General features: G+C 37.4%; 5 protein-coding genes across 25 annotated transcripts; 2 read left to right on the top strand and 3 right to left on the bottom strand.

Moving 5' to 3' along the window:
* Positions 1 to 9,536: 9,536 nt before the first annotated feature.
* Positions 9,537 to 103,842, bottom strand: plekha7b (pleckstrin homology domain containing, family A member 7b). Of its 21 annotated transcripts, none has more exons than XM_079866153.1 (28): positions 103,669 to 103,842; positions 103,486 to 103,562; positions 103,242 to 103,299; positions 60,494 to 60,577; positions 50,663 to 50,774; positions 48,928 to 49,032; positions 48,441 to 48,513; positions 47,975 to 48,075; positions 41,246 to 41,421; positions 36,209 to 36,646; positions 34,675 to 35,209; positions 32,359 to 32,442; positions 31,975 to 32,100; positions 30,550 to 30,666; positions 28,883 to 28,951; positions 27,996 to 28,076; positions 27,203 to 27,352; positions 26,998 to 27,099; positions 23,871 to 24,036; positions 23,588 to 23,748; positions 23,324 to 23,515; positions 23,122 to 23,224; positions 21,920 to 22,011; positions 20,920 to 21,138; positions 18,939 to 19,121; positions 18,181 to 18,314; positions 16,572 to 16,714; positions 9,537 to 10,243 (listed from the first exon to the last, which is right to left on the bottom strand). In XM_079866153.1, exons 1-28 carry the CDS (start codon positions 103,749 to 103,751, stop codon positions 10,221 to 10,223), a joined length of 3,987 nt encoding a protein of 1,328 aa, XP_079722279.1. In that variant the 5' UTR covers positions 103,752 to 103,842; the 3' UTR covers positions 9,537 to 10,220. The 21 variants fall into 21 exon arrangements, with proteins under 21 accessions (XP_079722279.1, XP_079722267.1, XP_079722269.1 ...); XM_079866135.1 differs by lacking the exon at positions 9,537 to 10,243 and adding an exon at positions 13,242 to 13,415; XM_079866150.1 differs by lacking the exon at positions 9,537 to 10,243 and adding an exon at positions 13,242 to 13,415 and having other exon boundaries at positions 23,925 to 24,036.
* A 9,003-nt stretch (positions 103,843 to 112,845) lies between these two features.
* rps13 (ribosomal protein S13) lies at positions 112,846 to 114,893 on the bottom strand. The gene is made up of 6 exons (XM_079866261.1): positions 114,797 to 114,893; positions 114,148 to 114,196; positions 113,975 to 114,053; positions 113,380 to 113,549; positions 113,177 to 113,277; positions 112,846 to 112,924 (listed from the first exon to the last, which is right to left on the bottom strand). Exons 1-6 carry the CDS (start codon positions 114,817 to 114,819, stop codon positions 112,891 to 112,893), a joined length of 456 nt encoding a protein of 151 aa, XP_079722387.1. The 5' UTR covers positions 114,820 to 114,893; the 3' UTR covers positions 112,846 to 112,890.
* Positions 114,894 to 115,943: 1,050 nt separating this feature from the next.
* Positions 115,944 to 125,260, top strand: nucb2a (nucleobindin 2a). The gene is made up of 13 exons (XM_079866260.1): positions 115,944 to 116,176; positions 116,703 to 116,843; positions 117,034 to 117,141; positions 117,224 to 117,356; positions 119,038 to 119,141; positions 119,792 to 119,977; positions 120,060 to 120,150; positions 120,245 to 120,303; positions 121,422 to 121,514; positions 121,629 to 121,718; positions 122,944 to 123,114; positions 123,212 to 123,272; positions 124,760 to 125,260. Exons 2-13 carry the CDS (start codon positions 116,703 to 116,705, stop codon positions 124,990 to 124,992), a joined length of 1,470 nt encoding a protein of 489 aa, XP_079722386.1. The 5' UTR covers positions 115,944 to 116,176; the 3' UTR covers positions 124,993 to 125,260.
* Positions 125,261 to 126,108: 848 nt separating this feature from the next.
* Positions 126,109 to 137,147, bottom strand: caprin1a (cell cycle associated protein 1a). The gene is made up of 19 exons (XM_079866259.1): positions 136,996 to 137,147; positions 136,174 to 136,305; positions 135,444 to 135,506; positions 135,256 to 135,342; positions 134,846 to 135,084; positions 134,689 to 134,771; positions 133,131 to 133,283; positions 132,993 to 133,042; positions 132,777 to 132,860; positions 131,304 to 131,483; positions 131,140 to 131,230; positions 130,500 to 130,552; positions 130,311 to 130,421; positions 130,097 to 130,225; positions 129,255 to 129,408; positions 128,931 to 129,131; positions 128,729 to 128,835; positions 128,569 to 128,629; positions 126,109 to 126,757 (listed from the first exon to the last, which is right to left on the bottom strand). Exons 2-19 carry the CDS (start codon positions 136,303 to 136,305, stop codon positions 126,693 to 126,695), a joined length of 2,043 nt encoding a protein of 680 aa, XP_079722385.1. The 5' UTR covers positions 136,996 to 137,147; the 3' UTR covers positions 126,109 to 126,692.
* A 49,202-nt stretch (positions 137,148 to 186,349) lies between these two features.
* Positions 186,350 to 207,229, top strand: alx4a (ALX homeobox 4a). The gene is made up of 4 exons (XM_079867342.1): positions 186,350 to 187,059; positions 199,801 to 200,114; positions 203,658 to 203,786; positions 205,030 to 207,229. The coding sequence occupies exons 1-4, from the start codon at positions 186,714 to 186,716 to the stop codon at positions 205,345 to 205,347; spliced, it is 1,107 nt and encodes a 368-aa protein (XP_079723468.1). The 5' UTR covers positions 186,350 to 186,713; the 3' UTR covers positions 205,348 to 207,229.
* Positions 207,230 to 207,967: the final 738 nt, after the last annotated feature.

Below are 207,967 nucleotides of genomic sequence, written 5' to 3'. Positions count from 1 at the left end.
ATTCCTCTCCAGACAGCTTTTTAGACGATCCACCGTATAATTATATTAAGTTGCGAAGAAACTGTTCGCTCTTAAACGGACAAAGATCAGGTCAGATGAGTTTGAGTATAGCCTATATTTGAATGTGCAGCGCACTTCAGGAATGCTGGTTGGTCAGACTGTGAAGATAAAAAAAAAAAACCTACAACACTGACAGACTTATGCAGAGATCGGAAACATAAATAGTTCTGTTCAGCAGTTACAAAGACATGCAGTAAAAACTAAAGTAAGTAGTTAAAAAATCGCATATAGCCTATAATAACTGTCAACTGCCGCGGTCTTCTTTTTTTATATAAAATTGCTTGCATCTTATTTTATTTATTTTGTGGTGAAAATACCATAAATTCAATACGAAAGAAAACAATACATACACAATACAATGTTGTACTTACAATGATAAGGGCAGATGCAGAAGAAAATGCTGTTTGTTAACTGAAGAGTCACACAGGGCTAAAGAAAGGGGGAGATAGGGAGGGAGGAAGAGTGAGAGAGAGAGAGAGAGAGAGAGAGAGAGAGAGAGAGAGAGAGAGAGAGAGAGAGAGAGAGAGAGAGAAAGAGGGGGGGGGATTAAGGATGTAGCGGGTATGCCAGAATAGATATCCTTTCACAACATCTCATCACATCTGTTCTGGCTCTTGTCTGTCTTTCATTTTCACATTCCCTTTTTTCCTGAGAAAAATCCTATCCACGCGTCACATCTTCATCCCCAGATTCTATCTACACCAAAGAGAAGATTAATTATTCAAACAAAGCCTTGCCTTCAAGGCAATAAAGCCACTGCACTGAAACTTTTTTTCTTTTACAGCCTATTCCAGCAGACACCGAAAGTATTTCAAAAAGTTTCCCTAAACGCCTAATTTTCAAACAGTGACAATCATTAGGCTACTTTTCAATCTGAAATTCGTTTGGCTGTTCGAAATTTCAGCTTAATATAGCGAAAAGGTGCAGACATATTTTCTGACTGGTTCATTGATGTCGATGTTCTCACACAAGCTGAAAAATGTAAACAGGCACATTCAAACTGCCACCGCGCAAAACACTTCATGAAATAAAAAATGCAGCCAACAGTCTTCAGACAAGTGTTTCTCCGAAGGTAAACACAGGCTGTGTCTCAAAACCAAGTGAGCTGCCTGACTAGACAGCATTTTTAGGCGTCATATGGGTATTCACTGTCAAGGTAGTCAGCTCAAACGGGTTTCAGACCACAGAAATGTAGTTTTTGCCAGAAAGTAATTATTTTATCATTCAGTTTTAAAATGTAGCCTATTTTGGTGGTTAGTATTTTTTTTTATTTTTTTTTTGTTGCCATTATTACGCAGTAAAAAGAACGTCTTACTTTTTAGGTAGAGTTGCGCTGAATAACAACCAGAGCTCGCGTGCTCCTGCAGAAGGCAGGTACAGCCTCAGGTAGACGCCGCTCATCGATGTTTTGTACAGGGCTAATGCGCCACCCATTGATTACTCGAGGAATTACACCTCTGGATTGCTTCTTAATACTTGCAGTGATTGTCAAGTAGGATGTGTTCTTGTTTTTGAAATCTTTTAATTTTAAGATAACGGTTAGACATGGGGTTGAGCTTCAACGGCATTCTTAAACCTAACAATTGTAGGCTATTTATTATTGGTATGGATTTTTTTAAAACAAAAATGAAAAACGCACGTGGCTGCTAGTCACATTATCAGAGGAACAACAGTAAGTCTCGATTAAAAGAGAAATTCTGACTAATGAGCTTCTTCAATCTGCAAATTTGAGTCAATGTGTAAAAGACCACAACGTTTTAGAGAGCTGTAATAAAACTTCTTTTAAAAGCAAATTCTTTTCATGAATAAATTGTAAGTTTGTTTTATTTAATCTTTGGTTATTGCCTCTGATGTAGTTTGGCCTTGACTGCAAAACAGTCACTCAAATACTTATAGGTTTTAACAAGGACGTGATTCATTTTTGTCTCCCTAATAGTGTTCAGGTCTTAACTAATTAGCTCTGAACAAATGTACAAGTCATTTTTTGCGGTCCCTTTGACAAAATCCTAAAATCACAAGGTCTTTTCTGAACTATGCGCCTGTAATTAAGCATTTTGCGGGTGTGAGCGAGCGGGTTCAAGCCTGTAGGTCTGGTCTGGACCAATGTTCTGTCCAGCTCGTTAGAGAAAGAGGCAGCATTCATCACATTAGCATATCATGAAATGCTTTGATGCATCGTGAAATTCAAGCCTAGCCTATTAATATTTTAAAAAGGCCTGCATAAAAATCAACATTTTTGTTACATTAAATTAACATGTGTTCTTCTCCAGTTCTGCATGTTTAATTAGGCCGCACTCTTCTGTCAAAGGAAATATGGAGGCTGCCATATGATTTGCTGTGATTACTTGAGAACTGGCAAACAACACTTCACAAATATATTTGTCTGGTAGATTCAAATGCCTCACAGAGGATCTGCGTATGAGAGGCCTCTATTGAAAACTCATTTCAGACATTTCCATAGCTGCAGGAGCCATGAAAATATGTCTGATACGTTTATTAATGAGCGATACATTTTCAGCCAAAATCTACAGAACCGTGTCTGTGTTGCTCAATGAGACCTAACACACTGGATGAAGATTCTCCACAACAACTTCTATTTAAACCTTCCACGAAACAGCCCCGTTGTAGTCTGGAGGGTTTCAGCATCACTCAAGGGTCTGTGTAAAAAAAAAAACAAAAAAAAAAACGAGAGAGTAAATGACACACTGCAAACCATTATGTGGCAGGAAACACAGGAAGAGGTAATTTAAATGTCAGTGGTTGGAAAACCCAATCCATTATTACGTTTCAAAGAGTTTATGGACATTTTAATTAAATATAAAAGTATTGTAGAAAGGACATGTGCATAGCATAACTTGTCAAATAATCTAATAATGAATAATCTTCAATATCAATAATTAAGATTCCAAACTCTTTGTAGTTGCATGGTCTTTGCATCTTAATCTGCATCATCTCTGAAACACAAAGATCAGTCCTACATTTCAACTTATTACCAAAACACAAAGCAGATACAATTACACCCTTAAAGGGATTTCACCCCAAAACAAATTTTGGAATCATTTACTCACCATCATGTCATTCGAAATCAGTATGACTTTCTTCTGTGGAACACACAAGAATTTATTTCAAGATGAAATTGTGTCCAAACAACACTGGACATCAAAGTTTATGGGGAGAAAATATCTTCTGGAAAAAAAAGTAAATATTGTAACCATTATTGTTGCACACATTATTATTAATATATATGAATATATTTTTGCCTTGTATTATCACTCATAAAAGGAACATAAGGAGTGTGTTCCATCTATAGTGTTTTTAAGGTTTAGTAATCAGAAGGTTTTAACAGAAAATAATAAAGTATTGTAATATTTAAAGTATTACAATTTTATGTCCTTAAAAAAAAAAAAAAGACTCTTTAACAATATGTCCGTTTTGTTCTGCAAGCACAACCTCTCCGTAAGGTAACAAAAGCAAGAGAATAATGGCATAAGAGTGCTGTGAGAGCTGTTATTGTAAATCAAGCATGTTCCACAAGGTCAAACATAAAACAGTTTTGTTACTTCAAGTCGGTCAGAGCGCTCTATCTACCACACACTCCAAAATACAGTAAATTCCAGAATCTCTAAAAGAAAGATTAGAAGAACAGCCTAGGAAGTACTGCACTTTTACATTAAAGTTATGTAATTAAAACATGCCTCATTTGCATACATGCAAATCACCCCAGTCCCATTTGGAACTGCAAAGTGGGACACTGTTCTCATTTGCTGACCTAAATATTACTTGTCACTCTACATTTCATCAAAGTTTTTTATTAGTATTATAATTTCCTTTTAAGTTAACAAGGAACAGTTGATTAATTAAACGTTTAAATGAAAGAAAGCTACATGCTCTTAATTACATCATGACTGTGAGCTTCAGCTTCTTTACTCTAGGACGGTTTATGAATATGTTCTTTCCAATTAGTGTAAATCTACATAAATGCAAATCTAAATGACTACGTCCCAGATCCCCCGACGAGACTTTCGGATTTGATTTGACTTTGATCAAACACCAATGGTGCAAGACTTCCGTCCAAGTTTTACATTGGGACAAATCAGCTCGCCCTGTGGTTCTGATCTGACAAATGCAGATTCAAGGTTCAAACATTGTATTTCTAACACCATAACAGAGTTAATGGTTAACTGTGAATAATACATGGTAGATCATTAACATCTAATACACACAAAAAAATGGAACAGAACATTCTTAATTGGGCTTCTCAAACTCTTGAAGTTATCTTAAAGTAATGCTTTTAATATTGACCCTGGTAGACAGTTTTCAATTCAGCAACCCACAGTCTTTGTTAATGGAGGCTAAATATGCACATGAACTTCCCAAACCATTTGTAAACCCCCTAAAGAAACATGTAGCGCAGAGCTGGTGCAGAACACAACACCAGAAGCTTTAGGTGAGCCTCATTAAATGGTTTCATCAAAGATTAATTGGCAGGTTTCGCAAACACAGCAAGAAAACGAAGCCGAAGTGTTGTGTTTTTCTGCCTTGAGACAGTGCTTCGCTTTAATTTGATGCGAGAGGTGCAGCAAAAAAGGCTTCCTGAAGTTAAAAGAACTGTTTGGATCAACTGAAAAGCCCAAGGACATTTACCTCATTTATGTTTACAAAAAGCCCAATTCACTGTAGGTATTGTAAATGCTGGGCATTTAGGGAAAATGTTTCATTGCTTTGTTGCGCACAGCACTTTTTACGCATGCAGAGGTAATCGTTTGTCTGGAACGATTACGTTTTCTCTCTCATCTTGTTTGAAGCAGAAAGCCAAGATGTTAGTCTCGGTGAATTTTAACATCTTTATTGTTCTCGAGAACAAACAAAGACGGCTTGACGTTTCAGATCATGAGTAAATCTTTGCTCTGCTGTACTACTGAAGATGAGGCAGGACTCGGAGGTATTATCCGCCTACATTCTGTTCTAGTTTTATCTGTTCTTCTGTTAGATATGCAGGAATGTGTATAAAAGAACACTGAATGGTGTTAAGCCGACCTCCTCAATTATTCAGCGTCTCTCACCAAACATATAGATAGTAAATCAATGGTGATAAAAGAGCATAAGATACCGTTTTGGATTCAAAGTACCTTTTGTATTAGAATCTCATCCTCCCTTAGGTGAATGCATAAGTCAGATGCAGAAGCTATGAGGATCCCTGCCGTGTCGGGAATGCCATGTCGAGACAACACAAAGTCTTAAAGCACGGTAATTGTGTGCCTTTGAATTATTAGCACCCGGAGAGACGTGGATGGATCTGGAAAGGAGTGAATTTGTGATTTCAGCTGAATATCATTTGTTGGGTGCACACAATGGATATCATAGTGAATCTGTGATGTCCCTTCACATCTAAGAGTCAGGGCAATGAAATAAGAGAGTGAAGAAAGGGCGCATGCATATCATTGACTGGCATATTGCCAGAATGCCTAATGTGGCTTCTTCTCCAGCTCAATATGCTCCTATTCACACATACAGGTTTGGCTACAGGTGACCCGTTTCACAGTTTGGTGATTAGGGGAATGGAGAGAAACTGAAATGAGTTTAGAGGGATTCTTCAACCCCAAAAAAGTTTTCTGAAGAGCAATCCCTCCTGCAAAGGAAGTTTTCTTTCTCTAATGTAATTTTTTTTTTCAATACACTGCTTTATATGCATCAATTACATGCCAACATGTGAGAATAATGAGCTAAACAATCATTTTAACAATTGCTCCATGTCCTTATTTTCAAAACAGGAGCTGACATCCCAATTAAGTTTGATATTAACCACCTATTATGCATTATAATGCCATTTGACAAATAATTATAATAATGAATATATGCTGCAGATTTTTTTTTTTTTTTTAAAGAAATATATTCTATTTTTATTCAGCAAACAGTAAAAACTTTTACATTGTAAAAAAAAAAAAAGGGCTAGTTTGGCCAAAAATGATAATTCTATACTCACCTTCATGGTGTTCCAAACCCATAAGACTTTCATTCATCTTCGGAACACAAATGAAGATCTTTTTGATGAAATCTGAGCGCTTTCTGTCTCTCCACTGACAAGCAACGCAAGTTCCACTTTCAAGCCCAAAGGTAGTAAATACATCATAAAATTAATGCATACAATTAATGCATGACTCCAGTGATTTAACCTCAATTTTATGAAGCGACATGGGTTCTTTTTGCGAGAAAAAAACAAAACAATTTACCAATTTATTTACAAAATATTAATCTCCAACACATTAACAAGAGCACCATGACATGTGTCGTGTTGACGCGAGAACAGAAGTTGTTACGTAAATGCATGCTGGAGATTAATATTTTGTAAATGAACGAATGTCTTAGGGGTTTGGAACGACATTTAATTAGGTAATTAATGACAGACTTTAATTTTTGGGTGAACTAACCTTTTAAGCAGCACAACTCTTTTCAACTGTGAGCATCAAATTATTATACTGAAAATTCAGCTTTGTCATCACAGGAATCAAGTATAGGCTACATTTTTAAATAAAATAAACAGTTATTTAAAATGATAAATATTTCACAATACTACTGTTTTCACTGTATTGATCAAATAAATGCAGCCTTGGTGAACATAAGAGACTTTCAAAAACATTAAAAATGTTCAATGGTCTTTTATGTTATAAATATTAAATACATTCGAGTAATTTATATATTTTACTGGAAAAGTACAATACAGTATATTTGACTAATAAGCAATATAATTGTCTATACAATTCAAAATAATTATAAAAGAATACATTAAATGCATTTAAACAACAAATGTGATAGATCTGTGAGGCTACTAATATTTTGTGAAGAAAGAGCCCATGAATTGTATATTGTATTTTGTCACAATGAGTCAAACTTGGTCATTTTAAATAAAGGCTGCATCATGAACAGAGGGTTAAGAGAAATCGCTTGCATTTGTACTGCAAAACCAGGCCTAAGTTTGTGTAAACATTATGTTTTGTTTTTTGAGGGCATAGAGTTGCGTCCACACAGGTTCATCGGTTCATGGATTGCATTGTGCCTTTGACCTTACAGGGGCCATCTGTGGTTCTTCACTACTAAACGCACTTTGGCTTCATTTGTGCACTGTTTTATCTCTGTTTATCCCTCAGCTGAATAGTGGCATAAACTACTGGAGTTTTGTCAGCATCGATTCAAAAAAGCAAAAAGCAGGGCTTTAGGCCAAGCTGTCAAACTCCAGGGTCAACATAGCTTTCATTCTTAAGACAAGGTCAGAATAGTTAAAAACCACTCCGGCCGCTCAGATTTCACTTTGAAACAGGTGACTATTTACAGAATGGAATGATTTGAGCCACTCCAAAACACATCATGTTTTGACAAATTTATGGAGACTCATGGAGAAATGCTGCACACAGTTTTAAGCTAATTAATTCAGTCACTCCTAGACATTTAGTAAACAGTCGCCTCCAATTCACCAGAGAGCATTTGGAGTAGTACTGTGGAGAGAACACCACCCAGATTCATGTCAATATTGACAAATAGTCTATACTCAACTGCATATTTGTAAATGATTCTTGGCAATGACTACAGCTCTTGCCATGGACATTATTGCTGAAAATCCCCACAATCCTCCTGAGAGTTTTCACAGCTAGTTGGGCGGTGGATAAAGAGCAATAATCCCCCCTCCCCTCCCCTCCCCTACCCTCCTCCTTCTCTTCAATCTATCGTTCATTCATTTAAATGAAGGACATTTACAGTATTCACATTTAAATACAGCATTCCTTCTGCATTTCCAAGGAACATCTATTCTGTCCTAAACAGGCCATGTATTCATCAAGAATTGAATTACATCAACATAATAGCACCTGTGACGTGCCAGAACTTCGGTACGGAACAACGCGGTAGATGCTCAAATGAATTGGATTGAACAAAGGTTCAATGTTTTTCAAACACTCAATGTCACAGAATCCTTGGATGACAAAGCGTCTAAATACAGTTGTAGGCGTACTTGCATACGTGTCTTTAAACTTCTTTGAACGAGTGTGAAATATTTTGTGCAGCATTAGTGCGAGAGACATTCAGTGCATTTAACAGAACAGGACAGAATTTGCATAATGGGTTTTTTCTTATTCTCTTTGAAATCCAGAGTGCGGAATAACAAATGTATATGAAATAGCAGGCAAACATCAATAAATGGAAATGCCACAATTCTCTGTGGATGGTCTTGGGTGGATTTCTGCTGGAGGAGGAAAAACAGCCCGCTTATTGCAAAATAAGCAGAAAAGCGGATGTGATCAAACTCATGCCCACCAGGCTCGCTAATGCGCGCACACGCACGCACACACACACACACACACACACACACACACACACACACACACACACACACGCACAGTAGCCCACCTCTCACTTCTTATAATCAGATGCAGTGAGATGTGGCAGCTCCTGCTGTGGAGCTATGGGAGGAGCAGCATGTCTCACAGGTGCTTTCAAAGAACAAGATACAGCAGTGGAGAGACTGTAATTACTCTCCAATTACAGATAAAGATCTCACTTGAGGGCTGCAACACAAAGTGTCCTAACAGCCATGCAGACCCACTCACACTACAACTCAAAAAAAGTCCAATCAAGAGCATCTTAGGAAATGTCCTTTGCAGGTACAATGATGATCATCATCATGTAAAGGATGCTTTTTTTAATTGTGGTATTCAAACTAACTTAGTAAAAGATAAACAAAAGTGGCGCTGAATCAGTCAGCAAAACGTGGAGTTTAAATAAAGGCCTCAATCTTAAATGTATTCTAATATTTCTCTAATAGATTTAAGAATGAGACCTTTATACGCATTTTAATTTCACATAGCTTTCTACATTTTTGATCAAAATTGAATAAATAAATCCAGAAGGACTGTGGCAGACTTTTGCACAGTATTGTATATTTACATTTATGCATTTGGCAGATGCTTTTATCCAAAGCGACTTACATTGCATTTCAAGGTACACATTTACATTCTTATCAGTTCTTGCTTTCCCTGGGAATCGAACCCATGACTTTGACGTTGCAAGCGCCAACGCTCTACTTTTTGAGCTAGAGGAAAGCTAACTATATCATATATTAATATATAGGAAAGCTATATATTAAATGCTGATCAAAACTGTAGAAAGCTGTGTGAAATTCGAATATTAAAATGCTTATGTTTGTAACCTTACTCATCATATAGTGGTCAAAACACAATGCACATTTTAAAGGAAATCCTTGAAGCGATGATTAATGGGCAATAAATAAGTTTCATAAATTTCTGTCTTCAGAGATTATTTTGGGAGACTGGAGTTGATGACTGCTTTTAATGCAATGCAAATGTAAAACCCTCGAATCATTTCACAAATACCTTACTTGACATCACTTTTCCCCTGAAGATAAAAACTTGAAATGATCTCTCTTCTCCTTCTTTCATTGATAACACAAACAGAATAAAAGACAAATAGCTTGTTAATATCTTTAATATTTACAATTTCTTAAAAAAAAAAAAAAAAGAAAAAAATGTATGTGGCATATCCCTCCCCAACCCGTTTCACACAAATCCTGTCTGAAAATATTATTTTGTTATTTTTTCCCCTAACTTTGTCAACAAAAATAAAATGCATTTGCAAGCTAACTGGAAACTGGCAGTGCTGGATACATAAAAATAATATTTCAAGTGATTTGGTGTAAGAATATCATCTGAATTGACAAAATACAATCAACATTTGACATTTTTGTACCCTTCATGTTTATAACGCGTCACATTTATAATACTTTTTTTGTCATTACATTACCATCGTATTTCAAACTGAAATCCATCCAGACTTCTGTCTTGCCTTGAGAAGTGAAACATGAGCTTTTAAATGTTCTCTACAATACGGTGCATATTAAAAGTGCAATAATGTATATAAAATGGCTCTCTATATCTGGGTTATCATGGTTAGATCTTGTACAGCATATGCACAGCAGTTTCCACAGCAAAATGTCCATATCAAATAAAAGCGCTACAAAAATGCTTGTCAGAAGTGAGTTCCCATGTGAGTCCAAAAGTGCACTAACGTCATCTCTAAATGTGAGCGATGTGATTCGATAAGCAGAGTTTTAAGTTCGTCCACCACTAGTGGGGTTTTCAGAATGTGACAGCACCTCAATATCCAGACACAGCTTTGGCTAGAAAAGAGATAAAGAGTAAGAGATGTATCAAATGTAAAGAAACAAATAACATAATACACTTAAGAAAAAAAAGGACCCACAAATAAGGGTGTACTAAAGTAACAAATTTGTCAATGTGATAAAAAGAAAGAAAAAAGTTACAGTTGAAACCCATGTTTTGCAAGTACTTAGTCTGTTAAACTCAACTGCCTTTTTTTCCCTTTTTTTTTTTTTTTTAAATAACATAAGCATTACCTTCAGGGGCGGATCTACCGGGGTGGGGGTGGCAGCTGCCACCCCAAGAAAAATCATTGCCACCCCAGATTTATCCCAGTATAAAATATACATTTACACGGCATTTTCTGTACCGCATTTTAGAAGCTGCACTTTAATGTGATTACAAAAAAAATATCAACATGCACTGTGCAGTCAACTTCCTTAACAGATATGACTCTTACAGTTCTTTTTCATCCTCTTTCATCATGGATGTATTTTACATCCGACAAAATAAAATGAAACCATTAAGTAGATCCCGATCACAGAAACTAATAGCAGAGTTAGGTAAGAATCTAGTTTTAACCAGATTTATATTTTTGAAAGACAGGCTTTAAGTTGGCTTGACAAGGTCTTTTCTTAAAGCAGTTTGAAGGTGAGGATAGACAAACAGATGGGTGTTCTGGGTTGTGGTTCAAATGTTGCTAAGTAGTTGCGGTTCTGGGTGACCTTCTGTAATGCCCACATACAGACATTTCAACCTCTGTTAAGAAGTCTCAGATCTTTGATATTTAATTAGCTCAGGGACATTTAGAATGTGTTGATGTGTTCTTGGTGCCCTGGATATTGATATTTTGATATTTGGGGTCCAAGCACCAAAGCTGAATTGGATACCTAGTGAATTTATGATGCTAACTACAAATTCTAAACTATCAGCCATTTCAACTGAAAGAAGAACGTTGTGATATTAATGTTGTCCACTAAAGGGAGACATAGGATAAGGAATATTTTAAGCCTAATGTTTTTCTATCAGTTTTCATTACTTAGAATGGAAATAAATGCATTGATTTAGTTCATTTGTATAACTATGGTGTACAGTACAGTTTTATTGAATTTGGTACATGGAAATCTGTAAAATGCATATATATTTAACTTTTATACACCCCAATAAAACATTTTTCAAGTTGCCAGACATGATTAAATATTGCTTCCTATTTAAAATGAAGAAACAATTGTATTGTCTTTTTCAAGATATTCACTTTCATTTGAAATTGTCCTGAGACATCCTATGACGTGATTAATCTAAATCTATTTTTTTTTTTTTTTTACTTAACCTGTAACCTGATTCATCAAACCCTAACTTTCAGTGAAGATTCAACTTTTCTGTAAAAACAACATCATAAGATTCATTTTAATTGGACTGCTAATCATCCACATGGGCCATTGGTGCATGGACCCTGATGATTGTCTCTTGTGGTTATATTTTGATTTTAACTATAGTAGATGTAGTATAGATGATCTAGTATAATTTAAGTAAAGATGATTGAATGCTTGTTTGCTTTGGTGTTGCCACCCCTCACAGTCCTCTTGCCACCCTATAAATAATTTTCTAGATCCGCCCCTGATTACCTTACTAAATGCAGACAGGTAAACACTCTACATTCTCCTTCTTTCAGTGCAGCATATTACATAAAGACAATGTTGAGCTAAACACACTTCAAACATGACATGCATCATGCAGCTCAATTTCATTCAAATGCTGCTGAAACAGCAGAATAACACAGGCAGCTCAGGCATTCAGTGATTAAATGGACTGGCTAATAAACGTATAAAATGTACAGCTATGAGGTGACTCGAATCTCTCGTACAGTATAATCATGGTGGGCTGCGGCCCACAAATAAAATATAAAACTGGGTTTAAGACTTAAAAAATTGTCTGAAAAAGGAGATTTTTAACCTTCAGAAAAGTTGATCGTTAACATAATACTCAAGAGTATTAGTAGACTGCTTAATATCTGCTAACACTTTATTTTGATGGTCCCTCAACTGACATTCTACTGACTATATCCTACACCTAACTATAAGCTACTAATAGTTGGTGAATGGGGGGATTGTGGGACAAAGCTAAATATTAGTTATGGTGATTAATATTAATTAAAAATAGAAATTAGTTTTGACTACATCAAAGTGAATATCAAATAAAAATACCAAAATAATGACATTGCAAGCTTTAAGGCTTCAGGTATAAAGAAAAATGAACTACTTTTGATGCTAGGTTCATTTAATTGTTAGATAATGGTTTATGTAATAGTTCTCATTGCAAACAAGAAGACATTTGAGCCTTTAACACCTTAAAAAAAAGTAATGGGACCCAAAAGTGTACCATATTTGTGGACAGTGCCTTGTATATAAAACAGCTCGCGGCAGGCATACAGTATGTCAAATGAGAAGGCATGGCAATGCACTGATTTAGGGCATGCTGGGAAGCAGAACACACAAAGCAGGTGAAAGTGGGACAGACATAGTGAGCCATTCACACTTTTTCATGAACTGCACTGAAACAGCTTTGTAAAGAAAAGTACATCTAAAGTACTTCTAAAGTTTTTTTTTTACAATACCCTGACTGCCATTCTGTTCTTTATTTCAGTCACGGACATCAAAATGGCGAAGCTCTTTGCAGATGGCAAAGCAAGTGTTGTTTGGCAACACAACGATAAGTGCTGCCTCCGTGATTCCCAGAGTCTTTGTTAATTACAAACATTTCACAAAAGACAGCATTTGTTTATGGCTTTTTAGGCTTATCAGTACACAAAAAGCCAATTTGCACACAATTTACACACCTCTCTATCTCCAGATGTGGAGGCAGTTGTTAAAGGGGGGCCAATCTACACTACTCATGAAGTTACTAGTACAGCACAAGCCCTGATGAAGCACAATCATGCAGCATGCAGACAGAAAAGGTGTCAAAACACACACAGAACAATTAGCAAAAGCACATTAGCGTGCTAAGCGGTTAGCGGTTAGTTCTTACTTTGTTTTTTTTTCTCTGATTAGACAAAGGTGTAGTGAAATCCATTGCTCAGGGGAGGGGGAGCAGACTGAGCCGTAGAGACGGCAGCAGGAGTGAGGGGAGGAGGAAGAGGAGGAGGAGGAGGAGGTTGAGGGAGTGAGGTGGGACTGTTAACCGGCGGTGAGGCTAAAGCAGAAACAGGAACAGAGGGGTGTACAGTAGTAACACACAGAGAGCTAGTGACACAGTTAACTGCTGCTACATAATACAAACAGCTTTTTGTAGGTACATAAGACTGGTCTGAGGTCATCAACGCGGTCAAACTTAAAATGATAGTTCATCAAAAAAATGTCCTCAATTACTCACCTTCATGTCATTCCAAACCTGTATGACTTCCATTCTACCAATGTGTAACGCAAAGGGGGACCTTTTAAACAATGAGCTGTACTGGTTGCTCTTGCTTTCAAAAAGGAAGTAAAAAGCACAATAAATGATCATAAAAATGGTCTGCATGATTTACGAGCTTAATACAAGGTCTTTTGAAGCCATACAATAACTTTGTGAAGAACAGGTTAGTTATTTACTGAGAATCTTCTGCAGTAGCTCTCATTGGCACATTCATGAGAGAAATTTGATTTAGAAAAAAGAAAAAATATATTAGATTTAGCCTACTACAAATAAAAAAAACAAAAAAAACAAGAATGAATACTGTTATTCAGCAAGGATGCATTAAAATAATCAAACGTGAAAAGTATTTTACATTGTTACAAATATTTCCGAATATAATAGTTTGTCGAGACTTTATTCAAAGAATCCTAAAAAAAATTATCAGGATTTCCACGAAAATATTAAGCAGCACAACTGTTTTCAACATTGATGATAATAAGAAATGTTTCTTGAGCACCAAATCAGCATATTAGAATGATTTCTGGAGAATGACGTGCCATCAGGAATACATTACATTTTAAAATATATTAAAAACGTTTATTTTAAATTATAAATTTTTTTACTGTATTTATGATCAAATAAATACAGCTGTGGTAAACATATGAGACTTCTTTCAAAAACATACAAAAATAAAATAAAATAATCTTACTGATCACAAACTTTTGAACAGTAATATATTTTCAGTTCACCAAACTGAAAGATCTGGTTCTTGAGTTCAGCTCACTGCAGGGGTTAACAGAATATTCTCATCAAATAATGACTTACGTTTTGGTCATCTAAATCTAAAAGATTAGGAATATCTCATGGACCATTGACGGTGCTTTTGAAACCTTTTTAAAACATGAAATCCCAAGTGCTCATAGGCACTAACTCCTCCTTTTGGTTCCAAGTTAGAAATAAAGTCATATAGGTTTGAAATGATATTAGGGTGAGTACATTTACATGTTTGGCAAATTATTCCTTTAACCAAGGTAGTCTACCAGCTTTAACCAGGTTAACCTAGGCCCCTCTAGCTGGTAGTCCACCATTGGACCAGTTGGTAGCAGTTTTAGCAAAAAATGTTGGCCTTTCCTTCAATTTTTTATTGATAGAACAGACATGACATAAAACAATGTTGCAAAGAGGGTTAGTGGAACCAGGCGATGTCACAAGCCAACACGTGTTGCCCTCATGTGCATTACAATTCAATATGCTAAGAGAATGCACTGTAAATATCAGAAGTTGAGAAAACTTGAGGCAACCAGCTTCAGGACTTTGAGTACTCATTTAAGGAAAAATTGTTGTATCAACTTATAGTTACTTACTTGTGGATCCCAAGTTTTGCATTACATTAAGCTGATCATTAATATTACACAAGTAACATAAAACTTAGTTTGTTGTATCAGTTTGTTGAGCAAACTGAAAAGGTTATACTTCTATACACCGAAACAAGTCGTATATACTCGTATATACATTGAAATGGAAGAAACTTCACCAAAGAGGACACTTATCACTCATTAGTTTAAATTATACAGCAAATAAATCATTAAAAACACAAAATAAAGCTAAAACAACTATTATTTCTGGAAAACAAACATTTTTGTCATCACATGCTTTGACTAAAAACACAATTGTTCAAGTGCATCATCAGTGATCAAACTGAGCATGCTCAGCAGCCTGTTAACTGGACTCTCACAACCAAACTTAATATTGTAAGTTCTTGCTGTTTAATATTTTAAGTTGCTCATGCTAACCAGCGTAAAAACTGTAAAAAACTGTTTTCTACATTCGATAGTTCATTCAACTTTTAAAATAAAGTTTGCCTAACAAAAAGAAAGCTTTTTATATATACTGTTTGCTTAAAGACCACAGCTCTGACTACTTTAGTCTTTACGCAAAATAAATGTGCAGAAGTTGATCAAAACCCAGACCTGCCCTTACAGATGAGGTATTCTGACATGTTCTCCAATGATAATTGTTGACTACGCCATACTGCCTTACACATTATGATCCATCGCGTCAGGACGAATTGACTGCAAATCTGTGTGACTAAGAGAGACTGCTCCCTGTCTGAAGGTTAGACCTGGCAGAGTGAATGAGGCCTCTGTAAGAACTAAAGATGAAACGATGGTGTGCTTTTATGCCATTTCAGAAAGATGTTCAAAGTGCTGCCACGGGATGCAGAGTGAACAAGCCCCAGTGCATATTCAACTGGGTCATTGATCGGCTCTGAAAAAAATGGCCTCATCAAGAGATTCCTCCCAGCCTGAAAGATCCGACATGTCTCCCAATTAGCAAGCATCTTTACTCGTCAGATCTGCGCTAATAAGGAATAATGTTCAGTTATTAACATTGCGGCTGATAGGCTTGGCTTTGCTCTTTCTTCTTCCTCATCACGCCTCCATTACCGATGTTTTGAAACGGGGTGGACCGTTTCTCAGAGCGTTCACAGTTATTCCGTAGTTGTCAGAGTGACGGTTTAGGAAGTTTTATTGGCACTGTCAGATTAGAATTACAAACAACTGTTTCTGAAGGGTTTTCTTCACATTCACCTTGATCTTTTCAGAGTATTTGAACTGTCAAGGTGTACTGCAGACCATATCTGAAATTAATCTTTTCAAATGGAGCTCTGGCAGTCATACAAGTGAGAACTGATTGTATGGTTAAGGGCTACTCATTCATCTTCCTTAGCCTATCTTAACCCACACTGTGTACACCCTGTCCTTGCACTTGCCATTTAACATGTTACTTACTGCTAAAAACATAAATGTACATGTACAGTCAGTGATTTGACTAATAAATGCCATGTAAAATACAGGATGTGTTTCCATAGAATACGGAGTGTATTAACAAGATACAAGTCATTTGAGGAGAGCAATTCACTGTGTAGAACAGTAATCCTCCTGGTTAGTTTACCTGCCACTTGTTTGCTCTTGAGTGAGGCCTCTGATGCTAAGGCATAGGACATGGTGATGATTCTCTCCTGCTCTTGAAGAGCAGAGTCTATGTCTGGAAGCACTGGCTTGTCTACTGCTGCTGGAGGAGGTATATTCTGAACACTTATGTACACACAGACACAAAAACAAAAAAAACAGGTACACCGGAATGAACTCACAGAGAAAAGTGTAACAAAAATGTTCAGATTACTATATCAAATAAATGCTGTTCTCTTGATCTTTCCATTCATCAATCAATCGTGAAAAATCACACAAAAATATTAAGTGTTTTACTCATTGATAATAAGAAATACCCTTTGCACTAATTGCACTGCAAGATAATGCTGTGCAATATTGTTTACATGCAATACCTCACTTCAGTTGCCAAAGTTATTGTACTGAATTTTATTATACTTATTGTGTCATAGTTGTACAGTACCTATTGCTGTTGTGTTATGTGTGGATGCACTGTAACTAATGTTGTTGTATTTTAAGCAATTTATTGAGCATTAAATCAGCATTTTAGAATTATTCCTGAAGGATCATGTGATGCTGAAGTCTGTTGAATATTCAGCTTTGCAATCACGAGATTAAATCACATTTTAAACAATTTAAACAGAAAACTGCTGTTTTAAATTGTAATAGTATTTCACAATATTACAGATTTTACTGTATTTTTGATCAAATTCATGCAGCCTTGGTGAACATAAGGGACTTCTTTCAAAAACATAAAATCTTACCAACCCCAAACCTTTGAATGGTGGTCAATAGAGGGTATGCATGTGACGTCACCGTCAGCCGGCAAACATTGGTTTTTAGCATGAATGCCGCGAAACACATACACAAAACACATCTAAAATGGGAAAGAGCTTTGAGATTAATTGTATAAAAAGATTTGTCAAGAAATCTGAGATATATTTTTACTGACTGCAGGAAGCTACAGAAAAGAGAAGCAAATGGATTGCTGAAATTCACAGAAACAACTGGACTCCAGGCAGCAAAATGTGGATTTGCAGTTATCATTGTGTGTCAGTATGTTGAATTTTGAGGTAAAATAATACCCTATATATTGTATTGTTATATATTGTATTGACAACTCATCAATTAAACATTTACCATCTTAAATTCTTCATAATTGGATGTTTTTAAATAAACACTGACAAGTTCTAGGGCTGGACGATGTGCCGATATATATATAAAACATTGATATAAGTGACACCCGGATTTAGACCTACCTATATTAGATTTATATAAAGCGTTCACGGGCAAATTTCCCCGTCGTCGAAATCAGGCACATATTAATGTCAGGAAACACGATTTCTGGCTGCATGTCAATATCAAGATCACTGGATCTTTGGTAAGTTGTAAGGAACAATATATCGAGTCTAACATTTTGTTTAAACTGAAAATCATTTGTTTTACTCACATTTTCCCCTATTAAATCTAGTCATGCAGCAGCTCTTTTGCCACTCAGTCCAGCTGAGGGGGCGTGTTCCGCCGGGAAAGTGACGTCAATGCATACCCTCTATATAATGTCAAGAAAACCTCTATAAAGATGACTGTGTTAAATGAGACTGATCTGTCAGTACCTAGACTTAGCCAGGATGCTCTTGATTCGTTCCACTTTACGATGCCGGGCCTCCATCTCCTGAGGGCTGAGGGGCTCTTCTGGATCCATGTCCACATAGCGCTCAGGGATGGCCACCTTTTGAGGCTTTGACAGCTATACAGGCATTGAGACCAAACATACACCATTAGTCACTTTAATCTGAAATCTATTGTCCATATTTTTATTTGTAATATTTTATTTACTTTATTAATTTTTCATTCTTGTAAAAAAAAAACTTACATTAATGTATAATATGAAACTATAAAAGGCTAAACAATTGCTGTAAAATAATGAAACTTTTTTTAACATTCAAGTGTACTTTGCAACGGTTACTGAGATTGCCCTTTAATTAAACTCAGGATAGTTCAACCAAAAATGTCATACTTTCTTCTGTGGAACAGAAAAGGAAAATGTAGGCCCATTTTAAGAGGCTGCTCACTGCAGAGCCGATGGGTGGAGCTTGACGGTCAAACCACACCCTAATCCTACCCATAACCCTATCGTTAAACATAACTCCAGCCATTAGGTCCATGGAGGTGGAGCTGGATGTCATGTGGCTCTGCAGTAAGCACCGCTTGCATTTTAATGGACTCAACATTTGTGGTCACACTCAACGTTCACTTTTTGTACATACAACACAAGTGCATGGTTACTGAGCATTTTCTGATCCACACAAGGAGGAAATTATGTCAGAATTTTCATTTTTAGGGGAATTCTCCCTATAAGTAGTATGGTTACCTCTTTGCTGAGGTCCAGCTGGTAGTCCAGAGGCTCCAGATCCAACTCTCTCATGGGTGTGCTACTCAGGGTAAGCCATTCGTCTGAGTGAGAGCGCTGTCTCTCTTTGTGTTCGACTGGTCTCTCCTCACCCTGCACGGCCCGCTCCAGTAGCTGCAAATCAAAGTCTTGCTCTCTTCTCCACTGAAGGCACACAAACACACAGAGCCCTGAGACGGCCAATCTAGATCTTACACACATCCAACTCAGGACATGAAAATTTTAGTTCTTCTTATGATTTACAGGACAAGAAAAATGAGGGGAAAAAAAAACATTTCCAGTTACACTGTGTAACGCTCAAGAGATCTTAACTAAGGAGAAATGATTTTCCCCTGAACCTTAGACACTATTAAAGCTAAAATGACCTTTGCGCTGCACATATCAGTTTACATCCAACATTCATTCTTTACATGAAAAGTTTAAAGAGGGGAGCCCTGCACAGAAACAACACACAAAACTTGGTTAAACTGCAACCATGAGCATAATTATATATTGTCCCAGTGCGCTCCTGTACCTCTGTACCATGTAAAAGTGATTGCGTCTGAAGTGTCACATGTTCAAGCTCTCAAACCGTAGCGTACAACACTCCTGCAGACCAAGAAAGACGCAATAAAAAGCTCCATCTGCGACTTCATTTACATGCTTCATTCCCAGGCTTTATTGTGCTTACTGGAAAGAAAATAAATCAGTGTGTCGTGAAATAAACTGCGGTTTCACATTCACAGTTGACAGGAAAAGAACAATTACCTCCTTTTGCTTTTTTACTAGCAAAGTGTTTATTATCTTGTGCAAAAATCTACAAAAAAGATAGAGGAAATTGCTATGCAATTGATTTTCTCTTTGCAAATTATGCTACAATTCGCTGTTATATTATTATGACCATACAAGTGATTAAAAACAAGTTCAGTAAGTAGTACAATTATAAACACAACTCATTCATACATCACCCAGGCCAATACATTTTGGTAAAACAAGGAGTAAAATTATAAAAGTATGAATTTTTTTTTAAAAATAACAAAAGCCAGGGTAAGTTAAACCAGGTCTGGTTTTGTAAAATTAAATGATATATTTTTAAAATCAAAAAACAAAATATGATCATGTCATTTATTCTGTACATAGAAGGCCATAACTTGCCTCAAGTCAGACTCAAATTGCATGAAAAAAAATTATTATGCAGGTTTTGGAAGAATTGTTATTAGAAAGCCGGATGTGAAAAGTGAAATTTGGTAAAATTAGTATAAAACAAAAAAATTTATGAGTGAGGTAAGCACAATATAGTCTGGTTTCACACTTTAGTTATGCTATAATTATTATGGTTGAGTGATGAACAGCTAAAAGGTTTGAGAGCTTGTTGTGCTTGAAATTTAGTTTAGTATATGAGTCCACTAATACAGCAGACATTGTTTCCCATAAATTTGAGCATTGGGTTATTGTTATATAGGTTAAAAGAGCATTTTGATGTTAGTGCTGCCTTTGGACTTTTCAAACACCCCACAAGTAAAAGCACACTACTTTGATTCACCAACCCAGAAGAGCTGCTCCCTTGAGATCCATGTCCCAAGTTTAAAATTAAACACTCATATAAGTCATTACAACATTTTGAACCTGTAATGAGAGTCAATAGCACATCAGCTTTCATTATTAATCCTCTAAACACATTAGTCCACGTCTTTCATTGGCAAATAGTATAACTCCCATCTGTCCTTATTCTGTAGCCCATCCAAGCGTCCCGACAACATATGATAAAATCTCTCCCGTCTCCTTGTGTAACACCTCCCACAAACCCACTTACCTGCGGCAGACACTTCTATGGTAAAATGCTGATCGCATTAACGCAAAATCTTACAGTTCTCCATCAAAACAGAGTAAATAGCTGAATGTACATTTATGTCAGGGTGATAATCCTCTCTGGAGGAAAACATGTCATTGTGATCTAACGTACTGATCCCAGGTCTGCAGACACGGGTCTGGATGCAGAGGAGGAGGAGGAGCGAGATGTGGAGGCCTGGCGCTCGCCCTGGCTGAGCGTTCTCTTGCGCTCCCGTACGAGAGCCTTTTGGTGACGCTTCATCCTCTCCAGCTGCTCTTCGGCGCTCATGCGTCCGCGCTGCTGCACGATCTCCCCAGAGTACAGACGCTCCAAGGCACTCTTTGGTCTCTCCTAGGAGACACCAGAGGATGCGTTAATAATGCTGAAAGAAACCGGACCAAAGCAACAGCGGGGACAAAAACATGCATCAACGTTTCCCAAAAATATTAAGCAGCACAACTGTTTTCAGTATTAATAAAATGAAATGTTTATTGAGCAGCAAATCAGCATATTAGAATGATTTCTGAAGGATCATGTGAGACACTGAAGACTGCTGAAAATTCAACTTTGCCATCGCAGTGATAAAAATTGGTAGTTTCAGAATATTAATGTTTTCTACTGTGTTTTTGATCAAATAAATGCAGCCTTGGTGAATATAACAGACTCCTTTCAAAAACTTTCCTTTAAACCTTTTCCTTTCAAACCAAACTTTTGAACAATATTTAAATCACAATATATTATGGAGACAGTTTAATTTAAGTGATTTTGTATGATGTGTTGTTAATAATGTGTGAACAGTCAGTCAGAAAGGGAGAATGAGAAAAGAAGGGGAAAAAAACAAGTAGAAGAGTCCATTTCGAAGATCTGCTGTGCTCATTTCTGTTAACATTTTCTGCATGAATCCATCAGGGTTGGAGACACACACTGTGTTCACAGTCTGCATGGCAACACTACGGCAGTAACTCATTCGCAAAGTACAGTCTGGCTCAAGCCCACACTGGCTGCTTTTATTTCATGTGCTCAGCGGTTTGTACTGCTGCTGCATCTAATCAACCTGCCAAAGCAAACTATGAGACCCTTTATGTCCCTCTGCCTCTCAATAGACACTTTCAGGACTTGTTTGGCTTCCTACCTTCAAGCTTGTGGTGGTGAGTCCTCTTCTAAGGGTGACGAACGATGAAATGTTTGACGACTGGTTCAGTCTTGAAGATGAGCTAGTCAAACCTAACAGAAGTTGGACTGGATTAGACAAATCTTTCAGACCATCTCAAATTCTGTGCTGAGAGATCATACTTTTAAACGTCAAACATCACTACCCACTGAGTAACCTGAGTCTTCACATTCACACTTGGTATGCAATTAGGCAAGCGTGTTTCTTCAGCTATGGGCACTTGTGGCCCTGTGGATGCTATTAAAGCACAATTGTTTTTAGTAGTTTTAATTTGCCTGCTAACAAATGTCCAACGGTATGTACATTCAAAAGTTTGGGGTTGGTAAGATTTTTAATATTTAAAAAAAAGGCTCTTATGTTCACCCAGGCTGCATTTATTTGATAAAAAATAAAATAAAAACAGTAACATTGGGACATGTCTCATTATCCTTAAGAAATCATTCTAATATGCTGATTTGATGCTCAAGAAACATTTCTTATTATTATCAATGTTGGAAAAAAGTTGTGCTGCTTAATATTTTTGTGGAAACCATTATTATTTTGGATTATTTTGGAAACATTATGCAAAGGATTCTTTGATAAATAGAGAGTTCAAAAGAGCATCTGTTTGAAATCGAATTTATTTGAAACCAATTTAATGCATCCTTACTGAATAAAAGTACTAATATCTTTAAAAAGGATATCTTACTAACCCCAAACTTCTGAACGGTAGGAAAATTCGGTAATGTTTTTCTGAAAGTCATGCACATTTTCACCTCAGTATAATTTATCATCACATCTCAAATTATGTATTGTGTTTAACACTTGAAGAAAATGATGGTGGTGGAAATTATATTGTTCACCTATTTGGCTCTTTCGTAGTTCGTAATGTTAAGACTAAGTTCACATTCACAGCATCTAATGTATCCTAAACGTATTCATTAATATTTCCACACTTGCAGAATTTGTCGAAATTCTCCAAATGGGAATTATTGAAGATGGGAAGCACCTGCACAGGCTACAAAGCAAATATACATAATAATTAATTAGTAGTTAATAATTAATAATATTAGTTGCGGATTGTTTTCACATCACCAATGAACTGTACTGTGGTTTACATGAACCAAACCTCACATTCCCTTTTCAGCGAGTGTGAGTCTGACTGTGTACAGGTCTGTGTGTACCTCTGTTTGGTAGAGTTTGGTAGCCACTGTCACGGCTCAAGCCCCCCATTTGTCCACCAACTGCCAGCAGTTCAGGCTCACTGAGGAATGCCCGGATCTCAACCTACAGTCCCAGAAGAATAGAGCTCAGAACTATAATAACATTTAACCACTAGCACAGATGACAGCTGGCCTTATCCAGGTGCCATTGAGTGTCACAAACCTTATGATCTCCGTTAGTGTACTGCCCGATCTCACGGTCACGCTTCCGCTCATCAGACTGTCGTTTCAGGCCCCGGACTGATGTGTGGCGGATGACGGAGGTCTCTTTGGGGAGAGGGGGCACAGCTGGGGGGTGTTCATCTGGGCTGTAGAGGTGAGGCAGGGGGGGTCTGGGTGGAGCATCTTCCTCAGGCTGCATATGTAAACATAAATACAGATAAATAGACTAAAGTAGTATCTTGATTACCTAGTTTCACTCACTCACCCATTTTTGCTTGTGGGCTGGGTTTGAAAGCTGCAGGGGCTGCTGGGTAGACTGCACCGGGCTGAGATGGGGACTTGACTGAGCAGCTTTCAGTTCACCCATGGATGGAGTGAAGAGTGAAGGCACTGCGGACAATGACGCTGAAGGCACGAGTTTCCTCTCTGGGACACGCAAATATCCCAAACGTCAGCATCACAAAGCAAAAAAAAACACAAAATAAAACACATGTATCAGTAGCATCTGTACGCAGTAAGATGTGTGTGGTGATGTTTGACCTCAGTACCTCGGTCTGTGCTCCAGTGCATGGGAGTGATGGCAGGCAGGGGCCCGCTCTCACCTGGATTACGCACAGAGTCAATGGTCACTCTGTAGTTGGCTTTGCTGGAGCTCAGGCCTGCAAGCACATCCTCGATCCGCCACAGCTCCTTCCTCAGCTGAGACTTCTCCTGCTGCACAGTAGCACAGAATTGAATAATTTTAGATGAAATGGTCCAACTATTAAACTGAATAAACTGAATAAAAGAGTAAATTTAAGCCTGAAACAGGAGGGAACAGAATACAAGTGCGCATACTTCAGTACATAATTTTATGCATTACATTTACTTATCAAATAATATATTCAGTTTTATTATTTATGCAAATACACACACAAATTAAGCTTATCTGAACAGAAAAATGCATATTTTATATATATACAGTGAGGAAAATAAGTATTTGAACACCCTGCTATTTTGCAAGTTCTCCCACTTAGAAATCATGGAGGGGTCTGAAATTGTCATCGTAGGTGCATGTCCACTGTGAGAGACATAATCTAAAAAAAAAAATCCAGAAATCACAATGTATGATTTTTTAACTATTTATTTGTATGATACAGCTGCAAATAAGTATTTGAACACCTGAGAAAATCAATGTTAATATTTGGTACAGTAGCTTTTGTTTGCAATTACAGAGGTCAAACGTTTCCTGTAGTTTTTCACCAGGTTTGCACACACTGCAGGAGGGATTTTGGCCCACTCCTCCACACAGATCTTCTCTAGATCAGTCAGGTTTCGGGGCTGTCGCTGAGAAACACGGAGTTTGAGCTCCCTCCAAAGATTCTCTATTGGGTTTAGGTCTGGAGACTGGCTAGGCCACGCCAGAACCTTGATATGCTTCTTACAGAGCCACTCCTTGGTTATCCTGGCTGTGTGCTTCGGGTCATTGTCATGTTGGAAGACCCAGCCTCGACCTATCTTCAATGCTCTAACTGAGGGAAGGAGGTTGTTCCCCAAAATCTCGCAATACATGGCTCCGGTCATCCTCTCCTTAATACAGTGCAGTCGCCCTGTCCCATGTGCAGAAAAACACCCCCAAAGCATGATGCTACCACCCCCATGCTTCACAGTAGGGATGGTGTTCTTGGGATGGTACTCATCATTCTTCTTCCTCCAAACACGTTTAGTGGAATTATGACCAAAAAGTTCTATTTTGGTCTCATCTGACCACATGACTTTCTCCCATGACTCCTCTGGATCATCCAAATGGTCATTGGCAAACTTAAGACGGGCCTTGACATGTGCTGGTTTAAGCAGGGGAACCTTCCGTGCCATGCATGATTTCAAACCATGACGTCTTAGTGTATTACCAACAGTAACCTTGGAAACGGTGGTCCTAGCTCTTTTCAGGTCATTGACCAGCTCCTCCCGTGTAGTTCTGGGCTGATTTCTCACCTTTCTTAGGATCATTGAGACCCCACGAGGTGAGATCTTGCATGGAGCCCCAGTCCGAGGGAGATTGACAGTCATGTTTAGCTTCTTCCATTTTCTAATGATTGCTCCAATAGTGGACCTTTTTTCACCAAGCTGCTTGGCAATTTCCCCGTAGCCCTTTCCAGCCTTGTGGAGGTGTACAATTTTGTCTCTAGTGTCTTTGGACAGCTCTTTGGTCTTGGCCATGTTAGTAGTTGGATTCTTACTGATTGTGTGGGGTGGACAGGTGTCTTTATGACACATAAATTTAATTAATCAATCAACGATACTATTGATCAGCATTACCAAACGTGGACGTTCCACTAGAAACAAACATTGATGTATTATTTTAATTTAATACTGTGAAGCTGCTTTGATACAACCTATGTTGTGAAAAGCGCTATATAAATAAACTTGACTTGACTTGACTTTATGCAGCTAACGACCTCAAACAGGTGCATCTAATTTAGGATAATAAATGGAGTGGAGGTGGACATTTTAAAGGCAGACTAACAGGTCTTTGAGGGTCAGAATTCTAGCTGATAGACAGGTGTTCAAATACTTATTTGCAGCTGTATCATACAAATAAATAGTTAAAAAATCATATATTGTGATTTCTGGATTTTTTTTTTTAGATTATGTCTCTCACAGTGGACATGCACCTACGATGACAATTTCAGACCCCTCCATGATTTCCAAGTGGGAGAACTTGCAAAATAGCAGGGTGTTCAAATACTTATTTTCCTCACTGTATATATATATATATATATATATATATATATATATATATATATATATATTAATATATTAAAAAAACAGAATATACTGTATAAATGCTATTCAAGTGTATAGAATATTGAAAATCAGTGTCTGTCTTTCAGTATTCAGATCATTAATATAATAGAATAGAATAGAATAGAATAGAATAGAATAGAATAGAATAGAATAGAATATTAGAACAATATTTTTAACAAAAACGGATGAAAAATCTAAATTAACCAACAGCTTAAAAATATAATATAATATAATATAATATAATATAATATAATATAATATAATATAATATAATATAATATAATATAATATAATATAATATAATATAATATAATATAATAGAATAAAATAGAATAGAAGTACTTTCTTACTACTGTGAACACTGTTAAAAAAAATATGATGACCCTGAGGCTTGTCTTTGATTTTCTAAGAGGCAAATTTAGAGCTCAAAGGGGCACTGAAGAAAGGATAGGATTTTCTCTTATTTGTATTTTCAGAATAAGCCATAATTTATTGACTCTGTCTGTGTGCGCTCTCACACAAACACTTGAGAAATCAATAATCTTAGACACGGTATGCCTTGTTCTTACGACTCTATCACGCTGATCAAAAACTAACATTAGATCTTCCCTCCGCCTCTGAGAGCTCCATATCTCTTTCATTACTTTGTTCTTTCTCTATCAATTACCGGACTGAGAGATGCATGCTGAATAGAAAAGGAGACACGGTTTAACATCTTTTGATACATTTTGCTGCTCAAACAGTATTGATACTTTAGTTTGGAAGCATGCATTAAAGGGATAAAAGCTGAAAAACAATTTTGGGTTTGAGTAAAGAAAGACCTCTGTCCTTCATTTACATTTTGAAAAGAGTTAAATCAGCTTGGTGTCATTTTCCTGTGGGTCTGACCTGAGAGAGAGCACTGTGGGTCATCTGGTCTTGAAGGACTGAACGCAGTCTGTCCACATCTCTCTCTAAGTGGTTGTATTCTGCCCAAGCGTTCTCCATCTCCTGTTTAACACAGAGCAGAAGCAAGCCTCAATACTAGTGCAATAAGCTGATATTAGTATTGCATTGTTATTCTTGAGTCTTCTGTCAGTGTATGTGTCCTCACCGTGGACACCTGTGAGATGTCCGCCCTGATGTGGACCACATCCTCCCGTAACAGCTTCTGCTGATAGGCGATCTTTTCTGCATGGGCGGGCTGGTCCTGGTACTGTTCCATCTGCTGATGGGAAACATCCAGAACTGACTCGAGCTTGTCCTAGATAAGGTGAGAAACAGAAGATGATGCAGATAAAGAAGTTCGAAAAGAACTAGCACCAGGGACCCGAAACATCAGGTTGGACACTAGGTTCCTCTGTGATTAATGAATTCTGAAAACAACATTTCATTTAGGTCAAAATTTGCTTCATGTAGTAACATCTAAAATTAGATCTAAAACCGGTTATTTAATATGGTTGAATCAATCTGACTATATTAGGTTATAACAGCAAAAGTCATTTTAAAGGCTTAGATCAAGTAGAAATAGATCTTCAAGCTAACAATTGCTTTTTGGGGTCTGTTCGATTTTTTAAAATGTTTTTCAAATAAGTCACTTTCGCTCAATATTCCTTAATATATTCATGGAAACCATGACACTTTTTTTCAAAGATTCTTTGATGAGTAGAAAGTTCAAAAGAACAGCATATAAATATCTAACTTTTGTAACATTATTTTTTGTAATATTATAAATGTCTTAACTTATGCTTAGGATCAATTTAATGCATCCTTGCAGAATAAAATCAACATCTTACTGGCCCGAAACTTTTGAACCGTAGTGTATAAAGTTGACATCGTGCAACACAATACAGCATCAACGCCTGGGTTACAATGCGGAATTTAGATGAGGAAAAAACACAAAGCACCTTATCTTCTTTGAGTGTGCGTATACTGGCCTCCAGCTCCTGTAGGATCTTGTCTTGCTCGCATAACCTACTAAGCTTAACCTGGGGAGACAATCACAAACAGCAATAAATCATGGTCACCAAACAGAAGGCATGACTGAACTGAATCCATTAAAGTACACAAACATATCAAACAGAAGGCCGACGGAAAACATTCTTCCGCTATTCCATATTCAACATTTTCCACTATTGAAGATATTCATTAGCATAAACTCCATGCACCCAAGACAATTTTGGTGTCATTATTTGCAGAAACAAACAGCATTTTCTCAGTGAAAAATGGGTTACAGGGTACGTGCGCGCGTGCGAGAGAGACAGAAGCTGCAGAAGTGTCTTGTTTACGGTCTTCTTCACACTGCCTGTTTATTCTCCACTCTGTTTATCATTCCCTCCGATTAATTATTAAGCTGTTATTATTTTACAGCCATATATTGTTGTTTTAACAACATTAAATATTCATCACACAGATAAATCCACCAACAAAATTCGTATAAATTGTTAAACCGAAACAATGTTAATGATGAAAAGCCAGGACTTCCAGATTATTTACCTCCAATCAACTGAAAAACAGCGAGAGCACTGGAATACAAAAATCAAACTGAAAAATTTACAAGCCCGAAGTATAAAACTCCCATTGCATGTATTTTTCTCTTTAAATTGAGCATTGAATATAAAAAGCCCTCGTCAATAATTTCAATTTCTTCTTGACACCGAGAGAGCTTGCTTCTCCCCACAGCGCGTACAAATTCAGGCTTGAGTACCAGCTTTTTGTGAGAAACAAACAGAGAGAATGAAAGGGGAGGTCATGATCAGAGAGTGGGCATTAATAAAGAGAGAAGAGAACTTACATCTATGTCACTTTCAGCTATTTTAACAGGCCGAGGTGGTCGATCTTTAAGAGAGTCACGTCCGGTTACCTGTTGACAAAATGCAAAAGCTCATTCACTTTCACCAACATTAGCATCAACATCAAGACTAAGTTGGCTGTAAGGTTGCATTGATCAAGCAACCAACAAGACTGCACATTCTATCGACAAAATGTTGCTGAAATCATGTAAACAAACTGTGCTATGGCAAACTAAAAAGAACAAGACCGTAAAATCTCAAGATGAACACACAAGCAAAAAAAGCATAACAAAACAAACCAACACTGTTTTTGGAAGCTCTGAGATGATGTGTTTACCAACAAATAGCAACTGGGGTATTTGGGGAGAGCCGCAACGATCCACCCAAAGCACTGTTCGGTCTTTGGCAAAGTATCAATACTTTCATCGGCAGTGAACTTGACATGAACTCGTGTGGGAGTGAATCATTTAGTGATAAACAAGAGTTAGCTAAAGGATACTGCATAAGTAAGAGCAGCTGTCAGTAAACGTTCACTCATTAACAGAAAACCTCAGTCTCTAGAATAATTAGTTGATGCTTAATGTTTGTACTGAAATAATTCACAAAATGCTCACAGTTACAATGCAATCTCTATGAGAAACCCTCATCAGTGCAGTATTGATATTTTACCAAAAGAACAACAACAACAACAAAAGCACATGCATATGAGTATGACTCTGCAGATCATGTGCAATGCACACAACGATGGTCACATGTTGTGCACACGCCATCCTTACATTCAAACAGAACGCACTGTGTACCGAATAGATGAGAGGTTCAATACTTTTCATCTGTTTGAAATGAAGATAAAAAGGGTTTCTGTGAACTGTAGGTATAAATTTAGGCATACATTGGAAATATACATTTGAAATATGAATGATTAATTAAAGCAAGTAATGCACTCCACTTCAAAGAGGCTGGGAAAAGTCAGTGACCATAAAGTTTGTGACAAAAGCGGAGAAACTCTATATAAGATATATAAAGGTTGCTAGGGCTGCACGATATATTGAATTGATCAAAATATTGTGAATTTGCATATTGCAATGGCTTTATCAAAAATCTGGTACATTTAGCAATATAGCGGGTGAATTATGTATATGATGTACATTACAATGTTATGATGAACTATATGCCTTTCTCCACTGACGTTCTGATGATCAAAGCCTTTCTAAGGAGATGTGTTTTAAGGGATAAAATAATTGACTAAAGGTGGACTTTAAATTACACACATCACATAATCGCATTATTTAACAAGTTACTGTATATCACATTTTTCTTCGATATCGTGCAGCCCTAAATGCAACTGTACAGAAGGAAAGACAATTCAGAGTCAGATTCTAGCGTCCATCTGACCTTCAATTGACAAACTCTCCTCCTGGACTCTTAACATTTGCAGCCATCACTAGTCACTACATCCATGCATCCGCCAAGACTTTAATTGCTAAATTGCAGCATAAAATCGGATTTTTAGCAATAAAAGCTTAAAATGACGCATTGCTCTCTGTGAATATTGACTGATGTAAATGTAATCATCGGTTTCAAAATTCACTCTACACATCCTTCAGGGTTAAAGAGCAGAGCAGCCGTTACAGAGAATAAGGAGGGGGAATAAATCAGGAAGAGTTTATGCCTTGAGGAGAGAGGGAGAAGATGGGCGGAGGAAGAAGGTGAAGGCAGGTCCAATAAAGCCCACCTTCAGATCTAGATACTCCAGGTCCTTCTTCAGCTGGATGTAAGTGTCATCTGCCTTTAAGTGGGAAATGAAGAAAGAGGTCACATGACTCATGGCTAAAAGTACAGCATTCAAGAGTGAGACTGATTTCCATGGACACTGTAAAATGCTGATACAATATAACACAAGTGCATGTTATGGGTGATAGACCCTTTTTTTATCCCTATTGACAACAAGCATCTTCAATTTGTACTCAGACTGATGCACTGTTGAAGGTGTGCCATAAGTTCAATGAATTAATAAATGATTTGTTTCTTCACTCTAAAGTTCTTTACTTATTTAGAGCATGTATTTTTGTAAAGACGTGATTTAAGAAAACGTGAAATGGACCCTTTTTACACAGTGTGCAAACATCTGTGTGCAGTAAAGCATTTTATAACAATGCTGTAAATGTTGTAGAATACTAGTTAAGTTTTAATGTGCAACCCTGCAACCGACAGAGATCTAGAGTGTGGAATGGGAGTGGGACACAGCTTATGTGCTACTATTTACCAAATGTTTAAACTAGGGCTGTCAAACGATTAATCGCGATTAATCGCATCCAAAATAAAAGTTTGTTTTTACATAATATATGTGTGTACGGTGTATAATTATTTTCTATATATAAATACACACACATGCATGTATATATTTAAGAAATATTTGCATGTATATACTGTGTATATATATTTATTTTATATTATATATATTTATATTATATATAAATATTTTATATATAAATAACACATTTTTCTTAAATATATATATGCATGTGTGTGTATTTATATATAGAAAATAATTATACTCCATACACACACATATATTATGTAAACACAAACTTTTATTTTGGATGCGATTAATCGCGATTAATCGTTTGACAGCCCTAGTTTAAACTAATTTCTGAGTACCTATCTGACACATTTCATATCTAAATTTCCATACACACAAGTAAACCAGTGATGTTTTTTATATTTTCTGTTCATGGCAACATTCAATCATGTGAATGCAGGCAAGTCAACAAGCAACATGCTGTTAACATCTGAGAAGCAATCTGAGGATCCAAAATACAAGAGGAAGAAACTACAAAAAAAAGTCCAAAAATAAAAAGCAAAATGCAGAGGAAAGGTTCTTCAAAAACACTAAACAGGCTGTTACGTCAAATTGCGCAGCCCAAGCTGTAACGTTCTACCGCAGACTCCATGCTAACGGAGAGCTAACACCAAACCAACGCAGTCACAACTAGAACCAACAGCGCACAACTTTAAAGATGAGCACAGAATGGGGGTTAAGGAAAGGGGGGTATGATATGCTCAGGGTGGGTTGAGGGGGAAATGACCCTCTGACCTGCAAAATGGGGCCTGAGAGGCCGTTGTGCTGGTTCTGCAGGTGTGTGAATGTGTCGCTGTGCACGCTGGCCATCTTGGCCTGGTGTCTCCTGAGCTGGATGAGCAGCAGGGTCAACTCCTCCGGCTGCAGGACAGCGGGGAGACGGGAAAGAAAGCACTTCAGGAGGTGACCACCAGGGCAGCGGTGAGATGTTGTGAAATTTGGACAATAGGAGTGGCGAAATGTAACTGCCAGGCTGTAACGGCATATCTCAGATCACTTTCTCAAAACTAGAAAGCAAAACGCTCCTCGTGGCCGAAATGTAATCTACCAAGCAGATCTTCTGTTTCCCTACGTTTCCAAGATAGGTCTGAAAAAGTCTGTTCTTTATGGAAGTCTTACCGTTTTTCCATGAAGACTTGGTGCACTGACTGTGTGTGTGATGTAGCCCATCATTGGCATGGATCTCCTTTCCATTTGCGAGGTCTGCAGAGACACAAAATTATACAGAATGGTGGTGTTGAGAATTACAATGAAGAAATTCACAGTCCTCTCTTACTACTATTCTCAAATTCTCACTTTAAGTTATGGATACTGTACACTTTTGAAGTCAAGTAAAAGTCAGTTTCAAAAAACTAGGGCTCAGCAGAGCACATTTTACTCATTCATCTGTTTCTTTTAGTTAAGAGAGTATCTGCTTGATTTCAAATGTGCCACAGGGCTTTGAGGGTTTGACAGTTTTGCTTAACATACAAAATTCTTCATCTAGGCCCATCATAGCACCTCAAAAGGACACAAACAACAAGAGATTTAATTAACTACACATAAATTATCTCCAACCTGCTTTCTTAAAATAACATTTGTTTGCTACCAGCAGAGTAGCACTGTAGACTCTGTTTCCAATGCGAATCCCACGGCACTGCATTTTTGCTGTATAATAGGTTTTTTATTTAAATACAAGATCAGAAGAAAGAGACCACTGCTGAGGCAGTTTATTGGGTGCTTTGCTTAGCCTTTGGCGAATCTTATCAGCTAAACAGTCTAGTGATCCACCGTGGAGGTCCATGAAACCACTCTACGAAACACACTTTAGCCTTTAAGATGCATCTATAGATAGGCTTCTGCAGCTGGGTAATTGACATCACAGTCGAGCAGTGATAGTAGTGTCTTTCTGTGTGATATATTTAATCTGAAACTACTTTTGGAAAACAACATTTCTAATTCTTCTCTAACTGTATACATGCAGTACTTACTCCTCCATATTAATTGAGAGATTACAATTCTGTACTTTCAAAAACAAACATGTTCAATATTTTTTTTAAACAAATATTAAAATACTTCACACTGCAAAACTATTTCAATGTGCGAGTTGTGAGGGCCAAAAAAAAAAAGTGATTAAAATGGTTAAAACTTGAAATGGTCACAAGCTACACCACCAAAATAAACACTTTCCGTATTAAATTTTATGTATGCATTTTATGTACAATACTTTTCAAAAGTTTGGGGTTGGTACGATTTTAATGTTTTTGAAATGAGTATCTCATGCTTTTCCAAGGCTGCATTTATTTGATCAAGAATACAGTAAGAACAGAAACATTTTGAAATATTTATATAATTTAAGATAACGGTTTTCTATTTTTCTATTCTCGTGATGGCAAAGCTGAATTGTCAGCATCATTACTCCGGTCTTTGTCACATGATCCTTCAGAAATTATTTTAATATACTGATTAGAAAAAACTGTCTTTACTGTCACTTAAATAAATTTAATGCATCCTTGCTGAATAAAACTATTAATTGATTTTTTTTTTTTTTATTACTAACACCAAACTTTTGAACAGTAGTGAAAGGTACTCATCTCTACTCATTTATATACAGTGGGATTCAAAATTATGATAAGATTTCAGTCAAAAGTCAAACAAGCAAATTTGTCACAGTGATGCTCTATGAATCATTCTCAAATCATGCTGGAGAACATGATCATCGGGTTTTAAACAAACCTGTGGAGTTTGTGCAGCTTAAATGCTGCTGTAAGTAAAGCAAAAGGGGACAAAAAAATGCAAAGACATTCTAAAATGAAATGTTAATTTTCCCACTTAATTTATGCTGATAATTGTTAAGCTGACAATAATATGTAATGAACCCATAGTGAAAGCATTTTCACTAGTAGTCTCAGATTTTCAGATCCCACTGAGATGTTCTTTGTGGTATCACTACATTGACTGAAGCTGTGTTTTTCTTTCCATCTGTCTTTTGACAGCTTCTGTGAATCTTTCTGTTGGAGGCATGTAATTAGTGAGTTCACACGAGTCCCAGCGTATGCAGAGCAGAAGTGGGTGACAGTATGTTAACTTGTATGAGACACAGAGGCTTCTGTGACTGCCGCTGCGTGTGAATGTGGCGCTGGGAGCGCTGCTCTCATGTGGGGGGTGTAGCCGGCAGATGCCACTATTCGTCACATAAACAACTTCAGCGACACACATAAACAAAAAGCGCTCTCTTTAGACACACCCTCTGCACCTGGGAGTCAAACCCTGAGAGAAGACTGTGTGAATTCTGTCACAAAAGTCCAAATCAAAGCCTGAGTAGAGGGAAAATCAGTTTTCCCATAACCCTTCACGCCTTTGGTGGTCAAGGCTCCTGTGGTCTGAACAAAGAGAAGAACTTTCCACAACTAATTTAAAAATGTGAGATTATGTGAACTGCTTCGTGTTCCCTACCTTTGAGATCTGGGAACATATTCCTCTGGGAGAACCCAAACTGGGTGTGTCCACGGTGGCAAAATCATCCAGCGGGCGCACCGTCACCCTGTCGGAGGGCGTGTGGGGCCTGCGTGGGGACAAGGACCTGGAAGGGTGCCCGGTTGGGGGCATGTCACATGGTGATGGTGGCACAGATATGGATCGTGGCATTTCCAGAGTGACCCTGAAGCCAGACGTGTCCATGTAGTCAGGCCCGGTGTAGATTGGCGCGGTGGGGCTTCCGTGGCGGAACTGTTGGCGCTGCTGCCACTCGTATAGTTGCCACACCATGCCTTCTTTAGTGGCCATCCGCTCGTCAGTGGACATACGAAAGTGACTAAGACGGTCGTGGGCGTACTTGTAGTCACTAGGCAGGTTGCGGGGCACTGGGGGGGAACTGCCTCCGGAGTGGTGGCGAGCGGTCTTTGGCAACGACTGGTACGTATCCATCATGACGGACTTAGGCTTGAGAGGAGGTGTCCGTCTGGGTAGGGTGTACTCAGCAGTGGGATGGCTGGAATTTTAAGTTTTTTACTGTTAATATTGATGCCCTTCTCACTGTTAATTAGCATACATATGCAATACATACACAATATTTATATAAAAACAATTATTATTTTTCTTTTCCCTAAAATGTTTTTATTCTGAGCTGAGAAACACTTTGAGCTGCAAATTAAGTATTAATAATAATAATAATAATAATAATAATAATAATAATAATAATAATACATTCATATTTTATATCTAATAATAGTAATAAAATAAGAACATATTTTAATATGTTATAGATACTTAATATTTGATAAACTTTAAAATATTTAATATATGCTACAGATATACATTTCAGAGAAAAAAAACCTTTAGGGAAAGTTCTGTTTAATACAAAGACATTTTTTAAAGTATGCTAGAGGATGGTTCTTATTGTGAGTGCAAAAATGTAAATGTAACTTCAATTTTGAGCTACAAATTAAATTAATAATAATGATAATAATAATAGCATTTAACAATATAATACTTGAAAAAAAATTAAATACTTAAAATATAATACTTAAAAATAAAAATAAATTAATAAAAGAATACATTATATAATACAATTGTAAAAGTAAGAATATAATTTAATATATATTATAATCAATATACAGTATATTATAGATATAGTTAATATATATTACACTTTATTTTTTTTTTTAAAGTTTATTCTAGAGACTGACTCTTATTGTAAGTGCAATAATATAAACGTAATTTTTTGTTTTTTGCTAACTTAGGGAGATGATATTTTTTCAGTAGTAACCAAAATGCGGTTGCTAGAACTACTGAACACAAAACATTCCCTTTAATATTCAGTGCGTTTTTATCACAACCACTAGAGGGAGCTACTTTATAAGAAACCATATGGATACAGAATCCCACAATGGCTCAAGTCCTCAATGTTACATCATTTAATGAGCTTATTACACATAGCCCTGTATGATTTCCTAGATAAGATAAGGGTGTCTACACAAACAAAACTGACCTTTTGGGGTCTCCTTTCTGCACCTTCACCCAGTGCTCGACCTGAGCCAGCGCAGTTTTCCTTTGTACCTTTTTCTCTGTGTCTGTACGGGGGACGAGGCCCCTCTTATACACCACGTTCCCGTTCTGATCAGGGGGCATGCCCGAGGAGGGCAGCCCGTTCCTGTGAGAGGGCACCGTGGACGACGGGCGAGAATGGGCACCTGACTGGGAAAGCCCTTCCATCTCTCCAGTGGAAATGGCTTTAACAGGATCCTCCAACACTTCCTTGCTGTAAACATAGCACTCGTCCCCATCCCGCTCCGGCCTCAGCTCTGCCACCTCTACATGCAGCGTCTGCTGGAGACCCTCGGTCTGGGAGGAGCTCTTGCTGCTGCTGCTGCAATGGTTGGTCTGAGGGACTGCGTGCTGCTCAGGTTTAGAGCTTCTTTCGGCCTCTCTGTGGAGTGAAAGGGAGTTATTTGTTAAAGGGAGTAGATTGTTAAATACTCTGAATGGCAAACATTAGTATTTTAGATTTATATGTACTGTTGCATGTTCTTATTTCATTTATTTGTTTTGTTTTATATTGTGGTGTGTATTTTATGTTTATGTCTACTACGCTGCATCCAAATTGCCTGCAAGTTATCTAAATAAAGTTAAACTTGATTTAATGGTAAATAGTTAATATTTAACCTTCAAAATGACCTGTGACTTATTGGACTTAATGTCTTTTAAAAGTCTTTGTCTAGACTTGAGTCTTGGGTGGGTCTAAAAGCTTCTGTCCTGAAATGGTTTCAGTCATACAGTCTGACAGAAAGTTTAGAGGAAAGATGGGTAATTTCTCCAGTTCTATGGCACCTCTGACCTGTGGTCTTCCACAGGGCTCTCTTTTGGCTCCTTCTCTATTTTCTCTATACATGCTACCTCTGGGCGGGCGCTATTCTAAGCAGTCATGGCGTATCCTTTCATTTTTACGCGGACGACACTCAAATTTATATTCCAATCAAGAGAAACAACCCTACAGCGATGAATTCTCTTCTGCGATGCTTAGAGGAGGTTAAAGCATGGCTAGCCCAAAATTTCCTCTTTTTAAATGAAGACAAGACTGAGGTCATTGTTTTCGGCCCAAATGAAAACTCTCAGTGTATAAGTAGAGAGTCTATCGGCTTTTAAATCCCCAGGGGTGAGGAACTTAGGTGTTCTCGTTGACCAGCCTTTAAAATTTGACAAACCGATCTCATCCATAATCAGTTCCAGTTTCTACCAACTTCGTCTATTGGCTAAAATCAAAGGCTTTCTCACCCCGAAAACTCTGGAAATGGCTGTTCGTGCATTTATTGCGTGTCGGCTAGATTACTGCAATTCCATATATTGCGATATATCAAGTTTTCAAATGGCTCGTCTTAAGTTAGTCCAAAATGCTGCGGCCAGACTTCTACATAAGTGTTGCAAATATTACCACATCCCTCCGATTCTCAAACCTCTACACTGGCTGCAAGTTCTACAGAGAATAGATTTCAAAATTCTACTCTTTGTTTTTAAATCTCTTCATAACTTAGCTACTGCCTATCTCTCTGAACTTGTCCATTCCAGAAGCCTAAGATCAAACGACCAGGCTCTGCTGGTAGTCCCTCGCGTTAGACTCAAGCGTGCATTTGCGGTGGCAGGGCCACGACTCTGGAACACCCTGCCTCTAGAGATAAGAACTATTCTGTTTTCAAGTCTCTGTTAAAAATACCTGTTTTCTTTAGTATATTGATCTCTTCTCTAATGGTTGGTTCTACTGTTTTATATTTGAGTTTGATATTGTTTTGCCACTCCTGTTTTTACTATTTTATATTTGAGTCTGATACTGTTTTGTCACTTTGGTTTTAAGGTTTCGCTTAGCTTTGCAGCTCTTATTTGTGTTTTATGTGTTGTTATGCAGGTCTTACTATATTTTAATCTGGTTGTTCTGTAAAGCACTTTAGTCAGCCTAGTGGCTGTTGTAAATGTGCTATACAAATAAAGTGAACTTGAACTTAACTTATTGCTGATATAGAAGTAAAAAACAGAAATGAGTTTAGACTTTTGAATTAATTCTTATAGAATCTACAATTCAATGTGTTGATTTAATGTGCTGATAACTGACCTTGAACTGACTGTCTCTTTCTTTCGTGGAACATCAAAAGAAGATTTTAGCATTATATCTGAGCTGCTTTCTTCTATAAAATGAAAGAGGAGGGTACAGGGACTGTCACACTCCAAAAAGGACAAAAATGCACCATTAAAGCATCATAAATGTAGCCCATATAACTCATGCACTATATTTTTTATACATGTTTCAATATTCAATACTGTGTTCCTAAATTTGGAGTGTATAATTTTTAATGGTTTTTGAAATAAGACTCTCCAAATAAAGCTCAACAAGGTTGTATTTATTTAATCAAAATTCAGAAAAACAGTAATATTGCAGAAATATCATTACGACTAAAAAATAACAGTTTTTTGTTTTAATATATTTTATAATTTATTCCTTTGATGGCAAAGCTGAATTTTCAGCATCATTACTCCAGTCTTTAGTGTCACATGATCCTTCATAAATCATTCTAATATGTTAATTTGGTTATTAAGTTGGCAAATAAGTTGGTTATCATCAATGTTGAAACCAGTTGTGCTGCATCCTATTTTTGTAGAAACAGTCTTGTATATGATTACTCTGTGAAGACGACGAAATGCAAGAAACGAAACTATGCCTTGACATATTTTCCTTGAATGCGTTTGACAACTGTGGTCACCATTGACTTTCATTCCATGGAAAAGAGCAGCTTAAGCATTCAGCAACCCTAAATCTTTTTGTGCTCAATGGAAGACAGACAATTGGTTTCAAAAAGACACGTGCAATATTCATTACCAATATTCAAAACAATTTTTGGATGAGCTATTCCTTTACGTCACATAACCTGACAATTAAGTCTAATTTGACCAGATACGACATAATAAACAAACAAATTTAACATAATTAATACAAATGCATAATTTAGCACAATTAATTAATTAATTTCAGCTACTTATTTGCTTTATTAGATCAGACCAATGGTCATCTGTATAAATCTGTATAAAATTAAGAAATTATTTTAAAAGTCAATATTTAAAACACATTCATGAAACATTTACAAGTGAAATTAACACACAAAAAAAGGAGATCTGAAATGCATCAAAACACTTCAGCACTATAAATCAGATTCATACAACTATCTTCACATGCAATATTGTGAATATATCCCTAGATGGTGCTGTTATTTTACATTCAAAATCTCCCTCAAATGAACTGAGGGCCTACAGAAGAAGGTCAATTAATTACAATACAGTACAGCAGCACTAACTGACATTTTACTCCTCGTCATGATCAGACTCGTGGTCTGGCATCAAAACGACACGAACAGTAACACTGCCAACAATCCACGTGCTTCTGTGAAAGCCTTTGCCTACAAACTGAAACAAACACAGCCACTACACTAGTCCAACCAACCATAAGCAACATTATGAACCACCTTCATGGTTATTAACCACCTACTCCTCTTTTTTATGTACACTATAAAAGCCCAGCGATAAGGAAAGCCCCAGGGACAAAGCCTCATGTAAATGAAGAGCATGGGGGCAGCACACTAACATCACGCCCCAGTCTGAGTGCTGTGTTTGGGCCGGCGGCCCACAGTCAGCTGCATGCAGCGTGCCGCAGTGATACTCCTCCCCAGAGCTGCAGTGTCAAAGTGTACACAACTATGGCACTGTGCCTTCTGCACCAGCACAACATCAGTACAGTAGGTGAGTGAGAACACCACATTGCTTTTGCTGTACCCCTGAACTGTGGATCAGACATGAGCTTAAATCACTACAACACATCATACATCTACAGTTTATGACTGCCATGAGTCCTTCAAGTGATTTAAAAAGTTTTTTTTTTTTTTTTTAATAAAATAATAAGTTTCTTTATTTGGATTCAAAATTCACATCTTAAAAAGGATCCAATGATTTTTGGGGACCAAAAAAAAAAAAAAAAAAATTCATCCCCTGACAAAATTACTTAAATGCAAACCATGCAACCATTCAGCCAAAAGGTTAATATGTGATGTTTAACTTTAGATGCGGTTTAGGTCCGCTATAAGACTAATAACTTTGCTATGTAAATTCGCAGGTCAGATTTCACCAAAATTTGGTACACATTGAAAGATAACCATTCTTTGAATTGACTTGTGCTGCCAGCCTCCTGAGTAAGAAATGAATACAGCAAAAAGTCAAGCTTTAACCTTGATCGTCATTGGACTGCCTCAATGAAAACGATTAAATGTTCAAGTAGTGCAGAAACCAGTTAAGACAACTTCACTTCTGTTGTGCATGAAATAATAGAAAATATCAATCCTCACATTACATAAAGACACGTAAAAACATATAATATTAAACATTAAGTGACAGTATAAAGAGGGTTTAATAAAGGAAGTTCTAGAACAAGTGGAGAGAATAATTAATACTATACTGGGTTAGAGCTAGTTCTTAAAGAAAACATGAGATGGCTTTCATAATGTATTTATCATATTTCCGAGACAAAATAATGTAAGGTATTTGTAAGGACAAAATCCATTGGGGTTTGACTGGACCATGCAGGATTGAAAAATATTACACTGATATATTATTGGGTAGTATTATTTTTCTCCAACCATGCAGCCCTGGCCTTGTAAGATATAAAACAAATTAAGTTGTTTTAGAGGCCCTTTTTATTAAAATAAAGTGCACTGCAATGAATCCATTAAAGCCAGGAAAATGTATTAAGTGTTTTCAATCTACTATACTTTTGTATTTTGATGTATTTTAAATGATATTAAAATGCAACCAAATCACATATAATACTTTTGCTGCCTGTGGTTCCTAATCTGTTTTATGTCTGGCAAATAAAATTCTTAGTAAGGGTTATCCTATAGTTTTTAATAGCATATATTGCCCAGGTTTCTTAGATACGGATTTTGTTGAGACAGCAGCCCTGAGAGAAGAGTTGTTGCAGCAGCAGGAAGAGACTGACCTCTTCACGCCATGGCTTTGCATCAGTGCGGACTGGTTCATGGCCCGGATCCAGCCATTCATGTCCTCTTGTGTGTCGGCGCTGAAGTAGTATGTCCTCATGCCACAGTGCTCGGCCTGCGAGCCAATCAGAGAATTCTTATTGTAAATGTAGGAGCGCATTCCCGTGTGGCAGGCCTGAGGGAGAGACAGAGATAGAGAAGGGGACCGTCATCAGTGACCATGTATAGAGGTTGCACGTGCATGTGAGGCCCCGGACCAGCAGGGGCCCCAGAATTGCTGTGACAGCACCACTGTCATTTTAGCAAGCTCAGACGTCATGCTGAACTGCTCTGTTTATTTTGTTGATCTGAGCACAGGAAGAAGATTACAAACCAATGATAACTGCATTATCATTGTTACTAATATTTCCATGCACTTCTGTCAAATGATCTGCACTAGTGCAACAGGTACTGTGCAAGCATTTGAGACTTTTGTTGAAAAGTAGGCTAATTGTTGTACAACAGTCAGACTATGCTTCAGAAAATGGAAGCCCGTTATGCTTCAGAGTATAAAAATAATAGTAATTGTGAGAAAATGCAATATAAACTTTATACTTATTGAGAAAGAAAGTTGCAATTGTGAGATGAACGCGACTGTTTTGGGTCGGTAAGATATTTAAATGTTTTTGAAAGACGCCTCTTATTCTCGACAAGGATTTATTTAATCAAAAATACCTTAAATCAGTAATATTGTGTCGTATTATTAAAATTTTAAAAAACAGTTTTTTTAATTATCACTAGCCATTACTCCAGTCTTCAGTGTCACATGATCCTTCAGAAATCATTGGTCCTCAATAAATATTTCTTATTATTAATGTTGAAAACAACTGTAAGATAGAAAACGGCACTTATGACCAGAAGTTAAGAGAAATAAAGTCACAATTGTGAGACAAAGAGTGGCAAAAACTTACACAATCGCAGACTCACAAATTACATTACAAAATATAAAGCCACAAATGTGCGCAATAAAAACACTGAAGGAAGAAATAAAGTTACAATATTGTCACAATAGTTACTTGTTTTTGTTTTTTTTTACTCTGAGGTAGAAACAGGCTTCCATAAAATAAAAACCATCAATGTCAGAAAATCAACATTGAAGATCTGAACTACTCGGCAAACAAACTGTCCATGCAAAGAGAGATGAATGCAATTGTCTATTTATTCCACATATTATTATAGAATTTAACACAAGTTTACAAACAAGAGTCTCTTTTTTTCCTCTACCTCTTTATTTTGTTATTTACACAAATCAATTCTTGAGAAGACTTTTTATGAAATAAATACATTTGTTCAAATACGTTTCAGGGCTTCAGTACTAGTTCCAAAACATCACACAAATGTAAAACACAATATTAGAGATGCACACAAATACTTACACACATAAACAAAGCTGTTAAATCTCTTACTGGTGTTGTTTAATGCCAGGGTTAACAGCCCCCCCCCCCCCCAGCTTAACTTGCTCTGTGCACCTTCTGTCCTGCTAAATCTGCTACTGCCAAAATGCAACTGTTGGTCTAATCTCTCTGATGGGGGTACGGCCACCGCTCACTCATCTAAACGCTTAGAGTCCAGCTCAGCGCTTTTGCCAGGCCCACCCAGACCCAGGCAGCAGACCGTCCTTCCAAACACACACACACAGCGCTTACATCTGGTAACATTGACTCATTCTGTAGAAAGTCAATGCAGCAGCCTCTAGGCTACGTTGATGGCGTCTCTTAATTCACAATTTGACAGCTGCATCTCTGCTCACGGCACACCTCTTCAGCCTCTCCAGGAGTCTATTATCCCGCCTGTCACGAACTAATGGCTAATACAGCCCATCCGATATCTGCACCTGAAGTCTTCATATTACCCTACTCTGCTCACATAGACTTTGTTTCAGTTCCTTTACTGATAGCACATATGCGTTGACCAGAGACGTCTGTATGATGTTTGATTGTCATCTGGAAAACATCTCAGCCAACTTGAACACTTGAAATGATTGACAGACTAGTTTAAAAATAGCGACCTGTATTTTTTCATGGTTTATAGACCTGTCACAGACAAAAGTGTGTGACACTCGCTTCAGTGATCAGTCAGGTAGTAGAGATATTTTCTGTGTGCTATTCCAGAAAAATAATAGCTTTAATCTACCTTACAGAATATCTCACTTTGTCATACATACACATCTACACATACAAATAAACAAAAAAATCTGGATGGCAGAATGCACAAAAAAATAAAACAAGGGGAAAAGAAGGCACATATTGTATCTTGCAAACATTAATCACTTTTTCATGATGACAAACGATAAGAAGTGGGAGACAAAACTTGGACAAGAGAAAATTGATTTCAGTGCATGTTTTAATATCAAGTATCAGCTACTGAAGGAAAGCATGTCTGCTGATATAAATTCTTCTCACATTCCTGTCTTTAAGAAGTTAATGTCCTCGGATTACCCATCACATCCTGGGCTTTCATTCAGGGTTATCCCACTTAGAGGGATATGTGGTAATTAATCAGAGGAATTTGTTCAATCGCTTAACCTCTTCAGAGGCTAAAGGAATATTCTGGGTTATTTTATAAATTGTCTCTCAGTTTGTGAAAGTGGCCAAAAACACAATTGTATCATAACAGTTATGGAGGCGAGAATGCCAAAACATTGAAATATTCAACTGTTACAAAAGAACAGCCATAAAAAAAAATTATTGTGTTTGTATTTATGTCCAATAAAAAATGTTTTTATGTTCATTTTTAAAAACTGAGCGACAAATTGAAGTTACTATTTAACAACACGCCACAAATGCTGTCCATTGATATCAAGTTGGAACCTGGAATATTCCTCAGAAAGTTAAACATTCAAGAATGCATACATTTCAACTTGAAAACCTATCCTTTTGAGAAATTAACAATGAGCTAAACACAAAAATAATAGTACAGAGTAACAATTCAGATCTGTTATATGCTACCGTTCAAAAGTTGAGAGTCAGTGATTTAAAAAAAAAAGAAAAGAAATTTTACTTTTATTCAGAAAGGATGCATTAAATTGATCAAATGTGACAGTAAATACTTTTATAATGTTACAAAAGACTTGTTTCATATAAAATCTGTTCATTTGAACTTTCTATGCAAAGAATCTTGGAAAAAATGTATCACAGTTTCACATAATAATATTAAGCAGCACAACTGTTATTAACATTGATGATAATAATAATAAAAGTTTCTTGAGCACCAAATCAGCATCAGAATGATTACCTAAAGGATCATGTGACACTGAAGACTGGAGTAATGATGCTGAAAAATAAAATATAAAATGTATTCAAATATATCATTTAAACTGTAATATTTAAAATTATAAATTATATACTGCCTGTATATAGTAATTTGTTTTACTATATTTTTGATCAAATAAATGCAGCCTTGGTGAGACTTTAAATGTTTTTTAAAAACATTAAAAAAACCTACCAATCCCAAACATTTGAACGGTAGCGCACTGTATCTAAATATTTGTATCTGTTAAAAATATAAATACAAGCACAACTTAACAACAGACATCAGTTCATATTATAGTTCACAGTACTGATGCAATTCAGCAGCGACTGAACAGCCAATGAGAGTGGACAAATGTGTGGATAATAACCAACACTGGAACTACTGATGCAAGTGGAGAAATGTGTGGACAATAACCAACACTGGAACTACTGATGCAAGTGATGAAGTGATAAGAGGAATAGAGCAATGCCAGTCTGCAACAGTCCTCGTCTTTAATATAAGATTCGCACATTCACAAGGAAATGTCTGCATTTCCAATATTCACATCAGGGAGATTGGATTGTCGATCTGGCATTGCCTGTTCCTGAGGAAGCGGGATGAGTCGCATGCATGCGGAAACGCAGCAATGCACATGGGCTATGTGCATTTTTCATCTGCCTAGGAGAATGCCATACACGGAATGGTGATGGAGTGGAGATCCGCTGATAGTAATGAATGGAAATTAAAATACCTATTCATGCAATAGGCTGACTCAGGAGACGGCCCCTTCCACCAGATGCACCCGGTTCAGCTCCCATAATGCACCAGGTCACAACAGGAAGCAATAGGCAATTGGAATGAGAGAATCAGAGTGAGTTGTGCAAAAAACAGAGGGAGGTGGATCACGGCCTATGTGAAAAATGTTAACCAAAACTAGAAGATGTGTTGAAATGTCCCTGGTTGTGAAATATCATCAGATACGGTAAGCAGGGTGAGCTGAAACGCAATTAACATTAGAGGCAGCAAAGCTAAGCAGAATTATGCCACTGGGAGAACAAAAGTTCAACACACCAGAGAACAGGAAAAGATCATTAATAAACATCAAAACATTTAACTGCTGTAGCTGAATAAATGAATCAACTGAATCAATTGAAGCTGAACATCAGGAGTTTTCTCATGCGTACTTGCCATATCATTTGCTGAATGAAATTTAAAACCTTTCATGACTTCATTCTCGAATTCATAATCTCAAACGGCCACAGATCAGGGATGGGAATCGTAAAGAATTTAACAATTCTAGTTCTAATTACTTTTAACAATTTCAGTTCCTTAAAAGCTCCATAACCAATTGTTTTAGTGCTTTAAAGGAATAAATAAAGGGGGGGACGTAATTCCATCACCAAATGTTTCGATCATTTCAACAATAAATAAATGTAAACAAAATGTAAACCTACGACTTACTAATACGTCAGCACATTTGACTAATCTGTAGTCGTGCACACGGTATAACAGTTTGTTCCCTCATTTTTACTAAATCGTGACCATGTTGTAATAATTAATTCCCTTCGTTTAGTTAAATGAAAATGATGGAACAAATTAGTTCAATGTGTTAATAAGTTGAGGGGACGAATTTATAATTCATGGCCACAATTTACTAAAACGAGAGAACGAATTATTAATTCGTGGCCATATATTTATGTCATATGCGGGGCTCTGCGTATATTTTATTGTTTATTATCTATTAAAATTACACAACTATGTTTTTGATTCTCTAAAAAACTGCTCATCCTCAGAGTCATTTGTTCTGTAAGTGGTGTGTATTAAAAAAATATTTTTAAAAACTACCCTTACTACAGAACTTACTACTAAAGAAATCTTACAGAAAATAAACATGCAAGACTCTTCACTGCTGACTAAGAAGCCAGTAAGAGTAAAAACATTATACAAACAGCATACCTTGGGGGCTAATTTACATGAAAATAAAGCAGCCAGATGTTCAAATAGCTGCTGGCTAGTTTCACTGATGGAGATCTCCTAACTAACAACTTGCTAATTAACACCCAGAGCACCAACGCGAGAATAAGTCCCCTCACCTTGCTCTGGTACATTACAGACTTTAGGGCAAGTAAGATATTCCAAATAGAGTAGATGTATAATTAATCTCCCTGCTGGCACAATAGTCAAATAAATTCCAGCACTGGGGAATACGAGCAGGGAAATGGAGTTTGAACGGTGCATCGCGTGCCCATAGGGAAGGATGACTGAGCGTTGAATGAGCTGCAGTGATGGGATCAAACATTCCTGGAGTATTGTTCTTCAGAAGAGCTTTGCTTCAAGAGGAGACTGGGGTAAATTGCGCACAAAATGCAAACGGCTTCATACAAATTCCAAAATCTTAGTAAGTTATCAGTGAATTATAGAATAAAACTGAAGATTTTTTCCACTTCCATGGCACCTCCAAGGTTTAAGCCAGAATTGATTTTTCCAATGCAGTAAGTTTAATAGAAATGGTAAGCACTAAGCCTTCTGGGATATTATTTCACTGTCCTCCGAACCGCAGTAAACAGTGGGAGGAGGTTTGTGAGGCTCAATGGAAGCTTGCCATCAATAGGCCTCACTCAGAGAAGGGTTTAGATAATGATGAGAAGAGAAGAGGGCTGTTGAAAACTTGTTGAGCGAGTTGGGTGGAAGCTCAGTGTGAATTCCTGTGAACAAACAGCAGCTTCTGTAATGACAGCATTGTGCTGACAGACACTGAGGGGAACAATCCCGGTCAAAAAGAGATGGGCTAAAACAAGTTTAATGAGAGGCTGATAGATACAGATTTACAGTTAAAGCATGCTGTTAGACACAACACAGCTTTTAACAAAGATTTTAAAAACAAAGGTGGTATCAGCAATTTGATTTAAAAAATATATATATTAAATTCAAAAATTAAATTATAAATATTTTTCAAATATTACAGTATTTAATATAATAATTAAAAATACAAATAATTTTTAATTCTTGTGGCAAGTAATATAGTTCATTCATTTAACAGTAGGCTGTTGATTGCTGATAAGCATTTTAATGGCGATTTAATGATAAGCTTTTCAACAGACACTTTGAATGTGACTCGTTCTAACAATTTTTAGAAGCAAAAATATCATTTTTTAAATAATTATTCCCTTTGTAACCAGCAAAAATTCTCAGGTATTTTTGTCTCCTTGAAAAGAATATTTTAGGAACTCAGTGGAGGAACATGATGCTATTAGTGAAAACAAGCAGAGATTTAGTTGAGCCTGTTATGAGGTTGTGAGGGCAGTAGTAACTGATCTGTGTGGTCAGAAGAGGGCAAAGAGAGGAGTCAAACAACTGCCACATTAATCAGTCATCATTGACTGCTGCCCACACAGCACCACTGATAATAAGCTAGTAGCCGAGTAGCATTACAGTGCAGATCATTAGAACACTCTTACCTTAAAGGTGTACTTGCGGCTGATGTGGTCCTCGGGTCCCACGGGAGAAATGACATAGCTGGGAAGAGGAATGCTGCCCAGAACAGTCTCCTCTCGACTATCTGTTAGCAAAGTAGAGATGTTAGTTGAAAAGTGTTAGATTATAATTGAACAATGGTGTAATTGGTTTGTTAGCAACACTCTTAAACAAACGCATATGACAGCAAGTAAGTGATAATCCACCTCACCCACCAAAATGATTAAAAATGATCAAAACAGTATTACTTTATGTGAACTGTTAAAATAATATAATTCAATATGATCTGTGTAAGCAATAGGGATAAAAACAGGAAATGAGAAACCTGCTATTTCTTATTAAATTATAGGTAATCTCAAAACGCGTTACAGAAAATGTGATTATGGTGCAATAAAATTAGAGACCGTTCTAGATAATTGCAGCAAACTAAAGCGGAATATTATAACTCACCTTTATAATAAAACAAGCAGTAATCAGACAACACAAACCATTTCCTCTTCCACAGTCTCATGCCTGAGCTGTCCTGAGGATGGAAGAACAATAACATTTTCAAATGTATGTGTGTGGAAGTAATGGAAATTTACAAAGACAGAAAAAAACTATATTTAGAAGCAAATTTAAGCACATTTTATATTTTATATATATATCTTCATATTATCTTTTAAAAAAAAAAAAAAGATAATCATCTATCAGTACCACCCAATGTAAATATTGTTATTATTAGCGTTTAATTGGAGGCCCCTCTGTTTATATAGAATATTTATGAATTATTCTATGTTGAATAACATTCTCAGTTAATCAGTTTATTGCCTGTGGGGTCTTAGTTCATCATAAGGGCTAATTAAGATCTAATCTAACATCTGAACACCATTCAGTTCAGATGAAAATCAGACTCTGTAAATCACTCACACCAGGGTTTCACTTTTGAGGGCCGCACCTGTTTGTAGAGCCATCCTCTCACCACCACCGGGACATTGGGGTTCCTTTTGATGGAATGGTCACGCTTGCCAAAGCAATGCACCTTCCCACTGGGTTTCAAATTCTGAGGTGTTTAAAAGAAAAAAGAAAAGCACATACTTTGCTTTTAAAATTGCATACAGTGTATACACAGGCATTAATAAGGTAAAGTGGCAACCAAAAGTATTCGGATGCTTACAATAAATATAAAATTGTCTTTTTATTTTTTAAATGTGGCTAAAGTGTCAAAACTTTTTTAGGGCCACTTTATGTCCAAGGTAATTAGCAAGACTATTAGAACTGCAAAATGTTCACAATAATATGGTTTGTGGCATTTATTAATCTTGATCCATATAAAGTTCACAGAGAATAATACAGAACATATACAATGAGCTTTGCATATATTAAAGACCCCCTGTGGTGAAAATCCCCCCTGTGGTGTTTTTAATATGATTTAAGACAAACCATGTGCAAAGTCTACATCATTGCTGAGTATTTTCTCCTTAAAACTGCAGTGAATCAAACACAGTCTCAAAAACGCAGTTTGAAATCGCAGTTGTTCTCTACGTCACAAACTACCCTGTAACCAATCACGTCAACGTGCAGGCGGGCTTTAGCATATTTTGGCTCGAGGTCATGGTGCAAAGGACCCTAGGTTGAACTTACTCCGAACCATTCCTTTAAGAATATAATGAAAGACATTTAATTAACTGTTTAGAATACACAACAATGTGATAAGATGCTTTGTTAAAAAGAACCAAAGCTGGATGATGACTGATGCCCACTGGGAGCCTGGTTCTTGTCCCAGTAAAGTGTGTGTGCAGAGATAAGGGCCTCTGGGCTTGATCGATTGGTTTGTGAAAGCTCATATGATGCTGACACAGAGCTGTCATTGACAGACCAGCATCAGACTCTCTACCACACAGCCAATGTGTATCAAGCCAGGCCATTAAAACTTCAAAGTGTCAAAAAAACCCTCTAATAGGGAGACATAACTTCGTCTCTACATTTCCACTTCCAGAGCAGATCTGAGGAAACGGAGGCTTTTACTGAGCTGATATGAGACCAACGAGCCAAGGGCTGCCTAGAGATCGCCCTGACGTTTAGCCCTCAACCAAAGATGGGGTGTGTATGCAAAATGAGTTCTAACCATTATAATATTATTCATAAAAAATGTTAAAGCAAATTATAAAAATTACTATTATTAAATTAAATGTAAAACAAAATTATATAACTGTAATATAGAGAAATATAGAGAAATAGCGAGAGACATTCAATTAATTTCTCAATACCCTCCAGATGTTCTACAGTATGCAGTATTTCCTCATGACCTCTGCAAAATGCAGTGACCCACACAGGAGATTAAGTCCAGCTTCTCTGGGGCTAGAAAAATCAGTTACCCATTCCACCTACTGCTTGGGTCATTTGTCAAAATGGAAGAAATATAGCAAAAATAGATGAGGCCAATTTACTCTTCCCAAATACCTATAAAACATTATCAGTTTTCAATATGATTTCATATGAGATACACACACATGCACAGTGCACACACACACATGAAACAGTGAGGCTCTCTAGACTATCGGTCAAGCCTTGCACTTTCATGCACCTGAAGTGCTCTGCATGAACATTTCCCTTTATTGAGAATCTGCACCATGACAGAAAACATTAAACCAGTCTCAGATGAGAACTGAGAACAAGGCTGGGCTTCTCACCCTGGATCCTGAAGTGGTGTCCGCTGGGGAAGAGGAGATGGCGACAGAGGACTCGCTGACCATGCTGGGAGGCCTCGGCTCTGGTGGTGGCTTGGACATGCGTAAATTTGCCCTACAATAGTAGAAGAAAGACATGATCACTGACACCAAGTATAAGGTGTGGTTACTAATTCACTATGAAATTAAGAGTGAAATAGATGCATTTTTGTGTTTAATAACCAACAAAGTAAAGCAGAGCCCAGGGACACAAGTATACAATCGAGGAAGAGACTCAGAAGCACACTCCCTATTGAACACTCAAGTAACACGTTGTCAAACACATTCCCTGAAGGCAAACTACTCACAGACCAGGACATGAAGAGTACCAAACAAACAATATCACCACTCAGCATACGCAGCTCTGGTGAGAGTAGTGTCAAGTGACCTGGACATAGTAACAATGACAAGACATTAACCAAATCCATCCATCTATAAAAATGAAGTTAATTCGGCCAGCACACATACCTGTATTTATTTCCTGTTTTCGGTCGAAGTCCATAGTAGTCGATTGTCGAGTTCACGCGCGTGATCATAGGTAGCTAAGCAACAGTGGAGAACTCGACAATCGACTACTGTGGACTTCGACCGAAAACAGGAAATAAATACAGGTATGAGCGCTGGCCGAATTAACTTCATTTTTATTCATATCTTTCACATCTACTGCAGTCAGATTCACCGTGTTCACTCTGAAGGAATCACTCACATTGGCTATGCACTTGTAATGACACATCAAGGATGTTAAGAGGCTAAAAGCAGGTTTAAAACTTGCCCCATTGAAGTCAACAGGGAGCAAATTTTAAAAAGAGGATAACACTGTGTAGGCAACATTGATTTTTGTCGTTGTTCTCTGTACTGACAGCACTCCAAATTTACAAAAAAATGAGCTCAATGTTAAAATTGACCGGAGTTCTCCTTTAAGATGGGTTTGGTGCACACAGGGATAAAAAAGTGCCCCATGTGTAAAATGAAATACTCTGCTGTATCTTTAATGCTGTGGGCCTAATTTTCTGCCAGAGGTCCTGGACATCTTGTTCAGATACATGGCATCACGGATTCGATCAAATACCAACAGATAAAAAATCTAAACCTGACAGCCTGTTCTAGAAATCTTATAACAGAGAACAGGATGGAGAGATTCTGTATGGAGGAATGGTCTCTGATCTCTTGTCAGGTGTTCTCCAAACTCATCAGGCATTATAGGAGAAAACTCAGAGCTGTTATCTTGGAAAAAAGAGGTTGCAAAAAGTATTTAATAAAACGGGGCAAACAATTTTTCCCAACGTGTTTTGGAGAAAAACATTTATTTCATAATGTGATTTTCCCCCCACTTTCAATTATTTTACTTCAATGAAAGGTTAGATTTTTGCACATTTTTTAAATAAAATATCAAAAGGATTAAAAATGCAGATTTATTTTTTACAGCCATATTTGATCATATTTACCAAGGGGGCAAACACTTTTTCACACCACTGTACAGTACAGTACTTTTTCTCAAGGAAAATCACTCAACTAATGTTGTAAACTATACAGAGACCCTAGCTATTAAAAGTTAAAATTAACAACTTAATTGTATACAATTGCATACAAGACCATTTTTTATAATAATAGCTTTTTAGTTATATACTGTAAGAGTAAAAATATAATGAATATGTAATATAGTGTATATTTTTTTGCAAGATGCTCCTCTTTAGAGTACATTTTTCTAACTACAGAGTTTATAGACTAACTGAATTAATGGCTTTTCTGAGGTAAATGTGACGTTATGTGACATTGTTCTTAAGCGGTTTTATTGATGTCTTTCCGCGGTTGAAACATTGAGTGATTACATGAGACATGATTCAAGTTGTACAGTTTCTTTCAACATTCCTTCTGATGTTCATTCATGTTTATTTGGTGCTGTAACTAGTAGTAAAGAGATGATCGGTTCACGTGTGCTCCCGCTTGACTTAAACATGGCACATTAAAGAGCTCCAAAGCTTTATTTATATTCTCATTGTTTGAATTTTGTAGTAAAACTTACAGAATTTGAAAGCTGAGACTTTGTTTTATATCAAAAGTAACGTGCACTGTCTTGTCTGTCAGCGCATTGTCTGTGTCCTCTTTGCTCCAGGATGTTTTCGACTGGGTGTGAGAGAGTTAGCAGCCCAGCTTCAAATAGGCTATAATGCACACTGAGAAGCGCGATGCTGCACAGAAAAAAAGGTTCTTGTTCTAAAGTTGAAGGCTAAAATAAATAAGATGAAATGAAAAATTAAACTGCCAGTATTAATTACATTTTGGGCTGGCCAATCAGATGTCCAGTGCCACCACAGACACCCCTCTGGCCTCGCCACTGTATCTACCTAGCTACTTAACCTACATATCCAATTAGTCAGTCAGTCAATCAGTCCATCTACCCCTCCATACATTTATCTACATACATTTATCTTTGTATCTACATATTTATATCTACCTTTCAATACTGATCTATCTCCCTATCATACATATCAATTTATATTTGTATCTACATATCTACTTACCTATCAGTCTATCAGTGATCCATCCATCCATATTTATCCATCTACCATTCAAATTCAAATAGAATTTATTAATGATAGACATTTAGTCGCCCAGAGTGAAGATTTAGTCGCATATGCGAGTGATTTACTCGCATTGTAGAGGGTTGCTACATTACTACCTATCTAACAAATAATTTATTCCATCCATCCATTCACTTGTAAAGCACCAGAGGAAACATCAATGCAGCGTCATTACAATACTTCACACCTCCTAAAAGCTTACTTAAGTATTCATACGCTATATGTCTATATGTCATGCTGCTTCCCTTCTCCATCCATCAACATTACCTCCGCCACAGTCACAACAGGATTAATATGAAGTATAACAGTGCCCGATTTGGATGAGACAACCCATATTTAGCTAATCTGTTTGTGGGTGCTCTGTGGATGAGAGGATTGGAGGAATGCACAGCAGCTGAAGAATGCAGGGCATTTGCACAAGTCACATCACGGGCCACGGTCACTAAACAGTCTGAGTCAGTTTCACTGGAATTACAGTAGAGAAAGTGTAAACACTCAGGTATGTCATCTCAAAAGCAAGGCTGGTTAATTATGTCATTAATAATAAATGAGCAACCAAATGTTTGCAAAATGTCAGAGCCACGACTGCTGTAATACAAATGTCTTAATGCCAGCCTGCTCCCTTAAATTATTCGGCTCCATTTCACTTTCCTAAGAAGGACAACTAGTGTATATAAAAAGCTGCAGTGAGATTTATAACATTTTGGGCACGTCGGTAGAGAGAAGGGATGGGGGAGAGACTAGGGAGAAGGGGGGAATAGAGGACAGAAGAAAGGTGAAACAAATTGTCAAAGCTGCAGGCAACAAATAAAAAACTTCTCCCAAACACTGTCAGAGAAAAGGTGTCAGATTCAGAGACTGCAGGGAAAGGTATAACCTAGAGTGAAAGGTACCAATGAGCTCCACAGTTCAACCAAACATCTGTCACATTTCTAAATCTCCTTCAAGGAAATGACTAATCATTTTGGTACCCAGGGAGTTATTATTCATTGGGTACACAGTTGCCTCTTCCCATCACCATGCAAAATGTATTTGTTATTGTGTAAACAGTGTTTTTATCCCAGTGTATAAACTATGAACAAATTCTTGAGTCTCAAAGCCAGAAGGCACAGCCACATATAGAGTGCCTATAGTCTGTTTGATGTATATAGCACACAAAAATGCCAAACGCTGGCTGAAATAACCGAGTGTAATCTGATTGGCTGACTCAACAACTTCCAGGAGTAAGGGTGCATAGGGTTTTTTGAGACTGCTTGGAATCAAAGTTGTTTACAAGGTACCGGACTCCTCACATCTCCTTTGTTTTCCCTTCTTCTACTTTGGATTACACATTCTGTGTAAGCTCCAGCTCTGGTTTCAGCTTCATATTCAACTTACACCTCATCTGTGTTGCTGAGCAATGCCTGGCAGTAAAATCTCCAAATCTCTACAAGATAAAAGTTCACTTTGAGGAGCTTACCTGTACGCAACAACCAGATATTCATAATTAGAACTGCATATCTGTTTTGTTAAGTCATAAAAATACAAACAGAAAATGCTAGTAATGTAGGTCTTTATTGCTTTTCAGATGTAATACAAATATACAAATCATGTTCTGTTATTTCTAAAACGGCTCCTGAACAAAACCGGTTTTACTTGGTATCTTTCATTCTGGTCTGACTGTCTCTTCCTGTCCAATTGGACAACTCTTAGCTAGAATAAATAGTAAAAGCGCACCAGACAGTTAAAAGACTGGCTAAATATTACTAAGGCCTGAAGTAGGTGAAATAAAAACACTTCTACTGGTACTCAAGCATAGGATATAATAGGAGTCTATAAAATGTAGAAGACTCTCAGAGGCCTTTAGAGTGGTAACAAAAAGCTCTCTTAGTGACAGCCCTGCCTCTCAGGGACACTCCTTCAGAGAACCATCTGAAACTCACACCATCTCTGACATCTAATAGAAAGTGTGGACACATATAGTGAACACACACACACACTATATATAAATATATATATATATATATATATATATATATATATATATTATATATATATATATATATATATATATATATATATATATATATATATATATATATATATATATTTATATATTTATATTTATATATAGTGTGTGTGTGTGTGTGTTCACTATATATATATATATATATATATGTATATGTGTGTGTGTGTGTGTGTGTGTGTGTGTGTGTGTGTGTGTGTGTGTGTGTGTGTGTGTGTGTGTGTGTATGTATATATATATATATATATATATATATATGTATATGTATATATGTATATATATGTGTGTGTGTGTGTGTGTGTGTGTATATATATATATACATATATACATGTGTGTGTGTGTGTGTGTGAGTGAGTGTTCTATTATATATTATGTATCAGAATTCATAATTTTAATTTCTGTTGTTTACTATTATTTACTATATTTTTGTTTTTTTTTCACTATGTGCAAGCCTGCTTGTAAGCAAGTGTGTTGTTATAACCCGATAAACATGAAACAAAACAAAAATGATATTATACATATACAACAAACTTGAATCTGAGGTTGACAGTTTTTGTTGGTACCAAGCTACAAATACGAGTGCTGATAATGGAAAATAAACCAGCGAGAAAATGCATGATGCATGATGCATGATGAAATGCATGATGCAACTTAACATGGTCATCAAACCCCCCCAAAAATTGATTGTTCTGCTAAAACTCACCAAAGCAAGCAGATTTCCAAGCCGCATGTCAGGCTGACTCCACGCTTTTCGTGGGTGCTGGAGCTTTCGATAAAACACAATAACCCTGTCCAAGATCTGAAACATGCGCACACAGACATCCCCTCAACAAACCCATAAACAGCTTTTCTTCCTGAGGAATGTGAAGAGTTCCTGTAGTGTGAAAGAGTCAGGAGGTGTTTGTGGCCCGTGTACAACATCAAAACACCAGGAAGCTACAGCAGCATTGTCATGGAAAGTGCTGCGGACTGGAACAGCACTGCTGTCTTTCTCACTCTCATTTTTCACCTCACAAACTGGCTCCCGTCCAACATTTCTCAAGATTCTTTGCACCCTGGGACTTACTAGTATTTTATATAGGCTTTCATATTATTTACCTGCACTGTCTTTTGAATGGATGGGCACAGAGGGCCTGTATTTCATGCTGGAGAGATGAAGGCCAGCAAGAACTCAGGCAAAAAACCAACAAAAAAAAAGACCACATCTGCTCCCAAATGCTCAGAGCTCCACAGTGGCGGAGCTTCAGACCCACTAACCTGGTTAAGTTATATAATACATAGCATACAGCAGTATATAATAAGCTCCACATAATTTACACAATGATACAGCAGTTTTTGTTAGACTGCTACCAAAAGAACCATGAGTGACGGAATCACACACAGCAGTACATTGATGGGTACTAAGGTACTGAATGATGAACAAATTCAGAAATCATGGTATGTAACAGTACTTTTTGGTAGTGATCACATTATTCAAAAAAAAAAAAAAAAAAAAAAAAGTCAGATCAGTTATAGCAATCTGTAAACTGTTATGTACTCATCATTTAAAAATAAATTCAAACAGGATGATCAAGGGTCTTTTATTACCCTGAGGCTGTTAATTATTTATACAATGACTGGCTGACTGTGCAATATCCTGCTTAATGCAGAACTACCTACCAAATATATAAATAAAAGGACATGAATTATTCATTTGTTTAGATTATTGTATAATGTGATAAAGAGACATGGTCAATTAATAGTTTAAAAGCCATTAAACAAAATTATCAGCCAACAAAACTGATCATTATTAGCACCATTTTTGTTCAATAAGTCATTAACAAACACTACAAAAGGCTTAACTGACATTTAAAGATGAATATTTAAAATGAATATTTAAAATAAGAATCAAAGGTTCAAAAATGAAATTAACTTGTCATACAATGTACATTTACAAAATATTAATCTCCAACACTCGTTCACGCAACAACGTCTGCTTTCGCGACTACACAACACGCATGCGTAATGGTGCTCTCGTGAACGCACGTTGGAGATTAATATTTTTTAGTTAAATAAAGCGGTAAATTATGTTTTTTGCGCAAACAAAGCACTCAGGTCGATTCATAAATTTGAGGCTAAACATGGATTACTTTTATGATGTCTTTACTACTTTTTAGGGGCTTTAAAGTGGTAGTTGGTTAGGCTGTCAAGAGAGGGACAGAAAGCTTGCCATTTAAGTGAAATTACTGAACTTAAATATACAAGCTTGATAAAAATGATCATTCTAGAAGAAAATTTCAGATGGCATTTAGAGGCTTTTGCATCTGAACTCTTCATTTTTTGGCTGAACTTATCTTTTAACTGAGGATCTGTTAAGCATTATATAATGTACTAATCATGTTCGTTAATTATGTCAATAAAAGTGTAGTGCAGTTTGGTCATTAAAGGAATGAATAATGCATACAAAAAAAGCAGTCAGCCTTTGTGGCAGACAATGCACCATGCTTTAGTGTTGTCGAGATATGCACTGTGCTCAGATTAGCCATTCAGATCAATAGTACTGCACTACCAGGGGATCAGAACACTTCTATCACTGCACACATTTCCACTGAAATCCCCACCAATGGGATCGCAGCACACATTTTAGCCCTTCACCGAGGAGGGGTGGGAGTATGCAGCGCTATTAAGGGCACACAGATGAACTGAAATATCAGCATACTACATATTTGGATAAAAGATTTTGATATGTCTCCTGACATATTTCACAAGGCTTTTCCCACAGATCAGCATTTATCACAGCTGTTAGGGTGAGGTTAGTTTCCACTGCTAGATTCCTAAAGGAAAAGGCTGGGTTGATGGGGAGAGAGGACCAAATGAGGCCGGACTCGTGCTTAAAATAGCTCTTATGAGCAGCCAGGAGTGGCAAGTATTCCAGTTATGTCCTGTAACTTCACTATCTCTCACTTCTACAAACCACAGGCATGCTAGAGCTGACACAACATTAAAAGTCTCACCGCCTTATCGACACAGCTGCAAGTGACAAACTTCCTCTCTTACTCTTTAACACATTTGGCCATGATCTTTATCTCTTGGGCACTCAAACAAGAGGTTTGTAATCTGGTAAACTAATAACTAGTCAAGTGACTCTTCTGGCTTTTCCCGATGGTGGTTAATCGGAGTCTGAACCTGGCACAGGTCCTGCACACACCGTGCCCCTAATGAGAAGCATCAATCAACCTTGGCAGCAACATTTACTTACCTGTCATCTGCATGAGAAATTGTCTTGACGGCTGTGTGCGATATTCCTACGAGAGCCCAACATTCTGAATCCATGAGCCCACCTCTATATGGAGCACAATTGAGTGATAACAGGGAAATTGAGGCAGGCGGCTGAACTTCGTAACAGTTTTCACCTGGGTTTGTTTCAGCAGGCAGCAGAACACTTAAAATAAACAGCAAACCCTTAGCCCGTTCTTTCCTTGTGCGTTAGTGAGTAACAAAATGAGATCTGTCTCAGCGGGGCATGTAAATCTGAGCTCTCTTAACCCTCACGACACTGATGAGGAAGAAATCCCAGCTCAGCTTACTGACATATGGGAAGACATAGAAATTAATGGAGAGGAGGAGGAGAGGAACAGGTGCAGTGGTGCACATTTTAATGGAATAGTAAAGAAAATGAGCAATTCTTAATACTATTGTACGATGACTAAGTATAATTGTTGATAATGACTAAATCAACAACACTTAACACAAGCCTTATTCTTATTGATTTCATTAACATTCCCCTGGTTCTCAGTTCATTGTGAGTTGGACATTAAAGTATTTGTGGTTCAGTGAGTAAGTCAAGAAGAATCACTCTGAATGAGTCACTTGATTGATTTAAACCGGTAACTAAGGCTGCATCCGAAATTGCATGATCTCTGGATACGTTCACTTTTTGAATCAGTACTTCCTTCATGGCTATATAGTATGAATGTAATCTGGAAGTACTACATTCGTAATGTTGTCATTGTCACATGACCTACCAGCATTAGTTGTGTCGCTTTAATGCCATTCACAAATCCTCTCCTGTGGCCTCATAGGATCGTTACGGTAGTTGTCCATTGGATGCACACTTCACAATCTCGCCATCCGGGTACTTTTCGCTAATAGACATGTATTCATAGATGCCTCATTAGTGGCCACCATGAGCAGCTATACGTAAGACATCTGCCATATTGGAACGGTCAAAGCCGGTCCGTAAGCACTTGAAAGCAAGTTGACTGACTGTGTCTGCAAGCAAATTTATTCACATGTATCTATATCTGCAATAGACTGCAGCAGATTATTTTCATAGGATTTAGTTTCTCCACGTGCTAACTTTGGTTAAAGCTCTTAGAAATATTACTCTGGAGCAGTCAAATGAGGTCTGCATATAGATATCCATGTTTTTACCTACTGTACCATTTTATGAAAACTGTGAATTCGGACATACTACTCTTTTCACATACCGTTTCTGACCTACTATATATTATGGAAATATGCATTTTCGGATGCAGCCTATGTCTGAAACCAATTTGTAAGACTACTGATCGATTGATTAAAATAATCTGTTCATAACAGTCATTTGTTTACAATTCAGACAACACTAGTCCTGTGTTTTACCTTCGAGAAGAACAACAAAAAACATGTTGTCTACTTACTGTACAGTACGTCTTTATTGTCTTTGTATGACTCCCAATCTTTCTCTGTCATAACAAGCAATTCAATCTGAAAACTTTTTTTCCCCCAAGGAATTTAGTTGGAAATACCAAAATGCAGTTCACTAATTTCTTATTATTTTGTGTAGGTAGAGTTTCAAATGATCTTCCTCAACACTGTATGTCCCTGCTTTGCACAGATTACCGGATTCTCTTTAAATTAAATTCAGTAATGCAGCTCCAAGCTAGAAAATGCAACACCAGCAATAGTCATCATTACCATTATCTCTGGACATTTCCAGCTGATTTGCAGATTCCAGCACAGGCATATGATATCAGTGGCTCATGGATCATTACTATACATCCCATTACTCACGCATCTGTTAAAGAACAATTCAAAACTCTTGCAGCTATTCATTTAACCATTTAGATCTTCTTAAACATGGTTAAACATACAAACAACCTGCATTGAAAACATGCCCTCAGAGAAAACAGGGAGTGTGCTTCCTAAAGTACATGTCATGCAAATAAAAGGAAGAGAAGCACTCACTGGTCCTGTAAAAGGAAGTCAGTGTTTTCTGAGGAGATATGTCCCGTCACAGGATGCCTGAACGTGGTCGTCCTCTGGTTGTGGCTGCATTAGAGAAAAAGAAAAAGTCAGGAGATGAGGGAAATGGTGGGGAAATGACAAGAGAATTAAAACAAAATGAGCAATTCAATATTAATCATGTTTAATTTGGCACTTCCCCCCCCTGCTGTGGGTACTGTAGCCGTAAGAGCAACATTCTACAGGAATACACCAAGTTTGAGGAATTCTGATGACTTTCCCGCAAGAGTGCAGAATGTGTGGCACTGGCAGCGCTGAAGTCTGGCCAAGCCCACTCATATTATTTAACACAAAGTGTGGTGCTAAGCACAAACTTCTGCAGAAACTATTGATTTCAATTACACAGGGCCATTCACTGTTTTAACTAGAGCATTAAAACATCTCACTGTCATCAGGTGTAATAAGACAGAGACAGGGGGGCTTCTAAGGGTGAAAGCACTGTGAAATAACACACATAATATGCCTGCTGTCATCGATTCAGTTATTCATTTTTACTTCATGCCGTTTCTTTGGCTGGAAGAGAGGGAGTGGTAATTTGATGACTAAGGAGACACCCCCCAGTGAGTTAATGTGCTCCTATATGAGGATAATTCAAGTCACTTATCTGCCTATCATCATATCCATTATGTTTAAAAAAGCTATATTAAGTCACATTGCCTCGGTGACTCACTGTGGACTCAAGGCTTATATATGCAGTTAAAAGAACAGGCATAGTCATGCTTCAGGTGTGCTAGTAATCATCAAGCCAAGTGAAGATGTCCTTCACGCAACACAGAGGTTTGAACAGATGTTAGCACAGTTCTCTTTAAACGCTGTTCCCTTTTGCCTCTCTATAGAAAAGTAAATGAATAGTAAGTCTAGGCAGTAAATAAACATACAGTAAAAAGACACAAACAAGTATTTTAACATTTCAGCATGAAAGTTTGACATTAATAACATTTCAGAACTATGGTGGAGAGCAAGATTTTCCAGTGAATTATGACAAGTCTGTTCCTGACACAAATATCATCCAGCTTCAGAAGACAATATAAGGTTTGAGTTTCATGGAAACGTGTTGTTATTATAACTAAAACTATTTAATTGTTTTTTGTTAATTGAAACAAAACCTATACAAAATAAAATATAAATATTAGATGGAAAATGTACTAAAGTACTAAAATGACTAAAACTGAAACAAATAGAAATATTTAAAAAACAGTTACACTATTTGGTAACACTTTATTTTACAGTATCCTTGTTACAGTAATAACTATAAATTATGCATAATTACATGCAACTAACCCTACAACAAACCTAATCAAAAGTAAAGTAGTTAATTAATATTACTCAGTGCTTAAATGTATAATTACATGGTAACAAGGACACCTTAAAATAGTGGGTTACAGATGTCCTTGTTACCATGTAATTATACATTTAAGCACTGAGTAGTATTAATTAACTACATGTACTTACTATAGGGTTATAGTTAGGATTAGGTTTGTTGTATGGTTAGTTGCATGTAATTATGCATAATTTATAGTTATTACTGTAGTAACAACATGTAACGTGTAACAAGGACACTGTAACAAAGTGTAACCAAAAAAAAAACATGACAAGAACATAATATTACTATGGTCTTATCCACCATCAGTGTACAAGGTGATTTTCAGTCCAGGGCAGCAACAGCACTAATTACTCTAGTTAGAAGATATTTAAATACAAGGCAAGCTACACTGAATAGAACATAACTTATTTTTTCTCTAAGCACTTAGTTGACTGGAAGAGTAGAGAGAGGAAAGAAAATGATATGAGCTGGACTCGAACCTATACTGCCTGCATGAGCAGCATATGCTGGCTCTGAATGCTCTAACCGCTGCACAAGAAATGAACAGCAAGAGATCTATGTCAGCATTCCAAATATAGCCCCTTATTAGCCTTCCTAAACTTATGGTGGTGGCACGTTCACCATGACCAATAAACTCAGGCATGCTTCTTTCACAGTACACTGTCAAATTTAACAGGCTGTGAAAAACACTTCTCAGCCTCGGCTGAACATGTCATCATACACCCCCAGTGACACAACACTGTCAAGTTCATTCTTTAGTGAACAATCATACCACAGGAATCCGAGATACAACTGTCCTCAAAAGATAGTTCTGCTGAATGCAAACATACGTCTCCAAACACTACAAGCTTTTATCTCTAATTGAACATTTAGTGCATCAGCAAACTCTGCTGCATAAAAGCTTTTCAGTGGTTGCATCAAAGAACGCTTGACATTAAAGCATGTACTACAAAGCCTTCACTACAACAATGGTCTTATATGTCTTGTTGCAGCTCGATTCAGTTCCTGAATAAACATGATCCTGAAGTCAATCCTGCTACCTCATCTGTGAAATTAATTTATGTAATGATCAATATCACCACAAGAAAACCCAAATAAAAACTGAAATGCAAGAAAAATATGCAATGGAAAACCATAGTAACACTATGAAATTCAACAACACATCAATAAAACCTATATAAAAAACATAAATATAACAAATAATGTTTGCTAAAGCACAGGAACCAACGGAAGTGCTCCTAAAACGCTGTGTCCCCGGTTTTCCAGTAAGCTTGGTCCGTCCATCATTGTAATGTAAGTTAAAAGACCCTCCTCTGAAAGGTTCTTCATCATTACAGGGCTTTCAGCCCTTTCTTGGGCAGGCCGACTGCAACCAGGCCTTTCTTTTTTATGTATGCCATCCACATCTGAGGGGAGTCAGCCACAGGCCTGCCATTAGACTCCATCAAATTACATTTGGCATTTCTAAGAGACTTTAGGCACCTATGGAGTCAATGCGAGTCAGGTATAAGAAGCTGAATAGAGCATTTTGATGGATTAAAAGCTGGATTTGATTTCACAAAGTGATTTTAAACCACAATCATTGTAGGATGCATTACTAAAATAACAATGGAAAAAAGGAAGGCAACACTGACATTACTTACCAAAAAAAAAAAAAAAAAATACAACTCCTGTGACCCCATAATATAGTTATTTTTTTATTATTGTGTTAAGCATAAACAGTCTGTTGACATCATTGTATAAAAACTCTTCACAATGTGACAATTAACTGCGATAAGTTAGGACATTTTATTTTTAGACCACCAAACAGAACAGTTGATTATCTGAGAAGCAGCTCTTTAGGTCACATACAGTAAAAGAGACCAGAAGTGAAACCTGTAAAAAAACGATGATGCACGCAAGATTACTATACCTCTCTCAGTCGTCATCAGCCTGTCAGGCACAGATTGGTGCACCTTCCTGTAATGGGCTACAAAAACACAAGCACATTTCCTGATTCCCACTTGCCCTAGCCTTTTTCCAAAATCATCATGCACTTTGCTAAACTGCATTGGCCCTATACAATAGTTTTGCTATTTTCCACAGTTAATTAGGAATCTGCATTCTTTAGAGCTTTGTTCTCATCATATTACTTCCGAACTACTTGCCACGGAATTCCCTGCATTAGCATTGAGGATAAACAGAATAGCAAACAGTAGCGCTGTTTGTTTAGTCATAATGCAGGTTTGAGGGAAAGCAGTGACATTATGAATGATGATCATGAATAATCTCTCATTGTGTTAGACTGCTACTTCGCCATTTTTTCTTGTCATCACCCTTTATAAATTTAATTTATGTCACATGACAATATTGTTTTTTTGTTTTGGTTTTGTTTTTCAATAAAAAAAAAGAATATTAATGTTTCTAAAAAAAATTAAATAAAAACCAAAATGTGACAATATTTAGAATTTTATTTTATTATTATCATTTAATTTTTTTACATAAACAACATACCTTTTGGGAATGTAAATTGTTAATGTTTTGCCCACTGGTTCAATTTACCGCTTGACATGACAGAGCTGATCACTAATGTAAAGAGATGAAGTATGTAAAGTATACCCAATCAGTTTGACATTTTGTTAAACAAACCATTAGATTATTGGGTAAAATCATTCATAACAGCTTTGCTACTAAGACAAACAACATGTAACGTATATTACATCCAGCTATACAGACACCACAAGCATGCTGACAGTCAAATGCAAGAAGTTGTGTAGTGGTGGAGTCGGGCCTGTTTAAATTCAGTAGATTAAAGTCCACATAGAGAAGTATTACCACAACTCTCAACTCCCCTTGCAGTATGACAGCTTTTACACGTGGGATGAACATATCATTTGGCATCTCACAAGAGCAGAACAGGCAATTGTGAAACCAAAAGCCATGTTTATATAGAGAAAGAAGAACACATTATTTAACAAAACTGCTGATAGTAGTAGTATAGATACACAAAAGATATTGATTTCTCCTAGTCTCAGCAATTCAAGTCCTAATGCAGTACTAAAACTCAGTATCTCTATCAAGAACTTATATGGTAATCTGTATTTTAAAAGACGATCTGAAATCATTATCTGTTGTTTAAAATGTTGCAATTGTTTATACATTCTTCTGGTTTTATGGTCTTAAAACTTTTCAAAATAAATGTTCTTCATTGGCATATGGTCCCATGGAGAAGCTTTAACATCCATGATGGAACCTTTCTATTGCACAAAAGATTCTTAATAGTTTATTATTAAAATGGTTATTTTAGAAACAGTTTATTGAAGAGTCTTTGGTGAATGGTTCTTCTAAAAATCCCCTTTTGGTGTTTATGTAAATGATGTATTTCTACAATGGTCACCTCAACGCCACATGAAGACACACTATAATACACATTTTCAATGCCAAATCAAGATAGCATTATCACAAAGCACTATCAAGGGAGCTTTGTAATGAATGTGTTTTCTCTGCCTGATTAACCACATTTTACTCCCCACCCAACTTAAAAATAGCAATAACAAAAAATAACAGAGCAAAGTAGTATTTAACCATTTAACAAAGTTTTAACTATATGCTTTCATGGCACAGTCTATTTTCTCAGCTTTAAAATTTTCACTACGCAGGCTGCATAGTTATTAAATTGTTTCAATAAGATTTACATTTTGTCCTTGCAGATATTCAGTATAACGAGCTGTACCAAGTTCACAATGAACAACATGCTCAGAGGTAAATCTTTATCAAAATTAAGACCTCTTAGCATCAGAGTTCAAGCAGCAGCACCATGGCATTCCCACCGATACTTCAGGACTTCAGCTGTACTATACTAGGGGAACAAACACTTTTTAACACTATTTAAACACAAAGTTCCGGATGTTCTCATTCAACCTCGTTTTCAACTCTTTCTTTATGTGGTGCCCTAAAGTTGTCTCACCTGCCAGAGTGCAGTAGATTATCTACTTCCTCCTGGGCTCATTCCCCCAGTCGGGTTTGTCCCCCGAAACGGTGACAGGATGAGAGAAGAGCTCTGATGGGAAAGTTGAAATCCTGCTGAAGTGAAGCAGCCAAAGCTCTCCAATCTACACAAGTTCTCCTGAGAACAGCCTGCCAGAAGTTTCACTCACCACAAAGTATTTGACGGCCGTTCAGAGATCAAACTCTTTCATGACCAGAACCGAGCTCAGCCACACAGCTTATCAGATATACCTTCTTTTCTCTAACTTTCCCTCCCTCTTTCTCTCTCTCAAACTCCCACCCTCTTGGTCTCTTGCCAAACTACAGCCCAACTGGGAGGTGTTTCAGTGACAAAATAAATATTTCCCTATCTGAGCTTCGTAACACATAACCAACCCGGCTTTATCGCACTAGTCTGTTGCCCTGCCAGAAAGCATCTCTTGTTTCTATTTTACTGCCAGGTTTTCTTGGCAAAAGCATACAGCTAAATTTTTATTGTTTTGAGTTTCCTGTGAAACTAACAATTGGAGAGGAAAACTTTGATAATTTGACAACATCACTGCAAAAATGTAATTTTACTTTCAATTTTACCATATATGACGACAGCCTGCAGAGAAATGCGTTTCCCCTCCGTTAACCAAAACCTTGTTCTGAGTCAAGGCACACACCACTGCACCTGCATCAGATTCTCTCCAACAGCATGTTTGCAACATTTCAACCTACTGGCTAGACTGTGGGCTGTAAATACTAGTAGGTTAGCTCACAAGAGATAAAACATGAGGTATGCAGACCAGGAAAGTAGGTGTTATTTGCACAGCTCTAAAGCAAATATTGAATCAGATGCAAAAAAAATTCAGCTCAATAGAACAATGGACATAAGGCCACAAGGTTTAAAATGCACTTGGATGTGAAACTATAATGCGTTTGTTTTGATATGTATACTTGTACAGTACAATGATTTGATTTAAAAAAAAAAATTGGTCAACAAGAGCACTGAATAAAACAAAACCTGAGTCAGCAGCAATAATAAACACTTAGGCTACGCAACTTTGTACAAAACGCATCACGTCAAGCATGCATTTCACAAAGATGTAAACTCAACACTATAATAATCTATAGCTTTATGAACATTATACATCTTAGTTGAGAGGAGAGACTGAGGAAGAAAGGAACTGTAACTGTAAGAGGAAAGTGCTGTGGGATTTGGTTACTCAGCCTTGCAGTGAATTACTTTAACTGAGCCATTTTTCAAAAGACAAATTGTCCAATTGTAAGTCATTTTTTTTTAACAGGCCGGTTTCACTGGATGATTTTAAAGGTTTTATATAATGTATTCAAAAAGCTATTTTACAGAGTTCTGGATAGGTCCTATTACTCAAAAAAAAATATATTATTCTCCATATTAAGGGCTATGGAGGAGTTACAAATATATAAAAGAGTTGTCAATCAAATAAAAATGTAAAATGCATATAATTGGTTCAAATGAAGATAATTTTGAATTTTGAATATTTGCTAAGATTTTAATAATCACACTAAATTAACATGTAATTAACATGTATAATACTTCATTTACCAAAAAAAAAATATATATATTTTTTTTACAATAAGTAAAAACTATTCAAATTCATGAGTTCAATTCCCAGGGAGTGCATGTGGCTTGAGTACAAAAGTAAGTTTCTTTGGATAAAGGCATGTGCCAAATTCATGAATGTAAACATTAAACCAGCCGTAATATATCCGCATGATAAAACAAACTTCTCTCTTCAAAATTGTTGACCCTATTCTGAGTCTAACCAGCAACAGTGACTGCTCTTTTCCTGTTGGTGGCATCGAGCACCTCTCTCTGAACACACTGACCATCCTTTCGGTAACGGCCCCTAATCTGCTGCTGAGTGACATCATGATCCCGGCCCCTCAAGAGTGAGGCCGCATCCCTCCTAAAAAAAAGGTACAAAAAAAGCAATCCTGCCATTCTGGCTACCTCAAGCTTCCTTGATACAAAGGACAGTTTTCCAATATAAGGACATAAAGCACATAAAAGACCTCACATGTCCAAACAAGTCTCAGACTTTAAAGAACATTGAGAGCTCAACATGTTCATTAAACAACACATTTCAAAGGATAGCCCCCCAAAACTGAAGAGCACCCCAGCAGAAAGCTAATTAGAGCGAAGTAAAAGGACAAGGGTCCCGGAACAACGAATGGGAGGTTTAGTTGAACACAAACACAAATGTCGTTCGCTCCGCCTGGTTGCTCACAGGCTCAGCTGCAGTACCCAGTCCACCGAGCAGCATGACGGACTGATGATGATGTGTCAAGCAAGCAGTGAGTGTAAAGAGAGACTTAAAAGAGAACCAATGCTAAGTGAGACATACAGTAATTACCAAAATGATTAGGTCAATTTCCTACACAAACAAACAGTTAAAGCAATAACAACTACCCCATCACGACTCATAAAATATCCAACCTCTGATTACACAGAAAATAAACCCCACATGTTTTTGATGTAACCCATTTAATTTCAGACAAAACTGATTAAAATGAAAATCTGATCCGGTGCTTTGCTCGCTAACAGAGCATTACCATGACAACATTTGCTCAGATGAACTCCTTTGGATTTCAAAGCCCCCAGAAAAGCGCGTTCCAGAGCGCCTGGAGGCGAAACTCTGGAAAAATCTTCAAAGTTTGAGAACAGCTAACAAAACAAAAGTTGAAGAAGCTGAACCCTTGGCCTTGAAACGGTTTACATCCTCGTTTATGAGATGGAGCTTCCTATGGTCAGCACTTCTGTTGGGTCTTTTAATAGCCTAATATTAACAAGCCCATCAAACGGCTTGTCATTAGTCGGCAAAAAAAGTCTTAGTTAAATAACTACTGATCAACAAAGCATTATACACACCCCCTTTGTCCATATACCGAGATCTTCACAATGGCCTGAGGGAAAAGATGCGCCCATAAGAATGTGGCAGCATCAGCACTTCCATCACTTCACTGGCACAAAATTAGCCTGCTGATAAATATTTATAAAGAACAATTTCGCAGCAATTTATCACAGAAATCGCTGTTTTACAGCCACCCGGACAGTCACAATGAAATGACTTTCAAAGGCACTTAGAAGATCAATAGCGACAGCAATTTGTGTTGGAGGCTTGGGGTGGGAAAAAAAAAGTTGTTACCTGAAATAATCAGAAGGAAATAATTAGTGAAACACACCCAAACCTGCTACAGGAACAGTGACCTGTGCCGGGTTCAAACTCTATAGCAACCCCAACAACATGCCTCGCGAGTTCATCTCAGCTCCGCACAGCCTCTCAACATTGATTCGGTTTAGCTGACTGCTCACGTCTAGCAGAGGCATCAGTTTACTTTCATGGGCTTTGCTAACACATATGGCAAGATGGGTCCTAATGACAGGAGAGACAGAATGACATGGACATGAGTGGTTTTGATAAGTAATTCTGAGCTAAACAAATGTCAGACAGGGGGAAAACAAATGAAATCACAAACCATAAAGTTTGCACGTCAACCAACACATATAAACCGACAGATGCCATGTCTAGGTTTAGTACCTCAACATCTGCAGTAATAGCTGCAGGATAGATATGATGCCCTGAGACTGCAGCAGAGCAGCAGCACATCCGGATATCTTCATCTTAATTCAGTTAAGTCAACATTTACATTCTAAATACATAGAAAAGAAACTTACAATAAATCAAATAACAGAATACCACTGAAATGTCATTATAGTGGTGACTATTCAAAATCATAAACTGTTCCAAGCATTGTAATAACAAACTTGTTTTTGGAATCAGGGCAGAACATGAGATGCATAAGTTTATGATACTGTGTTTATGTTCCTTCCTTTGGGACCGCAATTAATCATGGTTGATAATGCACACAACATTTTTTGACATGATTTTCATGACTTGTTACTTATTGCATGATGTGCATACTAAACTATTAAAGTCAGCTCTTTTACTTCAAAATGTAATGTTTAAAGTGTAACTTCACCGATTTTCTACTCGCTTTGAATTGTTACAATATCGGTAGAATATGATAATGCACAATGTTTACTCTTTCTCTGTGTTACCTGACTTCAGCATTTTTGTATACCGCCCACAGACAGTCAGATCGACCGAGGGTTATTAACAAAACAGTTATTGTAAGGTATAGGTTTATCACAGAAAATTGTATCGTACTTTGTTTTCTCTTTAAACAGCATTATGGAAAAATGGCAACAGCTTTCTTACCTGTATGCGACTGAAGTTTTGACGAAACGGCAGTTTCTTTGACTACAAACACAATGTTCGCAATGTTCTCTCCATATTTACGATTCTTTGCAGCCTTTATCCACTGCCTACAACGCTCTGGATCCTTCACTGGAAACCAAAAGTAACTCACTCTAAACGTTCATTCTTTGAATTCTTGCTCCCAGGAACAATACAAGTCGACTCCAATATGACTAAAAGCATGCTAAGAAGTATTTCCTACTAAAGAAAGGCGCTATTTGACTATGGTCAGCTGTATCCATAGTGGCCAGTGCATGGCCTTGGAAGGCAACATGCCCAGTGCATTATGGGTGTTGAAGTTTTTCTGGTTTCTCTAGCCAGATAGCACCAAGTAATGTTTTTTTTTTTTTTTTTTTTTTAAATCACCTTTCTACTGCAAAGGCAGCCAAGCTTTAATGAAAGCTCACTTTGCCAGCAATGATGTACTTTTTTAATTCAATGTGTTACTTGCAGATTTTTTTTAATTATTTATGAAATTTACTAGCAATTTCTGAGTGATAATCATTTCTATGCCCAAAATGTTTTCAGTGTACCATACACACACATATATTTATATAAAAGTGTTAACGTAAGGACAATCTTCTTTACAACTGCATTCTCTGGGCTAGAATAAGGTGTTCAGTCTTGATGGTGTGCTGTTTTAGGTTTGGAATTGAGAGATTGCAGTAATCTGACGAAGCTAACCAGTAATGACAAACTGACTGGGCCGCAGATTTGTCGCAGTAATTGTCGCATGTGGTCTGTAGTCTTAGACAGCCCCAGGCACCACATCACCACGGCCATCCAAATGAGGCTGTCATAAAGCGAAATTAGAAACACTGATACTGATTATATTGCTGCAGATTAAATACACGGGAGCTGTGAAAAAAAAAAATGGGAAAAGTATCAAATTCTATTAAAACACAATCACCCAGGTTATTTTATTTTTTGTAAATAGGACTGTTCCTACTAAGATTTAAAGCCCCGTGTTTTGCACTAGCCCGAGAGCACAAACTATTATTATATTTTCTTTCGAAAGCCAGGTAATCAACAGCAATGAGATCCACTTAATAAACATGGATCAGGAATACACACAGGAATAAGGCACAAACAAAAGATAAAAGGAGGCACTTGTTTCTCTTAAAATGTCTGGAAATCCTAACCTATTGGTGTGGGACAAAATACCTAGAAAAGTCACACTGGATGAAGTCATCATTGAGACAATCAGCCAAATTATACACACAGCACTACACTACCTCCTGTTTTAATTGGACTAAAGTGACTGCAAATTAAAAAGTAATACAAGACCAAATATGCACTAACCAAGTATGCCTTTCCTTGTCTTTTCCACCATTATAGTTCCTTATTAGATGTGGGTTTCATGTTATCAGATATTTATGTAAAACACTGAGCATTTGACTGCCTCCATATTCTTAGGATCTGTGATCTTGGGAGTGACCTGACCTGCAGTGACCTAAGAAAATGTTAACCTGAGATTTAACTTGAGATGCAATACCTTCTTTCTGACTGTCAGAGGGAAAATGAGACAACGATATGAGACAATACATTGTCAGCAGGGTGCTGCAGAGGGAAATATTGCTGTGACAGTTGTTCTTTGGGCATAAACACGTTCCCGTGGACTCCACACAGTCAAAATCAGAACGGCCCTGTAATATCTGCAGCAAGGACAAACTCTGCAGGATCATACTGTCATACAGGAAATACACATTCCTCTCAGGCCACACTCTTCCTAATAAGAGCTGTCAACTGCCCATCCAGAGAGCACACAGAGAATGCTAATGGTGTACCCTAAATTCAACAACTCAAAATTCATAACAGATTTCCATTTTTAAGACCATTTTGTAGGTCATAAAACATAAATAGATAACGTTCCAAAGTTTGGGGTCATTAATATTATTTTTCTTAAGAAATTAATACTTTTATATTTAGCAAGGATGCATTAAATTGATTAAAAGTGACATGTATGCAACACAAACGCAAAGCAAAGACATGTATGTATAATGTTGATTTTGATACAAATGCTGTTTTGAACTTTCTATTAAAAAAATCCAGAAAACGTATCTTGATTTCCCAAAAAATATTAAGCAGCACAACATTAATAAGACATGTTTCTTAAGCACACATTCAAAAGTCACACATTTAAAAAAAAAGAAATCCCGTATCAGAAAAAAAAGCATCAAGATGCACTGATAATCATTTTATCATCACATCCCTAGAGATTCACACCCCATATATAAATAAATATTATATATTATATATATATTATATATATATATATATATATATATATATATATACATATACACACACACAGAAAACATTCTTAACTCGCTGAAAGCGGAAAAAAAAAAAATTTAAGGAGATTTTCAACTATTTCAAAGGCTACCTCTAGGGAAAATTGAAGTTGAAGTCAAAGCCAAATCAAAGAAAAGTAACCCAAGGACAAAATCAAAGATGCCTAAAGCAGCACAGGAAGAATATATTCCTCCTGTCATTCCTTAGGACAGATGAAGGCACTAAATTATCTGCGTTTCTGTAGCTTCAGACATCTCGTAATCTTACAAGAGCTTTGCTTCCGACAAGTCCTCTGAGCAGTTTTCAGCTCATCTCTTTAGATTAGAAATGTTCAGGCTTGTGCTATTCTCAGGACACTCTGCAGTTGAGGCTTCGACAGACGATGGCTTCAGTTCAGCCAAACACTTAGCTGCATTTATCACTGATGGTTCTCCTCCAAATGTAAGCAACCTTGTCACAACGTTAGGCTCCATGTGCATAAAACAGATTTACAGCAGGCAGAATACATCAGTGGCATTAGAGCCAGTGTTCTGCCATGCCAGAAAAAAGAAAAAAAAAAAACGTACCAATAGTAACAACCGTTGAGTATTTTATTCAAAAAGGTTTTAATTCAGATGATCCAAAAATTGACCATTTAGACTGTGTGACCTCTTATTTGTGGCTTTTAAAACAAGTTACTACTTCCTACTAACCAAGGCAACGGGTCATTAGACTTTCTAGTAGTAGCAACAATGCCTTAAACAACCAATTATCAAGTGGAAAAAGGGGGGAAACCCTTGGTTTGATTTCCTGCATCTAGGGAAAGCTGTGCTAAACAAACCCTTAATAAAATGCTTATATGTTGCATGTAACAAAAGGACATTGTTCTTGTATTATTGCACATGTCACGATCCATTAGACACTGATACCATTAGACAGAATCCCCAATGTGGAAGGAGAGGACGTTTTTTTTTAAATGCAAATATTCCAGTCTCAAAGAACAAGCAATGACTCTATAGCTGTACATTGTTTTATCTACAGGATGCCACACTGACTGCTGTACCTGAACAGCTGTTTTCTGGCAAGCATTTTCTTCTTTATTATTTAAAGAATTATTTAAATACATTATTTATTTTATTTTTTTATATGAAAAAAAAAAAAAAAAGAACTCCCGGGTGTAATAATGACTGACAAAAGGAATTGATGTATGTGTAATGGTGCACTATAAAGTTTGCTTTACATCATGGTGAAGACTTTCCATTGATCTCAATGTTTTATAATAGCAATAACTGAGTGACATTTCAAATTCTCGATCCTATCCCTAAACTTAGCTCACAGAAACCTTTCTGCATTTTCATTAAGACATTATTCAGAATGTTTATTAAACCTGGGGACAGTTGACTGGTCCAGGCAAAATCTGACCCACACACATATTCAAACACTAACCAATGACCACATATGTTTACATCTGGATTATCCATTTCATCTCTGGTCTAAATGGGGGATGGGGGGCGGTGACCATAATCCCAACAGAAATCATAAGCCATTCCAACTTTCAGAATCTTAATAAAGTCTAGAAAAAGCATTGTTATATTGTTGATACTAAACATTTTCCTTCAGCAATATCCTCTACACATAAAGGCCAACACAATCCATTATGCATAAGGAGATGTAGCTCACTCCAAAGCCCCGGACTCTCTGCACTGTAATATAAATAATCACTGGGTTCAAATAGAACTGCCACTAACAAGTCAATTAAAAAAAAATCAATACACTGCCAACTCAGGCTTAAGTCAAAGAAGCCATAGGACTCTTAAGGTATATTACAGTCTAATTGTAGTTACAGAATTTGGATTCTTCTTCTCCTTTCAGCATACGGCATCATGAGTTCACCTACATTCACCGCAGAGCAGTAGTCTGGCATCTCCTGCTGTGTAGGGCCAGGGGTGAGTTGTACAACAGACACGGGCTCTTTTTAACAGGCCTTAAAGGACAGAGGCACAGATAGTAGGATATAGCTGTCAGACACATTATTCATTACAGTGAGAGTGCCAGAGGTTTCTCTGTGAACCCTACAGTACATCTCAACTACAAAAAATAAAGAAAAGAAAGGAGAAAGAGCCCACCCATGGAGGCTGGCCCTTTCTCTTAAATTCTAAAAGTTGAAATGTGAATTGCTGTGCCACTAGATACAAAATGCAGAATTGCATAAATACTGAGAAGTGAATTTCCATAATTACCCGTCCACCATTGGTCACACAAACACAGTCCTGCCCTAAACTAATGCAATTGGTTCAGCCAACAGTACAAAATGCTTAAACAAATGGAGAAATGCTGATAGCAGAGTCACAGTGTTTAAATGTTAGGAAAACATATTTTAATACTGAAATAAAATGCTATAAATATGCAATTGTTTTTCTAATTAAAATCAGAATCTTGATATGGCTTAGTGTGACTATCAATATTGTTGTTATTTTGTATTGTATACATTTTGTATTTTACCATTAAATAGTATTAGTTCAACACTAATATTTCATTTTTTGTTTAATATTTTTATTATGAATAATAATGTTACTATTATCATAATCTTATAATTGTTTGTGTAAATTGTGCATTCTGGAGAAAATCGCAATCACGTTTTTTTTATTTAAAAAAATTTTATATATATATATATATATATATATATATATATATATATATATATATATATATATATATATATATATATATATATATATATATATATATATATATATATATATATATATATATATATATAAACCAAATATTTATATTTTATAAATTTATAAATACATTTAAAATATCTAAATGTATCACATTTTTCCCAAATCGTGCATCCTTACTACCAATGTGAATAAAACTGTTTTCACTTTAGTCATAAACAGGCAACTCTGGTTTCACTTCACAATAAAACTACACCTAGTATATAATGCGTAACCAACTGTAGAAACAGTCATGCAGCATTACTGAAAAACAATGATGACCATGTGTCCGACACCACAACTAAGAGATGGTTCGAGAACATTGTGGTATTTCTGGGCTGTTTTCCATAAAGATTTAAATGAAGATATTATGAATAATCAGTCACTTTTTTCCATCACAACAGTACAAAAGAGAGATAAAGAGTGAGAGAGACAAAAAAGGTGGGGAAACCAGTGCTAATGGGCTCTATAAGCAATGAAACTTGCACAATCCTATTTGGTTCCAGCAGTCGGCCTTCGTCCTTCTGTCACCTCACGGTCAATATGCTCACACAGACACAACACACTGAGTGCCATTCGCACCAATCCAGTTATAGGACTGCTAGTCTGGTTTTAAAGCATATATATGCATTAGCCTTGTGAACACCCTGCCCGTACATACAATACGCTGCCTAAAAAAAGCACTGATCAGATAAGGACAGGGACACTGTAGAAAGGTCAGCGAGTCGAATGTTTGGGCTGAGCAGGGTCTGATGGCTAGTTACAACAAGCACTGATGAGTACATAACAGTCTCTGATAACAGAATCATGCAAATGTCTACTGTGGCATTTAAAATATATATATCATTTGTAAAAAAAACAAATGCACACACATAAATCACACCACTGAATCGGATACACCAAAATCTGGTCAGGACGATAAATATTTGGTCATTCTGCGATGGCTGATAACTGTGCCCACTAAACAGATTAGAATATCTTCCAAAAGCTATTAACAGCTGATCCATACTTTCTTGTCATAAAACTTTCAGTAAATATCAAGAGCATTTACATTAAGCAATCTTTTACACAAAATATCAACTACAAAAATTGAATTATGACGTATTATCCTATACATAAGCATATATATATTTTTATATATATATATATATATATATATATATATATATATATATATATATATATATATATATATATATATATATATATATATATATATATATAAAATACTTATTACAAATATTACTAGTTTACAACAAAATCTCTCTCCCTCTCTTTATTCTGTTTAGACTGCAGTGGGGAAGACATGTTCTCCTTCCCAGAGGAACCTAAAGCACGCACTGTTAACTCAACCTGTGCTCCATTAGTCAAGAGAGCAAATAGAATTCAGGTGTATGGAGAAGATAATAACTACAGGGTAAGCCAGCGTGACATTAAGAGATTATTACTTTAACAAGAAGCTGTAAACGTACGGAGGGGCAGACGTGGTGAACTGGCATGAATGTGTGACAAACCCCTGAAACAGAGAAAATTCATTGTATACACAGTATACACAGTATATAACAGTATTGTCACAGTGAGGCTCTGTGAAAAGGACTCTTATTTTGTCACTAGACTGTGAACATACTTGCATACATACACTTCTCCTTGTAACATCATAACACACAGGCTGAATCCAAAAATCACCCCCTAAACCCTCAATCACTATTCCCTACGTTATTCACTTGAAGAAGTGAATGAAAACAAGTGAGCGAATTCAGACAGCCGTTGAGCGTACATCGGCTGTAGACTTGTTATTGCGGTGCAATGTGGGATTGAATGAGTGCATGCAACGTCCACAATGGTTTCGGACACCACTACAAATGAATGTCCCCTCAAATAATGCCCTATTTGAGGGTTTAGGGGGGTGATTTCAGATTCAGCCACATTATCTGTTAAGTGCAAATTTGAACACCATGCAGTTAACACAGATATGTTTGTGTCACTGATCATGTGTATTGTTTATTGTTGTTCCTGTCTCCATTATGCCATTTGTTACTCAGTTTAACCTTTAAAGTGTTGTATGTATTTAGAAGTAAAACAAGCCCAGTAATCATGTTAAATGTTTGTTTCCATAGCAAATTACATATTATAAATAGTTATGCGTACTTGAACGCTTTCCCCATCCCAAACAGACACAGAAAATGCTACACCATTTTAAAGATTTCATTCCCGCCAATAGAAGGCACAGTTCTTTGTTCTCATGAGGGGGAGATTTGTGATCTGTTTGTTAAACATTAATAATTGAGTATTTTTTATTCCAAATGTTTATAGATTTTTGTATTATGATATCAGGTTACATCTTTGTTAAATCACATTTCTTTGTCTTTCTTAAATTTCTTTATTACTTTTAATTTCTAAATGGTTTAGTCCAAGTAGGAGGGGCTCTGCCTTTTTAAGATGGCCTCTCAGTTGTTTGAAGTTTTGGAGTATAGTTGCTGCTGTGTTCTGGGTCAATTTATTGGCATTGTTCAAAAGTTATATACAAATGAACTTTTGGCTGTTTATTTATTTATTGCATATACTTTTGGACTTCCACTGTAAATACCATTTGCACACCATTGGGAAACCTTAATTTTTGCACTTCTTGGAATAAACACTCTGAACCCTTGAGTTCATCATCACGACATTTTACACCTCCATCTGCCAGTACATTCAGAGCAGTGGTGCTGCTACTGTTCAAAACATTTTTGGGTTTGCCTTTTTTGTTGCAGTTGGCACACCCCTGTCTCTGTTACAACTGTGCTAGCTAATATAGTGGTTGGCTTTTATGTTACAACTGTGCTTGCTAATATAGCCTAGTGGTTGGCTTTTATGTCCAAAGCATATAAAAAGTCTAATGAGGATAATAGCACTTAATCACACAATTTCCAAGTAGTTTACTGCGAGTAATGCACTATGAAGTAAAGCAAAATACTAGATGGCACTGACTGCATAAAGCCAAAGCAACTGATGCATGCGTGTAATGATACTAGGACAGTCGACTATTGAGAATTTCAAAACGGAATGGCATGTCATCTCCAGCTACATACTACTCAGGGCCTTTGTTCACAAACAATTCCCTCCCAGGACCTAAGCAAAGACAGAGTGGTATTTTGGACAATTTCCTGGAACTCCAGATTCCAGTGTTAAATCACTTGAAACAAACAAATGAGGTTTCATGATTCTATTGTAGGAATGTCAGATCCAGGTTTCTCGGTCTCAACCAAAGAACCCATAACTGATTTACTGAACATCCCCCAATAAAAATAGTCTCTGCAGCTCCTTCCAAGGTCCACATTAAGACCCAGTGGCTGTAGCATAGATGATGGCTGGAAGATGACATGCAGTCTAAGCCAGAGCTGTCACAGGATTTCACTGTGGAGGTAACAGGAAGGGCAGCCAGAGGGGGGAATGATAAATAGATGGATGGATACTGTTTTTTCATAATCCCCTCTGACACCAAGACCATTTCAGCATCAAAACATTGAGCAGGTCCCATAATGACAGAGTAGACAGGTTAAAACTGTAAAAGTAAATCAATGTACTGTACTAAGATATTGTGCAGATTTAAAACAATGTCAATATGAGACATAATAATACACAACAACTTTGGGAATTACAACCCATTGTTAATTTAAGTATAATTAACATCTACTATTAATATTAAGAAAATAACCGGTTCATGGCTAAACATTGAACATATTATATTGATTTACAATAGAATTAACATATACTATTAGATTACTATTAGAACTAATAGATTAGTTAATTAAAATCATCATCCTCTTAAAAGCTATAACAAGTTTTATAATGCATAACTGCCGTCCAATTATTCATGAGATGGTAAAACATTAGACAACAGGTTTTTTATAAAAAAATATTCATAGTAAAGTTAAATACTTTCTATCATATCAAAATATGAAAAAAATGAATGAAAATTCGACTATAAGGCGATTAAAATATTGTGCTCAGCCAATGCTGTGAGTTTAGGAGTAGGGCAATCAGTTTGGTCAGCCAATGGTAGTAGAGTGTTCAGGAAACCTTATTGAAAACATTAACTATTTCTGCAATCCCAACTGACAATATTAGTTATTGAGGTAGCTTTAAAGTAAAAATTGCAGTTTAGATGTTTGCAACATTAAATAAAAGGCCTATGCTTTTAAGACGATAATTCAGAAATCTGTTTCTGTCCTGTGTGTGTGTGTGTGTGTGTGTGTGTGTGTGTGTGTGTGTGTGTGTGTGTGTGTGTGTGTGTGTGTGTGTGTGTGTGTGTGTGTGTGTGTGAGAGTGTGAGTGTGAGTGTGAGATCATATGAGAGATGTGTGTGAAAAGCTCCCAAACAAGAAACCAGCTCAGCTCGAATCTAGATCTGCCTGCATATCCCATGAGTATTTCTAAACTAGAAGCCTAAACAGATCAGACACAGATCGTTCTGCAAATGACCCTTGAATATTTCACTTGAGGATAACAGATTTCAAAGCAGATAAAAGCAGGGAGCACACAGCTACAGCAAGCATTAATAAACACAGGCTGCATTCTTAAAAGAAATCCTTGAGTCAACATCAGCAGTGAATCAAAAGCTTAACAGTATCAAACAAGATCCATCCTAACACGTTCCTCTATGACGGGACAGTCGTCAACTTGTACATATAAATGCATCATGCATAAGTCAGTATAACTGATACAGGTCTAGATCTGCAGATCTGTGTTTCTGAAGCAGGAGAAACAGAGCAGATACACACCTGTGCGGCACACTGCAGTAGGGCTGCCCAGATTGAGAGATGTGCTCAGAATAACTCGCCCGGTTCCACATGCTTGCCGCAGATTTGCTAGCTTACGGGAAACACTCCTCTGAGCGGAGCACAGCTGCCGTTACTGCTGCAGACAAGCACTGCCCAGCTCACGAGTTTCATTTAAACGGCCTTCCCGCTCCCGGGATCTCCCACTCACCGAGAGACACGGGGGGGGATGGGGATGGTGCACAAACAGCTAGCATGCACATCCAAATACACAAACACAAGACCGTTTCACCTCTGCTGCACCTTGTACCCTTTCACATTTGTCACGGTCAAATGACGCAAGGGTCTCTACTTATTACGCATTTGTGAAATGGAAACGACTTCAGCAGATTGGGATGATAGAGATGCAAGAGGAGGAAAAAGAGAAGAGGGAAAGGATAGAGAGGTGGGAGGCAGGAAGGGAAAGAAATTAAATGAGATGGTGATAAAAGGGATGAGACGCAAGATTAAAGTAGGCAGGGAGAAAGGTTGAGTCAAAGAGAAAAGAACTGATTAAAATGGACAGAAGGAGAGAACAAGAAAAAGTCAATTTAAAAGAACAAAAATGCACGTTTTAAAGCCTCAAAGAAGGGAACTGGCACGGCTCCAACTGGCGAGACTGATTATAGGCTGTGCAAATGGGCGCTATCAGCTAATGAAAGAGCGGCTGCAGGTGAAGGATGAGTCTTGAGCCTTGAGGTAATCCAGAGGGGAGACTGGGAACAGCCCTCCGTTACTCATGCTCGTCACAATCCCCCAATGAAACCCCTTCAACCCCAGTTCCTGTTCTGTTCCCACAGCCCAGATGTAAAATGAGATTCACTAAGAATACCGTATGGGGTCTGGCCTTCAATTACAGTGGGGTCCAAATGTCATGGAAAACATCACTGGAAATCTGGGATTCAGTATTATAATTTAAACCTGGAAATAAAGTTTCTGGGTTTTAAAACATTGAAGCATTATTATGCCAAAATGACTAGGAAATCTTGATTCTGCACTATTTCAAGGTCACTAAATCAAATATGCAATTAGAGATCAACCAATATTGCTTTTAGACTTTTAGTTCTGGCATTTTTAACACCAAACCTAAAGGCATAAGGATATGTTCACAACCTGATTGGTCGGCTTCTATGACATTTATTTCGAGACTGAACATCCAAAACAATGCTGTGTGCTGGGCTAAATGCACTCATTGTATGTCTATGTGTGTAGCCTACATATGATGGAATTTTGACCAGCTGAGAACTCGTGAAGAGCTTGTGTGAAGAGGAAGAAATGTGTAAAGGAGTCAAAACAGCAGCAGGAATCCCTGTCACACAAACAAACAAAATGATGGGCTGTGATGGGCAACATTGTGACTATGACAAGAAAAAAACAGGTATGCTTGAGCATTCTGTCCTTTTTAGGGTCGCATCTTGTGACATCATGTCCCGATTTTAGTTTGCTTACATGTCTTTAGTCAGTGTTGCGCACCAGAGTTCATTTGGAAGCGGACCGAGACCAATCTTTTCAGCGTTCTCGGTCCTCTTGTTTGGTGCGCACCAGGGTTCGGATGGCAGTGTTCACACTAATTCAAATGAACCGCAGTAACAGAGCAATTGCACCAGGGTTCCTTTTAATCAAACCAAACATGCCAAGTGTGAACACACCCTTATTGTTGACACAAATTCATTGTAACTCAGTTTTATTTTGATAATTTAGTAATAATAAAAAATTAAAAAACATTCAATTTGAAAAACAGAAGCATTTTCACAAGTGATCTTAGACTTTTGGACCCCACAATATGTCATTTTGAATGCAAGGCAGGTTGCACTAAGGCAAAGGGCAGAAGAGGGGGGAAAAAAATGAGAGGAGGAGCTCATCTGGTTGAATTATGAAGGATGCTCAATCATGCACATGCATTTGGCACTCACCTGAGTGAGTAATTAAAATCAAACATCACATATACAGCTCACTAAACCAATTACGGTCTCACAGCCCAAGGGGACCTTCAGCCATTAGCAAGGTGGCAGCCTCCTCCGTATCCGTGCTGAAAGCCACTAATGTATAGGTAATTAAACAGCAAATGAGAGGTTGTGAAGCAATTCTTCCCACATATATGCGACATAAAAACACATTCTTCAAATTACATAGGCCTACAGTTCCTTGTAATAACATCACTGTTAAAAAAAAAAATGTTTTAAGCTTTCCTGAAATTAAAAGGGATTCATTTTCTCCTTCTCAATATTATAAAATACACTTAAGTTGAATAGCAACTCTGTAAATATGATTGAGTCCAAAAGATGGAGCACAAGTAGCAATTATTTTGCTTTGCAGTTTTTTTCTTCAAATCAACAAATTGTCCCTGGTACTTCAATGGAAGTGTAATGCTTTAGTCCATATGATGATGATGATGATGATGATGATGATGATGATGATGATGATGATGATGATGATAAAGATTCAAAAGGTTCCAAAACAAAGGTATTTATTATATAAAACAAAGTGTGTAGCACACGACAATACCGGACAATGAACTGCAAACACAGAGGAACTTAAATATACAAAGATAAAGAGCTAAATGATGAACAGGTGTACAGAATGATTTGAATGAGTGTCCATTGAAATTAATAACTGGCGGGAAAAATGGAGCAAAGGAACACAGGAAACAGCAAACTGAAGAGAAACAAACTAAAAGTCCATGAAAATGAAACCAAGGCTGCATCCGAAATCTCATACTTCCCTAATATATAGTAGACGAAAAACAGTATGTGACAAAAGTAGTATGGCCAAATTCACAGTACTCATAAAAGAGTAGACAAAAAGTACCCAGATGAACATGACCGTTTATTCAAAGGAGTTCACATGATCAATCTGAAAAATTATAAATGATTTAAACGTTGCATTACATTATGTGTAATTCTACTATAAAATAATGTCAAATTTATGTTTTTTTGTTGATAGTCATTCTTACATATTTACTTCCGATTACGGACCTAGAAATAGTTCATAATATTTCTCTGACTTTTGTTTATCAAAATACTAAAACTTTCTGCTTTCAGGTTTAAATTAGACTTTAACATTTTCAATGTGGTCTCAGACTCGCAATGTATTTTTCATGGTTATCATTAAATCAGCCTTTAGTTGCCCTCCACTGACATCTGATGTCTGGAAAAGCAAGACAGTTGCAGATCTATACTCTTGGATGCCATGATGAAATCCCAGAAACCTCCATTGATAATACTGCAAAAGCTGCCTGTTCTTCCCATTATCATCTGAAAGCAAACCTTTAACCATTCAAACTAACCATACAAGATGTCACTTAGGGTGCTTTCACATTAGCACTTTTGGTGTGCACCCGAGTTCAGTTCATTTGGAGGACGTTTTCCGAACTCAGGTGTCTGCAAAGAACATTTGCAGTACATTCGCGGCAGATAAGCGGTTATGTGCTGATGCTTTAAAAACAAAACTAAAGGTTCAAAACCAAAACTTAATAGTGAGGTGAGCAACGCTATGCATTTTGCCACCTTCTTTGTCGTTGGGACCATGCAACAGGGGTAAACAGCTGCTGCTTTGATGACGCAAGCGTAAAGTGGAACGGATACAGTGACATCATTTTAAATAATTTTTTTGGTTGGGGGGGGGGGGGGGGTTGCAATCGAACTTCAAATTAATTTTACTGAATCGTCCTCATTCTCACATCATACGGTGTTAAAATATAATCATTATGAAGTGAAATTTCGTATCATATCCCACAAACTTGGTGTTAGAAATAGTTGAATTTGAATTTAGTTTCTTTACATTGTAACTGTGCAATATCTTAATTTTACTTTATTAGAAATATATGAAGCTGGAACATTTGTAAAATTAAATATATTACAGTGTGTCCATCAATCTCATGTTATAAGAGAAACTTTAAAAGGTGCCAAATAAGTTCAGACATCATATTCACATCCAGAATCACCCTACCAAATCTAAATTTCACAATAAGAACACTATATTTGCCAACAGTACACAGTTCTTCTTTAACTCAGCATTTTACATTCTTGCAATCCACATTAAGTGTGAAATAAATAGATAATGGCTCCATTTAGAAACTGTGTGATATATTAACCATTGCCATAGACTTAATGGATTTTACAGCATCCCTTCGAAATTATAGTCATAACCATAACTTAAACATGTTTATTGGCTATCTAGTTAAGCTGTGGTAATATTGAGCTATAATAATAAAATATGACTTCCATCATGACTGCTTTAGATCATCATCAAAAAAAAAAAAAAAAAAAGGAACTTAGTCATTTGGTAATTAATGATCATTTGTTAAATACAATCTGCTGAGTCTACATCTTCCTGTAGATAAATCTCTTCAAGGGAATAACAGAAAAAATAACAGAGTTGTATGGTACTCACCACTTATTTGGCCTTGAAGACCTAAGGACACTCCGGAAAAGACTAAACTTTTCGGTTTCTCTTATGTATGTGCCTCAAGAAGAATTCAGGATATCTGAAGATAGATTTTATCCACAAATCATTATTCTCTTTTCCTTGAGGTATCTTCTGGCACGTGCTCTTAACACCCAACAAGACTAATATTTCTGAGCCTCACAGTTATCTAAACTCACTGGAATCTTACTGAAGGTATGTGTCTCGTGTGCCAAAAATATCCCGGTGCTAATTGCTCATATGACCTCTGTTTGCTCTGGTTCCTTCCTTCTGTAGAGGGTGTGGAGTGCGGAGTTGGATGGGTGAAATTAGTGCTGGATCAGCCTGAACTGAGCCGCCCCCATTCAGCCAGAGTCAGGCTGTCAGCACCTTCTCCATCTCCCCTGTGAGCTTCTACAGGATGAGGGGGGACAGAAAAGAGGTCTCATCCCTAAATTGAGCAGAGAAAGAAGGGTCTGACCAATCGCCCCCATCCTCAGTGGTCTCAGGTTACACCTGCTGCAACGGGCCGCCTCAAATCAGCAGTAACTGATGAGCTTGCGGTCCACATGAAACCAGAACCTTCCTGTCCTGTGCATCTGCCTTCAGGTTTACAGAGCTGATCAAATGGTGCAGAATAGAGATATGCAAGATTCTGAATTAAAAAGTACTCGTGACTGCTGCAAGTCATGATATGGAAATCTGATCAAAAACACAGTAAACGGTGATACTGTGAAATATTTTTAGCACCCCTTACTCTTGTCTTGTGTCTCACATAAGAAGACTTACTGAATCAACCTGACAAAATATATTTTCTTAGTCACTATTACTATTGTTCACACTTCGGCATGTAATTCTTCCCACAAAATTTGTGCTACAGATAGTAATGATAGTAACATAACATAACATAACATGATTCATATAATATCATTTAATTCATATATATACATATATAACATAAAACATAACATAATATAATATATGTCAGCACCCATTACTTTAGTCTTGTGTCTCACAAAATATAATATAATTCATAAATGATATATATAGTCTGGTTAAAGCCACAAGCTTTTATTTCTTATGAAGGAAGACCTTTGACTTTCATTGTGTACTTTATAACAGTGTTTTTTATATTCATTATTCTTCACTGCCTGCCAGATTACTCCCCTTATTCTCCCTACCAAACCAGAAAAGGAGATACAATATTGTACAATTGATCGCATTTCTTTCAGTGCTTAAATTATCCTTATTTAGATGGCAAAATGTGATTGAAGTAATTATAATGCATAATATAATTGCGATTAGACTGAATAACCACAATCAGACAACTAATAATCACGACAGGCTTATGCTCAAGAAACATTTCTAATTGTCACAGCTGTAAACTGGTTGTACTGTTTAATATTTTTGTGGATAATGTGAAAAAAAGTATTTATAAAAAGCATTTGGACTTTAAATGCATCACTACAAGGCCAGAGGTCAAAGCCAGGACAGACATGACGACATGAGCCTTGATGGCCTGCTATCAGTCATGTAAACACTATAGCATGGGCAGTGATGCGAAAGAAAAAAAAAGTAATCTTGGACTCTATCAGGGAAGAGGGAAAGACTTTAACCTAGGCTAACTCTATGATGAATTCAATAAACTTGATATAAATTATAAATGAGCAATAGGGAAAAATCTCCACAAGCTGTCCATTTAAATCCTGAATGAGATTTGCTCCATTGAAAGAAAACTAATCCCCCACCTCTCTGGTGCTGTCCACGTGTGACCTATGAAAGTCAAAGATTCAACAGCATTCCCTGGTGGTTGTCTTGAGCACAGCAGAGTGTTACTACATTCTCACGCTGCTCAGGCCAAGCAGAGGATCATTGACTCTGACAGAAATAACTTCATCCTCTCACCGTAGATATTTCATTCAGACTTTAATGTGGGCAAGGTGGGAAACTGCCGTAACTAGTGCTCGGGGCTATTTGTCCTATGATCAGTCCTGGCAGAGTGAGTTAAGAATGTATGTGTGTGTTATAGCTGGTGGACCTGAGGGACATACATTTCATGGCTATAATTAGGCAAATAAATTGCAGCAATCAATGTCACCATTACAGCTTGTTGTAGTATGGAGAGCAGTCAGACTTGATAATGTATGGATAGATTTAGTATGCAAAGACAGTATGTTACAGTTAAATGTGTTACTCAACGAGCACAAAAAAGCGCAAGGAGAAAAAAAAGTACCAATAAAGTCGAATATTGACTATTATTTATATACTATTTATAAACTTATTTATACCTCTTTGTGGCTTATAAAAAAATATATCCTGAATCGATAAATTCATACTATTATATTTAAAAGATATATAATCTATTTAGGCTAAATCTATTTAAATAAATGTTATTTATTTGAAAATTCGGTCACACTTTGGATTAGGGTCCAATTGACTCACTATTAACTACGACTTTTGCCTCAAACTCCTAATTACGGTTTATTATAGTTAGGAAGGTAGTTGTTAAATTTAGGTACTTGGGTGGATTAAGGGATGTAGAATATGCAGAATAAGGCATTAATATGTGCTTTATAAGTACTAATAAACAGAGAAAATCCTAGTAATATGCATGCTAATAAGCAACTAGTTAATAGTGAGAATTGGACCCTAAACTAAAGTGTTAAAATTTCTATTCATCACGGTTTCCACAAATATATTAAGCAGCACAACTGTTTTCAACATTGTTAATAAGAAATGTTTCTTGAGCACGAAATCAGCATATTAGAATGATTTCTGTAGAATTATGTGAAACTGAAGACTAGTATTGGCTCCAGAAATCAAACATATAGATTTACCATCACAGTAATAAATTACATTTAAAAATATATTAAAATAGAAAACAATTATTTAATGTTTTTTATATTTTACTATTAATTATTTTTTAGTAATAATACTTCACAATATTATTTTTTTAATAACCGCCTTTGTGAGTATAAGAGAATTCTTTTAAAAACATTTTAGAAAAAATCTTACAGACCCCAAACTAAATAGAGTAGACTTACTGAATCAACCTGACAAAATATATTTTCTTAGTCACCATTACTATTGTTCACACTTCGGCATGTAATTTTTCCCACAAAATTTGTGCTACAGATATGAATGATAGTTCAAATAACGCAGCCCGATGAGGCGTGCTATCATACTTAATAATATCACCTTATGGACAATAAAACAGGCAAAGAAATGAGAGAGACATGAGTAAAATAGACTAGAACTAGAGCCTAGATCAGTGTCTCCCCTAAGTGTAGGCTGGAGCCAATACCGCATTACAGTAGTCCCCTGAAAAACATTTTTTAAGAGACTTTAACATTACATTGTATACATTTGTTGCAACCACCTAAAAATAGACTTGAAACCACATAGAAATATGTTAAAAACAACAGAACATCTTGACAACTGCACAGCAACACCCTACTCTGGTAGCCTGTGAGTTTGAACATGCAAGTACTACTCAAATTTTCTTCAGAAAATGTACAAATCTAGCTCTGGTCACCTTTGTTTCCATGACTAAGATGAGACAATGACACCAACGTCATTAAATGATAACTATGACTATATCAGGTGGGATGACGGCCCACTTCCTTGCCAAGACAGAGTTGCTTGTGGTCCCGGCCAACCCAACACTACACCACAACTTCTCCATTCAGCTAGGTTCGTCATCCATAAGTCCATCAAGGTCAGCCAGGAACCTTGGAGTTGTGATTGATGATCAATTAAACTTTACAGGCCACATTGCTAGAACTGCAGATTTGCCTTATACAACATTAGGAGGATCAGGCCCTTCCTATCAGAGCATGCTACACATCTCCTTGTCCAAGCGCTTGTTCTATCCAGACTGGACTATTGTAATGCTCTCCTGGCTGGTCTTCCAGCTTGCACTGTCAAACCTCTGCAACTGATCCAGAATGCAGCCGAGCTGAAAACGCATCTTTTTCGGCAACACTTGATCCATTACTTTATCTTCTATCTATTATCTTTATAAAATAAAATAAAAATACACGTACTGCGTTAGATTAAACTGGGAAGGGTCGACTCATAGCACTTGCATATTGTTGTCCTATTGTTAGTTTAACTGCTTCTATTGTTCTCATTTGTAAGTCGCTTTGGATAAAAAGCGTCTACTAAATGAATAAATGAAAATGTAAATATCAACATGGAATAAAAAGACAAGACTAAAATTTAGTTAAAAAAATAATGACAAAAGTCTCCTTTTTTGTCAAAAAAATGAGACAAATATTGCAGACTGCTTTTAATAACCACTAAGAGTTTTCATGTATGCAGTTGCTAGATGTCAAAGCTTGTTTTGAAAAGGAGTTTTACTTAATCTTTGCAATCTGGCAACCATACGCACATGCTCTCTCTGCACTGCGGAAGCAGAAAGGATGATGTGAAAACAGACAAATATGTAAGCTGCAGTTTAGCAATCTCCATTGAGATATTCTGCTCAAATGAAAATGTCATTCAGCAAACGACTAAATCTGCGATCAAAGCTTCTCAGTGACAAAATTGTGACTAAGTTCTCACTGACTAAGGATATGTTTACATGACAACAATGTACTAAACACAGACGACAACGTTGTCAAAACGATCCCCATTCACACGGATCTGCGAAAATATGTAATATGTATGCGTGAACATGCAATTCGCATTCGCATTACGTCACCGTTTTCACAAATTCACGTTTTTCTTGTTTACATGGAGACGGTAAAGGCATCGTTTCCAAAACCTTGCACTTTGAAACCCGTTTTCAAATGTTTGCGTTTTCAGGCCCCAAAACGCCACTGTCGTGTACATGAACGGCCAAACCGCATAAAAAGATTTAGTGTCGTGTAAACATGCCCAGACATTTAGTCGACTAAAACTTGACAAAACAAAAACAGAACAAGGTTGGCTAAATATGATAAAAACTAAAAAGTACATTTGACACGGGACTAAGACTAAATTAAATAGCTGACAAAATTAACACTATATTAAAAGGCACAACTTCTACTAAAACAATCAAAATTCCAGTAAGCAAACATATAAATACCAGAGTGTGAAATTTTAGGCTGATCGCATCAAGACAAAAATGCAGTCCTGTCAGTGTGGTCGTCCGTTGTTGAACATTTGGACAACTTCACCACTCTCTGCAGAGCCTTGCGGTCAAGGGCAGAAACTCTGCCATACAAAACTAGGCAAGAGTGTTTTTACTCTTTGCATCAGAAAAAGTAGGAGATGGTTTGAGAAGCCGTCTAACCTTCCTCAGCATTTTGAAGAGTGCATTTTCTTGTTTAGAAAAAGAAGTATAGTTGACTGAGCATAAGAGTTCTGCTAATACTGATTGGTTCATGTTTCTCCACCCAGCTTCCTAGAATCAATTACCAGATGCTTTGAGGAAAAGGTTTTTGTTCCTACACCACACTGCCAGCAAGATCTCTTTAAATCATGTCTTTAAATCACTCCAACTGCAGGACACAGCACTACAAAACAAAGTCCTGCCCGACCAAAGACTCCCTTGCAGGAAGATTGCTCGCTCAAATGTTACTTGGATAAGTCCCAGGTAGCGCGACTTCCTGCAAAAGGAAATGAATGTTTGTTTTGGATGGATGACCTTCCTAAGAAACCAATACCACATCCACCTGCCTCTGACAATATATCCTCCTGAGAGTGTCTATGATTTAGACTAATTTTCTTTGAGGAGTCAAAGTAGTAGTTATCAATAGCTTTAAAAAAGACAAATGGTCCTCCATACCATTTCAGAGAGAGCACATTGATTTTTTTTTTTTTGATTTTTTTATTCAGAGAGCTACATTACATTCAGCCAGACTTTTTAAGGTATCAAAATCTTAAGAGTCGCATCTTAATTTGGAAACTTTGTTCACATTCAGAAGAGAAACATGTTTAAAACAAAGGCATAATCTGCACAACTCTGCTGTTCAGAATAAACTAAATATTTGAAGCTCTACTTCAAACACACACCCGTGAGACTGTGAAGATCATAGTTCGATAGCAAAATCCAAGTATTAGCCATTGGAATTTCCTTCTCCTTCAAAAAAGGAGGCCAGCTTCATGGTCTGAATAGCATAATTCCTCGTTCTAAACCCCACAGACTGAAACGTCTGGAGCAGAGAGCAAAAGACATTGTTTACAAGCTCAAGTCATCTCAGCAGCTCCTTTTATGTTAAGTGAAGGCGAGAGAAAACGGAATCTCTGCAGTCAAATACATTTGCTGGCTCACTTCTTACAAAAATTCTGCAGGAGACCTGACATCTGTGTTCAGTTAGAGAAAAAAAAAAAAAAAATCTCCAGCACTAGGCTTCTTCATAAGTGTTGTTATATTGCTAAGTATGCTAACTATTAAAGTTCCTTGAAAGTATTAAAAATTGTTTTCATCAATTGAAGTAAAGGTAAAATAAAATATAAATATTATATGAAAACCTTCAATATCAAATTTAGAAATGGCACCTTAAAATAAGTTCAAGACAATGTATTGAAATTACTAAAACTGAAATAAAAACTAAGAAAAATTACAAAAGCACATATCCAAAAGACTAAAAAAAGAAAAGAAATAAAAGGTAATGTAAATATTAATAAATACTATAATAGTATACTATTAGTATAACACTGGTCCACGTCATGCAAACTGAGCAATGAAAATAATCATTCGTACATTCTGAGAATTTTCCATCTGATTAATTCTGATCCTTCAACTGCCCTGTTTACTTTGCCCTTTATTAACCTATATAATATTCTCATTACCTTCCCTCTGCTGATGTGGTTTCATCCTCTTCCTCGCTGATAGTCTCCAGTTTAATCTCAGTCCCCTCACGTCCAACATCCTGCTTGGTCACACGGCCCAACGGCAGGCAGCTGCAGCAGGTACCCATGCTGGCGGAGGCTTTAGCATCTCTACGGCCCCTATGTCTGCTGTCTCTTCGGTCTACAAACTTTCTCATGTACAGCAACACACATCGTTACATCTCAACCATGTTTCTGAGTTTAGCGCGGGCTGGAGGGTTAAATACGACAAGTCAATCTGTGTCTGACTGAATGGCCCTGGTGACATACTGCAAAACATAAGCAGCCACTGTCCTCTCTTCTCAATTACCTCATTGTTTTTCCTCTGTCCCTTCCTCCTGTCAATGCTCTGTTATTACACCAAGTCCCATTTGTTTCGACCAGCACAAACAATGTGTTTTTAGCCTAGCATGGCTTTCATCTGTCATGGAAGATGTGATGGTACCATGGCACTTTGTGTCTGGTGCCTACTTCTTTCTCAAAGGAAGTATCATACAGTATACTATCTGGACAATATGGATGGCTTGAGGATACAATACAACAGTTGTAAGCAGCAATGCAGCACGACTGGTCTCCTACGCTCCAGATTAGATCAGAATATGGCTGCCCTCGGGCAAGTTATTTAAACTGGACTCACAGTGGTACTCCCGGGTTGTGTGTCATTCATTTTGATTTCAGACTCTGAATTGAATTTAGGTAGCACAGGATGCACAAAAAGTGTAAACAATGTGACACCAAAACATTTTGTGATTATCCCAATAAAGCAAAAGATTTTGTCCAACTAATGGAAAATGGAGGGAGTATTTAGAAAAAAAAATTGGGGGGGGGGGGGGGGGGAGCTTACCACATGCCAATAAAATTAAATGTTTGTTATAAAAAAAGACTGGAATAACGGCTGCTGGAAATTCAGCTTAACCACCACAAGAATAAATTATATTTTAAAATATATTAAAATAAAATAAAATAAAAGAGTTATTTTAAATTGCAATATAATTTCACAATTTATTTTTTATCAAATAAATTCAACATTGGTGAAGAGACTTTTTTTTAAAAAATGTTTCAAAAATAACTCTTACCGAACCCAACATTTTGAAGTAATCCTTTTAAAAAATACTGTACAATAACATACCATTTTTAATACATTTAATTCTAGGGACAATTGCTCTGATAAAGTGAAGTTCTCAAAATTCCAATTTTGATGTCAGTGTTTATTTATATAGTTATTTGAAAACAGTGTGTAGAACATACTGTGCTATATTGTGTGAAAGTAATCTACATACCATGGAATTAATAGGCAGAGTCAGACAAAATTAATGATGCATAGAATAAAATAAATAAAAATGATGATAGATTTTACTAAATGTGTTTAACTACTGAAATTCCTCAACTTAGAATGACAGGAAGACAAATATAAACTGTCTTGCGATTCAAATTCAAATTCAACATCCTGTGGGACATGGCCAATTCAATTTTAATTCCTGCTCATGAATTGAAAGGGAGCCAATTCTTACATTTGGCCCAACCCTGGAATTCTCAAGACGATCAGTCATGCCTGGATTCATAAGCAGACCCCCCTGCTGCTGCTGGTGAGATACAAATAACACGATTTCCACAAGATAAATTATTAACGCTGCAGGTAGTTCAAAAGGAGCATTTCTCTTTTTTTTTCTCATGAGCAGTTTAGTCCACTGCAGCTCCACTGCGCACAGCCCCCACCGCAACAGGAAAACATTAAGCAGTCCCGTCACAGCGAAAGGCTCCTGCCTCACTGAAAAACGCAGCATAATCACTTTATCCCCTATTCTCTTCAGAGAAAGAGGGTAAGGGGGAGAGAGAGAAAGAGAGAGAGGTAATTCTGGCACAAACATGCTGTCTCATAATGCCTCATGCGTATGCTGAGAAACATCTGAGGGATCAAACAGAACTAGTGAACAAGTCAAGACACCTCAGATTTCAAATCAATCTAACTGAAGTGAGCATCTGCTACTGAGTAAGCATCCATCCTATGTAAACATTATGGTATGAAACAGCTGACTGAGATAAGCCAGAAAGAGCACACTGCACCTATAATATTAGCATTTTTTACTTGCACTGCAATATTTTGTCTGACGTACTGTGACGAAGCACAACCACTGCTCGGCGCTGAGGCTGACAACAAAAGCCAGCCAATCACACTTAGGGATTACACAAAGGAAACAAACACATTTCAGTGGAGTGGATGTCATGTAAAGGTCACACACACACACACACACACACACACACACACACACACACACACACACACACACACACACTCATAGTATTCATTACGAGGCCAAAACAAAAAGTCTGACAATGTATAGCTATAATAACACACACAAACACACAATAAATCAAGTAGCTTTAAAAAAGCATTTGAATCTGACTGAAAATAAACAGATGATGTTACAAGTTGTCGTATAAATCGCACAAAGGCATCTCAACAAATTAGTCAAAACAGAATTATGGACAGAACTCCTCCGCATATTGTTCTGGTTCCTGACCGCTCTGATGGAGGGAGAAGATGAAATGATCCTCAGCCAGTCATGTCATGTCATGTCATCCTCATTTATATAGCGCTTTTAACAATGTAGATTGTTTCAAAGCAGCTTTACAGAGATAAACGTATAATTTAAGGTAATAGAGTTTGTTTTGGCTTTATAGCGGTTCTTTAATAAAGTTATTTTCCAGCTAAAGTTAGTTTTGATTGATTCGCTTCCGTCGCGACTATCATTTGTTATTAAATTAGGGGCCGCTAAGACGACACATTCTCTCTACATAGAGTTTAAACGCGAACCTGTGATAAACGCTGATGGCGTTCACATGCGCATTAAGAATTGGTTCTATAGTTATTTGCGTTTGAATATATGTGCACAGGTTTGGAATTCCCTACAGACGAAGCCTAAACAAAGTACTGTTCTTTCCTTATAAATTTTGATACAGAATTTTATTTTATTTTGTCACTTCGGGGTAGGTACGCGAAACGAATTTTCCCGACACCGCTTTATCTGTAGAGTGAGTACAGTCCTCTTACCTCAGCCAGATCCATATTTCTTCTTCTTGTTTTTGGGTCTGGTATTGTCACGTACTGTGGTTGTGATCAAAGCGCACAACGATATAGAGTTCACAATAGTCCTTTTATTTAACCAAAACCACGAGATAAAGGGTAAATAAACAAGAAACAGCTGAACTGAATGAATCAAACAATAGCCGTGTTTCCACTGTTGGGCCAAAAGTAAGCATTCTAGTGCGTGCCAGGGCCAGTCGAGTTTCTAGCAAGTGTATGAAATAACTTCCTTGTGATCCGATGGGGATTCTGATCACTGTATGAGGCAGAAATATATTTATATGCGATGCTAAAGACTACTTATGCTATCTTGCCTGTGCCTTTGTGGATACCAGACAAATGCCTCTGCATGAGTCATACAAAACAGCTCCTAACTCCTGTTTTCTTCTCATGAGCTCCCTCTGTTGCTCTGGCTGAAAGGAGGTGTGTGGAAGCTAAAGTATAGCGTGCTTGCTGCATGACATGGAGGTGCCAACACGATCACTCAACAGTTTTCCTGATAACAGCGGAAACAACTTAACACTCTGTTGTTTTTGTTCATACAGCTAATGAGAACCAGAGAATTAGAGTAATGTATCATTTGAAACTGTAAAGATTCTACTTTTATTTGTGTAAACTCAATTACAACAAAACATGTTTTTGTAAGAGAAAGAAAACAAAAAGGATGTGCTTTCTGCTATCTCAACCTCCGTAAACTGGAGCGCGTCACAACAATGAACAAACTCAGTTTCTCACAGACACGAGAAATATATCTATAGAAAGCTTGAAATGTCTACTTTTAAACTAACCAATTCAAATAAAAAACAAATACTAATCTGCATGAAACATGCATTTCTCTCTAAAGTAACTGCTCTTTCAGATATCGTTGGATTTCTGCAAAAACAACTGGTTCAGAAATGACTGCTCATGTTTACAAATACACTTATTCTATGGATGGGACAAAAAAGAAAAGTAGCAAAGGGAAGGTAATGCACCAATAGCTAACCTCTGTACCTAAGCTAAACTGTTCATGTAAACACTATGTTCGGATTCATCAATCGGAATGATTTCATTCCAATTGAATCTAAAATTGTCGATGTAAACATAGCTATTGTCTTCTGATGCTAAACAAAAAATACTTACATATTAAACTTTATAAATCATTGCTTCCGGTACACTGCCATACGAGTGCTCACAAAAGAGACGTTGTACCATGCAACATCAGTGCGTTGTGAAGTTCGAACGAGAAGTGGCATTCCTCCATGCTTCCGCGTTAGTGCTCGCACGAATTTCACAACACACTTACATCACGTCACAACGTCTCTCTTTTCAAACACATCAGGGATGGCATGAGTGTAAGTAAATGATAAGATAATTTTAATTATTTGGGTGAACTATACCTTTGATCATGATCCTAGGGGGTTAGTGAATGAGCTATTTAGTGTTCTGCCCCAAATACAACCCTATCAAACTATCAATCCTCAATGTATCAAGTCTAATCTTAAGCATCATTTATTAACTGTTAAATGTGAAGAAACACAGGAAGGTCTGGACCATCCCAATAGGTCTCTAGGTTAAAATGAGCACATATGTCTACAGTAAATGTTGTAATTAATATATTAAACATGACAGTTCACCTCAAAAACACTCAGTAGTAGCCTGATCTGGAGCGTATCTCCACTATATTTTGAACAGATGTGACAGCAGGTAATGTAGCATGACTCTACACCATCAGAAAGTAAAAAGTCAAAAGGTCATTTGCAGGATGAGTGAGCTTTGCCTCTGAAATAAAGGAATGGGACTACTTAAAAACACATCTACACAGGAACAGTGACGCGTGGAGAGGGTTGCTGGTTTGGCACAAATGCTGCTCCACTGACATTGCTGGGAGATGGTGCCTATAGGGAAATCCATCCTCTTTAATCAACATTTAAAGTGTTTTGCCTCCACTCTACTGAAACACATCATGGTTAATTAACTCATTGCATCCCAAGAACTTCAGGAGACTGAACCAATAGTGGGGGGGGTGGGATCAATACACCATGAGTGGATCAGAAGAGAAAGGGTGATTGAGGTAAAAATACCACAAACTGAAATTCTACATTTTTTCCCAAGAGTTTGAGCTGTGGGAGTGCCAGAGAGCTGGTGTTTGGGAATCTGAGTCTCTGTAGGCGGTCAATTTAGGGCTACAGTCTCATGGAAATACAACACTTCCACTGCAGCTCTAGTGGGATGTAAACCCAAATGACAAAAAGGATATTGTCCCAATAGGACACCATTGTGTCTAAGTGCCTTTGGGGAGATATAGAATTGCACAAATTCAGTACAGAATACTTTTCAGAGAATCTGCTGGCTTTTTTGGGAGGAAAAACTGGGAAATTCTTGTTTCACACGTGTTCGTACATAAACTCCTAAATAATCAGAAGCACAGGCATTCACTCAAGTGTAAATATATATACTACAGTCCATAATTTTGGGATCAGTATGATTTAAAAAATTTATAAAACAATAAATATCTTATGCTTGCTCACCAAGGCTGTACTTATACATTTAGTATATTTTAAAATGTAATTTATTCATTACTCCAATCTTCAGTGTCAGATGATCCTTCAGAAACCAGTCTAATATGCAGATTTGGTTTTATTATTATTATCATAAAAGTTGAAAAAAGTTGTGATGCTTAATATTTTTGTGGAGAAATACTTTTTAGGATTCTTTGATGAATAGAATGTTCAAAAGAACAGCATTTATTTAAAATAGTAAAGACATTTGTAATGTTGCAAAATATGTCAGTCACTTTTGATCAACTTCATTCAAATTATTATTTTATTTAAAAATTTTTAAAAAAAGGTTTTGAATGGTAGGCTAGTGTATATTCTCAAGAGGAGGATATTTTCTTCCTCCATCGGGCTCATGTAAATGAGTTTGATTTTACTACGGCCGCTCACACTCAACAGTCCCCGCCATTGTGTTGACTCCTCTTATTTCCAAAAAACCTGCTGCACAAGCAGCGGCTGTTGTCACGGCAGCGACATGCAGACTTGGCCTGAGCTCAGGCTGTTGGATGAGCAGTGAAGTGAAAGAAGGAGGTCGGGGGGGTCGGGGGGGTGGGGGGGTATTCCTCAAACAGAGTCACCATGGACCTTACCATCAGGGTAGACGCCGTATTTAATATGATGTGAATTCTGAAACGAACGACAATTATTATTCGAAAAATAAAAATACTATTAGAATTTTACTACGTTGCTTTGCTGGCCGTAAATGCAGTGAATCCATGATAAATTCCAAGCACGCAAACTAAAACCCACAGTTATAATTAAATGCACTGGGTGGCGCTGTGGAGCGTGTAAACAAGTTGATTGTATTTGATCCCAATTTCGTAGCCTGCCTCGCAAAGTTTCGAATTACTTCGATAAAATTTATCTAACTAAATTATCTTACAAATTGGAATTACTTTTGATCAAATTAATTAATTAAGCTGAGTTATCATAATATCACCACCACCACATGAGAAATCGCATGAAATCCAAACACAAGTCGAATGACTGCAGGTTAGACCAGCTGTACCCTAATAAGCCGAGAAGATAACTGATAGACTCTGATAGAATGATCTCGAAACGTGCTTCCTTTACGTTTTGTCGAGGGAGACAGGTTTAAGAACAGAAAACACAAATTGCTGTTAGAAACTTCGCTTAGCACACCGTTATCTTTGTGTCTGCAACATTTGTCAGCAGTGCGCGTTTTTTCGCCCGAGCATGTTCATATTGTTTTTCTCAACATGAACACATATTGTTTAATGTTTTCTGCTAAAAGAAAACCTCAATATAGCCTACATAACGTAAGCTTATTGTGTATATTGCCTAAGCTTGTTCAGAAATGGTGACAAAATGAATAAAACGTCATTGTAAATAACGGCATTTTAATAAACAAATATTCGTTTTTTATGAGCCCAAATATTCAAAAACTATTTTTTTTTCAAACAATATTTGTTTGTTTTTCGAAGCATCAAAAATATTCCTTTCTAAAAATAAAAAATAAAAAAAATAAAAAATTAATCAGTAGACAAAGCACTCCAGAAAACATTGGTTGTGAAAATCAAATGACTTCAGCTAGAACAAATTCTACTCCAAATAATCTGGCAAACTTATTGTAAGAGAAACACTGAACTAACCAAAGGACTAACCAACTGGCACAAGAAGCTTTCAAACTCAGGGCAACCCTGACTGTCCTATAGGAAAAAATCTCTTATGTGTGAACCTGCCAATATGAGCTTTTGGTAAGAGGAAGGACACACTGTCACTCTGATAAACAACACTGACCCTCGACCCTTCTGAAAAGCTGCTGAAGCGAGACAGATGTAGAGTGGAAAGGACGTCTCCGCACAAGCACTATTCCTCACACGTCTGATCGTCCAGGCTGGAGCGGAGGCCTGCTGAGACCACCTGCCATTCACTCTCTGAGGCTGAGAAACCAATGCAGGATACAGAGATGAATCACCTTGACTCTTTATGACTCAGCCAAACCCTTCTGATGTCCACTGAGTACAATAGGTTTTCCTCACGCTGAGCTGACCTACGAGGACCTTTCAGAAATCATTTGTCCTGAGTCACAACCTCCTAATAAAATCATATAGGTCATTCTAAGAATACAGGTGCCATGTGTCTGTCATACATGTACATGTGATGAAAAAATATATTATGAAAATAAAAGCTGGCATTTTATCTTTCTATCTCTACACAGTATATGTACACATTTAATTTGATTCCATATATATATATATATATATATATATATATATATATTAACAGTAATATAAACAGTAATATTATAACTATTATTACAGTTTAGAAAATAATGTAATTTATTCCTGTGATGGCAACGCTGAATTTTCAGCAGTCATTACACCAGTCTTCAGTGTCACATGATCCTTCAGAAATGTAAATGTCTTAAAACGGTCACTTTTGACCAATTTAATGTGTCCTTGCTAAATAAAACTATTAATGTAAAAAAAAAAAAAAAAAAGATAATAATTCTTACTGACCCCAAACGTTTGAACAGTGTATGTATATGGATTGTAGTTTAAATAATACATTGGATTGTCAAATATTATATTCCAACGTTACATTGCACAATAACACTAAAAGAATGTTTTTAATCTATTTAAAATTTACTTAAAGAAACACCCTATCAAATTGGAAAAGGCACCGGTTTCACAGAATGAACTCTTTGAAGGTCAACTGAAGATCCACCTTCAGTCTCCTGCATACAGTGACGGAGAACATGTGCCTCTCCGTCTCAAAATGAGTGGGAACATCTGAGAGTCTTTTCCCCCCATTCATATCACTTAATTAGATGAATGCTGGATGGATACAGACATACACTAAATCCATTAGCTATACCGTTTTATGGGACTTATTAAATGTTTGGCATAATTCAAGCCTGCAGTATATCAAACATAATTTGAATAATAATCCAGTATGCCAGATACAGAGCAGTCCCCCATGTACAACAAAAATAATAATCACATCAGCAGAAATGATGGTCTCTGAGAGTGGCTAATGTAACGCAAGCGTGCTTTGTCTCAAGGACAGTCTAAGCATCACTCTCTCCCTACTGCTGCACATTTAACAACATCCAGTACTCTACTGTACACTATACTGTACCACAGTCTACGGCAATGAATGTTGATTTATAAAACTACAAGAGGATAAAGAAAAAAAAAATCTCTTCTCATAAAGTTTGAAGTGAGGGAAAGCAAACAGCCACTTATGACTGCCAGACTTTACACAAATGGTGCATGACAAATTCTTCGGCATAAGTGAGTCAAATAACCACAGACAGCAAACAATGCAATTTAAACCACAAAATGGGCAGATTAAAGTAATGGAAGGCTCTCTCCATACCTAAAAAGGCAGAAATAAGCAACAAAGTATGCAGCCTTTTCTATTCTAGCCTTCTTAGCCTAAAAAAAAACAATCAGCTCCTTTTCTAGCACATTAACACAAACTGACACAAAGACAAATGTCCAGCAGGATCAAAACAGGAACTATAATGTCATTTAGCCCACAAATAAGTTGATTACTTTACAGTCTTGACATTTCAGCTCTCGAAGGCCTCTGAGCTGCACTGTTCAGTATTTGACTGTGCCCAGATGCAGCACAATGAGTCCCTTCACATGCCCCACAATAAAACTGTCAGCAATAACACATTTCTAAAATCATTTTCTTTGACCTTTAAAACACCCTCCCCCCCTCACTACAGCAGCATTGTCGGGATGCATTTTTCTGGTCAGACACCAGTGGAGCATTGAACTAACAAATAAACAGCTTTATGGGAAAGTGGTGCTTTTTAGATGCAAAGAAGAGTGCAAGAGACTAAGGCATTCTGGATTGCGTGGGCTACGTTGGTGGCACATCAAGATAACTGGGTGATTGTCATGTATTCTCATTTGAAGATTTCTTAGATGCAGAGACTGCATGATATGTTGGCATCTGTGTACGATCCATATGAGACTTAAGTAATAAAGAGGAAGGTCACATCACAAACATACAATTTCAATAAAGAAACTGAGTTACCACAAGATGCATTAGGTCACTGTAGGATCATGCACTTTATATAGCCTACTCTGGTGAATGTGTTCAAGGACTCTCCTAAGCTAATATTGAAAATAAGCCACAAGTAAACATTCTTTTCACTGCAATCCTGCAGCAAATCACTGCATGGCAATTGTGTAGAAGGCAGCAAAGATGGACTCAGACACGAATCCGTGATGGGGAAAATCTTATCTAGTAGCTTCACATTGCCTCTCATTTGCTTCTGCTGCCCCAATTGGTTTGTTAATGTGCGGCATAAAGTGCAATCACATCGGTTGTTTACTGCCAGCTGTCGGGTTGATTTCTCAATTCAATTAAACAAGCAGTTTAAACAAACTAATTATCTGTCAGCAGAAAAAAAAACTCTCTTATGTGTCACATGGAACAGTAAAAGCCGTTGACTGACTATGAATAACTAGATACTTTGACTATGATGATGGTGGTTTGGTTGCGGTTTCCACATTAGTGGAGCTGAATGGGTAAAGTGACTTTGGAAAGCCAAGCCACCATGAATTGGCTGTATGATCTCGCCATACATCTCTGTCATTCCACAAGCATATGGGCACATGCACGTACAGACAGAGTACAACATCCGCTAAACGGGGAGGGTTAAGGTCCTGCACATTGCCGTACATGAGGAGAATTTTAATGAGAAAACCTCATCCAGTCCTGCTGGGCAATGCCCTTTATTTCCAGCATTAAATGGGCACAGAGAGAGGTAATGGGCTGCATGGGTGACTGTAAACAGTAGTGAGGGCCCTACAATCAGAATTAATGATTCTCTTTGTCATCATATAGCTTAGATCAAACACAATCAGATCTCCTTCCCATTATCACTTGTAATTTAATGTCATCCAAGAAAACTATAGACAGGTAAAGCTATAACAGAAAAATGCTGTGTGGATCTCAATCTGAAATTCTACCAAACTATAAAAAGGTTTTAAAAAAAAAACATGTTAAATTAATAACGGAATGTTTTAATAATGTAATACTGAAATATTCCTGATTTTCCAACATTAATACACTCCATTCAGATGAAAAACTGAAAATAGCATCTACTGGTTCCAAGGGAAATAATCTTTTACAGCATGAGCTGGCTCATTAATACAACCGTATTTAATACATTTGTACAGAATTACCTTGGGGAACATTATCTAGGGAACTGCAACGCTTATCCCATCTTATTGCAGAGATGATATCTTAGATATTTGCTTTTATTTATGTACTACTATTCATGCCACCAATTCACAATAGCATCTAGAACAACTTTGTTTAAAATGTAATCACAACTGAAGAGGATGACATGTCAAAAAACACATTTTTATACAATATCAATATCAAATCGTTGTCATTGACAGGCTATGCCAAACCACTCATCCCGTCATATTCAGGCCATATAGGCAACGTTCTATACAGCAGCACTGACCACAGTCCCCACAGCAATAGTCCAATACTCAGCACAGGGCTTCTCAAACCTGTCCTGAGGACCCCCACCACTGCACATTTTGTATGTCTCCCTCATCTAAAACACCTGATTCAACTCATCAGCTCATTGGTACAGACTGAGGGAGACAGGCTGAATCCAAAAACGCCCCCTATATACCCTCAAAAAGGGCGTTATTTGAGTTGACAGCCATTTGTTGTGGTGTCCGAAACCATAGTAGACGTTATTGAGAGCACTTATTCAAACCCACATTGCACCGCAATAACGAGTGTACAATCTATGTACGCTCAACAGCTGTCTGAATTCGCAAACTCGTTTTCATTCACTCCTTCAAGTGAACAGTATTAGAGGACTAACGCAGGGAATAGTGAATGAGGGTTTAGGGGGTGATTTCGGATTCAGCCCCAGAATGTGCAATGGTGGGGGTCTTCTGGACAGGTTTGAGAAGCACTGTCTTAGCAGCTAATGTTTCCAGGCAGCTCACTTAGCTGTACTTCTCTCCCTGCCAAAGTCCACTCCATCTCACTTCTGCTGCTCACTAGCTGCCCATGAGTCTCCTCACCTGAACATGGTGGAGATGGATGTTGACAAATGGATTGATTGACTGATTACTAATGAATAGACAGACAGACTGACAGGCAGATAGACAGACATACAGGAGGCAGACAGAAGGATGGATGGAAATCAGATTGATCACTGCATAAACAGTGATAACTGTACAAACCAATGGATAAACAGACTGATAGATGAAAATCAGTTATCTGATTTCATTCCCACAATCTACACTCATTGCAATTCAGCAGTAAATATTCAAACGTTGAATCAAGTGAATTGTCTTTTCTTGACTCATGGAGGCTCGAGCAGACAGCGGACACTGATCAGCGCGAGAGGCGGGAGTGAGTGAGCGCTCGTTGGGGAGGGCTTTGCAGTTGCACTCGCGTCGCATCCTCACGGTCTCACAAGGACAAAAACAGAAATTTACTATCGCTTACTTTATAAAGTAGCTGGCGCCTTCCTCGGTGAAGCCCTCTTCCCATCCTCGCGGTAAATCTAATGGGAGAGAAATATTTGTACAAAACTCCATTAAGTTTTTAATGAAACAGAAAGTAGCCCTCCATCAATTATGCAAAGGACGTGTTTCCACAGCTTACTTTAAACACACTTACTTGCAGTAGCCTAACGTTATCCGTCTAAGGATTCAAAGTTTAGACTAGAAAGCATGGTTTATTACTGTACCTGATCGTATCATGTGTCCCGAGTTGACAGGTTCACCAGTGCGGGGATGGAGCCAAGTAGTGCCGCGAGTTTTGTCGCTGGAAAACAGAAACACCTGTTACGAGACGCATTGGAAAATGTGCAGATTTACCCGAACCACAGTACAACACAACGACTGTGATTAAACCCCTAGTAGCTGCTTACTTGATGAAAAAAACCCTGCCATCCCTGCACACTCCGTAGGACCACTGATCAGGTAGTGTGTCCCGCCCGAGCGGAGCCGCCATGATCCCGGTTTAAAGTGAGAGCTGCGCCGCAGAGTTTCCAGGGAATCGGACAGTCCGATTATCACCACTAGGGCTGCACTGCTGTTTAAAGGGGCAGGCCAAACTTGGAGAAAGTCTTTTGTCCCAGTAATAATAAGCCGACAGAAAAGAATGAGGGCATCACTATTTGGGCGGGATGTTGATGCTGTGAGTGCAGATGTCGCCCTAGAAATTCTACCTTTTATTACAGCAAAGCCAATGCTGTAAGATGCTTCGTGCATAGCCTGCTCACACAGATCCGAGTTACACTTTGAAACCTGGACAGATTAACATTCCCGCAAATCACACGCACATTCTGAAACAGTTGGATAATTGTTCAACTTGTCAGATTTGTATTAAAGCCAGATTGCGTTAAAAATGTGTTGTGCTCATGACAGAGATTTGAGCTTCTGTAACAAGTAGGCTACCCTAGGCGAAGGAGACTAATGATTTAAATCACAATATTACAAGGTAATTAAGTGATTATTTTAGTCAGGTTAACCAAAACCTATAACGTGGTTATCCTATGTGATTCCCAGACAAAATATCCATCTGAGAAAATATCTTGCTGATTAAACTTTTTTTCTTGAATTCTAGACATGCTGAGGAATTTCTCTTTGCTAACAAAACGCAACGCTGCTTTGTTTAGGCCTACTAGCTGTTCGAGGCACTCTACCTGCGCGCGCTATTCTCCGAAGCGCCAGATGGCAGGCTTATCATCATGTCTACTTTGATTACCAGGTGTGTTAGATAGTTCATTGATGTTCAGTGAACGTTAGCTATATTCAAGAGTAGCCACTAAATACAAGTATCTACACTGACTGTTTCCCATCAAGTTAAGATATTAAGTTTGGTACATTTTTCAACAACAACAAAAAACTGAATTGAAAGATTAAAAAGTTTGCATGGGTTTTTAATGGCATAGTTAGGCTACACATCAACCAACATCTAAGGAGTATTTTCATTGCTAAATTTTCCAAGTATTAATTTTAGATTGGGAGAAAATTCTGATACTAAATTGGACATCATGCATTACTAGTTATATTTCAACATACAATATTACTGTGGCTGTTGTAGCTCCTTGAAAAGATTTAATCTGCAGTCATTTTTTGTCTGTAAAAAAATATATTTGTGTTAATACAATGTAATTTGCAGTTCCATTAAAAAAGTAATGTGATTACGAAAATGTTACTTGTAATGCATAAGTTTACTCATTACACCAACAGCAATCTGATTACGTAATCCATGTTACTTTTAATGTGTTACTTGTTACATCAAAAGTAATCTGATTTCATTATGCATGTTAACTGGTTATCTGACTTAATATTAACCAAAACATATGCTGGTAAATGAACACATGAGCTTGAGCTAATATTTGGACAAGGATGCACTTCCTCATGAAAGCAAATGTGCCAATATGTCTCATAGTATGAGAAATCTAGTCACGAAACTCATACCTACTCTCCCATACATTCTTGATGATAACTACAGGAACACACCCGCTCAAACTTCTCATTACCAAGGCAGGGCAGAGTCACAACAAAAGAAACAATCCAACTGCAACAACAGCTGAATATCCTTTCACTAGGCTATGCTATTTATAGCCAAACATAGTCTTTCTTCTGGCTGACAGTTGACGATTGACCTTAAAATGCTGTAAAATACTTATATATATATAATATATAATATATTGTGCTATGGGGTCAACCACTAGCAAGCATATATGCATAACTGTTTACTGTAAATAAGCCCAAAAAAAGCAATGCAAAAGGAAATGCATTTTTTCTTTAAATTTTTTTAAATATATAATGTCATTTTAGAAATGCACTATTCAGAAACCTGTTATTAATTTATGTATTATTCACCTCGCAAAAGTGTCTTATAATCAGGGTTAACAGAGAAAAATAAGAAGTATTCAGCTGGTCATTCAGGTTTAATATGTCACCCCCTGAGAGGCAATGGGCTTAATGTAAAACAAAACAACTTTTTATATACTATGATGTGACTGAAATCTTCATCTCATGTGAGTGTACATCATTGTAAAAAGTGCTCTTCCTTATATGTAACATATGGCAGAGAAAGGACTGAGTGCACCTCTAAAGGTCATTCAGTGCTGGCAGCAGTTAATGTATGGAAGGTCATGGTGTTTTTTCTTGTTTGTGTGTGTACCAGAGTGAATAAAAATGACACAGCTGAGGGTTTCAATCTATTAGCTCTCTACTACTTGGCTGAACTGAGAATGAGCCATCTCAACCAGCATTACAATAATGCTTACAATGCATCATACCGGACTTGTCCTGTCTTCTCATGCCATCCAAATTTCATCCTGCAAGGTATAAGAGGCACCGCTAGAAGTCACGCTTCATATGTCACGCTGTATATGTCCATGTACCAAAAGACAAGGACTGTAATTACTGGCAAACTGCTGGAACCTTTCATTGACAAATTCTTTGTCTTTATAAGATTTACAAACTGGTAGAGTGATATGTTGCATTTTAAAATCCAATAAACATCACTACATATTCAGATGTGTGGTTTTTAATTTCTCATAGAAATATCATATGGATGAACATGAGGTTGTAATGAAAGATATGTCTTTTCCTGGTAGAACATTCTTGAGAAAAATTAGTACCTTGAAAAAAAAAAAAAAAAAAAAAAATGAAAAAAAAAAAAATATATATATATATATATATATAGTGAGGAAAATAAGTATTTGAACACCCTGCTATTTTGCAAGTTCTCCCACTTAGAAATCATGGAGGGGTCTGAAATTGTCATCGTAGCATGTCCACTGTGAGAGACAGGTTTCTGGGCTGTCGCTGAGAAACACGGAGTTTGAGCTCCCTCCAAAGATTCTCTATTGGGTTTAGGTCTGGAGACTGGCTAGGCCACGCCAGAACCTTGATATGCTTCTTACAGAGCCACTCCTTGGTTATCCTGGCTGTGTGCTTCGGGTCATTGTCATGTTGGAAGACCCAGCCTCGACCCATCTTCAATGCTCTAACTGAGGGAAGGAGGTTGTTCCCCAAAATCTCGCAATACATGGCCCCGGTCATCCTCTCCTTAATACAGTGCAGTCGCCCTGTCCCATGTGCAGAAAAACACCCCCAAAGCATGATGCTACCACCCCCATGCTTCACAGTAGGGATGGTGTTCTTGGGATGGTACTCATCATTCTTCTTCCTCCAAACACGTTTAGTGGAATTATGACCAAAAAGGTGGACAGGTGTCTTTATGCAGCTAACGACCTCAAACAGGTGCATCTAATTTAGGATAATAAATGGAGTAGAGGTGGACATTTTAAATTTTAAAGGTCTTTGAGGGTCAGAATTCTAGCTGATAGACAGGTGTTCAAATACTTATTTGCAGCTGTATCATACAAATAAATAGTTTAAAAAATCATATATTGTGATTTCTGTATTTTTTTTTTTTAGATTATGTCTCTCACAGTGGACATGCACCTACGATGACAATTTCAGACCCCTCCATGATTTCCAAGTGGGAGAACTTGCAAAATAGCAGGGTGTTCAAATACTTATTTTCCTCACTGTATATATATATATATATATATATATGAAGAATTCAGATGCAAAAGCCTCTAAGTGCCATCAGAAATTTTCTTCTAGAATGGTCATTTTTATCAAGCTTGTATATTCAAATTCAGTAATTTCACTTAAATGGCAATGACAATTACCTATTAATTGTCATTTAAGTGAAATTACTGAACTTAAATATACAAGCTTGATAAAAATGATCATTTTAGAAGAAAATTTCAGATGGCTAGAGGCTTTTGCATCTGAACTCTATATGTGTGTATATATATATATATATATACACACACAGTGGGGAGAACAAGTATTTGATACACTGCCGATTTTGCATGTCTTCCTACTTACAAAGCATGTAGAGGTCTGTAATTGTTATCATAGGTACACTTCAACTGTGAGAGACGGAATCTAAAACAAAAATCCAGAAAATCACATTGTATGATTTTTAAATAATTAATTTGCATATTATTGCATGACATAAGTATTTGATCACCTACCAACCAGTAAGAATTCCGGCTCTCACAGACCTGTTAGTTTTTCTTTAAGAAGCCCTCCTGTTCTCCACTCATTACCTGTATTAACTGCACCTGTTTGAACTCGTTACCTGTATAAAAGACACCTGTCCACACACTCAATCAAACAGACTCCAAACTCTCCACAATGGCCAAGACCAGAGAGCTGTGTAAGGACATCAGGGATAAAACTGTAGACCTGCACAAGGCTGGGATGGGCTACAGGACAATAGGCAAGCAGCTTGGTGCAATTATTAGAAAATGGAAGAAGTTCAAGGTGACGGTCAATCTCCCTCGGTCTGGGACACCATGCAAGATCTCACCTCGTGGGGCATCAATGATCATGAGGAATGTGAGGGATCAGCCCAGAACTACATGGAAAGACCTGGTCAATGACCTGAAGAGAGCTGGGACCACAGTCTCAAAGAAAACCATTAGTAACACACTACGCCGTCATGGATTAAAATCCTGCAGCACACGCAAGGTCCCCCTGCTCAAGCCAGCGCATGTCCAGGCCCGTCTGAAGTTTGCCAATGACCGTCTGGATGATCCAGAGGAGGAATGGGAGAAGGTCATGTGGTCTAAACTCCACTCGCCGTGTTTGGAGGAAGAAGAAGGATGAGTACAACCCCAAGAACACCATCCCAACTGTGAAGCATGGATCAGCATCTTGGTCACCATTCTAACTTTATCCATCGATTGCTCAGGAGGTCAGCTCTAGTAAGAGTCCTGGTTGTTCCAAACTTATTTCATTAAGGATTATGGAGGCTACATGCTTCTGTGAACCCCAGTAAAAGGTCTAACAGCTGAAAATGCATATCAGAGCAAAAACCAAGCCATAAGGTCAAAAGGACTACCTATTTATGAGCTCTCTGAATTCTTGAATAAGAGGTGTGTGACTTTCCAAATCATACCCATTCAATTGATTTAGCCACAGGTTAACTCCACTGAAAGTGTGTTAACATCTACAAGTAAAATTGGAATTCTCCTGAGCTAAATTTCAAGTGTACAAGGATGCGAATACTAATGTTATTATTTCAGTTTTTTATTTTAAGTAATTTTTCAAAGTATCTGAAAAACAAATTCGTCTTTTGCTTTTTTTATTATGGTGTATGGAGTGTAGATTGATGTGGGGGGAAAAGTATTTTAAATCAGTTTAGCATAAGTCTGCAACATAAAATGTGATAAAAAATGAAGGAGTACGAATACTTTCGCAAGGCACTGTGTATATTCATATTCTTTTTTCTCTCCTTTTTTGTGTTGCTCTGCAGTTCATCATAACTATTTTTACACAAAAACTGTAAAAGAAATGTTGTTGCAGGACCAACAAGGATGTTAATCCAGTAACATATCCTACTTGGCAAATACATGGTCACCATATCATATGAATTGGCTGGGATAAAAGCAGCGATTGATGGAAATTGTACGCGAAACACGTGAATTTCCCTTGTATCCCTGATTTACTCTCTGTTCTCGCCAAGAACAGCCATTTGACTCCAGTTGTGTATCTACATCAAACACTTCAGAGCCGTATAAATATTTTAGCACAGAATCCCTTTGGAGTTGCTTTTGTCGGCAAGCCTTTTGTTGGTTTGATGCAATGTTTCCCCCTAAGGATGACTTAAAATCCAACAGAAGAGACACTGATGATACAGAATGGGAAAAGATGCTTGTGGCTGCAGTGTTGGTATTTGCTACAAAGGCAGCTGCTGTGGGTTTATTCTATTTATTTTCTGACAAATCGTTTCAATTCTTTTACTGATCTTAATAATAATGCATTCAGCTACAAGCATTTCTCCCACTACTGAAATACATAAATAATAGATTATTTCGAAAGAAGACATTGGCATTGGTAAGACCCCTAAAACTCTTGTTCATGTAAAAATCAAAAAAAAAAAAAAAAAAAAAAAAAAAAAAAAAAAAGACATCTGCAGAGGGCACTTTGATAATGTGTCAGCAGTTTTATGCAGCCGAGTCCCTTGGCTTTGACTGACAAGCAGTTCATGTTGATTTGGGATTAGATGTGACTTTCAGAACTGTAACCCTACAGAGGCATATACCCGCACCGTGGGACCTGACCGTGTTCCATGTTGTGCCCCCAGTCTGCCTGAATAAAACGCCATATGCCTTAAAAAGAGCACAGCACATGTTCGGCTAATAGGCTTGTTTGAATTAGGGGCTTTTTGTAATACCACTTAAAAGGTCTTCCATCTACTCTGTCTTATCCCTTGCAGTCGCACACATTCAGCGATGGAGTGCAGTCCTGCGCAGCTCTGCAGTATTGTACTGCTGATGGTTTCCTCAACGCTGCCAGCAGCTCACAATGCTGCAAGGTGACTCAGTGTTACTTTTCTCTCACAGGAGAGGCTCATACAGAGGCAACTGCAGTTAAATCGCTGCATACAGAATAAAGTGATCTGCAGTGGGCGACTCTCAAGATGTCTTCTTCCTCTGTTTAATGAGGTTTTCTTAAACCTTTGAAAAAACGTGCCTCATACTTGATCTCAAAATGCATGCATGATTAATAATGAATATATTTGCAAATACATGTGCATTTAAAACAGTTTCAGTACATCATATGAAATTACTAAAACTACAACTATACAAAATATTTATGTTTATTGAAATAAAGCTGAAATAAAATATAAAATTTGAAAAACTTAAACTAAATGAAAATTAGAAATGAAATAAGTTTAAAACACTAAAATTATATTGTGTATATACAATTATATTAATAACTGGAAATAAATAAAAACTAAAACAAATTAAAACTGAAGTAAAAATAAATAAATAAATAAATAAATCAATTAAACCTACATGGCCATTTTTTTAAAAAATAAATAAAAATGTGACAAAAGTAACGACTAAACAAAATGACTAAAAATTTTAACTAAACTGAACTTGAAAAATAAAGATAGAAAAATAAAAAGCTGATTCAAAATACAAAGAAATAGCACTATGTAACACATCTACAGTAAAAACAGCTTTAAGCCACTGCCTTAAAGTTATTAAGTGAATAAACTTCATAGGTAATTGACAAAATTAAGTTGTCAACTTGACAATTATTTTTCAATTACACATGAAATTTATTTACTTAATAACTTAAGGTAGTGGCTGTCCTCACTTTTTTTAAGTTAAGTCAACTGATCACTTTTTACAGTGAAAGTGTTACACCACTCTTTCCATAAAGTGTATTTCATTTCACAACTAAAAAAAACTGCCTCATCTCAGTGATGTGACCTCTGTCAGCTCTTAATTTATTTTAATCAAACTGAAAACGAGTTATGGTGCTGTTCATAATAGACCATCACAGCTTTTCAGAGCTTTACAGAAAAACCTGCTTTGCTAGTGATGATTGGAATGGCAGCAAAATCTTTTAGTATAAAAACCAGACTCCGTTCATTCAACAAAGTTCAATGTTTAAAGCATATAAAATGTGCCAGTTATGAAAGGCTGACTCAAGACATCCATTTATTACATGCATTTATTAATGCAGGAGATATAATATTCATCATTTCACACTTTTGGAAGAATTTTAGTAAGCCACCATTTAGCACAAATTTCTTATGGTGAGTGAACACTGACCTCTAGTGGACAATGAGATTCTTAACGCTGTAAATTTTTCAGGCAATTTTTTTATGTTTTATCAACGTATTGCAACTTCTTAAGCAGGAGTGGGTAACTCTTGCCTCCTTGTGATGCACTTTCCAGCTCTAACCTTAATCAAACACACCGGAACAAGCTAATCAAGGTCTTCAGGGTTACCAAAAAGTAACAGGCAGGTGATTTTGATCAGGGTTGGAGCTAAACTCTTCAGGAAAGTGGATCTCAAGGGCCAGGGTTGCATAGCTCTGTTCTAAAGCAGTTTTCCTCTGCACGTAGAGATACTAGTCTTAATCGAATTTAATAATATGCATATAATATTCTAAGGACATATCTATTGAATCAGCCAGCCAACTTTTATTATTAAATTTACTGGGCCATGCAGATCTTCCTGAGAATAGTAACATTTTAGCACTATCAAGACAGAGAAGTTATGAACACAGATGGAAAGTTTGGAATGTCTGTCTAATTTTCAGTGTTTTCACAATGCAATACAAGCACACAAACATTTGTTGTGTTGTAAGAATTCCGTCTAGATCAAAAATTCCCCCTTTAATTTTTTCTTTTTTAAATTAGAGCCAGTTAAATGACAGTTGTAATTAGATCTCTGGCCATTCAGTGAAGTTCATGTCCACAAGACAAAAGCTACTAAATTCACGTGCTTTCTCTTCTTGCTATTGTGTTGTAACAATGGCCACACTTGCCATGTTACACTAGCCATTTAACAAACCCATTTATTCTCAGTCCTTTATACAGGGTTTCTACATTTCAAAATTCCATACTTTTCCAGACTCAACTTCCCAAACCTCCTCCATTTTTAAGACCATATTTAACAAATGGTTCATAAAGCATTATTTTTGGTATATAGTCATCTGTAAATATTTTTATTTTCTTCCATTGGTTTTCTCGAAGTGATAACATGCTTACATAAGAAACCTAAAACGCTTTATGACCTGCATAAATTTATGCCAGACAGATCAGTTTGATACTGTAAATGTTACACAATCACCAAACAGAAAAGTACAGCCCCATTTAGATGATCGTTTTCCCCTTTATCTGCTGCTGATTTGAGCAGAACACGCTCTGCCTAGAAACCCTGTTAATAACACAAAAACATGCACTACACAATGTTGTCACAACACTACTTTTAATGTCTGAAAAGTGATAAAGTGTATATTTCAATAGCTCGACTTTGAATCTTCACAACTGCATCACCCATAAATGAACTTTGAGCATGCACAAATACAAGTGAATATTCAGTTACAATGGATTCTAAATGAGATGTTCACACGACCAAAATTCAAATGAATACAGGCATGTGGCAGCTGTATTCTACTCCGAAACACCAATTAGGATCACAACAGTTCTATACCCAACTTGAGTAAAGAAAATCAGTCTGACAACACAAACACATGAATTGATCCAAATATCTTTATTTGTCCAAAAAAAACTGCAAATTTATGCCACCAGTGCAGAAGCTGTGGAGGATTCGCTGTGGATGAAAACAAATGAATCAGTTAAAAGATTCAGTGGAAAAAAAATGCATTTTGAAAGACAAAGCTTTTTGTGTGAAGGGGACTGGCAGTGGTGGCACATTCAAGCCAAACTGCTAATTTACCTCCAAAGTTTATCTAGCACATAAGAAATATCTCAGTTCTTACAAGTGAAGAATGGGACAATGAAATGTGCCCTACACATACAGGAGGGATTTCAGTTTCGGTTATAAAACGACTCAAATACTCACTACTTCCAGTTGGGTGCAAGTACTCTCTTGGTCTTGTAGTAGCGGGCAAGCCTGTGGATTCTGCTCTCAACCAGAATCAGGCGGAACTTGGCATCCTTGTCCTGCAAAAACAAGCGACAATGGTGAGAAAACTGTTGAAGTGCACTGAACGGAGTTTTCTAGAAATCTCCGAAATGATCTTGCATGCGTTTTAATTTCGTTACCTTTCTGTTCCTTTCCAAGTGCTTCCTCACAGCAACAGCCTTCTTGATAAGGTGGTAGAGATCCTCAGGAAGATCAGGGGCCAGGCCTTTGGACTTCAGGATCCTAAGGATCTTGTTGCCAGTGACAAAACGCACCTGAGCAACACCATGGGAATCCCTCAGGATCACACCTAATGAGAAGAGCAAGAGATATCAGCTTCTTGATAATGAAATTGTGCAGACAGACACAATATGGGCTGCAACATCTAGTTTACAAATATGAAAACATGAAGAAAAGTTGAATTGCCCATTAAGATGCATAAATAAGCCTATAAAGCGACAACTAAACATGATAGCATTCTCTCTCTTATTGGAAATCAGATTACAAATGTAAAGTGTGCCTCAGCTGTACTTATTTTACTAATCCGACTGCATTCATTTTATTTATACTAGTTGATTTTTTTAAACGTGGTTTCCTTTAATGTACTGAACTGATTTCAAACTTGTCTTTGCATGACCATTCTGTATGAAATGTGCTATAGAGAATCCTGTTAAATTAGGTTATACAATGGACATGACTTGCAGTAACATTCATTTTATATCAGTCAGAACTTACCAATCTGTGAGGGGGTGAGACCCTTCTTGGCCAGTTTGAAGATTTGTTCTTTAACATCATCGGATGTTAATTTGAGCCACTAAAAGACATAATAAATGGATATTTTAACAGCCTTGACAACTTAGAAAGGCATTGTACTTCCATAAATGAGGAATCAGAATCAATGGACTTACTGTGGGGACACTTCGTCTATAGGGCAGTGCCGACTGGGACAAACCCTTGCTGAAAAATAAAACGTTCTTCCATGTTAAACATGTCTTTTAATGAAACATTAAATTACAACTTGTTAAACAATTTCACTTCTTCTGCAGTAAGCTAAGTTGTAAACATGTTAACTGACAGCAGGTAATGTAAAATAAAGGAAATATAAACTATAAGCGAACCTAAAGGGGTTGTAAAATCAAAATAATCTTAAAATGAACTGGTCCAGTACATAAGATACTTTTAAATGTAATAGACCAACATGTATAAAACCTAACGAACCGCCAAACACATTTGGACACCAAAACGTAGGTTACGTGAAACTAAACGACATGATACCCGAACAGCCAGGCCGCACCGACAAACTGTCGATGTTAAATGAATCAGTGTGTAAAGATCGTTCATGTATCCATCCTGCAGCGCCTCATACTACGTTACATGTGCTGCCATCACGCTACAGAGGAAGAGAACGTGGGACTATATTCTGACTTCTCAAAAACTCTTTTCTAGCTCGAATGAAATACATATTCCATGCTCAGTCTATCTTATAAAGAGTTAACTGTATTTTGGGTAGGCAGTGTGGTCCTTAGACGGTGTTTTAAGCGTAAAATAAACATTTACCCAGGAGCGTGCATACGACCCATGATGGCGGTTTAGAGACCGAAGAAAGAGAAAGACCGAGCCTAGGCCGAGAGGAAGTGAAGTATGGTGGCGGAAGTGATGTAGAATATCACGTTCCGTCTGTTGATTCAAGGATCATTTGTTTTTGGATCTTTGGTTTTATATATCGATTGTTTTCGGACTATGTTCTTTAGTAAGTTAATTATGATCTTTTTAACTTAATCTTTACTTGTTAGTTATCAACCGCCTGTTTCAGATTTTTTTTTCATTTTGTTTGCTGTCATCTATGTTTGAACTGAAAAAAAACATTCTATTAATTATTTTCAATAAATCCAGATAAGTCCTTCTAAAAAAAATTGCATACAAATAAATTTCAGTGATCATAATAATTTTAACCACTTTAAAAAAAAAATGTCTTTGTAATAATGTGAATTATGAGTCAGTGGAAGATCTTTCCTCTCTCTAACCCAACATTTTGGGTTCAATCTACATTTAGCAAAGGAACTTATTATCTGATGTAATATGTTCATAATTGTATTGTCTTATTTATTTTTGTATTTTTCAAGCATTTACTTCATTGCTGTCGACCTATGTTATATGTAATGTAAAATATGTAAAAAGAAAAAGAAAATGTCTTATTTTTTCCCCCTCACTCTTCTCATATCCACCAGCTGGTGGCGCTCCAAGAAAAGACCAACTGCTGTAAGCGTGGCTGGAGTCTTTAGAAATAGAATAAGGAGATTGAACTGGCGCGTACAACAGAGTTATGAAATGGGCGGAGCGTATGATCGGGTTTAAATCATAAATCCATTATTATTATTATTATTATTATTATTATTATTATTATTATTATTATTATTATTATTATTATTATCCGAAGACATGATAACACACATTTACGGCGTAAAATAATTTTTTATCTGTTATATTTTTCAGTGCTTGTCAGAACGGACCAATCATACACGTTTGAGATGAATGAATAAAGATGACTTATTCTGAAATTTACGTGCAGCAAACAGTATAATTATCAAGTTTTAATCTATAATGTTTTAAGCGTACAAATGTTTCATATAAAAAAAAAAAAAACGCCAGTTGATCTTTCGCCTTTCTGAGCCGCCATGCGCCCCCCTCAGGAAGTCATATATTTGCGTCATGAAGAAACAGTATCACTCAAGCCCAAACTGTAAGAGAAGCAGTGCGCTTGATCTACGTGGACGAGCTCTCTGTCTCCTCCTACTGCTGTACTCGGTTAGCTCACTAGCTGCCCTGTTACTGTTAGTCATCATCATCAGTCCAAGATAGCGGGCAGTCAGGAAGCCAGCGGTAATGAAAGGAAGCAGAAAACACCCGAGATAGCTCGATAGAAACCGATCTGACACCGTAAGTGCCGTTATTTAATTGTCAATCGATCCGGATACATTGACCAAAATAGAGCATCAACAATTCAACTTTTCACTCATAAAATGGACATCGAGTTTCGCTGTAACGTCTGGCATAGACTTCACTGTCAATGGAAAGCTAATGAAATTAGCTTCTGTGTATCGAGATCAGGAACCCTTTCAAACCACATGTCTGTGTTACAATTATAGCTTGCCAGCAAAACCACGTATATTTGCAGTGTCTCTTTAATATAGTAGTGTGACCCGCTAACTGCCTGATAATGTCGTTTATCCTTAGTAACGGATTTATTGGAGAGCTGAACTGCCAATCAGTGGCTGTGTTACAACCCTAGTAGTGAGCCGGCTATCCATACAGAATTTTTTTTTTTTTTTACGTTCAGATTTCCAGAAGTGGTAGTCGGCTCGCTAGGTTTTGCGATACATCCTAACGTTATATCTAATATGATAGAGCTGTCATCTTCGGCTTGACGTCTGACTCTGATCCATATGTTTGCTGATTTTTCCAGATGTCCTGTTTAAAGGGGCTCCTCACCAGCTGCCTTGTATTGGCGAGTGTGATGTCCTGGGCCAAGGCAGTGCCAATAAGTTTAGATAAAACTAAGGTGAAACTCCCAGAGGAAACAGTCAAGGAGCCTCCCCAGAGTGTGGTAAGAAACATTTGATCAGTCAATTATGTAACAAGCTTTGGCAGCAAGATATAAGTGGCCTTAGAGTGTCAGATTGCATTAATATGCATGGTTATTTTTGTGTGGGCAATACACTCTTAATTTCGAAAACATTTGACACTATATTATTTATATTATTTTTATGTATAATATATTTATATTATATTTGTAGGACACCGGCCTACACTATGACCGCTATCTCAGGGAAGTTATTGATTTCCTTGAAAAAGATCAACATTTTAGAGAAAAGCTCCACAACACAGACATGGAAGATATAAAGGTAAGAAAACAGCATGGCTTTATTTGTGTTGTATAATGCAAAGGTCGCACAAGGCTAATCTGTTCATTCCTGCTGATTTCAGCAAGGGAAGTTGGCTAAAGAGCTTGACTTTGTCAGCCACCATGTGAGAACCAAGCTGGATGAACTAAAAAGGCAAGAGGTCAGCCGTCTGAGAACCCTGATCAAAGCCAAGCAGGACATTGAAGGAGGGAATGGTAAGAATGGCTGTAATCGTAATCATAATCATAGTTGAATAAATGCTCATTTCATATACATAAGGTGAAATTGCATATTAAAGTTGGCATGAAACGGAAGTTGCAATCATCTATTCTTCCCCATTGAGACATATATCCGAGTAAAATGGCAAGAAAAAATGTAGGGCAGGACTTGATTTTATCCATTGGGAATTGATTGGATAGTTGGACCGTTGTGGTTTGCTATAGAGTGCAACAGTGCCTGTCCCGCTTTTTCAGCAGCTCTAGTTCCGGAAGTATTAATTTTTTTCATAAATTTTTCCCATAGGGATTTTAAAATAGTCTTAGTTAAAGCGTTTTAAGCCATTAATCAGCTACGAGGTGAATCACAACACTACAAATTTAGATTTTAAGCAAAAGTCTTTGAAAGTTTGACAAAAAGACAAAGGTGCAAGACTGTGTACATGACGGCTTGGTGAGGGAAAGGACTACAATCACATGAAGCATTGCGAACAGCATAATCAAATTAAAAAGGAGAAATGGAGAAATATAAAAACTACCCATTTACAGATGTTGATTATGTATTAACAACAATATATTTTAATTTGATTGCAAAATATGCATATTAATATATATATATACATATATATATATATATATATATATATATATATACAGTGCTATGCATAAGTTTAGACACCCATGCTAAAGTTGACTAAAAAGAGGAATAAAAAATCATCTTTTGGAAATTGAACTTAATGCCTTAATTTAAAAAATGAGGAAAAATCCAACCTTTAAGGACACCAATTTTCTTTGTGAATGAATAATGTATGGTAAATAAATAAATGTTCTTCCTTAAAATACAGGGTGCATAAGTTTGGACACCCCTATGTTAAATTCCCATAGAGGCAGGCAGATTTTTATTTTTAAAGGCCAGTTACTTCATGGATCCAGGATACTATGCATCCTGATAAAGTTCCCTTGGCCTTTGGAATTAAAATAGCCCCACATCATCACATAGCCTTCACCATACCTGGAGATTGGCATGGTTTTATTTCAGTTAGCCTAATAGCTAGTTTGATTTGCATTGAGAGATGATCTTATGGAAAGTACTCCATGCCAATCTCTAGGTATGGTGAAGGCTATGTGATGATGTGGGGCTATTTTAATTCCAAAGGCCAAGGGAACTTTATCAGGATGCATAGTATCCTGGATCCATGAAGTAACTGGCCTTTAAAAATAAAAATCTGCCTGCCTCTATGGGAATTTAACATAGGGGTGTCCAAACTTATGCACCCTGTATTTTAAGGAAGAACATTTATTTATTTACCATACATTATTCATTCACAAAGAAAATTGGTGTCCTTAAAGGTTGGATTTTTCCTCATTTTTTAAATTAAGGCATTAAGTTCAATTTCCAAAAGATGATTTTTTATTCCTCTTTTTAGTCAACTTTAGCATGGGTGTCTAAACTTATGCATAGGACTGTATATATATATATATTAATTTCTAATAAATACTGTAATATTCCATAAAAAAAAATACAAATTGTCAATATTTAGATTTTTATGGTGACTTTAATGAGTGAACAGACCACAAACACCAAATAAGACACAACGTCTTGTAGATTCATAGATTTTAAGCATATGGGTCTTGATTTTCAGAACATTCTCTGAACACAGTTCTCTCTCATGTTTCACAGATATGGCGGTAGATCACCAGGCGTTACTCAAACAGTTTGAATATCTGAACCACATGAACCCGCACACATTTGAGGTTGAGGATCTGGACAGACTCATCAAATCGGTATGTCATTACTTATTACCCATCTTTCATAATCATACTTCATTTGATTCTGTCACTTTGAATGCTCCTTTCTTTTAATACTTGATTTTAGTGCTTGTAATCTTTTAAGTCAATAATATATTTTGCATTTAAAATACAATTCATGTTGCATAAAATTAAGTAAAAAAGGACAAATAATTCAAGGTTTCAACACATTTTGTTCAATACATTTTCATGACATTACAGTCATTTGTGATTACAAGATAAATATTTTTATAAATCATTTCATAGAGATTGCACGCACAAAGAACAAGAGCTGAACATAATTAGAAAAATATATTGTCACTAAAGAAATTTCAGTGACATTTCCAGGCCTTTAAAATTCCTTTGTTTTTGTAGGACACAGTTACTAGCACATTGTGTTCATTTTTAAGGTCAATTCCCACAGATAAACTGAAAATATTGTCTCAAATATTTCTGGAATCTTCCATACGCACTTTAAAAGAACATCGTGTAATACTCTGTTGTAAATCCATGGTCAGCATGCATTTCCCTTCTCATTTGGTCACTGAGCAACAGCAATAAAAGACCTTTTATATACATATGATAACTGAAGACCAGAACACATAAAGCTATTATCTTTCAGTTACATTTATGATCTTGCAATATAGGCTACAAATGATCTGGAGAACTACGACAAGGAACGGCATGAAGAATTTAAAAAGTACGAGATGATGAAAGAGCATGAGAGACGGGAACACCTGAAGACCCTTGATGAGGAGGACAGGAGGAAAGAGGAGGAGCACTATGAGGAGATGAAGAAAAAACATGCTGATCACCCCAAAGTCAACCACCCCGTAAGTCTGCACGCATTAACTTCTCTTGATGTTTGATTTCATTGAAGATATACTCATGTTTCTCTGACGTTTTGGTCCATAGGGTAGCAAGAATCAGCTAAAAGAAGTGTGGGAGGAGGCTGATGGCCTTGACCCTGAAGATTTTGACCCAAAAACCTTCTTCAATCTGCATGGTAAAAATTCTTGATAGCTTAGCCAAATCCTGGATATGAGAATGCTGAAATTACATACTTAATATTATTACATTTTCGCAATCTTGTATTGCAGACTCAAACGGAGATGGATTCTTTGATGAACAAGAGCTGGAAGCCCTATTCACAAAGGAGGTACATAAGTGCATACGTCACCACGGAAGATAATATATATATATATATATATACACACACTGTACATTCACTGGCCACTTAATTAGGTACACCTTGCTAGTATCTGATTGGACCCCCTTTTGTCTTCTGTTTTAACTAAACTGCTTTAATTCTTTGTAGCACTGATTCAACAAGGTGCTCAAAACATTCCTAAGAGATTTTGGTCCATATTTACTTGATAGCATCATGTAGTTGCTCCTTTGTCGGCTGCATGTCCGTGATGTGAATCTCCCGTTCCACCACATTCCAAAGGTGCTCTGTTGGATTAAGATCTGCGGCTGTGGAGGCCATTTGAGTGTAGTGAACTCACTGTCATGTTCAAGAAACCAGTTTGAGATGATTTGAGCTTTGTGACAAGACGTAATCCTGCTGAAAGTACCCATCAGAAGATGGGTACACTGTGGTCATAAAGGGATGGACATGATCAGGAAGACTGGTGTTTAAACAATGCTTATTTGGTACTAAGGGGCACAAAGTGTGCTGAGAAAATATCCCCCACACCATTACACAACCACCACCAGCCTGAACCGTTGAAACAAGGAAGGGTGGATCCATGCTTTCATGTTGTTTATGCCAAATTCGTACCCTACCCTCTTAGTGTCGCAGCAGAAGTCGAGACTCGGGCAACATATTTCCAATATCCTATTGTCCAATGTTGGTGAGCCTGTGCGAATTGTAGCCTCAGTTCTTAGCTGACAGGAGTGGCACTGGTGTGGTCTTCTGCTGCTGTAGCCAATCTGCTTCAAGGTTCATCGTGTTATGCATTCAGAGATGCTCTTCTGTAGCCCTTGGTTGTAATGAGTGGTTATTTGAGTTACTGTTTCCTTTCTATCAGCTCGAACCAGTCAGGCCATTCTCCTCTGACCTCTGGCATCAACAAGGCATTTCCCCCACAGATGCTCACTAGATACTTTCTCTTTTTCTGATCATTCTCTGTAAACCCTAGAGATGGATGTGCGTGAAAATCCCAGTAGATTAGCAGTTTCTGAACAACCATGCCAATATTGTAGGTATAACATGCTCTGCTATTTTATAGTAGCAATGAAAATATTTTGTGATTTTTATTTAATTTATCCCAGCTGGAGAAGATCTATGATCCAACTAATGAAGAGGACGACATGGTTGAAATGGAGGAGGAAAGGCTGCGAATGAGAGAACACGTCATGAACGAGGTTAAATGATGATTATAAATAATGGACAAGTTCTCTTTGCATGACCTGACCTGGCAACTTCAGAAAAATTGACAAATCAAATTTTCTGTATCTGTAATCATCTGGCTTTTATAGGTTGATACCAATAAAGACAGACTGGTGTCCCTAGACGAGTTCCTGGTAGCCACAAAGAAAAAAGAGTTTCTTGAACCAGACAGCTGGGAAGTAAGTGTGACACGCTACAGATACATAATTAGACAATTGATCAATATCATCTAATTCATGCATTCAGTAAACAGTCTTTCATGTTGGATGATTGTGTTACGTTTGACACAGTATCAAAGTACAGTCTTGGTCAGAATTACTGGCAACCTTGGTAAATATGAACAAAGAAGCCTGTGAAAATAAATCTGCATTGCTAATCCTTTTGACCCTTTATTACAACAATTCCCCAAAATCTAGCCTTTTATGGAAGTAAAACAATTGAAAATGGGGGGAAAATCTCATTATGAAATAAATAATTTTCTCTAATACACATTGGTCACAGTTAATGGCACAATATGTTTTGCAACCTCCTTTTTCCAAGATAACAGCTTAAGAGTTCTTTCAATCATTTTTCAATCATTTTTGATGAGTTTGGAAAACACCTGACAAAAGATCAGAGGCCATTCCTCCATACAGAATCTCTCCAGTTTTCTATAGGGTTCAGGTCAGAGGACTGGAATGACCATTGCAGAACCTTAACTGTCTGCTCAGTGACTTTTTTTTTTTTTTTTAAATCATTGTCCTGATGGAAGATCCATCTATGGCCCATTATAAGATTTCTAGCAGAGGCTGTCAGGTTTTGATTTTTTTTATCTGTTGGTATTTGATAGAATCTTACAGCCACTTTCTATTTTGTGAAGCTCAACAATCTTTTGCTGCACATCAGAAGTATATGATGGATGATTAAGAGAATTTCAAATGTGTTTTTTAATGAATTACCAACGATGCCAATAATTCTGACCACGACTACTATATAAACCTATCAATTATAGACCTTATGTAGCTCCGCCCCTTTTCAGCGCTGCGCTCATTGTCTTTTGACTTCCGGTCTGTATTTTCACAGCGTTTTGCGTGTTTATTAATGAACGGCTCGTTTTAAAATCTTCCCGGTCGATTTACATTTGTTTAGTCATCTGCTTTAAACATTACAGTCCTCATGATAACTTTCGTTAACTTTACATTAAGTAAATCCACTTAAAAAGCTAATTACTCCTGGACAGAAATGCCATATAAATATACAGAGCGACCGCAAAACGGAAGTTAAAAGACAATTTTCCAAAGATGGCGGCGCCCTTGTTTCTCTGGCGCATAAGGTCTATAAGAGCGAGTGAGTAAAAAATGTAAACAATGGCATTTAACCTTCATGTTTTCCAAGTAATAATTATCTTGGGTTTTCGGATGACAGACTCTAGAACAGAACCAGGCATATACTGATGAAGAGATGAGAGAGTTTGAGGAGCATTTGGTCAGGCAGGAGGAAGACTTAAACCAGAAAGCTTCTGACCTTCAGAAGCAGAGAGAGGATCTAGAGCGACAGCAGGAGCAGCTCAATGCTCAGAAAATAGAACTGCAGCAGGTAACTGAACTGAATTGTCTTGTATCTGCTCATTGAATGAAAAACAAGTCATTATAACAAGTGAATGAAAATCTATTCTGTGCCTCTTTTTTATCAGGCTGTGGAGCATATGGAACGGTTGAAAACACAAAATGTACCGTCTCCTCCTGAGATGCATTGTAAGTAATACTTTCATTTGCAAATGACATATATAACCAGATCATGTAAAGATTACATTGGGTAACTGTTGTTACATTAGGCCCTGAATGTGATATCACCTGACACGTTTTTCTAGTTTTACATTATTCTAGAGAATGTTAAAGAAACATGAGTAATTCTGTTCAGTGGGTTAACAGGGTTTCCAATTTCGCAACTACATAAAGCATTGGATAAAACTGTATGTCTGTGTGTGTTCTCACTCACTCCCCTGACAAGCGTGACTGATGCACTGCAAACAGAGAATGTTTTTCTAATTTCTGCTGGACTCACGCATTACTAGTACATTTGCAGCAGATAAACGCAAGTGCCATTATGTGCTGGTGCGTTGAAAACAAAAAAGGTTCAAAGAACAAAATATTAAAGTGAGGTGAGCAGCTCTAAGCATTTTGCCGCCTTTTACTGCGTTGTTATTATCATGTAACAGGGCTAAACAACTGCTGCGTTGATGACGCAAGTGTATCGCAGTTTGGACCCAAATAATATAATGCAAGCACAGTCCAGCGGGGGCAGGGGAGAGTTGAGCAAGTGAACTTGGGTTCAGACCAGGCAGTCAAACCAAGTGTGAAAGCACCCATAACCCTCTGGTGCTCTTCGCATGGCTGTCAAAAATTACATTTTTTTATATTTATTTCAATGAAATTAATATACTATATTTTAGTTCGATAATGTTTTTCTAAATTATATTTATGCAGTAATTATAATCCATTTATTCACTTTTTAAGCACTTTTTCGACCTGAAAATGCCAACTTAAACCGTCATACATCTTGAATGCTTTGGAGCACAGACTTAAGCTTGGTCTCCTTTTAAAGATGACACTTGGCAGAAGAAAACAAGTTTTAAAAAGTTATAGAATTTTGTGTTTATTGTTATGAAAAACCCAGAATTCGTTTTTCAATTTTTATATGAAATATGTATTTTCCAAAACACGTTTTACGCTGTGAGAAAATCAAAGCCATGAATCTAAAACAAGTTGTGTTCCAAATTTAAGATGGATAGCTCTAAAACATTAGCTTTCGTTTGGGCGCAGTACCAAATGTTTCCACCAGATGAAATTTGCTTCTCATTCGTTTCCAACATGAGGACTACAAGTGTGACTATTTTTTCCCAGGACCATTTAACCTTTTCAAATCATGTCTATGATTTTTTTTGTGTGTGTGTGTTCACATAGTAAGTGCAAAAACCTTTAACAAGTTTCATACCATTCCGATGAAGTAAAAAAAATAAAGTAACATTCTTGGCAAATATATTATTTCAAAAAATGTAAGTGCAACGTTTATTTTAATAACAACATTCCTGGCCAAAATACTTGGTTTTTAATCATTTAAATTTGAAAAGAACACATTTTAAAAGCAACATTCTTGGCAAATATACTTTTTTTAAACATTTGAATTTAAATGCAACACATTCTTGGCAATGATACAACACTTTTTAAATCTCTCATAACAGTTGAGGGAAATGCTGTCCCTGAGTCACTAGGACATGACCAGCCGCCTGAACACCAGCCTCTGCCCCCAGGACACCAACAACAACAACAACATCATGATGTACCCCCGAATCAACAGGATCTAGGACAGGAACACAAAAATATATCCCAAGAAAACCAGCCACTGCCTCCAGGACACAACAGCCCACCCCAAGATTCTCCAAATATGCCCCTCGACCACAACAATGTGCCATAGGACCGTCATATGGCTTTTGTGGATAAACTTACCTAGCGCCAGGCTCACAGAGACTTCAACAAACAGTACCTCCTGTCCAGTTCTAGTCAATGATTATCTGCGTTCATGTGTGCTGCGGTTAATTAGTGGGAAAGTGGCTGGTTTCATAAGCCTAATACTTTTAATGCAGACTTTGCTGTTTGGTATAAGTGTGTTTGATTTCTTTTTGTTATTGAAAATATCTTTCATACGTTGTAGATTTTTTTTTTTTTTTTTTTTTTTCAACACAGTGGATTGGATGTCTGTGGATAAGCTTTTGTTTTGCACATTTAGTTTTTGGAAATTTTAATGGCCATGAAAAGCTACTTTAAACCTAGTTGTGTGGTATCAGAATATTGTTGAATTGTACTGGAAGATTTTGATTAGGGCTACTCTGAATTTTAACCGTTGCTTACAGTGGGAAGTTTGAGAGTTAAGTCAGACATCAATAAAAAATCTATTTGAAAAAAAAAAATGTTTTTTTTTAATAAACAAACAAATATTTACTTTATGTAAAGGAACAGTGCTGGTTCAGTACATATTAAGCTCAATCAAAAGCAAAAATGAAGGTTACAATGAGGCACTTTTAACAAATGCGTTTACATTAATTCGGTTAAATCTGGCATATTATTTGCACTGTAAAGATGTTTAAACAATAATTTTTACATGGGTTTTTTGGGTTTAAACTTTAAGGCATTGTGTTTTCATGGCAACAAAGTTCTAAAATTGGATATAACCCACTGATCTATATAGAATGACATGTCATTATATAGATCAGTGATATAACCACAGAAAAAAGATTAGGAATCAATTTTTTGAGCTAATCAAGATGATGCCACAATGCTTTCAATTTAGCTTAACTTGTACTGAACCCAGAACTAGTATGAAGTGGGTTCTAGGTCGCAAGTTTCTGGACGGTTGCGCTATACTTGACCCATCAAAAACCATTTGTGACCATCATATCAATCAAGCACTAATAATCTAAAAAATAGCTGAGTTTAAGATATTAAATGCACAAGTGTATTTGATTACTTCAAAGAAGATTCGATCTGCTCTTTCTTCATACTAAATGCGTGCAGAATAACTCTTTAAAGTGGCTTGTCCTTCAAAAATCATTTATTTGTTAGCATTAAGTCTAATCAACAGTAATAGGAAGAAATACAATGAAGCAGTCATTCAGCCACATACAGTACAATGCAATTCCTGTAAACCATTTGGCTGAGCCAAAAAAAGAGAAAATAACATACAATACAGTACGTACAAGAAAATTCTTCACATTCACTTAACAGTTCGTTTGGCCAAAAACTAAGTGCCTTTGGTATACGGTGTACTTCACATTCAAAATCTAGTGGCTGTTCCCAGCTACCAAGTCATTATTCCACCAAGATCGATTAAAATCCAGACACCCATAATCAAAGGCACGTGTTCTGTCTCAAATGTGTAAAGGCTGTGCAATAGCATATGATTGAGAGAAAGCTTTGAGAGCTCTGAGCAATTACAGTGCTGGGAGTGCTATGGTCTCATTGATACTGTATTTTCCCAAAACCATTGATTGTGTCCTTACTTGCTAAGATGCAGTCATCTAACTACATGGTCTGGAGTGGCACGGCTTGAGTTTGAGTCCAAATGGGTGGAGGAGATAAAAGGGTGGAACAGGGCTGATATTGGCTAAAGGACTGGGTTTAGCTGGTCTGTTGGGCAGCCATGGGACCCATTCCTCTGCTGGACCGATATGATCCCCCACGTCCTGAAACCCAAATACATCAGAAAATCAATGCTGAGTTAAATAGTCTAGTCGCATTCAATGATTTCTGTGCCAATTACAATGAGCACTTTCCCTGCTTTTAGCATAGTACAAGCTGTTCCTAAATCACCAAACAGCACAATAAAGAATGCACGTTATCTACATTTATACTACAAGTATTAAAATGCAAACTGTAAATCCTACAAACTACAAGATTCATCCGAACAGCTCCAGAACTCATTATAGCCCTCAAATACTCACATGTACTCAAGTCTTGCTGTTCTTAACTTGACTTTGAGAAAAAAAATGTAATAAAAATGATAAAGATAAAAGGCTCTGCAAATGTAATAAACCTAAACCATCTTTAGCAGTTAGAGAAAAAGTCAGTAGCAACATAATTGTGCGCAGCAGGATTCTCTGAAATTTGCATGACCTTTTTTCAGTGCATTTCTTTGTAAAAAAAAAACTGTTTTAGCTTTCCTAAAATTGTGCAATCCACCAAACGGCTGCTAATGTTCAGGTCACGCAAGGACCATTTAAAGGGACAGGTGACCCTAAAATAAACATTTTGGATCATTTACTCACCCATATGCAATTCCAAACCCATATTTTTTTCTTGCGTTGACGGTATATGCCAACAATAAGGGGATATTATGCCAGATGTTCTTTTCTTTCAGTTTTTTTCCATACAATGAAAGTGAATTGTGATCAGTGAGTCAAGTAGTCTATGCAACTTTTAGATTTAATATTTAAAGTACTCCTATATTTTCCTGTCATGGTCACCATTCACTTTCATTGTATAGAAAACAGCAGTGTCAACATTGCGCTAAACATGTTCATATTCCAAGGAATAAAGAAAATCATACAGTTTTAGTATGACAGACTTATTTTGTGAGCATTTTTTTAACTTAAAGCAGGAAAAGCAGTGCATCAGCTATGGATTGATTTGGAGCAATGTCTTTTATCGCTTCCCCGATTGGAGGCAATCTGAGAGCCATTTTGTTTGATCAACTTTCACACCCAATTAAGAAAAACTCTTAAGCTTGTTGAAAAGCAAGATATAATAAATGACGCAAGGGGCAGGAAAGCAAACAGCAGAGTTGCAGAAAATGGACCGATAAGCGGACCAATCACCTGCCTCCCCTTAGAAGACTAAAAGAAACAGTCAACCTCAAACACTTTAGCAGACAAAGGGTCACAGGACAGGTGAGAGGACTCCTCAGCATGGAGAGCAAAAAGGAAGCAGCGGCAGACAAGCAGGTAATGCAACACATCTTTATTGAAACATTCTCTCAAGGAGTGACATGAGCATACAAAGGGCAGGACAGCAGAAAAAAAAAAATCTTCAAATGAAATGGGGTGAAAAAAACAAACAAACAATTAATGCCTTCAGTACCCAATAAACAGGCAAGAACCAAGTGTGGGAAAGGGGACAGGCCAAAAAAAATATCAAAAAACACTCCTATGGATTGGACCGACAGTGGCAGTTAACTTTTTGCATTTTCTTTTATAAAAAAAATAAATTAATGAAAATCTTTCAAGTTTACAGGAATATCTATGTTTTAAACATGACCTGGCTGAAAAATCACAACACTGACAGTTTCAGCTCTCCACTGTGTCTCTGTAAAACACATCAGTATATTAAAACCATCAAAGTGGGCTTACTTGAATCAATAAGCCAAAAAAATAACAAAACCACTGATAGGAGTAAAAATATGGGCTAGGGGAAACATTCTCAATAACTGAATGTTCAAAGTGGCCAAAAAGAAACAAGTCTTCCCAAAGATTTTAGGATCGCATCGCTTGAGCATTACCTCGAGAGCAACCTCGAGGTCCCTGGGTAGCTCCTCGCTTGAAGCTTTGCTGATATCCGTCCTGTAAAGAAACCACACGGAACTTCAAAACATGACAGATTACAGAAACACATATTTAAGACTTCTCAAATCTCCACGGTATTCATTTTCTTGAAGTTACCCGTGGGTAGGTGTTGTTGGAGTAATCTCGCGGAGTGCTGAACTGAGTTTGCCCATATCCGGTGTTAGGAGTATTGGGGAATGGAGCACGATATCCATCGTATCCACCTAAACATAAGGAGAAAAAAAAGGTTTGATTGTATGATTCGTACTGGAGTTCAGACTAGAATGTCTCGGCACAGATGAAAGAAGTCCTGTCTCACCTCTAAATCCATTTGATGGTCCACGGTAGCCGTTCAAAGCACCTCTAGGATTTCTGGGTCCAGCTCGTGGCATTGCTCTGTTGCTGTAAAACGACTGACCTGGCCGCCCAAACCCTGTGCCCTGCCCCGAGGGCTGCTGAGGTGCAGACTGGTGTCCCCCTGCAGACGGAATACCTTGGTCTTGAGAATGGAAAGGGCCAACTAATAAGAAAAAATTTATTGCGTAAGATATATCATCACATATTACACATAAAGATATTTATTTTATATCTTTTCACATTACGCATACACAAAATGGCACAACTTTAGCAGCAAATCTCTTACCCGACTGCAGGGCTTCTTGAGGCATTTCCTGCTGCTCAGCTGGAAGGTTGGCCTGTGTGCTGTAGCCTTGACCGTAACCGCTCTGATATTGGCTAGAAATCTTCTGCGAGTCCATCTCACTGGTTGGAGGAACTGGAGCATTCAAATTGAACACCTAATGGAGGAGAGAACATGTAAGCATATCAAAACTAGCATGCGGCATCTATTTATTTGGACTGTTATGCCATGTCAGCCTTTAAGACTATTAGGTAAATAAATGTTTAAACAGATAAGGAATAAACAAACAGGACATCATTTATCTACACAAATAAAAAAAAATAAAAAAAATGTAGGTGCACTTGACATTACTAAACACATTCTTTAGAATTTTTTTTTTTTAATAAAAATCATTGACCGTTAGTTATAGTCATGCAAGTAATGGCTCATCCACAAATGGTGGACAACAGGCTTGAACATGATAAACTCAAATGCTGATGCTCATAGAAATATATCTTTTTAAACAAAACAAGCCTGTCAGGGGCCATTCACACGGAATGCGTGTTTTTCGTTTAAAAAACATGAGACGCACAGCATTTAAATAACAAAAAAAAGGTCTAAAGATGCTTTTTTTTTTTTTTTAAGTTGAACTTGACTTGAGATGCGAAACGTGATCGCAATGGTCAAACATTTCTGTATAGCACTTGTTTACATGGAAAGACAATGGAAAAGCAGCACCATGTAATGCAAAAATGTGTTCTGTGTGAACGGCTCCTTGCGCAGCATGACAAACAGAACAGAAGCAGAATGGAGACAAACTCAGGGGGTGAATTTGGAGAGGGTGGAGTAGACAGGTTGAGGCCTACCGCTTGCATGGACTGGAATGGAGCTGCGTTAACGTTGATGCCGCTGTGAAGGGGTTTGGAGACAGGCTGAAACACCTGGGGCTGAGAGGAAGGGGTGGGGGGCTGCTCAGACGACAGAGGCATGGAAACCTAGGGTGTATATCCTACGTCACTCACATATCTATGCCATAGTGTACACACAGCATTCTGTGAAGACTGTGGTGTACGACGTTACCTGCAGGGGGTCAATGGAGTCTGTCTGTGGTCGGGGCTCAGAGTTATGAGGGGGCTGATAGAGAGGGGGTGTGGAGGAGTAAGCCTCTTTTGGAGCCGAGACCATCGGGACCTGGAAACCAAAACGGAAAAGGGTTTCAGGAACGCCTGAAAGCATGTTTGAAAGCATGTTTTTGGTCATTGAACTTACTTGCGTGTGTTCAGGCTGCACAGAAAGAGCATTGTGTTGGGGGAGTCTGGATTCTGTATCAGCAGAAAACATTGAAAGAGTAACATTTTAGGATATTAGTGGCATGAACTGGTTTTGGCATGAGCTGAAATAAAATAACTATTGGCAACTACCTAAAACAAGTTGAAGTACTAAAATTACTTAAATTGAAAACATTAAAAGTTTTATAGAAATATAAAAACTAATAAAGATTTTTTTTTTTAAATGACAAAGCCTTAATAAAGGCTTAAATGACAAAGCCTTTTTTTACTATAAACAATATAATTCAACATATTTTATAACAATATTACTATTTATTGTTTATTATAATAAACAAAACAAATATTAATAAATGCTACAATAGTATTGAAATACCATAATCGCACTGGTGCAAAGAATCTTTGGACTTTGTCATAGCTCTCAAACCAAATATGATGCCAGTCATTGAAAAATCAACATTATTTGGTCATGAAACAAAAACCAATGGCATCAGATGATGTCAATGATGCATCGAAAGTTGCCATATTCAAATAATAAGAAAAAAAAAACCCTCCCATTTGAGTATAAGTTTAACAATTTTTGCTTTAAGAGCACACTATTACTTTAAAGTTTGTATACCAACCTGGTGGACAGACCATTTGAACAGGTTTCATGGGCTGCGCCGACACAATTGCAGGATCTAAAGGCGGTCCCTCAAACTCTAGCATGGAGTCCTGTCCACATTACACAAGTTAGAAAAGGCCACTGCTACATTTGAAGAGATGAATAAAACATTCTGCAGTTTACCTGCATAAAGTTGAAGGTACCCTGCATTTGAGCCATGAGGTCTTGTACCACCTGCTTTCGGACCACGGGATCTGTTGCAGGGGTAGGGAGGACGGCGTTCAGCGTGTGTGGTTCTGAGCTGACCAGAGCTGGGCTCATGGCTGGAGGGGGCTGCTGAGGTTGCTGAAGGGCACTGACCGCCTGAAAACCAATGATTACATGGTGTAAACACAGAAGTAAAAACCGCTTAGCCTTTTTTTGACAAATCAAGTCAGGGTTCCTACACATTTAAAGGTCCCGTATTATGCCCCTTTTCAAAAGATGTAAAATAAGTCTCTGATGTCCCCAGAGTGTGTATGTGAAGTTTTAGCTCAAAATACCCAACAGATCATTTTTTACAGCATGTTTAAATTGTCATTTTTGGGGGCTCAGAAAAACGCGCTGTTTTAGTGTGTTCCCTTTAAATGCAAATAAGCTGCTGCTGCTGCACGGCACAGGGGGCGGAGCTTCATGAGCTCGCGCTCAGTCTCTCAGGACAATTTCATCTCACGGAATGATGATAATATCAGAAACTCTCAGTAACGGTGTTCATTTCGAGTCGGACAATAATGCCTACAGAGTCAGAGTGCTGTATAGAGATGAAACAGGTATAGTTTAGTAGTTTAATTACGGTTATAACGTATTTGTCATTTGCTTGTATGTATCCATTATTAATAGCCTACAAGTCTACTGTTTCGGACCAGGTCCGAATGATGATCAAACATATGCTGATGAGTTTAATAAAGTTTATTGTACATCACACAAAAGATGAAGCGTCAGTTTTACTTCAGAAAATCACCATAAGAGCTGAGTAAACACAGTAAGTTATAAGAAGTGCGCAAGTACATAAACAAATTTCGGTAGAGTTGAGGGAGCATTTTCTTTCAAAACAAAATAATTCCACCTCGTCTTGGCTGCCTCAGATTTCGGGAGTAAATAGAGAGAGCTATGTGGATTAATACATCCAGCCCCACAACACCTACAACGCTTGGGAGACATTCTCATCAGTGCAGCAGCTGTGAACTCGATCAGGGCGGGTCTATGTTGAAACGGCAGTGTCTGTCAACACTCGTGGGCGGGGCCTGTGCTTAGTGACGTCACTAAAACAGCATTCTGAAAACAGGTCGTTGGGAGACACTGCTGATGATTTATGGGGATTAATAAAAAAGGAATGAGTGGATTTTTATCACTATTGGCTGGTTGTGTACACACACTGCCAACACACATTTATGTCCAAACAGCATAATTTTGCATAATAGGGGACCTTTAAAAATTCCATACTTTTCCAGACTCAAATTTCCAAACCTCTCTGTAGATTTTCAGACCTTATTTAACATAAATGGATAGTTCATACAGCATTGTATTTGGTATATGGTACAGATATCTGTAAATATTTTCTTCTTTTTCCCACCCACTTCCCCAATCTGCGTAGGAACCCTGTGAAGTGCATCGTACCTGAGAACTCGTGTTCCACTCTGCTCCTTGTTCTTTGTCACTGCTGCAGTAGGTGGTTTCTGGAACGAACTGTCTGTTTACAAACTATTAGGAAAAAAAGAGGTGACGAGCATTAAGAATGCTATGGCTGAAGTAGTGCAGTCCAGGAAATGTTTCCACAAAATTAGGGTTTACTCTGAGCATGTACATAGAAAGTATAGTAATATCAATCCGCACCTCTGTTGATTCAACCTCAATAGTTTCTGTGTATTCTTGAGTGGATCCCTCTATGAAAAGACAAGAACATCAACATGAGCCGTCAGCTGTGCGGGGAAGCGTTTCTTTTCTCTGAAATTTGATGGTATTTGTTTTTACCTGGCTCAGCGGGGCGGTCCTCGCTCTCTGATGACTCCGCTGCTGCCGCCGCGGCCCCCGTCTCCTCTTCACACACTCCATTCTGATGTGTTTGAGTACGATCAAAGTACCCACTTAGCAGCATCTTGTCCAAGGTTTCCTTAAGGGCTTTGTCTGTTAAAGTAACATAAAATTCAAGGGGTCAAGGTTTAGCATGGTCCACAGTTAGTCTCTAATCATTTGGACTCAAAAAACATCTTTCTTCACTGAAGGTAGTTTCAGCAACAATATCAGCAAATAAATACAGCAATGTCTCATAAGCTGAGTTTGCACAATCTGATACTATCGTGATCCCCACCCTCTCTGTAGGAATATGCAAGCAGGCCCTGTCCATCATTGAAACCTCCAGCAGAGAGGCTTTGCGCACACCACTGGCTGCCTGCCCAGCTGCTGACGTGGGTCACAAGTCAGCATGAAGCACTGCTGACCCTTGTGGGCCCGAGACAGAGCAAAGCTTTCAAAAGTCATTGCAAGTGCCACCATTCACAGGGAGGCCAAGCGAGGGATGGCCGCATTGGTATTCAGACTCACTGGAGAGCAAATATTAGTTTGATTATACAGTTGACATGGATCAAGACCATTTTGACGATTACAAACGCAATTTTGAAACAAACAAATAAACAAAAATGACAATGACACAAGCAGTGAAAACAAAAACAAATTACTCTTACGAAATGGTTCTTTTTAAAACATTTACGAAACAGCCTCAAACTCACTCTTGTGTTAGAGGGCTTGTAAACAGCTCTAGTACGGATTGTTAAAGTGACGCAAGTCTCACAATCCTAAAATATACACCACCCTTTACTAACTGGTTGTTCAGATGATAAAGTGTTATTAAAAGTGTTAGTGAAGATAAACATTCACAATAGAGCTTTGTTATACATGACTATTACTGTCATAGGAATAGTATTATAACATTATAATTATTATTAGTAGTAGAAGTAGTAGTAGTGGTATTATAGTATAGTAGTATATAGGGATGAAATGGATTCAAGTGCAACCATAATCAAAGTACTGTAGCGCACAGACTCTATCGTTGTTGTGAAATTGCCGTTTTATTTTGCACCGGCAGTTATAGGGTTAATGTGGCGAGTTCAAGGCCAGGTAGAGAGAAATGAGTGAGTGCGTTTGTCCCTACAGTTGTTCTTGCGCTCCGATTAAAAGTTCAGAAACGGAGGCTCCCTTGTCTGTTGTCCTTGAGATGTTACAGTACTCTCTCAATATTCAAAGTGCAAACAGAGACCATAGCCACAACTAAACAGTCCAGAGATGGGTACTGGGAGACAGTCTATTGTATTTATGCAGCCTTGTATTTATGCATCAGGGAGCTTGTGTTTTACTTTTACTTTCAAATTCACGATTGCGTGTACTCCGTGTATAGGGAGCGGACAGGAAATCTCGTCACATTTTATTCTTGCGAGATCTTGTGCCACACCCCTAATATATATATATATATATATAAAATGTACCCCCCAGAATGATACCCGTGTGGCAAACACTGTCAGAAAACGTTACTTACATGTGGTTCCAGCCACAGCTTTATCCCTTCCGTCCAAAAGCTCCCACAAATGCACGGCTGCTTCCTCAAACTGCTCGGCCAACCTGGAATCAAAAGTAATTTATGATAAAGATATCCCAACATGCCGAATTATCTAACACAAATGAACTGTCCTCACCTTACGCTAGAGTCCCGCTCAGGCCCAATCAGCTTGTAGAACTCGTCCAGGCCAGTGAGTTCTGACTCTGTTAGCAAGGGGGCTTCCCCACTAGACTGAGTCAGGTCCTGCCTCACACTCTCCTCCCCCAGCTGCTCCAGCAGGTACTGCACCTCCAGCACTGCCTTCAGTCTCTTGCGCTCTGCCTCCTCCCTCTTCAACTGCTCCCGTCGTGTCGCCTTTTTCACCGTTTTCTGCATCTGCAACAGAACAAACAACAAATTTTAATATCAACTGGTCGAAACAAACTGGAACTCTGCGCTGAGGTCAAGACGAGATTGATTTTGTTGCGTCCCGCAGCATTTTTTGCATCAAGGTTTTAGCCTAGATGGAGGGAGACCATCTTTAATCAAAATCAAAAACACACTTACCTCCACATTTAAAGCCAGGAAGTTCTTCTGCAACTCACGGGCAAAGTCCAAGTTGTGAGCCACCTCCGGAGCTTTAGATAAAGCCTCCTACACATATAAAACAAAGAAGCACATGCATTTAATATATAAAACAATACCTGCTGATATATTGGAGCACAGAAAACAAGCGTTGAGTATAGGCCACATACCAGCTGATCCTGGTTGAGGCGTTCTCCTTTGTTCTTCCTTGTCTGGTAATCATCCAGCTTGCTCTTAACAGAGAGTTTGCTCATATTAATGGTGAGGAGTGGAATGCACATTGCAAATGCAGATTAAAATGCAAATTCCATAAAACCGATCAGATACGATACGACTATCTTTTGTGTAAAGTTGTCATCATATTTTATACCTTTAAATTCAAACCACAGAGCAGTCTGTTTTCACACTATATTGGTTGAGGTTCATTGTAAATTAAGATTCATCAGTCATGTAAAATTTTTATTTGCATTCCTTACACTTTACTAGACTAACATTTCAGAAACCCAATGCCATCTTAAAAATCCAAAACAAATAAATTCTTGTCAGTAATGCAGTTAAAGATAGCCTATGTGACGTGTAAGACGCTACATCAGTATTAAGAAAGAATTGAGGCAGATTTCAAGTAAAACTGGATAACAGGAGAAAAAATGTATAGGAGAGGACTGGATCTTTCCCATTGCACACTGATTTGATTATATGGCTATTCCATACTACAAATGAAGCCAATGTTGCAAAAACATGAACTGCATTTATGTTAATCTGCATTAGATAACTAGCAAGATTTCAGTGAAATATTACAAAGAGAAAAATGTCTTTGGAATTAAATGCACAATAATATGAGGATTGTGTATGAAGTAAATAAATAGGATCCAGTTTAATATCATCTTAAAATTAAGTTACCTTTTTCTTTTCCATGTTGCGAACCTTCTTGTCAATTACAACAAGAACTTGCTTGAGGGCATCAGATGGCGCAGAGCCCAAATCCGGACTGGAGGAGTGAACAGCATTGTCGCCAGTGGTCACTGATGGCATCTGTAAAGATAAAGCCAATGATGATTTGTTGTCATATTTTTCAGATGTCAAAGAATTAACTACATAAAAAAAAAAGTATGCATGAAAATTAAACATTTTATCTGAAGATACTCAATGATACATTTATACAGGTAAAAAAGAAACAAGTTTCCGCTAATTAAAAACTCAAAATTTAAGCCTGCATTTTTGGTCAAGAGAGCAAACAAAGGTCTATCGGGTATCCCAACTGAAGACACTGAAACCCCCACTTGTCTGGGATGAACCCCCAATTTTCCAAATCCATAAATTATTATATAAACAAACTGCCAATCATCCACAACAAAGCAGAAGGAGATTATTATCCTTGGAACACCTATAGTGTAATTCAGCGTGATCCTAAAACGCTTTAAAGTCTAGCAGACTCAAATCTTTCCTCTTGCCCGGATGGTCCGACTGTTGGCCAAAAGCACACCCCTTCAGCTCTATTAGCTAGACGTATTAACACACAACAGAATGAATGAGCAATCAGACGTCATATAACACATAAATATAAACATATAAACACAAAACTGCAGTTACAGGATCAAACTTTAATCGCGTGCTATTACATTCTCTGACTTAGCGGATTGTGAGCGTTAGCCGCTAGCTTGAGCTGGTCATCGCTTTCGTGGATGCAGAACATTGACTATTCTTATAACCGTGGCGTCTTACCTTTACTTTCAATGTTTTGAAAGATTTACTTGTATAATACAGTTGAATTTCAGTGTTTTAGATGTTATTTTCTACAAGTACAACAGACGCTCCCCGGCAACTCCAGCAGCTCCGCGAGTTTCGTCTTAACAATGCAGAAGCGCTGAAGGACCCTTATTAGGTGTCTGTGTCTGTTGCCTGAACTCATATCCAAAAGAAGGTATCATTTATAAACAAACCCCTTATTTATAAACTAGGTAATTATTTTGTTACAATATTTTATAGATATTGTGTCATATATTTATCACCACTCTGTATACTGTAACCGTCCAAAAATATATTGATGCCTTGACGGTTCTGACAGATTAAATACTTCTACAGTGAACATGATTGAAAACATATATATAAGTAAAATAAAAACAGAACCAAGTGCTTCCAAACTTGTTGAAGAAAATACTGACTTATTTTAAATCTGTCTGTCTGTCTGTCTGTCTGTCTGTCTGTCTGTCTGTCTGTCTGTCTGTCTATCTATCTATCTATCTATCTATCTATCTATCTATCTATCTATCTATCTATCTATCTATCTATCTATCTATATAGTCACCTTCATTTAGGCTATATAACTCGTTATTTCAGAGCAGCTTTACAGTGATAAATAGGGAAGATAATGACCAATGATGCAAAAAAGAATCCAATTCTGCTGTAAAACATATCTAAAAAAAACAAAACAAACAATAGTATTGCCATTATTCAGCTCAATTCAACTCCGGTCAGTGTTGATTCAGTTCAGTAACTGTAAAGTTAATCAATAAGCCTATGAGTTAATTCAGCTATAAAGCCGCTCTGCAGAACAGTGATGTCATCATCCAGCTCTCAGCCTGTAGTATACGTTTCCTCCACTAGAGGCCAGACTTGAGCTGTAAAGTGGCACTGCAGGCAAGAGCTCCTCTAGTGAACATTTCTCATTGATGGCTACAAACTACAGCGACAACAAATGACCAATTTGGAGTGTAAGTGAAACAGGGTGCACTCTCTCACTTTCCACCAAAGCAATCTCCTTCACATAGACACTAATAATAAATACATATTATCATCATTTTAGTGTCTAAGGATAACATAAAACATATATTATTATGATATCAGTGTTCAGAGATGATAGTTCAGTGGCTTGAAATATTAGAAATCTTCTATGAAAATCATGTCTTGCTCTATTTTCAGGGATGCTCTCTTTCCTATATTCGGTATGTCTGATGGCCACAAGCTTAAGTTGCCCCACCATTTAGTGTGCTATAGTCTCACCGCAAAGTGGAGTGGTAAGAGACCCCTTTCGTCTGAGGGGTAAGGAATTTATTTGCACTGACGGGAAAGCAGACTTTTTTTTGAGCATGTAGAAAAATGACAACTGAGAGTGATTTAGCCACCCACAAACACGCAAGGCTGCACACATGCATGTGTCTTGCATGTATGTCCTCCTGAACTGAAGCTTTTATGTGGACGTCTGTTTTTTTAGAATAATTATCTTTGTTTTATGAGTCAAAAGCTCAGACCAGCTTCAAAAATCACTCAGCTATATCAGGCCACATTTTTATACAGAGTTTGGCACCATAAAGATCAATGGTGTTTTAGCGAAGAGCTGGTGAGCTTCTTTCTGTGGACCACAGGTCATTTAACAGCTCTGTCTGTGTCTTCATCTGTTCCATACAAGCGGTTGTACTGATGTGCACAGAGTTCTCTAGTAGTGATATCACTCACAGATATTATTTTTGGTGAATCATATGAACTGACACGGAGAAAACTATACTGTCCTACCAATGTGAAATGTTTATAATGATAAATCACTCTCCCATTGAGCTCAAAGCTCAAAGATGATCCCATCAGGGGATTTGAGTCGCTCTGTGTCTCTTCCATGATTCAGTAATTTATGTTTTTGTTATTCTTCAATATGGTCTGGTTTTGGCTCACCATTTTTTACGGTCTCATCTCTGAAGAAGACTGCTTGAGATATAAAGAGCTGTGTGTGGGATCTACTGTCATTATTGACATCAACATGTTATTTATGGTAAGACCATACACATAAAATTTGTAGATAAACTCGATTGCAATTTTGGCACTATGCAGCAAGGCATGTATTTTTAGTGTTAGGAATTTAGTGAGTGAGTGGTGAAGAAAACTGTCTCTGGGGCCTTATGTAAACATTAATGTAGGCCCAGACAACAAACCAAAATGTATATATATAATAAACTATATTTTATATTTATAAATGGGTCAACTCATTTTAGATATTTCGTAGGAGATAATATTCTTAGACAATGATACTTTTTTTTTTTTCAAAGACTCATTAGAGAGACAAATAAGTGCTATATTGTAACAAGTGAAGGTTGCAATTGAAGCCCTAGCCAATAAGATAGATATAGTATTAAAATAATTTTATTTAATAACTTTTATTCAACAAGGAGTCATTAAATTGATCAAATGTGGCAGTAAAGATTTTTACATTGTTACAAAAATATTTTTCAAACAAATGCTGTTCTTTTGTACATTCTATTAATCACAGTCACTTGAAAAAATGTATCACGGTTTCCTCAAAAATGTTAAGCATCACAACCGTTTTCAACTTTCATAATAACATAATATGAAATGATTATTGAGCACCAAATCATCATATAAGAATGATTTCTGAAGGATCATGTGAAGAGTAATGACTGCTGAAAATTAGCTTTGCACATTTTAAAATGAATGAAAATTGAATTAATTAATTCAATATAAGTTTATGTTGTATTTTTGTATAACGAATGCATATAATTGTATTTTTCTTATAAAAAAAAAAAAAAAATAGTTTGAGATCAAACAATAATTGGAGGACCATTGTGATAACAGAGTGGCACTGTGTCCCATAGACATAAGGATAAACTTCATAATTTTTCTTTCACTCTGTTATCTAATTTTCACTAATTTTGCTAGCTGTTGGGAGAGATCTGCAGACTGGAATACTGAAGAGGAGGATAATTGCATCCATGGCTGCTATCGCCGCCATGTTATTTCATTTGCGTGTGAGGTCCCAGAGAGTATTTAAATCTGTCTTAGTCAGGAGTGGGAGAGATGGCAGCAAAAGACACAAACAAATGGTAAGCGTTTGGATTGTGAAAGGATCCCAACCACATGAAAGAGCATGATTACTGGTCTCTCTGCACAGTTGATGAGCCCAAAAAAAAGTAAAGTGAAAGCTGGGATGAAAAAAGCGAAGAGAAATGCAAAGTCGTTGAAGCCACTCCTAGCGAGCGTCTTGCAAGCGAGACTTGATGATGGCCCACAAATCTCCAGGCAGCGTATTGACATATGGAGCTACAAACAGGCTGACTCTGAGCCTGAGCCAGGAGCAGCGTCCCAGACAGAGGGTTATGATGGTAATCAGCACTGTGTCCAAAAATGTTTGCTTCATGCTTCACATGGGAGACAAGAGACAGACAATGACAGAGACACCATAGCGAGTTCAAAAATTGCGAGTTTATTCATAGAATCCTAAACCTATTCTCTGTTTTGATTGCACTGAAGATTGTCAGTGTTGCCAACAGGCCTACAATTGTGTCCACCTGTGATGATACTGTATTTCAGCGTGTCCTTGAAAACACTGGCCTCAACTCTGAACACAAAACAAACGTGCAAGCCAAACACGGATTTGCTTGAATACAATAATCACTGGAGTTCATCAAACTAATATGCAGCCATGTGAGAGCTGTTTTTATCTTAGCAACCTGAGTGTAAACAGAGAAGAAACCTTTAATAAACTGTATAAGAACGTCTGGTTTCAATGCCTGTTCCATTCACCCGGTATCCCCTTAATCATATCAAAGACAGACTTCTTGTAGTACCAGTCCCATTGCAGTATCCATTTATTGGTGAGCAGTTGTTCACTGCATGAAGATACTCAGATGTGAAGTTGCACACCTAGAGAGCATGGGAAGTGTAATCTGAAACAGAAGATGGCGCTAATCTCTCAAAAGACATTTACTTTGGAAGAATGTAAACAGATAAGCAACAGGGTAAAATGACTATGATCTTGGAAAGTAAATAAATGTATAAGAAAAATGCATACATTGAAAATTCATTGTACATTGTACATTTAATATTACATCAGTGGTTCTCAATCATTGAACCAGGTACGAATAGGGGCTCTCAGCAAACATCCAAAGTCTACAAGCTTTTAAATCCAGCTGAAACACCTTAAAATTAAGACATTTCTTAAATTAATTCACCCATTAACTTCTGGAATTTTACTATTTAATTATTTAAATTTGAATCATAATTATTAGTTATTTTAATCTATGGACAATTAAAACTAATTAAGACTAATTCAAGATAAAGGGGGCTTTGAATAATGTTGTGGACAGTCAGGCCTTGTCATAGTTAAAAAGGTTGAGAATCACTGCATTACATTTATGCATGTACTAATACAAATGCATTTGGTATACACTTTTACCCCAAACAAATTACTTTGCATTTAAGATATACATTACATCAGCGTGTTCTCCATGGATATTAAACCTGTGACCTCGGCATTGCTAGCACCAGCTGGTCGGCTACCAGCAAAAACAGGTAAACAGAAGATACTTATGCTTAACAGTGACTAATACATGACGAGAAGCAGATAACAGAACACGACCTGTCGGTCACGAGTCATGACCCGGAAAACAGTAATAACTTCCTGCATATGTGATTGGGTTCAGGTAATGACATGGCTGTGCTGATTTAAGACCAACCGTTACATTGCAAGAGTGTTTTAATAGAACAGTTAAATAAACACTAAATTAATATTGAGTAACTTACATTAAGCACAGTATTGCTAGTTAGGCTACTTTGAGTATTTTTGAACTGCAAAAGAAAAGTGACAGTCAAAAGTCACTTTCAAAAAGTCTTTTGTGACAGTAAAGTCGTTCAGTGATGTTTCCGAGCAACATGCATAGGCAGTGGTTCTCAACTCCAGTCCTCGGGACCCGCTGCTCTGCACATTTTGTATGTCTCTCTTATCTGACACACTCAAATCAGTTCATGGAGTCTCTCCTAACGAGCTGATGATCTGGTTCAGGTGTGTTAAATAAGGGAGACATACAAAATGTGCAGAGCAGTGGGTCCCGAGGACTGGAGTTGAGAACCACTGCATTAGTGTGTTTTGTTCCTGAATGATCAGTGTTTTGAACGAATCGGTTGAATAAACGATTCAATGAGCATGTTTACATGCAAACCGGTAAGCGGATGACACATTTTACAAGACATTATTTAGAAATCAGGTTATTTCCCGGTAGAGACGTCAAAAGATAATCATTTGTTTATCTGATTCAGGGTATTCCACTTGTTGTTGGTTGTGATGTTAAATAAAGCATTAAAAACTGAAGAGTTTTCCAGCGGAAAAAATACGGACTCATATATTATCCTCTCATGCAGTTACAGATGTGGCATTTTGATTGAACCACTTCTACTTCGGCTGCATGAGATGAGAACGTCTCAGTTACTCTTGTAACCCTCGTTCCCTGAAGGAGGGAACGGAGACATTATGCCAATACTGACGTTATGGGGTCTCACTTGGGAGCCCAATCACATCCAGGTAAATAAGAAAACAGGCCAATGAAGATTGTGGCAGGAAGGACATAACATCTCCATTCCCTCCTTCAGGGAACGAGGGTTACAAGAGTAAGCAAGACCTTCCCTTTCAGTCAGTCGCGTTTGACGTCACGTCGATACTGATGTTATGGGGTCCCTATAGTAAGCGCCACAACTGCTGACCCTTCCCAGCGCCCCATGTAAGTCGAACAGACCTCTGTACCTAGTGGGACGAAAGGACAGAACTTTCCAAGGAGAAGGTCGATAGCTGCTGTTCCTATCTGCTTTACACTATTCAGCCATGACTGGTTGGATAACACTGGGGAAGTGTGCTAAATCCAGATGGAAAGAGACGCTAAAGGCCACATCCTGCCCGTAGCGAGGTAACGTGGAGAATACACATATGGATTGACCTTTGGGGCAGTACAACATATCTGAAATCTCTGTGGTAGAAATCTCTGTGGTAGATCCTACCTAGAAAGGAATAGGATGGCTAAAAATGCAGAGCTATGACAGAGCAGGAAAAAGGAAAGACATGGATTTACCAATGGGGAAAACATACCATGGAGAAATACACATATGGGATTACCCGAGGGGAATCACTACACTACAGGGGCTGACCATGGGGGCATACACACAATTACTGGGCCTGGCATCAGACTCATTCGCTAACACCCAGGGGGAGGCTACACTCTGAAGGGGCACGGCATGCCTTGAGTTTGGTACTCCAAGGCAATGGAATCCACTATCCAGTGGGCCAACCTCTGTTTGGAGACAGCCTTTCCCTTCTGCTGACCTTCAAAGCAGACAAAGAGCTGCTCTGAGCTCCTAAAGCTCTGCGTGCGGTCCATGTAAATGCACAGGATTTAGTCTCCTGGCGCCATGACCAGGTCGTGCCACTTCAAGGGGCCAGCTGTGTGCCAGTGTATCCGTGCCGAGGGTACCTCTGATGGGAGGATTCTGGAGAGGCAAACCTGTTCAGGAATCTTGGTGTGTCACTAGAGTCAAACCTTAGTTTCAGTAGTCATGTCTAAGCAATAACTAAATCAGCATACTATCATCTGAAAAATAATGCAAGAATTAGATGCTTTGTTTCCAGACAAGACTTAGAGAAACTTGTGCATGCTTTCATCACCAGCAGGGTGGATTATTGTAATGGACTCCTCACTGGCCTTCCCAAAAAGACCATCAGACAGTTGCAGCTCATACAGAACGCTGCCGCCAGGATTCTGAGCAGAACCAGAAAATATGAACATATCACACCAGTCCTCAGGTCTTTACACTGGCTACCAGTTAGATTTAGGATTGATTTTAAAGTATTATTACTGGTATATAAATCATTTAATGGCCTAGGACCTCAATATATTGCAGATATGCTCACTGAATATAAACCCAACAGATCACATTAGGATCATATCAGCTAGAAATACCAAGGGTTCACTCTAAACATGGCGAGTCCGCTTTTAGCTATTATGCCAGCCGCAGCTGGAACCAGCTTCCAGAGGAGATCAGATGTGCTCCTACAGTAGTCACTTTCAAATCCAGACTCAAAACACATCTGTTTAGCTATGCATTTACTCAATGAGCACTGTGCCGCTGTTCGTCCGACTGTTTGTACTGTACTGTATTTTATCTAAACTGTTTTAATTATTCTCATCTCTTTTTATTATTTTAATTTCTTCTATGTAAAGCACTATGAATTGCCATTGTGTATGAAATGTGCTATATAAATAAACTTGCCTTGCCTACCTGCACGTCTCAGAATCGATTCAAGATCAGCTGGACCACCTGGGGATGGAGTCTCCCTTCTCCCGGGAGCTTGAGCTGTCGTGGGAGCGTGTTGGCCGCACAATTGAGATTGCCCGGAATGTAAATGGCACGGAGCAACTGCTGACTCCAGAGGAGGAGATGGCGGGAGAGTTGCGACATGCAACATGTGCGTAAACTGCCCTGGTGGTTAATGCATGCCACAGTCGCAGTGTTGTCCGTCAGCAGCAACAGTCAAAACCAGCGCAGGGCCAGCAGTATTGCTAGCAACTCAAGGCAGTTGATATGCCACTGCAGCTGAGGTCCTGTCCAGGAGCCCGAAGCTGCATGCCCGTTGCATACAGCACCCCAGGGAGAGGCATCTAGAGGCATCTGTTGTGACAACAATATGTCTTGACACTTGTTCTAAGGGAACCCCTGCCCATAGAAATGCAAGGTCGATCACGGGCTGAAAATGCGGTGACAGATCAACGTGATGACCACCTGATATGTGTCGGAGCTCGGCCATGTAGCCAGTACTGAAGCAGTCTCATATGAATCAATCCGAGAGCTATGACCATGGCTGCGGATGCCATATGCCCAAGGAGGCTCTGAAACTGTTTTACTGGAACCGCTGTTCTGCCCCTGAATGAGTTCAGGCAGAGACATGCCGTCATGTTGACCGAATCCAACTCCATGTTGAGAAAAGAGATACTCTGGACAGGGGAGAGCTTGCTCTTTTCCCAGCTGACCCAAAGCCCCAAACGGCTGAGGAGCGTGAGCACCAAGATCCCTGTTAGCACAACAGATATTGCTAGTGAGCCAGAATAAGCCAGTCATCTAGATAGTTAAGAATACGGATGCCCACTTCCCTTAATGGGGCAAGGGCACCCTGCACAACCTTCGTGAAGAAGCGGAAAGACAGGGACAGCCCGAAGGGGAGGACTTTGTACTGGTATGCCCGACCCTCAAAGGAAATAATAGGAATGGTCTGTGTCGAGGCAAAATCGGAACATGGAGGTACGCTTCCTTTAGGTTGATCGCTGCAAACCAATCTTGGTGGTGAACACACATGAGGAAATGTTTCTGTGTTAGCATCTTGAACGGGATAGTGTTAAGGGCCCGGTTCAAGACTTGCAGAACCTAGATTGGCTGTAACCCACCGCCTTTCTTGTGTACAATGAAGTACAGGCTGTAAAACACTGACTTCATCTCGGCTGGGGGGTCCGGCTCTATTGCGTCCTTCGCCAGCAGGACCGCAATCTCCACGCGCAGGACAGGGGCATCTTTATTTGCCACCAAGGTAAACAGGACTTTAGAGGTGCTTTAATTAAGTGTGTTATGACTCTTACCTGGCTCCACGGAACCGCGAGGAGGCATCGCATCCTCGAAACACAAACTCCTGCACTGGGGGGCTGAGAATGAGGAAGCATAGCGTCGCTTACTGTCAAATATCGCCTTATGTGACCCAGAGGGCCAGTGATACCCAGAGTTTCAATAAAAGAGCAGTTTCCTCAGAACAGAAATAAACCCTTTAGAAACAAGAGATTCTACACTCAGTCCTCCTCCGGGGGAAGGAGCGGTGCGTTCACCACCTCCTGGATAAGAGTAGTCCCTCCATCTCTGCGTCGCCTTCCTGTGTGTGCTTTAAAGACAACCGCTCGGCTCCGAAGCAAAAAGCTGAATGAGTGATTTTCCGGCCAGCTTATCTACACCTTCTGGTATAACAATGTAACCTGCAGAAAGAGTCAGCGATAAATCCCCTCTACAGTAGATTCTATGAACGCACACTGTCTATTTATTTCCACTAAAATCTCAGTTCTACACGAACTTCTGGTATAGGGTTCTCCAATAGCATGCTGTGTTAGCAGCAAAAATGGTCAATCAGAATGAATTATATTGTAATGTTCTATATATTAAATAAAAAATTATAACTTATTATATTGAGATCCGTTAGCTTTAAATACCTTGGTGGATTGCTGTCTCCTGTTTGACATTTCCTCAAAGATTTAATTTTCTCACAATTTTCACACTGCACTGGAAGTCAGTGGCCACAGAGAATTAATGAGGAATTCATTCATGCATATAGCTGACAGCCTGTCACTTCAGCACCGGAACTAAACTGTTGTATAATGCTAAATGAACACAACAAAATCTTAATCAACAACTAGCCATCTGAATAGACAAATTCAAGAGATCCAGCTTCTCACAGTATAATCCAGACATGCTCTCTCCCTCATTCTTAGCCCCACTCAGAAAACACTCTGTGAGCACTGGCTGTCATTTAGGTAATATGTCAGTGGCCTGAGCTTCAGGAGATCCATTCTTTTTCACACCTCGGTAGAGCTGACCGTCTGCTCGCAGACTGAGAAAGAGGAGGGAGTTGACTGCGCCGTCCCAGGCCAAACTCTTCTCTCAGATGTGGGCCGCTGAGTAATGGCCATACATCCTTCAGCACTCCTCTGCCTGCACATTCTGCCCATATTAAAGACATGCAGTGGATTTATTGGTTGAAAAACCACAGGGGCCCCACAAACACTTCAGCTGAAGCCTCACTCCCGCTGCACTGCAGACAAGCACTGGAATTCTCCAGATGCCCCTCTGATTTCTGCACACTCTTCATCCGTTCTCTCTCTCAGCATCCCACCACGTCTCACTCTCTTTTTCCATCTTTCCGCTTAGTCTGTCCACTTCACCCCCATTGACCTGCCATCCATCTGGGCCTGTCTCCTTATCTGTACGCATCACTGGCAACACAGGTCGACTGGTTTCAACTATACATCTAACTACACATCTAATGGGTTATTTATAGGTTTTATTTTGTTTTTCTGTTTCTTTAACAGTAAATAATGAGGAAAGAACATTACACAGGTTGGATTTTAACCCAAGACTCCTAAATGAACACTAAGATGGGGTCAGTAAGATTTTTAGAGAGAGAGAGAAAAAGAGAGAAAATTAAATTCCTGTATTCAGCAAGGATGTATTAAATTGATCAAAAGTGACAGTAAATGTATTTGTTATGTTACAAAAGATATCTATTTTGAATAAATGCTGAGAAAAAAAACTTTCTCTTCATCAAAAAATCATGGTTTCCACAAAATATATATCTGTGAAAACAATATCAACTGTGATAATAATAAAGAAAGTTTCTTGAGCACCAAATCAGCATATTTGAATGATTTCTGAAGGACCATGGGACACTGAAGACTGGAGTAATGATGCTGAAAATTCAGATTCTCCATCACTGGAATAAATTACATTCTAAAATGTATTAAAATAGAACATTTTAAATTTTAAAATAAATGTATTTAAATTTTCATTTCACAATATAACTGGTTTTACCTTATTTTTTAACAAATAAATGCAGCCTTGGTGAGCATAAGAAATATTTTTCTTTCAAAAATATATAAAAAAAAAATTACTGACCCCAAACATTTGGAGGTCGTGCAGATTATTTTTCATTACCTTTTACAAAACACTGGCCAGTCATTACAATATCCGATCCAAAATCTGCATAAGCAGTGCATTATTCTACAGAGGTCTATGAGTCTGTGTGTGTTCAGATGTCACTGCATCCAGCTGTGGGGGTTATGACCTCTCATAATTAACATGGACATTCATTAGGACGTACATCCGTCCATGCACAGGTGGAAATGATGGTTAGCTATGGTCAGCCACCTTTTTTTGTTGTTGTTGCTGCTCTTTTTGGTTCTTTATTTACTCCTCCTTTCTCTTTCTGTGTGAGGATGTTTACCCATATGGGAGAAAGGAGCTGTATTTGGTGCCAAGACTGAAATCAAAGAGAGAAATATTCTTTTCCCCAGGAGGGACCAGAAAGAGAGACAGAACGGCAAAAGAGAGAGGGGGGGAGAAAAGAGGCGCTAGCAGGAGTTTTGACTAGACGTCTGCTCGCCAGCTGCAATGAATGCAGATCTGCTCTTCAACACTACTCAGGGGTCTTCCAACACCTCAACAATCTGGTCAGCTCTCTTCTCTTGGTGGCCCTGTTTGTCACAAGTGTAGACTTACATGCCTGCTGACTGCACAATTTAAATCAAAGACTTCATATAATTTAGTCTTAAAGAGTCTTTGATTTAAATCAGGGCCATTTCCCATTTGATATTTAATGAAAGGTCTTTGCTTACAGCCATGGATTCACAACATGTGTCATGTAAATTCCAATGACACTTTCTTTCCTTGTCGTGCACACATGGTGAGATTACAGCCTGGGAGAGGATGGAACATAAACGCATTTCACTCTTATTAGAAGCACCTATTTTATTAGAGATGGCTAGGTTGCTTTCTTACTGTGGAAAATGTTGTCGAAGACTTCGAGAACCATTTGGGACTTTTGATGTGCATTGAGCATGGACTCCAGGCCTAAATAAAAGTTCTACAGTGCTTTAAAAGTGCTCATCTCGATAAGGCTGTTAAGACACTCATGGTTTGCCAGATGAGTTGGCTTAGTCCCCCACATGCCCCGCACTCTTCATCCACGGCCCTTGAGTGCATACTTTCCACTGGCAGTAAAAGTGGAGCGACTGACATTAAAGAAGGGAACACTTCATTGTAGAGCACATGGTGAAAGCCTTGTTTTCTCACTAGGGTCACATGGGCCCACCTGTGCATTAAGGATCAGTCGCATAAAACATTATGTACAGCTCATGCACTGTAACATGAACCAGATAGCAGAGCACTTGCTATATATTACAGATAAAAATATTTTTCAAAGAAATTGTTTAATCTGCAAAATGTTTTATTATTATTGTTGTTATTACAATAATAACATATAATACGTTTTGTTGTATATTACTTATTTCTCTTATGATTGAAACTATATTTCACAAATGTAATCATATTTATATAATACACCACCATTCAAAAGTTTGAGGTTAGGAAATATATGAACATACATTAACTCTCACATCAGTTGTGGTAAACGGAAGCTCAAGCATCCATGCTTGATGTGCGAGAACCAATGAGGTTCATTCTCGTGTGTTTCGCAGCACATTTAGGCTTCCTCAAGAACCAATGAGGTTTGTTCTCACGCATCAAGCAATTCTGTTTATGTACGCTGATCAATGTTTATATGTGAATAAAAGCCTAAATTCAATCTGTTTATCATATTAAGCAATCCAGTCTTTTCAGAAGATTTGGACTAAACTGTTCGATTCATACGGATTAGTTTTATGGTCTCTTTATGAACTTTTTGAAGGGTCAAAGTGGTAGTTGCATGGACTTTCAATAGAGGGACAGAAATCTCAAAGATTTAATTTAAAATATTTTCATTTGTGTTTCGAAGATGAACAAAAGTCTTACGGGTTTAGAATGAAATGAGGGCGAGTAAATGATGACAATTTTTGGGTGAACTTTTACAGACCCCAAACGAACGGTGTGTGAATGTGTGTGTGTGTGTGTGTGTGCTTTCTGGTCAAAAGTTTGAAACAATTAAGATTTTTTTAAAAGAAATCTCTTATGCTTACCAAGGCTGCATTAATTTGTTGAAAAGTACAGTACAAAAGAGTAATAAAAACATCACTCAGTGCCTGACACATAGTAGGAGTCCAACAGTCGTATCTGTTACACACATTATGAATTCTGGTTTGGTGAGCTACTGTACAGTTGTGAAGCTGATACATGCTGGAGATGCGAGTTACTAATACTTGTGCACATGTGTGTGTGTGCAGTGCACCTCACTCGTGACCTCCCTCTCCTCTCTAGACCACACCTCCCCTCTGAGGGAAAGAGCTGCAAAGGCCCGCACTCACTCGTTCTATCTTTCAGTTACTGCAGCTGATCTTCTTCCTTTGAAGCAGTCTCTCAGGACTGAGACTGACAGAAAGCAGACTACTTCTGTGAGGCCGTGAAGTTACAGCAGCAGCGCATCCATCTCCTCGTGACCTAGAATGAGTGAGAGAAAGTACTTTTGATTCATCACTGCAAGCAGGACCATTTAGCAGCTGCCCATTAAAATGGACACAATGAAATATATGATTTTGCATATTAATCACATATTCAGCACTTAGCCTATTTAAAATGGGCCATCCAGCCATAATTCAGTTCAGACATGATACATTTTCAAACAAACGCTTTATTTTCTGGTTAAAAAGCTATTCAGAAGCTAGTGTTACACAAACTATACTCAAAAACATAGCTGAGTTAGTTATACAGAAAGTCCTAGAAAAACTAAACTTGAAACTGGACAACACTACATAAAAATAGCTTGCTACATTTCAGCAACTTTTTGATTTTTTTTAGTAAATATTAAAAAACACTACCGTATTCATGTACCATTCAAAGAGTATTAACTGGAAACCATGCTAATGCGGATATACTGTTAGAGTTTCAACACTATTTTGTTTGGAAAATGTCTTTACCTAAAGCTCAAATGATTCAGACAGAATCAAGAAGCGTCTCACACAGTTTTGTTTATTCCTTTGACTAATTCATTGAAAATATTTAGACTCAAAGGAAGTGTAACCTTTGACCTTGGGTCCTATTTTTGTGTAGCGTGACTGGCTGTAGTTTGGACTGTACTGCACTTGGCCCTCAGATGTGGTGCGATATTGCATCTACTCTGGGGGGTTAGCACTGAACAGCGCTTGTTGCTGTACAGAATTCACACAAACCTGATCTTATCTCCCAGTACGAAACCTGAGCACACCCGTCAGTCTGCTAAAACAGACCAAAGCACAGAGGGCATTCTGGGAACTCCTGGGACACTCTTTCTTGAGCACGGAGCTTCCCAGATGTCTAGAGTCATGTGACATAACTTTCATAACCAGCTGTCACTCAGGATCACAATGTCCTTCAAGGCTGGGTTACTCTAATATCAACTGCTAGCTTCTGTATGAACTTGCCATTTAATCTATGCTGAGGTACAAGACCATGAATAATGACTATGAATAAAGCTTGGAATTTAATGAGACTTTTGTGGGAAAATAATTAGATCAATCAATCAATCAATTGAAAAGAAATAAATATATAAAAAAAGAAGTGTGTGTATATATATATATATATATATATATATATATATATATATATATATATATATATATATATATATATAGGCTATACACATATATATATACACATGTATATTCTTTTTTTTTTGTAACCTCCTAGTCTTCACCTTATTGTCCTCAAGCATTCTAAACATGTGAGTGATATGGAAATATATGGAATATACTGTATATAGTGTAGAGTAATTTTTAATTGAAAAGTTAAGGGCCACGTGCACAGAGAGTTTAGAAAAAAAAAAGCCAAACACAAGGATCTATGCTTGAGAGGACAGGATAAGTCAAAATAAAAGTTGTTAACAAAGGACTTTTCTAAAGCATTCAAGAATTTCATCAAACTCTTTCCACTCTACATAGAAACAGATGGCGTCCGCCATGTTTACTCTGAATTCAGATGAAAATCAGTTTAGATGGAAATCTAAACCCAAACTTGGAGCAGAATCGCTTGCACTACAGGTCCATGTTTGTCTTTAGGCTTTATGGAGGGTTTTAAGCTCCCACTGTTACCTAGGGTGAAATCTATCCATATTGGAAAAGCAAAATAGGAACTGATGAAGAGATAACAGAAATGGACATTTCATCCAAACAACACAAACTGGAAACATGTTTGGATGTCTCCTCCTTCCTGCTGAATGTCATGGTATCAGCCAATCACAATTACGTCAGAATGAGCTTTCAGCCAAAATTCCGATCTATCTTTGTAACGGGATCTAGGAGAAAATGGGAAAGGGATGAAATTAGAAGGAATGGATTCAATACATTGTTTAGACTCTTCCACTTTGCAATGACAGTGGAGGAAGATTTTGTTGGTTAGTATGGGCCAGTTAGCCCCTGCTGGTAAGTGCTGTAACTACAGCACTATGAGGCAAATAACTTTTTTTCCATTGATGGCCATTCATAAGTATCCTTGATATTTGATAAAAAATAAATAAAAAAATAAAAAAACAGTGTTCCCATGGGAAAAATAAATGTGTGTACTTGGACGTGCACTTGTAGCATACTTAAAATCGTATAAAAAATTACATTTTTAGGAAACTCTAATTGCAAATAATATAATATTAATGAAATCAATGGGCACTTAAAGAGAAACATTAATGAATCATTTCTTGAAATATACTTTTAAATGTGCTCTTATGTCATGCTCTAAAGTACACTTATTTTGATGTGTTGACTAACATAATAAACCACATGTAAAGTACTTGATTATAATTTGAACATAGTGTCATCATGAATTATTACATTTAAGGTCTAACAAATTTGAATCACAGATTCATCATTAGAAATGTATAGGCCTAATTGCAAATATATTTAAATACATAATTTATACGTTTCAATAGTAATTACAAAGTGTATTTTAGTTTACCACAAATGTTTTTGACATTTCAAAGACAATAGTGGTGATTATATGAAATTACATTTAAGATTACATACATATAAAGATGTAATTAAGTCCTGCTTAAGTGGGTCAAAAAAGCACTCTAAATTTAAACTATAAATCGTTAATTTAATTGCATGTTTCATTTAAATGTCCGAAAACATTATATTTAGTTTACACATGAGTAAAGATCTATTTGACTATATCTGTTGAAGAACAGGCCACCAAATGTAGATCCCAAATGTTTCTGTGTTTGGCGAGAGGGTGTCCACACTGGCAAATGTGAATGTTTTCTTCAGACTTCAGGAAAAAGTCATACCCACAGTGGTGTCTGTCACTAAAGAGCTTCTGGAGTCTGTCACTTGCAGAGAAAGTTCAGTAATGAGGCAAGTTTAATTTAATCAGCCGGGCCTGTTGCTGAACTCCTGGCAATTCATAAACCCTTCATCCTCCCAGCAGGTTTAAGGTTGAAATGACGAGAAGAACCCTGTCTCCTTCTCCACCCAGTCCAGGCAAAGCAGGGCCGCAGACTGTGGCTTACTAATGGGGATGTGGCTTGACATGCCAGGGCTCTGTAGACGATCTAGGGTCAACTGGCCGATTGAGTATGATGATTCAAACAGAGCTCTGCGTTACAGCACGGTAAGAGAGCAGAGCGATCCAGACGTGCAGAACACCCCCACAGGCCACAGGGGTCACTGAGTATGACACGACATGGGTGATCTTGAGAGATGCCTTGTCAAGATTACTTCAGATTGATACAGTTGAAATGAACATGACACCGCTCAGTGCAGTAGGCATCAAGGTTTACTTCAGAGCATGAACAATATAGGTCTGATTACTCTCCAGAGAAAGGATTGTACATTGATGTCTCGTGAGGACTGTTTGGAGCATGTACTGTGAGATCACGTTTGTATGCATGCTTGAAAACCGTATGGCTTAACATCAGAGGTCTTTTCCTCAATTATGTCATTATGGCTTTTGGTTAGAGTCTTGTTACTCTTCTGTGCTTGTGACTGTGCATTCATTATGTGGCCTGCTGTTCCCAACAGGTAAAGGAAAATAGCAAGCAAATTTTGGAGCAATTTAAAAACTCAGTTCTTTCTCAGCAAAAATCCACAGCTTTGGTTTCCTCAATGTGTTTAGTCTTGTGCAGATATATACATTTTTAAGAAGGCCCTATATATTTCACAGATTAACATTAAAGATTTTTCTCTGCCAGTAGCTCAGATTTGAGATATATACAGTTATTACAGTATATAAACACATACTAACATATACATATATACATATATACATATATATATATATATATATATATATATATATATATATATATATATATATATATATATATATATATATATACACTCACCTAAAGGATTATTAGGAACACCATACTAATACTGTGTTTGACCCCCTTTCGCCTTCAGAACTGCCTTAATTCTACGTGGCATTGATTCAACAAGGTGCTGAAAGCATTCTTTAGAAATGTTGGCCCATATTGATAGGATAGCATCTTGCAGTTGATGGAGATTTGTGGGATGCACATCCAGGGCACGAAGCTCCCGTTCCACCACATCCCAAAGATGCTCTATTGGGTTGAGATCTGGTGACTGTGGGGGCCATTTTAGTACAGTGAACTCATTGTCATGTTCAAGAAACCAATTTGAAATGATTCGAGCTTTGTGACATGCTGCATTATCCTGCTGGAAGTAGCCATCAGAGGATGGGTACATGGTGGTCATAAAGGGATGGACATGGTCAGAAACAATGCTCAGGTAGGCCGTGGCATTTAAACGATGCCCAATTGGCACTAAGGGGCCTAAAGTGTGCCAAGAAAACATCCCCCACACCATTACACCACCACCACCAGCCTGCACAGTGGTAACAAGGCATGATGGATCCATGTTCTCATTCTGTTTATGCCAAATTCTGACTCTACCATCTGAATGTCTCAACAGAAATCGAGACTCATCAGACCAGGCAACATTTTTCCAGTCTTCAACTGTCCAATTTTGGTGAGCTCGGGCAAACTGTAGCCTCTTTTTCCTATTTGTAGTGGAGATGAGTGGTACCCGGTGGGGTCTTCTGCTGTTGTAGCCCATCCGCCTCAAGGTTGTGCGTGTTGTGGCTTCACAAATGCTTTGCTGCATACCTCGGTTGTAACGAGTGGTTATTTCAGTCAAAGTTGCTCTTCTATCAGCTTGAATCAGTCGGCCCATTCTCCTCTGACCTCTAGCATCAACAAGGCATTTTTGCCCACAGGACTGCCGCATACTGGATGTTTTTCCCTTTTCACACCATTCTTTGTAAACCCTAGAAATGGTTGTGCGTGAAAATCCCAGTAACTGAGCAGATTGTGAAATACTCAGACCGGCCCGTCTGGCACCAACAACCATGCCACGCTCAAAATTGCTTAAATCACCTTTCTTTCCCATTCTGACATTCAGTTTGGAGTTCAGGAGATTGTCTTGACCAGGACCACACCCCCAAATGCATTGAAGCAACTGCCATGTGATTGGTTGATTAGATAATTGCATTAATGAGAAATTGAACAGGTGTTCCTAATAATCCTTTAGGTGAGTGTATATATATATATATATATAGAAGAGTTCAGATGCAAAAGCCTCTAAGTGCCATCTGAAATTTTCTTCTAGAATGATCATTTTTATCAAGCTCGTATATTTAAGTTCAATAATTTCACTTAAATGGCAATGAAAATTACCTATTATTGTCATTTAAGTGAAATTACTGAACTTAAATATTCAAGCTTGATAAAAATGATCATTCTAGAAGAAAAGTTCAGATGGCACTTAGAGGCTTTTGCATCTGAACACACACGTATATATAAATATATATAGGCCTACAAATGCTATACTTTCTTTTTAAAATAAACAATTATTTAATAATTTGTAGTAAAATATATAACATATTAATAAAAAAATATGTAAACAATTTAAATTGCTAAAAAAAATGTGCAATAAAATATGCAATTTTAAGAGTTATAAACTCATAAACATACAATGATTTGTTTATGCTTTTCAAATCGTTTAACTGATGTTTCACAACTGTGAGACACATTTTTGACAAATCCTCATTTTTATATCCTGCTGGATAACGTTACTTTGGTGACATTTAAATTTGAAGAATACGAAACAACAATGTTTACTATCACTTGGTTTGTCCTTATTATTGTGGCTTACTTCAGCTGTATATATAACAAGTATTTCAAAATGATTTACCATCATAAATATAAAAATTATTATTCAAAATGTTTTAAAATGACAAATAAGTGTGTGAGACATTTTTTGCTCTTCCACAAGAAAAAAGGAGAAACAACACGGGCGTCTCCAAGCAGACATAAGGATGCATCATGCTGTTGTCATGGCAACACAAAACCAACAATCAGCAAATAAACATAAGTGCAGTCTCCCAGATCATGTTGGAAAAAGGAGATAAAATGTGTATTATCTCTGAGAGAAAAAAATGCCAGCGACCATTACGTACTCTCACAGGCTCTTCACATTAATCAAAATTCTGCAAAACATCCTCACCATGTGTATACATAATGGCATCATGCCTTTCTTGTTTTGTCTCAGCTATTGCTTGAGGTTGTGAGAGGCATATTCTATATCTAATTGTTCTGAAAATATTGGTTATATGCATATGGATTTCATTGACATAATCATCAGTGTACACAAATGAGAACTAAATCCAATTACAACATGCTGATGAGGATCAAGGATGATCTGCATGTAAATGTCTAATCACTACAGTTTCAGCTCAAACACCAAGATAAAAGATAAATCTTTTGAGGGCCCCCGAGAGTGGCAACCGGAGGAGAGTTTTAAATATGGCACTGTTCAGCCAGGCCAGCGGCAATCTGTGCAGCGTAGAGAATGCACAAGATGACCCGCTTGCCAGCAGAGCTTTTTTTCCCCTTTGAAAGTGAAAAAGAAGGTCTATGAAAAGCATAAACAGAGTACTTCCTCTCATACTCTGGTTTTGATTCTCAATGCAGCTAGTCCTCTGACATGTGGATCAGCTTAAGGGCATACTGAAGTTAAGTGACCTCTGACACATAAATACACAAATACGCACCCTTGCGGAACCTTATGATGGGCCTGTTGTGAACAAACGTTATAGAGGAGGCAAACAAGTGTCCCTTTAAAAATGGTTTTTGGGTGTCCACATAAACTCCACATACCCACAGTAGTTTTTTTTTTTTTTTTCATTGAAAGGTATTTCTTTTGGGCATTTCGGCCTCGTGGACTTAAAGTTTAAAGTTTCTTAACACTCATTTAACACTTTTTTCAGTCATGAAATTTCCACCACAGTGTCATTTCCACCAGACCTCAAATTATGCTTTGTGTGTAGTACACTGAAAAAAATGATTAGTTGAATTTAAAAAAAAAAATTATCGTAAGTGGTTGCACATAATTGATTTTAGCTACATTTAAACAAATGCATTAAGTTGAACTTAATCAATTTTAGTTCAACTTAATGCATTTGTTTAAATGTAGCTAAAATCAATTGTGTGCAACCACTTATGATAATTTTTTTTTTTAAATTCAACGTATCATTTTTTTCAACACTATCTCACGACCAATTCGTACGAATTCGTACGAATGATAAAAAGTTGGCTAATTCGTACGAATTCGTACGACCTCACTCGTACGACCTCACTCGTACGAATTTGTACGATTTGTCTAAACCCACGTGATGGGTAGGTTTAGGGGCGGGGTCAGGGGTAGGTCATTCGTATAAATTCATACGAATTGGGCAATTCGTAAAATATGTACGATTTTGCAAAAAGTACACACTTAAAAATGGTGGGTTGTTTCAACCCAAATTTGGGTCCAATATGGACAAACCCATGCAGCCATTGTGTTAAATGTTTTAATAAAATGTTTAAATAAATAAAAAATTTCAATAAAATGACTAACTTGCTAGAGTCTGAATTGGTGGAAATCTTTGTAGCTGATAGAAATAAATATTAATGATAATTACACGGCTCTGTGGAATACTTGATTCTGATTGGTCAATCGCGCCATTAAGCAGTATTTTATGTAGGCCTAAGGGATAATACATCCAGCTGGTTGTTCAGCTTCGAGTCGGGGTCTTCATCACCCTGTCGGGGGTTTATTCTGAGATAACAGCCGGCTGGATGTACAATATCTCGCTTATTACACGGCTACTCGCCACATAAGTAAATAATTAGACACGAAATATTGATCTGAGTTGAAATATTTTATTAGGTATTTAAAAGAAAAGCTTCCGCGGAGAGAGCAATTGCTAGCTCGGCAAGTTCAAACTACATTTAACATTTAAAGTCCCCGTGAACCGAAAGTTGCAAACGACTTTTGTCCAGTGTTATGACGTATTTCCAAGTGAAACGGAATATTGAACAAAGGGCAGGGTTTTACTTAGCGCTCCTCCTCTCAATCTCTCGCTCATAGCGGGGAGTGGTTAAGCGTTTTCAACCCAAGCCGTCAAACCTACATCATCAGAAAAAGACGCCATTCCAGACCGGAAGAAACTTTTCAGATTTTGATTAAAGATTACCATGGTACAATTATTTTTATTTTTTTATATTTACTTGCACAGATTAATTGTTCACCACAAGACTAGTAATATGCGCTAACAAAGTAAATAGGGTCAATTTTGATTTCACAGGGACTTTAAGAGATACTGTATACAGTCATACCACTTATTACACAGAATTTCGCCACATAAATAATTATGGAGTCAAGAGATACTGATTTCAGATTAAACTGTTTTAAAGTCGTACCTGTTTGTATTTTATAATCCAACAGTGTACAAAACAATAGTGACAAAATGGCAGCAGCTGCATTTGTATGAAACAAGAGAGAGTGAGTCCACGATACTGGATGGCATAATTAAATAACTGTACATAAAATATTGATTTGACTGAGTTTTAATATTTTATTAGCTCACCAAATGCAAAATTTTCACAAATATTTTTTTTTCCTAGCAAGCGTACAGCGCTGCTGACTTGAGTGACCCGGATGAGCCTGCCTTATCTGTTTTCAACGGTTGTTATCTGGGATTTTTTCACTCTGTTTAGATTATTATATATTTTTTTAACATATAATTCATATTTTCTGTTTAGAAAGCTTGGAACATGTGAACACTATATGAAAAGTATTTGAAAAGTATATAAATATAAATTGTAAAAAAAATATTGCATTGCAGAAAATCTTGAAATTAAAATTATTTTAAAATCAATGTTGAAGAAACACCCAAATGTTTTAAGAAAATGGCCTTCAAAGATGAGAGCAGAAATGATTATTCTTATCTCTAAAAGAGGTAATCAAAAAAAAAATAGAATCCTTTGAAGACAGACTACATGAGCATTAAGTTGGATCGCCAGCTATCTTGAGTTTTAGAGTTTTAGAGGCCTCTGGATTTCCAGCTCATGCTTGCTGGTTGTTCTGCAAGACAAACAAAGCATTGCTGGGCAGGGGCATGGATTAAAGTTCCCAAACAAATCAGGCACAGGAAGTGATGGCATGGGCCTCTGGGCCGGATCATGTTGTTGGGAAAGTGAGTCAGGCAATGAGGTTTTCAGCTGAGGGGGTGAGGGAGTTTGGACGAGTGTTGTCAGGGGCTCCGAGAATTAGAGGTGTGAACTGAACACTGCAGTGCGGCCCGGCACCATTCGCTATATCATGTCCGTCATGGGAACATCATCTCTATTTTCTTTTCATTACAGGACCAATCCCTCCTCAAGCCTTTCAAACAACAGTGGAATAACAGCTTATTTGTTCTGTGTGGCCTCTGCAGAGGGCGGAGGGATCGTGACGGAGTGCTAAGGTCCGTCCGGATCCACTTCACTGTGCCTCATCCCTCGCTGAAGGTGGAAACAATCTTTCCTCTTAGTGTAAACTCAATCAGTGGAGAATCAGCCAACCATTACAAGATTTCATTTTTTCCCACGTTAATAACTCCTAAAGGCCGGATCTTTCCTGGTCCACGTTTGCGCTAATTTAACCTCAGTTGTCCGCTTTAACTTGATAATGAGCATAATCATTTTTGAGGACAGTTGAGGAGAGTGTATATAGATAAGTTAACATGAACAACAACAAAAAAGTACTTTTCTTAGCTCTGAGACTGTAAAAAGAACCTGTGTCAAAGATTTGTTTAATTTTCAGACAAATTAACTTTATTTTTTACTGTACCTTTTCCATATAGTGAGCTAGAAGACCATGTGAATGAAGGGAAAGATCTTGGCAGGCTCATTATGTTTGGCACAGTGCTGGTTGGAACATGTATCCCACCGACGGCCTGCTTTAGATCAGCCTGACATGATGAACGGTGAACGGTGAACGTCGGCGGCCACAGGAGCCCATCTCTACACATTCAGCGCTCAAGACATTCAGAGATCCACACAGTTGCAGTGAGAATTGGTTTATGATCCGTTAAACTGCACATGCAAATTTGGCTCTGAAACCTGGCAAAAGAGGCTCCAGCCTATTGAAAGAAGATGACCGCTGCTAGTGTATTACAGTAGAAGCAATAATGTTAAGTGATGTCCGTCGATCGTATTTCACTATAGTCATGACTAGGGTTTGAAAGCTATGATCAAGAACATCCTGCTTCCAGGGAAGCATTATAGCTTCAATGTAAATGAAATGTTACATAATTATTGTTCTGTAAAATTCAGTTTACATAAATGTTAGACGTATTATCACTGAGCAAATTATACAATGACCTTTAAGGGAATTTGAGTAACACTTTACAATAAGGTTCCATTAGTTAACATTAGTCAATGCATATTAACATTAGTTAATAAAACTGTTCATTGTTAGTTCATGTTAGCTGAGGTTCATCAAATAATAGTAACAAATAACAACGTATTAGTAAATATTGAAATTAACATGTAGTATTTATAGTATTTTTTTTTTAAATTCTTTAAAGAAAGGTTATCTTGTGCCATACAAAGCTGTTTCTACTAAAAAGCAGACTTTCTTAAAGATAAAACAATTTAGACTTCTATGATATCTTTTTGTTGTCTCTAAAACAAAGTGATAAGTAATTAAAGTATTTATGTTTTGTCAATTATTTATTTTTTTCTGAATAAAATCCTAATAAAAATGGCTTTGGAAGTATACTGTTGCAGTCAAGAGAAAATTCTGACCTTGACTAACTTTCTAATCTCACTTAAATCTCACTTAAATATTTGAAAACTCTGTTGAAAAAAAAATATATATCACCTATTTTGCACTCATAATTCACACCTTTCTTATTAGTAAATTAACTCTCCGCATTCTGACGACAGAGCATATGAAGTAAAATGATCTATTATGAAGCTCATTTTCTCTAAGTAGTTGAAAGGCAACATTATTTCCATATATGTAGTTGTTTTTCAGCAGATTGTAGGATTAAACTGACAATTGTCACTATCGAGAACCACATGAAAAAAGCATGCAACGAAAATAAGGAGCAGATCTGGAAAATATCTGTTCAGCAGTATCACAGGGACAATCAAAGGCTATTTAGCATGCTTTTAAAACTCCCCTCAGTTTTAATATGTAGGCAATCACCACAACAAGATTTTTGAAGCCCGGCCTTTATCCTTTCAAATCCCTCCAAACGTGAGTAGTTTTGGAATTCTGGAATGCCATCCCAACCGTGAAGCCCCTCTGCCTCTCACCCGGTACTTCGTGGAGGGCAATTTTCCTCTGGCTGAGCCTCCCAAAGCTGCCTCACCTGGAACCAATCTGTAACACAATCGAAGTGTCCTAACTTGAAAGCCTGCTCCCTTCCTTTGATAGTCTCCTCCTGGTAGTCTGCGTGGCGCTGGAAATAGTCCCTTTGTAATCTTCAGATACAAAAGAGAGCAAAGATGGAGAGCTAATATCTTGCCATCAAAGTGAATTATGCAAATGGTAATGCTACAAAGCTCAGACACTCTCTGAGGGAATGGGAAATTTGGGCTGACTGTGGACATTTTCAGCGCTGTTGTCATCTGCAATGTTCCCTGAAAAACATCAGGACTTTGCCTGGTAATTGTTGAAGTTAAAGTGAAGGATTGGGCTGAATGTTCATTACAGACAGGTGTCGATAACCTTGTGCTCAGCCTCTTTTTGCCCGCTACCTCTAGATAGCAACTGCTATTTACTTCACGTGAACATGTGATAACTTCCAAAAAAGACAAGACAAGGCAAGCAATTAAACTTCAATAGCTGTCCATTGAGGGGTCCTGGGGGATTTTCTCCTGAGTCAACATGCCAAGCCCCATTTCCTTTTCCTCCTCTCTTTTTCTCTCAGCAATCTCTCACTAGAACTGCGGTTTTTAAGGAGTTTATGGCTTTTCGTGAGCTTTATGTCCTAGCTTTAGCGAGCCTTAGTCATACTTTTGCACTTGGACAAATTTGTGAATTAGCACTACAGTTTATATATATATATATATATATATATATATATATATATATATATATATATATTAGGCTTGGCGCGATAGTCGGTGTTACCGGTGTTACACGGTGTTCAGTCGCAACACCGGTTGCATCACTTGCCCACCCGCAGCACCGCAAAAAAAAAAAAAAAAAATTTTTTTAAAGCAATTACGCAGTATCCGTATTTTCTGTCACCAGTTCTTTACTTTATTTATTTACCAGTTGACTAGCGTTGTATGATCACGCTCAACCATTCAAGCGCAACAAAACAAGAGACCGCGCTGTAAATCCTGCCTATTACACACACACGCACACACGGAAAAGACGCGCGTCAGTATCGAGTTCTCTTTTCGGCCTTGAACAAAACATAACACACACAAATTATGCCAAAATGTCCGTTTTGTCGAGTGTTCTCATAAGAGCAAATGATTTAAATAATATCATAAATGAATGTAGAGATTTGTGAGAAAATGGGACGCGTGTCAGATGGAGTGTCATTAATGTTAATCAAAGAACAAAGGTAAGAGAGTAAATTACTCACTCAGACCCGGCGCCAGGAGAATTAGTATACCGGTAGCCTAATAATCATGAATACACTCTCTTGTGTGCATGAATGAATCTTTTAACACATCTCCGGCGAACGGCTTCTTCACGCAAAATAAAAACTCTTCATAAAGCGCAGTGAAATTCATGTGGCGTTTCCTGATGGAACGAGGTTGTTCGTTAACTTCATTTTATACGTGCAATTCACACGAGCTCTAAACGAATGTGAGACTGCTGCGATTAGTCAAACTTTATTAATGAAACAAAATCAGAGGGAATAGTTTCTTTAATGTATTTTTTTCTTTTAGTTTTTTTTTTACCGGTTGGCCACACGGCTTTCATAGTTTTCAGTTAGGCTAGTGCGGAGACCAGGGCCGGGTTTCCCGATAACGATGTATCTTGGATCTTAAGAGCGTTCTCTATGTGCAAGGTTACGCTCGTCACACGCCGCAGTTCCACGCGCGTTTCCAAAAAATGCACTTAACATGAATGCGCGAGAACGCATTCGTGATACTTAAGAGTCACTGTCCATTCGCGAAGTGCTGAAATAATAACATGCGTTTTTCATGAATAATAACGAACCCACCATTCAAACACTGTGGTTGGATCCGAAATCGCGCCCTATACACTCAAATAGGGCGTTATTGTTCTCAACATAATCTCAAGCAGTGAAAAATAGAGGACACGGACAACGCGCTGAAAGACAGGACCGAGCAGGTAATATTTAATATGAAACAAAGTCTCAACTTTCAAATTTGGTCAGTCAAACAAAAATAAAATAGGCCTACCGTTTTTTGGCTCTTTAATGTCGTGACAGATTGCCTCAGTTAAAGCCAAGTTCAAATCCACCGAAGTTTGTCGCACAAAAATTGTGGAATTTGATTGGTCAGATCGCATGTCAATCAAACTCAATACGAATGATGAATTGACGCCATGTAAAAAAAAAAAAAAACATCACTCTAACACCCCCCACCCCCACGATGAAACCGGTAATACCGGTGTTGTCACAAGTCGATTAACCGGTGGGAGAATATTATCACCGTCACATCTCTAATATATATATATATATATATATATATATATATATATATATATATATATATATATATATATATATATATATATATATATATACACATGTACATATACATATATTCACTACCATTCAATACTTTGGGGTCAGTATAAGATTATTTAAAAGATATTAATACTTTTACTAAGCAAGGACACATTATACGGCAAAGAGTGACAGTAAAGACATTTAGAATGTTACAAAAGATTTCTGTTTTATGCTGTTCTTTTGAACTTTATATTCATCAAAGAATCCTGAAAAATACCACAGTTTCCACAAAAAATATAGCACCTAAATAATAAGAGACAGGGAATTAAAAATAAATACATAACTGCAGAAATGCAGATGAGAAGCATTTAAAAACTAAAGGTTATCTGGTGTTACATTCTGGTAGCTTAATGGGCATTGTAACTATGTCTTTAAGTTTAATAGTTTTGGACGATTGGGATGTTTTTGACTGGTGCTATAGATAGAACAATGACTTGAAGCCGTTCCCTTGACATTCCACCGGCAGAAAGTTTCAGAGGAAAACAACATAGTTTTCAGTCTGCGGGTTTCTGGCCCATCGAGAGGGCCTTATTGACTTGCTGGGTGCATGTGATTTTAATTGTGTGATTAGCGGTTATTGAATTAGCAATTGAAGGGCAGAGTGCATGGATGTAAGGGAGAAAATAAAAGTAAGTGTGCTGAGTGGAGCCTTTGTCTCCCAGTCACAATCGTTACCTTTGAGCGCAAGTCACAAGTCTTAATGGGCACATGGCCAGGATGACCAGCTACACTCGAGCACAGCCCCTGCACCCCCTATACAGGCCTAATCTACTAATGACTCCCACTTATATTTCTGCTGCTGTACACACACAGACGGCCCACATCTCTCATCTGAGCGCGATTTCTGTAATCGGGTTTCATACTTCAAAGTCCAATTAACTCGTGCAAAGTATTAAATTAACATTTGACCAAACTTTCATCCAGCTAACGAACGTATAGGCCTACATGCCTTTAATTGGTGAATTAACATCCTATCTTGAGAAGATCCAAACAGGAGCCCCACTGAATTCATCAATGTGTAAAAAACAACCAATCCACTAATAAAAAAAGTCATTGTGGCAATATAAAGTTCTAAACCACTGGTCACTGTTTTACTAAATCATAAAGTTGTACAGTGAAAACATGTGTTTCTAGATGTATAGCTCATTACAGTAATAGGCAGCACGAAAAGTAAAGCCTGTTGTGTCTGCATGCATACGGCAAAGGCTTGGTTTTTCTGACTGGCAGTAAAATTTTATTTCAAATCACTGCCACTGATTCCCAAGCAGGAAGTGGGGCTTGTTACAACAGTTGGTGAGGAAAGGAAGAGGGCAAAATGGTATGTTAAGGCACCACATGCTGTTTTGTTTAATTTTCCTTTCCTGAGCCAGGGAGAAATTATGGAAACTTTGTTTCTGAGTCAGAATAAATAAAAAACTTTCTCTTTATCTTTAAGACAAAAAAAGGTAATTGTGACAATTGAAATTATGACATATTACAAGAAACAAATTTGCAATTTCAAGATATAAAGCCATGTTGCGAGATGTAAAGTTGCAAAAGCAATAAAAAACAAAGCAGCAACTCACAATAAGTAACTCAATTTCTAGATTGTGGGATATGGGGTCACACGACATTGTGAGTTGCAGTAATCTTTTGAATATCTCCCCTCTAAAGCTGAAATGGGATTCAATAAGAAATAACCTTGTATATTCTTAGGGGCAGTTTACATGACACTGTTTTCAACTAAAACGGAAAACCTTATATGCGTTTTGGGCGTTCATTTACACAATGGTGTTTTGGTGGCCTGAAAACTCAAACTTTTGAAAACAGGTTTCAAAGTGTACGTTTTTGAAAACGATATTGTTATCGTGTCCGTGTAAAGTACAAAAAAAAATCAGTGAAAACGGTGACGGGAACCTGTTTATTACGCGTTTAGTCTTGCCATGCGCGTTTGAATGCATTTGTGCACAGGTGCATTGTCTTTCTTTACAAAGTCACATCGCCAACTGCTGGCCTGGCAGCATAACACAGCGTTTTTAGCCGTTTTCACGGATCCGTGTGAGCGGGGATTATTTGATAACGTTGTCGTGTTAAAGGAGAACTCTGGTCAATTTTAACATTGAGCTCATTTTTTTGTAAATTTGGAGTGCTGTCAGTACAGAAAACAACGACAAAAATCGGTTTTGCCTACACCGTGTTATCCTCTTTTTAAAATTTGCACCCTGTTGACTTCAATGGGGCAAGTTTTAAACCTGCTTTTAGCCTCTTAACATCCTTGATGTGTCATTACAAGTGCCCAGCCATTGTGAGTGATTCCTTCAGAGTGAACACGAGTGAATCTGACTGCAGTAGATGTGAAAGATATGAATAAAAATGATGTTATTTCAGCCAGCGCACATACCTGTGTTTACTTCTTGTTTTCGGTCGAAGTCCACAGTAGTCGATTGTCGAGTTCACACGCGTGATAACCTATGCACGTGAACTCGACAATCGACTACTGTGGACTTTGACCGAAAACAGGAAGAAAATACAGGTATGTGCGCTGGCTGAAATAACATATCCTAAAATGTCTGCTCCAGCATTTACTCTCAGTAATGTACAATTGCAAGAAAACTCTGCATAAAACAAAGCTTGAACATTTCCAAACGTAAAAATCATCTTTAAAATGCCCTAAAGATTATCAACGAATCGCATACGTGTCACATCACCAAACAATAGCTCCATAGAGAAGTTGTTATATTGGCCACTAAGTGGACAGGATAAGCTGGAGGGAGTTCTTCAGACTCTGCCGCTGTAATGCCCCGGGTCCTCTGCGACTGCCATGTCATATTCCGTTGTTGACAGGAAGGCCTGTAGCCTTCGGGCACGGCAGACCCTTACCCCGGCCTCCACTCTTCTCTCAGGCTATCCCACCTCTCCCGCCTCACTGGCGGAACTCTCCGCATGCTAAAACAAATTGATTTTTCTTGCCTCTTGTGCTCTGAGGTCACATATTAATCTGATTAATTGGTTGAGATTGTTCTAGCGCTTTGGGAATGTTGGTTATATTTCAAAATACTTCGAGGAGGAAGTGGGTTTTGGAGTTCTTTTGGGAAGCAGGGGTGAAAGGTCAACTGAATCTCAGTCTCTGAAACTTTTCTTTTTCTGAAGGATGTGGTCTGTGTTTCTTATATATATATATATATATATATAAAAATCTAATTTCAAAATGCTATATTACTGTTAATTGAAAACTCAATATATACGGTTTCTCCAGAAAGGGACCCGTTCTAGTGCACTTTGCTACTTTGAGGATCAGACATGGTCACCCATCACCCTTCGACCTCAGCCAGTAAACAGCACTTGAGCTTTGTTGAGAGCAATCTCTCTCTTCACTACCTGCATCATTTCAGCAGGATGCACCAGCGAAAGGCTATTTTTATCATATCATAAAGAGAGAAGAAAAAAACATTATGTACTCCAACTCTTCACATTGTGAAAGGACAAATTAAGTTTGTTGCATATTATAATTAATAGTTTAAACAAAAATACAAATTCTGTCCTCATTTACACTCTTAAAAATAAAGGTTCCAAAAGGGGGTTTTGGAACTCTTTTCAGTCTTTAAAGGTTCTTTATTGGCATTGATGGTTCTACGAAGAACCTTTAACATCAATTTCCATTCCACAAAAGGTTCTTTATGTTCTTCACACTGGGCTGCTAGTTTAAGAACTGTTCACTGGAAGGTTCAAATGGGGAACCAAAAATGGTTCTTCTATATGGCATTGCTGTGAAACCCCCCTTTTGGAATCTTTATTATTAAGGGTGCAGAACCATTTTTTTCTTAGTGTGGAGAACATTTTAACAATCGAAAAAAACGTCATAAACTGTATAAATAACTTTTTGTGGACTGGAAAGTTTCCATGGATGTTAAATGTTCTTCATAGAACCATTAAAGCCAATAAAAAAACTTTATTTTTTAACAGTACTCACCCTCACGTCAATCCAAACCTGTGGGACTTTCTTATTTTATTTATACAGGTTTGAAAGTGAGTAAACAATGACAAAAAAATCATTTTTGAGTGAACTATCACTAAGATTCAGGTTCTGCTGTTTTAAAATACAGGATGCTATTTTAGAAAACAAAAATAAGAATTTTAAGCATTTATTTAATTATTTATTTCCATTTATTTTAAGCGGCTCTCAGCGACACTCACTCTTACACTGAACTCGAAACATTAAGAATAAAATAAAGCAATGGCTGAAATGAATGAGAACAACTTAAAATAAATATGTATGTGCATGTGAAAAATATGTACCATCGGGGATGAATATAGCTTTATGGTAGTTGGGTGTAGTAAAACCCCAAGTGTTCATTATTGCCATCCTCTGTGAATGAATGGAGCTGTGAAGAAAGGACAAGTTCTTCCATGCAAGTGTCCTCCTAAATTAAATAAGGAACATGACTCTGATTAGGACCCTATTTGAAAGAGCTTCTTTCTGTCCATTCCAGGACATTCTGGTATGTTAGTGGCAGACAGACTCCCTTTGTTTCCTGCTTTGGATGACCTCTGCCATGGGAGCTGGCGCTATTGCAAGCCTGACAGCTCCGGTAAAACTTTGGCAACCGAGTCCACAATAACTGCATGAGCCGCACGGTGTGGTCCAGGCGAGCTTCCGAACAACAGCATTTCAAAACATTCTGGGTTAACTTGAGTCAGGTGCAGGTGATCCATGTCACACAGTCTAAAATTCAGAGCAGAGACTGAATTTCCTGGAATCATTGTTTGTAAGACTGTATTTTCTAATATATTGCCAGATGCAGCAGAGACCGCATCTGTTAGACAGAATCAAACAGGAGAAGATTTTTTTATGACACAAACAAAAAATACAAATAATTTGATCCATCCCACATCTATCGAATATTATTAATGCTTTTGTTCTTGCCTTTTGTCTGTCTAAGCCAAAAACTAATTAACTTTGCTATAAGCTTTAAATGTAAAAAGCTGTAAAATTAAACAATTCAATGCATTAATGAAGTTTTATAATAATAACACTAATAATTATTAGTTCTAAGGTCTGTTTTAACCCTTTCAAAAAAGTTTATTAAAGTTCTTTTAAACTAAAAATACACTCAGTCTACTTTATAATAAGTACTTCTCAGAAATATTCTTAATATTGCACTCAAGTATACTTGACTTATTGGCAGAAAAGTTTAAGTTTATTTGGCCTATTAAAAAAAAGTACAAAAAGTTTTACTCAAACTTTTTAAGATATACTTAAAATTATAGTTAAGTATTCTAAGCATACTTGGCTTGTAGTTGTGTTTACTCTTTTGATGGAGTAGCCTATTAAATACTTATTTTCCACATAGTTTTACATACTATCTTATAAACTTACATTATTTGAAAATATTGATTTATAAAGAAAGCAGATATGGTCCTGTAGTTCACTGGTGAAATTTACTTCAAATCTACTTAAAGTACAGTTTTAAGTACAGGTATATAAAAATGAATACCTAAATAGGGATGTATAGTATACTTAAAGTGCAAAAATAATATATAAATAGTAAACTAAGTATGATGCCAGGTTCACTTAAGAAAACTTACAACTTACAGTGTAAAAAAGTAGTAGTTTACTGAGAGTGTACTTCAAAGTGTACTTTCATAAACTAAAAACTACATTTAACTAGTAAATGATCATATACCTATAAGTTCACTTGTAGTATAGTTGCAGTACAAAAGAAAAACATAATTGTAAACAAGTTGTGTACTCAAACTACTGTTAAGGCCTGTTCACACCAAAAGCGATAACTATAAAGATAACTATAACGATAGCGTCCACACCAGTGGAAAATAATCGTTCTGTTTAATCTAAGTGTGCACTGTCTGCCGCTCAAGCTCTTTAAAGCAAGATGGATTCTGATTGGCTGCAAATGTTTTTGTTGTTCATCATCTGGAAAAGAGCTTCATTTTGATTATGTATGATTGATTATCTGCACAAAATGCAAAATGGATTAGTTTTACGATCTCTTTATGATCATTTTGAAGCATCAAAGTGGTAGTAGTGTAGACTGTCAACAGGGGGACAGAAATCTATCTCTCAGATTTCATTAAAAAGATCTTCATTTGTGTTACGAAAATGAACGAAAGTCTTATGGGTTTGGAACGACATGAGGGTGAGTAAATGATGACAGAATTTTCCGTTTTCCGTTTAAGTATACTTGAACTTGAAGTATGCTTCTATATTAGCGTCCACACCAATATAAGCATGCACTGGAGTTTTGTATTTGTCCTTTAAATGCTCTAGCTCTTTAAAGTCTGTTGGATTCTGATTGGTTGTCAATGTTTTGATCGTTCATAAGATGAAAAAAATTGTTGCGAAAGTGATGCCAATGATATCGTTCCTCTGTGCCATTATAGTTAGTCGTAGTGAGGACTCTTTGTTTGCATTTTCAATTTTTTTAAATTATATCATTATTGGCCTTTAAAATTATTCATATCATTTAAAATTATTTCATATATTATTCATATAATTTTAAGTGATATATCATTATTAGAAACAGGTGTTTCTAATAATGACCTGAAGGCATTATGAAGATAAGATTCAGTTTATACTACTTTTTTTATCACAATTTTTTTTCTTTTATCAAATCAACTTAGATAATTAATGTGGTTCAGATAACGTAATATTTTGAGATTCTGTTGATTAAACCAATCTCCTTCTTTATATTAACAAAGAACAACCAGGTAACTTACTTTTTTAAGTTAAACCAACAATTATTTTTTACAGTGTATATTTTAATTTGGTTGGTTATGTTATACAGTATCCCGAACTTAAGTTCCACTAAAGTCTGACAACCAAAAAATGTTTTGTGATTTAAATATCAAAACTTTGTTTTCAAAAAATTCATAAATTTTTAAGTGTGAGTTGTATCCAGATACTCTGTATACTTAATGTGCTATCTATATGTTGTTAAATTGCTGAGGAACTTGTAGATACTTTACAGACCCAAAGGGTATCCAGACAGCGCTTTGCTTATAGTTTCAAAAATCTGTGATGACATGATGGCAAAATGATGTCAGCACCATTTGCAGTGGCTGACCAGAGAGACTTGTGGTCCATTCTGAGTCACCAGACAACATTGATGTCACACACTAAATTCACTCCAGCCAGTATATAAACCCCAACAAACAACAAAACTATTTGCTTCGAAAAGTGTACTTTAACTGCTTGTAAGAATAAAAACAGCAGCTAACCATGGCCAACAGCTTCTGCCATCATGAAGAGTTTAATAGCAGTGTTTTATGTCAGAAACACCCACTATATCATTAAAACACAGGCAAAGATATCCATAAAATTTGCAGCTTGTTGGGCTTCCTACAGAAGCTCCTAAAATTGGAGTAGCGACATTTCACTGTGTCCGCACTCTGAGAAGACCTTTTTTTTGTCTTTCCCTCAGTCTAGACCCAATAATATCACTGCACTAAGTCTTGGTCCGCTGAAATTAACCCGGCAAAGTGAGTGATGTGGTCCAACGCTTGTTAAACTGGTGAACATAGTAAGAACACATTGAAACACCCCAGTCTGATGCCACTTGGCCAAATCTCCAACTCCAACTCCTCACCAAATACTGTAGGCCTTTTTCTTTGGCATCACTTTTGAAATATTTCATGTGGAAAGCCATGTAAATTGAGATTGTCATTGAGAGCTTTTAACAACTGTTTCTCTTTTTCAAAATAAATGTTCTTTTGGTCATGGTAATTATCCCACAGCAGGACCAAAAGAAAGAGTCCACAAGCCTTCAGTGTTACTGCAGATGCAAGACAGACAGGCGTCTCTCCTCACCACTACACAAAATGAACATTCACCAGGAGAGAGAGAGAGAGAGAAAGATTTTGTTATTATCTTATGTTTAATTCCTCACTTAACAGTCTGAACCCTTATTAAAAATAAAAGGTAGAGAATATAAATATATAAATAAATAAAAATCTGCTTTGCCGAAACCATCAGCTTTATTGGTTCTTGTGAACATGATGCCATTGGACAAAAACAAAGGAATTCAAAACAATCTTTTCTTTTGCAACCAGACTATATTATATATTTTTCCCAAGATCAACGTATTATTGAGAGTATAATAGAAGACAGGCTATTGTAATGAGGATACTAATTAATCAAGACAACAGGGCAATCTTAAAATGAGAGGAAAAAAAACAAGTTCTCTTAGAAAATTGCTGTTTTCAAAAAATTAATGAGGTCATAGGAAACCTGCTTGAGACTATAGTCTGGAAATGACTGGAAATGAACTATCATAGCCAGAATTCCATGGCAGAACTCAGATTTTCGTAAAAGACTCAAAGTGTAGAAAGACAAGATTTTAAAGACAGCCTAAAGTCAGATTCAATAAACCATAGATGGTTTTAACTCTCTCCCAGAAGAATACAGCCAGAAAGAGCTAAAAAAAAACAAAAAACAAAAAAAAAACCACCTTACTGACTTATGTAGCTTTAACCCTTTCAGACCCTGCATCTATTCCACCAGACATAACTTTGATGTGATACAAAACTGAAAACAATGCATGCAGTAATTATATTTCTATGTTAAAATGACATCAAAAATTATTTGAATAAAAGTAAAAGTTGACATTAATACAAAAAAATTACATTGCGGAGTTACATTTCTTTTTTTTTTATTTGGACGACTGTAATTGACAATGGTTCTAATGTTATCCAATCATCACCAAAATTGAGTCAGATTATCAAGTGATTTCTTAACAGCCTGAATCTACTACAACAAAGCATATTAGTAATTATTTTTTTCATGAAATTAATGACAAAGATCATATTTATAATTTTCTGCCGCCTGTAACTTAATTTTGGTATGAAATGGTCAGTGATTATCGTTACCATATCAGATACAAACTATGTGGGTTGAAGACATTGAAAGATCTGTCAAATACATTAATGTAATATAAAATGTAAATGAAAAAAATTACAAGGCGGGCTATTATCATTTACCAGACAAAAGTATGTATTCAAGTAACATGTATTTATATATAAAATATTGTGCAATTGCAAAAAGAAGCTGAATTCCTCTACACAGAGGCAGTTCAGTTTAGCTACATTCTTTTGCCCTGACCTGTCTGTGACCAGCCTGTCTCTTCCTGCGTGATCCTCTTAAACGAATGTTTAATTAAATTATGGTCAAGTGCCCGAGGGGAAGGCAAGGACAAAGGGGAGACACAAACCCCAATGATAACATTTCCACTTGCAGCCCCGGTGGCAGAAGGGGCATGAGAAGGGCACAGAAAGGAAGAGAAAGTGTAACTTGGTTTATGTCTAACTGCCAAACGGAAGGTGAGTGACCGGTCTCAGATAGGTCTGTTTGGAAGTTATCCATCTAGGCATTGGCTTAAAGGTTGTTGTTTTTTTTTGAAAGAATAATGCTTTAATTTAGCCTAAAAAACAAAACATTAATTTAATCAAAAGTGACAGTAAAGACAATGTTACAAAATGCTGTTCTTTTGAACACCAAATCAGAATATTAGAATGATTTCCGAAGAATCATGTGACATTGAAGACTGGAGTAAAAATATGAATAAAAAATAAATATATATATTTAAAAATATTTGAAATTGTAATAATATTTCACAACTGTATACTGTAATTCTGAAATGCAGCCTTGCAAAAGAGGCTTATTTCTGCTTATCAAAAACATTTTAAAAATCTTACCGCCCCAAAACCTTTGAACACCAGTGTAGATTTAAACACCATCAAAAGGCTGTGAGAAGAAAAAAAAAATGGTAACAAACAGTGAGAAAAATCTAGCAAAAATAATATGTTGTTCCACCCTAATGGAAGTTACAGAGAGCTAAAATAAAAGTAAATAAATACAAATATGTCCACAGATCGTGATCTTTGACCCCGATATGAATATCAGTCATTGGTCATCTGCAATACTGCCTTCAGCCTCAGGAGTCCTGGGTCTGCCCATCAGTGAGTTCAGAGGTCACAGTGATGACAGCGGGCACCTCACTGTGAGAGTGTGGCCCACCTCACTAAGACAACAGCAGCCGATCTGCTCACCAACTTCCAAGAGCAGAACTGAGGATCAGGCCTGCGCTTGAGAAAACAGAGACAGGGTCACCAGATGACCTTTGAGATCACACTGAGCTTTCATCCCTTCCAAATGCACGGAGAAGGAAAGTTGGGAGAGACCAACTCTGTTTTTCTTGCAATGGAATCATGTTTGACACTGGCAGAAACAAATTATTTATTCTTCACTTCACAACATTACCATGCATTCGCCAAATTCATGAAACTTCCCATTTGAAAGACTAAAAAGAGAAAATGATCTCGAACTGATATTGTGATTCAAAATGAAACGGCCATCACATTTTTACCTTATTTCACTAACATTGTTTAATTGGGATTTCAAACAAATCTCAATGCATATTATACTGCGTGTCCTCCTGCAACTGTAAACACAGCAAATCAAAGCCAATGTTTGTTTAGTTGAACTCTTCCAAAAGCCCAGGGTTCTTAAGGATTTAGAGATGTTCAATGGGCAAGACTGCAGTGAGAGCGCCATGGATGTAATATAGTCTTGGAATACAAATAAAAAGACACTAAAGCTCAGCCAAGTCTATGATTTTCCACCCACAGCTAGATTTTTAACGTCAAATCTATGAGGGAGTCATTCAAGAAAAAATCAAGTTCCATAAACTCATGTACGAAAGTTTGAGGATAAGTCCGTAATTGTGACAGAAATGCCAGTCCCAGTTCTACCAGTTCTACTATTTGTGAAATCCATAATCTCCCCGAGGTTAGCACACAATAAAAGCACTTGCACAATGTTATACACACCCATCATTATTGGCAGCCCAATGAACAATGTTTTTGCGTGATACCACACAAATTCTTTGGTATATTGGCAATTAATGGGGTAAATGAAAAATGTAAAAAAAAAAAAAGTTTAATTCTTAACATAGTCACAGTCGTTCACGGTTGAACCAGAATTCTTGAAAGGCAATTCTATAATGACGCTCATGACCCAAAGACAAATTCATTCCAACTGAAAAAGAAAGTCCGACTGGTGGTCATGGAAATAGCAGGGTAATATAATTTTGTGCCAGAATTCCTCCTCTCCAATGAGGTTTTATATTGCGTTATGGAGCAGATGTGAAGACACGTCAGTGCAGAATGGGAATGGTATCATTTTTGTGGTCAATATACCAATATATTTTATAACAACTCTATTATCAAATATGACAAGCAGCTATAAAATATATTTCGTCTTTTTTTTTTTTTATGGGGGACTTGGATTTTTTATTAAATTATTATAATAATAATAAACTTTTGACCATGTCAGTATGTAACATATACACATATGGGCATAATTTCCAGAAAATGGCACATGAACCTTATTTACACCAAATTTCATGTTGTTAAATAGTGTTCAGCATAAGGCACTTAATGAGATTTTATTTTTCAGCTTTTCGCCAAGTGTAAAAAATAACAGCACATAATAGTAAATGAACCACCCTTTATCTCAATTTTTACTTCAACTAGAAAAAAAAAATCGAATTTATAGTGAGGAGGCAGTTAAACTGCTCGGCGTGCATTAGGCCACACACACCCATTTGAACTAGCCTACTACATGAGACTAAATGAAGTTTACTTAAACATTTAGGTTCTTGATTCCAATAAACCCATTTTCCAATAAACTGGCATTCCATCTTTTAGACTAAAAAACAGTCAGTGTCTTCATAGCATTTCCCTTTTACTCACCTAATTCCACACAATTTGAACCAAATTTGGGCTCATTTGAACATTATGGGCTTGTTTTTCTTTCTCAAATGGCAAATTGGCAAAACTTTTGCAGAACAATAATAAACTTCAGAGAGTAACAGGCTCACATGAGCACAGTGACAAGTATATTACTTAAGAATAAAGAGCTAACAATTGTATTAAAAGCTCCAGCCCTGCATCCTTCAGCTAAACAACTCCTGTAACAAAAGCAATATAGACAAAAATATATACCAACAGATTTTGTCTCATATGCTCAAATAAAATGCTCTGAATAGAAAAAGTGCCATTGTCAACATGTTGTAAGTCAAATGGATCATTATTCTTCTCATTACAGGTTAAATGTAGAAAAAAATCTCCAGAACCTCAATATATAACACGAGTGTGACAATGGCAGCTAGCTAGGCATTTGAAATCATAGCAAACAATTATTGCTCATAAATACAAACAATAAGTATAAATATAAAGCCATTATGCATATAGATCGATCTGGAGAAATCAAGTCAGGTTTAGATCAGTGTTCATTTGAAAAGATGAAAAAACAGTATAAAATTACAGGAAAGACAACAGATGGATTTCTTTCACAATTTCTATAATGTACAGATAGAGCTGAGAGCGCCTGTCCCATTTTCAAATTGAAACCAATTAGCTGTCCTTGGGATTGAATCTGGTTTTAAAGAAAATTCAAATCCTGGTGCTGCAGTGGTTAGCCAAGCCTGGCCCTATGACTATCATAAAAGGCATCCTTGACTGTTAATTTCACAACTCCACATTTCACAACTCCACACATATCAGACTGGACTGGTTCTGATTGGTTATCTCTTAAAGATAATTCAGTGCAGATCATAATGAATTATGATCCTAGTCAACATAAGCTGAACACAAGAGATCTTTTTACAATAGGAATAGCTACCAAATCAACATAATAAATGTCTACAGAAGCACAACTGTTGTTTTATTATCAGACACTCAAACATAATAGAAGCAACCACAGCACCCAACACTCCCACATCTGGCTTTTCCCAAAGGAATGAGGGAAGAGAAGAAAAAAAAGACAATTGCTGGACATTTGTGTAATTTATTCAGAAGAGATTGCTACCAAAATTGCTGTCTGCAAGCCATTTGCACAGCATTATCTGTGAGAAATGTTTGGAGATTCCATCTGCTACAAGCCCATGCCTATTGGGGTGTCATGCAAGACTTTAATATAAACTTTTTGAATTATTATGATTTCTTTCAGAGAGCAGCAGAATGGAAATTGTAGCATGCGCTCTTAAAATGCAAGATATAAATAAATAATGAAAATGAAATGAATATAACACAGATATAAAAAGGCATGCTAAATATTTTGCTGGGCATTCTTCTGCTTTCACATACTGGTAAAAGTAATCTAAGTGGCTGCCATGGGATAAAAATTAAACGCAAGACACTCACAGCACTCATAATTCTGCCCAAGCATGAGAAACGGCAGTTATTTACATACCAGTGGTCAATTGTTGGATGCTTTTGGTATGATTGGTGTTCCTTGATTATAACTGGAGTCTTTCTGTGCATCTTTCACAAGAGAACTGCTGATACAATAACATACTATGTTTTGAACCAAACATGTTAGATTGACATAATTGCAGTGACACTGACTCATGGAATGGGTCTATTTTTTTTCCATAGGATTGATGACTCTCATTCCATTTCTTCAGAACACGAAGTAATTCTTTTGATCAATAATAACCCAGAGAATCTGCGGTGCTTCTCTTATCCTGCTTCGAAATGATTAGAATAATCCCTCCCGCTTCTTTTTTCTCGTTTCCATCGCTCTTCATTTCTCTTGTGCTTTTTTCCCTCTCTTTTAACTGCCGTACGGCTCATGTCGGGTGTGCTCTGAATTTGATGAAGTGGCATAATTCACCCAACTGATCATATCACTAAAAGGAGCAATTGTAAGATCAAAACCAGATTCCAGCATCAGTCACATATGGGAATCATTTTTATAAATCTTAATAAACTTTCATCTACAGATTAAGGGGGTCCCGGGCACAAGCACAAGACCTCCAGTGTGATTAGCAGATCCGAATCCAGTGAGGTGTCACAAAAACACGCCTGGTTTTGGATAAAAGATGAGAAAATCACAATGGTTTGATTCTGTGTTCTCCAGCATGTGCACCAGTGAATGATACTGAGCAGCCAACATTGGGTCTAAAAATTGAAAGGGAAAAATTGAATTCCTGAATTTCTCTCCACGGATGAAAGATGACACTTATCGTGCACACATCTGATGGCTCTTTGGTCTAAACCGCAACTTTTTAAAGTCTGGCTGAAGCCGGTTAGGATGGAGTATTGAAGGCCTGGATCTGCCGCTGGGGGTTAAACTATCTTTGACCAAGAGGACAGTGGTGAGAAGGGGTACTGATGACTCTCTCACCTCCCTTCCTCAAGTCCTGTTTATTCAATTAAAGATCAGTACGACCGCTGGCTTTCCGCCTCTCTTTCTCTGTTTAATTTGATCAGAAAATCTGCTGATGCAGGCTGCCCCCAACTCATGTGAAACCAATTTTAGCTACACATAAAAATCTGGAGCAGAGCTCCAAATAGACATGGCTCATCCTCGCCCATGAAGATGTTCTCATGTCTGGGTCAGTCGGTGAGCTCCATACCCATGTGACCGTGCGGAGGTGAGGAGCCAGACCCGGAGCAGGCTTGGGTTCAGCATTAGGGTTGCGTCTCAGAGTGCACAGACACCGCCACAAAACACACAACGAAATAAACAAGCCTACAGCCAAGTCTGTGCGTCATGTTGCATACGAGCAGGACCACAGCATGACTGTGGTGGAAGAACACCATCTGGTTACCATGGAGAGGTGATGGCAAAGATTCCGCTCCTCTCTCCCAAGCATTCTCTTCGCCTCACACATAGGAATAATTCTGATGGGAAAAAGATTGCCTTTCGAATGATTCCAGGGAAATCCAGTAACTGATCATATAAGTCCCTGTGTTAAATGTTGTTGAACATCTGCTCTACCAGGGTGACATTATCAGAGGAAAACAGGTTAAAGGGACAGTTCATGCCTAAATTAACTGCCCTCATGTCGTTCCAGGTCATACAGGTTTGGAATGACATGAGTACAATGAGTCATTGGAGACCAAAACAACACTAAACATCACACTATCAGTAATAAATGTTTGGAATGACTTGAGGGTGACTAAATGATGACAGAATGTTCATTTTTGGGTTAACTATCTCTTTAATACATGTATACTTTGCATCAAGGCAAAGAAATTCAATGTTCTTGTGTCCTCTAGATAGCATTTTGTACAGTAAGATTTGTTAATTTGTTTTTAATCTTTTATGCTCACCTATAGCTCAAACAGTTGTGTTGGCGCTTGCAACGCCAAGGTCATGGGTTCGATTCCCAGGGAAAGCAAAAACTGATAAGAATGTAAACATGTACCTTGAAATGCAATGTAAGTTGCTTTGGATAAAAGCATCTGCCAAATGTATAAATGTACAAATTATTTTAATATTTTAAATGTAAAATAATTTAATGTATAATTTTAACAATTTAATCTTGGGAGCCATTACTGCAGTCTTCAGGTCACATGATACATGATAATGTTGAAAAAAGTTAACATTTTTGTGGAAACCGTGATGCATTTTTTTTTTTTTTATTCTTGATGAACAGAAAGTTCAACAGAACAGCATTTATTTTAGAAATAGCATATTTTGTAACTTTATAAATGCCTTTACTATGTGATCAATTTAATGCATCCTTGCTGAATAAAAGTATTAATATAATTTTAAAAATCTTACCGACCCAAAACTTTAGAACTAGTGTACATCAATCAAACTGCTTTAGCCCATGTAGCTCCTATGGACTTTTAAAGACTTTTGAAATTAATAGAAAGTGAAGGGAGAGAATCAGCACTTGAAAGACTATAACATATGTTACCTCAATGAGAAAAATAAAATAACACATTGCAGCTTTCAGTGTTGCTGTGTAGACTGTTGGTGTTAACTGTGATTAGGAAATTAGGATCAATTACAAATCAAACGGCGCACCGCAGTATATGCTGTCAGAGCGGGCACAGATGATCAGAGCAAATTTGGGTCGTGTTCTGAATGAATGCATGATGTGTATTGCACATATGCACATGCACAGATGAAAAACTAAAACGGGGCCTGCTCTTCATCTGAACATTGAAACGCATGTCAAGTTTGTTTGATGGCCAATTAGTGTTGTTTATTGCCTCGGAATTAAGGCATGTTTGGACTCTGGTGGAGATGCACTTGGATGTACTGAGCTCTTGTAGAGTAGGGATAGGGGCAATTTAAGCACAATGGCATCCTATTTCCTCTGCCCTCGGCACATTGCTCAGACTGAGATTGATTCGCAAGTACTAAAATAAAGTGAGGAACCGCTTTAATGTTATCAACCAAATCGATTAATAAAGCGTGAAGTGACTTCCAAATAAAAAGACAAAGACCATTTCCTCGCTTGTTTTTCCTGCTGTCTGTCTTCGCTGCATTTGCACTGAGAGTTATTGTGAAATGCATTTACTGAACAAAACCATCAATTATGACTCACTTGTCACACCAAATTAACATCTTCAAAAGGAAGCATCCACTGCCTTTGCCACAGGCCAGAGCCCCCTATGACCGATAATGTATTTTCATCAATGGTCAACTTGAAACTGCTTCCATAACTTTTAAATATGTTTTGAAAAATACAGAAATAGATGACCCCCAAATTTACTTAAATAAGTCCCATTGAAAACACTGTCAAAGGTCATTTGCAGCCATGGTGACCCCTCTCGATTCAGAGTGAGGAAACACTTGATAATGACAGAGTGAAAGCATAAATGTTATAAAAATAAGTGCAACAAGCATTAAATTTAGAGGAGAGTTACATTTGTCAGCTTTTGAGCTCATCTGTCATAAATCTCATGTTGTAAAAGAGACGTTCAGATGAGAGCAGAGCATATAATATAATAACCCATGGCATCTCAACATACTAGACTATTTTTCCTCAATGCAAACCAAACAATAAGAAGCAAATCTGTTATGCTTTATATGCAAGTTAAAAGTTCTAGTACACATATGGTAAGGTTTTCCAGAGCACAGTCTATAAATACAAGATTCATAACATGGCCTGAATCCATTCTTTATCTTTATGTCACAAGGTTGACTTTTTATTATGAAATTCTTGACCTTACCTCTGGTGGAGCAAACACTTTTTTTCCAGCTTGTGTTTTTTTGTCATTAAAACTGTCAAATTTCATTGTCAGGTATCCTGGAAAAAGTCAATTTGTGATTATCTACAGGCCTACTTAAAACATTCTTTAAACTGAGACTTTAGGCTCAGTATTTTAATATATTGTGAAAGCCTACGAAAGCACATGTTGCACTATAATAAAATATAACATTTATATGGACCATGGATATTTAAAAAAGCACTAAAGGCATGAGGAATTAAGAGAGAACAAGTTCACTGCATTATTTGGAGCAAAATATGAATATGATTAATCTGGAAATTATTATATTTTTTAGTGATACAATAATTTTAATAATATCATCTTAATGAAACAAAATGTGTTAACATTTCTGTGTGCTGCTGTCTGGCCGAACTGTGATTAAATTAATCTAATAAACATGCATTTTCACTCTCTTTGCAAAGGCTGATAAAAAGTTTTCATGCTTTGATATTTAACCTCTTTTGTCAAAGAATTCCACAGAAAACAGTGCAATTCCAGGATCAAGGCTTTCGTGGGGTTGTGCGTCACCACAGTGGTTTGTCACTTGTGTGGCTCAAACAAAGTATTATCTAGTTTTAATATATCAGCAAATTTGACAACATTTCTACCAATAGTCCTTTTAATGTTACGCATAGTTAATGCTGAAGAATTTCTATTGTTCCCGAACAAATAATTTGACACTAAAAAACAGATGCAGTTAATCAGACTTACTGAGGAGATGACAAATAAAATTACAGACAAATGAATTTGATTTAAAGTAATCCACATAAAACATTGGATTTGACAACAAGAAACAATAATTAAAACAATAATAATAATTAACACCAATCATTCACTTAAGCTTTTGGTAGCTTATGCATAATGTACACATTTCAAATTTTCCATAAAATGCCACTGAAAAACTGTTGCAAAAATTATTTCGCCTGTAAATATATTTTGTGTCACTAAAATATATTTGTGTCACCACGCTCAATGCGCTGAATTATTAAAGGCATGCAGGTGTATATCTGGTTTAGCCTAAGCTTTCCAGAAAGCTGAAACTTTTTAAACAGACAGTGTTCTCCATTTGCCACATTTCTATTCTGCTATAACTCGCATTTACAGAGCATAAAACAATTACAGAGAATGAAGCTGGGCATGAGAGCAAAACAAACCACTCTGAGTGCAGCACTACATATATATGGCCTATTTATACATATATCGGACAGATATGTAAAATGATATGAAACACAAATGTGGTAAATATAAATGCTATTACCTTAAATATATTTGCATTGTCTAAATATGTTACAATTTCACAAAGAATGAGCAGCCAGATTTTCAAAAGTGTGGATTAAAGCTTGTAAAATGCATTAACAAGCAAAGAAAAATATTTTTTGTAACTTCTCTCCTGCAAAAAGAAAGAATTCTGAATCATTACAAAGGAGCCATATGTGAGTTAAAACGTAAAGTAGACAGAATAACTTTTTAACAGCATTTTCACTTAATTGTAGTAAAGTAGGAAATCATGAAGTTTGAAAGCAGGGTAAATGTGATTGCACTATTCACTATTTGACACTATTAACAAATAAATAAAGATTAACAGATAAAAAGATTAGATAAACAGCAGCAGTTTTAACAGTCACTCGCATACGGTCCAAAACAATTCATTTGAAAGCCCACCATTAATCATCCCTTAATGCTGTTTGATTGCAAATTCTGAAATAATTAATCAGTTGAATGGGTGGAATGATTTATGAAAGGTGAGGGCAGACTGTGCTCAGAATAATCTGCCCTGACATATTCAGACAGTGATATATACATTTACAGGCACCTTTTCAGTGGACTAACTGCCCTTCATTTCCAATCATAAGGAGAGAGTGCTGGAAACAGACTGCATGGGGCTGGTTCACATTTGTTCTGCTGTGGCATGTGCTCTACATGCAGGATATGAGAAGCAGCTCTGTCGAGCGACTGAAATCTACCACAATAAATGTTAGGTCACTGGAACACAACCTGATGTAAAAATACACATCTGACATCATGTCTGATAGGCTATACCTGTCCACAGGGGCAACCACATCCTGCAAGCATCCTTAAAGCCATCATGTGGAGCAAACACAGAATTATTCCTGCACACCCTCCTTAGACTTTCTATTTCTAGTCATCTTGCCCAAGAGCCATCTGTGGAGTCATGGTTCAGAGAGATGCGCCACTCATTTGAAGCGACTGTTTTATTCTCCATCTGATGCCAGTTTTGTTTGGGGCAGCGCAGCTGTGCTTTAATTTTCTGCAGGGCATGAGAAACTAGATAAAAAATAAATATAAAAAAAAAGTATAAAGAGGGCTAAATCTGTTTGCTTTATTCAGCGTGTAAATGATTGTTAACATGATGCGCGGACAATAAAAAGGGTGGCCTTTAGTGCTTCACTTGTGTGCTTCAGAACGTGCGCTTGTATCGGCCGCCGACCTATTGCGTTGCGTTAATTATGATCGAAGGACGTTCACAACTGCCGATTCATAAGGATGATGAATATTAGATTCGGTAAATTAATTAGGAAATATCGAGTATAAGAGGCGCTCTTTTTTGTCCATGTATTATGTGGAGAAAAAAAATGCATTTCATATACACTTTTCTATTATGTTACTGCATGTTGTTAATTTATGAATTAAAATTGACAATAGTTTGGTAGGATATTGTATGATTAGCCTATACCGATCTTAAAAAGCGGGTTAAAATATATATTTCAAACACTTTAGCAAATTAGCAAAGATTTAGCCTATATTTGGAGTTAAATACTATTTTCACTTAAATAAAAATTAATTTAGAGTAAATGAAAATATATGAAAATGAAAAACATGAAAATGTAATACAAAGCATATTTAAAAGAATGACATTTAAATATAGCAACAAATCATACATCAGGCTATTTCAAAAATAGCCCACTTTAATGAAATGATCCTAGACACGTGCGTGAAACATTTGATAGCCATAAATAACTCAAGAGATAGACCAAACATGTTAAGAAAAACATCCAAGAGTGTTCGACATGAAAATTGAGCCGGTTCTAACGGTTCTATGTTTATCATTCACGAGGGCAGTCTGAAAATCGAGACCTTAAACCTGAGTTAATTCAATTAGGCTACATTTAGCCCTGGGTTTGAAACGAATTTAATCAATGGACTTTTCTCTGAAAGTGAACTTTTGCACATGAACTAGAAAGTATGCTCATTGCGAACTGAAAATGGGCACACACACACACAAAAAAGAAAGATTCCACATTCGATTGTACACTGCGCTGGTAAATTTGCATTCAAACAATCTGACAAGTGAATGAGTCGTCAACATGAGCTTTTAAAAAAATCCGTAATTGCAAAGGGGAAAAATTATAAAATAAGCTATGAGAACATTGAAATGTTTAATTAATAAATCACAATGATCAAAACTGATTTAAGTGAAAAATTAATTTCGTTGGCATTGAATTACACACGTTAAAGCTTAACTGTAAATCAGCGATTAAATTAAAACATGAAATAATAAAAATAATAATAAGTCGCAATATCAGTGGCAGACAGGTAATATTAGCAGTAGAAATGTTCATCTCAGTATTACAACTGCAAGCAACCAACCAATGTGGTGCATCGCAGTCAGAAATCCAATTAAGCTCATATTTCCTTTATCAAGTCAAATCTGGTTGCGCTAGTCTGAATGGTCACTTAGTTTCAGACGATATGGATAGCGCAAGAATTGATGTACGAAAGAACTTCAATGCAGCACCAGAAATAAATGCTCTATTGAATTTTATAAGGAACACAGCTTTAGCTGACACCGTTTTATGGCGTTCTTTATTTCCCCTCACTAACGTTTTCAGCTAAAGTGCTGCCTTCCAATGCCACTGAATACAAACACTTGTGTAACCTACTTTAAATAATCAAGGCGTCAAAATAATTGATAATCAAGCCATCGCAAAACACTGCAAATAACAACATTCGGAAAATGAACCATATTTTGACACAAATTGCTGTGAGATATGCACTTTAATCGAATTACTCACAGCTGTTTCACTTTGCTGTATCAGCTCTGCATTAAACAGGGCCCTGCATTTCGCCATTGCTGGAAATGTGTGTAATTTAGTCAGCTTTTCATATGCTAATTTAATGCAACCGTGCTTCACCATACTACACCATCACCATTGAGTACAGAACGCAAAAATCACACAATAAATGAGATTTAACCGTTATTTAACCAACTTAAAATGATGGCTCGCAATTGTATGGCTGTGTTGTTTTGAAAAGAAACTTGGATGAAGAACACAGCCTATATGTAATTTAAAAAAAAAATACACATGTTGGTGGTCGCATACAAATTAATAGACATCTCACATGCATCTTAAAAAAAAAAAAATGCTGACCATGAATAGGCATCGGGACTGCTCTTTTCTGTGGATTCTGATAAATTGGGTCTTAACCTCTACCTCAAGATAAAATTAAGAACATGCAAAGGTCACAGGTGTTGTTGTAAATGCATCGCTTGGTGGAAACTTCAAATAAACAAGAGAGAGGACCGTAAATAATCGTTACAATGTAGGCTACCGCAGCAGAATAAAAGAGAAAAAGAAAAAAGATATAAGCACTTAAAAACGAAATGCACTTTTATAACATGACATGAACCCATGAAATCAAAAAGATTTTGTACGCACATTAACTTACTAAATGTTTAATTTGCATAATTAAATGACAAAAAGTCGTGTTTTTCATGACTGAAACATTTGCAGGCCAAACTTCGTCATAGTTTTAAGCTACTGCGTCAGGTTTTACTCCACCTCGACCAAACATGTTTTTCAGCAAGGTTTGTTATTCCAATAGAAAAATGTAATAGCTAAAAACATTTGTATTTTTTATTGGAAACTACATAATTTCATGCTGATTGTTAAATAAAAAGAGCTGGCAGCCCATACCAACAACGCTATAGGTTACACGAAACATAATATGTTTGCAAGAACACCTTCATGACAATAAATGAGAATTAATTTAGTGAGGCTGCTGTGGCCTGAATCTTTCAATCTAGAAAAAGTTTTACAGCAATCTATAGATTTAAAATATTTAATTCAAATTTATTCGGGTTTAATAGTGTTTCTTTCAAATTGCATTAACAATTTAAATGCGAAAATACGAAATACGAAGTCGATCTTGATGGTGGCAAAGGCATGATCAGACCTGATAAAACAAGATTTTTTTTAAAAAAAAAACGTCAAAATGTGACAAATATATCAAACAGAAAAGAAAACCATAAGATAACAGTGAAACACATCAGTGGCTTAAACACAACAGACATATAATCCCATATAGAGCTCAAACTTGTTTCTTTGTTGCATTGCAGGATAAAGTCTTAGTTAAAAAGCATTGCGAATCAACCATTAAATTGTTCCCTCCGTTCTGCCCTTCACATTCAATCAGTTCTACATTTCATATCCTAATGACATTAATGTCATGTGTTAAGTCCCCCCACATATTTCCAACAAAACATTTTTTTCTTCTTCTTAGCAAAGGTCTGACCTCACCCATTCATTTCATCTACATAATAACCGAGGAGAGGTCTTGACGTGCGTAGTGGTCTATACCGAGGAGATCTGGGCTGCATCTTCAGAAGACGCATTTTTCGTTACTCCTCTAACCTTAAGGGGGCTTTTTAGCTTTTGGTTAGCTATCCGTTTCTGGAAAACATCTGAATCATTGTATAACCAAAGCCAGCTGCTGCACAAGTCTATGCGTGCGTGTGTGAGTGTGTATGTGTGTATTGGTTTGTACGAGGAAGAGGGAGAGAGCGTGAGCGTATCTGCTCACTTTGCTCTCCAAAAAAGGAAAAGAAAGAAAGAAAAAAATCGATTGGACGTCTTTTTCTTCCAGAAACTTTTTTTTTTTTAGGAATGAACGCCGAGACGTGCGTTTCATACTGCGACATGACATCCATGGATTCATATTATAGCCCATCTGCACCGCAAGGTAGGGATCACCAGGCGAACCCTTTCAGGACATTCCAGGCGAGTGACACCAAATACAGCCCCGCTTTCCTGACCAACAAAGGTCAGGCGTACGGGGAAAAAGCTGGGAGCCCGTTCCAGCAGGAATGCCAGTCATTGGATGCCACTGCTGGGGAAGGCACCTTTAACAAATACCACCTCTTCATGCAGAGGTCCTCCTGCAAAACTCCCCCAGACAGCAGCAAACTCCAGCAGGACAACGGACACAACGGAGGGCTCATCGCCTGTTATGGTGAGTTTAAAATCAAGCATTTGTAAAATAGAAAATAGTCTTAGTATGCAGAGAAGCAACTCAAGATGTCCTCTACTTTCTCGTTTCAAATCAATGCACAGCGTAGCGTTCAACTGCAATGGCATTAATGTTTTTATGACTCTGTTAAGATAATCTGCAAATCCCTCTAATAAAAAGCTACAATTAGACCAGGTTATTTTACTTGAGAGGCGGTTATTCATATTGATAATCACATCAGAGTGAAGTCCATCAGTAGGCTAATATTTACAAAGCAAATGCAATTGACTTCACAACTTACTACCAATATAACTGGCTCAGCTCTCACAGTAACACAATTAGGATGAGGCATAACCTCCCCCTTTATTAGCCTACATTTTACCTTTGAAGATTGAATCAAATTATATTTAATGCGATAATCTGAATTACAATTCTTAATACTGGATCTGAAGCAGACAATTGAATTAACACATTTTGGAAGGCAAATGCAACTAATTTTAAACACTTTTACAAGTTGTCGACGACACATTAAGGATTTTGACAAATTCTCTCACTCTATATGACCGCAGGCTCGGATCTGTAGCAATAGGCTACGCAATACGAAAGCCCTCTGGGCTAACAAAGTCAAGACTTGGTGAAAATGTTGCATAACTGTAGGTTATAAAATAGGTTACAAGCATTGCTAGCTCGTGCATTCGGTGAATTAAGTGTTGTGCTTTTATTTGGAATTAGTTAAAAGACATCGCGAGATAGCACAAAATAAAACACTTAAAAAAAAAAAAAAATCAAGAGCAACTAAATAAAAACGCTTCTTTAACCAATAGCCTGTAAAATGAGGGTACTGAAATTGGTACAGCCATGTGCAGCTTCAATTATAAACTGTAAAGGCATTTCATTTTCTACAAATGCAACAAAAATATTTCTTTCAACACGTTTTAGCAATCTGTGAAGTTAGTGTTCGTGGATGGAAACAAAATTAGCTACACGAGAGCTTTTCTCAGGATTCCCGTATTCTAATAATAGGTCTAATAATAATAATAATAATAATGCAATAAGAATGACCATGTTATAAAAAATATAAATTCTAAAACAGGAGGGACAAACATTTAAAAATATTTCCGGATACGGAAGCCAAAGAGTTGGTAGCGGTAGCCCATAATGAGGTTGGAAAAATGTTTCAATGTGTCCATAAAAGTCTTTTGCAAATGTTTGTTTTAGTTAATGCATTTTTAACAATGCACATATTTTAAACTGACACTAATGTGTTTGAGATTAAACGATTTTTTTCGACGTAACAAGAAAAATGTCAGGTGTGCTGTGCGACCACAGGCTATTAACGCTGTATGAACTGTCTGGAGTTTAAAATAAGAGAAGAAAAAAGGTTAAACAAAAAACAAAAACAAAAAATTCACAAAATAAGTTTAAGACTGCATTGTTTTTGGATTATTCGAAAGAGGAAATATATTGACAAATTTAAGAAAAACATGAAGAGGAAATTTTTTGGAAAATGGAATATATACCGATAGTCATTAATCAACTATTATAATATCAAAACAACCTTTAAAAACATGCTTCGACTTTCAAGAGTAAAGCAAAAATGCATCTTCAGACATTGGCTACAATCACTTGGTATTTTTCCCCCCCTGAAATTACCAAAGCTTGCAGTAGCCTAAATATATAGCAGGACTACGATAATCATTCAATATAGTCTAGAAAAACATAACACTGGCTGCAATAAGAAAGGGCAAAACGAATAGGCTGCATCTCAATCGGTTATAGGCCTAAGAATATTGTGTCCACTGAAAACTATAAGACTACGACAATTTTATATGGGGAAGAATGCCATACGGGTTCATCTAGGTTTAGTTGTCAAAAATATCAGAGGAACAGAGTGCAAAAGAGACCGTAAGAACATGGCGATATTATTGTCAGTTGCAACATCGAAGAGAGGGGAAAAAAGAAAGAAAATAAATGAACAGAAGCAGTAACACAATAACAACGGCATTAATAGTAACACGTTTAGAGATAAATTGCCTATTTAGAATTGTGACCGGATTGACACTTTCATACGACAAAATAGCCTACAAAAGCCATCATTCGTTTACATCTGCAGCTTTCGGGAACGCGCTGCATAATAAACGGATGACGCAACGAGATATAGACATAGGCTACATTAGATTTAATAATGGTCTGTTGTGCAGATGTTGTCAAATAAAAGTCCTATTTCCCAAACTATAATTAAAACCTCTCTGACAGAAAAAGACCATAGGAGTTGATTAACAGAACCTTACAAGTAGGCTAAATTAGCCAGTTTAATTTAAACTTAGCCTATATGTTATATAATGCCATTGCATCATAAATGAAAGATATTATAAAGTGTTACTTTGTGATGGTAAGAAAAAATGTTCCAATTAATCCTCCTGTAATATGCAGAAAGTGTCAGTGGTAAAGTGATGGATTTACCATCAGCAGCTGTCTTTGACATATAGCTCATTCATGAAAATTAGCAAAAAGCATCACAATAGAAATCAGAAATTGAAAAACACTTACTTGTCCATTTAAAAATAATGTCTGTCTATTTAGAGCAGGTAGTACTAATCCAAATCAGTGACAGCAAACCCTCTTGTGGTGAGGGAGTGTTGATATTCTTAACAATATCCTGCTTTATTCATGACGGGTAGTAAATAGGTTACTGAAGAATGCATGCATTTGGTGGCATCCTGTAAACAACAGCATCTCCAGAGTCTCAGTTCAAAGGGATAGCTTATTTTTTTAATAAGGGATAATGAATGCATCAATGTAATTGATCTAGAGGTTAGTGAACACTGAGTAACTGACTTAAACTGAAAACACATTTCATCCATTTTAATGAATGGGTTTATGACTGTTTGTGTGCTATTTTTACGATATTAATATATTTCCAATGAACGTTGCCACAAATGGAACTCTTTTGAGACAGTGTGTCACTCATATAATTAGGAAAAAGCAACTTCGAAGCACAAAGAATAACAATGCTTTCTGACGAGATTGGCCGATACAGATAACTACCGTTCATTAGGGCAATGAAATTACAACATGTGGTCTAATTTGAAAAACCACTTTGATTATCAAATAGTAAATCACAATTTATTATTCAGATGTGCATTTAAACCAAGAGCTTGTTAAAATGTAATGATTCATTCTGCTCTCAATAGACATCATTACAGCAACTCAAAAAGTGCAACATACAAAGTGTCCTGCCAGAGAAATTATTCAGGCCAAAAATGAAAGTTGCTAAGTAATTTTATGATGTGTGATGCCTACATAGAGGAATGATAATAAGTTAGTGATTGAATGAATACATAAATGCCTATTTAAACCAAGATACTTACCAAATTGAGTGTGGCTTACATAATTCTGCAGTCACAGACTAACACTTGCATCAACTTCACATTTCCCCTGGGCATGATTATTATATGCCGAAGAGGGAATGTGGTTTTCAAAACAAGCTTTTGACTAATTTCTCCTTTGTGGTCAGTAGTAATAACACAAAGAAAATGACACTCTTAAAAGGGAGCCCTTTATCACCTCGTCAGTGAAACCCCAATTTTACCACATCATTGTCCTTCATTAGTGAACATGAACACTAAATTGTCCTTACCCCAAAAAAAGATCACTATAGGTCAGATGTACATTGACATGGTCCCTGTTAATCAAGACTAAGGGAGCCCATGAAATGTCAAAGGATGATGACTTCATAAAACCTTGTAAAACAAATGCCTTGTACAAATACACAACGTGTCACCATCACAGCCTTTGCATTTGGCATGAGATGTTGATGGAAGAGATCACGTTTGGCAATATCAGCATTAAAGGCAACAATTAAGGATTCACTCACAATGCAAGTACATGCTTTAGATCAGGTCATGATGAACAAGGTATTTGTATTATAGACATTGATATTTGAAATGAATAGGCTAGACCGTGTTCATGGGATAAATCATTTAGTGTTTACAGTAGAGATAATCAGATAAGAAATGACGTTAAGTTTGATTGACAACCTATAGCGCAACAGGCAAAACTTGCAACTTGTGTTTGGGTTATTACTACTTTTTCAGTATTATTTTGTACTTTGGTGGTTGTGTGAATCATTTAGGCTTAAGCTTGCTCATAGTTTGTTCCTACTGGCAGTGTTTAAAGTCTTTGCTCCAATCAGTGTTTGGGACAACTACAAAACAAATCAGACCTGTTCCTTGTTCAGTGGACTTTTGTGCATTTTAATGATGGTGACTTTTTAGTTTAAAAGCTTTTAGATTCCTAGGTTGTGTACGTACGCTTTCATATATTCTCCCTGCTTGCAAATCTTTTTTTAAGACTCTCACTAAATAGCAAACTATAATTTATAAGAGTGTTTGGCCGATATGATGAATAACTATATGAAAGGAAGTAGCTCAGCTGCATTTATTTAATGAGCATTCACAAGCAGAAAGACCTTTTTCCGGTTGTAAAACAATTAAATTCTGCAGGTAGGGATAAAAAAAAAAAAAAAAAAAAAAAAAGTTTAAAAAGCCACTTTTATCATATAAAAATAAATAGAAAAACATAAATAAAAGATATCACATGCATATAATGACATAATAGTTTGATTTGTTGAAATATTCTCATTTATAAAGAACGTTATTTAATTTACACAACATCTGAAGTATAGGCTACTTTTAATGATTTCAACTGTATGAATTAATCACCATGTATTATTTACATTGGTAATAATTTGCAATGTCTGTATTACTACACTATTGTAATTTAAAATAATTATAACAAAAGCATGGATATAGTCAGAGTGGAACAGAAGTCCTGTGCAAAGAGGGGGGGAAAGCATATTCCCATAGTCTGTTGATCTAAGGAGAGGTGACAAGGACTTGGGATCATTTTACCAGTTCAAAATTTGGCTTTGCAGTTTACATTAGCCTCAGTGTGCTTGCCTGAGCACGGCAAGTCAGCAGTCGGCTTCAAAGACAAGGCCTCTATTTAAACAGCATAATCGAACCCAAATAGATTCCCTCTAACAGGTCTTCAACTACTAGAGAACGGCTGAGCATTTGATCAAAGGTGAAAGCAATTTTTATGTGAACAAACTGAAAATTGTTGCTTCAGATCTTTACTATTGATTTGGAGCTTATTGATAATATGAAAATAAATAAATATATATATATATTTTTTACAAAAAAAGGAAGATACTGTTATTTACTCACCTTTGTGTTTTGCTGAACTCTGTGAATTGCAAAAAGGGATATTTTGAAGAATGTTGTGGTAAGACCACCGGACTCCATTGATTTTCATTGTATGGACATTTTTCAAAATATCTTCTTTTTTGTTTTCTGCAGAAGAAAGCATACAGTAAGTCATGAGTTTAAAAAGACGTAAAAGTGAGTAAATGACAGTATTTCCAATTTTGGGTGAACTAACCAAAAAAAAAAAAAAAAAGAAAAAAAGAAAAAAGTGTTTCTCAAGTTTCTAATACTGTAATGTATGCCTTTATGCTACTTTAGATTTTGGCTCTTCTGTATTTTTTCTTTACATTATCATCTTACAAGACAGTGATTAGTTAGGTTTTTACAGCATTCCATAGTGCTTGTTAACTAGCGCACCGCTCCAATGTGGTTTCTAATGCCATCCAGGAGATTCCAAACTTTACTGAGGGTTTGGGAAATGCGATGTCAACTGCTTAACAAACAAAACAGTACAATAAAAAAAGAGAACAGTACAAGGCAAGTTGTTGCAACATATTTAAACTGATTTAATTCTGTAACCCTTGCACCAGAGACAACAGAGATATATTTGTGCCCAAGGACCGAAGCCACAGCCGAAATCACTAAAATACTCCACTTACACAGAGTACTTTAACTCGCTATATTTTTTCAGAAAACCACCAAATCTAAACTCTCCATAATCATAATTGTTTGAAAGGCCGCAACCAAACCAAGTAGTGTTAGTAAAACAAGCTCAAAGAGTTTTGATCTGACACCCCATGTTTTCTTTTTGACGGATTCAAACTGCATTTGATAAACATCCTCAGGTTTAAGCAGTCTTGAGTTCAAATACTTTTTGTCCTGACACTCCAAGGGAGCCGGAGGAGCGAAGCGAGCTGTGATTTATCGCGAGAAGCAGTTTAAAGGAAATGCTGTGTTTTCTTGCCCAGCATGTGCTCTTTGCTGCAGCCTGCTGGGATAAATCGTCCTCCAGGACTAGCTGTGCGTTTGGACTTCTCTGCGGATACCCATCAGAGTCTCACTACCGGGCGTTTTTTTTCTTAGTCGGCACCAGCTGAGACGCAACTCTCTCTCTGAAACAACTGCTGTCTTGTGCGTGTATATGTCTATTGAATAGAGTCACAGTTCTCTCAGAAGTACGCAACTTCAAGAACGAGAGGTGACCCCTAAAACGTAAAGCAAGTTATAGGAGGAGACAGTCCCTGTGGTTTGGTTGGGCTAAGTTAAGAATCGCGCCGCTGTTGTCACATCTGCCTTTGAGTATGTGATTTGCTCTGGTTTTGCAAATGGCTGCACGAGTAGACGTTTACTAATGAGGCTCCTTCTCTACTAATATCTTGTGGTGTCACGCTCACAATCACCAATAAAAAAAAAATCTTTCACCATTTCCATATGCCACCAGCCAGTCATTCTTCATATCACAACCTATCAATCTCTTGCCGTGTCCGTCTGTAAGAGCCTGAAATAATTAGATGGCGGAAGGGAAGTTCAGACTGTTGGCCTGGCTTCAGAACACAGAGCTGCCTATTACAATTCAATCCATATTTTAAGCACAGAAAACAAATCTAATTACTGATATAAATAAAAGCTTAGATGAGCAAACAGTCTTCCCCGATTTCCTTTACCATTTGCTTTCAGTCATAATAACGATGAAACCCGGCCTGACTACGTCTTATTTATGCCTTTTAATTTTGGCATATTTCACCATTAACCCTTCACAGAGACCCCAGGTAGCCTAATTTATAGTGTTTCTTTTATTTGCCTGCTGCTGACCCTAACAATCAGATTCTGTAAAAAAGCATAGAGGATGCCCTGCCGCTTTACAGCTAGTTAAATTACACTTTGATGTGTTCCCCCGTTTTCAGCTGGTACTAAATGACTGCCCCTTGTAAAGATCTGACCCTTGCTAACTCACGGGGTCGAGCACCGACATCCTACAAAGCCAGGAACCACTGGCGTCTCCCATCGAAGGCAAGGCACCTTTTTAGTGCAAGTGGATCTGGAACCACTGTGCTAGCCATTCATGCATATTTTATGAAAATATATAGTGGTGCCCTTTCCTCTTGATTTATAGGATATATCAAATGGCGACCCATTTGAAGATATTTTACTCTGGAGTCAGAGGTAAAAGTAGATGCTGTAAAGTAGGTTTACAAGCCCCATTCTTGTTACGCATACAGGTGTGAACCTACTCGGGTTAAAATGCCAATTAGTCTTTTTCCTGAACCTCACCGTCTCCTAACCTAGAGCTGAACTTCTTGTCCTGCCCTGGTAACTGATGCAATGACTCTCTTACCTCAGTGCACTGGAAAAGTAAAGGACTTCACACATCCCTCACTCTGTAAGGACGGAGAAGTGTGCTATCTTGGAATCAGTGTTATAAAAGCTGACGCACAGATAACTAGATGGAAAACACACAAATACTATTATGTCCTCATGAATTTTAAAAAGAAAATAATCGCTCACCTAAAACCAGTATGCAGGATGTCTAATAAACAAGAGAAATAAAATTTCACACACTACCAATGCTAGCAAAAACATTCTACATAACATGCATAATATGTTCAACGCAAATGCCGTTCTAAAGTTAAAAGCATCTCAGTTTCCACAAAAATATTAAGCAGCTTAACTGAGCTTGTTTCTTGTGCACAAAATCAGCATATTACAATGATTTCTGATGTATCATGAGAAACTGAAGACTGGAGTAATGATCCCATCACAGGAATGAATTACATTTTTAATTATTACAATTGTAATATTCTTTTCAGAATATGTTTGAATGTGTTTTAATCAAATAAATGTAAACTTGTTAAAGATAAGGGACTTCTTTCAAAAATATTTATGAATCTTAATGCCACATATTTGAATATGTGGTAGTGTACGTTAGACAATCAAAAACATCAAGCAAAACATTTAAAATATGTAATGAATAAATCTGAAAAATCAGTGATCAATAGCAGTGAAAATACAAGTAGCCTAAAGATAGCCTAAAATGGACAGTGAATAGATCCCTTGTTCAGTCAATTCTGCTAAAATAATATTCTCACTTGCAATTTACTGTTGATTTTTCTGGTATTATCTGTGGTAGACATTTTTCCTAAAGCCAGATATGACCTCATGAAACTTCAGTGTGTCTAACAGCACCACAAACAGGGTAAAACAGCATGACCATGTTCTGCTCTGCATTTTTTTTTGCAATCTTCAACCACTACCCCCCTCAGAGCTCCAGTTCAAAACTTTTTCTATTCTGACAGAAACATTTTGCCGTGAGATTTCTTGCCCAGAAGGCAGGTCATGTTACTCGCCCATATGGTGGAGCTACGGGGCAGCCAATTCTCTGTTCACCTTGAGCAGCGGAGAGCCTGGGTTGAACCCTTGGTGGACTACGAGACTGTCACAATACTCTAGGTCTGCCAAAAGCCATCAGTGACACGGGGTATAAACAAGAGCCTTTGATCGCTAGGCCCCGATTTCAAACAGGCTGTCAGCTTTTCCATGTGGGGGCAAAAGGCGTGAGGCATCTGAAGGGACAAGCTGAAAATATTTATGTTTGAGTAAATTCGCTGCTCCCACTTGCTTAACAAGATGTGTCAGTCGTGGGCAAGTGGCAATGTGGGAACCATTATACCCCCAGGCCTGGCTCCATGTCTGTCATGGCTGAGCCCATGGTGCCTGGAAAAGGCAAATAGGGAGACAACCAAAAGGAAGCATATACAATGTGATATATGGTCAAGAACAGGAGCAGTTCCTAAGGCATATACCTACAAAAGGTAAAGACAAAAATGCTATATTTACATAGCTGAAATCTAAAGCTCTCTAAATCTAAAACAAACAATAAGAGTTAAAGGGATAGTTCACACAAAATGAAAATTGTCATTTACTCAGCCTAATATTGATCCAAAACCATATGACTTTCTTTTTCTGTGCAACATAAAGATAAATATCTCAGTAGCTAAGTTTATGTGCACCCAAAAAATGAATGGCTCAATTAGACTGAAAGGCCTTCATATATAAACATCCCAATCGATCAGATTGAGCTTGACCCAAATTAAATTTTGATCACATTGAAAGGGGTGGTGTAGACCTGAAATAATACGATCAATACTTTTTTACCCAATCGGATTAAAAAATACCTCGCGCACATGCGCAGTGCTGTGATACGCATGTTTACCAGACCCCTTTTACAATAAGTTTACATACGTTTTACTTATTATGAACGTGCAAACTGTGTGTTTATTTACGTCTTAGGAACTGTGTCAGTGGAGGAAACCGAATATTTACAAAATATTTGCTAAAAAATCTTTTTTGCCATATTTGTTAACTTTCCATTAAGGTATGTCATCAAGGCAAAAACGTAATTTATACTCACGGTAGCTCCGGTAACATTACAGTGGTGGCTTTTTCTAGTTCCCAATGAGGATATAATATAAATACACAAGTAAATGAAAATGTGAATCGAGTTGCAAAGTTTAGGATTCCTATAAACAGAACTTTATGAATCTGAAATCAGAATGGATTTATTTGGATTGAGGAAAATTAGCACATTAGCCTAGATTTTTTTTGTCCATACAATAGAAGTCAGTCAACAGTCACCAAAACAGTTCAGTACCCAACGTTCTTCAAAATATATTTTGTCTTTCTTAGAAAAGGTTTGGAATATCATGAGTGATTCATTTCATTTTTTAGTGAACTATGCCTGTAAGAGAGAGATTCAACCAAAAGCCAGATGCCATTAAAAAAAGCTGGTTCCATTTTATGGAGTGTATTATACATTATCTTAATGTTTTTTTCCCTAGGCAGAATCAATTTTTCAAATCACTGACACCACACGAGATTCACAAAGCCACAAATTGTTGTATTGATCACAGTTCACATGGTTATTGGCAACTGAAAGATTAGAACTTGGAGGAATGAAAGGCTGGTTGTGCCAATATGTTCTTGTTGGACACATTACCAGGGCTGGACTAACTACATGGGCGTTTGGGCATGTGCCCAGGGACAACATGCTTAGGGTGTGAACAAATCAGGGCCGTACAAATGGTTTCAAATAGTGGGAGATGTGAAAGAGTGAAAAGAGTGCAAAATTTTTACTTTTAGCTTGTTACTGGGGCAGTGCCTTCAAAAGGTACATATGTGGCTTATCTACCCCTAAATTAATTGTTTACCCAAAAGTTCAAATTATGTTATTATTGTTGTTCCAAACCTGTATGACTTACTTTCTTCCTTGGAACACCAAAGAAGATATTTGAAGAATGTTTTAACCATACAATGAAAGTCAATGGGGTCCAAAACAACTTTAGACCCTGCTGACTTACATGTCATTTCAACACACCTTCTTTTGTGTTCCACAGGAGAAAGAAAGTCATACAGGTTGTCAGATGCCAGAATTTGTGCGTTTTAGTGGACTATGCCCTTAAAGGGATATTTCACCCAAAAATGAAAATTAGCCCATAATTTACTCAACATAAGCGCAACGTAAGTTGTTCTTTAGGCGCAAGTAGACTGCGTATGGCCGTTTGGACGGAAAATAGTTATTTTACTTTATAAAGTTTTAAAAATGGATATTTTTCTTACACAAACAGATCGCTTTCCTTTAGAAGGCCTTTATTAACCCCCCTGGAGCCGTGTGGAGCAGTTTTATGATGGATAGATACACTTTTTTGGACTTCAAAACAGAAACAACCATTAACTGCCGTTATAAAGCTTGTAAGAGCCAGGATATTTTTTTAAATAACTCCAATAGTATTTTTTCTGAAAGAAGAATGTCATTTTGACCTAGGATTGGGGGTGAGTAAATCATTGGCTAATTTTCATTTTTGGGTGAAAAATCCCTTTAATATAGTAGCCTACCATTAGATGCTAATATGCACCCTGTTTGGGGATAAAATACAAAGGAGTACTTTTGAGGGTACTGCGCCAGTTACAAGCCATTGACAATCTCTCTCATGGGGCACCACAATAACCTAATCTGGCTCTGAACATTACCCTACATGGTTCTGTGAGGAGGTGAGAAAAGCATGTGTACCAGTAGCATTTACCCATCTGCCCCTCAGCTCAAACCCGAGAAGGCTTTAATCAAGTCTCGCATTAGAAAATGAACACCTCAACACTGCATCACCTAAAATAACTTTCTGTCACTGAGCACTGAGCTAAAGTAAGACATAAAGCTCAGGGTCGCCACTGGATCACATAAGAAGGGAACATTCCAAAAGGAACTCTAATCCAGCTTTACACCCTATTCCTCCATGCAGTTAAATGAGTGAAACAGAGAGAAACAGCCAAAAGTCTGCCAATACAGCCATCGAGTTTGTAAGCGTTATGATTTGAGTGAGCATGCCAGTCTTTGTAGCACAGCTTTTCCACAAAGCACAGACAGGTAATGAGCACTGAGAGAGAGCTGGAGAAATGACCTAATGTACTGGAATCCTCACATTCATTGATCTGACTGAATTTATGACCGGCACGCTGACTGGGGTTTCACAGCTGAGCTGCTGTGTGCTTCCAGTGGCTTGACGCAGAAAATTACTACTCTAGGGCCGCTAGTGCGGCCTCATTGCGAGCCAAGCTCCATTTTGCACCCTTTCCACAGACTGTGTGTATGTTTGAGGCTACACTCATCAAACAGGGCAGTAGTCTTCGAATTGTGCCCAAGTGGGAAACCGGTAATTTTCTGTCAGTCTGCAATTACAGCCATGGTGTCTGTTACACATGAGCAGCTGATTCATGAGCTGAGACTGGTGGCCGTTACTACAACCACGGGTCTTACAACTATGAACGACAACACTACATTGCCTTGGTTAATATTAAATTGCATGCAATATTATATTATATTGACCAATATTATAGCTAACACTTAGATAAGTTAACAGTATTGTTTAATTTGTTAACATTATTAATGTAGGGTAATTTCTACATTTCTGATGCTTGATAGTAAATCTGTTAATAATTAACATTAAAGTATTACAAACAAACATTAATTGGTAATGAACAAAAGCATATTAATTAACATTACCTATATTCATAAATGTTGTAAAAATTGTTCATTGTCAGATCATGACACCCAAAAGTATTAAAGTATTACCTATATATATTTTCAATTTCCAAACATCACTGTAAAAAATAGGGATGGTATTAAAAATGAAATTACACCAGGTTTTAATGACTTTCCCCCCTATGTGTTTCTATAAAATGTAAATATTTAGTTAAAAGGATAGAGTTTTTAAAAATATATATACATATAATAAAATACAATGCACATACCAGCAAACATTACTTAATTCTTAACAGAAAAAATGTAACTTTGAAAATTAAAAAAGCTCAGATTGCTTCAGAGGGATTTACTCTTATAATATAAATTTACAGTAAGTCATTGGAGTGACTTGGGATGAAGAACACAATGATGATAGGAGAATAATTGCTGTTAAACCAAGCCTCAAATGAAATTAAATCAAATTCAATAATGACCCTTCACAAATGTCTCTTTTTCTGTCTACAGGTAAAGACAGCACAGGGCTGACAGATTCTGAGTTGCCCCAAAACAGTGATCCTGCAGGGATGGATGGCAGCTACCTCAGCATAAAGGAGTCAGGAGTGAAGAGCCCCCAGCAGCCAAACTCAGATTTGGCTTCTCCGTTGTTGGACAAGGCCGAGGGAGAGAGCAACAAGGGCAAGAAAAGACGTAACCGTACCACCTTCACAAGCTATCAGCTAGAGGAGCTGGAGAAAGTCTTTCAGAAAACACACTATCCCGACGTCTACGCTCGGGAACAACTCGCACTGAGGACTGACCTGACAGAAGCTCGTGTACAGGTGTGAGACACATTTACATTACCAAATTCAATAACATGTTTTGAATAACCTTGTACAATGAGGCTAGATCAACAATGAAGTCTCTCTCAACTAATTTTAGTCCATTTGAGCTTTGAAAAATGAGGAATGGAAGTCCTGTTAATATAGACCAAGAGGTATTTTTCAAAGTTGGTAAAAGAACAGCGACACTAGGAGGAAGAGTGATTACACTCAGTGCAAAGAATATTAAAAGTAAATAGAGAATACAGAGAAAAAGCTGTTGAAGTTGGCCGTCACAAGAGATCATAAAGTAAAAAGGGGCTTTCAGATTAGACATGTCAGGGTCTGCTTTCATCTCGAGCCTCTACCTGAACCTCTGAGCCCAGCTGTATTAAACTCAGCCTAGGTCTGGAAAACCAGAACCTTTATGTGACCCACCCCCACCCCTACCCCTAAATTTGCATATAATCCCTCCAACACTACTGCTGCATTCCTGCATCAACAGACAGACCGGGAGATCCCTTTACCCGACCCTGAATGTGCGCTTTACTTAGAAGCCCTGGATTTACACTGTTTGTCTTTCATTAATGTCCCACTCAGGAAAGAATGTGTCCCTCCCTGCTCTCAAGGGTAGGTGAGAGAATCTGGCCTGAAGTTCCTTCACATGGTGAGGGATGCTTATGACTTATATCCATGTACACGACTAGCTATAACTAAAGAATAATTGGAAACATCCAAAGAACCACAATGGTTCAGTTCCAGGGACAATGAACACTGTCAAACCTTTCTGAAACTTATAAGTGAAGCCTTTTCTCATCTACTCTCTACTTTGGGACAGCACAAAAAGATACCTATTTTTACTGCACATTACCCTAATGCCAACCATAACATTTTTTACAGCAACATGAATGACAAAAACAAATGACTCATACGGCGAAAAGCAAGCTTAGGTAGTTGCATGTGCTCCGACAGTGATGCATTTGTGCAAGCAACTAGAGTTAGAGTCTGGCTCGTTCATTTGCTGAACCCACCACTCCACCCATTCGTTGCTTCTTTACTCTCCTATCTTATTGAAGGCAAAAAGTCCCACATAATAACAGTACTTATGTACAGTCAGACTTACTCAACTGCATTAGTGTAAATTACTAATGTCTCCACAAATTGGCTGAGATTGTTTTTTCTTTGTCTTTCTAAGAAAAAGATCTGATAATATTAATATACTTCATATGTCTGGATACATCTGGTAAAAGGTTAAGGGCTTAATATGCTATAAATAGCATTTTACTATAATTACAGTTCTGGAGGTCAAGAAACAAAAAAATGAATGATTCTGAAGTAGAAGAGGTGAGCTTGAGTGACAGCAGAGTCAGACCATCAATCCTCAAAGCTACTCTGGACTTCAAAGCTGTTTTTTTCTGCTAGGTTTAGTTCAGTGTTTCTGTTCTTTCTCCCCTGGTGCTGGAACATAAATAAAGCTCCATAATAAGCCTCTAAGCTGCTTTAGCTGTCAACGTCTTTACCAATTACTGTGTTACTAGCCCGCATGGACAACATACAAAAGATTAAAAAAGACTTTTCTACTACGTTTCTAACAGGTGCTGGTCAAAATTAGTTGACTTGTTAATGTTGGCAGCCTTGAACTTATTCACCAGCAACCACTAAAGAGAAAGAATGATTGGAAATTTTTTTAAAGAAACCAAAAAGCAAGCCCAAGGTTGCACCAACCACTTCTGACAAAAATACAGATCCAAATAACTCCCCATCTATGGTCTCTCTTGCTCCCTGCCAGTCTAGTTCAAAGGTGAACTTTTGGTGTAAGCATTATACAACACACCTCAGTATTGGCTCATCAGTATGAGAGGTGCAAGGGAATCTTTCCACCACTCGTCTACACGCCTCTACTGGGTTGGAGAGTCAGATATGGAAAGCCAGGGGCTTAAGAGTCAGGAAATTAAACATAGAATGAAAACAAACTCCATTTTGAACTTTCTTCCATCTTTCTTTTCGATCTCACAACTTCCATGCTTAGATTTATGAAAGGGAAGACAGTCTGAGAAAAAGATAAATATAAAAACAGGAATAAAAATGCTGTGCAGACAATCATAATAAATGGACATCTTTGCATTCTTAGATGCCCAGACGGTATCAAAACCTAGCATCAATTCAAAACACAAGGATGCAAGCGGAGAGCCACAAGAGTGATGATGCTCTCTGAAAAAATCTGAGCAAAACAAATGTTCTTTTATTTCCAGGCAGTTAAGCTCTACAAACATATGATGTGGAGCCAAGGGACAGTGATGTCCACCACCAAATTAAGTGCAAACAGAGCTAAGGTGCTATCAAGTTACGCTTAGAGATAGGCTGACATCTTGCTGGCAATGGATGCAATAACCACAAACTGATTGACCAAAGGGCCATCCCCAGATCCAAGTTCAAGCTCCGTGACGAATTGAGATTGCAAGACAAAAGAAAGGCTCAGCTTGAAAAAAAACTTTCCACTCCACAAATCAATAAACAGATACTTCTAAACAGAGAAGAACAGGGATTAAAAGAATGGAATTTTTGGCAGCTCTTCAGACTGCGAACCATGAGAAATCACTTTGTGTAATTTGTTCTCTAATTCCCAGATCTCTAAATAACCATCTATTCAGGGACACAATGCATATTTCTATAGAAAAGAAGAGGGAAAAATGTGAAAGAAAGTGTAACTTGCCAGATAAAATCCAGTACTAACTGTTTGTTAAAAGGAAAGTTTACCCAAAAAGTATAATAATATCATTTACTCACTCTCATGTCTTTCAGACATATGTGAATTTCATTCTTCTGTGGAACACAAAAGAAGATATTTGAAATACATTTTCAGATGCTTTTGGGCTGCAAAACAACATTGGAGCCCACTTAATTTCACTGCATGATCAAAATATATTCATTTGTGTTCAGCACAGAAATTAAAGTCATGCAGGTCTGGAATGACACAAGAGTGAGTAAATGATTTTCATTTTCAATTCACCTTTTCCTTTCTAAAAGCCGAGCAGCAATCTCCTAATCCATCAAAGCAAGCATGTGCTGGTAGTGCAGGAGGAGGAGTGAAACGGTTATTCGAAGCCTCTGGACCCGGTGGGTTCCTGCTTTCCCCTCCCTGCCCCCTGCTGCTGCTGATAGCTCTGATAGAAAAGAAACTCAGAGGAGGCCATCACAATCTGTCAGCTCCCACATCATCAAACAATGGCCAGGTCTCTCCGAACTGTTTCCAGGAAAAGACGCTGATCTATAATACAGCCAAATGGCTTCCTACATGAGCTCTAGACTTACAACTAAAGTGGCTAGTGACTTTCTAGGCACCAAAAAGAAAGTGCAACTAGACATTTGATACCAAATTAGTTACACAATGTATTTAAAATAGAAAGTTTGATAATAGATGTTTATTACTCTGTCAATAAATCTCCACTAAGAAAACATTTCCTCTCTATGATGTAACACCACAGGTGGCCAGTTTGCATGAGGTCATTTAATCACTTACTAATGCGATATCCTCATGATTAAGGGTTGATGTCTTGCTTGCAGGTGTGGTTCCAAAACCGAAGAGCCAAGTGGCGGAAAAGAGAGCGTTTCGGACAGATGCAGCAGGTCCGGACACATTTTTCGACGGCCTATGAACTGCCTCTTCTCACTCGGCCAGAAAACTATGCTCAGGTATAGTGCTATCTCCAGTAATAAATGAAAGTCAAGGAAATATCAGAAATTAATATTAATAGTTAATAATGCTGATTAAGGATGGAAATTGTGAAAAATGTTAAGAAAAAAGTTCCATTCCATTATCAGTTTTTTAGTACTTATAAAAAAAAGTTTTGTTCATGGCTCTCCAAGTACTTTTAAGGAATATATATGCGTTTACACAGACTTTTTAATTACTTCAGAATAGGAAAAACTGAAAACGTTTATCTTTAACTATACATTCATTGTCATATAAAGAACCAGTAACTTCACTGAATTAACACATTCAGTTGTAAACTGTGTGTTTGATTCACTAATTTGAGTCATTTGTTCAGGAACTGATTGTGCTTTATGTTTATGATTCAGTAAAAAGTATCAATTCAGGAATCAGACTACAATGGTCGCACTTTCTGTTTTGTACTGATGTTGCGGCGCCACTTAAGTAGTGCGGGGAGCCCTGTCAGAGTGTTTTATTAAGACTGTTATTAGAACGGACTGTCATAGTTGGGTTTATTTGAAAGCTATCTTTATGATTAAGTTCACTTTTTAAAACCTAAAAAGAGTGAATATTGGTGATGAATTTCAAATGAAAAACAGTAGGAAGGCAGACAACTGACAATTTCGAGACCTAAGGAAACACAATGTCGAGGTCAGGTCAGACCAGGGCTGTGGCCGAGGACGACACGCCTTCACAGGAGAGCCAAAGAATCTCCTGGATTTATTATGAATATGTGGCCGGGTCGGAGGGCAGGGGTGGCTCTTTGGGGAGCGCGCCTGCAGCTGTGGAATGCAGCTTTGCTCACATCTGGGGCATCTCCCTGAGAGGGCTTTCATCTCCCTCCACAGCCCTCCCTCAGACCCCCACCTCCCCAGGCCCAGAGCAGAATACAGCCCTATCAATTCACTCTGTGCTCCCTCCGCTCAGCAGAGGAGGTTACTCTGGGTGTTGAAGGAGCGTACAGAGACAGGCATTCCTCCTCCACACTAGTCAAGCAGCTCCCACTCAGTACAGGACCAGATGAATGCCCCACAGCTCTTGATATATCTCCACATCGAGTACCACTGAGGATTCTGCACCTTCGCCAATGCAATATTTCAAAACAAGAGGAGTCAGACTTGATAAATGCTCTCAAGACTAGAAGTTACATTAATGTTATTGATGCTGAGATTGCAGAATGTAAATGCACTATACCTTAACCTTCTGCATTTGACTTCGTTGCAGATTCAGAACCCTTCTTGGATAGGCAGCAGCAGTGCGGCATCTCCGGTGCCGGGCTGCGTCGTACCCTGTGACTCAGTCACTTCCTGCATGCCACCTCATCCACATGCTGCTAGCGGAGTGTCTGACTTCTTGGGTGTGCCCAGTCCTGGAGGTCACATGGGACAGACACACATGGGCAGCTTGTTTGGGAGTCCAGGCATGAGCTCTGGCATTAATGGGTACGATCTAAACATGGACCCCGACAGGAAATCCTCCAGCATCGCCACACTGCGAATGAAAGCTAAAGAACACAGCGCAGCCATCTCTTGGGCTACATGACTCCCCCAACTTTAGGACGTTATCTCTGAAGTCCCTCAACAAACAAGAGAAGGAGGAGCAAATGTGAACATCAGTTAGCCACCAAAGCATGACCTGGGATCAAGGAGTGTGTGGATTGACAAAGACAAGAAAAAGTAATTGAGAAACCATGAGATTTATTTCGATTTGAAGTCTAGAGAGACTAGGGAAAATCAGAGATCATAAAACTGAGAATGTTCTGGCTTTAAAACAAGAAATACAAGAAAGACGACAGAAACTTGACATTTGAATGCATACAAGAATTAAATGAAAAAGGAAAAAAATAACGAATGGAAAGAAAACCCTGCACTTATCCGCCACTAGTGTCCCATTTGTAAACACACGTAAATTTATCAAAACGCATCTGGCTTCGTTTTCATCTCAGCATAATCAAAACCTGTTTAATTCTTGTTCTGTCACAGACTCCTTTTTCTAAATATGCCTTCCAAGGGACAAACAATACAGTTTCTCACAGTAAAAACTTTCCCATTGCAGCCTTTATCCAAACAATTATACAGTAGTAATCGCCGTTTCCCAATATAAAACCTGACAAAATCCCTCAGTGAACAACTACTACTGCTACATTGATTCATTTCTTCATATTTATTCATTTGTCCTTGTAGAATTCGGCTATTTAAGATATGTACTACACTTGCAGAAAAGCATACCTCTCCTGCAGGTAACTAGGCACTCAATGCAGGCTTCCTCTTGCCTTAATGAATTGTGTCCCTAGTACAGGAAAAAGACAAGTGCAATCTGCCAGTGCAAAGCCAAAGCAATACAGTTAAAGAACATAAAATAAACAGGTGGCACTTTCTGTCCACACTGCAATCTATCTTTCTATTATTTGCAGTCTCATTTCAATTTCTCTGCAGGAAAGAGTTGTAATAAAGCCGTTTGCCAAGATTTTATACAAATCTTGGATCCATCACACCAACTGTCAAGTTGAATGTCAATCTTCATTACGAACTACAATCTACAAAAAGGATGCAAAAATAGGATGAGAAACTTTTGCTTTACTTGTGTTTTGAAGATCACAATATTCTTGCATCTTTCAGTGAACTTTGGTGCCTTGGCTACTCTCCCCTCATTCTCCATGAAATTGCTGCCTGAAATTTGAGCCATGCTTCATTATTTTTTTGGCAGAAGGCCTCATTGCACCATCTCAAATGAAACTACCAACTTGCCAATCTAGGCATTATCCACTATGGCTCTGATTGGGTGGACGCAAAACTGGGTTTGGTGACAGAAATATAAAGTGAGCACCATTTCAAGGTACTACGAGCTTTCTACTTTTCCAAAGTTAGATTTAGATCAGGTAAAACAAAGCTGTTTGAAATCTGGAGCTGAATCTGATACGTTCTGCCCTTTGGAGAAGCCATTTCTAATTTGTAAATGAGAACCACATTTCCTTTCCTTCATTCTGCTGTGCAGCTTATCTGGATCCCTGGAGATACGTATATACACACACAACTTTTTTATTATAATACCAGAGCAGTGACTTACCTGGTTTGGGGGGGGGGGGGGGGGGGGGATCACAACATAGAATCGTGTTCCATATTGAGGTCTTTTTCAGACCGACAGAAACTAGGCTTCATTACTTAATGTTTTTAAACAAAATGCATAATGCATTTGACACAATATCATGTTAAAATCACTTTGTAAAAGAACCTCATTACATAAAGTTCATTAGAGATCACCTCCTTACAGCTGCTCAGTCTTGTACTCCATGGCCTGGAAATATGATATGTAAAGTGTTGGAGCTTCATGAAGTTCGAGCCATGCTTCATTAATTTTTTGGCAGAAGTCTTCATTGCATCTCATGACTGAGCATCTCATCACCCAGCCTAGCAAGGGACCTGTTAAATAAAAAAAAAATAAAAAAAAAAAAAAAAATAAAAAAAATCAATGATAATGTTAATATGCTTTTCAGCAGAACTAAAACTGGCACTTTTTATTAAAGCAGACCCGTGCTGCACCGATCCCATCCACTAGAGTGGCAGTTCAACCTCCAGTCCTCATTAAAAGCCATGAGAAGTTCTGCCAGAGCAGAATTGTGAGTCCTGACATTGTCACTTTTGGCCTTTAAGGGGTTACTGAGAGGGTGAAGTGACTATAGTTTTCCGGTGTTCTGGGAAAGGACAATCCACACAGCTGTGTGCGGGGTAATGCAAAACAAACATGCCTCGCACATGCTTCCCTTCAGCTGTCATGGCTCTTCTTTCAAAGCCCCATGCTGAACAGGGCCCGGCCTGCTACCCCAGCCAAAGCATCAGCCCTCAGCGACTCTGAGTCCATGCACATCCATGCTCTCAGGCAGTCTTTTTAATTAACACTGAGACATCTGCAGAGAGGGATTCTGTGACAGAACAGAGCAGCCTGGGCTCTGTGTTAGCCTATCTTTAACTATTGTGGAGCCAGGAGGGGCGTCGATGAAGCTCAGGTCAACACTATCATTAGTTTATGTAGTATCAGCACACACTTACACTTACCATTAAATGAGCTAATATGCACATAACCGAACACAATTCTTTGCATTTGCTTTTCATACTCTTGTATTTCATTCAAAGGTAAATCCTAACTAAATATGTAAAAAGGTCAA

This window comes from Squalius cephalus (genome assembly GCF_949319135.1).
Source record: "Squalius cephalus genome assembly, chromosome: 3".
Lineage (NCBI taxonomy): Eukaryota > Metazoa > Chordata > Actinopteri > Cypriniformes > Leuciscidae > Squalius > Squalius cephalus.
This window is presented reverse-complemented; position numbering and strand designations above follow the sequence as displayed.

Excerpts from the sequence above, each read along its gene's own strand:
- plekha7b (XM_079866135.1), bottom strand. The coding sequence starts at position 103,751 with ATGGCGGCTCCGCTCGGGCGGGACACACTACCTGATCAGTGGTCCTAC. Across the intron at positions 19,122-20,919 it reads TGTCTGCAGACCTGGGATCA|TGGAGAAGAGAGCAAGACTT; the intron begins GTACGTTAGATC and ends GTGTGCCTTCAG. Across the intron at positions 16,715-18,180 it reads AGCATCCTGGCTAAGTCTAG|TGTTCAGAATATACCTCCTC; the intron begins GTACTGACAGAT and ends TGTGTACATAAG.
- rps13 (XM_079866261.1), bottom strand. The coding sequence starts at position 114,819 with ATGGGTCGTATGCACGCTCCTGG. Across the intron at positions 114,197-114,796 it reads GGTCGTATGCACGCTCCTGG|CAAGGGTTTGTCCCAGTCGG; the intron begins GTAAATGTTTAT and ends TTTATTTTTCAG. Across the intron at positions 113,550-113,974 it reads TCTCACCCCCTCACAGATTG|GTGTGATCCTGAGGGATTCC; the intron begins GTAAGTTCTGAC and ends TCTTCTCATTAG.
- nucb2a (XM_079866260.1), top strand. The coding sequence starts at position 116,703 with ATGTCCTGTTTAAAGGGGCTCCTCACCAGCTGCCTTGTATTGGCGAGT. Across the intron at positions 116,844-117,033 it reads AGGAGCCTCCCCAGAGTGTG|GACACCGGCCTACACTATGA; the intron begins GTAAGAAACATT and ends TTATATTTGTAG. Across the intron at positions 119,142-119,791 it reads TGGACAGACTCATCAAATCG|GCTACAAATGATCTGGAGAA; the intron begins GTATGTCATTAC and ends CTTGCAATATAG.
- caprin1a (XM_079866259.1), bottom strand. The coding sequence starts at position 136,305 with ATGCCATCAGTGACCACTGGCGACAATGCTGTTCACTCCTCCAGTCCG. Across the intron at positions 135,343-135,443 it reads GCCTCAACCAGGATCAGCTG|GAGGCTTTATCTAAAGCTCC; the intron begins GTATGTGGCCTA and ends TTATATGTGTAG. Across the intron at positions 131,231-131,303 it reads GTACCTTCAACTTTATGCAG|GACTCCATGCTAGAGTTTGA; the intron begins GTAAACTGCAGA and ends TAATGTGGACAG.
- alx4a (XM_079867342.1), top strand. The coding sequence starts at position 186,714 with ATGAACGCCGAGACGTGCGTTTCATACTGCGACATGACATCCATGGAT. Across the intron at positions 187,060-199,800 it reads AGGGCTCATCGCCTGTTATG|GTAAAGACAGCACAGGGCTG; the intron begins GTGAGTTTAAAA and ends TTCTGTCTACAG. Across the intron at positions 203,787-205,029 it reads GGCCAGAAAACTATGCTCAG|ATTCAGAACCCTTCTTGGAT; the intron begins GTATAGTGCTAT and ends ACTTCGTTGCAG.